The sequence below is a fragment of the Canis lupus genome, chromosome 30 (assembly GCF_003254725.2).
Source record: "Canis lupus dingo isolate Sandy chromosome 30, ASM325472v2, whole genome shotgun sequence".
In the NCBI taxonomy this organism is placed as follows: Eukaryota; Metazoa; Chordata; class Mammalia; order Carnivora; family Canidae; genus Canis; species Canis lupus.
This window is the reverse complement of record NC_064272.1, coordinates 32,329,946-32,618,303: the sequence shown is the minus strand read 5'-3', so window position 1 is coordinate 32,618,303 and position 288,358 is coordinate 32,329,946. Positions and strand designations below refer to the sequence as shown.

The 288,358-nt window shown below is 43.7% G+C and overlaps 5 protein-coding genes and 1 long non-coding RNA gene across 19 annotated transcripts in view; 4 read left to right on the top strand and 2 right to left on the bottom strand.

Annotated features, from left to right (window-relative positions):
• ITGA11 (integrin subunit alpha 11) overlaps positions 1–64,523 on the top strand; it is a 113,873-nt gene extending 49,350 nt beyond the window's left edge. For 2 of the 3 annotated variants that reach the window (XM_025472354.3, XM_035708700.2), the window contains 28 exons: positions 3,215–3,315; positions 7,429–7,520; positions 10,428–10,542; positions 13,196–13,323; positions 14,852–15,000; positions 19,129–19,273; positions 19,749–19,914; positions 21,475–21,545; positions 29,076–29,220; positions 32,713–32,861; positions 37,264–37,404; positions 37,660–37,863; positions 38,457–38,587; positions 41,381–41,547; positions 42,848–42,990; positions 44,395–44,505; positions 48,037–48,122; positions 48,957–49,164; positions 51,656–51,754; positions 52,565–52,641; positions 53,659–53,748; positions 54,706–54,796; positions 56,492–56,605; positions 56,820–56,906; positions 58,317–58,427; positions 58,539–58,634; positions 62,446–62,559; positions 63,206–64,523. In XM_025472354.3, coding sequence (XP_025328139.1) covers positions 3,215–3,315; positions 7,429–7,520; positions 10,428–10,542; positions 13,196–13,323; positions 14,852–15,000; positions 19,129–19,273; positions 19,749–19,914; positions 21,475–21,545; positions 29,076–29,220; positions 32,713–32,861; positions 37,264–37,404; positions 37,660–37,863; positions 38,457–38,587; positions 41,381–41,547; positions 42,848–42,990; positions 44,395–44,505; positions 48,037–48,122; positions 48,957–49,164; positions 51,656–51,754; positions 52,565–52,641; positions 53,659–53,748; positions 54,706–54,796; positions 56,492–56,605; positions 56,820–56,906; positions 58,317–58,427; positions 58,539–58,634; positions 62,446–62,559; positions 63,206–63,277 — 3,403 coding nt within the window. In that variant the 3' untranslated portion in view covers positions 63,278–64,523. The remainder of the gene's footprint in view (positions 1–3,214; positions 3,316–7,428; positions 7,521–10,427; positions 10,543–13,195; positions 13,324–14,851; positions 15,001–19,128; positions 19,274–19,748; positions 19,915–21,474; positions 21,546–29,075; positions 29,221–32,712; positions 32,862–37,263; positions 37,405–37,659; positions 37,864–38,456; positions 38,588–41,380; positions 41,548–42,847; positions 42,991–44,394; positions 44,506–48,036; positions 48,123–48,956; positions 49,165–51,655; positions 51,755–52,564; positions 52,642–53,658; positions 53,749–54,705; positions 54,797–56,491; positions 56,606–56,819; positions 56,907–58,316; positions 58,428–58,538; positions 58,635–62,445; positions 62,560–63,205) is intronic. The other variant, XM_035708701.2, reaches the window with a different exon arrangement.
• A 6,802-nt stretch (positions 64,524–71,325) lies between these two features.
• Positions 71,326–89,189, bottom strand: FEM1B (fem-1 homolog B). 3 transcript variants are annotated; one of them, XM_025472357.3, is made up of 2 exons: positions 88,720–89,189; positions 71,326–77,600 (listed from the first exon to the last, which is right to left on the bottom strand). In XM_025472357.3, exons 1-2 carry the CDS (start codon positions 88,965–88,967, stop codon positions 75,965–75,967), a joined length of 1,884 nt encoding a protein of 627 aa, XP_025328142.1. In that variant the 5' UTR covers positions 88,968–89,189; the 3' UTR covers positions 71,326–75,964. The 3 variants fall into 3 exon arrangements, with proteins under 3 accessions (XP_025328142.1, XP_025328145.1, XP_025328144.1); XM_025472360.3 differs by lacking the exon at positions 88,720–89,189 and adding an exon at positions 84,714–84,930; XM_025472359.3 differs by lacking the exon at positions 88,720–89,189 and adding an exon at positions 84,412–84,924.
• Positions 89,190–122,466: 33,277 nt separating this feature from the next.
• On the top strand, positions 122,467–140,329 carry CLN6 (CLN6 transmembrane ER protein). Of its 2 annotated transcripts, XM_025472366.3 has the most exons (7): positions 122,472–122,638; positions 129,311–129,425; positions 134,588–134,686; positions 135,769–135,957; positions 136,174–136,229; positions 137,055–137,177; positions 138,731–140,329. In XM_025472366.3, exons 1-7 carry the CDS (start codon positions 122,553–122,555, stop codon positions 138,999–139,001), a joined length of 939 nt encoding a protein of 312 aa, XP_025328151.1. In that variant the 5' UTR covers positions 122,472–122,552; the 3' UTR covers positions 139,002–140,329. The 2 variants fall into 2 exon arrangements, with proteins under 2 accessions (XP_048960066.1, XP_025328151.1); XM_049104109.1 differs by lacking the exon at positions 136,174–136,229 and having other exon boundaries at positions 122,467–122,638.
• Positions 140,330–141,699: 1,370 nt separating this feature from the next.
• CALML4 (calmodulin like 4) lies at positions 141,700–151,821 on the top strand. Of its 4 annotated transcripts, none has more exons than XM_049104107.1 (5): positions 141,700–141,796; positions 142,355–142,385; positions 146,672–146,812; positions 148,501–148,689; positions 151,480–151,821. In XM_049104107.1, exons 3-5 carry the CDS (start codon positions 146,746–146,748, stop codon positions 151,575–151,577), a joined length of 354 nt encoding a protein of 117 aa, XP_048960064.1. In that variant the 5' UTR covers positions 141,700–141,796; positions 142,355–142,385; positions 146,672–146,745; the 3' UTR covers positions 151,578–151,821. The 4 variants fall into 4 exon arrangements, with proteins under 4 accessions (XP_048960064.1, XP_048960065.1, XP_025328152.1 ...); XM_049104108.1 differs by lacking the exon at positions 141,700–141,796 and adding an exon at positions 141,804–141,893; XM_025472367.3 differs by lacking the exon at positions 141,700–141,796 and adding an exon at positions 141,901–142,266.
• Positions 151,822–154,167: 2,346 nt separating this feature from the next.
• PIAS1 (protein inhibitor of activated STAT 1) lies at positions 154,168–270,304 on the bottom strand. 6 transcript variants are annotated; one of them, XM_025472361.3, is made up of 15 exons: positions 266,588–266,741; positions 265,672–265,694; positions 238,478–238,922; positions 199,943–200,027; positions 199,629–199,676; positions 196,165–196,255; positions 195,126–195,260; positions 188,768–188,873; positions 178,579–178,652; positions 168,306–168,466; positions 166,275–166,405; positions 164,860–165,040; positions 160,925–161,067; positions 158,796–158,833; positions 154,168–158,216 (listed from the first exon to the last, which is right to left on the bottom strand). In XM_025472361.3, the coding sequence occupies exons 1-15, from the start codon at positions 266,724–266,726 to the stop codon at positions 157,923–157,925; spliced, it is 2,094 nt and encodes a 697-aa protein (XP_025328146.3). In that variant the 5' UTR covers positions 266,727–266,741; the 3' UTR covers positions 154,168–157,922. The 6 variants fall into 6 exon arrangements, with proteins under 6 accessions (XP_025328146.3, XP_048960063.1, XP_025328147.1 ...); XM_049104106.1 differs by having other exon boundaries at positions 154,168–158,117; XM_025472362.3 differs by lacking the exons at positions 265,672–265,694; positions 266,588–266,741 and adding an exon at positions 270,233–270,304.
• On the top strand, positions 266,154–269,227 carry LOC112675700 (uncharacterized). Its single transcript, XR_003146005.3, has 2 exons — positions 266,154–266,366; positions 267,855–269,227. It is a non-coding gene; the product is annotated as an uncharacterized LOC112675700 (long non-coding RNA).
• Positions 270,305–288,358: the final 18,054 nt, after the last annotated feature.

Here is a 288,358-nt window from a genome sequence, read left to right as displayed (position 1 = left end):
CATATCCTCAAAACCTCAAGCCTGACGGGTGCACGTAATGCCAAGACTCGAGAGTGGCAAAGAGGGCTGACCCAGGCCCTCGGTTCACGGCAAAGAAATACTGGAGGCAACACAGACAAAGCTGTTCGCGGGAGAACTAGCACAGAACAACTGTGGGGCCTGGGTCAGCTCCCCTCCTGAGGCCTCAGCTTCTATATCCGTACTACGGGGACAGGACGCCCCGTCCCACCACCTCATGAGATTCCAACGTCCCCCAGGGAAATGAGGTCTGGAGAACGGAGATGGGCTGGAGGGTCCGGCCCTTGTTCTTTGAAAAGGACGATGCCTGGTCTTGAGATGAGTTGGAAGTCATAGTGACTTGGTGGATTTAACTGCCGGATTGCTACATGCCAGACATTGCCAGGACACATGACCGTAGTCCTTCTGCATAGCTTACTTAGACACAGCCCCTCTGTTTCTTTCTTTTTTCCTTTTTTTAAAGATTTTATTTATTTATTTATTTATTTATTTATTTATTTATTTATTTATTATTTATTTATTTATTTATGAGAGACATAGAGAGAGAGGCAGAGACACAAGCAGAGGGAGAAGCAGGCTCCACGCAGGAGCCCGATGTGGGACTCGATCCCAGGACCCCAGGATCATGACCTGAGCCGAAGGCAGATGCTAAACCACTGAGCCACCCAGGTGTCCAGTCCCTCTGTTTCTTTTGACATCTGTGACTTCCCACAGAGATAGTACAGGGCTGGCTAACCCTATTTCACAGCCAAGAAAACCAAGGTCTGGAAAGTTCAGTGACTTGTCAAGGCTACACACCAAACCAGGATGAAGACCAGGGCCCTACAGTCTCAGCCAGAAGTCCTTTCCTTGTGTTGGGGGCCCACCAAGTCGGCCACTTGAGGCCTCAAAGTTCCACTCCGTAAAATGGATAGAGTCGTAAGGAGTCCACCTGGTCAGGCTGCCAGGGTGTTTTCTAGAAGACACATGGGGTTAGCTTTTTTTAACAGATGGCCATGGTTTTTGTGATCTGGAACCTGCTGTGTGCCCCATTCTCCCAGAGGCAGCCTGTGAGGCCTTCCTCAAAGGCGCTCCTCCCAGCAAGCGCTCCCCATTAGGCAGCGGTGCCCTGCAGGGAACATCCCTTTGGAAGACTTGGTCACATATCAGGTTGACCTTGAAAACTAGAGCAGCCAAAAAAGCAAGCCTGGAGCCCAAGCCTCACTGACTGGTAGCTCCCTCTCCTTCCCTCCCTCCCTCTCTCCTTGTCTCTCTCCATGTCTCTGTCTCCCCCTCTCTCCCCCTCACTGCAAAGAATGGAGCAGCCTTGACCGCACCATTGCTCATGGAATTAAGTAGCCAAAAATCATGTCGTCTAGACAAACAGATTTTATGGGTCCAATTAATTCCTGCTGGTCAAAAATAGGCATGCTTAATAAGTGGATATATTTAGAATCTATCATTATCTGGTTCCCAGGGGAGAAAGCTCAGCTCTTATTTCATAAACTCTAATTTCAAACAGAGCCCTGTTAACTCCCGCTTAAGACCTCGCACTCTGCCCCGATAGCAGCAAGAGGTGGGCAGGACCTGGGGGGCCGGGTGGGTAATTTGACCACAGGAAGCCTCTGGAGTCCTGGGTGTCCCCTCTCAACCACCAGAAGTCAGAAGACACGGCCGCTTCTTCGGGCAGCGTTGCCAGGGTGGGGAGCTGCCGGGAGAACAGGGATCCAGAACAATCTTTTTGTCCCAGTGTCTCTCCTGCCCCTGTGTCCCAGGATCCACCGCCATCTGTGGCCTGGGCCTCAGAGTCTGGGAGGCCTCTAGGGCTGTGTGAGCTCTGGCACCTTCTGTCCCTGTGAGTCACTCTCAGCGCTCAGGCCTGAGCAGAGGAGGCGGCCGCTGGCCGAGAGCAGGACTAGAGACCTAAAAGGACCCAGCTGTGCCAGAGGCGGGCAGGCGGCGCTGACAGGGTGAGCCGGTGGCACGGAAGGGAGCCCAGCCTGCTTTCAGGGCTGCACCTCACATCAGCCTGGGCTTCCCGCTGCCTCCCCGGGCCACTCTGGGCCACCTCCAATGCTGCTGCTCTCTGGTGAGCTGGAGATGAGGCACGGAGGACGTCTGGGGGATCTCTAAGGGGCCATCCAGGCTGAGTGGGACCCTCTCTGGACTCAGGGGAGGTGGCCCTGCCAGGCCTTGCCCAGGTCAGGAAGGAATGGTCACTTGTCATTCTCTGGATATATGTGTGCGTGTAAGCAAGGTGTATTAATCTCCAGCGGGTACATAACACATCAGCACAAAGTAGAAAGCTTACACGGGCAGAAACTCGGCTCTCACAGTCCTGGAGGCCAGGCATCGAAAATCAAGGTGTGGGCAGGGCCGTGCTCCTCTGCACGATCTAGGAGAGACCATTCCCTGCCTCTCGTAACTTCCAGTTGCCCCAGCATTCCTGGGCTTGTGGCTGCATCCCTCCCAGCCCTGCCTCCATCTGCACACGGCTTTCTCTTCTCTCTGCGTCTCTCCGTTGTGTTTCTCCTGCTTAGGGTCACCTGGCTAATCCCCGATGACCTCATTTTGAGATCCCTTATCTAAGACCCTCTTTCCAAATAAGGTCACAAAGGCATAGGCAGGCTCAAGGCGGATGCCCCAGCTGGGTGCCTGCCCCTGGCCACACTCTTAGCCCCGCTGGCTGCCTCGCCCACCTTGAGCAAAGATACGGGGAGCAGCAGTGAATGACCACTCTGCACCATGCCCCAGCTCCTGGTTCCCCAGCTGAAAGACTGTCATATATGGTGAGGCATGAGGCCGTCCACAGGTGGTGACACATGGCCAAGACTCCACGGCTCCAAAATCATCACTCCTCTGCCTGAATGACCTCGATTACCACCCTCCCAGTATTTGACAAACTTGTAATCATCCATTAAGCCCCAGCCAAGCACACTTCCTCCATGACGTCTGCCCTGCCCTCTTTTCCCAGGGACCAACCTCCATCTCATTTGTAGCAGGGCCATGTGGTCTTCATCTCTGTAGCTCTAGATCCTGGCAAGGGCCCGGAGCCGGTCACAAGCCCCATGGCGTCATGCCAAATGCCCAGAGTCCCTCTCCCTGGGAGACAAAGGTCTGAGTTGGAGGGTCTGCACACGGCTTCTCCCGCCTTCCTCACCCAATTCCATCCTTTGCCAGGAAGGAGCATCTTTACTTGTCTTCTTTTCTGTCCCAGGCTGGTCGTGGGCGCTCCATTGGAAACCAACGGCCACCAGAAGACGGGAGACGTGTACAAGTGTCCAGTGACCCATGGGAACTGTACCAAGCTCAACCTGGGTAATGTGAGCCACTGGCCTCTCCACCGTGAGGCCAACCACCATCTGGGGCGGGACAGGTTTCAGAGAGCATATCCATGCCCGCGTTCACACTGCCTTCTCCCAGCCACCCTGATTCCACCACCCCCATTTTACAGAAGGGCAACCTGAGGCCAGAGAGAGGAAGCACCTTTCCCAGAGTCACACTAGCTTGTCAGGGGCCTGCCAGGACGCAAACCTAGGCCTCCAGGGTTCCAGGCCGTTGCTCGTTCTGACTCCCCCCACTGGCCCTCAACGCAAGACTCTCTCTCCCAGCAGGAGAAAAACAGTTCCTGTCTTCTATCCAGTTTGGGAATAATAACAATAGCCAGTGTTCGTATATCTTATATAATGTTCACCATGTGCCAGGCACTGGTTTAAGCACTTTCAGGGATTTTGACTCATTCAATCCGTTCAACGACCATTCAAGATTTAATGTAACAAAGGAGGGAATGGCAACATGTGGAAGCGAGGGGACCTGCCTAGAGTCCCCAAGGTTCCAATCCGGGCGGTCCAAAGTCAGGAAGCAGCCCTGCCTTTCTGAAATGAAGGGCTTGTCCTCACCCCCATAGGATCAGTGTGTGCCTGTGCATGTGCACATACACGTGCATCTGTTAAAACACACACGCTAATCTGCTAAAGCACTTCCACTCTGTCCTAAACATCAGACAGTGGCTGGGCCATCGCTTTGCTTGCAGAAGGGAGCAAAAAGTTCCATTTGGGCTGAGACACTGCAACCTCGGCCCAGCCCTAAGGGACTGCCTTCCCCAGAGCCCAGAGGCCTCTCGGCCTTCTAGGACGGCGGTCTCTGCCCTCCAGCAGCAGGGTGGGGCTCCCTGGGGAGGTGAAGTGGGGGTGCAGGCCTGGTGGGGGAGGTGTCAGAGCTTCAAGAGATAAGCAGATGAACGAAAAGGTCCACATCAAAGAGAAAGCCAAGCACCCGCATCCCCAGGGCGGCCAGCTGTCCCATCATCACATGGTGCGGGACGCTCCCGCTGTCCACATCTGCGTCAGCACTGTGGGTGGGAAGTTCAAACCCCGGCACAGCCGGGGCCCAGACTTCAGTAAGGAAACACTGATGGAGGCAGGAGCCTGGCTGGTGGCTCACGGAACCCAGTCATCAACCACCCTGAAGGCACAGGCTTCTGGAGCAAGCCAAGCTCGATTTCTCCTTCCAGCTGGACAGTTTCTTTGCTGCACGTCCATAGGGAGCTCACATCCCCTCTCTGAACCTCTGTTCACTCGTGTGTAAAGTGAGGAGGGTGGACTCGAGGACTCTAGGATCCATTCCATGTCTAATACGTCCCCAGCCTTTACTGAGCCCCTAGTATGTGCCAAGCACTGCGCCAGTCTCTGGGGATCCAGCAGGGAATAAGAAGCCAGGGGCTCAAAAAAAAAATAAAAAATAAAAAAATAAAAAAATAAAAGAAGCCTAGGGCTCTGCTGGAGAGGACAGTAAGCAAGCAGACAAACTAGGAAGCAGGTAGAGATAGAAAAGGATCCTGCTATAGGTAGGGATAAACACTGTGTGATAAGCCACAGAGCTGTGAGAAGAGAGGCTGGGTGGGGAGGAGGTGGAGACAGGATTGTACCTTAGCAAGGTGGTCAGGGGAGGCCTCTTTAAACAGGTAACATTTAAGCAAAGGTCTGATGGCAGAGTCAGGTGGGACCAGAGCATGCCAGGCAGTGGGAGAGCATATGCAAAGGCCCTGCGGTAGGAATGAGCTTACTCTGTTGAGGACAGAAAGAAAGGCCATGCAGCTGGGGCAGAGGGCACAAGGAGGGGGGTGGGAGGGGTGAGACCTGAGGGGTTCAAGGCTGAGGCCACCAAGAGAAACTGCTGGTCCAGGTGGGGACGCAGACACATGACCCATCATTTAATTTCCTCTACTGCAGAAAGTTTCCCCTGCTGGCAGTGAGAGCCTGGAAAACATTCCTGAGCTGGGCATAAGCTGGGAGGTGGTGGGCAGCCCAGTGAGTCAGGGCAGAGGAAATGAACCAATCAGGAAGCCCTCCATTTGAAGAGGGTTTCTTTCCCACCGAGAGAAAGTGCACGGCAGGAAGACCATCTGGCGGCTTATCCCCACAGTGGAAAACGCAAGGCTGGGAAACCTGACTCCTGGGTTTTCCTATGGCCTTTCCAGCCTGTGAGCCTCACCGAGCCAGGAATGTTCTTTCTTCTCTCTCCAGGGAAGGCTAGATGGGTGGCAGCCATTCACAACTCAGTGTGAAAAAGCCAATGCCTTCCTTCCCGACACCAGGATGAAGTCGGGGCTTTAGGGAAGGGCTGAGGCTCAAGCAGAGGATGCGACTCAGGAGGGCGGACTCTGCGTGAGCCGGGGCTCGTGCCCATGGTCCTCACACAGACCCACTGAGAAAGATGCCAGTGTCTCCTGGTCGTAGACCAGCAGACCGAGGCCCAGAGAGGGTGGTGACTGCCCCAAGTCCACGAGGCAGGACGCGACCCCGAGTCTCCCCACTACACTCAGCTGCTTCCAGGCCAGCAGTCCGACTAAGGACTCCGGGCTCTGAGACCAGGAGGAAGGAGGTGGTGCACGGTGGGGTGAGGCGAGGCGGCCGGCGTGCCCGACACAAACAGAGGGCAGAAATCCCCACACGCTCAGGGGTGGAGGTTGTCCAGTCGGGGCTCGGAGCTTCCTCTCTGGATTTGTCACCACCACCCCACTGCCACCACCACCCCGCCACCAGACGGGACAGCTCAGGAGGCGCAGCCTGGCCTCAAGTCCCCACTCTCTCATTTATCAGCAACTGACCTTCTAGAAGTCACGAAGCCCCCCCACCCCCTGCATCTCAATTTTCTCATCTGTGAAACAGAAATGCTGACCCCTGGGGCCCCCAGGACCCACAGGGGGTACGGGGTGGGGCGCATGTAAGTGATAGGCATTGTAAAAACACAGGGTTATTACCAGTCTTTTCTCTCTCTGGCTTCTTTGGACAGACAAAACCAAACAATCCCGGTCCCTCACAACCTCCAGCCAAGAGGGGCTGGATTTCCAGAGAAGCCCTACTACCAACCGAGGGAACTCAGAGAGAAAAAAAAACAACCAACCCAGCTGCCCCCCGCCCCGCAGCCCACAGCGCAGTTAGGCGGCGAAGCTCGGGCCTCTGCTATTGCCTGGCCTGCGCCCCTCTTCACCCTGCCAGCCGCCCACAAAGCTAAATGCAAACCATTCTCGGGGGCCACCCGGGTCCTCGGAAGGTGCTGAGGATGCCATCTACTTGCCCCCCACAGTACGTGAGGGTGGGCCTGCAATGGAAGGCCTGGCTCACCTCCTCCTAAACTCTGCCCCCTGCCACAGGCCCCCCTACACGTGGGTTCACCCCGACACGCAGCCACGTACACCCCGGTGCACAGAAGGGGAAGTCGAGCCTGCTTCCTCCCCTTCCGTGGCCGGTGGGATGCTCTAGTAAGACCTTCACAGAACTCCTTTGAGCAATTCTAATTGGCCACAGGCCTCTCCCGACACTCGGGTTGGCTGATGACCCTGCTGCTAACCAGCCCTCCTGGCAACTGAGCGCAGAGTGACGTTCTCGCCAGACTCCCACACCTGCAGAGGGCTCTGGCCACCCGTGGGAGAATCAGCTAGCATCCGTCGGTTTACCAGATGACCAGAGACCTGGGCTCCGAGTAGAACACGGACTGCTGAGTTCTGATAGCAGAGCGGCTTGAAGGGAAATGCGGAGGGGACGCAGCCCAGGGGAAGCCAGCCTAGGGCCTGCGCTCTGGCGTGTGCAGGACGGGACACGTGAGGAGTGCCAGGGACCGGTCAGACGTCTGGAGGAGGAAAAACGCCAGACTAGGCGATGCAGGGCTCTGCTGTGTGCTTACGGGGTGACCTTGAGCAGGTCGCTTGGCCTCTCTGAGACTCAGTTTCCTCATCTCACAGGGAACTGTGGGGAAGGAATAAGACGTGTCTGGGCAAGCCCTTGGTACACCATGAAGGGCTGCACGATGGGCAGGGGAATCAGGGAGGACTCTGCGAGGCCCCGACCCTGCCACAGGCACCTCTGGTGGCCGAGGGGTGTGGGGTGGGCGGGAGAGGGCTGTGGGCTAAGTTTCTCCCTCCCACCCCAGGAAGGGTCACTCTGTCTAACGTGTCGGAGCGGAAGGACAACATGCGCCTCGGCCTGAGCCTGGCCACCAACCCCAAGGACAACAGCTTCCTGGTAAGAGCCGCCCACCCCACTGTCTTTCTAAGTCCCAGGCCCTCCTGCCCCATGTACCCTCTGCTCAGGGCCAGAGAGGCAGGGGGTGAGTTAACATGTCCTTACATGACACTCGCACTCTGTCCACCAGGCTGCCTGTCCACACGCTCACGCAGCAGCTCCTCCACTGGCTTCCTTTCTGTGCCATTCTGTCTGCCGGGTGCCCTCAACTTTTGAGGTGGGCAGCCCCAGCAGGAGGACATATTGAGCTCTTTTGTGTGCCTACCCTGGGGATGAGGGATGGACAGCCTGAAAGGAACAGTAATAAAGAGCGCCAACAGGGCAGAGGGAGCCTATGCCTCCTTCTGGAGAGCCACATTTCTGAGGCAGAGACCGAATCTCTGCTCCAGGTTTGATCAAAGAAACAGGACACACCACACACCCTAAGAAGTCTCTGAAGGGAAGCCATAAATGAGAGAACATGGATTTGCTACGACCGAGGAAAGAGATACACAGTGACAGGCCACCCAGCCTGCACAGGGTTGCATGGGAAGGCTTTCTGGAGGAGGCTTTTGATTTGCTTTTAAAGAAGAGACAACGGGTCTCAGCAAGGAAGGAAGAGGAGGGGTACTTGTGCTGAAGTAGGGACATTTATTCATTTAAACAACGTTTTGAGCACTTACCATGTGCCGAGCCCAATGCCAGACACTGGGGAATCAGCAGTCAACAGAGCTCCTGGCCTGCTGTGGCTTAAATTCTGGTGGAGGGAGAGCTGATAAGTCAATGAGTAGCGTAAACGTGATGTTGAGGCAAAAAAGGCCTGCTCGCAGAGGTCTCTGCACCCTGCCCAGACGAGCACGTGCAAACTCTGCACACAGTCAGCAAGCGCGGGTGGCCTCGTGGCAGGCACGGCCTGCTCCTTGCCACCATGAGTTGGGCAATGCTAGAGATTCAAAACAGGATCCTGCTGGGACTGCTAGTTCTAGAAACAGCTGCAGGAGATGATTTCAGAGAAAAATTACCCCAGAAAGCCCAATAAAATGAGCTACTCATTTTAAGATGGGAGGGAGCGCTTGTATCACTCTTTGTTCTTATCCAAGAGTACGTTTCTGTGGACAGATGGGACATTCAGGGTGTGGAGCACCAGACACCAGGACAACAAGATGAGTGGGATGCTCAGGGGCTGAAGAGAGTAGAGTGGCCCTTCCAGGGAAAGTCCATAGGTGCCCCCATCTATGGCCAGCCCACAGCCCTTCATCATCCCAACCAAGGCAAACAGGATGCTGGGTACTGTCCATACACAGACCTGTCAGGGGCCCTTGTTGCTACTCCCTTTTCCTTCTAAAGCTCCTTATTATGTTCCTACCGAATTGATTCCACCTACTTCACAAGGATGAAGGCCCAAGAAGGATGGTATGATACACCCTCTGGGGTTTCCATGTGTTAATTAAGTCCCTGGTTTATAAATGGCAACTTTTGTTCATCTATTCACTTATTGTCCATTCCCCAACCAATTGTTTATCTCTCCATTCATCTATTCACCCACTCATTCATTTATCCTTCCATCCATCCATTCCTACATCCATCCATCATCCATTATCCATCATCCATGTATTCATCCATCTATCCCATTATCCATCATCCATCCACTCAGTCATCCATCCATCATCTATCCACCTATCCACCCATCCATCTGCCCACCCATCCATGCATCCATCATATATCCATCCATCCATCCATCCATTCATCCATTATCCATCATCCAGCCACCCACCCACCCATCATCTATCCACCTATCCCCATCCATCCATCATCCATTCATCCATCCATCCACCTACCCATCCATCCATCCATCCATCCATCCATCCATCCACCATCCATAATCTATCCACCTATCCATACATCCATCTACCCACCCATCTATCCATCTATCCATCTATCCATCTATCCATCCATCCATTATCCATCATCCAGCCACCTATCCATCTGTCATCTATCCACTCATCCATCCATCTATCATCTATCCATCTATCTATCCATCCATCATCTGTCCATCTATCCACCCATCCATCCATCATCTGTCCACCTATCCATCATCCATCATCCATGATCCACCCTCCTATTCTTCATTCTCCCCCTTCTTCCAGAAATAATTTACTACAGCTTCAATAAAGGATGCAGATAAAACAAAACCTTTAAAATCTGACTAAAAAAAGAAAGCTAATTAAAGAAAGGAATTAGAAATGGAATAATTATTTTTCCAAACCAAAGGAAATTGCAGCACAAAATTTAGTCCTGGGCTTCTTGGCAGCCAGACAAAAATGGAGACATGGGTCAAGGTTTTCATTTTTAACAACCCTGACTCTGAGGGGGACTCATCACTCAGTCTTTAAATGAAGAGCTGACATCAATGTGTTTGGTAGCAAGTTTCAGAGAAAGAGCAGAAACATTCTTTTTTTTCTTTCCCCAGTAAGAGGCATGGGCATATTGCTGGGGCCCAGTCCTGGAAATTTTCCCAGTAAGAACCTTCAGGGGACCTCTTCAGACAGAGAGGCTCCTCTAGTGACCTTGAAGGGTCCACTCCTATGGATGATGCTGTGTGGTGGGTGGTGTGGGCAGGTAGGGTGAAGGAGCGTCACAACTCTAGATGATGGGACAGAGAATGGGACCCTTGAAAATACAACAAGGACTCTAAGATTAGTTTTTCTCCATTCCATCTGAAACCAAGGGAACTAGATAGAATACATCAGAGCAAGAAAGAATTCAGTTAGACTCCAAGAAGACTCTCTAAATCCTTGGAGTACCAATACTCAGATAGAGAATGTCTGTCTTGGGTCATGGAGGTTGGGCTGGGCCAAAGGCTGTTGGGCCTGGACCCTCCCAGAGATCCCCCCCAGCTGACTGGGGGGTCTGCACTGTGTTTCACAGGCCTGCAGCCCACTCTGGTCTCACGAGTGTGGGAGTTCCTACTACACCACAGGAATGTGTTCAAGAGTCAACTCCAACTTCAGGTTCTCCAAGACGGTAGCCCCAGCTCTCCAAAGTAAGTAGCTTCAACTCTGCAGACCCATGCTAACAGTCATGGGAGGCTCCCAGCTCTGATCACTGCCACCCTGCAGCTACAAAGCAGCACCTGTACTCCAGCGCCACCGTCCTCCAGAATCTCTGGGGCAGAGCAATGGTGGGAGGCAAATGAACTGAGGTTATGAAGACAATCCTAGCAGTCAGAGAGGCTCACTGCAAACCCACTGTGAGTGAGGAAGAGGTTGCTGGGCCATGGAGTACAGCAAGCAAGCTATGCAAAGTACAACTCTGGGGACATTGTTCACTTAGACTACAATGTGAATGGTGCCCTCTGATGTTATGCAATGCAGCTGCCTTGTAGATGGAAGACCAAGGAAAACAGAAATATCCCCAGGAACAATCCCCTCTAACTGGTGTTCCTGAATATCAGGAAGCTCTGCCCAGCTTGCACAGACCCTCATGGAACACAAAACCTCCCATCCACTCCCCACCCACCAAGTGAATCTGGGGAATAATGTTCAGACCTTGTCTCCTGCAAGCCCAGACTACTTGGCTCCGAGCCTATTTCCTCTGGGCTGAATACCGTCACCCAAGCAGCTGCTAACCCTCTCACTGAGGGTGAGAGGATTCACACCTCTAGCTAGCAGCAGCTTCCCCCAGACAACAGGCCCAATCAGAGATTGAAGGACAGGACAGTGCTTGGTGCAGAGGAAGAGGGAAGCATCAGCGCAGCAGGGATGGAAAAGTCATCCTTGTAAGGGTGAGGAGGAAGTGTTGATTCCATGCTCACCAGGTGGCCAAGGGAAAGGCGGTGCTGTGGCTGGGGAGGAGGCCCAATCTCAGTCACATGAGGTGTGAATAGGGAATCTCACCTCAGGCCAACAAATGACCATCCAAGCCTCCAGGAACTCCTCTGGGGGAGACCTGCCATCTGGCTCACCAGCAGCGGTGTGCTGGGGGCTTATCAGACACAGATCCCAGGGCCACTCCTTTGGTGTCTCTAACTCAGTAGATCTGGGACAAGCCCCAGCTAGGGTGTGTGTGTGTGTGTGTGTATGTGTGTGTGTGTGTGTGTGTGTTCACTGGAGTGTGCAGCCCTGTTTAGGAACCACAGATCTAAAGCAAAGCTCTTTCCAAGATGCTTCAAAAGAAAAATGTGAAGTTGCAAGAAAGAAGTTAGCAATAGTGAATGCATTCTAATAATAAGCATGGCTTAAAAATAAAAGAAACCTGGTCCCCCACCATTAGGTTAGGAACCCCCCACCCCTAACTAAGGAGTTTCTGTCTCAGTCACCTCCGTGACCACCAGCGCCACTCAGCTGCCCGGTCCACAGGCATTAAGCTAGACCAGCCTGGGAAAGGACAAAGCTCTCTGGTGCTGTCAGCCCAGAAGGATTGGGCCGTCACCTGCCACACACGGCATACAGGTGGTACAAGAACCACTACACGACTCCAGAAGCAGAGGTGATTCTGAGCTGCCAAGTCACCTAAATGCTTCTAAAATGCTCTCCCAAACATAAAGCCTGCGATGGGCCCCCAAGCCCAAAGCTGCCACTTTCTTATCTCTGATCACCACTGACCTCAACCAATGGCACCTTCATGATGAAGGAGTTACTGGAATGGTTAACACACAAAAGCTTCTGCTATAAAGTAGACTTTACAACAGTGTGAAAATTCTCCAGTACAAGTCAGCAGATAACCAATATTTTAATAGGATATGCTATAATACAGTATGTGTGTATCATACCACGCTGGGACGTCTAATTTCAAAGTAACCACAACTGTTCACCAATAGAAACAAGTTACTTCGATTTTAAAAGAAGTTTTTTTGCATTTGTTACAGTACCAACGTTTCTTTGTTGTTTTTTGTCATTTATTTTAACTTGATACTAGTATTATTGGGAAATAGAGAAACGTTTATGTTCAGAGCACAGGTAAATGCATAAATGCTTGACCTTATGATGTCACTGTCACATTAACAAAGTAATTTGCTTTAAAAAAGAAAAAAAAAAAAAACTAAGAGGATCCACTAAGATTTCTTGAGAGTTGACTTTGTGCTCAGCCCTTTAGAAGCCTCATCTCCTTGATTCCTCCTGGCAGTCCTCTCCTGTCACCAGGTCTGTTTTTACAGCAGAAGGAACAGGTGTAAGGTCACACAGCTAGAGCTCGGCAAAGCCAGGAATCAAACAGTCTGATACCAGATTCCTCGTCCTAAGCCATCACCCTTTACCGCTCTCCTAAAAAATGAAACTCACTCATTTGGGCTGAAAGTGGTCAGTGCATCCTGCCCACGACAGTAAAACAAATGACTGTGAGCTGCTGATCTGGGCAGGATGGCTGCCGCAGAACATTAGCCAGCTGGTGGTAGGTTGGGCCCTGATGAAGAGCAGAGGCAGTCAGGGTGAATTTAAGCTTGGTTCAAACAACAAGCTCAGAGTGGTTGAGCAGAGCCCAGAATTCCTGGGCTCATCATTCATGTTGTCCAAATAAATGACTAGCCCAAGGACAACTGCCCAGCCCAGGGAATGACAGGGTCCTTCCTCTGTTGTCCTACGGACACTCATCTGGACACCCATCCAGTAGACTCATCTGGACACTCATCTGTAGAATCAGAGACTCATTGCAGACACTGAGTCACTGGGCAGCCATGACCACATGTCCCCACTTCCCAGGATGCCAGACCTACATGGACATCGTCATTGTCCTGGATGGCTCCAACAGCATCTACCCCTGGGTGGAGGTTCAACACTTCCTCATCAACATCCTGAAGAAATTTTACATTGGCCCTGGACAGATCCAGGTAAGTGTCTCTGGGACTCTTTTCACCTCTGACCAGGGCTTCCCAGACCTATGGAAGACGCTGCCCCAGGGGCATGGAGGAGCCTCCTTGCACATGCTAATAAGGTATAGGTGCAGGGGCCAGGCCGAGGCCCTGCAGCCCAGGACACCCATCTCTGCTGGGTGCATCTGGGGACAGTCTGGGGGAGGCCCTACTTCATCGGTAAAACCTGTCGATGCTACCGATGAAGAATGACTTTGAGTAGGAAGAGTAGGAAGGAAGGAAGGCAGGAAAGGTTGAGTGGATCCCTGCTGAGTGAGGCACGGGGGATAATTAGATCTTGAGAGAAGACTGAGTGGGGAGCTCATAGCTGCCAGCACATGTCCAAACTACCACTTGGCTAAAGAGGGGTAGATTTATACTGTATTGTTTTGGCCGACCAAGTGAGGACCGACATATAGGAAGTACAAGGTGGCAGATTTCCAGTCAATCTAGGAGATTATTTTTCTTAAAGATTTTATTTATTTATTCATGAGAGACATACAGAGAGGCAGAGACATAGGCAGAAGGGAGAAGCAGACTCCCTGCGAGGAGCCCGATGCGGGACTCCATCCCAGGACCCTGGGATCATGCCCTGAGCCAAAGGCATACACTCAACCACTGAGCTACCAGGCATCCCTAGGAAATTATTTTGGAACAATTAGAGCAGTTAAAAAGGGAGTGGGCTTTCTCAAGAAGTAATGACTTCCCCACGACAGGAAGATTATCCTTAGGGTATCATGGGCCAAAAGTCGGGCATTAAAAAGGCACCAAATAAACTTGAGGCCTGTCCAACAGGAAGGTTTTATTATTCTAGTCCTACTGTAGGCCTTTAAGGATTTTTGTTTGTTTTGAGGCTATTAATATTGTCTATATATTATTGACCTTGGGAATAAAAGGTTCTCTTCCAATTTTTCAGGAACCTTGATTCCAACATTTGATGAAAAATGCCCTGGCTTTCCAGGCATGCTACTCCTAATATTTTAGGCTTCAATCCTGTGTTCAAGCAAGAAACATAATCTGTTGGGCCTTTCTTTATTTTTATTTTATTTTATTTTATTTTATTTTATTTTATTTTTGAGAGAGAGAGAGCATGAGCGCAAGCTAGGAGGGTCAGAGGGAGAGGGAGGAAGAGAATCCTAAGTAGGCTCCAGGCTCAGAGTAGAGCAGTGACCTGGGACTCGATCCCACGACCCCCAGATCATGACCTGAGCCAAATTCAAAAGTCAGATGCTCAACTGAGTGAGCCACCCAGGCACCCGTTGTAGGGTCTTTCTTTAACTCACACTCTCCTCTCTGGAGATGAACCTTCCACAGGCCTCACCAAGCCACCCATTTTTCTAGAGCCCTGTTGAACTGTTTTCCTTCCCAGTGACTCACCATCGGGATGGTCCCCCACCCTCTGTACTCCCCAACAGCCACAGACAGAGATGACTCCAGGGAACCTCACTGCCGAGGGTCCAGTTTTCAGGGGTCAGCATGTTCTGTTGTCCTCTCCCCTCTCCCGCAGGTTGGAGTTGTCCAGTACGGAGAAGACGTGGTGCATGAATTTCACCTCAATGACTACAGGTCTGTAAAAGATGTAGTGGAAGCTGCCAGCCACATTGAGCAGAGAGGAGGGACAGAGACCCGGACGGCATTTGGCATCGAATTTGCTCGGTAAAAAATGAAAAAAAAAAAAAAAAAACCAACCCTAATAAAATAGAAATAATAATAATGACTTACTTAAATCTCAGATAACTGTTCTAGTTCTACGTTGCTGTGTAACAAACCTCCACAAAATTCTGTGCCTCGAGACAATCATTTATTAATCCCTCCAAGTTACGGGGTAGGCTGGGCCCAGCTGGTCCATTCTCTCTGGGGTTCTCTCCTATGGTTGTAGTTTGGTGTGCCTGCTGGGGCTGTTGTCATGGGAGGGGTTGACTGGAATGGACATCCAAAATGGCACACTCATGTGACTGGCAGTTGTTGCTTGTTGTTGGTTGGGAGCTCAGTGTGGGCTGGTGACTTGAGCACCCCCACATGTGGCCATATGAGTCGGTTTTCTCATGGTGTAGCAGCCAGTCTCTGAGAAGGAGTGTCCCAAGAGAGCTTTCCAGGAGGCCCACACAGGAACTCTGAGAGTGCCTGAGACCTACCCCCTGAAGTCTCGCATATGACTTTTGCCATATTCTGTTGATCAAGCAAGTCATTAGAGCCAGTCTAGACTCAAGGGGAAGAGAATTTGATTCTGCCTCTTGAGGGAGGAATGGCAAGGCCACGTCACAGAAGAGCATTTGGGATGGGAAGGTGTTGTTGCAACCAGCTGTGGAAAATGCGCTGTGCCACAGAGACCCTAATAAAAAGTACGTGGGTTCCGTGAGGGCAGGATCTTCCTGCGGAGTGCGTGTCGTCAGTGGAGTGGGAGGAAGATCCTTAAATCCTTAAATCTGACTCCTAAAGTCCTTAAAAATCACACCGGAACTCACTCACAATGATAATGAATGTTACCTCTGGACCATGCCCTCGCAGCTGGCTCCATGCGTGCTCCGGAGACACCACCATTGCTCAGAACATTGTGCTCACCCCCCACTGAAATCGAGGAGTGATTTTGAGCAATTCCCCAAGATCTTTCAAGCTGCGGCCTAAACCCCTAAGGTGACTACATCGTCTGAGGCATATAGATTTTAAATATAAATTCTACATCTACAAATACAAGTTCTGCTCTGCCCATTGAGACCACAGGCCCCTTCTCGCATAATCCCACCTCACATAGGATTAGCCCATGCATTTACAGAATTTAGTAATAACGTGATTTCATATGGTCAAATGATGAGGTTTTTTTTCCAACTTTACAACTTTTTATAATTAAGCAATGACTCCACCAAGATGCTTCTGTTTGCTGATAAAACTCACTGAAACTTTTTTCCTAAATGAACCTCCCTCCATGTGAATATGGCTCTTACTCATCCTCACAAGGAACGGGCCATTTTGCTGCTTTGCCGTCACTGGGATGAGCCCCTGTGACCCCAACACGCCCTCATGAAATTGCCACAGCAACAGAGAAAGCCCAAACCCGCTGAGCTATCGCTTCCTCGGTGTGAACTAACGGACTCATTCAGGGATGCAGCCCACCAACCCCAGGCCAATTACGAGTGTGGAACCCACCAAGTGGTTTGAACCAAACTACAGGGAGGTGCATTTTAAAGTGAAAAGTTGCCTCTCCTCATTCAGTTATTCACAATGCATTTTTGTGTGTGTGCACCTGCAAAAGCATAAAGATCCAGACCATGGACTTGAGGGGTTACAAAGATGATTACCTGTGGCCCCTGACCCAATAGGGAACTCTGATGAGCATCAGCCTAACTCAGTGAGGATGAAAGGGTAGGATCCAAGGGAGGATTGCTAAGAGAGGCTGGCATTTGGCTTGTCCTAGGAAGACCCCAGGATTCAATCAGGGAGAGGTGGAAAGAAGACCATCACCTGGCCAAGAACAGAAGAGAGGGAAAGTTAAGGAATGATTATGTTTGGAGGCTTTGACAATGGAATGGGGGTTGTGTTTGGGGATATTGGAGCCAGATTTGGGGGATGATAATGTCATAGCTAAAACAACCATGAGTGGCCACTGAGGGCTCTTGGGCTCGGGAGTGTTTTCATCAGATAAGCACATAAAGGTGATTCTGGTAGTCGTGTATGGCTTGGAGGCTCTGGGTACAATGTGGATCCCACCTTAGTTGACTTAACCCTTCTTATTAAGGCAAGCAAACAGGAGGAAGGGCTCAGAGGGATGACTGGGCCAGATTATGATGGGTTGGTGGGCTACTGTCAGGACCTGAAATAAGTGGCAGCCAGTACACATTTTGAGCAGAAAGGACACATGATATGACTTCCGTTTCCATAGATCATTTGGTTTCCAGAAGGTGAGTTGTGAATATAAAGCTCTCACTGCTCTCAAGGGACTTATACTCTGATTTACGAAGGAACAAATCCAAGCCTTTTGACACAATGCAAGATCACAGTTTTAAATCTGATGATTCATGTCAATATTCACACCATTACAGATTCATACAGAAATTCACACGATTCCACTATATGAAAATATGAACCCCAAAATTTTCTTGGCTCCATATACAATGAACCCTGATTTCTCCCCTGCCATACTTTTTTTGCAGAATTTTGTGCCTGGGCCTGACCCTTCGATGAGGTTATAGAAATAACTAGAATCTCCTTTCAGGGACTAGTAGAGTTCTCCCTCCACGAGGTCAGGCTTAAGCTCAAAATTTGCTGTAGTCACATCAAGTGTACCTCTGGCCTCCTTCAGTTCACAGCTCATATTAAAATTAGAGGGTTTTTTTTTAAGTCAGTATATCTACAATATCACAGAGCTAGAGAATGGCAGATGGTCTGTTTCTCTTAACTGGGAGCTTGAAGATGCTCTGAACTAACTCATTCCAGGCTTTGTGAATTCCTCAACGTCTACATCGTGCACATCAGTTCATCAGCTCGCCATGTAACAAGAGATACCTCTGGTGACGAGCTTTAATCTCACTTTGGGGAGCTTAAATCCATGGGTGAGACCCAAGAAGAGTCACCACAGAGTCTAAGGGAAACATTTATTTTCAGATCCTTACTGGAAAATTCTACCTGCTGGGCCAGATATCTGGTCCAGACCATGTCATTCCTACTCAGAACCTCACAGTCTAAAGGAGGGCCGACCACAGAAGCACCAAGAACTAGTGATGTTTCCAGAGCCAGTTTGTGTGTGAGATGGGTTGCCAGCAGGGCATCATACCAGACCCCCCTGCCCCTGGCTGGGTGGCCCAACAAGCAGGCCAAGCACCTGCTCCAGGCACTGAAAACAAAATAAAAAGCAAGCAAGAAAAAAAAAAAAAAAAAAAAAGCAAGAAAGAGGAATATTTGTCATGGAATTGGATACTTTAATAGTTCCCAAAATAGAACCAAAATAGTCCTTGTGGGAAAAATCAGAACTTCATGCAGGCTTCATTCCGTGTATTTTATGATGAGTGTCATTTGAGTGTTGAGTTACTCTGGCCCGTCACCTTTTCAGTATGTAGAGAAGTGGGTCTAAACATCAGTATTCATCAGATCTTTTGAAAAATACTGATGCCCAGGCCATGCCCCCAGAGCTCCTGATTACATGCCCAGGTGGGGCCTGGGCATCATTTTTTAAATTCCCCAGGTGATTCTAATGTACAGCTGGGTTTTTGAACCACTAACTTAGCGCGTATAAAGGTCTCCGTCGGGCCTTGAACTTTCTTCCCAAACCCATCCTGCCCCCTTTGCTTACCCCAAACAGCATGATCAAGACTATAAAGGGACTTTTTAAAGTCATTTTAAAGCAGGGGCTCCTGAGTGGCACAGTCAATTCAGCGTCTGACCCTTGTTTTGGCTCAGGTCGTGATCTCAGGGTCATCAGATCAAGCCCTGCGTCAGGCTCTGCGCACAGCACAGAGTCTGCTTGAGTTTCTCCCTCTCCCTCTGCCCCTCCCGCTTGTACTCATTTTCTCTCCCTCTAAAATAAATAAATCCTTACAAAAAAAAAAAAAAGACAAGCAGATACATGACCCTTCTGAGCAGCTGGTGAACAAGTAATGTGAGCATCTCAACCCAGTGCTTATTCACTGGTTCGAGATCCCAACCCTGTTGGGTTGCTCCCACCACCACCACCCTGCCCCAGGAGCTGAATGGGCTTGGCCTTGCTTCTGTGGCTGCCCCTCTGGAGGAGTGCTGGGGGCTGTTCCATCCCTACATCGCTCTTGTGACCCTCTCCCTATGCTCTGGTTTCAGTTCCGAGGCTTTCCAGAAAGGTGGAAGGAAGGGAGCCAAGAAGGTGATGATCGTCATAACAGATGGGGAGTCCCATGACAGCCCAGACCTGGAGAAGGTGATCCAGCAAAGCGAGAGAGACAACGTGACCAGATATGCTGTGGCCGTGAGTCCTGCCCCGTGTGTTCCACCCTGCTCCCCTAGAGGCTTTGCCATCAAACCCCTGGGGACTCCCTGGGTCATTTTTCTGGGTAGTGGACAAGCTGTCCAGGCCCTCCAATAGGCCTCTCCTTGTTTCATCCTCTCCTAAAGAGTAACTTGAAAATTTTCCTTCAGCACTGTCTGGGGCTGACCACAACAGTTGTAGGGGTTGGGGGAGGAGTAGTTCTCCATCACCAGGGAGGTTCTGAAACCTCAAAACTCTAGGAAACACCCCAAGCCACCCAGCCCCCAGAACCTTATCTTAGAACAGGGGCCTTATCTGGCCTCTACGAGACAACCTATTTCAAACTACAAGTGGGACCTCAAGTTCTCTCTGTGATTGTAATGGTGGCCCCCACCACTCGGGGCCAGTGGCCTCGGGCATGTGGAGAGGTCTGTGCTATGTCCTGGTTTGTTGCCCTGCCCCTGTTACCTGGCAGGTTCTGGGCTACTACAACCGCAGGGGGATCAATCCAGAAGCTTTTCTAAATGAGATCAAATACATCGCCAGTGACCCCGATGACAAGCATTTCTTCAACGTGACTGATGAGGCGGCCCTGAAGGACATCGTTGATGCTCTGGGGGACAGGATCTTCAGCTTGGAAGGTGAGCAATACCTACCAAGAGGGGTATGTGCTCCTGGGCTCGCATCAGATGAACCCCCAAAATCCAGCCCCACCACATGGAATGCTCTAGCAGGAGCCATCCCTTCATGATAATTCCATGGTATTCTGTGCCGGACCTGAGGCTGTGCACCTCACAGACAGCCCCAGACAGTGGCTTTGCTCAAATTCTCCCCCTTTTACCTCTGAGGATCCATAAGCCTATGGGAGCCAAGTGACTTGCCAAAGCTTTCACAGCCTGGGAAGGAGACGGGGCCTGAACCAGTGTCTCCAGATTTGGCAAATATAAAATATGGTGCTTGTGGCAAACTGACCTATACTAAGAAATTATCCACTGGTGTCTGAAATTCAGATTGAACTGGGTGTCCTTTGTGTATCTGGCCTAGTTTGAACGCAGCTGGACCTGCCTCCGTAGCCTGAAGTGCTTCATCCCTGAGTCTTGCTTCCTCCCGCTCCCCCGAAAACACTTTGAGTGGGGTTCGTTCCTTTAAAAAAAAATGATTTAAAAAAAAGATTTTATTTATTTATTCTTGGGAGATGCAAAGAGAGAGGCAGAGACACAGGCAGAAGGAGAAGCAGGCTCCCTGTGGGGATCCCGATGTGAGACTCAATCCTCCAGCCAAAGGCAGATGCTCAACCATGAGCCACCCAGGTGCCCCGCGTACGGTTCCTTCCAATCACCTCCCTCCTTACTGTTAAACTCCAGTTTTGTGTGCACAGATCTCCTTTGCACCATGTATTGCTGCAGCCGGCCCTCGCAACACTGGGCTGGGCCACATGGGAGGGTTGCAAACAGAGACAGAAAACAGAGTCCTAGAGCCTAAGCGCATTGGAAAAGATGAGCTCCAGACGCATGAAGAGGTGGAGATGAAAGCAGGCCTGATCCACAAGGATAAAGGAATAGAAAGTGTAGCCTGAGTGCTGACACTCACACTAGGGCTTAAATACCCAGAGGAGCATCCTTCTTCTAGAAATGGTCACTTTGGGTGTCGAGAACATAGGCTCCAGGGCCCTGTGCGGGGTCGGGGGGCTTTGTAGGGAGGAGCTTTCAGCACACATGGGTTTCTTGTGCAAAGCTGTGGTGGTGACAGGTCTCCCTCCCGAGGGTCGATCCAATGTTTGGGAGTCATCCAGAGGCATCTGGAACCAAACTGGTGAATAATAGGAATGAGAGAAGTGGGGAAAGAGATGGAATTTCCATTTCTGGCCAAAAATGTTGACTATTTCTTTCCATGCACTTTTCTTGCTCTTTCCCCTGTTTGACAGCCATATAGCATACATGCTGTCTCGTATAACCCGTCCCAGCACGTCCTTGACAGTGAGCAGGCTGTCGGGAAGGTGCCTGGTGCCCTCCCTGGGCAGGCCGCCTGCCTCTGGGCGACCCAGGGGTGCAGTTCCGCTGGACTCAGCCTCGGGGACCCCGTCTTCCCTCCCTGAAGGCACCCCCAGGACACGGGGGCTGCGGGTGGAGCTGCAGGTGTGTGTGTGGCACCAAGTAGGTGGTCAGGCATGGAGCCCAGATCTTTCTGTCCCTCCGTTTCAGGCACCAACAAAAATGAGACCTCCTTCGGGCTGGAGATGTCACAGACCGGCTTTTCGTCTCACGTGGTGGAGGTGGGTCCGGGGTGGAATCGCCCTCCCGCACACTCCCCGGCTCTCTAGGTGGTCACCCCGCCTGTCCTGGGCTGCCTCTGCCTCCATCCGCTGCGGCTGCAAGACGGAAGCCAAGGTCTCCACCTTGCAGTAGGTTGTCCCAAGGCCTTCCCAGCAGGGAGTGGGCTGCAAGTAATGAGCACTGCTGCCCCTTGCCTCTGCTCCCTGCACAGGGTGCCGATGGGGACATTTCCGCCAGGGCCAAAGGTCCCGTTCAGTCCACAGAGCCTTGTGCAAAAATGCGGTCAACATGGGAGAAACCAATCAATTGCACTGTCCTGATGGCACCCTTGCCCCAGGCGGCCTGTGCGTGCGGGGCGTGGACCAGCGCCCATGCGGGGAGGGGGGCCAGATGTGCCAGATGATGGTCCCGGTGCAGACTCAGCCACGGATGGCAGAGGTCCCAGGTGGGCCCACGATGTCAGAGGCAGGCTCAGAGGGTCGGTCCGGGTGTCCCTCTCCCTCGACACACCTCACCTGGTTCTGATCGGCAAGACGGGGCTGACACCTCACGGGATTGCCGGGGTGGGGGCAGAGAGTCAGTATCTGGGAGAGAGTTTCAGAAATCCCTGGAGCCCCGCCTGGGAGCCCTGGTGGCAGGAGGACCGTATGGCCGGAGTCTGTGTCAGTGGGCATGCTTTGGGCAGACAGGTGTCCTAAGTGTTCTCAGGCGGGCACCGTGGGAGTGTGCTTATGCCTCCTCATTTGCTAGAAAGGACCTATCGATCCTGCCTACTTATACTTCACCTTCAATATCTCACCAATTCCCACCACCACCACCACCACCACCACCAACTCCTCTGCGAGGTAAATAGGGCAGGATTCCTTATTCCCAGTCTCCAGATGAATAAACTGAGTCACACAAAGTCTGAGTGACCTGCTGAAGGGACATAGAGAAAAACACCAGGCTTACACTCGTCCCCCCTCACACACCAAACAGCTGCTCCCTGTAAGCTTATGGACTCTAAGGGGGTCTGAGTCAGAAATCCCAAATCGGAGTTGGGGGTGGGGGAGTTGGGGGCGGGTACATGTGTGCAGTGGGCAGCAGCAGGCAGAAGGGTGGAAACCTGACTCACACTCCGCTGTTTCTGAGCTGCATCTGGACAGGCTCATGCCCACCCCAATCCAGCAAGGTATAAATGGAACTGCCTATAATAACAAGTCAGTCATGTTATAGGCACACAGCACTTGAAACTTTTCCAGGAAATTCCTGCGCCCCATTTCATGCTCAGCACAGCCCAGCCGGGTTGGCAGGTGGGAATAGTCCCTTTTAGGCAGTCATAGGGGCACATTTCTTCCGTGCCTTCTCTGTGCTGGGCCCTGCGCTGGGTCCTGGAAGGTGCCGTCTCCCGCTTCAAATACTGTGGCCTGTGTATGCTCAGGAATCAGGGAACCTGAAGAGAAGGGGAAGTTATGATGAGGTTCAGGTATTCAAAAACACTGGAATGAGCCCTGAAAATGACCCACGCAGCTCAAGTGGGACGAGTCCTGGCAGGATCCACTGCTCCCAACTACACAGGGGAGACCAGGAGCTCAGAGCCCTGGCCTGCTATTTAGGTCAAGGTCATGCACTGCCCTCTGCAGATCCTTCCGCGTATACAACTCGTTTTCATTCCCCTGCTTGGAGAGACCAGGGTGCCTCTCCCCATCCTCATCCCCACCCCCAGCTCTTCTCATCCCCTGACTCTTGTTTTTCAAGTGACAGGCATCCAGTGGTTTTTATCTGGTAGGACTCTTAAAGAGATGATGATTAAATTTGAATCTGAGACTCTTTAATTCTTAAAAAGAAAAAAAAAATCCTTCCAAATCGAAAGGAATGGAGCAAGGATGGTGGTCTGTCTGGCACTGTGACTGGCCATTGGGTTGCTATTTTAGGGCACAGAGGTTTCTCAGCGCCAACCACTGATGCCATCATAATTGGCCACAGCCGTTCTGTCCCTGGGAGTCCAGCTCCACAGCTCTCAGGGTCAGTCAGACCTCTGTGGGGATGGGGAGCAGGTGGTCCAGCCTTTCAGCCTTGTCGAGAGCAGGTGCTGAGCCTGAGTGAGTCCATGTCCTGGGTGAGCTATCAGGCTCCATCTCCCCCAAAAGTGTTCCACAAACAGCTGCTTCTTGCAAATGTGCGAAGATCCTTCAGTTACCCTGGGCCTGTTTAGCTATGCCAGAAAGAATGATCTCTAGCACTGGAAGAAGGACCCCATAGCATATTCTCAAATATGAGAATATCTCAAATATGAACCCAGGAGATCATCACTTGGGCTGCTCCTGCCTTTCCAGCAAGGAAACCAGCCTTCGAGTGAAAAAAGATAAAAGCAATGAGAGGAAGGAGAGACCAGTTTCCAGGGTAAGAGAGAAGACCCCAAAATGCCACCCGGTCACCCAAAGAGCCCAAGGCCCCAGGCCACAGGCATTGCATCCCAGGCGGAGCCACTGGGAAAACCCAGAGAGCTAGAGTCAATCCACGGAACTCTAGTCTCAATTTGCAAAAAGGAATAAGAGGATATTCTGAAAATTACCATCAGGAAGGCCAGCTACGGATCTCCGGATCTCCGGTCCAATTCTAAACAGCTTTTTAAGCCAATGGCCCCATTAGGCTTTGGAAATGAATGCAAAGGTCACTAATAGCTGGAGTGGCTTCCATTAGTCCTGGCTGCCCGCTGAGGTGGTGAACTCCCTGTTGAGCTGGGTAATCAAGAAGAAGCTGCAGGAGTCTGCCAGGAAGCTTACCAAAGGGATCCACACCTCCCAAGGGGGCATAGACTCTAAGAGTCTGCAATGCCCACAGGCCAGGAGGGGAAGGTATGGAGGAAGCAAGGGAACAATATATAAATAATCCATGCCCACTGGCGGTGGATGGAGCCAATAATCCATGCCCACTCCTCCTACCCTGCGGTCCATATGTCTCCCCAACCCCGGAGGTTTCCAGAAGAAAGCAGTTTCATTAGCGTGTATCCTGTCTACACAGATACTTGACTCACCTGAGATGGAAGAGACTATTTTCCTTTAACCTACACATGGTTAGGTCCAGCAGGACCAGCCCTTGGTTATGTCTGGGACAGGCCAAGGGTGGTCAGCCTCCCACCTCCCCGACCAGCTGCCTCTTCAGCCTGTGCCCTTCCCGCAGCACCCCTCCCCGCCACGGTTGTAGGCTGAAGAGCTAAGGCCTTGGGCCATTATCGGAGACTCTGAGCAGAGACAACCAACCCCCGATCGGGGCTGAGTAGTCAGGTACTGTGTACCCCCTGCCCCCCACAGCCCTTCCTTGCCACCCTGGCTATGGATTCCAGCACAGTGATGGGAGGGCTTCCCTCTACATAAAGACTGGAGGCCTATTTCTGAGGGGGGTCACCTGCCCAACCCTGCCTAAGCCTCCTGGCACTCATCCCTCCCTTTGGGCTTGTTAAAAATACATCATTTTCTGACAGGATCCAAGCAATTAATGGCAGTATAATCCATCCTCTTAATGATGTATCTGCCTGAGAAGGGGCTCTTAGCCCCTCTCGTCACTCTGATGATGGGCATGCAGGCACCAGGGAGCCATTGGAAGAGCCTGGGGAGGAGGACAGTACTCAGTGTCCTCCAGGTGATCTGTGCACGAATGCACAGGACCACCAGCGGCCACCTCCACCTGCCTGCACCATCCCACCTAACCAAAGCCAAGAAGAATTGCCAGCGTCTGCTATTCTCATTCCATTACTGCTGGGCAAGGAGAAAGCACCGCCTGACTGTGCGGCCTCAGACAAATCATTTAACCTCTCTGAACCTCCACCTTTGAGCAGATGTCTGAAAAATATTTGCTGAAACTGAATCTTGAGGCTTGGAGCTGGAAGTGAACCTTTTGAGACTTACTAATAAATCAAGTAAGGGTTTCTTAAAAATCCGATCCTAATTCCACCCACCTCCTCAGTTGGCCCCCCCTCCTGCGGAGCCCCCAGTTAGGCTGCCCTTGCCCCCAACAGGGCACTCCCCTTGGGCAGCTGTAATGAGTCATCTGCAGCACCAACCTGACTGTGAGATCTGCTTCTTTGACTCCTGCCCCCCCGGGGTTTTATGGATGAATAAAAGGATGAGAAGAGCTACTATATGCTGAGGCCTTATTGGCTGCCAAGCACCATGCTAAGAATTAAAAATGTTAATTCTCACCACAAAACGATTTACAGCTGAGGCTGAGACAGAGCACCAGAGAGAGAGAGAAAGAGCCAGAGAGGGAGGGAGGGAGGGAGAGAGAAGCTTGCCCAAGGTCACACAGCTAGAAGACCTGAAGCTGAAACAGCAACCCAGGAATGTCTGACTGGAGTCTTCCTGCTCTAAGCTCCGGGCCAGGGATTCTCAGCCTCAGCCCAACTGACAGTTTAGGCAGGGCAATTCTTTGGGACTGTCCTGTGTCTTGTAGGCAGCAGCACTGGCCACTACCCACGAGATGCCATACGAACCCCAACATCACCCCTAGCTCTGACGACCAAAACTGTTTCCAGACATTGCCAAATATGGCCTGGGGGCTGAACTGCCCCCATTTGGGAACCACTGCCCTAGACTGTACTGTTTCCACTGCTAGGGATATGCCTGCCCCTCCCTCACCCCCAGCTGGGGACACAGACTAGCTGGGACACAGTTTGAGAAGATATGGTCACATGCCCAGGGAGCATTCGGCTCAGCTAGGAAGGCAAGACTGCTGCAGAGGCCAGGGCAGAAGGCAGCTAAGAGCTGAGCTAGCAGAGTCTCATGGCAGGTGCTTCGCTCAAGTTAATACAGGTACGGGTTGTCTGTAGGGAGGGCACGGATTTGGCCTTGGACCTGCTGAGGGCCACCATGCCTGCATCCTCATTTCTATGCAGGGCACCAGAAAAGGCAGCTTATGCCAAGGATCCATGTGTGAGGCCACCCAGGCACACCCGGGCAATACCTGATGGGAGCTCAGCTGGCCCCACGGGAAAGGAGGCCATAAATCAGGGAGCTGGTGCCAGGCCTGGAGCGTGGGATGACGAGCCTCTGCCCTGCAACGCCCTGCCATTTGCTTTCCAGCTGGGCCTGCATGCCTGGCTTCCTCTGTCAAGGCTTCAACCCTCTTTGTGGGCCCTGCCCTTCCAGATTTTTTCCAAGTTCAAAATGTCTAGGCTCCCCGAGCTGGGGAAAGATAGTGCCATACTGAGGTGTGCTCCCTCCCAGCCGGCCCTCGGCCACAGTCCTCAGTCCTGCCTTCCCTGGCAACAGACACCTGTCGGAAAAGGGCCACCGCCTGGAAGCACCAGCATGCAGCCCCTGCCAGGGTCAAACAGCGTAAGGCGAGAACCCACAAAAGCCATCAGCCGGTCCAGTACTGCCAAATGCAGAAGTCCCTGTGGAATCCCCAAACCCCACCAGTCGGCCTCAGGTCCTCCCCAGTGGAATCCCAGTCAGCTGAGCCAGTCCTCAGTGCATCTTGGAGGCTTCCAGTCATCTGCAAGGCCAAGACCTCATCTTCCAAGTCCTCTCCATGAAGGAAGGAGCCTGGTCCTGCAAACTTGGACTCAGCTGGAAGAGATGGGGGGGACAGCGAGGAGCGAGGCCTGTGCATCACGCTCCTCCTAGAAGGTGCTCCAATGGGAAGGCAGAGAAGCAGGGTCCAGGGGCTGCCTGTGGGTGTTTTCCCCCTTGCCCATACCATCCCCCTGCTCGAAATCCGAGCCCTGCCCGACTTGCTGTGCAGCCTCAGGCAAGTCCCTTTCCCTCTCTGAAGCTTGAATGCCATCTGTCAAGTGCCATTAATGAACATCCATCCTGCTGGTCTCTCTGATGGGAAAATACTCTTTGAGGAGGGAGCACGCCCACGAGCACCAGGAGCACCGGCGGTGGCCATGGGCAGCGAGTCTGAGGCCCTGGCCCTGATCCCCGAGGCTGGCAGATGTCAGGAGCTCCCAGACAGCAGCTCACACAGAGTAGGAGGAGGAAGCTAATTAGAAAGTGTGACATCAAACACAACCAAGCATATTAGACTCTCCAGAGACCGGCTTACTTACAGCCGGAAAAACATTCGATCTGAATGGTGGGTTCCACTTCCAGGCTATTCAGACTTTTTAAGTCTTATCTATGATCAACTTCCGTCTTTAATGTGACCCCTGGGAAATGAGAAATGGAAAGTCAGCTCCAGGCTCAGAGTCCTGCCCCCTCCACTGAGACTGGCACCTGGTGACCCTGCCTGCACGGTCACTCACGGCCCTGACTATCCCAAGGCCAGAATCACATTTTCCTATTGGCACCATCGCTTTGGAGGGAAGGGGAGACGGAGTGCCTTGGGCCCCGAGTGGTGGGGGGACACCCAGCCGGAATCAGGGAGGCTCGGTGGGGGAAAGAGGTGACTTCGCCAGCTAGAGCTCCCACGGCCCAAAGCTGGGGTAACACCTGCCCGGCCCGGAATCATCAAGGTCACCCGGGAAGGTGGCCCTGCTTGCTCCCACCACCTCCTCGGGCGTTTGTTGTCCCTAGCACTTCTCCTCCTCTTCTAAGGGCTGGCTGTTTGCTTTCCTGTACTTGCTAGCTTTGTGGGTGGTTTAAGGAGGTGGGGGTGGTGATGGCACCCCAGCGAGTGAGGGGACCCTAGAGTCAGTAACAGGGAGCCTGGCCCTCAGGGAGCCAGAACGCCCACCTTCCTGTCCAAGCACTGCAGCACCCACTTCTCCTGCAGCTAAAGACAAGCCCCCTTCCTTGGAGCACGGGCCATCACGGATGTGGCCCTGGCTTCTCCGTCCAGCCTCATCAGAGTCGTGCTGGCCCCCCTCGCTCCATGCTGCAGCCCATCCAACAGCTTTCAGCCCCTTAAAACCAAAGCCTCAAAACTCCCTCCCAGCCTCAGGGCCTTGGCACACCTGTCCCCTCCCCTGCCAGGTGTCCAGGTGAGCATCACTTATTCAAAAACGCTTCCCCCGACCCCCATTTCCGCCTAGCCTACACCTCCCTGTGGTATTTACATGTCGCCTGTAGCATCCAGCACGCTTTGCAACTAGTATGTTGGTCTGCACGTTTGTTTATACTTGGAGCTCTGCGAGGGCAGAGGTAGCATCCCAGCACCAAGCAAGTGCCTGGTACACAGTAGACCCGCGATGAATTCTTACTGAAGAAATGAAGAAGTAAGATTCACACACGGGGAAGAAACTCAGCTACCATGAGGGAACAGGGAAGGAGGCCAAGGCCAAGGGCACGGCTTCAAGGAGGGCCAGGAGGAGGAGAGAGCCACGGGAGATTGACTATAGGGATTTGGAAGCCCAATGAGGAACAGAGGCTGGGTCCCAGAGGTGGAATGTATTTCTGGAACATTCCTTTGTTTGACCCATTGAGGCTGAGGATGGGGTGGAAGGTCCTTGGCTCATTCAAAAGTCCAGAATCCCGGCTGGAAGTTAAATAATGAACACAGGAGACACAGGTCAGGTTGGTGCCCGAGGTGGCTGGTAGGGGCTCATTGTGCAGAACCCGGGGAGCCCCGGGAGACGCGAGCTGACGGCCCCTCCCCAATGTCAGGACGGGATTCTGCTGGGAGCCGTTGGCGCCTATGACTGGAACGGGGCCGTGCTGAAGGAGACCAGCGGCGGGAAGGTCATCCCCCTCCGAGAGTCCTACCTGAAGGAATTCCCCGAGGAGCTCAAGAACCACGGTGCCTATCTAGGTAAGAGCCCGAGCTGAGCGTGGCTCCTGGGCGGTGGGCAGGGGGGGCCCGGGGGCTCCCACACCTGAGCCGAGGGGCCTGGCTGCATAGTCTGTGAACGTCCAGCCACAGGTCGGGGACCGTTGCCCCTTCACCCAGCACCTGTAGACCAACAGGTTAGAATTAGTGACAAGCAAGCCACCTGTACCCGACGTTCAGCTGATGCTTCTAGACGCTGGGCCGGCTGTCCATGTGTCTTTAAAGCTTTCTGCCTTGACTGGGGTTTGAGCACGCTGAGCTGCCTCCCAAGGCCAAGGTGCAAGTCGAGGAGAAAGCTACCCTCATTTTTATGTGCTAATATTCACAATCAAGTGCTTATTCCCATTAAGCACTTGGGAAGCAGACATTAAAGAGAACCACAGATAGTTGGCCCCATGGTGATAGGCCCCCCAGCTGTGAGGCCCTAACCCATGGAACCCAGTCACCTCCAGTTCTAGAAGAACGGGGCCCTGGGCCTCCACGCTGAGGCTGCCAGGGCAGATTCCTTTCTGAAAAGGCCGAGCCAGAGCGAAGGGCAGCAGGCGGGGAACGGCCGGGGCTCCCATGATCTCTGAGCCACGTCTGCCATCTGTGAGATCCCTCATCATTAATGCCTCCTCGGACCCCACTCCTCCAAGAGCCCGGGCCACCCAGAGTCGGCACATCTGTCCACGTGTCCATGTCACCCTGCCTCTGTCCCCCAGCGTTTCAACCACACGCCTTGCCTGTGACGCTGCCCACACTGTGGCCACCCCATCCTCCATCTCCAACTCTGGGACCCTGAGCTGGCCACAGAATGCTAGAATCAGGACTTGCCTGGGAAACACAGAGGTGTAGGGCCCTAGAAACTTCCCAGCACTACCTGGCCCCAGGGCCTGGGCTCCAATTTACTCAACAGATATTAAACCTCAACTGCGTAAAGCGCACCTGTGGCCGATGCCCTCCGAACGCAATGGCAAGCGGGACCCAGCGTCTGCCTTCCAGCTGCTTCTCAGCCAGTGGGGGAGAGACAGGTGCACAGGTACAAACTATAATGCACATGGGGCCAGAGTTCAGATGCGAGCACAGAAAAGAAGGGAGAGATCGGAGCCCCTGCCCTGGCAGATACCCAGACGCTAGAAGAGATGTCAGAAGAACGAAGGCTGGCGCCCATTCAGTGCGAATCAACCGCTACGGCTTGTGCTCCTCCCACGTGCTCAGCACTGTGTAGACAAGTGGGGACACCATGTAAGGGATGGTGGTGCAGTTGCCTTAAATATCAGGGAGATTACATCAGCACCCAGGGCCCAAGGGATTGAGACAAACACTGTGGGTCGTCACGCTCCAGTGGCCGCACACCCTGGCCACCCCTGGGATTGTGCTGGGGTCTGCACCAGGTCCCTGGGGCAGGAAGAGACTGAAGAAGCCAAAAAGGTCCAAGAGAAGGAGGGAGGTGTGGAAAGTGCTCGGCGGGTTCAGGACCCAGGAAGTAGACAGGTCAGGCTGGGGCAGAGGGGTGCAGCAGGAAGGGGAAGGCGGGTTAGGGCAGGCTGTAGCTGGAGGCCTCGAATGCCGGGTTGAGGAGTTGGAGCTTTATTATGCTAGCAGGAGGGACAGTGAAGGTATCCGAGTGAGAGGGTAGCAAGATGAGTCTCCCGCCACCGTCTCTCCTGGCCCAGCAGAGCTGTCTTCCTCCTCCCAGGAGACCCTGGTGGGGCAGAGCCAGGCTGCAAATCCCTTGCAAGGCCCAACCATCTTGGGTGGGAATCCTGAAGGAATGCCTCTCTCTTCTCCTCCCTCTGGGGCTCAGCCACGAGGACAGTGTCTGGGATCTCTGGAAGATTCCTTTCTATGTGCCCCAAGGGAGAGAGGGTTTTGGAGGAAGGACTTCAGGAGGCCAGGCTCTCCGCCTCCACCCAAGGAAGCTGTGTGGACTTCTGGCCACGGGTCTTCCCCTGTCATCTTGTCAGGCCTTCTGGGAGGTCGATCCAGCTGTCAGGATGGCCCTGCCTGCTGGCCAAAGAACCACACGGAAACTGAAGCCACAGCCAGCAGACTGTGGGAAGCAGGAAGCTCTCAGTGCTTCATCCTGCTTTGAAAGGCGGCCCACGCGTGCTTCCAGGACATTTGGCCCCCAAGCCCCTCCCACCACTGTCCCCCCTTCTGAGGAAGCCCAGAGCCAGGGGCTAATTGAGAACATTTTCAGTAGTGCCATTTGGAGCTCAAAAGAAAGCTTGGTGGGGTGCCTGGGCGGCACCCCTGGGTCAGCTGAGCATTGGGCTCTTGATTTGGGCTCAGGTCATGACCTCGGGGTTGGGAGATGGAGCCCTGAGTCGGGCTCCAAGTCGAGTATGAAGATTCTCTCTCCCTTTGCCCCTCCCCTCCTAAAAATAAAGAGAAAAGAGAGAAAAAGCAAGCAAGCAAACAAGCTGACCCCACGCCGTAAGGTCATATATTTATACCCTCATATATTTATGATTGTGCTAATACACAGCCCTATCAGCCTGTGCTACCTCCTGCTTCACTGACCTTTCAAGCCCCAGTCCCCAGGATACAGCTCTAAGAGTCAAAAATGTGTCTGGAACCAGAGTAGCTCACCGTCCTGCATCCGCGCTCCCAGCCACTCAGTGAACTCGTCTATGCATCCTGCAGCCTCTGTGTGGGCAACCAGTGGACCATGGTGGCACCCTTACCCACACACACTCGCACACGCACACATGGCAGGGGGAGACATCCATTTGCCAGAGACGGTCCAGGAACTGCCAACAAACGCATCTAAAAACTGGGATCCAGCACCCGAGGCCATCGGGCAGAAAGTGGGGCTCTAGGCTCTGCCTCGAGATTCACCGCCATCCGGCAAAGCCAGCCCGAGGGCATGGAGTGGTGGCCTTTCCGGAAGGTGCCCTGGCTTCCATTTCTTCCTTGCTTGCGTAGTGTGCGTGTGGGACTGAGAGGAGCCTAGGGGCTCGCTCCTTTGAGTCTGCAAAGTTCTGGGACTGCAAGGACCCCGTGTCGATGCCCAGCGGAGCAGCTCCCTCCACCTGGCTGTGGTTCTCCATGAACCGCTTTCCAGCAGGTTACCCTGATGAGGATAACACCGGCTGGTCCCCAGACAGACAACTGGTGGGGATCAAAACCAAAGCCTGCCCAATATGTAATGAAGCCCAGCTTGGGTTCACCGTCTCCCTCCTCCCTGCTCCCCCACACATGCGGGACTCGGGACTCCGGTGAAGGAGGGGGTGCACGCTCCAGGTCAACAGTGCCTTTCAGCAGCCTCACCCGGCTGCCTTGGTGCCTCCAGCTGGGGCCGGGGTGCTTGAATTCTGTTCACCCTCCAAAGCCCCATCCTGAGCTTTGCCTCTTTCAGGCTTCCCCAGTTGTACCTAGGAGTGACCACCCTGCAGGTCTGCACTGGCTCAGCCTGCCCTGACTGGCCTGTGCTCAGGCACAGCTGAGGAGCTGGGGCAGAGACCAGCCTGTTTCCTCCTGTGGCAGGGTACACCGTCACGTCGGTCATGTCCTCCAGGCAGGGGTGGGTGTACGTGGCAGGAGCACCCCGGTTCAACCACACGGGCAAAGCCATCCTGTTCACCATGCACAACAACAGGAGTCTCACCATCCACCAGGCCCTGCGGGGTGAGCAGGTAATGAAGGGGGAGTCTGGGGGTGGAGGTAGGTGCCGTGGGAGGGCATACACAGCGGGGAGGCGGGGAGGCTGGGCTGGTGGGGACTCCGGAGTGGAGTGGAGTGACTCCAGTCGGGGTGTGGGGGGTGCATACCAGCCTTGGAGCTGGACTATCCCTTCTCCAGAAAGCCAGGCCCTGGTCCTTGCTACAGCAAGGAGAACCTCTGAGAGCTTGCTTATCTCCATTTCGTGGACCTCTTGTTTCTGGGGCCAGACCTTTGTCCCCGACAGCCAGCTTCTCTCCATTCATGTAAAGGGTTCAGGTTAGAGGCAGGATCTCGGCTGTGGCTCCCCAGCTCGGGCTGCCAGGGCCCCCAGGCATCCTGAGGGACTGTCACGTTCCTCAAGCCACCTTCACGCTGCCAGCAGTGGGAGCAACTGCAGCATCCCCCCCCCCCACCCCGCCCCGGCCCCGCTGCAATGAGGCCCCCTGGGTTCACGGGCACACCAGCTTCTTTCCTGTCCCTGGAATGGGAACAATGCAGAAGGCTAGAGCCGCCAGCACCACCCCCCGGCCCCGCCCGGGCCGCATGGGAACCGCACTGTGTTGCTCAGAGTCCCGTGTTGGATGGTCATGCGTGCCAGTTGTGAAGCTAGGATAGGAGCACTGGTGGTGGGAAGATCAGAGAACAGGGTTCTGATCCAAGTCATTCCAACAGCCGAGGGAGACAGTGGTCCCAAGAAGCCACGTAGCTTTTCCAAAGTGATCCGGTGGATTCAAGGCTGGGTCAGATTTAGAACCGAGGACTCTTGGTGTGGCTCTGCTTCATGCTACCTCCTGACCCCTGACAACCCCAAAGCCAGCACGCGTGTGTGCGCACATACACACACACACACACACACATACACATACACACACACACACACCCCTCCTGGCTGCACTCAGCATCCACAGCATCCCGGGCCTGACCTGAGCCCTAGCCAGGCCTGCACCACCATCCCCAGCTCACCCTCGGCTCTGCGGAGAACTGTCCCCCCAGGAACAGCCCTGTCCCCTGCATCTTTTACTGCCCTTGGCCTGTCACCATGAGGACAAGCTCCTCGCTGGGTCTAACCTAAATCCCTCTGGCTCAGGCAGCCACGGTTCCTCTTCCCGCCTCAAGGTTCACTGGCAGCCCAGGGCATGGCTCCGTCCCCCGGCCTCCATCCTGCCTGCCCACACTCTGCCCAGGGCCGGCTCTTTCGGGAATCCAGGGCTAGACCTTGAGAGCTGGAGGGAATTTGCTGATGAATTTATGACATTTTTACTGCCCGGTTCCGCCTCCAACATCCGAACGAGAAACCGCAGTGCTGAAGGCAGCTAAATTAAGTGGATTCCAAATCACCGTGACCCACATAGCTGAGGCTACATATTTAGACAAAAGTCTCCCTTCCCTGCTCCCTTATTTGCTCTGTCTGCCTCTTAATTACTTTACAGAGGGGATAGCTCTTCCCTCCCCCACCCCTTGTTGAGATCTCCATTCTCCTCTCTTCTGTATTTCTCTCTTGCTTCTCAGTTAAAAGCTCTTAATACTTGAAGATAGATTGCTCCTCAAAGCACTCTGAGCCAGGAGGCGGCGGGGGAGGGAGTGTCACGGGCTCGGGTGTCAGACTGGAGTCTCAACCCAGTTTGGCTGTGGCCAACCTTCTGACCTTGGGCGAGTGATTTCGGTTCATTCCCTGTAAAATGAGGAGGGTGATCTCTCCTAAGGTAGCAAGAGGCTCACATGAGCCAACTGAGGCTATAAAGCATGTCACACAGGGTCTGTCCATGCAAAGAGCTCCTTCATCCTTCCCAAGTGACCCATTGGTTCAATACATATTGATTATATGTATTATATTATTATCATACTCAGGTGTGGAGGGGACACAGCACTCTCTGTAGGGGGAAGCGGGTGCTGGTGTGGGGCGGGGGGGGGCAGATGGAGGAGGGGTACCCATTGCAGGCAGGGCAGGGCAGGGCGAGAGTCTAACAGGAAGTGAGCTGAGGATGTTAGACATTATCCAGGAGGGAGAAGAGGAGAGGAGTGCAGACAAGAGCAAAGTATGTACAGAGGGAAGCCTGGAAGCCAGCCAGAGCCTGGGGCTTTTGGAGAAATCACTGGGAATGTCAGGAGAGAGTGTGGGAGCTTGGGGGTGTGGGAGGACACAGAGGTTGGATAGGGAGGGAGGCGGGTCCATCAGAGTCCATCAGAGCAGAATGTGGACTTCCCCGTGCACCCCCTCTGAAAGCAAGGCAGTGGTGTGGTCAGCTGCTAGAAGCCACTCTGGCTGCCCAGGAAGGGGGGCAGGCTGGAGGGTGAGGCAGGGGGTCCTCCGCCAGGTGCCTCACCCGGAGAAGAGGCAGCAGAGGAGGGAAGTAGGACGTGTTTGGCGTGGACCAGGCAGGGCTTGCTGGGAGACTGTGCGTGGGAGAGGGGGTGGTGGAGCCAGGGAGGACTCTCAGGTTTCAGACTAAGTGGGTGTCACCCTCATTGAAATGGGGGCCACAGGCACCCAAGCGGGGAGGGGAACAAAGTGGGTGCTCAAATGCTGAAAAGAAACCATAATCCCCCATCCCAGGTGCTAATCCCAGAGTTATTTGTAACATTAAAAATTGAAACAAGGGGGATCCCTGGGTGGCTCAGCGGTTTGGTGCCTGCCTTCGGCCCAGGGTGTGATCCTAGAGTTCCAGGATCGAGTCCCACATCGGGCTCCCTGCATGGAGCCTGCTTCTCCTCTGTCTGAGTCTCTGCCTCTCTCTCTCTCTCTCTCTCTGTGACTTTCATGAATAAATAAATAAAATCTTTAAAAAAAATTGAAACAAGCCAAATGTCCCACAAGAGGATTGGTTATACACATGCAGCATATGCGTGATTAGAATATTATAGAACCACCAGTGATCATATTGGAGGAAAAAATATAACACATCATGGAGAAATTGCTCGTGATCTATTGTTTGATTTAAAAATAGTATATAAAAAATAAATAAATAAATAAATAAATAAATATATATATATATATATATATATATATATATATATATAAATCGTATATAGGGACACCTGGGTGGCTCAGTGGTTGAGCGTCTGCCTCTGGCTCAGGTCATGATCCCAGGGTCCTGAGATCCAGTCCCACATCGGGCTCCCCACAGGGAGTCTGCTTCTCCCTCTGCCTATGTCTCTGCCTTTCTCTCTGTGTTTCTCATGGATAAATAAATAAAATGTTAAAAAATAAAATAAAATAAATCATATATAAGCTATATATATACACTGTATATATTAAATTGTGTAATTATATGTATATGTATTATACATATAAAATAAAATAAATCATATACATATAAAATATAAATATAAATACATATAAAATCATATAAGGAGGGCAGCCCTGGTGGCTCAGCGGGTTTAGCGCCGCCTCCAGCCCAGGCCGTGATCCCAGAGACCCGGGATTGAGTTCCACATCAGGCTCCCTGCATGGAGCCTGCTCCTCCCTCCGCCTGTGTCTCTGCCTCTCTCTCTCTGTCTCTATTAATAAATAAATAAAATGCTTAGAAAATAAATAAATAAATAAATAAATAAATAAATAAATAAATAAATAAATAAAATCATATAAGTATAAAATAAAATAAATCATATATAAGCTATATATATACACTATATATATTAAATTGTATATTTAATTAATGTATATGTATTATACATATAAAATAAAATAAATCATATACATATACATATAAAATATAAATATAAATACATATAAAATCATATACATATAAAATAAATCATATATAAGCTATATATATACACTGTATATATTAAATTGTATATATTTAATTATATGTATATGTAAATTGTATATTAAATTATATGTGTATATATGTATATATATATACACTGTGATCCCAGGTTATAAAAATAAAACCATATATGCACACGCAAACCAGCCACACACACCCTGGACAAAACAGACTGAACAAAAATGCACTAAAATGTTCGTGGGAGTTATAATTGGATGTTGGGACAAAGAGTGACTTTTATTTTCTTCTTTATACCTTTTTCTTATCTTGTTCATTTTTGCCATCATACTGGCTTACAAACAGAACCAATGGCAATCAATACAATTAACCAATGGAAAGAAGGAAGCAGGAGCTTGGGGGGCGGTGGATGATAGGAGAAAAGACTGCAGGGTGGGACCAGGTGAAATGAGTGAGTCAAAAAAAAAAAAAAAAAGAAAAGAAAACAGGTGAGTCAAAAAAAAGAAAAAGAAAACAGGTGAGTCCACGCCACGGTGGGGAGAGGAGGCGAGAGGGAGAAGACCCTTCCTTTGTTCACCCCGGTTCCGGGAGGAAGGCTGTCCCCAGCTCCCGGGACAGCACAGCCCACCCCCCACTTGTGCTGCAGATAGGCTCCTACTATGGGAGTGAGATCACCTCGGTGGACATCGACAGCGACGGGGTGACCGATGTCCTGCTGGTGGGCGCCCCCATGTACTTCAGCGAGGGCCGAGAGCGGGGCCGGGTGTACGTCTACAACCTGAGACAGGTACTGCTGGGGTCCCCCCAGGCACCTGGGCCCTGCCCTCACTGGGCACAGGTGGGGGAACTGGGCCACCTGCCGAGCCAGGCTGGGGAGAGCAGGACCCTCCTCTGTTGCTGCCACCACGGGGCTCAGGTAGCCAGAGAGAGGATTCCCAGGGGGAAATGGGGGTGGGAGGGACAGGGGGCTGCGGGCAGGGGGGACCTGTCCTTGAGCACCCTTGCCTGTCCCCCTGAGCCTTTTCCCACCCGTGTTTTGCAGAACCGGTTTGTTTACAACGGGACGCTGGAGGATTCCCACGGCTACCAGAACGCCCGATTCGGGGCGTGCATCGCCGCGGTCCGGGACCTCAATCAAGATTCCTACAGCGACGTGGTGGTGGGAGCACCCCTGGAGGACAACCACGGAGGAGCCATCTACGTCTTCCACGGCTTCCAGGCCAGCATCCTAAAGACGCCGAAGCAGGTGAGGCTCCCTGGCAAGCGGCTGGGGCTGCCCGAGTCCTGGTCACCCGGGAGGCCGTGTGCTCCTGCAGGAAGGGACTCCAGTCTGTCCCAGCCCTGCTGACCTCAGGTCGGGATTTCCAAATGGGAGCTTTTGTCTTCAGGACGGCCCCATCACTCCTGTCGGCAGCCTGCTTACCTGTGTCCCCCCTGCGACAGCAAAGCCCCCTCCCTGGGGACCCGGACCTCACTCCCCCAGCACGTCCAAGCAGGCCGTGGACCGAGAGTGGGAATTCCCACGTGGGCTTGCTCCTCCCTGGAAACCTTGCTCCCCTCGAGAAGCACCCATCTCAGGTCCCGTGCCCCCAGGGTCATCATTTTGGCCTACGTATTTTCTTACTAAGGTGGCCCACTACGTGTGGTCAGAGGTGCCGGGACTTGACGGCAGGTGACATGACGGAGCAGGAGAGGGCATAGCTTTGGGCTGGGGACGATTCCTGATGGTTCTATGTGGGCTCTCTCTGATGCTCCCAATCCTGGCTTCCTTGAGGGCCGCCTTGCCCCGCCCTGTGCTAACAGCACCCACACCTGGCTCTCTCTTCCCGCTCCCTGCAGAGAATCGCGGCCTCTGACCTGGCTCCTGGTCTCCAGTATTTTGGCTGCAGCATCCATGGGCAACTGGACCTCAATGAGGATGGGCTCGTCGACCTGGCGGTGGGCGCCCTGGGCAACGCTGTGATTTTGTGGTTGGTTCTCCTGCTTCTCTTGGCTCTCGGGCTCTTCTGGGGGTCATGATGGACACCGGGTTGTTGTTGTTTTAAGATTTTATTTTTTTATTCATGAGAGACACAGAGACAGAGAGGCAGAGACACAGGTAGAGGGAGAAGCAGGCGTCCTGCAGGGTAGCCCTATGAAGGACTCGATCCCAGGACTCCAGGATCACGCCCCGAGCTGAGGGCAGACACTCAACCACTGAGCCACCCAGGCGCCCCATCGCATTTTTCATACAACTTAAAAAAGGCATTACACAGAGGTATCCTACAACTTCACAGGGACAGTAAAAAAGTGGACCTGCCCTCAGTCATCAAAAATATTACAGCCTTAGCCCAGGGAGATGTCTTAGCCCAGGTTCCCTAGGAAACAGAGCCCTAGACTAGAGCTCATGAGTAATGCTTCCCAAGTGACCTCATCCCAGAGGCAGAAGTAGGGACCAAGGACCCTGGAGCAGAAAAGAGGAGCAATGGGAGTGGGGGGGCATCACTGAACCAGTTAGCACCTGCTGCTCATTCATGGGATCTCCAGTGAGGCAGGATGCACCTCTGCTTCTTGCAACAGACCATTATAGGGGTGGAAAGAGTGTAGTGTATCTTGTGGGGGGGGGTCCTCATATCCCCTTGTATCCTCTGTTTGCCATGGCCAGAGCATCGGCTGCCCCACACCCCCGGGGGGGTGTCCCCTGGCCCTCTAAAGGCGGCCCTGGGGGTGAAGGTCTGCTCCGCATATGGGGGCTCATGAATCTTTGGGGGTGGCAGCAGCAGCAAGAGCAGCTTGGGCGGTAAAGGTATTCACTGGGTTGGTTCCAGCCAGGAAACAAGAACAGATGACCAAGACCCAGGGTAGGAGGTAGACCTGACCTAGCAGGTGCGTAGGGTGACACACAAACTGAGTGCTTTACGGGAAACAAGACACACACACACCCCCCAAGAGAGCCAGTCTGGTGGAAAGGACCCAGTCCAGCTCTAGCTTTTGAGGTCTAAACCTAAGTGCTATGTTCCTAGGGCTGAAATTGTGAGCTGGAACCTTCTGGGAAGACTGTGCAATCAAACCCCACAGACCTCAAACTGCCCCATTAGGATTCTCGGGGCTGCTTTTCTTCTTTTTTATTCTTTCTTTTTATGTGAGTATAGGTGATGTACATGTTCCATTAATCTCAGGTGTACAACATAGTGATTCGGCAAGTTTATAGGTTATGCTGTGCTCGCCACAGCGTAGCTCCCATCCCTCACCATCCCCTATTACAGTGTCAGTGGCTGTATTCCTTACGGGGTGTCTTTCATCCCCATGACTCCCACATTCCGCAGCTGGAAGCCTGTACCTCCCACTCCTCTTTCCTCCCCTTCCTTCCCCCCAGCCCACCCATTTTGCCCAGCCCCCCAGCCCCTCCCCTCTGGTAACCTTCCCTTTGTTCTCTGTATTTCTAGGTCTGATTCTGTTTTTGTTTGTTTATTCGTTTGTTTTGGTTTTTAGATTTTTTTAGGGTTTTTTTTTTTTTTTTTTTTTTTTTTTTAGATTTTTCGCATATAAGTGAAATCACCCAGTATTTGTCCGTCTCTGTCCGGCTTATTTCACTTAGCTCATACCCTTCTAGGTCCATCCACGTTGTCACAAACTGGGCAGCTTTGCAAACCCTCATAGCCCAGGCTTTACCCAGACCACATAAAACGGAGTTTCTAGGGAAAGGGCCCGGGCAGGAGTAAGCTTGAAAGAATCCCCAAGTGTTTGTCTCTCGTGGGCAGCCACGTTTGAAAGGCACTGGTGTAAGCTAGGATGTTTACACAGCACTCCACACTGTCAAAGGGCTCCTCTCACTGACCTCCTTTGATTCCCACATCCCCCCAGAGAGATCATGGGACCTGCCCAAGGTCCCTGGGGAACCAGTAGAGCCAAGACTCAAGCCACCCCAGCCACTGCACAGCACAGGGGGGAGCCCCCAGCCCCCTTAAGCTAGGAGCAGAGCATCAGCACAGATAATCGTGCAAAAATTCAGAAACATCTAAATCACACTACACTCACCTCTTTTTATATAAATGCATGGTGTGGAGATGCAGGACACTTCCTTCTCTGATTATGTTTTTCTTAGGCCGATAGAAGACTAAATTTGCTTTTCCATGACTGCCCCTAGGGTAGTGTCCAGTGGAGACGTGGGGAATCTCTGGAACAGGGAGTGGCTCTCCACTTTGGCTGCACGTGGCAATCACCTGGGAGCTTTAACTCCTTGCTCTTCAAAGTTTGGTCCCAGACCAACAGCAACAGCATCGTGGAGGACTTACTAGAAATGTGGAATCCGTGTGGGCCTGTGGGGGGTCAGGATCTACATGTTAAAGATCCACCCCCACCCCACCCCTGCAGTTGTGCAAACATTAAAATTCAAGAAGCACTGCTTTCAGACATGTTGATGCCAATTCTGATCGGATTTGCCCTGGAGGGCAAACTGGGCATCAGGATTCTTTTAAAACTCTCCAGAGTATTCTAATGAATTTCCAGGGATGGGGTGAGGACACCCGAGGCAGTCAGTGTGGTCTGCAGCAAGTACAACCGCTAGGAGATGATGAAGGGCGGCTCTGGGGCTACGTGCCTGCCCTCCACCTGCCCGTCACTTTTTTTGCCCAATATTTTGACATCTGGGGCCCTGTCTGCCCTCTGCCAAAGGTGTACAGATTCATTTCCGTCTGCTGCCCCACATCTCCCCCCTTCCCTCTCCTTGGGTTCCAGGGGTGGCCGAGTACCCCAACCCCCAGCCAAGTGTTCTTCTGCTCCAGGTCCCGTCCGGTGGTTCAGATCAATGCCAGCCTCCACTTTGAGCCGTCCAAGATCAACATCTTCCACAGGGATTGCAAACGCAGCGGCAGGGACGCCACCTGCCTGGCCGCCTTCCTCTGCTTCACACCCATTTTCCTGGCACCCCATTTCGAGAAGGACACAGTCGGTAAACCAGGCTCCTCCCTACTCTCCACTTCCTACCTCCTGCTGCCAGCCCCAGTCTCCCCTGTGGACTTTGGGATTGCTCTGCTTCAAAACCTGGGCTTTCACTGAAATGGTTTTCAAGTGCCAGGTCACCCCTTGAGCCACCTTGATGACCTAATTCCAAGGAGCCAAGAAGGAGATACCATGCCAGGGCGAGAGTGGCAGTCTGCAGCAGTGACCAACAAGGGAGAGGCCGGGGGAAGAAGGAAATAGTTGGGGTGCACAATTTGGATTCAGAACAGGGACCTGGAAGCAGCGAAGCAAAGAGGGGCATCCTGGATGCAGAGAATCTGAGTCCTGAGAGGGAGCAGGAACCAAGAGGGTCAGACAGACGAAGGCCCCAGGTGCAGTGGTCACCGTGCAGAGTGGGTATGCGTCTGCGGCAGGGCATTTCCTGCTGAGGACCATCACTTCCAGCCAGGGCGGCAGCCAGACACCTGCTCACGGCCGCCCTGGGCCCACTTGGCCCCACAAAGTAGTGGCTGTGGGTTCTGGGACCGCACTGGGCCCTGGGAAGCCAATTGGGATTTCTGAAAGCTTCTTAGCCAAGGAGCAGGGCCCACCAGAAGGATGGGGTGGGGTGGGGGAGAGGTCAGGGGACAGCTGTGCTCCTCTTTCAACGTTTATCTGTAAAAGGAAAAAGGTCAAGAACCTGGCACACGCAGGCTGGCTGGGGCACACGTGAGGAGACGAAGGCTTTCCTGGATTTAGTAAAAGATCAATCTCATTAAAGGCTGCAGGCCTTAAACCCCGGAACGGGGTCTTAGGTTTGAGAAGCTGCCAGCAGGGGCTCGTGGGGTGGGGACTGCCGCCTGCAGAGGCTCTGACCCAGGCCTGACAGGATCCCGGAGGCCAGGGCAAAACCTGGAAGGTGGAGAGAGAGCTGGGGGGTGTCCAGGACTCCAGCAGGGACTCAAAGGAGCGCAACAGCCTGGCCCCTCGTCCTGCCTCCTCTTCTACCTCGTTCATTTCTCCTGCGTTTCTTCCTTTTTCTCTTTCCCTTTGCTATCAGCCCCCCTCTTCATCCCACCTCCTTTCGCCTCTCTTCTCCTTGGTTCCTTCTTTTTCTCCTTTCTCAGTGCTTCCCTTGATCCCTGCATGGGAGTTTCCCACCCACACCAGGCCTCCCGAGGGGAGAAGAGCAGCTCTGCCCGGGCCAGGCTAGAGGGCTTCCTGGAGGAGGCTGGCTTTCAGGAGGCTCTCTTAAAAGACAGGTGGAACTGTGGCTCCACCTCCATGGTTTTGCCCTCTCCCTCCTGCAGGCATCAGGTACAATGCTACCATGGATGAGAGGCGGTACACGCCGCGGGCCCACCTGGATGAGGGCGGCGACCGGTACACCAACAGAGCTGTCCTGCTCTCCTCCGGCCAGGAGCACTGTGAGCGGATCAGCTTCCATGTCCTGGTGAGCCTGACGCCCGGCAGCCCCGCCGGCAGGGACACAGCTCAGACAGGAAGGGGACACAGAGCTGGAGGAGGGGCTGCCACGGGGGAGGCAGAGAGCTCAGCTGGCGCCAGGCCGGTTCCAAGCCCCCAGCAGGCCTCGGGAGGCGAGCCAGTGTGCGGTGTCCTGGACCTTGGCCGCCCCATATTCATGCCCTGGAACAAAGGCCACTAGAACATACTGCCTGTCACCTTGTGGTACCCTCTGCGAAATCCCTTCTTCCCCCAACCTCTCTGACGCCCTTTGTGTCTTTAGCGGGGGAGGAAATCTGGGGAGGAAGGTGGGCTCCGTGAGGTTGCACAGAGGGAACAGGGGTCAGCCTGCAAAGACCGTGGCTGGAGGGAATGGAAGCAGGCATTGGCTGAAGATGAGGACCAGGCAAGATGGGCCCATGGTGGGGGCGGACAGGGAGGAGGAACCCAGAGTGGGCAGCCTGGGAGAGGTAGAGAACCCACAGTGGCCCGGTGTCTGGTTTTGCAAATAAGGAAGAAGATGAAGAGTCGGCCCCATAGAAGCTCCAGATCCCTATGCCACCGCTCCAGCCTTGGAGACGCAAGCAGGGGGCACTCAGAGCCCACCTGACCCCTGTAGTTCAAAGGCCAGAAGTCAGAAAGATGAGCAGATGTGGGAAGTCCTCACGTCTGTTAACATGTGGTCGCCTCTGATGGTTGGTGTACTGATTCTCAAGGTGTGGTCCCCCGGACCAGCAGCAGCCCCGGCACAGGGGACCTTGTTAGCAACACAGGTGTTCAAGCCCCAGGCCAGACCCACCGAATCCGAGATTCTGGAGGTGGGCTCAGGCCTCAGTGCGTCGCTGGGCCCGCCTGGGGATTCTGATGCGAGCCCAAGCTGGGGAGAGCCACGGCCTGGATACAGAGAAGCCAGTGGCATCAGGATTTGGGTTCCACCTGGGAGACTTTGTAGGCATCTCTAAGCGTCCCCTTCTTGACCATCTACACCTGGGCGCATCGGAACAGCCTGTTTTATCCACACATTTGTTCATTCATTGAGTCCTCACACCCCTGAAGCCGTGTCACGGCGCTGGGGCTGTGCCAGGAGCTTCTGAAGGAGGGGGTGAGACCAGCATACAGAGGCCATTGGAATTGGCCAGGGTGTGCACATGGGGTAGGGGGCACCTGGCTCCCCGGAGGCCGAGGCACTAGGGGTCGGGTGCCAGGCCTTGAAGGCTCAGCGGGAGGAGGGCCTGCTGCACCTCCCGCCACCTGGCACGCTCCTCTACCCTGGACTCATCCTGAGGCCGACGGGGAGGCTGCCCTCCCGCCTCAGGGAGCAGAAGTTTTCTCAGCGTCCTGGCCCAGGAACAGGTGCTCCACGCACCCTCACCCCGTCCCATCTCCTCCTCAGGACACTGCCGACTACGTGAAGCCGGTGACCTTCTGGGTGGAGTACTCCCTGGAGGACCCCGACCATGGCCCGGTGCTGGACGACGGCTGGCCCACCACCCTCCGAGTCTCGGTACATCCCGGGGGCACATGACCCAGGCGCTCAGTACCCTCAGCCCCCACCCGCTCCCCGAAGCCCAGATCCAGAGTGCACCCCCGAGTCCCCTGCAGCACCCTCCCCTCTCCTGCCCTTCGAACCCACAGCACGACCCCTTCCCTCCTCCTTTGTCAACGAGGTCGAGGACCCGCCTGTCTGGCCAGCATAGGGTGAGCCCTGGACGGGTCCTGGAGGATCACAGACCCAGAAGCGCCCATGGGTCTCAACCACCCGCCTCCCCCATGGACGGGTGAGGGCCCTGGAGGCCAGAGCCTGCTCTGCAGCTCTGCTCCAGCCTCTCGACCACGGGCCCCAATCCCCGGCTCTGGGGACGTCAGAACTTTCTGGTATCGAACACTCATGTGCTCCTCCCGCCGACAGCCCCACTCGAAGGAAAGAGCACGGCTTAGTTCTGTCCGAACTGTGCAGGGGGAGCAGGTGAAGTTTGTGAACCGTTCCTGGACTTTAAGGAGCAGCACGGCTCCTGGAGATCCCCTCTGCTCCCATCCACCCCCCCACCCCGCCTTCCCTGACACCATCCCCCCTCCGACTCCACCACCCAGCCCTCCTCGACCCTCACCTCTTCCCTCTTTTCTCCTGCTTCTGCATCACAAACATATCAGAGAGGTTGTCGAATGTTCGAGAAGGGGTGGGGAGCGGACTGGCAAAGCCAGAGTCCTCGGTGAGCCGGTGCGCTGCGTCCCCCCTGTTTTCCCCACCGCCGTAATTACAGAGCCACGACAGCAAACCCGTGGGAAGCTGCCACTCGGTCTACGAGCGAGCGTGTCGAAGCCCATGATTCGGATTAACGCGCGGGGCTGGCTCTGCCCAACGCTGCTGGAAGCTGTGCCAGCCGGCAGGAGGGCCGTAGGCAGGACCAAGACGGCAGTGAGCTCAGAGGAGCCGTAACTGAGCAATCAGATGCTCATGCCAGGGCGGGAGGGCTTCCTGGAGAGGGTGACTTTCGGTTGGACCTCAAGGAATAGGCCAGGCCCAGCTCTGCGGGCGTGGGCAGAGTGGCCTTTTACTCCAGGGGCGTTGACGTTGTAAGTAAGGGATAGAAGTGAGAAGGGCAGGCTGAAGGGATGCGTGAAGAGAACATTCAGGAGGAAGAACCTGCATCATATTATTGAGAGCTGCAAGGAACAGCTAAATTTCTAAAATCCTATTAATCTGGATTTCTAGCGAATTAGAAACATTCTGCCCAGCGCTCGTTGACAGATTCCTTTTTTTTTTTTTTTTTTAATTTTATTTACTTACTCATGAGAGACATAGAGAGGCAGAGACCTAGGCAGAGGGAGAAGCAGGCTCCATACAGGGAGCCCGACACGGGACTTGATCCCGGGACCCCGGGTCACGCCCTGGGCCCAAGGCAGGCGCTAAACCACTGAGCCACCCAGGGATCCCCCTCGTCGACAGATTCCTATGTAGCTGCTCAAGCGCTGCGGTATCTCACCTCCAGGGGGAATGAGCTGTTCCGTATAATTGAGTGCAGCAATTGTTTATCACATTAATTATTCCTTTTAATCAACCAGATGGAAATGTTTCTGAAGGTTATAGTACAGTTTTCATCCCTTTTTTTTTTTAAAGGTTTTATTTATTAGAGAGAAAGAGAGAAAGAGAGAAAGAGAGAGAGAGAGAGCACGAGCCAGGGGAGCAGGAGAGGCAGGAGAAGCAGGCTCGCCGCTGAGCAGGGAGCCCTTATGGGGCTCCATCCCAGGACCCCGGGATCATGACCTGAGCTGAAGGCAGATGCTTAACTGACTGAGCCGCCCAGGCACCCCTAATGCAGGGGTTTTTTTAAAAGATTTTGCTTATTTATTCATAAGAGACAGAGAGAGAGAGAGAGAGAGAGAGGCAGAGACACAGGCAGAGGGAGAAGCAGGCTCCATGCAGGGAGACTGATGTGGGACTCGATCCCGGATCCTGGGATCACATCCTGGGCCAAAGGTGGACGCTCAACTGCTGAGCCACCCCGGAGTCCCAGTTTTCTCCCTTTTTAAGCAGGAGGCTGGGTGGGGGTGGGGTATCTTATCAGAGACTCGCAGTCGCGGGGGAACATGGGTGCTGGGGTTCAGTGAAGCCCTTCGGGGCCACCATGGGCCTTCCCACTATGTCCCTTCGCCGGAAGGCCTCACTCCATCCGCTCTGGCTGCGCTGCTTCTCTGGGGGCTGCCGCGTGCCTGCTTCCAGCTGCAAATCGGCCAAGCGATGGGGAAGCCATGGGCCGCGTGGGGATCTCATGAGACTGAGGAGTTCCCCTTCGAGAAGAGTCCATGGATTTCAGATCTGTGAGGGCTTCTTCCCCCTGCCCTGGCTTTTGGCTATGTCCTCGGGAGGGACAGTTGTACTCCTCAGCTCCAGACCCGAACACCCAACCGCTTGCTGACCACTTTGCCCTGGAAAGACCACAAGTGCTTCAAAGTCATGGTGCCCCAGAACTGACTCAACATAACCCTTGTGTTTCCAAATGGATGGTGCTGCCACCCTTCCAGATGCTAAGGAAGGAACCCGTCCAATGTCCTGGGCCTTGGGCCCTGTAGCTCTGATGAACTCCAGGTCCTAGCTCTGATGAACCCCACCGCTGGTGCGCCCCTAACCTGTTGTCTGCTCTCCACACCCAGGACCCTTCCAATGCCATCATCATCTCTTGCAGCCTCCTCAGTGGGCTCCCTGACTCTAGCCTTGATCCCTCCAGTTCACGCACCCACAGCAGCCACAGGGAGCCTTCAGTATGCAGGGCTGATAGGATACTCCCCTGTCTGCAGCAGTCAGTGCTTCCCATCAGCTCCAAGGCACTCCCCAAGGCTCTGTAAGAACCCACCCCACCCATCTCTCCATCCTCTCCACCCCAAAATACAGCAACACTTAGACCACCCATCATTTCCCAAACTCGCCATGCTGCTTCATGCCTCAGGACCTTTGCACAGGCTCATCCTTCCGTTCGACTTCCCTGTTCCTCTGGTCACGCAGCTAACGTGGTCATCCTTCAGAACTCCGACCTACGACTGTCTCTTCCCTGAAGGCTTCTCTGACCACGTACAGGCCAAAGTGACTGTTTCCTCCCTCTGCCTCTCCTATTCCTCATACAGATTTCTAAGATTTTTTTGCACATTTCACACTCTGATTATTTATTCGCGTACCAATCTTCCCCATGAGCTGAGAGCAGAAGCTATGTCTTCCTCCTCCGGCACCCCCACTACCTAAGACCTTGCCCCCAGCACAGCTGATCTGTAAACGTGGACTGCAATCGCCCTGCTGGGGGGTGGCTACCAGCTGAAGGAGGAAGAGAGTTGAGAACTGAAAGGGACCCGGGAGAAGCTGAGTTTTAACCATGTTTTAAAGAAGGGAGTTTTCTCTGCAAAAGCATGAGGAACAGCAGGGTGGTGTCTGTGAGGAGGGCAGAGAAGACAAAGCCCATGTCTAGGATGGTGTGCTGAGGGGGTGAGGGATGGCCGGCAGCAGAGGGGCCACCCAGCCACCCCTCCCTGGCTTTCCCTGGCCCAGGTGCCCTTCTGGAACGGCTGCAACGAGGACGAGCACTGTGTCCCTGACCTCTTGCTGGATGCCCGCAGTGACCTGCCCACAGCCATGTGAGTCGGCTCCTCCCTGCCCCCACCCTGACTCCTTTCCCTCTCTGCTAGTAGATCTGGGGCTCCCAGGGCCCCCGATTACTTCCTGCAGGTCGTTCTTATAGGCAGCATGGATCAAATACTGAACTTGGACCCTGGGTCTAGCCCAGGCTCTGCCTCTTTATCCCTGTGTGACTTCGGGCATGTCTGGGCCTTTCCTTTCTGGGCCTCAGTTACTTCCTCTGCAAAATGAAAAGGACTCATCTATCCAACCTCCTCAAATTTTGCTTAGGAAAAGGAATCCTTTCTTTGGAGTCTTTAGTACCAAACAGATGAAAGGTGGAGACCAGGACCTGTGATCCTGGATGCTCATCCCCCAAGCCCCCAGCTGGGTGACCTGTACAGCCCATTGTGGACTGCTTGAGCTCAAGGCGAAGGAGGCTAGCAGAGGATTAGCAGGGTGCCCACGAGCTCCCTGATCCCAGAAGGAAGAAAAAAAAAAGTAGCACACAAGGAAAAATCATGAAAAATGTTCTATTTTCAGTTTACATCATTTATTTTCAAATAATCCATGCTCTACTTTTACCCAACCATGAGGTGATTAGATAGAAGACGTATACAATAAATAGAAATAGCACATGCAAACTGTGTAGAAGGGTGGAGAAGCGAATGGTCAAGCCATCTAGGCTACTCATCAAGATTGTCTCTGCGTTGAGCCCTGAGCTTCCTGGTAGCCAGAGCCAAAAGGGAAACATGCTGAGTAGAGAGGTGACACATGAGTAGTGAGATCTGGCCCTGCACACCCCCTGCCCCCCCGTTCCACCTGCCTGGCCCCTCGGGGCCTCTGTCCCGCAGGGAGTACTGCCAGCGAGTGCTGAGGAAGCCCGTGCAGGACTGCTCCACATACACCCTGTCCTTTGACACCACGGTTTTCATCATCGAGAGCACTCGCCGAAGGGTCGCAGTGGAGGCCATGCTGGAGAACAGGGGCGAGAATGCCTATAGCACCGTCCTAAATATTTCGCAGTCAACCAACCTGCAGTTTGCCAGCTTGATCCAGAAGGTAAGACCTTGGTGACCTGCCGGGCCTGCCTGAGTCCAGCCAAGGGCCTGGCTGGCTGCGCAGTAAAATCACCCTGGGAGGAGGGGGTTACAAATACCCGCAGCCAGGCTTCTCCTCGAGGTTCCAGTGGATCTGGTGCCAGGTGGGGCCTGCAGCAGGAGCCTCTAAGGTGGCCTGGGTAACGTCAGTGTGCAGCCAGGGTGCAGAACCACCGGTAGATGAGGGCCTGAGCCCTTCAGGATTGTGGGGAGGAATGTCCTTCAGCCTGTTAGGGACACAGACGAGTAGGCGTGCACACACACACACACACACACACACCCCACGTGTGCGCACCAGCTCGTTCACACCCTCTGCCTACAGTTCATCCTTCAGACTTTCTCGAAAGGGCCCTTCTAACAAGATCCAGGAAAGGTTATTCCCCACTTTAAAATTTCCTATCATGCCCTGTTGCTCTCACAACAAATTCCAGACTGTTGTGGTGTTCAAGGCCCGTCCTGATGCCCCGTCCATCACCTGCCCCCTGTGCCCTCACCCCTGCACCCTCAGCCCCCCCCAGCCACAGCTGTTTCCCAGCACCCCGGCCTTCGCATTGAGGCCCTTCCCACCAAGGTCCCTCCTGTCCGGCAAACTCCTGTGCCGTCTTGGTTCCCATCTTACAGAGGAGGAGACTGAGGCACAGAGAGGTGCGAAGGGGCCTACGAGCGGCAGAGTGGGGTTCCTACTCAGCGGCTGCTTCCTGAGCCAGCACTTCATGGCAGTTAGGCCTCATGTCACGTGCTCTGCAGTGGCCTCCTGAAGCCCCAGCAGGCCGCACAGGCTCCTCCAGCCCCACGCAGCACGCCCCCCACCCAGCACAGCCCTATGTGTGCTCCAAGAAAACACAGTGCCTCATGCTGGCCTGTTGTAACCCCGAAACCCGCGGGGCACAAGCACGGAGAAGCCCCTAAGACACGGTGATTGAGTAAACCCAGGACATCGCCGTCATGTGTGGGTGCTGGAGGTTCCCAGGTCCTTGCAGACACCGTCTCCACCCTCAGGGATCTCAGAGCATCAACACGGAGCCCAGAGTGCAGGGTGGCACGGGTGCAGGGGCCCCTCTGTCCTCACGTGCCCCGCAGAACTGCCACCAGGCCTTCCCTCTAGCAGGCCCAGGGCTGGGCCCCACCACCAAGCTCCCCACAGCCCTGAGTGAAGATGCGGAGCCCATGTGATGTTTGCATCTAGATTGGTTTTTTTTTTTAATTTTTAAAAGATTTTTATGTATTTATTCATGAGAAACACAGAGAGAGAGGCAGAGACACAGGCAGAGGGAGAAGCAGGCTCCCTGCGGGAAGCCTGATGTGGAACTAGATCCCCGGACCCTGAGATCATGCCCTGAGTTGAAGGCAGATGCCACCCAAGTGCCCCTGAATTGGGGTGTTTAAGGGAAACCGAACCCCAAGCCTACATCCACCTTTCACTGCTTCCTTGGCCCAGACTTTACAGTGCTGAGCCTGTTCATAAGCCCAGGGGCAGGAATCCTGGGATTTCATCTCTGTGGCACAGAAGGGCTTTGGGAACTGAGGGAGGCAAAGAGAAGAGGACAGTGTGTTCCATAAAGTGCTGCACACACACACACACACACACACACGGCAGGTGGTGCAGAGGGGTAACGGGCAGCTTGGCTCCTTCACAGGATGCCGCCCATTCAGCCCCAGCCCAGGAGCTGCTCCCAGCTGGGAGATGAGAACTCCTCTCTCCAGTTTGCCCCTCTGCACCCCATCTGTCCAAGGGGAGCTCTAGTGGAGGAAGCAGCCCCCCAGCCAGATACAAATGCATTAGTCTGATCACGTGCACTTTGTACACACACGCGCACACACACGCGGAAGCATCCGGACCTACCTGTATCTCCGAGGAAATGCACGTGTTCCTCACGCACGCAGCCGGGCACAGGTGCACACACGTGCCTTCATGCAGACCCGCACATGCAGAGTCGACGCAGACCTGCCTTTCCATCCACACGGGCACGTGCATGCCCAACGAGACACACAGGCATGTGGCCAGCCAGCGCCCAAGGGTGCAGAGCGCATTAGGGACAGAGCTTCATCCTACTGAGTGATTACGCTGTTCTGGGTGTTGCCAGGCACCGCGTCACAGGCATTGTGCCACCTAATGCTCACAGCAACTAAAGGAGGTCGGCACTCCCATCCCCATTTCACAGATAAGCCAGATGAAACCCAGGCCGATGCCGCGTAGGCACCCAGCAGCGGCAAGCTGAGTGCTGTGTGACAGTCCCTCCCTAGGTCCGGTGCGGAGCGGCCCCGGGCCAGCCCAGCGGAGCCCCAGCTCGGAGCCACGCCACCCCTGTCTCCAGGGCCCCTGTGGTCCCAGCTCCCTTGCGAGGGCCCGTGCTACAGTGTCAGTACAGGTGGCAGGGACGGCACAGGTGGCCCCCAGACCTGGGTCCCTGGTCCACCAACTGCTGCCCCCGGTGCCCCCCTCCCGCCCCCAGGACGACTCAGACGGCAGCATCGAGTGCGTGAACGAGGAGAGGAGACTCCACAAGAAAGTCTGCAATGTCAGCTACCCCTTCTTCCGGGCCAAGGCCAAGGTTGAGGCTGGGGACGGTGTTTGGGCGGGACCAGGGTGGGTCCTGGGAGGCACTGGGGATGCCAGAGAAATGGAAGTGAACAGAGGGGAGACGGAGGAGGGATGGAGAAGCCTGCACATGGCTTTGAAGTATCTTAGTTTTCTCTCCCGGGAAATGGCATTCAGATGACCCAAGGCGCCTGCCCACCTCCAGAGAGCATCCAGGCCCCTTCACCGGTGGAGGGGAGGGTACCCGGGGGGGGCACCCCTCCCACCCACCCACCGCTCTCCCACCACCTCTTGGCCAATTATCCCTGCTGCCCTTTATCCTAACACATTTTTTCCAAGTCTGGCCTCCGTCATCCTGCTGAGTGCAGGGGGAGAGATTGGGAGAAACATGACCATTCCGTGAGCGCTCATCACGTGCTTCAAAGTGCAAGTGGAAAGTGGGTAGAAGGTGTGAGGGGAGAAGCTAATTCTCCAGGAAGGAGAATCTCCAAAGCCCAGACTCCAGGTCGTGGGCCCTAGGCCCATCACCGCTGGGCAGTGGGCAGCCACTGAAGGTTCTGGAGCAAGAGAAGACCCTACTGAGACCAGGCTGCTTGGAGAGCAGGGATCGGACAGACAGAGGGGGGCTTGAGGCAAGAGCCAGTCAGAGCAGCAGCGTGTTCCCAGGACCAGGGTGTGCAAGGCTGGGGGAAGGGAGAGGGGGACGAGAGCAGGGGCGGGGAGAGGTGGGCTGGCCATGCCCAGACGCACACCCAGCCCCCCCCACCAGCCTCCCAGGCGCTCCAGCCCCCCAGAACCCTGCCACTGGACCTCTTCCTTGCAGGTGGCTTTCCGGCTAGATTTTGAGTTCAGCAAATCCGTCTTCCTGCACCATCTGGAGATCCGGCTCACCGCTGGCAGGTCAGGGCCTCGCCTTCTCCTTCTCCCCAACCTTCCCCCCACCCCTGCTCGCTGCTTCTCCCACCTTGCTCTGCTGCTAGCAACTGCACCCCCCTGCGCCCAGTGGAATCACCACCAGGCCATCCCTCCCTGCCCCAACCCGGGACGGTCCCCCCCATTAGTCCCCAAGTGTGCATGCACCTGCTGCATTTCTGTGGCAGCTCAGATATGAATAATAATACCCTTACCTTTATTTTTAAATGATTTTATTTATTTATTCATAAGAGACACACAAAGACACAGGCAGAGGGAGAAGCAGGCTCCATGCAGGGAGCCTGATGTAGGACTCGATCCCGGGACCCCAGGATCACGTTCTGAGCCGAGCGCAGATGCTCAACCGTTGAGCCACCCGGGCGTCCCATACCCTTACCTTTAAATAGCGATTTCTATGGCACCTATTTTTACAACCTCCAGTTCTAGAGCACCGTGGATAAATGGTCAGGCCTCACAGCAGCCCCTGAAGATAGGCAAAGCAGGGCTTATCCTCACAGAGTAGGGGAAGGAAGGTCTTTTCATTTTTTAAAAAACTTTTATGTATTTATTCATGAGAGACACACAGAGAGGCAGAGACAGAGGGGGAAGCAGGCTCCCTGCAGGGACCCTGATGCGGGACTCGATCCCAGGATCCCGGGACCACGCCCTGAGGTAAAGGCGGACGCTCAACCACTGAGCCACCCAGGTGCCCCAAGGAAGGTCTTCTAAAATGGAAAAATGTCCTAGAAGAGAGAAGTCCGGGCAGAAAGAACACTGGAGAAGGAGGAGAGGAGCCAGTGCTCTGCTCCCAGTTGCACTATTTACACGCTGTGTGTCGGTGGGAAGTTGACCCAACCTTTCTGAGCCATCCTTTTCTCACCTGTACGCTGGGAGGTGGGGGGAGCAAGCCCCGCTCTGTCCGGATGAAGGTGCTGCAGTGAGGCCGTCCAGGGTGCGGGCTCAGCTGCGGGAGCCGCTGACCGCTCCACGTGGCTCTCCTTGCAGTGACAGTGATGAGGAGGAGAGCACCAAGGAAGACAACACGGCCCTCCTGCGCTTCCACCTCAAATATGAGGCTGATGTCCTCTTCACCAGGTGGGCAGGGGGGTGCCCAGGACCCCAGGCTGGGGGATGCCCAAGAGAAGTGAGGCCTAATATGCAGCTCCCTATGGGGGGCTCTAATAGGACCCGAGGTCTCAAGGGCCGGGCTCCAGTGTCCAGTGACTACGACACGGAGCTGGTGTGTCCCTGAGGGGTCTGGGAGTGCAGCCCCAGCCATGCAGGGCGGGTGGTATCAAAATAGCCGCAGGGGAGACACAGACTTGGCCTCCAGGGCACTCCCGCCAGGGACAAAGAGGGAGGCCCAGGGCCCCCCTGGGAGGTGTCCGCCCCCAGGGCAGGCAATCGGTGGGGGTGTGGTCGGAGAGGATTTTAAAATAGTAATATTTTACTATTAGTAAAATAGTAAAATACTATTTTACTATTTAATATCTTACTAAATAATACTATTTTACTGTTTAATACCCTACTAAAAGTCCATCTGCTTTTCATTATCACCACCTTGCACCAGCAGCTCTATACAGTGAAAGTGAGAAAATGCTTCTCCCCTCGAGGCAAACTGCTCCCACCTCCCCTCCCCATCCTGGGCCGCTGACCCCCAGCCTGTCCCCTGGGGGCTCCCAGGCGGTTGGAGGAGGCAGGGCAGCAACCACACAGAAAGCCAGCTCAGGCCTTCCCATGCCACGGCTGGGGGCAAGTTCATGCACCAAAGAGACCATGTCCCTGGGCAGAGGGGCCGGGGCAGGGCTAGCAAACAACGGGCTCTCTGGTCCCTGCCCGTCTGCAGGAGGCAGGTCGCTACTTGATCTCAGCTGTAATCCTGCGGAGGCTCCGAATCCTCCCTGACACAGCCCTCCTGTCCGTGCACACAGGAGGAAAGCTCTTTTTTGTGGTCTAGGGGAGCCAGGCACATGCCCACACCCTCTTAAATGCACTTACCCAACTGGCCAAGGCCGACTGGGCTCACGGCGGCCCTGTCCTCTGTCCTCGCAGGAGCAGCAGCCTGAGCCACTACGAGGTCAAGCCCAACAGCTCACTGGAGATGTACGATGGCATCGGGCCTCCCTTCAGCTGCGTCTTCAAGGTAAGGTTGGCAGAGGGGACAAGAGCCGAGGAGCCCCCATTTGGGAGGGGAGGAGTCTGAAGTCATTGCTAGTGCCTGGGGTTCGGCCCCGGCCCTGCTTGCTACCCACTCACTGTGTGATTTTAGGCAAGTTCCTTCTCCTCTCTGAGGCTTTCAGTCCTCATCTAGAAAATAATGGGGGACACCTGGAGGGCACAGTGGGTAAGCATCCCACTCTTGGTTTACACTCAGGCCACAACCTCAAGGTCGTGAGATCTAGCCCTGCATCAGGCTCTGTGGTCAGCGGGGAGTCTGCTTGAGGTTCTCTCTCTCTTTCCCTCTGCCCCTCTCCCCCTACTCAAATAAAAATCAATAAATCTTACAAAAAATAAAAGAAAAGGGCAGCCTGGGTGGCTCAGCGGCGTAGCACCGCCTTCAGCCCAGGATGTGATCCTGGAGACCCGGGATCGAGTCCCGCGCCGGGCTCCCTGCATGGAGCCTGCTTCTCCCTCTGCCTGTGTCTCTGCCTCTCTCTCTCTTTCTCTGTGTGTGTGTCTTCCATGAATAAATAAATAAATAAATAAATAAATAAATAAATAAATCTTTTTTAAAAAAGAGAGAGAAGAAAAGTAAAAAGAAAAAAGAGCTGGACTGAGAGATGTATCAGTGAAGTTTAGGTGTGGCTGCATAGAATTTAAAAAATATAAAAAATGGTGGTCTAAATGGGCCAGGGTCTGTTCTTTCCGTAAAAGAAGTCCACGCTGGCAGCTTCACAAAGTCATTCAGGATTGGGTCTTCCATCCTTTGCACCATCCTCGACGCGTGGCTCCCAGCCTCTCAAGTTCACCTCATGGTCCAAAAGAGCTGCAGCTCCAGCCATCACGTTCTCATCCCGGGAAGGAGGAAGCAGAGAAGAGCAAGCCCCTCCCTGCTAAAGAAGCTCCTTGGCAGTTCCTCAGTCTACCAGTTACCTCGGGAGGCTGGGAAACGTGGCTTTCCCCTCTGTCTCCGTGCAAGGAAGGAGCGAGAAGGAGAATGAGGAGGCAGTCGAGCAGTCCGCCCCGTGGGTCGCACCGGCTCCTGCCCCCTGAACCCTGCGTGAGAGCTGGGGGCAGGCTGACGCTGGGAACTGCGCTTCAGATACAGTGCAGTTGGGAGGCTGGTCCAGCAGGGGTTTAGCCACTGCCAGAGGCCACACAGCTCGGACACGGTCGCGGTCCTGGGCATGTCGCAGCCCCTCTGATTCCAGAGCCCTGCTGCTCCGACACCAGACGGGTCACAGCTAGAATGTGCACCCCCACTTGCTCGCCAGTTAGAGCCTTCATTAATTCATGATTCTCCCTCATGATCAACTCATTGCTCTCAGCATCTCCGCCCTGACCGCAGCCCAAGGTGGTTCAGCCAAGGGAAAATGACGTGACCTTGCTCCCCAGCCTCATGGCTCCACTGGCTTGTCCTCAACCTCCAGGAACTCGGCCCCTTCAGCACTTTCATGCAACTTTGTCCGTGCGGCCCACCCCCCACGCACCCCCGCCCCACTGTGATTCCACAGAGCTTTAGAGCTCCTACAAGAAATATGCCCCCAGGGGGCACGAAGGGGCCTGCTTCCCAGGCCTGGCTGTGGGGATCACCCCCATGGACCTCATCCTCCCCCTTCCGACCACCCCCCCTCCCGCAGCTGCTGGGAGTACTGACTCCTCCCCTCTCTGGCCACAGATCCAAAACTTGGGCTTGTTCCCCATCCATGGGGTGATGATGAAGATCACCGTCCCCATCGCCACCAGGGGGGGCAACCGCCTGCTGATGCTGAGGGACTTCCTCACTGACCAGGTACCAGGGCCCTAGGGAACCTGCTTAAGGGAGGGGACCAGTTGGAGAGAGACTGCCCCCCAGGTGTGTCCCCACGTGCTCAGACCTCAGCTCCTCCTGCCAGGACCAGGGCCAGCAGGGCCTTCCCGGGGAAGAGAAGAGAAAAAACCATCTCTGGGATGCTGGGTTGTGCTGGTGCTGGGGGTGAGGCCGGTTGCACGTGGCCCTTGTGCAGGTGAACACATCCTGTAACATCTGGGGAAACAGCACCGAGTACCGGCACACCCCGATGGAGGAAGACCTGACCCGGGCCCCACAGCTGGTGAGTGTCCTGCGCGCCCCCCCTCTCCGTATCCGGTGGCACTAGAGCTGCCCAGAGCACAGGGTGCCCAGCCTTGAACCCAGAGGAAACAGGATGGAGAAAAGACACATCTTGCTCTTCATGAGCTCACCATCTCGGAAGACACGTGAGAGTGAGTGCCAAAGAAGCCAGGGGACGAGGCTGTGACAGGTGTGTCAAGAGAGTGACAGCAGAGCAGATGACCTCCAGTAAGGGAACAGGGATAGTGAAATGACACCTGTGCCTTAAAAGGCCAGCAGGATACGGAGGAGAGAGGGAAGGGAAGCCCCGCCGGAGCGAGGTGACAGAGCCCAGGACCTACATGGCTTGCATTGGACACACTGACCCCATCAGCTGGGTCCTCCCTGTCCCCAGAGATGAAAGGAGCTCATGTCACCTCCCAAAGCCCCTCCCAAAACACCTGCTTATAGTTGCCAGCTTTAGGTTCCCAGGGCTGCCACTGTCCCCAGATACCAGCTTCTGAGCAAACTTTCACTATTCTTCCCCCAAACAAAATCAAGGCTGTTTTGGTTTTTATCTCCCCAAACGAGTGCGTGACACAAAGTATTTTCTGAGTGCAGTGTACTTTTACTGAAGACCGAGCCTGGGTGGGGTTGAGGTGGCTGCAAGAGAGGGACACAAACAAGTCTAACCTACTACATTCTGATTAGTTGATGATTTCTTTGGGTTTTCCGCCGAGATGGTATCATCTGTAAATAATAATTGTGTTCACTTTACCATTCGATCCTTGTAAGCTGTTCTTCTCATCTTTTGGCTCTGGGTAGGACCTCCAGGGCAGTGGGAAATAGAAATGATGACAGTCTTGTCTTGAACCTCCTTTTTTAAAAAAAAAAAAAATTGTTTTTAATTTTTCATTATTAAATATGATAGGTTGCCCTAGGTTGTTTTGTAATAGTCTTTATTCAGATTCAGGACATTCCTTGGGAGTTTTTTTTTTTTTTACCATAAACAGAAGTTGGATTTCCTAAAATGCTTTTTCTGCATCTGTTACAGTAATCATACAACTGTCTCCTTTAATCTGTTTGTGTGGTGATGACATTTATAGGCTCCCTCACGTCGAACCAAAGTTCTGCTCCTGGAAGACACGTGATTACGCACAACTTCAACTGGCATCGGATATACCATCCTTACCTTGTCTCCGGCCACCCCCAGGCCACCACCGCAGCCCATGTGTCCCCCCCACCCCCCACCTCTGTGGTCCCCTGGTCCTCTGCCCCTCCCCCCGCCTCCAGGAGCAAAACTTGGGCAAGGCGCACAGCTCGGCTATCTCTCTGGTGGCCCAAGCCTCTGCTTGGCTCATGGCTGGGCTAGCTGCCTCCCCTGCTCCCCCAGAGCCCAGTCGCTCACCCTGAGACCTACCTCCTCTTTCAGAATCACAGCACCTCTGATGTCATCTCCATCAACTGCAACGTAAGGCTGGCCCCCAACCAGGAAATCAATTTCCACCTGCTGGGGAACCTGTGGTTGAGGTCCCTAAAAGCAGTAAGTAGGGCACCTGGGCTCCACTCCAAGGAAGAAAGGGCAGGCGGTGGGTGCTGGGGAGTCTCCCTCCAAGGGAGGGGTCCGCTTCTGACCAGGCCTCTCATCCTACAGCTCAAGTACAGGTTGATGAGGATCACGGTCAATGCGGCCTTGCAGAGACAGTTCCACAGTCCCTTCATCTTCCGCGAGGAGGATCCCAGCCGCCAGGTGAGCCCCTGGAAACCCTGCAGGCCTGAGCTTGAGCCAGACCAGCTAGGGAATCGGCCCTATTTCCAACTCCTTCCCCTAGAGTTTCCTATACTCTCTGCTCCTGTGTTCCTGCAGGAGGGAGATGGGCCCATCAGCAGTTAGTGCAGCATCAGAAGAGATAAGCAAGACAATCAGGCCTTTAGGGGCCAAAGTAGGGAGGGGGCTAGAAGCAGGCATTTACCCAGTGCCTGGGGGCGGGCGGGGGGGGGGCAGGCTCTGTAGCGCAGCACCCCCAGGGAAGCAGAGGAAGGACGGGAACTTGTGGACTCTACACTAGAGGAAAGAACTGGACCTCAGGCTGGCCTGCCTGGGGGTGGGGAGGCGGAGGGGCATGCGGGGCAGGGAGGGTGGGGGAGGGGAGGGGAGGGACCCATTGGTTGGCTCCAGCAGCAGTGAGGCAGGGTCTTGGGCAGGCTGGCAGCCTAGAGTGACCATCCACCCCTCTCCTCCCTATCCATTCTCACCTCAAATCTAAAGAAATGCATATAACGTGCTTTAGAAGTCTGGTGTGAACTGAATCCGTGAAGAACAAGGGATGCAAGATGTCTCTGTACTGGGACTTTTCTTGAATTGGATAAAGCTAGATTGTCATAGACCAGACAGGCTTGAATCAGGGCCCAGGAAGGGAGTGGGGCTTCTTCCTGTGTGCCCTGCTATCCTGAGAAAATGAGAAGTTGGGTCTTGAAGAAAAGCCTAAACCTTTGGAGAGAGGAGGCATGGGACGTGGGACACTGCTGCCCTCCACTGGCCACATCCCCGTTTAAACCATCCATCCGTGGCCTGGGGTCCGTGAGAGTGGTCCTGTACCAGAGGCCAAGTTAACCCCCAGCAGCCACCCCACAACACCCCCCACACCCCCCCGGCCCCGGCCCCACAAGATGCTGGAAAGCACAGTAAGCATGGACTGGAAACCAGACCTTAATAAAACACACAAATATCACTCATAAACAGATTGGGGGGCTGCCAGGCAGAGGGGGAGCAGGTGCAGAGGACCCCCTGCTAAGAAGCAGTTTTATTTGTTCATTCATCCAGCATTTGTTGGGTGTTCCTCCTATGACTCGGGCCCCCAGGGGATGCAGAGATGAATTAAGCAGACAAGGGGATGAGGATAACAAAGCATGGCTGCAATCCGGGGGTGAGCACAGGTGCTGGGCCTGGGAGAGGGATGTCCAGGGGAAGGTCTCTGGAGACAGTCCACTTGGACTGAATCTCAAGACATGTGTCAGAATTTTGCAGGTGACCAAGAGAGAAGAGGTGCTGAACAGGCTCACCACCCCGCCACAACGCGCGCATACACACGCATGCACACATTACCCCTCCCTCTACAACTAGCTCATGTCTTCTAAGTGAATTCTCCACTCCCACCTCCCCGCAAATCCCTCTCTTTTCTTAAGATTTTATTTATTTATTCATGAGAGACACAGAGAGAGAGGCAGAGACACAGGCAGAGGGAGAAGCAGGCTCCCTGCGGGGAGCCTGATGCAGGACTCGATCCCAGGACCCCGGGATCACGCCTTGGGCCGAAGGCAGGCGCTCAACCACTGAGCCACCCAGGTGCCTCTCAGATCTCCCTAATACTCTCTTCTCTAGATGCCTCACTTCTCTTCTAGAGAATCCAGCAGCCCCAAATCTAAGCCTCTGTTAGCTTGGCTACGTGCTTGGTGCCAGGGGTGGGGAGGTGGAGAAGGTCCCAGCCTTCCTGGGTAGAAAGAGAACATAGAAGGCCCGAGCCACCTGCTGAGCCCTGACTCTGAGCCGGGCACTGTACCTGGCTCACTCCTCAAGGCGCCGTGAGGTACACCTGCCCCTATTTTTCAGATGTGGAAACTGAGGCTGTGTGAGATAAGGCAGAGAGGGGGCTGTGATTTGCTTCCTGTTGAACACTGTGTCCGCGGCCAAGCCAGGGCTGCTTCGGGGGTTCATTCATTCAGTCATCCAGCATGTTGACAGAGCTCCTACTCTGTCCCAGGCACTGAAGATAGAACAGTGAACAGAGCAGATAAAGCCCTGCTCGCCTGGAGCTGACATTCTAGATGGGAAGACTGGCAAGACACTCGAATATATCAGTGTTGAGTGGCGATGAGGTCTGCCCAGAAAAACACAGGCGCAAAAGGGTGCAGGTTTGGGGGGGGGGGGCTATTTTATACAAGGAGGTTGGGGAAAGCCTCCCTGACAAACTGACATCAGACAGAGGCCATGGAGCATGGGGGGATCACGTGGCTATCTTGGGGTGGGGGAGCCCTGCTCGCAGAAGGGACAGCAATGCAAAGACTGCACGGTGGGTGTGTGCTTGGCACGTCGGGGGCTGGGTAGCAGGAGGGCTGGAGTGGAGGGAGGAGGAGATAAGGCCAGTGGGTGTGCGGCCTTGTGCACCAGGACAAGGACGCTCATTTTCCACTCCGAGCTGGGGGGCTGGGAGCAGAGCAGAGAATACATCTGCCTTCCTCCGGCTGCCGTGCGGAGGACAGACTGCAGAGGTGGAGGCCGGGAGGCAGTTCAGGGTCTTACAGTCTCTGGGGGAGAGGACGGCGGGGTCTCACTCCAAGGAGGAGGCCCTGGAGGCGGGAGGATTGGCCGCATTCTGGGTGCTTCAAAGGTAGAATGGACACGCTTTGCTGGTGAGGTGGTCGTGAAGGTAAGAGCGCCCAGTACAAGGCTTCTGGCCTGAGAACAGCGAGGAAGGACAGGGCTGCTATTTGCTTTCTTGGGGAAGCCGGTTTGAGGGTGAGGAGTGAGATCAAGAGTGTGTTTGGGGACCTGTTAAAGATGCCAAGTGGGCCAGGAAGAGGGTAGGATAGGAGTCTGGGATTTAGCAGAGAGGCCAGGTAGGGGGAGAAACGTGACAGCCGTCTGCGTATAGATGGTAAAGCCCCCCCCGAGGAGTGAGCTTGCCCAGGGCTACGTGAGGCCTTACATGGCCTGGAGCACTTTTACCCTCAGAGCCCCTTCCTCCCTAAAAAATAATTTAGGGGCGCCTGCATGGTTCAGTGGTTGAGCGTCTGCCTTTGGCTCAGGTCCTGATTCCCTGGGTCCTGAGATCCAGTCCCACATCGGGTCCCCCCAGGGAGCCTGCTTCTCCTTCTGCCTATGTCTCTGCCTCTGTGTCTCTCATGAATAAGTAAATAAAATCCTTAAAAAATAATAATAATAATTTAGATGATTATTTTATGACAGTGTCCCTATAAAGACAAACATAATGCAAGCAAGATTATATTTTTCTTCTTCTAATTTAAAAGAAATTAGAATATCTTTGTGGGCCCCTAAAAGCACGAAGGGCCCTGGGCCCACTGTGCTCACCGGACAAGACTATAGGTAAACTTCTCCAGGAAGTGACTCTACATAAAGCAGAGGTCCAGGGACAGAGGCACAAGGACCACCAAAATTTAGAAGGTTAGGAGGCCTCTCAGATCTCACTTCTCTTCTAGAGAATCCAGCAGCCCAGAATCTAAGCCTCTGTTGGCTTAGATTGCCAATGAGGAAGCAGCAGAGAAAATAAGAAAAAAGTAGCTCATGTGATAGGATAATCCAGGAGGAGTGAGAGCGGCCGAGGCCAAAGGCAGAAAGTGTCTCAAAGAGGAGGCAGGATCACCTGGGTCACTTAACTCACCTGTCCATTGTGCAAGGGCTGGGTGCTCCGAAGACTGCAGGCTGGGTGCCACCCATCCCGCCAGCAGATCCCATCAGGCACTGGCCATCTCCTGTCACCCGGCTGCCCCCCGGGGCCCCAGAACAGTAATGCTGTTGACCTCGAGCACTCCTCCCCTTGCAGATCACATTTGAGATCTCCAAGCAAGAAGACTCGCAGATCCCCATCTGGATCATTGTGGGCAGCACCCTGGGGGGCCTCCTGCTGCTGGCCCTGCTGGTCCTGGCACTATGGAAGGTGAGGCCCCAGCAGGGAGGCGGTGGAGAGAGCAGCATCCAGGCCAGGGGCGCTAGCCTCTAGGCTCCGTATCCTCCCTGTGGGAGCTGCCACCCACTCAGCCCCCTCCCCAGAACTTGCCTGCTACCGAATCATCCGCCGCTCACCCCAGTGGACAGATTAGCTATGGCCACCCGAGGACCTTCCAGCTGTGGCTCTGACTCTTCTGTGGGTCCCTTTAAGAACCTGATAAAATCTAGGTCTTCTCTTATCAGAAAAAGAAGCAAACACATAAACACAAAATTTCTCCAGCAGAGTCAGGCTGTTAACAAGCCCCCAAACCTTTCTCTGTCTTTGAACCTCAGGTTGAGAACCCCTGGCCTCCACCTTCTATCATAGATGTGGTGAGGGAGGCGGAAGGAGGGGTGTTGACTGGGGCAGGGTCATACAGCCAGACTTCTGCCTCCTGACTCAAGCTCCATCCACTCCACTGCAGCCACCCCCACCCCCGCCAAGGGAGTCCTGCTGGGCTGGGGGTTGGGGTACTCCATGGTAGCTGGGGTATTGGCGAAGGAGCCTTAGGAGGGTTAGTGGCAGGAAGCAGGGAGGGGAGACGGGTCTTGTCCTCCCTGCCCACCGCTGAGACATCCCCCTTTGCCTCCCGCAGCTCGGCTTCTTTAAAAGTGCCAAGCGCAGGAGAGAGCCTGGCCTGGACCCCACCCCCAAAGGGCTGGAGTGAGGCTCAGAGGAGGCTGCAAGTTGATGGGGGCCAGGACACCGGTCCAGGCAGCCTGCGGGCCCAGGCCCGTGGCCCACTGAGCTGGGGTGGAGAAGACACCAGCTCGCTTTGCACTTGACCTCATCTCCTGAGAGACCAAGCCTGCACCCTCTGAAAGCAACTCAAGCTGGTTTCAAGAGGGACCGCTCTCCTGGGAGGCCCGGACACCTCCAACGCGGAGCCCTGGTGATTTGGAGGGCCCCCTCCCGCAGCACACCAAAGGCTCCCCCAGGCTCTGTGGGGGCATTTGCTGCCCGGGCCACTAAGGTGCTAGGAATTCAGAACCTTCCCGTCCCATCCTCGGAAGACACCGGGGGAGGAAGCCTGCCACTCTGCACACTCCAGGCCTTGAGTCCCAGCAGGGCCCCGTGGAGCAGCAGATCTGCATTCTTTGCTGTCCTCCCACCCCCTGCACCCCGCACCCTGCACCCCGGGCGGCCCAAGGCGCCGAGTCCCACCAGCCTCTTCCGCGGGCAGGAGATAGGTCCCTGAAGCTGCCCCTGAATGAACCGGGGCCCGGGATGGTGACAGCTGCTGGCCAGGGATGATGAAGGACCCTGGGACGCGGAGACTGGGACGGATGGGCAGCTGGGACACAGAACAGGGGCGCCCACCTGGAGCTGGGGAGGCAGGCGGGCCCGCCCCCCGCCCCCCACGGGAGCAGGTGTGCCAGGCACTCCCTGGGGCCCGCGTCCCAGGCCGCATTTCTCCCCACCTGCCTGCCCTGCCCTGCCCCGCAGGCCCCGCAGCAGGGGGAGCAGTGCAGAGCCCCCCCATGCATCACCCACCTCCCCGCGCATGAGCGTGCGCACACCCATGCACACAAACACCCCCCACCCACCCACCCAGCCTCCCGTCCCTCCCGCCCACCGTGCACGAGAGAAAGGCTCGGCCAGCGCTGCTGAGGGGTCCCCTCCGGAACACTGCACTGGTTAAAGCCGGTGTAGGGGCACCCCAGTCTCTGCAACCTCGGTGGCAAATATCTGATCCGCTGGCTCATGGGACAAGTGGTACCACCAATGACGGCGCCTTGAGGACAACAGGCACGCCCGGTGCCCAGCGAGTAATTTATGCCTTAATCTTGTTTTGAGGTAGAAATGAAAGGGGGATGCATCAAAGGCATCTGTCCTCCTGTCACATAGTACGACCTTTACTGTCGTAAATATTTTTTGAAATTAAAAAAAAAAAAAATACAGTGTTGAAACAACCAAGGTGCTGTCATCCCATTCTGTGGGCAGGACATGTCCTGGGGAGCTAACCTCTTCTCTTCGAAGAAAAGGAGGCAGATGTGGGGCCCCTCCTTCCTTCCCATTAGCTCTAAATGTTGAGAAGGGACTTGTCTACCATTTGCTCTCGACAACATCCCCTCCAAACAGCTGCCTGGTCTGGGAGGAACATCTCCAGTGATGGAGCATGTCCTCCCTCACAAGACCACCAATTCCATCTTGACCCCTTTGGATGGTTGAAGCTTCTAGGCCTTAGTTCCAGCTCTTTCCTCTCTGGCCTCCCAGACTTACTTCTCCAGGCTAGCATTTCGACGCCAGCCTGACACCCTGACTTAAAGTGTCTTCACCTTCACACACAGATTGCTGTTAAACCAGGTGGTCCCCATTCTAATCTTGTGCCACCGGAACCCCAAGAGGCCAGGAGAACCTTGGAAATGATTTCCTTTTGTTGGTCCCTAGATGAGGGCACTCAGAACCAGATTAGTTAAGAGACAGCCCTAGGTTCCACAGCAAAATCCAGAGTCATCCCAGGATTACTCTTTTAAGCCATCGTTGTAGCCCTTGTAGCCAGCCTTGGGGGAGAAGTGGGGGCTTATGGAAGGAGAAGGCATTGATACAAAGTAACTATGGGAATATTTTTTCTCAAATGGTGAACCCCAAATCAGAACACATTTACAATCACGTTTCACTGGTTACCCTCATGAATGGAGCATCTGACTAAAGGAAACGTGAGGAACCCACACTCACAAGTGTGTCATGTGATTTAGCACGGAGTCAAGCACCATCAACTCTCAGAATGCTTTCACGTGAAACCTGCCTTTTAGAGGTTAGTATTCACATTTTTTAAAAAACTGCTATGTGCAGCCACACTGCAGGCCAAACAAAATGTTATCTGCAGATCAGAATGCAGCCCAGAAATGACCAAATTACAACCTCTGGGGCTTCAGACAGCCTTTACCCCCAGTGCTCCATGGTCCCTCCAGCCCCACCCCAGCCCTACACCAAGAACAACTAAATGGTCGAAAGGTGAAAACTTGGAACTTCAAAGTTTTCAGACCTCCCTTCGTGTCTCTCCTCTTTCTCTTATCAATACTCCCTTTTGGAATTTATCTGCTCTGGGGCATAAGCGTTCAAGATTGGCCTTAAAGAGTACCTGGTAGGGCCACAGAGAAGAGTTCCTAAGGCGCCAAGCTCATGCTGGAGCAAGCATTCCTCAGGCCTGAGGAGTTTGGAAAGATACCTTTGCAAAGGCCCACCCCAGGGATTCAGATTTAATTGGCTGAGAGGGGCCAGGGCACTATCTTTATTTCAGAGTTCCCTCCGTGACTAATGTGCAGAGTCTAGGTCAACAGGCAGGTGACTGTATAGGCTGGAAAACAAATAAGGGGTTAACACGCCCAGGTGACCTTCCATTAAGGGTGGGAACTATGCCGTTGTAACGGTGAGGTCACCCTGACTCCAGCCTGGAGTTGGGAAGACTTCCTTGTCCCTGCAAGTCTCCAGAGTCAGATCCACTGGAGATTTCACTCAGTTCTTCAGGGTCCCCAGAGCCCCAAGGGGGACTCCTGGAGAAGTTGAACACATTTGCTATCGTCTGGAGGAGAAACGAATAGCAGTTCCTGAAGCAGTTTTGGCATTTAGTGGCAGGCAGCCCCAAATGTGACCTCAATCAACATAAAACTCATGTTGTGGTTCATAGATGGATATTATTTGCAATGCTCTATTCTGTAGTTAAGAATAATTATTTATGATGGAGCTAAGGGCTGAACTCAAGAGTGTTAACCTGAAAATGGTTCAATCTTTTAAAAGCATTACCAGCCATCCTAGGCATTACTGTAAACAAGCTGCTTTGACTTTCAGGTGGCCACGTGATACTTGTTTAAGCAAGTCTATAGCAAACAAGCGCATAGGAGAAAAACACACGGGGCAAGGTCTCTCATAAACCAAATACCAATGGATGATGGTTTTAGAATCTGGTCCATGGAATGCCTGGATTTCCTAAGGCTCACTGTCTCGTAGAGGAAAAAGACAGACGTTGTGGAATGAATTGTGCAAGATGTTCTGTGAGGTTTCACTGCTGCTCTAACACGGTGAGACCCTAGGTGGGATGGGGGCTCTCAGAAAAGATACAGAAGTTGATGGGCAGGCCTTGGATGGACTCAAGAAAGGCCTCAAGCCCTGTGCCGTCACCGCGCAAGTGTTCTGCAGGGAAGCGGGCATCGGTTCTGGATCTCTCAGATCTGGCCAGCCGAGGGCAAGGAAAGAAATCCAGGCAAGAGTGCTGCTTCTTTCTGGCATTAGATGGTGTGGACACGTGAGCCTGCAGGGCGAAGTGTGCCTCTTAGAGCACATTATCCATCCAGAGCCAAGCTTCTCAAAGTGGGATCTGAGAGCCGCCCTGATCAGAACCAGAGATTTAAGTTCCACCCCAGACCTCACAGATCCACTATCTGTAAGGTAATGTTAAGCTCGTTAAATGAACCAGCAATCTGGAGCCATGATACTCTTATTGTAGACATCTGTGTCAGTGTCTTGAACACTGTAGACTTTCTCAGCTGCCTTGGGTCTATCTTGGTGGCAGCCATAATCAGCAAAAAACCCCAAGGGGTATCCTTCCACCACAAACAGTGGAGTTTCTGGGTTTTCCTTTAGTTGAGGAAGCTGGTATTTTTAACAAGACAGCTACCGGGTGGAAGGGGCAAAGTGCTAATACAAACACCACCGAGAGAAGTAGAATAAATGTGGAAGAGCTTTTGACAGAAGGCATGGAACTAGCCTTTCCTAGAGGTCTTTAAAAGACATGTTATTTCCATCAGTAAAGGGTTTGGGGGGTCAGTGCTCCCCCAGAATATGACACTGACCTTCAGTCAGTCCCCCTGGCTTCAAGTCCCAAGATGCTAAGCATCCTGTAAGAGAAACAGTCAGCCTACTCATGGTCCTTTTCCGGTATGACTCACTCTAACCACACTCACCCCAAACAGTAAATGGCCAGGTCTCTCCACCACCAGATCCACCTTGGGTAGCTTCACTGGATACTGCCATTAGAGGTGAGTGGTGTCCTGTTTTCACCACTTTGACCTGTTTTTACCTCCCGTTGATATCATCGTTAGCCCTTTATTCTGCACTACTTCTTACTATTCTTTTGAAATCCCCCCAAATTACCCTAACATTAGTATTAACATCAGCTAGGCTCCATGCAAAGGGCAGTTAAGCTTAGCTGCCCACATTAAAATTATGCCAGTGCTTTTGTGTCACTATCTATACCATTAGCTTTGACATCACACTAAAGTAGGACACCATGTTCCAAGCAGAAACTGAAACAGGAACAGAGTTTTCCTGGTTAAGTGTGGAGAGAGGGTTAGAAGCCTGGCACCTGGGCTCTGAAACTTTTCAATAAGATACAGGCTAAAACGCACCGAGCAAACTCACAAGGTTCAAAGTAGGGTGTGAGCAGAACATTTCCTCATAAAGGGGGACATCACTCCTTAATGGAGTCATCCTTGCTGCTCAGTTGTGCACATTCTTTGCCTTCATCTCCCTGGTACTACGTACAAAAATGACAAATAAATGATAATGTTCTCAGAAAATGGCCCAAGCCAGAGTCAAAAGGTAACATCACAAACTTTTATTTGGGAAATTAAAATTAAAATCTGAGGAAAAACAGAAAGTCAGATTTCAAATAGGGCCATCTAGCTAGATGACAAACTTATCAAGGGCAGGGATCATCTTTATTTTTGTTACGTACATTCATAGTACCGTGCATCTGTTAGAAGCAGGAACAAACCCCAGTCCTGCTCTCAGGAGAGACCAAACACACTAAATGTACAAAATACAGGGAAATTAGAATAGAAACCTTTGTCTAAGCTTGCCAACATGCTAAGCCTTTATGAACCACCCGAAATTTGCTTCTCATTTTCTAGATCAAGCATCTGATGAAATCTATTACTACCAGTATTTTCTTTAGTCTGGACATCTGTTACTTGAAGAGAGCAGACATTACTTGAAACACAGGAAAAAAAAAAAAAAAACAACTTGGAATTTGTCTAGGTGATTCCCAGAGTCCAGCTGCATACTGCAGCCAGGGACAGACCTGGCAGAGATGCTAAGGGAAGCTTTGTTGTACAGGCCTGATAGTCTGATAGTAAAAGAGCACCGCTCACTGTATCAAGACCCAGAGCTCACCCTGGGCTCTAACATTCATTCCCTGTGTGACCTTGAATGGACAAGTCACTTCTTTCTGAGTCCACAACCTCAACTATAAAAAGAGATTTGCACTAAATGGTGTTCTCAGGTCTCTACAAAGGGGCTGGAAGGCTATCCTAAATCTAAATTTGAAAAAAAAAAAACATGTGCAGACAATGTGCTCTAATACCACCATACAATAATACTCTGCGGGTAACCTTAACTAATGTTAATTAGGCAAATGAAAGAAATACAGAACATGAATACTGAAATGGAAAGGCAAAATAATCATTACTTGTAAATAATGTGTATCTGAGATATCCAAAAATAGCAACCAGAAAATTTCATTTTTTAAGAAAAAGCAAATTTATTAAAATGCCTATGTAAAAGCATTTAACATTCAGAAGTATACATAATGGAAGAAAAGATCCTATCCACAATGTAAACAAACAACATGATAATAGAAGTTAGATGTTTGTAGAAACCTCATTAAAAAAAAAACAAAACACAACTTTAAAAATGTCTCTGAGAGACAGAAGACTTCACTAAATGGGACTATCTTTCCCTCAGATATAAAGGCTCACACTTGAGAGGCAAGTCTCCCTAAATTAATCTATTAAACTCAATGCTAAACAAAATCATCTTTCAACATAACAGGTCACCAAAATCCATTGGGGAAAAAAGTGCAGTAATAAAGGAATTATATCCCCTCCACAAATGAAAACATATTAGCCCTACTAGTATTAATATTTAACATTTACCAGCATTTCACTACTATGGGTCAGGCACTTTGCTAAGTAAGCATCTTGATTCTCTCATTTGCTTATCACAGTCCAAGTTAAATATTATTGTCCCAATTTACAGAAACTAAAACTTGAATAGAAAAGTAACTTGTCCAAGGTCACAGAGCTAGCCTTGACAATAATCCCCAGAGCTCTACTGCATGGCCAGATCAACAGAACAAAGAACCTAGAAAAAGATCCAATTACATTACAGAAATTTGGTTCGTGATTGCAATCAGTGAAAAATAATTAAGGAAGTCTTTAGCTAGCTGGATCCTTACATGAAAATAAATTCTAAATAAATAAAAAATAAAATAAATTCCAGGTAGAGAAAAAAATGTAAACCAAAGAAAAGAAGAAGCAGGGGGATGGGAGAAGAAGGGAAAAAGAAGGCAGAAGAGACATGGAAGGGAAAAGCCATAAAAGCATTAGAAGAAAACATGAGTAAAAAAAGATGTTATGATCTCGGAATAGAGACAACCTTACAAACAAGATACAAAACTCAGAATCCATTTTTTAAAAATTATGATAAATTTGGCTACATAAAAATGTAAACTTCTGATACGAAACTTCTATAGTCAACGTCAAAAAACAAACTACAAACCATGACGTATGACAGGGAAAATTTCCCTAAACTTCCAAAAAATTTCTAACGAGTAAGAAAATGACCACAACCCAAAAGCAAATAAATACAAACATGTCAGTAAGTATGAGTGTCAACTTCATTCATAATAAAGGAACACAAATCAAAACTATGAAATACTATTTTTCATTAATCACTTTGCCAAAAACTAAATGATGAGGTAATAGCTGATGTCAGTAACAGTGTAGGTAGGTAGAAGGCAATTTAATCTCTATCAAAATTTTATTTATTTTTTTTAAAGATTTTATTTATTTATTCATGAGAGACACAGAAAGGCAGAGATGTAGGCAGAGGGAGAAGCAGGCTTCATGCAGGGAGCCCGATGTGGGACTCAATCCTGAGACTGGGACAGTGGAATCATCCCCGCCCTGAGTCAAAAGCAAGTGCTCAACCGCTGAGCCACCCAGGCATCCCTCTATCAGAATTCTAAATACTCAGCCACCAACCCAGAAATTCCAGTGCTAGGAATGAACTTGTTCTATGAATAGAGACTATAAGGATGTTCACTAAAGCATTATTTAGAATATCAATATATCCCACACAAGGTCTGGTTACATAAACACTAAGTCCACTCACAGAATTAAATCTATAAAGTTGTTTAAAGACCAAAAAAAAACTATACATACCAATCTGAAAAAGCCTAAGATATATTAAATGAAATATACAAGATGCAGAATCGAATACGAAAAAGTCCATTTGCATTTTTGAAAAATGAATGGGAGGAAAAAATATATATATATATCTCCAGAAAAATTCTGGGAAGCTACTTAGAAAACTAGTAAATAGTGGACTCTTAAGAGTCCAAATGGGAGGCAGGTAGAGATGGAAAGGGCATTGGGTTTTTTTTGTTTTTTTACTATTTGAATTTTTCTTTAACTATCTGAATTTTTCCCCAGGCACAGAAAACTTTGAACTCCTTTTTTTTAAATGAATTCAACAAAAGATCATCTCCACCAAGGCACACTGAACAATAAAGACACAAACTTCAAGGCAGGTTTTTTTTTTTTCAAACATTTACTGAACACAAACACCATTTTTTTTCCTTTTACACAGCAATATTGTTAGTTTCAAATTAGCTGGGCTATTAGGACTGTCATTTGCCACGAAATTAAAAATGATTCTACATGTCAAACTCAAATAGAAAATGTCATGCAATATATAAATCACTAACAGACCTTTGGTGCAGTCAGCAAGTTTACTATGTTTATTAAAGTCACGTAAATGGTTTGACAAAAGTGCACAATAGAATGACATCACTGGTTTGTTATAAATCACAGTGAATTACTAGAATACAACAATGTAGTTCCTCTACATGGAGGATTACAGGATGGGGTGAATATTATAAAGGATAGGATCTTTTCAACACATTAGGCCAGTCAGATTTTACTCCCCAACTTATGTACCTTTGAAAAGACTGGTTAGCAAAGCTGAGGGGTTTTCCTCCTCTTTTCTCCTCTACCAATTACTAATAAGCCACAACAAAAAAAAAAGCCATGCACAAATTTTACAACACCTGATAAAAAACAGATACAAAATCTTGTTTACTTCATCACTTGGCAAAGCTTGCATCTTCGCTCCTTCATTTTTCTGATTAGGCCACTTGTCACATAACTCACCCCTAAATGAAAAGCTGTTAATAATTTAGCAATACTCACCCCTGCACACACATCAAGATACACTCCCCATAACCATCAAGTCCATGTCCCTTCCCTGCACATTAACACAAATGAACACACCACAAACCTAGGACTAAAGACATTTACTTTACAATTTTAAAAATTAATATATATAGCATCACTATCAGTGTATTTATTTCAGATCCCATATTTGGGAGAGAGGATGCTGTACATACAACCGAGCCCATCTGAAGATTTGGGCAAATCTGCCAGAAATGTATGAGGAAGGCCCTGCGATGTGCCATACATAACCAGGTGCTTTCTACCTTCCAGAGAGGAACCCAGAGCAGAGCTGTGCATTTCCAGAGCAGGAATAAACACAGAGCTTAACATCTTATGGGCTGGTAACTTTTCATAGAGCGAAAGGCAGAGTTTTGTCTTCTTTAATTCATTTTCATGTTACAGCATAGTGAAGAAAACAGAATAGTCATCTGTACATAGATACATATGGCTAGCCTAAAAAGGAACATTTAAGATCTTTACAGAAGATCTACCATAAAAACAAGTCCTTTATTATACTCTTATCCATCTACTCACTAGTTCAATCACTGGCTGCTTCTAAACCCAGCAAACTGTAATCCGAGGTCCAGCAACTCACTCCTCACCCTGTCCCATTCAAAAAAAAAAAAAAAAAATGCTTCTGCATGAATAATCCAAAATGGTCTTACCCATAAAGTAGCTGCCTCAAACTATAGTGGAGACTGGAGACAGGGTGTTGTTCCCTTGGGATTTGGATTTTTAAAGACACTTCCCAAATGCAGAGTTGATACTCAGGGAGCTACTGTCCCCAAATCATATGTTACTTCAAACAGACTATCGTACCTATCTAAATTCCTCATAATTGTCAGCTACTAATCAATTATTAGTATAATGAAATAAAACTCTTCCCAGAAATCCAGAAATGAGCAAGACCAAAGCTTGCTTTTTGGTTGGTTTGTTTGAAGTTCCCACAGTAAAGAACCTTAAGGTAGTTGGACTGTGGCCTGCTAGAGCCATCCAGGGTAGACTGAAAAAAAATATGTTGTGTCAGAGTTCTTAAATAAAAAATTTCCCCCTTCTTTATCAATTGGGGGAATGGGTTTGCTGCCCATTCCTTGAGTTAGAGACCTAAGGTCAAGAGTTCAAGGTCACCAACTCCATTAAAAGCGTAAAACCCACCTAAGTTTCACATGGTTTGCCCAGGTATTCAACCACCTGGGCCTCTAGTTCAGCCAAATTCATAGGACAATTACTGAGCAAGGCAAGTTTTAACTTCATCTGTAACATCATCAAGGAAGACTTATAATCCAAAGCATACTTCTACCAATAATAAACAGAAAGTGACAAAAGTGGCTGGAAATGGAGACAGCCTAGAGTTCTCAAGTAAGCTGAGATACTCAACTATTATTACCTATTTATTTTCCTTAAAACACACACACACACACACACACACACACACACACAATAAAACAAAACTTAAGCTTGGGAAGGATTTGGCTAAACATGTTTAAAATAATCCTACCAAAAACAAATAAAAAACAGGCATGTAAATCACTTGTTTCAAGAATGGTTTTATACAGATGTTTCACAATACATATTTGGATTTATTTTACAAGACAAAATTAGATCCTTAGCAATAGAGTGCACAATGTCCTACTACACTATAGTAAAAAATTTGTTACCATTAGCAGAGTTCATAGTTTATTCCACTGTCTTCCTTCTCCAACTCTGTCAGCATTTCAATCAGCAGCTCTACTTTCTCCAGCATTCATCCCTTCTCAAAAACAGTCATTAAATTTTGATGTCTGAATATGTACATGTGATCATTATCCTCATTTTATAAATAAGCAATATCTAAAATAGTGCTGGTCCTGGGTAGCCAAAGAGATGAAATGGTTTTTAAAACATGCAACATTATCTGATATTTTAAGTGTTGGTGTTTAAAAATCATACGCATTAATAATGGAACTAACTGAACACCAAGTATCACAGCTACTCCTCAGACTGTCAAAGAAGCAGGCCTTGAAATCTAAAAAACACAGAGTCTGATCTAAGCTGCGGAAAAGGCGGGATTCACTCACCTTGGGGCCATGCATTTTCTCTTTCAGGCCATGAGAGTTGCCAAGAGCAAGGTACAGGGTTTCCTTGATTATGCCAGGAGGAGCAAGGCCGGTAATTTTAAAATTAGGGCTCATTCAAATACCACCCTTTAAACCATCCTAAAAGCCCTCCTTGTAAAAACCTCAGGTTGGGGAAACAGAAATATATTACGACGACAGAATTTACCATCAAAACATTCCTAGCTGAAGCAAGAAGAACACGAAGAGTTAACTACAGTAGCTGTAAAGGTATCTTGCATTCTTGGGGGGGGGGAGTTTTTAAGCTTCCCACCTTCCATTCCCTCCTACCCTTCAAACTATTTCATTTCGTGGGGTATCTTTTATTTAAGGCCCTAGGTGCTAATTTTGGCTTGGTCATTGTATTTTACACTGATCCAACTGCAACCCTTCTCTTATACTTCACAAAACAGTACACATACATTCAATGACCACTGAAACCGTACAAGTTTGGGGTTTTTTCTGTTTTTGTTGTTTTAGTTTATATCTGATGTTACTATGTCATCATAATGCTTTTCATTAAAGAAAAAAAAAAGCTGCAGGTCTTCACTTACAGTACCATGCACTATGAGTAGCTAAGGCATTCATTTGGCACTAAAGAGAAAAATACAGATATAGCTAATTTTATCATTTTTAACATCGATAGGTGTGTACCCTCTACTTGAATTTCTGTGATGCTTAAAAGATAATCACAGAATACTCTTTTAATCCAACAGTTAAAACGCTGCCATTAAAACAGAACAGAAAAAACAGAGACCTCTGCATAGCCTATCAGAATCTGTGACATTTTGTGGTTGAAAAACTTGCAGCTCTCACAAAAACATCTTTCAAAGGAGCATTGCAAATTATTTTCATCATCAAAACCATTTAATTTCCTATACCGCACTAGTGATTTTTCTACTAGTTATAAGGGAGACTAAGAAAGCGAAAAAATTACAAATTACAAATATCCTGGTTCCTTTTCATCTGTCATAAACACCTTATTAAGGGGGCACAGACAATGCCCTCTGGAAAAGTAATTTCCAAATTTTAAAAGAGACCACACAGGAGGAAAGGGAGAAAGGGACAAAAATAGAACATATAACTATATTATAACAATTTGTTTCATAAGAAAACACAGCATTCATAATTTTTACATGTCTGTGAGCGGAGTCAAAAGCAGACTGCTGCAATTTAGAGAAATTACATTAAAACAGACTTCAAAGAATTTGAGAATTTAAGCCCTAAAGGCAAGTAGTCCATCAATATTCTCTGAAAATTTGCTTTAAGATTATTACTACTTTGTATATACCACCCAGCATAATGCAACAATTTCCATGGGTTTAACTTTATGCTTAACTGTTATTAAGTGAGCACATTTTCAGATTAATCTGCAGCTATATTTTTTTAAATCCTCCTGATGTTATAATGTGTTGTATCACTCCACATAAATATCTAAGAGAGAAAACTACCTACAGCAGTTTGGCACGTGCAGAACACCTGGATATCCCGTTACTTTTTATGGTCCTTTTTAGTTGTTTTGCTTCATGAAATCCTCAAAACTGCTGCAAGGATAACACACTGACACAGGCTTAACAGAAATACTTTTGTAGGCAGTTTCTTAAAACATTATCAACTTCAAATCATAAATGTCCCTTGTTACATAAACAAAATATCTTATACTCGTTCCTTAAAAAAAAAAAATTACAAATAGTCCAATCATTATGTTGTACACCTGAAACTGATAAAATGTATCTCAATTATACTTCGATTGGGAAAGCAAAAGACATAAATGAAGAAAAAAAGAAAGAGAAAGTTAAGTGACCAATATCCAGACACCTTAGATTATAGTTACACCTAAACAATGTGGCTTTGTTTAAAGTGTATTTGAAATCAATAACCGTTATGAGGCAAAAAAGACCAAATACAGAACTAAGGAAGGACGGGGAGGGAGGAAGGGTAGTGGAAAGAAAAGTAGAATTTATGAACACATAATTCTATTGTCTGTGATTAAAGTCCTTTACTTTTTAGCACCACATTAAACGATTTTACATATCCAGTCACTTAATGAAATCCAACAAACTCTTCAAGAGTTCTGGGGATCTGGTCTTGGTAGTTAATGTCATTAGCCCGAACTGCTCGGGCAGCCAGGCACTTGAGACTCATCTTCATCTGAGTTTTAAGTAGTATCTCAGATACCCCAGTGGTACTCTTGTCTAGCGGAGTCTTATTCTGTTTATTTGTCATGTCAGTGTGAGCGCCAGCTTCAACCAAGCTAATGATGATAGAGTGCAAGGTCAAAAAATCACTGATGGGCCTGTTGTACTGCACAATAATGTGAAGGGCACTGTTCCCCTCATTGTCTACAGCATTCACCTCAGCACCACAGTCCAGCAGCAGCTTTGTGACAAGTGCGTTCGGAAAGCTGCAGACATCGTTGGTGTGGAAATCATCAACCGGGGTGTTGGAGTTGACAGCTAGATGCAGCAAGGTGAAACCTTCCCGAGTTCTGGGATCAAGGTGAATCAGGTTGTAGATCTGCTTGTTAATTTTGCACTGATCTTCTTCGCTACACTGTGTTTTGGTGGAGATGCACACTAAATACAGAAAGGTATAGAGATTACATTCATAATTGTCCATAGCGTTGTGGACATCAGCATCTGGAATATTTTTTACTCTGTTCATACTCTGTTCTATTTCCAAAACGCTGCATCTCAAAACACATTCTATGTCTGGGGCCTTCACAGTTTCATTCAAATGTATCATCTGTGAGAAAACTTGAGCAAATCGAAGAAGATCCTTGTGGGTATTCCTGTTGCCTTTCTGTCTCAGGTGCAAGGCGTGCAGCCACAGCTTGATACACTGTTCAAATTCCATGTTATCCGCATAAACAGCTCCCCTGTAAATGATGGGATGGGACACATCAATATTGTCAGCACCTAAAATCCGTTCCCGAACTATAAGGCCTTCCATATGAAGAGCATCTCTGTCTTGCCGAATGGATTCCAGTTCCTGAGGATTTCTACATTCAGTTCTATTCCCATAAGCATGGATTGGTGGAAGAACCTCTTTCTCCAGAATGTTATCACCATCTTGAAACCTCTCCAACATGGCTAAATATAAATAGTGGTACGTCTTCATGATGTCATAGTTCTCACGGTCGTTTGCAAAGGAGGCACCCAAGAGTTCCAAAGCTTCGATCCGACTTCTTCGGTCACAATCAGCATGAGAGAGCAACAGTTCGACGACATCAGCTTTACAGCTTTCGGCAGCTACTTTTAATGGCGTCATCCCATGGCCATTCACCACTATAGCAGCGCGCCATTTTATCAGCTCTTTCACAATATCTATGTGCCCGGCTTCTGCTGCAAAGTGCAGTGCGGTGGCTCCACAATGTGCTTTAGCATTGGGATCGGCACGTTGTTCTAAAAGGTATCTCACCACGTCAGTGTGTCCCTTATATGCTGCAATCATCAGGCAGGTGTTGTCGTATTTGTTGGCAATGCTGATGTTGGCATTATTTTCAACCAAGTATTTCACAATGTCCAGCCTGCCATCAAAGCATGCTGCCCGCAGAGGGGTTGAGTTAGTCACTGTGGTGTGGTTCACGTTGGCTCCGTGGCTGACTAGAAGTTTAACAACTTCAAAATGTCCGGCTCCTGCTGCACACCAAAGAGCGGTAGCCCCGTCAATGACGTACCTATTCGTGAAGAGAACCAACAGTCAGAAAACGGAGGCCACTAACCAAAGTACAAAAAATAGATTCGTTTGCACCAACCAAAACTTCAATCTACCAAACATTAATACAACATTAGTTTGGGTGAAAATAAAATTGGGTCACTTGAGTAAAACACTCTGCATTGTACTTATACTAAGTAGAAGCTCAGGAAATGTTAGTTATTGCCGTTATTGCTGAAGTATATAATCCTAAAAAAGAGAAAACCATAAACCAACTTTCTACTAACAAAAGTAAATACATTTCAGAAAACAGAGGAAACGTATGGAGGTTCATAACTTCTTTACCACCAAGTTGATGCACTGGCTCTTAAGGAAAAACCTGTTGTTCCTTCCCAATATTCCCCAGGTACCTACAGTTTCTCCCAAAAGGTCAGCAAGAAAGCTATCCTAGTCCTCATATTAAGAATGTTAGACACTCCTTTAGGAAAAAAAATATTTAAGCAGATAATTTTCCCCTAAGATTATATCTAAGCTAATCAAATCTACGTCTACTACAGCAATGAGAATGCAAAAATCCCTGCTCCATACAATACAAAAGGATCACATAAACATGATACTGAGCAAAAGATGTCAACCGAACATAGTACATATTATATTACTACATTTATAGATCTATCTGTAGTGTTAGAAGTCAGGACACTGTTTACTTTTAAGGGGAATAGATAGTAGGAGGAAGCACAAAGGGATTTTAGTAAATAAATATATTCACTTTGTGAAATTTGTATACAATTTCAATTAGTGCATTTTTCTCCATCTGTTCTACTCCAATTTAAATCTTAAAAACGTGTGTGTGTGTGTGTTGTGGGTTTATGTACGTTCCTCAACTAAACTACTAGGGGAAAATAATAACAGCAGGAAACAAGTAGCACTTTCCTAAAACCAACTGAGCATCTTCCCTGACCTTCAGCCCATGTTTGTACTTTTTGGCTTCACAGTCATCACTCACTGGTATGTGCTAGATTCACTACTTATATAGAATTAGACTCTTGCTAGAAGGCCAATTTTCCCCATGTTTCTACCTTCCATTTCTCCCCAACCTCAATTTTTCAATTGTTTTTCCTATTACTGACCATCAGACATAAAAATGTAGATTTTTGCTGCAGATACTTAGATCTACTGTGCCCGAACCACTAAAGTAAGTATACTTGCAAGTGTTAAGGAAAAAGGTCAATCAAAAGCAGTATTTACTAGAACAAGTAAATATTTATACCAAAAACCTCAGCTGAGCTTCTCACTATACAATCTAATGTTATAACACAGGTCAAACTGTATCTTCCATGAAGTTAAAGAATATAAGCCCCCTGGTATAATATAAATATCATAGCTTAACCCCAATTAATCACCCCCCTCAAATACCACTCTCCATGGTTTCTGCTGAAAACAAAAGACCCAGTTTATAATAATTCAAGCAATTACTTCTAAGGTTTCATATAATGACACAAAATGACGCAAAAGCCTTCTAACAAGTGCCTATGGAGCTGCCTACGAGAAAGGCTGTAGGACTAACTGGGAAGAAGCTTAAAACTATTGGAAATGTCCTAAATAATCTTGATCCAGGTAGTGCCTACATGGGTGGATATTTAGGAAAATTACTCCTCAAACTGCACACTTAAGATCTGTGCATTCTATTGTATGGAAGACAAACCTCGAGAAAGAAAAAAGCAGGTTTCTAAAGTTTCTTTTTTAAAATGCCATTTAATTGTGGGTTTTTTTGTTTTAATATTTTGTTTATTTATTCATGAGAGACAAAGAGAGAGAGAGAGAGAAAGGCAGAGACATAGTCAGAGAGAGATGCAGGCTCCATGCAGGGAGCCTGATGTGGGACTCGATCCTAGGACTCCAGAATCATGCCCTGGGCTGAAGGCAGGCACTCAACCGCTGAGCCACCCAGGCGTCCTCCCATTTAATTGTTAATTGATTTTTTTAAACTAAAGTGTAAGTCCAGAGACACCTAGGTAGCTCAGTGGTTGAGCATCTGCCTTCAGCTCAGGGCATGATTCCAGGTCCGGGAATGGAGTCCCACATCAGGCTCCCCATGGGGAGTCAGCTTCTCCCTCTGTGTCTCTGTCTCTCTCTCTGTGTCTGTCATGAATAAATAAATAAAATCTTGTAAATAAATAAATAATAAAGTATAAGTCCAAAAAATAAGACATTATATCAGTGACAGTTTTCAGCAGTTGCCAACTATACCTTTTGCAAACAATTAAAATTCACTTACTAACATTTTTTTTAAGACTTTATTCATTCGTGAGAGACACAGAGAGAGAGGTGGAGACACAGACAGAGGGAGAAGCAGGCTCCCCGCAGGGAGCCCAATGTGGGACTTCATCCCCATGATCCCCAAACCCAGGATCATGCCCTGAGCCAAAGGCAGAAGCTCAACCGCTAACCCACCCAGACGTCCCTCATTTATTAACATTTTTATTGCCACGATAATACAAAGTTAAAAAAATTTTTCTTTCACTGTCCAAAAAAATACCATTTACAAAAGCATTAGAAAATAACAGTATCTAGTAATAAATCTAATGAAAACTGTGCAAGACCTCTTAACTGAAAACTATAAAACATTCCTGAGACAAATTAAAGACCTAAATAAATGGAGAAATATTCCATATTTATAGTTTAGAAGACTCAATAGTGTTAAGATGTCAATTCTCTACCAAAATGATCTATAGAGTCAATGCAATCCATCAAAATCTCAGCAGGGGCAGGTGTGTGTGTGTGTGCATGTGTGAGCATGCAGGCACATCCACATAGGTAGAGACTGACAAGTCAACTCTAAAATGATATAGAAATCCAATTGACCTAGAATAACCAAAATAATCTTGAAAGAAAAAAAAAGTTGAAGGACAAACTACAGTTAATTAAGATAATGTGTCACTGGCACAAGGGCAGACATATCACTAAAATAAAAAAACTTCCAAAAATAGATTTACACAGATAGTCTCTTGATTTATAATAAAAGCTCCCTTGAAAACCGTAGAAAGTGTCGTCTTTTTAAAAACTGATCCTGCTCCAAAGAAGACATACAAACGGCCAACGGACAACATGAAAAAATGCTTAAAATCACTCGGCATCAGGGAAATACAAATCAAAACCACAATGAGATACCACCTCATACCAGTCAGAATGGCTAAAATGAACAAGTCAGGAAAGGACAGATGTTGGGGAGGACTTGGGGAAAGGGGATTCCTCGTACACTGTTGGTGGGAATGCAAGCTGGTACAGCCACTCTAGAAAACAGTATGGAGGTTCCGCAAAAAGTTGAAAATAGAACTATCCTACAACCCAACAACTGCACTACCGGGTATTTACCCCCAAGATACAAATGTAGTGATCCAAAAGGGCACCTACACCCCAATGTTTACATGGGTCCAATGTAATGTCCACAATAGCCAAACTATGGAAAGAGCCAGATGTCCATCAACAGATGAACAGAAAAAACAAACAAACAAACAAACAAACAGATGCACGGATAAAGAAGATGTGGTATATATGCAAAAAATGGAATACTATTCGGTCATCAAAAAAAATGAAATCTTGCCATTTGCAACAATGTGGATGGAACTTGAGGATATAATGTTCAGTGAAATAAGTCAATCAGAGAAAGACAATTTATCTTATGATTTCACTGATGTGAAATCTAAATAACAAAACAGAATCTTAGGGGAAGAGAGGGAAAAATAAGACAAAATCAGAGAGAGAGAGAGAGACAAACCTTAAGAGACTCTTAATCACAGGAAGCAAACTGAGGGTCGCTAGAGGGTAGACGGGTGGGGGGACTGGGCAACTGGGTGATGAACATTAAGGAGGGCACGTAATGTAATGAGCACAGGGTGTGATATAAGACTGATGAATCACTGAGTTCTACCTCTGAAACCAATAATACATCATATATTAATTAACTGAATTTAAATAAAAAATTTAAAAAGTTTTTTTAAAAAGTTAAAATAAATAAATAAAATTTAAAAAACTGGTCCTGAAGCAACTAGATATCTGTATGGGAAAAAAATTAACTTTGACTTCTACTTCACACTATGCATAAAAATTGTAGCACAGATCTATGTGAAGAACCAAAACATAAAATTTCTTTAAAAAAAAAGTAGACTATCTTCATGACCTTGGAGTTAATGACTATTTCTTAAACAGAATGTTAAAAAAGTGCTAATCATAGAAAAACTGATTTATTGGGCTTCATTAAAATTAAAGAATTTCAATTCAGTAAAAGATGTTATGAAGAAAGTGAATATGCAATCCACTCACTGGGAGAAGATATTTATTTACATTGAATGTACTTAACATATCAATAAAAGGCAAACAACCCAACTAAAAAATGGGTGAAAAGACTAAACAAGTATACTTCACAAAAGAAGATGAATTCAAGTGACCAATAAACATATGAAAAGATGTTCAAGGTAACTACTTGAGAGAGGTAACTAATTGAATGCGAATTAAAACCAGGAGTTACCGGATAAACAGATACCAGAATAGGTCAAATTAACTGACATGACAGTACTAAGTGTTGGACAGGATGTGAAGCAACAAAACTCTCATTGCTGGTAGGAATGTAATTTGTTTCAACCACTTTCAGGAAAACTGTTTAGCAACAACTATTAAAGTTAAAAATACACCAAACCCCATGACCCAGCAATTCCACTCTTCAGCATACACTGAAGAGAAGTGAACACAAATATCCACCAGTGAAGACGTATACATAAAAATGTCCATAGCAGCTTTATCCATAATAAATAGTCAAACACTTGAAATAACTAAAATACCTGTGTTCAGGATAAATAAGTTGCCATATATTCATACAACAGAATACTACAAAGCATAAAAATAAACTAGTGACACACACAACGGCACAGATGAGTCTCACAATGTGTTAAGCAAAATAAAAGCCAGACAGAAAAGAGGACACTCTGTGATTTCCTTGATAGGAAGTTCAAGGATAGGCAAAACTAGTCTATGGTGATAGAAGCCAGGATAATCATTACTTCTGGAAAGGGAAAGGAGAGGAACTGACTGAGAAGGGGCAAAAGGGAAACGTTGAGTGATAAAAACGTCTTATATACTGATCTACAAAGTGTTTACATGGATGTAAACATATTAAAATTTTATCACATTGTGCACTTAAAATTATGCACTTTACTAGATGTTACACCTTAACTAAAAAGAGTCTTAATTCAAAGCAAAAAGGAGACAAAATTAAAAATACTCAAAAATGAACACAAATAGCTAACAAATATCCTTCAATGTGCTAGGGACTCACTGTGTTAAGTGCTCAATATGCAATGTATCTCATGTAATCCTCATAATAACCTCCCAATAACCCTACAAGATTGACACATTATGTTCATTTTACAGATATATAAAAGGTTTACATGAGATTAAAATACAAAAGTACTCTAGAAACTACAAACTGCATGAAATGTAAGTAAATAATACATGCCATTGCTCAAACACTATTTCAATTTAAAAGACATTTTTTTCAAAAAAAATTTTAAAAATTAAAAATAAAAAGCATTTTTAACTAATTAATAACAGTGATCTATCAAAAAATTAATACACAGTTAATATGTAGTTACATTTACATAGTTAAATGTTTCCTTGCACTTTAAAAATATAAAAATGTTATATGCCAGGAATATCAACCTAAACCATGTAAAACTCAAAAATTTTAGATTAAAATAGCATTCATATACGTTATCTTTAACTCTCAAAAAAACCATAAAAGATAAACGTGACCCTCATTTTAAAGATGAACAAAGAGAGACAAAAAGTGATTAAAATATTTTTCTCACCTCAAACTTTCCAAAGTTAATGATTAGGAATAAAAATCAAATTACAAGTATATATTTCACTTGGTTTTTGTAACAGTTTAATACTTTTCATGATGTAGCCTAATCATTTCCACTTTTCCATATAGTGATGTGATAGAAGCCTCCATCTATTTTTATTGAGGCAATTAAAATTTTTAAATATTTTAGGACAAAAATATTCACCGCAGAATGTATTAGAAAATGACTAGTCCTTCAGAAACATTAGCCTTGAGCAAATTTTGAATTCCTATATCTAAATGAAAACATTAAACAGATTAAAGGAAATTATAAGCCTAAAACCTATGACATTCCTTTGTCTGTAGACTTCAACTGAAATAATGAGCGCAGACTTCCTCAAAACAACATACCAAACACATTTATAACAGAAAATAAAAATATGATAAAATTAATGCAATGTGTACTTAGTCCTATTGGAGAAGTATTAAAAAACAATGATCTTTCTAGATGCAGTCCAACATGGCAATGCAAACTCTCTATTATGTATTTCACTTTAAAAATCAAAAAACTGGGGGGGGTGCCTGGGTTACTCAGCGACCCTTGTGATTTCAGCTCAGGTCATGATCTCAGGGTGGTGAGATTGAGCCCCCCATGGGGCTCCAGGCTCAGGACAGTCCGCTAGATTCTCTACCCCTCTCCCTGCCCCTCCCCCACCCCCATTTATTTAGAGAGTGCATGTGCTATAAATAAATAAATAAATAAATAAATAAATAAATAAATAAATGAATGAATAAATCTTTTTAAAAAATATGAAGAAATCAAGGTTCCTGGCTGGCCTCCATTGGTAGAGGGCATCACTCGATCTCGGGGTCATAAGTTTGAGCCCCATGCTGGGTGTTGAGATTACATTAAAACATAAAATAATTACATAAATTAATAAAATAAAAATAAATTAATTAATAAAATAAAAATAAACTATAATCTGATATTCACCTTTTTACACAAAACGTACACATCACATGATGGAAACACCTCACATAAAAGATAACATTTCTGATCACAAAACTAAGCTCAAACTATTTCCTGGTTCAATTTGAAATAAAAATGTCTGATTCAAGTATATGAAATGTAAATAAAATTCATTAAATGTAAATGATCAACACTTTATTTTAGCCAAAGTCCTTAAAAAAATCATTTATTAGATCAAATATAGTTCCTTGAAATATATACTGCCTGGCAATGATTTTTAAATGAAGCCAAATGATGATGTGCCCCCCCTCATGCCTGTCTTCTACCTGAACATTTAAAGTATTAGTACTAGCGCCAACTTTAAAAGTAAGAGAACTCAACAAAAAGCCTCGGAATTCCCAGAGGTCCTGTTCTCCTTCCCATCCATGTCAGCAAACTTCTTTTAGGACCAGGGTTCCCTTAAAAACTCTGGCACAGAGCTGTCAGGCCCTAGGAACTCAGGCCAGCACACTATTCCATGGTCACATGACACCTCGCCTTTGTTCTGTTCCATTTCTGTAACATTCTCAACAGTTCCCCATTCTCCAACTAAAGGTTCTTTCATTTCTACTCAAGTAATTTTCCTTGCCCACTCATCTGTCAATCTTAGTCTTCATATATTAAGACATAAGTAAGACGATCTCAAATGCTACTCTTAAAAATATGAACAAGGGCTCAACTATCACCATAGGGCTTGACCTAGGTAGGCAGTCCCTTCCTCCTTGAGACTCTTATGAATCCACTTTAGTTTCTTAGGGTATTATAGACATTTTTAGGCAGAACATACACTTCTACAAAATTTTTTTTAATATTTATTTATTTATTTATGATAGACATAGAAAGAGAAAAAGAGGCAGAGACACAGGAGGAGGGAGAAGCAGGCTCCATGCCAGGAGCCTGACACGGGACTCGATCCCAGGACTCCAGCACTGCGCCCTGGGCCAAAGGCAGGCGCTAAACCACTGAGCCACCCAGGGATCGCAACTTCTACAAAATTTTTAATAAGCTATTTATTTTATAAATGTCTTCCTCTCTCACACAAAACATGCTGTATCAAACCCATAATTATACAGATAACCATTGCTTAGGATAAAGCTAAGAAGTGAAACTTTTTTTGAAATGTTAGGCTAATAACTGGATAGGTAATGAACAATGTGACAAAAAATTGTGAAGATGCGTGTACATAAGTGATAAAAACTAGAAAACACTGATCTACTTCAGCACACACAGACACCTGTTAGTCCCCACCTGGCCATGATTCTCAAGTGCCAATGGAATCTAAAGGGAGATTTAGCTGAGTACCTCTCAAAAGCCGGCCCCCAAGGGGTGAGTTGAACTTCATATTGTTAACACCTCATTGGGACTATTTTCACAATGTCTGGAATGAGTGCAAAGTAAAATCATGACATTTGCAAATAACACTCTTTCATCTAGTTCTGAAATGCCAAATGACTGGAATAAACTGCAAAATCTCACAGAATGGTGTGAGTGGGCAGAAAGGTGACCATGAACTTCAATTCTCCTCTGTTAATTAACTGGTAAGCTCCTCAAAGGTAGAGACCTCCTTACATTGTTTTCTGTATCCTCCACAGAAGGTTTAAGAGGGATAGGCCCATCGCAGGCATTTATTAAGTAAAATTCTCAACCACCTTCACACAACAGCCAATAAATTCATAATTATAATAATCCATAAACAAAAAACATAGATCGAAAAATGATCAGCCAAAATCACGCGTGACTGAACCATTTGCAATGCAATTACCTCTATAGGATTCTTGATTATTTTACACAAGGACCATCAAAATCTGGCCTCCACCTCTCTCCAGTCTCCTATAATCTCCTTCTTAATTTCCCCAGCTTGAATCTCTTCCTACAACCACAATGAAATACTTGTCACTGCAAGTTCACCATGCCGCTGCCCCTTCTCCTTACTTCCTATAAGGCCCAACTCAAACATCACCTCCCTGGAGAAGCCTTCCCTGATTCCCCCAGGCAAAGCAGAGCACTTCCTCTTCCCATCCTCCCACAGCAGGCCCAACAGACTTCTAAAACTAAATGGCATGGCATCTGCAATCACTCACTTATGTATCTATTTCTCGGTCTCCCCCCACTAGACCATCTTCCTCCACAGTGGGAACAGTATGTTACTCACCTCTGCATACCCAATCCCCACTGCATTGCCCAGCACACAGTAGGAGTTCCGTAAGTGTTTGCCACCTGAACTCTTTAATTTCACTGCCCAGCGCAGAATACTGGGCAAGTATATAGGCTCAATGTTTATTTGTAATCATTTCTAATAATTTCAAGTTCTTTTCATTCCATCTCAAAAGACCCTTCTCTTTGATAGTAAAAAAGATGGCAAGGGATGCCCGGGTGGCTCAGCAGTTGAGCATCTGTCTTCGGCCTGGGGCCTGATCCTGGAGACCCAGGCTCGAGTCCCACACTGGGCTCCCTGCATGGAGCCTGCTTCTCCCTCTGCCTGTGTCTCTGCCTCTCCCCCCGCACTCCCCCTGTGTCTTATGAATAAATAAAATCTTAAAAAAATAAAAAACAAAAACGGCAATAAGCAAAGCCTTTACAAATGCTTTAGGAGACCATTTTTTCTCACCACTACCCTCTCCTCACCCAAACAGGCCTCCGCAAGCTCCTTAGCCAGGGCGTCCCTGCAGCTGTTCCTGAAATGCCTATTCCAATGAATGCATGTGCCTATACAACTGGAATGGTGCTGGAAGTTCAGGGGTCATTCCGTATCACTCCCTGTCTAGGTATAGGAAAGGCTGTGGGAACGCAGGGAGTTCTAGAAAGGACACAGAAACCGGTAAGAGAAAGCAGACACAAATCAGGGTGCCATCTTTAATCAACAGGAAAAAAAAAAAAAAAAGACCATCTCCTTGATGTGTTGGGAGAGGATACAGGAGATTAACCACCAACACAGGCGATTGTTTCATTAAAACGTAATACTCTAAAATATTCTGCTCTCATCTACAGCAGAAGAAAAAGCTTTTATTATTTAAACCTAAAAAAGAACCGAAATTCAACAACGCCCTAGTCAATCTTCAAGAAGCACTTTTTCAATGAGGGTTTAACCAAGCAGTTTCCAATCACCATAACTGAAGACGCCTATCTTTTTATGCTTGGACCGCATCTACCTCCGAGGGAGGGAAATGCCCAAAGAGCTCAGGCACTGGCGCACAAGTCAACGAAAACAAATGCCATCAATGGAGAAGTTCCTGATCTGTTAGACACTTTAGGACAAATAGCCCAGCACGGCAAAGATGGCACACCTGACACCTCTGCCTTAAACACTCATTCCTACCCCCCCAAAACGTGCACACTTAAACCTCAACAAATTTCAACTATGACAATATGAATTTTTGAACTCCCTTCCTCGAATAAAACACATAGCACTCTCAAGTCTCTCCACGATATCACAGAATAACACGCATTAACAACGGCAGTATCTCCTGGTCCAGGTCCAGGGCCGTTTCTGCAGCCAACCCACCTACCCCGGAGCCAAGCACAAGAGTCAGGACCACCTCTTGGGACGTCTGGCGGCCGGACCATCCCTGGAGAGGCTGGAGTCCCGGGGCCTCGTTCGGACACTAAGGCTCCCACCGTCCCCCTCCCCCTCTCCCCTCACCACCCCATCCCCATCCCCCTCCCCGCAACCCGTCGGGAGCGATCCGTCACTTGGAAGGACCAAGCACCGACCAAACAACTCGTCAAACAGAGGTCCTCAGTGTTCACTGCCCACCGCGTTCATGTCTCATCTCGCTTGCAACCCCCAGAGCCACCAAGGTAAAAGCTGGGAAGGAGCACCTCCTGCGGACGACCTGCTCACGGCCTCCGTGGGGGGGGGGGGGGGGGGGGGTACCAGTACCCGCTCCAGATCAAGGCAGAGGGTGTGGCTCCGTAGCCCCCGCAGAAGCGAGGACGGTGGGTAAAGGGGCCGGTGAGGATGAGCAGAACCGCGGGATCGGGGATCCCCGGGGGGCCCAGCGGTTGAGCATCTGCCTTTGCCCCGGGGCGTGATCCTGGAGGCCCGGGCTCGAGTCCCACGTCGGGCTCCCTGCGTGGAGCCTGCTTCTCCCTCTGCCTGTGTCTCTGCCTCTCTCTCTGTGTGTCTCTCATGAGTAAATAAATACAATCTTTAAAAATAAAAAAAATAAAAACACGGGATGCAGGAGGAGGAGCCCCTGGAAGACGCGGTGGGCATCCGTGCGGCGGCGGCGGCGGCGGCGGGAGGGGTCGGGGTCGGGGTCGGGGTCGGGGTCGGGGTCGGGGGGCACCTACCCGTCGAAGCGGACGGTGCCCGTCTGCTGCGTCTGCACCCGGTAATGCTCCAGCAGCAAGCGCACCACCTTGGCGTGGCCGTTGCGGGCTGCGATGATGAGGGGCGTGGAGCGCTGCCCTCCCTGCTGGCTGACATAGCCCAGCAGGTAGCGGATGTCGCTTTCGGAGCGGTTGAGGAGCAAGGCGGCCAGGGTCAGCACCTTGCCCTCGCTGGCCGCCTTGTAGACGTAGCCGGCCAGGCCCTCCATGGCCGCCGCCAACTCCAACACCCGTTTGGTCGCCACCGCGGCTGCTGCCTGGCGCCCCCGGAGGCCGCGTTCGCCAGCGCTTCCAACCCGGGCCCTCGCAGCCCATTCAACGGGGCGCCGCCGCCGCCGCCGCGCCCAGGCAGCAGCGCGGCCCGCCGAGGGCGCAGACGCGGAGGCGGCCGCGCGCCGCGGGGGGCACGTCCGCGACCCGGCCCGCGCCGCTGCGAGGACGGCGGTCAGGGCCGCCCCCGAGGCCCCAGGCGCCGGCCCCGGGCCGAGGGCATCTCCATGGCGGCCGCCGCCCCGGGCCTCCGGCCGGACCCCTCCTTCCTGCGCGCTGCGACAGGCGCGCGCCCGAGCTACGGGTCGCCGGCCGGGTCTCAAGAGGGCCGCACGCGCCCCGGATGGCGAACGACGGGGCGCGCCTTCCCGCCCGCCCCCCCACCACGCCGCGCCCGGCCCGCGGGGCCTAAGGCCTGAAACGGCCTCCGCGTCCGCGCCGCCGCCTCCTCGGCTGCAGGGAGCCCGCAGGGCCTCGCCCACGGGTGCTCAGAAGCGCCAGACGCCGCCGATGGCCTCGCAGCTCCGCGCCCGGGCGCCTCCGCAGCCAGGCGGAACGCTCCCGCCGCAGCAGCCGCCGAGCTCGGGGCGGACAGGAAGGCGCGCCTCCGCACACTGGGCCGGGAGGGGGCGGGTGCGAGCGGGAGGAACGGTTAAGCCGGGTGTCCCCGCCAAAGCCGCCCGGCCGGCAAACGAGGCCTCGGTGGAGAAAGGTTCTCGGCGCGCAGCGGGCCCGTCCGCGGCTCGGGCCCGAATGTCCTCGTTGCCCTTGACGCCTGCACCGTCCTCCGAGCCCCCACGCGGCCCCGGGGCTCGCTAGCCCGGGGGCGGAGGCGGGGAGCCGAGCCGATACCTCGGGTGGGCGGGGGAGCCCGGCCCACTCTACCGTGGACGCGGCGGGACCGCTCTGGGCCCTAATGGGGGCGCGGGGACGGGCGGCGCTCCTCTGGGAGGGTCCCTTGGAAGGAAAGGGCGGCGTCCCTGAGCCCTGGAAAAATGCAACGCGGGAGGACCTGAGGCCGGCCCCAGCCTCGGGAAGGGACTGGAATTCCGGCCTATCCTCCTTGGAGTGGGTGGGGGGGGGGGGTCCCAGTGTGCAAAGGGGGGGGGCTGCACCTGCGCTGCAGGGGGGGGGGAGGGGGGAGGTGTCTGCAAGGAGGGCGAGGTCTGTATCATCCCAGGCTCTCAGCCTCAGCCTGACACAACCTCCCTGTTCTCGCACACCTCCCTACAAGCCCCTCAAGATGTCAGGGTTGGGGGCACCTGCGTGGCTCAGCGGTTGAGCATCTGCCTTCGGCTCAGCTCATGACCCCCGGGTCGTGGGATCCAGTCCCGCATGGGCCTCCCTGCATGGAGCCTGCTTCTCCCCCTGCACGTGTCTCTGCCTCCTCTCTCTCTCTCTCTCTCTCTCTCTGTCTCTCATGAATAAATAAATAAAATCTTTTAAAAGAGAGAGAGAGAGAAAAAGATCGTTGGGGTTTGAAGAGCTCATTCATCTAAGGAACACTAGAGGTCTACTAGGCGCCAGGCTCTGCGTGGCACTGGCGATGCCGTGATGGGCAAGATGGACACAGCGCCTTCCCTTCTGGGGCCTGTGATGGTTATGAGGAGAATAGAATAAACAAGTAAAGGATAGAGAGACTGGTTGAGTGAGTATCCTCACCATTTATTGGGAAGCAAATAGAGTGATGGGGGAGGGGGGCCGCTAATTTGTTTGAGTGGTCAGGTAAGAAGAACAAAGGGTATTCTGGGCAAAGGGAAGAGCCAGTAGGGAAGGCCCAAGGAGGTCACAGGCTTGGTGAGTCAGAAACAGAGGTCGGAGGGGCTGCCACAGGGCGGGCCAGAGGAAGATGATGGGAGGCAAAGTCAGCAGGGTGCAGGTCACCCTGGTGCCCCAGAGCTTGGAGGGAGTGTTCTCAATTCTACTCCTAAGTGTGATGGGAGCGTTTGCAGGGTTTTTTGTTTTGTTTTTATGGGTTTTATTTATTCATGAGAGACACAGAGAGAGGCAAAGACCCCGGCAGAGGGAAAAGCAGGCTCTCTGCAGGGAGCCCGGGACCCCGGATTCATGGATTCACGACCTGACGCTCAACGATGAGCCACCCAGGTGCCCTATCTGCAGGGTCTTAAACTGGAAAGTGACAAGATTACAATTTACATTTTAAAAAAGATCACTCTGGCTGCTTTGTGGAGAATGAACTGTAGGAGGCAATGGTCGAAGCAGGCAGGCCCTTCGGGAGAAAGTCCTGGACTAGCGTAGTAGAGGTGGAGGTGATGAAGCTCCCAGGGTGGTCACAAAATGTACAAGCTCAACAGGAAGGTTTTCCTCTCTCCCACTTACCTCCCCAGAGGACAATATTTACCCACAGAGGAAGAAAAATACATATATTTGGTCCCAAGGGACCAGGCTGGACTCAATAAGTTCACATAAATTATTTTGTTTGACTCCCCCCTGCCCATGCCTATCCTAGTTGATGAAGGCCCCCCCCTCAGTGGCAGAGCTATTGGTAGGGTTTGGCCACTTCTCAGATTCTCTCCTCCATTGGGGCAGCAGGGTTTCACCTATCAGCAGATCCCTACACAAACATGGTTTCCTCCCCTCCTCTCCCATATGAAACAAAAACAATGTTGAAAATGGGGGCTGACCATAAGGTTCTCCTGGTAGAGTCTGAAATAGCTGGTGGAAGAGGAGGAAGCTGGTTGGTTTCACTCTGAACTTTCAGAATTGGCACAATATCCGGTGCCGACAGGCTGACCCAGGCTTCTTGACCTTTGGGGACTTGGCAGTGACACCTTCAGATGTGTGACCAGAGGCCTCCTCGACCTTTGGGGACTTGGCAGTGACACCTTCAGATGTGTGACCAGAGGCCTCCCTTCCAACTGGTTTCTTTCTCTGGTTCTGTAGAGCAATCAGGCTCCCCACCCCTTCTCTCCACCCCCCACCCCCCAACCCGGCCTTTTTGCCCTGTGTCATTTTTTTTCCACCTAACTTTTTGAGGAAGGTGATCCAGACATAGGCCCTTTATCCCCCTCAAGTTTCGTTTTCTAAGGGAGACCTGATTCACCCAACTATCCATTGCTGAATAAGAGACTTCCTTCTTCCTCCTCTCACCTTTGCAAGATAATCTAGGCTTTGTGCTAGCACGTAACAGCTCACTTTGGTACTGTCACTGCATGTTTGCTAGGCAGGGTGACTGGATCAAGAGTCGTGTGAGAGAGGGGCTCGGAACTTGCACTGTGTGACATCCTCCGCCTGATAGGAATACGCTTCTGCTCCAGCAGTCCAAGGGCAGAAGTCTTAGGCTGCTCTTGTCTTCTAAATTTACCGCGGTTGCCAACTATAAGGTTCTGGGCTTCCTTGGTTGCTCAATAGCCATTGGCCAACTGGAGACTATTTGGTTGCCTCTATTTACCTGGGCTTAGAGGGTGACATTTCTGTGGTCAGGCTGTGCAAATCTGGAGAGAGGATGTGTCAACAGGACAAAGTTGCTTTCCCAAAGGCCAGAGCCCAGAAATAGTTCCTTGAGTTTCTGACCTCTTCCCCCACGCCAATGACAGCAAGCTACTGAGCCACTGAACAACAGTACAATGTAACTGCAACTAGTAATATCCTGATGGAGGTCCATTTGCTGGTGACCACAAACCGCAGCCTTCCACCTGGACCAAAGACAGGACTGACCTCCAGCGCTTCAACTCGTGGGGATTGGGAGGGAGACCTACCAGCAAGAATGAACTATATCTTCCTTCCATGGAGCAGTCCTTTCCCCAAGCCAGGTTGGCCTGGCCTGATAGCTCCGAGTCAGTGGAGTTTCTCAGATTTTGTATAAAGGATGACCACTGACCCTGAATAGATCTCGGTTGGATTCCCTTCTCCATGGGCTTGCTGTGGCCTTGGACAAGTTTCGACAATTGAGTTAAGAAATATTTTCCTTGCAGGGCTGGTGTGATGGCAACATGCCAGCTCCTTCACCCAGCCTGGTCCTGCAAAGGAGTGCGGGTCAGTACTATTAGTCTCTCTCCTCCTAGGCCCCACCCAACGGTCATCTTCCTATTGTGCCATTGATCTGTTCGAGAAAGGACTCCCCATTCATCTGCATTTTCCCCATAGGAATGAGTCTACTTGCAAGGATGGAAAGTAAATCCACAGTATGCAAGGGATGAGGAGGCTAATTAACAAGAGTTCAGAAATTCCAACAGAGCTGCAGAAGGAAGATATCAGAAATCAGTAGAAGTGACAACCAAGAAACCACCCATGACCCTTCCCTGTGAGCCCAGAGGACTGGTGGCCTATCCGCCTTTAGCTCCCTGTCCTCTCACTCCTTAACCTTTCCCTGAAAAGCAGAACCAATGATTCTCGGAAACAAACCCTAAGGTGAGGAAGGGGGGAGCCAGTCTGTGCTGTTTTGTAATCCGATTCACCCCAGTAGATTTAGATTTACCAGGAGCAGTTTGCAGTAGACAAGTGTGTCTGCTTTTCTTCTAACGCCCTTCGTCCCTGAATCATGACACCAATCAGGTATCCTAGGACAATAATAACAGAAATAACAATGACTAGCTTTTATCGAGTGCTTACTCAGAGTGAACTCTTGAAACAAACAAGAATGTCAACTTTGCATAAGCCTCTGAAGATGCACCATTATCATTCCCATTCTTCAGATAAGGAAACTGAGATACAGATGTTGTGTAGCTTGCCCATGGCCTCATCATCAGAGTGTGGTAGGATGGCAGGATTTGAACTCACGCTGTCTCACCCCCCACCCCTGGCCCTGCCACCAGCCTTCTGTGCCTTCATTTATCCCCCTCTGAGTGGTCCCCACCCAGCTTGCCCTCTGCCGGTCCCCAAGGCTTTCTCTGGTCCTGATGGCCACTTCACCTGGGCCAACATGCCAACTGGCTAATCTGATCAGCCCTCCTGAGCTAATGGGGGAGGACTAGAGGAAACCTCCCCTACCACCACCATAACACCCTAAACATTCCTCATTCCTACTTAGCTCAGGTCCAAATCCAAAGCAAAGCCAATCTCATCCAAGAAATCATCCTTGATTTTGCCCTGAGCTTCACGCTACTTTATTTTTTTTTTTTAAGATTTTATTCATTTATTTGAGGAAGAGAGAGCACGAGAGAGGGGAGGGAGAGAGAGAAGCAGACTCCCCTGCAGAGCAGGGAACCTGACATGGGGCTTCAGGAGATCCCAGGACCCTGGGATCATGACCCGAGCCGAATGCAGATCCTTAACTGACTGAGCCACCCAGGCACCCTTTTATACCACTTTATACCTCTCTTGGAACCTTTCTTCTTTCTAATAATTACCCGGGTCTGTACCACCCTTTGTAGTCTACAAAACACTTCCTGACCGACCTTATCCACCCACCTCCTCCTAGGTGTCTTAACCACCTTCTGTAAGTGGGGCGGCACCGAGCATGGTGGTTCAGCACCCTAGCTCTGGAACCTGCTCCACCAGCATCCCAGGTCAGCCACTTGCTAGCTGTGTGAGGAGGGACGAGTTGCTTATTAACTTCTCCACATCTATTTCCTCATCTGTGAAATGGGGATAATGGTAGGGCCTCTCCTGCCTGACTGCGAGGGTTGAATGAAAGAAACACACACACACACACACACACACACACACACACACACAGCAAGTCGGGAACTCAGTTTAAGTGTTGCCTATTGTTCTCTCCCTGGATCCTCCTCTAAACTCTATGGGAATAAACAAAGCGAGTCAGTTCTTGTCGTCAGTAAAAATGAGTTTATACCAGATCATCTCTTCGCTCTCTTCCAGCTAATGAATCATATTTATTTATGGACACATCTTAGCTCTTCTGTACTGTAACAACCTGCTACAGGCCCAGGCTTTAAGAGAGGGCCTTGGATACAGTGGTCGGTCCTGAAGGTCAATGTCGGCACATAACAATAGTCCCTGCCTCATCCAGGCATTGGGATGAACAAATGAGAAATTCCTGTAGAGCATTTGGCACAGTGCCTGGCACTAAGGAAGCTCCTAATAAGTCATAGTTATTGTTGTTGTCTCATCTTACAGTCAGGTTCCCAAACATAGCTGTTAAAAGCAGACTCTTAAGTCACACTGCTTGGGCTTATCCTGGTACTGAACCCGCGAGGCCTTGAGCAGTTTAATCAACCAACCAGGTTGGTTGGTTTCTGCATCTCTAAGATGGGCATGATGATAACAGCAGGTGCCTCATAAGGTTGTTGCGTAAGTCAAATGAGTTAATGTAAGTAAGGCACCTAGAACCGTGCCCATTGTATGCTTGGTGTATGTTAGTGCTTTTTGTCATCATTTACAGATGTTGAGACCCCCAGCTCCTAGACAGCCAGTGACTATTTCACGCTGCAGTGGAGTTGGGATCCAAATCTAACTAAGTCTGCCTAATTCCAGAGCCTCGATCCTAGTATTGGGATAGGTTGCTGCCAACAGAGGATCCTTATATGTTTCAACAGGAGCCTTCATTAATGGTGTCTTCACCAGGAGCAGAGGACAGTGAGTTGGCACCAGAAGCTCTGGGGACCCTTCCACAGAATGCCCTTAAATCAGAACACAGGAAAAAGCAGCTTTTTCTTCACCTATATCCAGCCATATGGCTTTGGCATTCCATCGGGCCACAGCCCAGAAGCCTATAACCATGGTACCACCCACACCTGCCCTCTAGCCTGGAATCTGCAGCAGAACCCTCATTATGCACTTTGATGTCACACTCAAAACTGAGCCCCAGCTCTTCAAACCAGACAGCAGGCCCTGGCCTTGGGGCTTTTTCCATTTCTGAGGCATGATTCAGCCCAGGAGACAAGACCAGACAGCCTCCTTCGGAGGAAGGAGGGCTGGATGGTGCACGAAGAGGAAGAAAAACAAACAGGAGTGAGAGACAGGCTGTAGGGGGAGGGAAGCAGGAGGAAGCAGAGGGAGCCTGCCTACTCCAGAGCTGCACAACACATAGCCGCCCACTGACCGATTTATCTTCCTGGCAGTCAGATTTATTGATTTAAACCTGAATCCAACTGTGCTTCTAAATTTCCAGAAAAACACTAATATCATTACACATTGATGTAGCATAAAATGATTGTCAAAGCACTTTCACACAAATACCCTTAATTTCGAGATGCTTTTTAAAATAGTTTGCTTCTCAGGGCACCTGGGTGGCTCAGATGGTTAAGTGTCTGTCTTCGGCTCAGGTCGTGATCTCGGGATCCTAGGATGGAGCCCCACATCAGGCTCCCTGCTCAGCAGGCAGTCTGCTTCTCCTTCTCCCTTTCCTCTCTCTCTGCCTCTCCACCCCCCAATCATGCTCTCTCTCTCTCTCAAATGAGTACATAAAATCTTTTTAAAAAATAAAATAAAAAATAAAATAAAATAGAATAAAATAAAATAAAATAGTTTGCTTCTCTTATTACAAAGCAGCATATGCTTATTGAGAAATATAGGGGGAAATTTTTAATGTACATTTTTAAATGTCAAATATATATATATATATATGTATTATACCACTAGCAATAACATTTTTGGTAAATTTCTAACTAGTCTTTTTTTTTCTAAGCCTATATACATATATGTAATTCACTAAAGAGAATTTGGGGCACCTCCAAAAGAGTTTTGTATTTTTTTTTCACTTAACATAAAATCATGGGCACTTTTTAATATTACAAAATATTCTGCTATGACAATTCATGACTGCATTTATTGACATAGACCTGCCACAATTTATGTAGCCACGCCTTAATTATTGGACAATCAAAATGTTTACAAAAATACTATGATTATAAATAATGCTGCCATGAACATCTTTTAATTACATGTTTGTCTGTACAGCTGATTATGCCTAATAATAATAAATTTCTAGTAATGGATTTACTAGCTCAAAAGATTTGAGTATTTTTGAGTACAGAGAGCCAAGTTACTCTCCAGAAAATATATTTAGTTTACACTCCCACAGGCAACATGTGAGAGTACACTCTCAGTCTCTGTTTTGAGCCAGTGAGCCAGCGAGTTAGGTGACAAGTTTCTCACATTACAGTTGAGAACTGGACACAAAAAGTTTAGTAACTCAACTTCATACAGCTGAGACCCAAATTCTAGTTTCTTGGATTTGGCACCAGGGCCCTTCCCACTCTGCCTTCTTTGACAAGGAGTGCTCTGAACAGGTTTTCCTGAGTAATGGAGTTGTATAACAATTAATTTTTATACCAATACTTGGTGAAAATATTTTTTTTTAATCTTCCATTTCTCAACCTTATTTGTGCCACAGACTCCTTTGGCAATCTGGTTAAGCCTACCCACCCCAACCCCCCCTCAGAATAATGCATTTATATGCATCTGTTAAATAAAATTATAAAGGAAACCAGTTATAGTAAAATATAAAAGCAAAATGATGATATGACAATATATCTGCTCCTTTATAAATGCATCAGTAACAAGGTCTAGTACTACATGTTGAAGACGCGGGCCACATGGGGCCTGAGTGTCCCTGTAACGTTCTTGCTGTTCTTGCTGAGTGCGCCAGACTGCAAGGCTTATCCATCTCTTGAAACTGAGCAGCGATCAGTAGCCAGTCACTTTAGGCAACCAGACTAGCTCATCTGTTGCTTGCTACATTTGTTGCTTGCTCAAAAAGTATGGCAGTCCTCGGCCCTAAATTCCTGTCTTTTCATAAAATCTGCTACACGTGTTCCTGTGACCTGCCCCTACACACTGACCATGCTCTGTGCAAAGAGAAATTAGGGGAACTGCACAAATACACTGACACCCTGGTTACCTCTTTTTGCTGTAAGTAATAAAGTCTTTTATCTCAGATCTAGAAGTTTTGTGTCTTCTGTCATGATCCACGAAACTGTGGCAAGCTGACTGGTTAGCTTGCAAGTCGAACAAAATCTCAGAGCCTTCAAAGCTCTGACCCTACTTAATTTTAAAGCAGCAGGGGACATAAATGATATTTTGAGATGTACGCAATAGCTGCAGTGCAAACTGAATGTACCTGTAATTTTAACTGGTGACAAATGGTCATCATTTTTACTGATGACATGACTACAGTCACTGTCGTCTCAACTTATATTCCTAGTTGAAGGAAATGCTAAATTTCAGTTACAGATTTATGAAAATAAATGTCAGGTTTTTTTTCTCATTCGAGTTCACAGATCTTGTCCATGACCAACTCCCCAAAAGAACACCAGCAAAGCCTGTTAATCAAGCAAAGTAAGTCTTAGTTTATTAGATATTTACTGCAACAAGGGAGAATGACAGCTTGATAGAGATCTCTTAGTGTCTCAGAAAGGGGATTTCAAAAAAGAAGATTTACAGGATTTGAGGGTCTGGAATCAATTGGTTTAAGGTGGTTTTTCAAAGCAAGAACTTGATGGGGATTGGGCACAGTTTGCAATATTTAAGACAGTTTAGGATTCATAGACCAAGAGAAGCAAGGGTCTTGAAACAAGTCTTGATAAATAAGCTTTGTCATAATGGTGAACTCTTTGCTAATGTGTGTAGTCTGTGGTCTTGATAGGAGGGGCTGTCATCTGTTTTGTCCCAGAGGAGTAAACAATTTGCCCAGATAAATTAATTTCTTGAGCTAGCAATTAATCTATTTATATTCCTGGGCAAGAATTTTCTGGAATAGTTGTGTCATGTTGATATGGGTGGTGTCAGTTCTTACTCAACAAGACCAACTTCTTAGCTTGAAATCCCCTTTCTCACAAAAGTGGACACCTGCCTACTTTTGCCATACCTCCCAGCCACATATAAGGACCCTTTTCACCAAATTCTCTATAACACTGGATATTAATATTTTTATTTGCTAACTTGATACTATAACTAATATCTCATTGTTATATGGATATATATTTTTTGAGTCCTAAAAATGTTGAGATCTTTTCATATATTTGTTGCCTATTTTATTTAATTTTTGAAATTAAGTATTGTCTTCCTTTCTTTTTTGAATTGGAACTCAGGTGCAGAGAATTAATAAATTATACTCCTTAGTCCATAGTTTATAATCAATACAGGTTGGTACGATGGCTCTCTCAAAATTTTTTTTTCTCCCTTCTTCTCTGATAAACATATGAGCCAAAGAAACTACACAAAAGAGTAACTACTGTATAATTCCATATATACAAAGTACAAAATAAAACAAAACTAGTCTTTGATGATAGAAATCAGAAGAGAAAAAAAAGAGAGGAAAAAAAAAGAAATCAGAAGAGAAGTTACCTTTTGCAAGAGATATTTATTGGCAGGAAGGAGACAGGAAGTTTCTAGGATTTTACAAAAGTTTTATTCTTGACTTGGATGATTGATTATATGGAGACCCTCGTTTCTAAAATCAGTTGAATTTAATGTTTATGTGCTTTACTGAAATGTTTACCAAAAAAAAACCCAAAATACCATAAAATCTTTTTTTTCATACACTGGGAATATTCACTTGGTGAGGTTGCTCTGTGCTGTACACTTTTCCATATGTATGTAATACTTGAATAATTAAGTTTGCTTTTTTTTTAAATACCGTTCTACAGCTGGCTGGCTCAGCTGGTAGAGCATGTGACTCTTGATCTCCAGGCTGTGAGTTCCAGCCCCATGTTGCGCACAGATTACTTAAAAAAAAAAAAAAATCACCTTCTGTTGACCCTCCTAGCTATTGATTCTTTTTCCCCTTTGCTCCTTTTTTTTTTACATTAAAATTGCTACAAAGAGCTATTTGTACCTATTATTTCTAATTACTCTGTTTTCATTCTTTTTTTGAATACACTCTTTTATTTGGAAAAATTCAAACCTGAACAAAAGCACAGAGAATTGTAGAGTATGCAACAGTCATAAGCTCACAGTCAATCTTGGTTCATCCACACTCCATCCCAAACACATTGCCACTGTGTTATTTTGAAGCAAATCTCAGACATTGTATCATTTCATCAATAATATTTTTAAGATTTTATTTATTTATTCATGAGAGACACAGAGAGAGAGGCAGAGACACAGGCAGAGGGAGAAGCAGACTTCCTGTGGGGAGCCTGATGCAGGACTGGAACCCAGGACCCTGGGATTATGACTTAAGCCAAAGGCAGAACCCAATCACTGAGCCACCTAAGTGCCTCTCATCAATAATTATTTTAGTAGATCTTCAAAAGATAAGACTTTAAGAAAAAAGATTTTATTTATTTATTCATGACAGACAGAGAGGCAGAGACAGAGGCAGAGGGAGAGAAGCAGGCTCCATGTAGGGAGCCTAATGCGGGACTGGATCCCGGGTCTCCAGGATCACACCCCAGGCCAAAGGCGGCGCCAAACCGCTGGGCCACCGGGGCTGCCCAAGATAAGACATTTTAACTATAATATTACAAAACTACAAAATAATATCCTAATATCTAAAATATCATACAATAAAATAGCATAATACCAAAGTACCTTAAAATTAACAATGATTCCTTAATACAATGAAATATCCAATCGGGGTTCAAATTCCCAACTGTGTCTAAAATTATAGCACATTTTTTTGTTGTTTGAATCAAGATCTAAAAAGGCCCATATAAGGACACCTGAGTGGCTCAGTGGTTGAGCATCTGCCTTCTGCTCAGGTCATGATCCCAGGGTCCTGGGATCGAGTCCCACAATGGGCTTCCTTCCAGGAGCCTGCTTCTCCCTCTGCCTGTGTCTCTGCCTCTCTCTGTGTCTCTCATGAATAAATAAATAAAATCTTTTTTTAAAAAATAAATAAAAATAAAAAGGCCCTTATTTGTTTAGTTGCTATGAACTTTCAGTTTATTTTAATTTAGAGGTTCCTCCTCCCTCCTTTTTTTTTCCTTTTAATTTATTTATTGAAGAAACTAGGTCACTTGAGTTTCCTTACAGTCTGGATTTTGCTGATCCCATCCCCTGGATATGTTGCTCAACATATTCTTATCCCTATTTTTTCTGTAACTAAGTAGTTGTCAATTAGCCCTGTTGATTTGATCAGATTCAAGTTTAGAAGTTAGGTAAATATAGCTCAGAGACAGTGCAACCATCTCCTGTCAGCAGGCACAGGATGTCTATCTCTTTCTTACTTTGTCTCTCTTTTGCAACCATTGGGGATCATTGTCTATGGGTTCTTTTTTTCAGTGCTTACATCGTTCCTTCTCCATTTAACAATGAAAATACTTTTATAAAGAGAAATTGCCTCTCATCAACTAGTTGGCTATCTCAATATCAGATGTACACAGTTTTCATGGAAATGCAGGTCACATTTGACTCCTTCCTTTTGCTTTCATTTGTTTGCTTTTTTTTTTTTTTTTTTTTGTTTGCTTTCAAAATAGTAAATTGTTTCTCTAGCATCCTCCAGAAGTAAACTTTGAAAATTTGGGAATTTTTATGGTGTCATTACAAACTCATAGATCTCAACATACGAGTTTCCATTTATTCTTGTTGAAGAAAATTCCATTTCTAATCTACCACATTGTCAAAGATCATTGTTTGAAAACATTCAGTGTCAGTGAGGCTGTTGTAAAATGTTCAACCTCTATAGACAGCAGTTTGGCAATCTTTAACAAATTATAAAATGTACACTTCCTTTGACTCATTGCTTTTAGGAATATATCCCACAGATACATTGGCCACTCACACGTGTGCAAAGCGGTTGTACACAAAGATATTAATTGCTCTTGTTTATTTTAGCCAAAAATTGGAAAGAGGTATTTGTACACCATGTTCATTATTCACAGTAACCAAAAGGTGGAAGCAATCCAAATGCACCTCCATGGGTAAATGGATAAAGAACATTGTGGTATATGCATATAATGGAAAATTATTCAAACTTAACAAGGAAGGACATTCTAACACATGCCACAACATGGGGCGATTCTTAAGAACATTATGCTAAGTGAAAAAGCCAATCACAAAAAAAACAAAGATTATAGAATTTCAGCCAAACTCATCGGAATGGAAAGCAGAATGGTGGTTGCAGGAGGAAGAAATGGAAGGAAGTTGGTGTTTAATGGGTATAGAATTCCAGTTTTACAAGATGAAAAAGTTCTGGAGACTGCTTACACAGTGCTCTCTTTGGCAGCACATACACTAAAATTAGAGACTGGTCACACAACAATATGAATATACTTGATGGTGCTAAGCTGTACAGTTAAAATGGTTGAGATGTTAAAATTTTATGTGCTATGTATTTTGCCACAATTACAAATTTAAAATTTTTTCCTACCATTTGAAAATGTAAGGGAAAAAAATTTTTTTTAATATTTGATTTATTCATTTGACAAAGAGAAAGAGCCAGTGCACAAGCAGGGGGAGTGGCAGGCAGAGGGAGAAGCCCTCCGAGAGCAGGGAGCTTCATGCAGGGCTCCACCCCATGACCCCAGGATCAAGACCTGGGCCAAAGGCAGACACCCAACCCATCTAGCCACGCAGGCTCCACTGTAAGGAAAAATTTAAGATTTTAATGATTAGCATGAATTTTACCATTCTTCGTTTTGCATAATGCCAGTTTCAAATGCAGTTATCATTAGTATTTAACTCAGATGTGGAATCATAGGAATTCCATAGGAATTTTGGTGGTTTGGCTTGTCTCCAGGGAGTGCCTTGAACTGTCCAGAAGAGACAAACACAGGAAAGGTTGAGGAAGGTTGGAAGGAGGAAGACCCCCCTGCCCCCATCTCTCCCCCAGGCTCAAAGCCGGACTAGGGCACGCTTTCTTTTCCAGCTGGGACCTGCGTGCTGTTGGGTTCCAGCTCCCAGTCTGGAGAGAGCAGGGCCAGGCTCGCCCTCCCAAGGCCCCGCTGCCCCAACCAGGCAGACTGGCAACCTCTACTGTCAGCTCCTCACCAAGCGCGCTGCGCCCCTGGTTCCAAAGGGGCAGGACACCTGCCCCGGGGGGCCCCATGACCCACCGGGCCCAGGACCCTGTCCGGGCCCCACACCGTGAGGCCGGCTGCCAATGCAGGCATCACCAGCCCTACTAGTAACATCTAAAGTAGGGCCATCCAATGGAAATAATAATCATATGAATCACATACGTGAGCCACGGAGTATGTAATTTTAAATTTTCTAGTAGCCACATAAAGTAAAAGGAAACATGAAGTTAATTTTAACAGGATATTTCATTTAACTCAACACATCTAAAATATCATCATTTCAACCGGCAATCAGTATGAGCAACTAACATTTAACCTTTTTTTAATACAACCTTTTTTTTTTCCCCAAAAAAAAATCCAGGGTGTATTTTACATTTAGGGCACACGGCATTCCAAGTGCTCAGTGCCACATGTGGCTGGTGGCCAATGTAGTGAGCAGGACCCGTCTAGAGAATAAAAAGAGAAGTGGATGGCTGGGGTACTGTTGCCACTTGGTGGCACAACACTGGCTGCTGACACAAGTATCTACCAACATCTGTCCAGTACATCACATGACTAAGCTATTGAGCACACCACAATTTCTGTAAGTTTGATGACTATGTGTTGCTGTTTTAACATCGATGGTTATGAAGATTTAAATACTCCTGTTTATAGCGGTGTCACTTGGATAGTCATTAAACCGTGGTTCTAATGCTTTTGCTGAAAAACATAGTCCCCCGTCAATAAACACAGAAGGGGAAGTTACATTTGTCTGTTGCCATGAGGGAGACCAAGTTAATAAACCTCATGCTCCATGTTGTTAATTTAGGAACCATCACCTTGGGAAATATTGGAAAATTCTAAGAAATAAAAATCGACATTCTAGGGGCGCCTGGGTGGCTCAATCAGTTAAGTGTCTGCCTGCAACTCAGGTCATGATCCTAAGGTCCTAGATTGAGCCCCAAGTGGGCTCTCCACTCAGTTAAGAGCCTGCTTCTCCCTCTCCCTCTGCCGACTGCTCTCCTGTTTATGTTCTCTTTCTCTTTGTCAAATATATAAATAAAATCTTTTTAAAAAATAAATAAATAAATAAAATAAATAAATAAAATAAAATAAAATAAAAATAGACATTCCAGCAAATACACTTTTAAGTTTGCAAAATGCTTACATAACTAGGCCAAAAGAAAGGCAAAAAAAAAACTGAAACTTGGCCACCTGGCTTCAAAATCCAAGCCAGAATAATGTGCACTAGAGCCGCCCCAATTGCACATGTAAACACAGAGAATTCCCCTGTAAGCTAATGGCCACTAGAACGCTGCCATTACGCAGCATCTCCTTTCTCACCAGCATTCTCCCGTTAGCAGTGACTTTACTGACGGACTAGCCTGTCATGCAGTGGTGAAAGAGGGTAACTACAGGCCACCCTATAAAAAGCTTAATGCCTAGTGTTCGATACATCAAAAGAATAAATGCAGCATAAAATGAACTCCTGGAAACCCAGCATTCAACTTAAGAACTAGAACATTGGTTCGTCCACCCATAATACTCTTTTTTTTTTTAAATCTTATCCTGCCTCCTCACCAGAGAGAATGTTAGCTTAAATTTTATGGTGACCTTTTTAAAAAATTTTTTAAAAATATGTAGCTTTATCATATGTGCATGCATCCCTACACAAAATATTTAGTTTACTTGTTTGAGCTTTATAAATGTGGTATCATGACTTTATGCAGTTTTATGCAACTTGCCTTTTTCATACATTATATTTGATATTTGACCGGGTTATGTGTGCAGCTGCAGTTCCTTCACTAGCTAAATATATTGCTTTTTTAGTTTATACATTCTCCTATCAATGGACATTCGGTAGCCTCCAATTTTTTGCTGTTGTAAACAGTACTGCAACGAATATTGTTATGCATGAGCAGGAATTTCTCTCTAATATATCTAGTTCAATTTTACAAAATATTGCCAAGGCATCCTTCAGTTATCAATTTACAATTCTAATAATTCAAATAATCTAATTTGTAGATTCTTTTATTGTTTTCTGCATACACAATAACAACTAATGACAGTATTGTTTCCTTCTTTCTCCTTATATCTGTCCTATGCTTGCCCTATTGAGTAGACACCTTTGTCTTATTTTGCTCTTAATGGAACAGTGGCTTTTAATGATTCACTATTAAGAACTATGACTACTAATTAGAGAAGACAAACCATGAGACATTCCTAACTCTGGGAAACAAAGTGTTGCAGAAGGGGAAGGGGGGGTGGTGACTGGCTGATGGTCACTAAGGAGGGCACTGTGATGGAATGAGCACTGGGTTTTATATGTTGGCAAATTGAATTTAACTAAAATATTTTTTAAAAGAAAAGAAAATTTACTCTAGGAAAAAAACTCATTGGAATAAAAATGCTTATTCCAGATGCTTCTCCAATATTTTCTTATTTATTTTTAAAAAGTCTGGGGGATCCCTGAGTGGCTCAGCACTTTAGCGCCTGCCTTCAGCCCAGGGTATGATCCTGGAATCCCAGGATCGAGTCCCGTATCGGGCTTCCCACATGGAGCCTGCTTCTTCCTCTGCCTCTGCCTCTTTCTCTCTCTCTGTGTCTCTCATGAATAAATAAATAAAATCTTAAAAATATATAAATAATAATAAATAATAATAAATAAATAAATAAATACAAGTTTGATAAATATCCTCCCCCCCCCAAAAAAAAGAATGATGACTACTGTAGGCTTTAAAAAAAATCCTTTTAATGTTAAGAAGTTTCACTTTATTCCTGCTTTACTAAGAGCTTTTTTCATGATTAGACTTTGATTTTTACCGAATGCCTTGACTACCTCTGTGGAGACAATCATATAACTTCTCCTTTACCCCATTAACGTGATGAGTTAAAGTTATGGGTTTTCATGTTAAATCATCCTAATATTCTTGGGATAAATCCAGCTTAGTCATGATGCATTGTCTTTATCATACACTGTTGGACTCGATTTGCTAATATTTTGTTTATAACATTTCCATCTATGTTCACGAGGGATTCTGGTCTATTATTTTCTTTCTCATACAGTCCTTGGCTGATTCTATTTCAAGTTGGTACTAAACTCGTATGAGTTGGGGAGAATTGCTTCTTCTGATATTCTTTCTAAAAGTTGGTATAAAATTAGAGAAGGGGCTCCTGGGTGGCTCAGCTGATTAAGCATACAACTCTTGATTTTGGCTCAGGTCATGATCTCAGGGTCATGAGATTAAGCCCTGCATCAGTCTCTGTGGTCAACAGGGAGTCTGTTTGAGATTCTCTCCCTCGCCATCCCCCACCACATGCATGCTCTCTCTCTCTCCCTAAAATAAATAAATACATCTTTAAAATTAAAAAATAATAAAATTAGAGTAATTTATCCTATGAAAACCTGCGAGGACTTGCCTAAAAATCAGCTAAACTTGATTTTCTGTTAAGCCACTGATTCAATTTCTTCAATGCTATTAGAAACTCTTTCTTATTACCACTTTGACAAGTTATATTTTTCTAGAAATGTTTCCCTTTCTAATAAGTATTCAAATTCACTGATGTAATGTTATCCATGGTGTATTCATCCTATCTTTTTAACCCCTTCTGTATTTGTAGCTTTCTTCTGTTCCTTATCTCTATTACTGCTGATTCAGGCATGCTACTGCCTCTTTCTTAATGAATCTTACCAGAGGGTCTTTTTTTATCTGGTGTTGGTTTGCTGACATTCTCTATTGTACATTTATTGTCACTGGCATAAGTTTTTGCTCTCATCGTTACCTTTTCCTTATGCTTTGAGTTTATTCTGTTGGATTTTTTCTTTCCTCTTTTCCTCTTTCCTTTCTTTTCCCTCCTCTCTGCCTTCCTCCAGCTCACTAATTTTCAGTCTTTTTTTTCTTAGTGTAAGCATCTAAAGCTATAAATTTCCCTACCATTTTTGCTGCATCCACCAGTTTTGATATGTAGAATTTTTATCACATATCATATAGCTGTCTCTATACAATGTCCAATTTCTATTATGAATTCTTATTTGACTCATAAATTATTTAGAAATGTACTTTCTAATTAATTTCCAAAACTTGGAGGAGGGAGGTCATTTTTCTTTCTGTTTCAGACTTCTAGTTAATTGCATAACTTAGATCTATGGTCATAGGTCATAAAAAGTGATTTACATAAACCATGTTATTTGAAATTTGTTGAAACTAGCTTTATGGTCTTTTATAGGGTTGCTTTTTAGAAATGATCATGTGTACTTGAAAATAATGTCTATTCCTTGATGTACAGATGCAGAGTAATTTATAAACATCCACTAAATCAGGCTGGTTGACTACATTATTCAAACCTTTCTTGATCTATCAATAATTGAAATTATTATACCGAAATCTCCCACTGTATTAGCAGATCAGTCCATTTCTCTCCATAGTTCTATACATTTTTTCAAAGATTTATTTATTTATTCATGAGAGGCAGAGAGAGAGAGAGAGGCAGAGACACAGGCAGAGGGAGAAGCAGGCTCCATGCAGGGAGCCCAATGCGGGACTCAATCCCGTGAGTCCGGGATCACTCCCTGAGCCAAAGGTAGACCTACTCAACCCCTGAGCCACCCAGGCATCCCAGTTCTATAAATTTTTATTTAACTCATTTGGATCTATTTCAGAAGGCACCCATAATTTTAGAACTATGGTATCTTCCCGATGAATTAAACATTTTATTATAATGATAAAAGGCCCTAGTGATACTTTTTGCCTTATAGTCTATTTTGTCTCATATCATTTTAATTATACCAGCTCTTGTTTAGTTAGTATATGGCTGGTACATTTTTTTTCATCATTTTTACTTTCATCCTTTCCATGTCCTGTTAATTTAGGTGTGTCTAAGGCCTTTTTCCTATTTATTTATTTTATTTTAGTGAGCTCTACACCCAATGTAGGGCTCAAACTCACAACCCTGAGATCAAGAGTTGCATGCTCCACTGTATAAGTCAGCCAGGCACCCCTAGGTGTGTCTAGTTTTAAAAAAAAAAAATCTAGGTCTGAGAATCAAGTCCTTTTTTTTTAAAGATTTTATTTATTTATTAATGAGAGACATACAGAGAGACGCAGAGACACAGGCAGAGGGAGAAGCAGGCTCCATGCAGGGAGCCCAACGTGGAACTCAATCCCAGGACTCAGGGGTCACGCCCTGAGCCGAAGGCAGGCACTAAACCACTGAGCCACCCAGGGATCCCAAATCAAGTCCTTTTTTAAGATTTTTAAAATTTATTTATTTTAGAGAGAGAGCACCGGGGGGAGGAGCAGAGGGAAAGGGAGAGAAATTTCAAGCAGACTCTGGTAAGCATGGAGCCCTACACAGAGCTTGATCCCACAACCCTGAGATCATGACCTTAGCTGAAACCAAAAGTCAGATGCTTTACCAACTGCACCACCCAGGTGTTCCTGAGAATCAGTCTTTTTTTTTTTTTTTTTTTTTTTTTTTTTAAGAATCAGTCTTTTAATTGATTGTTTAGTCTACTTATACTTCTTGCCATTACTGGTAATATTTCCATTTCAACCTTATTTTTACTTTTTTGTTCTTCTCTAAACTTCTTTCTTACTTTTTTTTTTCTTAAACTGAGTTGGGTTTTTTTCCATATTCTAGCTTCTCCTCTACTGGCATGAAAATTATATCTTCTCTGTTTTTAGTGATTACCCTTGAAATTTTGCCATGCAAATTTAACACACTCTGAAGTGAGTCAGTATCTGAACCTTCTCAAGAAGAATACAAGGAACTTCACTTGACTGTCATCAGCCTCACCTCCCCTTTCCTCACCGACACATCATTATTGCCCAGACCTTGTTCCCACCCGTCAACTCCACATATTGTACATCATCATCATCTTCCACTAGTAGATTTATACAGTGTGTGTTTGCGATTATCTACATGTTTATAATTTCTTTGCCCACCATTTCTTCTTGCATTTTTAGATCTTCCTTCTAGATCATTTCCTTCTTCCTAATGCACCTCTTCTAGACGTTGTTTTAAAGAAAGTCTATTAATGGTAAAATTCTCCGTTTTTTCCTAAAAATATCTCTGGTACACCTTCATGTTTCTATCTCACACTCACTCTTGAGTGATAGCTATGCTAGGTACACATTTCTGGGTTCATGGTTATTTTCTCTTATATTTGGAAGATATTTTTCTGTCTTATAGATTCACTGCTGCTGTCACCATCTAATTATTGTTTCTTTGTAGGTAACTTAGATTTTCTCTCCAGCTGCGTTTAAGATCTTTGCCTCCAGCGCTCTGTGATTTCTCTACAATATGTCCAGGTGTGGGTTGTTTTTTGTTTTGTTTTGTTTTTAACCTACTTGATGTATGTTGTGTTTCTCAGTCCAGGGGTTCGTGTCTTTCATCAGTTCTGGAAATTTGCAGCCATTATTAGCTTTACAAATATAGCTTCTCCTTTTAAAAAAATATTTTTAAGTAATCTCTACACCCAACATAGGACTAGAACCCACAACCCTGAGATCAAGAGTCACACACTCCACCGACTGAACCAGCCAGGATCCTGTAGCTTCTCCTTTATTTTCTCTTTCCCTTTCTCCTGGGCCTCTGACTGGATATTATTTAGGCCTTCTCAGTCCATCTTCCCTTCTCTTAACCCTTCCTTCATATTTCTCTCTAGGTAATTTTCACTAATCTGTCTTCCAGTTCATTAATTCACTATTCTGCTGTGTTTAGCCTGTCCACTGAATTTTTAATACCAGCAATTAAATTCTATTTGCTTCTTTTCCAGGTATTGCAATAGTCTCTTTACTTTGCTTATTTTTTAAATGACAGCTTTATTGAGATATAATTCACAAACAATAAGATTCACCCTTTGAAAATATACACTTTTATAGTACATTCACAGAAGTTCTGATACTATTACCACTATCTAATTATAGATTTTTTTTGTCACCCCAAAAAATAAATTCTATGCTCATTAGCAGTGACTACAAATTTCCCTCCACCCCTATCCCCCAGAAACCACTAATCAATTTTCTGTTTGTATAGATTTGCCTATTCTGGAATTTCTTTTTTAAAAAAGATTTTATTTATTTGTTCATGAGAGACACAAGAGAGGCAGAGACATAGGCAGAGGGAGAAGCGGCTCCCTGCAGGGAGCCCACTGTGGGACTTGATCCCAGGACCCAGGATCACCACCTGAGCCAAGGACAGACGCTCAGCCACTGGCCACCCAAGTGACCATATTCTGGGCATTCCATAATGGTTCTAAGATTCATCCATGTTGTTGCAAGTATTAGTACTTCATTCCTGCTTATAACTGAATAGCAGTCCATTATATTAATATACCACATCTTGTTTATTAATTTACTAGTTGATGGACATCTGGGGCTATTACTGCTTTTGGCTAGTATGAATGATGCTGCTATGAACATTTGTGTACATTATCATGCTGTAAGACATATAAAGAACTATGAGGTTGAGAGAATGTACCCAAGGAACACAGACTTTGAAGGGGGGGGCGGCTCCCTTCCCAAAGCTGGGTTGCAGCCCACTGGATGGCAGAGAAGACTGGAAGGTGGCATGGATCAGAGCCTGTCCTTAGTCTCTGTAAAGACAAGAAGTAACCTTCTAGGTCACAGGGGAGCTTCTCTTAGCGGGGGAGGCAGGTTTGCAGAAGCAGCATAGGCGCCGTTGCTGGATGGAGGCCTGGAGCATCTATTATCCGTATCAGAGGGCCACCAGAAAAGTGATCACTAGGCTGGACAGGGACTGCAAGTTCACTGAGACTGTGCATCCTGGGTGTCTGGCTGGGACAGAAAACCACTGGAAGTCCCCCCATCCATACCACCCTCCAAAGGTACAGCACCAAAAGCCCCTTGCTCCCCCAAAGTCCTTCCAATGCCTCCTCTTGGAAAAATTCACCATCTTCATTGTAAGGCAATGTGTCTAAAGGAATGTTGCCCATTGCCACACTGGTACTGATGAGTGAATTTGGAGCTGAGAGTCAATAAATTGATGATTGGCACACCAAGTATCTAAGTTTTGAACACAGGGAAATAGAGGTTTATACAACCATTTAATCAGGGGAAGAGAAGGAGGATTTCAACTGTGACTTCCATCGGTGGCTCCCACAAGGGTGGTTCTCAAGGTTTGTCCCGAGTCTACTCTGACTTTGGCAGCCTCTTGGAAGCTCCCACCCACCCTCTCAAGCTGCAGCACCATTGCTGGTAATTCTCAAGCACATCCAGAAGCTGCTGTGAACCATGTCTCCCCATAAAGTCAGCCTGCAACACCTCTGGAGAATTGTACCCTCTCTCTTTTGCTCACCTTCAGGGCCTCTCACAAAGGCCTCTGTTTTGCAGACAATACTGGACTCCCACGGGGCAGAGGATTCTGGGAAATGTAGTTTCTGCTTCCCCGCACTGCAGAGGAGACCTCAGAAGGTGGGGAGGGCAACAATATACAATCCCTTAGAGACCTAGAGCTAAAGTGGAGTCTTGAGTCAGATTCCCCCACGTTGTCACTGGCCCAAAGGGGGCTTCCCAGTAGCCGCTGAAATGGGCATCTGCCCTCAGGGCCACCCACTCTTCCCTTTGCTCTCCTGTCAGGGCTTCCTGTACATCTCAGGTCTGGGATGTTTTGTTTGATGAGCGCTGAAGCACCTTGGAGATTTCAGTTTTTTAGGGAGTAAGCCCTTCAGAGAATCTAGTCTATCACACTGCCAAAAGCAGATGATCCAGGCATTCATTCATTCTTTCATTCATTCGTTCATTCAATTAAAGTCAGTGCCTTGCCCAGCATGGAGGCCAATGCAGGGCTTGAACTCAAGATGAGATGAAGATCTGAGCTGAAATCAAGAGCCAGACTTAACTGACTGAACCACCCAGGTGCCCCGATCCAGGCTACTTTTTTTTTTTTAATTTTTTTTTTAATTTATTTATGATAGTCACAGAAAGAGAGAGAGAGGCAGAGACACAGGCAGAGGGAGAAGCAGGCTCCATGCACCGGGAGCCTGACGTGGGATTCGATCCCGGGTCTCCAGGATCGCGCCCTGGGCCAAAGGCAGGTGCCAAACTGCTGCGCCACCCAGGGATCCCTCCAGGCTACTTTTTAAAAGAAAATGATTCCAACTCTGAACACTCCCGTCAAGTTGGCGGAATAATTTTGATGCCACTGCTGACAAGAGAAAAAGACTGAGAAAGAAGTGATTCAAACTTGTGGCTGTATCCCAGAGGCCTTTGAGGATCTGATGAAAGCTGTAACTACAGAAAAAACATATCCTCAGAACATGCTTCATATGATTTCACATGGTTCAAAGACCCCTGATGCCCATTTGCAGACCCCTAGCCATGGAGAGTAAAAACCTGACCAAAGAGAAATAAGGTCCCATACAAAATCTCAACCCAGCTTTCATAAAGAGGCCAAGGCCATTGGGATTTTTCTCCCAATGCTCTAAAGACAAACAAAAGCATCTCTAATTAAATGTCCACTGTTCATCATTTTTAGCATATTAGCTTGAAATTACATCAAAGATATAGTTGAGTTTTTCATGTGGCAGTAAAAAAATGTGCAGGGGGCTAGGCCCCCTTGTGTAATTAATGCCCACACTGTCTTCATGCTTATTTCACAAAGACTGAGCATAGTTTCACTAATAAGATATTATAAGAGTTTCTATTTGTAATAACTTTGCTTATACGAGCTTTTTGTCACTTCATTTATGTCAAGGCCTTAATCAGGAACAAGCTCCCAACCCAAACAATGCTGTTATGGGGAAAACACAGTTTTATGCAACGGTTGGGTTTTTCAGGAATGCCCTGGGTGAAAAACCGGATTGTCTTTTCCATGCATGTAGTCCTGCCACCACTCCCAACCCTTGGCTACCTTACACCGCTCCCAGGAGAGAAATGGCACAGCAGAAAGACCTGGGAGTCCACTCTGACGTCTGCCCGGAAGCCTCAGGCAAATTAATTCACATCTCCAAATTTCCATTTAATCATCTGCCCAGGAACAATGACAATACCCACAGAGTGCCTCGGCAAAGACAGTAAGCTTTCGAGAAACATTGGTTCCGTGCACACTATCCTGGTGCAGCTCACCAAATGTTTATTGACTGTAACTGAGAACTGGTTCTGGTTAATTGTCTAGCTAGGAAAAGGGATCCAGCTTTGTCTGCTGGGTCCATTTAGAATTATGACTTCCCCATTGTTCAATGGTAGATCCTGTAGCCAAGCAAATGAATAGTTAATTGAAAGTCAGGCAACTAGGGCTTTTTGCTTTGGGTGGAAACTTAATTCCCAGACAATCTATACATTATGAATAAACTGCCTTGACCTGCTTCTGCACTTGGCACTCAGGCCAGCACCCAGCACAGGAAGATCATGGAAGGGTAGGGGAGATGAGGGTGAGGGTGGGGGGTGAATGACCTAATTTAGAGCTTTCCTCTCACTCTACAGGGATGAGGAACCTCCAGGCCATCAGGGATGAATGTGCAACTTGATTCATCACAATGATGCACTATGGTCACCTCTGCTACAGTCCAGAAGGTAATCTTTCTGAACTGCTATTGTTGGGCAGAGTGAAGCCACTTTCTTTTTTTTTTAAACCAATCTTTTTTTTAATTTTTATTTATTTATGATAGTCACAGAGAGAGAGAGAGAGAGAGAGAGGCAGAGACACAGGCAGAGGGAGAAGCAGGCTCCATGCACCGGGAGCCCGACGTGGGATTCGATCCCAGGTCTCCAGGATCGCGCCCTGGGCCAAAGGCAGGCGCCAAACCAAGAGTGCAGCTACTTTCAAAAACAATTTTCAATTTCTAATAAGTAAAATATGTACTCACCATATGACCCAGCAATCCCATTTACCGAAGAGGTACTTATCTAAGAGAAATGAACACTGGCCCACACAAAGACTTAAGTGTGAATGTTCTAGCTGCTTTATCAAAACAGCCCCAAACTGGAAAGAGCTCAGATGTCCTTCAACTGGAGCATGAATTAACAAACTGGTCCATCCAGACAATAGAATTCTGCTCGGTAATAAAAAGAACTGAACTCTTGATATATATATAGGACAACTGCAAATGAATCTCAAAAGTATCATACTAAATGAAAGAATCCAGATGGAAATAGCTGGATGATTTGTATTTATATAGGATTTAAGAAAAGGCAAAATTATAATGGCATAAAGAAGTCAGTGGTTGTCAGGGGCTGGGGGTGGGTGGGAGGGAGTGACTACAAAGTGACATAAGGGAATTTTCTCAGGTGATATAATGATTCTGTGTCATGACTATGGTGGCAGTTATATGAAAATACATCAAATCTCATTGTAATCAAATCTCACGTATCAAATCTCATTGAATTGTGCTTGAAATTAAAGAATTTAATTGTGTGTAAATTGGACCTCAATGAAACTGATTTTTTTTTAAATTATGTGACTTGAAGCTATTGTGTTTATCTCTCAGTAAAACCTGAAGCTTACTTGAGTTTGATCTCAGACTCATTTTGCAGGCAGGTCAGTGGGCCTCAAAAGAACTCCCTCATACCTCATTCTGAGCCTGTGGCAGCAAAGGCTGCTGCAGGCTTCTAGAACTGAGCTTATGTGGTGCTTTCTGCTCCGAAATCCACAGGTTCAAAACCCAGAGAGGAATTCAGGTCATTCTTATGATATGGAACAGGATACCCAACCACCTGGTAGAGCTCTAGGGGACCCCAAAGTCCTTCAGATGACCTCCATGTTGGTGCTGATCTTCTAGTCTTTTTTAAAAAGTTAGTTACTTATGGAGCATAAGCAGGGGATGTGGCTGAGGGAGAGAGAGAGAGAGAGAGAGAGAGAGAATCCTCAAGCAGACTCCTTGTTGAGTGTAGAGCCTGACTTGGGGCTGGATCTCATGACTGAGATCATGACCTGAGCTGAAATCAAGTCACTTCACCAACTGAGCCACCAAGGCCCCAGTGATCTTCTAGTCAGTGCTTCCTGTGGATTAAGCATCACCTTCCCAGAGCTTCCTCTCAGGAAACATTTTTCTTACCACCAGGATGATTATCACAAGTTGTCAAGCTTCTCCCACCTTTGTTGAGCCTCCCAATGACCTTGGAAGGTGGCTGTTGTGATTTTCTCCATTTTGCAGCTGAAGAAACCAGGACTCAGAGAGCTTGGGTGCCTGTTCCAGGATCACACAGCCCTGAATCAACCTGGAAAGGGCCAGATCCTACCTAAGGCTTCTCTCTTCAAAGCCCTCACTTTCAGCAGCATGCTGTCCACCTGGTGAATGGTTATCCTACTTTTGAAGGATCAGGCCTATGAAGATACCTTGAGAAGCCAAGATTTTATTATTTTATTTTATTTTATTTTATTTTATTTTATTTTATTTTATTTTATTTTTTAAAGGATTTTTATTCATGAGAGACACAGAGAGAGAGGCAGAGACACAAGCGGAGAAGCAGGCTCCCTGCGGGAAGCCCAATGTGGGACTTGATCCCGGGACTCCAGGATCATGACCTGAGCTGAAGTCGGACGTTCAACCCCTGAGCCACCCAGGCGCCCCATCTTAAACCCTTTTTAGAAGCAGATCTTACTCACTGCTTGCTATGGCCACAGGAAAAACTCCCTCAGGCCTGCAGGGCCTGTGCCCGCAGTTCGTGCGGTTCGGGATTCTGAACCACTCAGGTCCCAGAGGAAGGACTACACCACTGACAGGCTATGTGGTCTTGGGCAGGTGACTCGGTTTCTCTGTGCCTGAGTTTCATCTGTCAGTGAGGTAAAAGTTATTCCTACCCTTTAGGGTGGTTGTGAGGATTAAATGAAATCCTATACATGAAACCCTTGGGGTGCCCGGATGGCTCAGTCCATTAAGCATCTGCCTTCAGCTCAGGTCATGGTCCCAGGGTCCTGGGATGGAGCCCGAGTCTGGCTTCTTGCCCAGCATCTGCTTCTGATCCTCCTCCCCTTCCTCCCTTGACCCCTGCTCTCCCGCATCTGGCTCCTGCTGTCTCACCCTCTCACATTCTCACACTTCTTTCTCTCAAGTAAATAAATAAAATATTTAGGAAAAAAATTTGGGGGAGGGGGGATCCCTGGGTGGCTCAGTGGTTTAGCGCTGCCTTGGGCCCAGGGCGTGATCTTGGAGTCCTGGGATCGAGTTCCACATCGGGCTCCCTGCATGGAGCCTGCTTCTCCCTCTGCCTGTGTCTCTGCCTCTCTCTCTGTCTCTGTCTGTCATGAATAAATAAAATCTTTAAAAAAATTTTTTTTAATCTTTAGAAGTCCTGAGATCAGGGCATAGCACACAGCAATTGTGTACTACATGTTAGTTACGACCGAAAGAAAAGGTCCCTGAATTCCTTTCTGAACTTTGAAACTATGGACTCCTAAAGCAGAAAACACCACCCAAACTCTAGTTCTAGAAGCCTGCAACAGCCTTTTCACCACAGGCTCAGAAACTAGGTCCCTGGGAATTCTTTTGAGGTCCCTGACCTGCCTGAAAAAGGAGTCTAAAAATCAAATCAAAATAAACTCCACTAGTGTTCGTTTCAGTGCTAAGGATGTAACATTAGGACTGTGGTGGAGGGGTGGGGGCTGGGAATGGGGGGCTCGGGCCCTCTCAGCTTTCCCCATCTCTCAACAACAGATGTGGGGCTCGGGGGCTGGCTGAGCACAGGTCAGCTCTGGGCTGAGAGGGGCTTATGGACAAGGTTTGAATTTACAGCCACATGTAGATGAGACTGAGCTCTTTCTTTCTTTTTTAAGATTTTATTTATTTATTCATGAGAGACACAGAGAGAGAGACAGGCAGAGACACAGGCAGAGGGAGACGCAGGAGCTCTTTCATTAAAGAGTAGAGAAAGAGCACAGAATCTCCTGTCTCAGGGCTTTTGTTCCAGGTGAAGCCCAAGGCAGTGGCCTGCCCCCCCCTTCCCCTGCCTGGCCGGTTGAGAGGAAGCAGCCCTAGTAGAGCACCTGACCTCACTGAACAGCCCAGGGGAGCACCTGCCCCAAGCCAGGCCAACCAGAATCCCTCCCTGAGCATTCAGAATTGTGCCCAGAAGCGTCCGGGCTGATCCATGAAAGAGAGGTGAACTTGGAAGCTGTTGGCTGAGGCCATTTGCGGTCATATTCCCCAAAATGCAGGTAAGTGCATGCTTCCTGGAGACAGGGTCAGAAAGGGAGTGGGAGCAAAGTGACTTTCTGGGGGTGCCTCGGTGGCTCAGTGGGTGAAGCATCTGCCTGCAGCTCGGGTCCTGGGATGGAGCCCCATGTCGGGCTCCCTGCTCAGCAGGGAACCTGCTGCTCCACCTTCTTGTGAGCTCTCTCTGTCAAATAAATAAATAAAACCTTCAAAAAAATGAATAAAATGACTCTCTGGATTCTCCAATCCAGACCCTGGGTCTCATCTGTTCTCCAAGACCCAGCTGTACCCTTGTGCTTAGATTTCCTAAGATGTCCCTGTATCCTTATAATAGAGAATCCCCTTTTGTCACCAACCTGTCCCCAGGTTGTTTCTAGGAGTCTCAGCTCCAAGGATCTTCATGAAAGCAGCCTGAGGCACACACCTCTTTCTCTTTTCCCCAAAGTGTGGCTGCCGGTCACCCTCTCTGCTTCCTGAAAGGCGAATTCAGCCTGGACAAGGTGTCCCCCAGGGGCCACCAGTGGACAGGGAGGCCAATCTCTAGCTCCTTCTGTTTGCGCCCACTTTTCCCTGGGGCCTGTCCTGGTACAGCCTTCCAACCACACCTCATCCCTGTTTCCTGCATGCAGACCTCCTTAGTCCAGGTGTTTTTTCTTTCTTCTTTCTTTCTTTCTTTCTTCTTTCTTTCTTTCTTTCTTTCTTCCTTTCTTTTTTTCTTTTTTCTTTCTCTCTTTCTTTAAGTTTAAAGATTTCATTTATTTATTTGGCACAGAGAAAGCACAAGTAGGCAGAGCTACAAGCACAGGAATAGAGAGCAGCAGACTCTGCGCTGAGCAGGGAGCCCGATGCGGGGCTCCATCCCAGGGACCCTGGGATCATGACCTGAGCTGAAGGCAGACTCTTCACTGACGGAGCCACCCAGGCGCCCTCCAGACCAGGTGTTTTCAGATGGCCTTTCTCCCCTGTCCCAGTTCGTCTTTCTCTGCCCCCGCTCCCCTGGTCCCAGCTTCTGCATTCAAGGCTCTGTGTGTCAGGCCCCCCAGGTGGAGGCTGCAGTGCAGCAGGGCCTTCCTCCAGGCAGCCTGTGCAGGAAGATGTTTGGGAAAAAAAAAACATTCTCAGAAGTTCTTCAATGGACTTGAAAGAAAGAGTGCTGGCTCAGGAGGGAGGAGACCGGATTCTGGTCTGGCTCTGCTTCTAACTTGCTGTGTGACTTTAGGTTTCAGTTGCTTCCACTGCTGAGTGACAGAAATAGATGAGATCAAAGGCTTGCCAGGGAGCCCTGTCGAGGTGCCGGGGTCATCACCCTGGAAACTGTTATCAAGGGACAAGGGATGGCATGTGGGGCCCAGTTTCTCTCCACCCAGAGTGGCTCCACTTGTATCCACTTTCTACCCTGAGCATCCTTGCCAGATGCTGCCTTAGCCCAGGTTCCCTAAAAGCAGAGCTCGAGGCAGAGTGTGTGTGCCGCCACTTGATGAGGGAGTGCAGTGCCAGGGAAGCTGTAGTGAGGGAAAGGAGGTGAGGCCGGGGAGGACAGAGAGCTTTGCTGAGGTGGCCACCACGAGCAGCAACGATGCTAGATCCTGTGGGACCTTCTCTAAAGAGGCTCTGTGAAAGAGGGAGACAAATCATAACAGATTGTTAATCATAGAAAACAAACTGAGGGTTGCTGGAGGGGACAAGGGTGGGGCGATGGGTAACTGGGTGATGGGCATTAAGGAGGACACATGATGTAATGAGCACGGGGTGTTATATAAGACTGGCGAATCACTGACCTCTACCTCTGAAACTAATAATACACTGTACGTTAATTAATTGAATTTAACTTAAAAAATAATAAAATAAAATAGAATAAAAATAAAATAAAATAAAATAAAATAAAATAAAATAAAATAAAATAAATAAAATAGGCTCTGTGAAGCTTAGGACAGTTCATCCAGAAAGAAGCAGCAAATATTTCTCTGCCAATCCTTGTCTCTTGTTGGTCAAAGTTCCACCTCACAGAGTGTCTGACACCTCTGCACTTCTGAGGCCAGAAGTCCAGAGGGGAAGTGGGTGCAGTTGAAATGAAACAGGTGGCAAACACCTGGAAGACAGGTATGGCTGTATCAGAAAAGTATCTGACACGGCTATAGCTGAAAAAGAGTGAGAACATCTGCTACATAAAAGGTGAAGCCACTGGGCTGGATAATCCCAAAGGACCTTCCTAGCTGAAAAGTTCCTTGATGTGGTTCAGTAGAATGGCAGCTCAGAGCTGAGACCATTTGCCCTTCTTGTGTGCAGGATTCATGTCCCCAGAGAGTTGCAAGCAAGATCTCCGGAAACGTGTACTCCCCAGTGCCCAAGGGTTGATGCCAATTTTGCTCTGTCCCCTGGCCCCCAAATGTCCACGCAATTTGAGAGCACACAAAGATGATGTTCTTAAAGGGTCCTTAAAGATCAGTCACAGGAAAGAGTGACTGATAATCCTAGCAGGCTGAGTACAGGGGGGTGCAGAGGTTGTTCATCATGTTCTTTCAGGAAGGCCCCGCTGCCAGCTTGGGCTCCCCTCCACTCAGGGGGCAGCTGCCAGTTCCAGATGGGAAGTAGATTTGTGATATTTAAGGGACTGGAGGATTAAATGGGCCAGAGAAGCTTCCTCCACACAGCGTCATCCTCTCATGGCTGGAAGCCCAACCCTGGGTGTTATTAAATTGGTATTACATCATAGGCACTTCATGCCCCTTCCTTTGAAGCCCAGCAGGCTTGCAAAGCCAGCAGAGAATAAGAGATTGGGGTCGGAGCCCGAAGCCTCCATCCTTCTTCTCTGGCATATACATAGAGAGCAATCTGTAGAAGGAAGATCAGACTCTCCCAAATCAAACCTGGGATCCAGTCTGAGCATTGTTGTTGGCTCACCTTAGGGATCAGCTCAGGGCACTTTCTCTGCTGCAAATAGGGACATCACCAGCTCTGCTTATGACATGATGAGGAGCAAAGGAAAGTAAAAAACTATAAAGTCAAGATGCCCTTTAGTGGGGCTGAGGTGGGCACCAGGGTGTGTGGCCTGTGGGTTGCTGGACCCCAGGAAGGAGCTGATGGAAAATGACCCCAAGGTAGTCACCTTTCACAGCCAAGATAGGATGTGGGCTTTGATCAAAATGAGAAGGAATAAAACTCAATAAAAGTCTCCCAAAAGAGAGGACAGGCAAGAAAACAGAATGGAAATAGGCTCAAACCCCTCACATCTCGCAGGAAACATCAGGTCCAGGGTCAGAGCCCAGGGTCAGACTATGGTAAAGAACAAACCCACCAGTGCCAGGCTCTGTGTAGAATGCTCCATAGGCATTACTTCATGGAATCATCACAGCCCCAATGCAGCAGATGCAACAGACTTCACCTCATTGCAGATGAGTAAACTGAGGCTAGGAGCAGTTGAGCAATTTACCCAGGTGTCACAGTTAGTCAGGAATAGTACCAGGATTGAAACCCAGCAGTCTGCTTGCTGATTGTTCTTGGGCTTTGGCCCTTGTTCTTTCTTCTCACAGGGACACTGTCTCCCCAGGCAGCCTGTTAGGTTCAGGCTGTCATCTATATTCCCCTGATTCATACGTCAGTCTGCCCTACTCCCAGGTCTGCTCTAAGCTTCAGATCCATGGGCCCAACAGCCTTCCTGACCCATCTCAAGCATACATCCAAGGAAGAATTCTCATTTACCTTAAACTTGCTCTGACCCACTTCCCAGAGGGCACCTCCGCCATCCACCCAGCTGCAGAACCCGGCCGAAGCCTGGACTCTTCTCTCCCCACCCAACACCCAGGCACTGCCATGGTATCCCCCATACAACTGAGGTCATCATCTCTCTCCTTCCCACGGTGGCTGCTAGCAGGGCAGGACCCTCACTAGGACAGATACACACCACATTCTTTGCCTGGTGGTGTCCAGTGTTGCCTCCTCTCCTCCACCCCACGCTAAAATGCAAACATGATGATGCCACTTCCGTGCCCCAGATCTCTTGAACGGCTTCCTCTTGTTCCCAAGATAAAGGCCCTCTTCATCTGTACCCTTCCCCAGGCCACCTCCTGTTGCTCTTCCTGTGTGTACTCTGCTGCTCTCGCTGAACTTCCCTTTCCTCCAAACACCGGCTTCTTTCTGGATGCTGCGCCTCCTGGCTGGCTGTTCCCTCTGCCTGCAACACTGTTCCACACTGTGTTCTCTCCACTCCGGCTCAGACTTCATGGTCAGCTCCGAAATCCAAAGTGACAAGTAGGATGTCCAGCCTCCAGAAGCCCGGTCTGACCCCACCCGCTCCAAGTCTCTGCTCACACCACGCAGGACACCTCCCCCTTCACACCCTTTACCAAGGCCCCTTTCCCAGCACCAAACGTACGCCTTACTAGAGCAGGGCCTGTCCATCCCTGCCCGCACAGGGCGCTGCTCACAGCAGGGAGTTAATACCTTTGAGAGGAAGAGAGAGCAAGTGACCTTTCTAAAGCCACAACGTCCAAGAGAGTGACAAATCCAGAATTCGAATGCATCAACCTACTCCACGCCCCCCGACTTGGAAAGACGTCTTATCCTCTTATCCTGTTCATTATTTAATTCCTTGCGTCAAGAGCCACGGAGGTGACATTTTAGGAAACGACATCTTCCATCTGGAAAAGGAGAGCGCACAGCGCAGGGGGGGGAGGATCTTAACTGCCCCCTCGCCCCAGCCCCTCCGTCTCCCCAAGGACACGGGAAATCCAGCGTCGCCTCCTCCCCAGGGGAGCATCTGCCGGGCTCTGGGCCTCAGCCAGCTCCGCGAAGCCTCCGCCCGGAGGTCGCCGACGACCCCAGGGACGCCCAGCCCCCCACAGGGCCCCCCGCGTCCCCGCCCGGCCCGGCGAGCCCCGCCCACCTCCCCGCGGCGCCAACCGCCCCAGGCCCCGCCCCCCACCTCCCCGCGGCCCCGCCCCAGGCCCCGCCCCGCCCACCTCCCCGCGGCCCCTCTTCCTCCTCACGGCACAGCCCCCGCCCCCGGCCCCGCCTACCTCCCCCGCGGCGCCAACCCCGCCCCCCCCCAGGCCCGCCCCCCTCCTCTCCGGCTCCGCCCGCGGCCCCTCTTCCTCCTTACGGCGCCGACCCCGCCCCAGGCCCCGCCCCCGGCCTCTCCGGCCCCGCCACATCCCCCGCGGCCCCGCCCCCCGCCCCCGGTTCCGCCCCCCTCCCCAGGCCCCGCCCCCCTCCGCTCCGGCTCCGCCCACCTCCCCGCGGCCCCTCTTCCTCTCCACGGCGCCGACCCCGCCCCCCGATTCTCCAGCTCCGCCCACCTCCCCCTCGGCGCCGGCCCCTCCCCCGGCTCCGCCCACCTCCCCGCGGCACCGCCCACCTCCCCCAGGCCCCGCCCCCGGCCTCTCCAGCCCCGCCCACCCCCCGCGGCCCCGCCCCCGCCCCCGGCTCCGCCCACCTCCCCACGGCCCCTCTTCCTCCCCGCGGCGCCGGCTCCGCCCCCGCCCACCGCCCCGCCCCAGGCCCCGCCCCCCGCGCCGGGTGTCCCTCTGGCCGCCGCCGCCGCCCGGCCGCACAGTGCTTCCCGCAACTTGGAGAGCGAGGCCGAGGCGCCGGCCGCCGGCAGGGCAGCCATGGAGGCAGCGGCGCGGAGGCGGCAGCATCCGGGAGCGGCGGGCGGTGCGGGCGCGCAGCCGGGCGCCTCCTTCCTGCAGGCCAGGTGGGCGCGCGCCGGCGCGGGGAGCGAGGCCGCGGCCCCCACGTGACGCGGGCGGGCGGGGCGGGCGGGGCCGGCGGGGCCGGGGGTGGGCGGGCGTGCGGCCGGCGGGGTCGCCCCTGCGCTGCCCCCCGTGTCCATCCACCGCGCGTCCCCTCCCGGGGCCGCCCCCGCTGCCCGCGCGGCTCGAGGACCGTCGCCCCTCGGGAGACCCGGCAGGGGCCCAAGAACGGGGTGGGGAGGCGGCGCGCGCTCGGCCCCCGGCGCACCTGCGCGCCCCGGGGCCCGGGTCTCGGGGTCCCCCTGAGCGGAGTAGGATGCGGTTTTGGTGTTAACGGGAGCCACGTGAAGGAAAGAGCAAGAAGGGCTTTTCTCACTCGTTTCCCGTCCCCTTCCCTCCAGTTCATGGTTATGAAGTTGAGACCGGGAGGGGGAGGGGGGAGCACGGGAACCGCCTCTTAGTCCCCCCCCCCCCCCCCGTCTTGCCCTCATCCCGTCGTACAGGCCGGAAACATCCCTTGCTTTAAGGAGGCATCTTTGGTTTGCCCGGTGCCGCGGCGGGCACTGAAGAGGTGGGTAAGGTGAAGCCCCAAGGGGCTGAGGTCGTCTTGGAGAGCTTCGTGGAGGCAGCGGCCCTCGAGCTGAGGCTCAGAGCATTCAGTAGGCGACTAGGGAGGGAAGGTTCGAGTCGGGGGAGGAGGTGGTGGAAAGTTTGGGGAAAGTCAGGTGGTCAGCGGTGCACAGCAGCGAGAGGATGTGGACTGAATGGGAAGGGCCTTTCCTGGCCGCAGGGCTGGGACTAGAGTGGAAGCCTGGACTGCATTTTTTTTTTTTAAGATTTTATTTATTTATTCATGAGAGACACACAGAGAGAGGCAGAGACACAGGCAGAGGGAGAAGCAGGCTCCATGCAGGGAGCCCGACGTGGGACTCGATCCTGCGACCCCGTGGTCACGCCCTGGGCCTGAAGGCCGGTGCTAAACCGCTGAGCCACCTGGGGATCCCCTAGACTGCATATTTTAAGGAAATTTAAGGAGACGCTCACCCTGGGGCAACTGTGCCTACTTAAATGCTGAGCCCTGTGTGCCTCCCTTGCCTCACCCTAGCTCCTGCCCTAAATGGCGGGTTAAAAATACAGCCTTTATTTTGCAAGTACAGGAGAGCCATGGAAGGTTTTTGAGCACTAGTGCGCTTAGAGTCAATTTTAGAAAGTCTGGTATGATTTGGGATGAGGGGAGAGTCTGAGAGACTTGGCTGAGGGTAGGTCTTTCCTCTGCTACTGAGGGTCATCTCTCTTCTGGATCCCCTTCAAGTTGGGGATCTTTGACTGCCCTGAACTGTGGCAGCCCAGTTAGAACAGTCGTGGGTATCAAATATGATCGCCCCTTTAACTCACGTGTGGGGCTTCCATGTGCAGTATCTTAGTCTTTTTATATTTTGTATTATATGGAAACATACACATATTTTCTGTCTGTACAAAAACATATATATATATTTTTTTATATGAGGCCCAGAGAGATTACATCATTTGCCTGCAAGAACCAGGATCTAAACCCAGGGCTTCTGCTTGTACTTCCACTTGGGCTGCTGAGGACCAGTGTTCACCTTTATTCCTGTATGAGCTCACTACCGGCCACCGTGCTCTCTGGGAATGGCACGAGGACTGACTGCCACCCTTGTAGGGTACCTCTAGGACCATTTTCAGTATCATTGTTGCTGAACACAATAGACAGAATCATCTTGTCTAGTTCCTAAAATGCTTAGATTTCCTCTGCTGCCCCCATGCTTTGCTTACACGCCTCTAATGACACCTTTCAAGGTGGCCCATTCCAGCTGCCTGTACTGTTGACACTTTTTGTATTCCTATCAACGTAATACATGCCTGTCGTTAAATAATACAGATGGGCTTAGAGTAAAAAAACAGTGGTTCTCTCTTCCACCCTTCCCTGGCACCAGAGACAACAGTAGCTTCTTTTAGCTGTTTCTACCATAATTAAATTCATATTTTAAAATATTAACAAGTGGGCAGCCCCGGTGCCCAGCGGTTTAGCGTCACCTTCAGCCCAGGGTGTGATCCTGGAGACCCGGGATCAAGTCCCATGTTGGGTCCCTACTAGGAGCCTGCTTCTCCCTCTGCCTCTGTCTCTCTCTCATGAATAAATAAATAAAAATATTTAAAAAATAAATAAAATATTAACAAGTACTATGTAACACTTTCTGTGGTCCAGATCCTGCTCTAACGTTTTGCACATAATAATTCAATTGCAACTCTTGAGATAGGATCTGCTATTATCATTCATTTTACAGATGAGAACATTGAGGCCCAAGAGAGATTAAGTAACTTGCTCAAGATCTGGCTGGTGGCAAAGCTAGGATGTGAACCCAGGTGGTCTCCAAAGTCCATGTTCTTAAAAGCTGTACTCAACTGCCATTTCTTGATTTATCTTGTGTAGCTTCTAAGATAGTGTTTATTTATTTTTTTAAGACTAGAGGCACAGAGAGGGGGCACAAGAGGCACAGAGAGAGAGAGAGAGAGAGAGAGGCAGAGAACAGGCAGAGGGAGAAGCAGGCTCCATGCAGGGAGCCCGATGTGGGACTTGATTCCTGGTCTCCAGGATCACACCCTCGGCTGAAGGCGGCACTAAACCTCTGAGCCACCTGGGTACTTTCATATTCTTAAGGGTAATGGTATTTACCTGCTGTTTTTTAGGCATAATTGCCTTCATGTTTTGTGTGTGAATGGATTCTAAACTTTGAACATCAGTATACAATATTTTTATTAGTTAAGCCATGTAAACATTCCCTACAAAGCCAAGGAATGTTTGATAGTACAATATGCTCTCTTATATTGTTTTTGTTTTTCCTGGGGTTTCTAATTGCCTTTCTTTTCCCTTATTTTTTTTTTAATTTTTATTTTATTTATGATAGTCGCACAGAGAGAGAGAGAGGCATAGACACAGGCAGAGGGAGAAGCAGGCTCCATGCACCGGGAGCCCGACGTGGGATTCCATCCCGGGTCTCCAGGATCGCGCCCTGGGCCAAAGGCAGGCGCTAAACCGCTGTGCCACCCAGGGATCCCCTTTCTTTTCCCTTCTTATTATTTGCCTTCACTTTCTCATTTTTTGTTCAAGCTTTCCATCATGTCAGGTATTTTACTGTTCTTTATATAGAACCAAAATTAATCCCTTTGTAGTTCCCATTTATGGGTCCCTGCTTGACTCCACCATGGTTGGGTCCTTCCTTTTCTGCCAGGCAGTCCTGCACATGCTGACTGCTTTGAATATTTCAGCTGTATGTTATGTGTTCCCTGCTTGTCATGGTATCAGTTCCCTCATATGGTACACTTGTAAAGCTGTGGAGAAGAGAAAAGGCTATCCTTGTCTTGGGTTACCTGCCATTCACTAGTGTTCTCAGCTGTAGTTTCTGATGACAGATCTAGAGCTGGCACAGGCTGGGGGTTCAGTGTGTGAAGTCTGTGGAGTCAGGAACTTGGGACCGGCTTGAGGTTGCTCATCCCCAGGACAAGAACTAGGGGAGAGGATGCCAATGCCCTCTGTGATCTGCCACCTGGAGTCACAGTCCCAACGAAAGAAAACCAGTCAGATGCTAACCAGTCTTGATTCCCAAGCTGAGTGCCCTGTATCTGCCTCTTTTTTCCTGCCCTGCTAAACCAGGGATCCTCATTACTGAGATGCCCCCTTCGGTAGAAGAGGAAATAATTACTGAGCCCCTAGTATATACTAGGTATCCACAGCTTCCAGAGACCCATTCGTAAGTGCTTCCCCAGGCTTTCAAAATACTTTTCTCCTCTGTAGCAAACATCCTACTCTTTGACCACTTTGGAGGTTTCCAGAATAAAACACTGAGAGTTTATCCTCTCTCCTGCCAAGTTCTTTACGCCTGGAGGTTCTCACCATCTGCTTTTTGAGCCCTTGACTAATAGTCACTAAAGGGAAGGGCACATGGATGCTCTAAGCCAGTTGTTCATCTCAGACCCATCTCTGAGCAATTGTCACATTGAATTTCCGAATATCTGCCCAGCCTGAAGCCCAACCAGTCCCTCACTTCTCTTCGTCTCAGCCGATAATAAGCCCAGGCATTCAACTCCATGCAGTGCCTTCCTCACTTCCACCCCAGGCCTTTGATCATGCTCTCCTGCTTTTCTGCCTACTTAAATCCACCTATTCATGCTTCCAGGCTCTCTTCCTTCATACAGGCTTTGCATACTGATCTCTTCATATGTCACATAGTTAATTATAATAGAAACAGAATAGGAAACTATCTAGAGCACAGGTCTTGAGTTCATAAAGACACAGGTTTGGATTTATGCTATTCAGGGCTCCTGGACAAGTGACATAAAGCTAGTATGAACTCTAGTACCCTTAGCAAAAAGGAGTGTATTGGTTCATGTGGCCAAACCATTAGCTTGGGGTTGCCTAGAACTCTCGGGCTTTTCCTCATGTTTTTCTCTGGTCTTCTCTACAGGGTTGCTTCATTCTTGCCTGGCTGCCCTTTGAGGTTGGCACACGTTGGCCACAGGCAGCCCTGGGCTTGCAGCCTTAGCACCCCAGTGCCAGAAGGGAAGACACTCTCTCCACCAACTCTAGTTGGAAAAGCCCCACTGGGTTGGCTTAGGTCACCAGCCCTGCCTTTGGCCAAGGAAACATCATCTCTTACTAGAAGAAGCTTGGAGTGGGAAGTTGGCTGACAAAAGGAGTAGTTGCTGCAGCGCCTTACTACATGGGTGATCTTGGCTAAGCACTTAACCCCTGTAAGCCTCAGTATCCTCTTCTGCAACACAAGAGGGGAACAGCCTCGTGCAGGTTGCTGCCAGCATTCAGTGAGATGGTGCAGGTGAAGCTCCTAGCACAGCACACACCAGCACTCAATAAATGTGGGGGACAGGAACGCTGAGTAGAAGGGACAAGAAGGCTTGACCCAAGAGAGGCCCCCCCCCACCACCTGTCTTGTCTGCCACCAGAGGATGATGAGACCCTCCTCTCCTCCCCCTCCAGGAGCTTTGCCCCTCTGCCTCTGGGCTGTTCCACCAGCCCACTGTGGGCCATGCTTAGATTGGCTGAAAGGAATCCCAGAAAGTGACAGAAGCAATAGCAGCGCAGAGAAGAAGAAACCCTTCATGTCGCCTCTAAGCTAATATTGGCCAGTAAAAAGAATGAGTAACTGGTAATTGAGATTGTTTTAAATCATCCAGTAATCTCTCAGCACAAACCAGGAACTGAGCTGAGAACTCTGGGTGATCAGGACCATTCACACAGCTCCTGTTCTTGGCATAAATAGAGCAATAAAATTCACACCTCAAATCATCTTAGGAATAGCAGGCTGCTTGTCGTCACCGGAGGCATGCAAGTAGTGTCAGGGACATTGTGAAGAGGATTTGGACTCTGATGAGGAAGTTGATGAGTTGAGAGAACCTTAAAAGTCACTCATCTTCTTGAGGGGCTCGGTGGAGCAAAACTCCAGACCCATGATGTCATGGCAAGACTGGGGGTTAGAGATGAAGCACCCCTGGAGTGGGGCTGGTGGGGCTTTGGGAAAAGCTTCATCAGGAAAGCCATCCTGGAGGAAGTGGCATATTCACTGGCCCTTGCTTGAACTTCAGCTTATCTGTGAAAAGCAGATGGCTAACTGCTTTGCAGGAGGGACAAGTGTCCAAAGATGTTTCAGATGGCATTCCACTTCTTGCCATGTCTCTTGTGTCACCTTGCAGGGTGTCCCTGCTGGAGGGTTGCACTGTGGATGAGTGACACCAGCGGCCTTATTCTTCCTTCCTCCTGCCTGGTTCAGGATCTGAGGGAAAGGGCCAGTTGGTCCCAGTCTTTGGTCTATAAGGCAGGTCTCACTGGAGGGCTCTGATAGCTCCAGCTCAGGTCACATGCCCATCTGGTGGCCCAATCCCTGTGGACATGATGCTGGCAGTGAGGTCATAACTATAAGCTATGGAGCCTAATCATTTGGGTGCGGATATTTAACTATAGGGGCACCGGGTGGCTCAGCGGTTGAGCGTCCGCCTTTGGCCCAGGATGTGATCCCAGGATCCGGGATCGAGTCCCACATCGGGCTCCCTGCATGGAGCCTGCTTCTCCCTCTGCCTCCGTCTCTGCCTCTCTCTCTCTCTCTCTCTCTCTGTGTCTCTCATGAATAAATAAAGTCTTAAAAAAATACTTGTCTATAATTTTGGGCAGGTTATATAACATCTTGGACCTCAGCTTTTTCACTTGTAAAATGCGGCTAATATTCCAACCGCAAAGGGTTTCTGTAAGGATTAAAAGAGTTAGATGAGAATGCGCGTGGAATACAGCAAGTATTCAATAAAGGTTCACTGCTGTCATCTATCAGCATGAGATGCATTTTCCAGCCACATCCTTTGCCCTATTTCATTTCCCCGTTATTCTATAGGCGAGAACGCCCCCAAAGAAACTGCTGGTTTAGCAGTTTCCTTCCTGAATCACGGAGAAGCTAAGCTAATGTTGGGGCAGCTGGAATCCATTCCCAGGACGCATACCCCTTGGCCTCAGAGCCAGTATTTCCAGCAGAGCTCTTCCTGGCAATGAATACCCCTACCCTCGAGTCCCCATACCTTTCTGTGGCTCATCTCCGGGAAGGTTCCCGTGGGAGCAGAGAAGAGCTGACCCCTCTTGTCTGGTTGCTTCTCAGGCACAGCTCTGGCAAGGCTGATGAAGCTGTTGGCACAGCTCCCTTCCACCTCGACCTCTGGTTCTACTTCACCCTGCAGAACTGGGTTCTGGACTTTGGCCGGCCCATCGCCATGGTGAGTGTGAAGCCGTGGACAGAGCCCTTACCAGCAGTGAGGACACAGTGTGACCTGAATTTGCCAAGTGACCTTAGACAAGTCACTTTCCCTACAGTAAACTAGGAGACTAGACCTGGATGTTTCCGTGTCCTTTAGCTCTGTGACTATGCCAGCGAGTGGGGATCCCGAGGGCCTGCATTGTCATACTGTGCCCTGACTCTCACAGGGGAACTGGTGGCCCTAAACAGTGATATTGTGTCTCTGTCCATCCCACCACCCCACACCCAGATTTAGCCAAATCACCAAGCCGTGCTGTGCGGTGTGGGAAAGAAAGCAGAGCATCCCCACAGCCTTGGCATAATACTATTATTTTTCTGGAGGTAAAGAGTCTAGGTTGATTTTGTGTATCATGACTCTGAGCCCCAGGTAATTTTTAGTGCTGTCTGTGAAACCATCTCCTTCCCTCCAGGGCTACTTCATGCATCAGTGTACAGTGGTGGCCTCCACAGAGATTAATGCAGGAAGAGCACTGAAACCCCTGGCTTGTAATAAGTAGGTAGGTAGATAGGTAGATGATAGATAGATAGATAGATAGATAGATAGATAGATAGATAGATAGATAAACAGAATGTGAATATATTGAGTGAGGTAGCACCATGTACCAGGTGGTTAATTTGTGTGTGTGGGGGGGGTAAAGATAACTATATCCAATACTGGAACAGACACCTGGCACATGCTAGTGGAAATGCAAATTAGCAAAGCCCTTTTGGAAAGCAGTTTGTCCAAGTGATAACTAGGAGCCTAGAAAAGTGCTTGGCATAAATGCTCGATGCACTTTTATTTTTATTATTATTTTTCAAAGGATTTTATTTATTTATTCATGAGAGACACAGAGAGAATAGCAGAGATAGGCAGAGGGAGAAGCAGGCTCCATGCAGGGAGCCCGATGTGGGACTCAATCCCATGACACCAGGATCATGACCTGAGCTGATGGCAGATACTCAACCACTGAGCTACCCAAGTGCCCCTTTTTATTATTTTTTTAAAGGTTTGTTTATTTATTTTAGAGAGAGTGCTTGCATGGGTGGGTGGGGGGAGTGGCAGAGGGAGAGGGAGAGAGAGACTCTCAAGCAGACTCCACAGTCAGTGCAGAGCCCAAATTGGGGCTGATCTTAGGACCCTGAGGTCACACATGACCTGAGCTGAAATCAAGAGTCAGACGCTCAACGGACTGAGCCACCCAGGCACCCCTCAATGCACTCTTATTGAAGGAATGATAATAATAATAATAGGAAAGTAGGAATAGTGGTTAACATACATTGAGTGCTCGCTCTGTTCTAAACTCTTTACGTGTTTAAATTTATTGGATCCTCACCTCACCACTCTTACTAATGTCAATTTTACAGATGGGAAGACTCAAGGATAGAGAGGGCAGGTAACTAGCTCAGGGTGGCCCAAATAGCAAGGGGAAGAGCCAGCACCTGCACCCAGGCACTCACCCCCTTCCTGTCCTGTATATATCCAGAACTCTAATACGTTAACCCTCCTGACCCAGTAAGACCCCTTCCAAGAATCTGCCCTGAAGATGTAATCAGCAAGGAGACAACAGCCTCTATACCCGAAGGTGTTCCCTGCAGCGTTGCTTACCTGGGACGTGACTTCAGCGTCCAGAAGTAGGTGCTGGGCAAATTAGCTTTCTGTATCTGGTATAGAGAACATTATCTGGCCATTAAACATGGACAGTCTGGAGCAGCCTGGGTCGTTTGGGAGAAAAGTTGTGGCGGTAGCATGTATAGTGCCAGATTGCAAGTCAGTGACAATCTCAACATCTTGTATACGTGAGTCAGACACTTGAAGGGAATTAAGAAAGCTATTCTAGGGCACCTGGGTGGCCCAGTTGGTTAGGCGGCAACTCTTGATTTCTGCGCAGGTCAGGATCTCAGGGTCCTGGGATCGAGCCCTGAGTCAGACTCTGCACTCAGCAACTCAGCACAGTCTCCTTGGGATTCTCTCCCTCTCCCTCTCCCTCTCCCTCGGCCCCTCCCCCTGCTCATTCTCTTTCTCTCCCTCTCCCCCCCCCTCTCAGATAAAAGAATAAATAAATATTTAAAATAACAACAAAGAAAGCTTTTCTGGCAGCACTGTTGGGGCAGACTTGGGGTGGATACCGTTTCTCCTTTCTGCAGACTCTCTGTAAGATTTATATGTTTTTTCAGTGTGGGAGAAAGAAGAGAGCCTGAGCCAAGAGTCAGGGTACCTGGTCAGCTTTGTGGGTGACTTTAATCAAGTCACTGTCTGCTAGGCTTTGGTTCTCTCATCTGTAAGAAGGCTGGTTGGCCTGGCTGCTCCGAGCTCCCTTCCCGCACAAAGGTCCCACATACTAGGGACCAAAGGAGCTGCCCATCAAACCAGTGCTAAGGAGAGGGGGGAAGTGAATACGAGAGCAGGCTCATGGCTGTCCTCTGCCCTCACTCCTTAGGACTCAGCCACAACTGGCCATGGTGGCCCATGTGATGGCCCACATCACTTCCCCAGCCCACCCAGCCACCTAAGTGAGCTTGTTAGGAGAGAATACATATGAAAAGCTCATATATACACTGGAGCTTTTGAAATGTTGGCATGACGTCCCCAAATTTGTGATAGTGAAAAACAAACTCGTACAAGCCATAAAAGTGGTATGTAGTTAATTGTAACAGGTCAACTAATGGCCAGGTGTATGAAGAAGTATCAGATTCTCCCTTTCTATTTTTTTTAAAGATTTTATTTATTTATTCATGAGAGACAGAGAGAGAGAGAGAGAGAAGCAGGCTCCATGCAGGGAGCCCGACGTGGGACTTGATCCCGGGTCTCCAGGATCATGCCCTGGGCTGAAGGCGGGCACCCAACCGCTGAGCCACCCAGGCTGCCCAGATTCTCCCCTTCTAAGTCTCACCTCGGACAGTTTGGGGCACAGCTACTCACTCCTTTCTCTGCTCCTGCAAACACACGTTCTTTTTCCTTTTCTAATTAAAATGAGATCTTACTTTATGCCTTTTTATACAACTTGCTTTCCTTTAGAATATACAATGGTTGTCTTTTCATGTCCGTACATACAAGGTGTCATTTCTGAGAATGGCTAATTCACCTGCTAGAGTAAAGATGTGCTGTAACGTATTCGGCTCGTCCTGGTTAGTTGAGGAGTCGGCCTGTTTCTGATATTTTCCTATCACAAAGACTATTTCAGCCATCACATGTATCTTTTTTTTTTTTAAAGAAATTTAAGTATGGTTGACATACAGTGTTATTTTAGTTTCAGGTGTATAACATAGCGATCCAACAATTCTATACATTATGCTGTGCTTGCCACACTTAAGTGTAGGTGCCACACCACATTATTACAATATTATTGACTATATTCCTTATGCCGTACTTTCCAGCCTCATGACTTATTTATTTGATAACTGGAATTTTGTACCTCCTAATCCCTTCCACCTATTTTGCCCATCCCCCAACTTCTTCCCCTCTGGGACTCACCAGTTCTCTGTATTTATGATTCTGTTTCTGTGTTTGTTCATTTGTTTTTTTAGATTCCACATATAAGTGAAATGATACGGCATTTATCTTTCTCTGATTTATTTCACTTAGCTTAATAGACCAAGAGGGTTATTGCAAAATGGGAAGATTCTTCTTATGGCTGAGTAATGTGTTGGCGAGCACATGGTGAAAGGGTAACCCTCGTGCACTGTTGATGGAAATGTAAATCGGTACAGCCACTGTGGAACAGTATGGAGTTTCCTAAAAAAATTTTTAAAAAAATAAAAATTAAAAATAGAAATACCATACAATCTAGTAACTCCACTACTCTGTATTTACCCAAAGAAAATGAAAACACCAATTCGAAAAGATGTATACACCCCTATGTTCGTTGCAGTATTATTTGCAATAGCCAAATTATGGAAGCATCCTAAGTGTCCATCAATAATTGAATGGATAAAGAAGATGTGGGTATCATAAATTAAAAAAAAAAATTAAAAAAAAAGATGTGGTGTATATATCCAACATATATATCTTGATATAGATGAAGATACAGAGATACACACCGAGTAAGAGAAAAAGAGAGGAACAGAGACCTGTATCCTGGGAGTTTTATATGTGCAGGTTAGTTTTAACCAACATGGCATTTCTGAATTAAAAGAGATAAACATTTATATGGCATTTCTGAATTAAAAGAGATAAACATTTATGATTTCTTTTTTTTTTTTAATTTATTCATGAGAGACACACACACAGAGAGAGAGGCAGAGATACAGGCAGAAGGAGAAGCAGGCTCCATGCAGGGAGCCCGATGTGGGACTCGATCCGGAGACTCCAGGATCACACTCTGGGCTGCAGGCGGCGCTAAACCGCTGCGCCACCAGGGCTGCCCAAACATTTATGATTTCAATTGAAATTTGTGGTCATTGCCTGTGTCCTCAGTCAACAGATACTGGAAGTCCAGTTTGGGGGGGTCATAACATGTTTTGACTTTGCACAGGGGTTTTCACACTGACCCCAACAAGGCCAGGACTCACTGGGGTAGACCAGTAAGAGAGGGCTTGCCAGGCAGAGGAACTGCCCCTGGCCTGCCTCCTTTCTCGGGGAAGGTAAGAAAGAAAGAACTGAAGCTACTTTGTAGAACTCACTATTTTCTCCTTTGTTTCCTGACGTATACTTTTGGAAGAAGTGGTCCATGCTCAGTACTTAGAGCATGGAGCCTAGCGGTCAGGAGATCTTTTCATCATCAGAGGACTGGAAAGTGCCAGACCCCTAAGGGCCCAAGTAGACCACCTGGGCCACATCTCTTGTGTTGCAGATGGGGAAACCAAGGCCCAGACAGGAGAAGGACTTGCCAAGGGTCACCCAGAAAGTTTGTGGCACCATGAAGTCCCAAAGTAGTCTCTAACTACCAGACCAGTACCCAGGGACATTTATTTAGTGCCCACTGGGAGAGGGGCGCAGAGTCAGGCTCTGGATTTGCCTCTACTTGTGTGCCTGGGGATACCTCCTTTGGGACTCAGCTTGTCTGTCTGGGTACCCTAGGGCTGCCAGGAAGATCCCCAGAGATCACAGAAAGAATTAAGTATGTGAGGAGGAGGTGGGGGCCAACTCTCCGAAGGGCCTTCTGGGCCTGGGTGAACACCATTTCTTCCCTTGCTCCCCAGCTGGTGTTCCCACTCGAATGGTTTCCACTCAACAAGCCCAGCGTAGGGGACTACTTCCACATGGCCTACAACATCATCACGCCCTTCCTGCTGCTCAAGGTACAGTCCCGGCCTCCCTGCCCTCCCTTCTCACCCTCATCCTTCCTCCCTGGCAGGAGGCTGGTGCCAAGCCCTGGGAGTCATGGAGGCCAGTGGAAGCAGGCCTACCCTTCCTGAGCCTGGGGGGGTGAAGGCTGTGGCAGAGGGACACACCAAGGGCTGGCGAGGAGGGATGCAGAAGCCCTCCCCGAGGAGGGGTGTTTGATTTGGGCTTCAGCCTGGTGTGCCAGGGGATGATGTGCAAGAGGTGCTCAGGCAAAAGGACCCGAAGACAGGGCCATGCTTGTGAAACCACAGTAATTTTGGGGAAGCTGAAGCAGAAGGAGGGACTGGGCTGGTTGTCTGGGGGAGAAGTCAGGGACCAGTTGGGAAGGCAGGTAGGGTCCAGGTGGCAGCAATGGAGGTGCCCTTTACTCTGGCCTGGAGATCTGGGAGCACAGAGCTAGCCAGGGCTGCCGGCTTGGCACGTGCAAGTAAGGGCTCTTAAAACAACTATCGCCATGTGCCATCCCCATCATTTTGTTTCTAGAAAGATGCTTCTAATCTCCAAAAGTAAGAAAGGTATAATACTAGAATTCAGAGGAATCTTAAATAGTTTGGTTTCCAAAGCATCTGCCCTCCCCTCACCCCGCCACCCCCCCCCCGCCCCCACACCACACTTCCCTGACATTTTCTTTGTGCTTACCATGGGCCAGTGGCTCAGAAACCAGAGGGTCCCACTGCTGAGCCAGCCCAGCCACCCAGAGGCACACCTGGGGGTAGGGAGAGGGCCTGGCATTGTGCCTGGATGCCTGTGTTGAAGGCCTGGCTGTCACTTCCACCACGTGGTTAGTGTGCGACCTTGGGCAATCAGCTAGTCCCTCTGAGTCTGCTCCCTGGGAAAAGGGGGTGCTGTTTCCCAGCTCATGCCGGCTTCACGGGGATCGCCTGAGACTCGAGGCTGGCTTAGCCTGCCAACGGGACCCACCAATTCCGTAGTGACTTTTCAGCCGGTGGCATGCATCCGACCCCAGGCATGAGGGGGGCGCAGGGGTGTCTCCTGTTGCGGTGGAGGCTGAGCCACGGCCTCCCTCTGACCTCAGCTCATCGAGCGGTCCCCTCGCACCCTGCCCCGCTCCGTGATCTACGTCAGCATCATCACCTTCGTCATGGGCGCCAGCATCCACCTGGTGGGCGACTCCGTGAACCACCGCCTGCTCTTCAGTGGCTACCAGCACCACCTGTCTGTCCGCGAGAACCCCATCATCAAGAATCTGAGCCCCGAGACGCTGGTGAGCCCCCCCCCCCCCCCCCCCGCATGCAAAGCCCTGTGGGTCGGGCCGTCCTGGAGCCGGAGCGCCCCGCCGCCCGCCCTCCTGACCTGCTGGAGGCGCCCTGCTGGGGAGAGGGACCCCAGGGGAGAGGGCGGGGCAGCGGGGGGGGGGGGGCGGTGAGGGCGGCTGGGGGAGGCCCGCCCCGGCACCTCCCGGTGCACCTGCCGCCCTCAGATCGACTCCTTCGAGCTGCTCTACTACTACGACGAGTACCTGGGCCACTGCATGTGGTGAGTGATGGGCCCGGCCCGGGGTGCCCGGGGTCGCGGGGGGCGGGAGCCCCTGGGAGCGGGGCGCGGCAGTGCCCGCGGCGGCCACTAGAGGGCAGCGCGCAGCCGGCCCTGCGCCCCCGGAGCCGCGGGGAGGGCGCAGCCGAGGCCCCAGCCCGGAGCCCCGGGGTCTGGGGGGAGGTGGGGGCGAAGCCGAGGAGGGCCGGCTGGACTTCGGGGTGCGGCTGCGTGCCCGCCCCTGCGAGTCCCGGGAGGGCCCCCCTGCACCCCGAGGGCGGGGAAGCCTCCCAGCTGTGCGCAGCCCCCGGCCTCGCGGGACGAGCCGCCGGAGCGGGCTGGGGGGCGGGTGCAGCCGGCAGCCTCGCTCAGGGGGGCCTCCCGCGTGTCCGGGGTCCGGGCACCACCTGGCAGTCCCGGGTCCTGGCCTGGCCTCCCCGGGAGCCCCAGGGAAGGGAGGAGGGGCGGGCCGGGAGTGTAGCCCCCCAGGCGGCAGGGGGGTGCTGGTAGGTCGGGGTGAGGCCAGGAGGGGCACCGGTGAGGGGGCTTCACAGAGCCCCTGCAGGACCTGGAGCCTGTGGTCCCCAGCCCTGGAGTAGGTGGGGGGCACCCCCTCACACCCCCTCCCTGCGCAGGGAGGTGCGCCCCCCGCACGCATGGGCGGCCTGTGGGCCTCTGATGTGCATGTGCCCCAGCCTGGACCCCAGCCTGCCCCCCCCAGCCCGGGGAGGACCCACCAGGACCCACCAGGACGGCTGGTGCAAGGCCGGGTGGGGGGGTGGTGAGCGGGAGGGTGTGCACAGGCCTGAGGCAGGCTCCCTGTTGCAGGTACGTCCCCTTCTTCCTCATCCTCTTCATATACTTCAGTGGCTGCTTCACTCCCACCAAGGCGGAGAGTTCAATGCCGGGGGCAGCCCTGCTCCTGGCCATGCCCAGTGGCCTCTACTATTGGTGAGCGGACCTGGACCTGGGGGGCGGGCGGGGGCGCCGAGTGAGCCAGGCAGTAAAAACGTGCGTGCCCTGGGCTCCTGCTTCCCCCTCTGTCTAGCAGGGACGTGGCAGTGCTGTGTGGTAGCCTCTCTGTCACCAGGAGGCCAGGCCTGAGTGCGGCCTCTCCACCCTCGCGCCCCTCTGCCCCAGCTCACAGAACCCCAGTGCCACCTTGGGCCCAACAGAATCCACCTGTAATACCAAACCCATGGAGCCTGGTGGGCCTCAGTTTCCACCTGTGCCAAGTGGGACAGTCCTTGCTTGTCTCCGTCTCAGGAGATGGCGAGGATCTAGCAGGGCAGAAGGAGGCTTCGTGAACTGTAAAGCACTATGAAGGTGACAAGGACAGAGACGGGGAAGTCCGTGGCGACTCCGGCCTCAGCCAGGCTCCTACCTCTCCTCTGTCACTTCTGCCCCAGGGACAGGCTCCAGGATGTCATAGGAAGGACCAGACCCTTCTCTGATGGGAAGCTTGCCTCAGAATGAGAAGGGTCTTTTTTCATGGAGCCAGATCCCTAGGGTCCATCCCTGGGTCTGTCCCCTGCCCTGCAGAGAGAGTGGACCAGGGCCAATCAGTATGCCCCCTGACGACAGGGCGAGAAAGAATGAGTGGCACCCACAGCAAGAAGGAAGGTGGTTCGACATGGGCAGGGCTTTCTGTGCAGTTCTTACCCACAGCGTGTTAACGCGGAGGTGGCCACGATAGGAGCAGCAGCCATTTAAGCCACGCGCTTTTCCGAGTAAGAGATGTACACAGTCCCTGCAGGTCTTACCTCTGGAGAGCCAGGCCCATTTATGCCCTCTCTGAGTGAGAACACGGAAGCTCCAGGATGTCCTGTAAATTCCCCAAGGTCACACAGCCACTGAGCTGTAGAGCTATAATTCCTCGAGTGGAATGGTCAGCATCATGGCTCTCCCTGGAGGCAGGGGAGTGGACCAGACAACACATGTTACTGGATTCCTGGCCACGTGCTGAGCACTGCCCCGGGAGCTGCAGAGAACCCTGGGAGGTCTGGGACTGTCCCAGCCCTCAAGGAGACAGAAGTGACCACCCCTATGAACTGCAACTGCATTCCCAGACTCAAATGCCTATAGGAGCCAGGCTGGTAACAGAGAGGCGTCGAGGAAGCAGTAGGGAGTGGTGGGGAGTGCGGCAAACAGTAGCCACATGCTCTTTCTAGAGGGGACGGCTGCCTTCTCCTGTAATCAGTTGTTGTCATGTGGGAATACGGGCCTAATGTGACCAAAGAAACCAGAAATCCATACTTTCTGCTACTCTGTTACTTAAACATTGGTAACAAACTCAACGTTTTAAAAAATGGCAGCTATACGAGCCAAATTAACCTGCTGCCCACGGGGCTGTGGCTCGGAGTAGGATGGTTCCCTGAGCCCCCTGTTACGTGAGCTGCTCTGACCGGCTGGGAGGGCACCCCGGTACGTGGGTACAGCGAGGGATGCCGGGCAGGACAGAGCTGTGATGGGCCCCGACTCACCCCACCCGCTGGCCTCTCCAGGTACCTGGTCACCGAGGGCCAGATCTTCATCCTCTTCATCTTCACCTTCTTCGCCATGCTGGCCCTTGTCCTGCACCAGAAGCGGAAGCGCCTCTTCCTGGACAGCAACGGCCTCTTCCTCTTCTACTCCTTCGCTCTCACCCTCCTGCTCGTGGCCCTGTGGGTCGCCTGGCTCTGGAACGACCCCGTGCTCAGGAAGAAGTACCCGGGTGTCATCTACGTCCCCGAGCCCTGGGCCTTCTACACCCTCCACGTCAGCAGCCGACCCTGAGTCCCAGGCAGCGGCCGCTCGGGGCCCTGCCTGGAGGGAGATGAGCTGTAGCGAGTGTGTGAGTGTGGGATGTGTGTATCCCCCCGTGGATGTGCGGTCATCACGGCGTTGGTGGGGATGTGCGTATGTATGTGTGTCTGCTTATGTGTAACTGGTAACAGGTCATTGGTGAGGGTGTGCATCGTGCACTCGGACAGGTGTGTGTGTGTGCGCGTGCGCATGTGCAGAGTGCACCATCATAATACTCAGTTGTCTGGATCAAGTTTCTCTTTGGTTTGGATCTTTTCAGGTTGGGATATAGTTTCAGGCAGTGCGTCCAGGCCGAGGTCGGGGCCCTGCCTTCTCGTGCACCTGACTGGAGCCGGGTCCCCTCACGCGCTGTGCGGGGCCGGTCTCTTCCAGGGTGTCCTCTGGCCATGCTGTGTAGGTGGGTGGGGCAGCAGCAGTGAGGGGACTGGGCATGTCACCGTCCCACCTGGCTCACCCCTCAGACCTGCCCTGACCCTGCAGGCAGATGACAAAGGTTAAGTTCACTTTCTGGGCATTGAGCAAAGCGCATCCCTCCCCTGGGCCTCACTTGCACTGGCGGGGCTCAGGGCCCAGAGTGTGTCGAGGGGCTGGTTGTGGTCTCCTCTTGGGGCAGCCTTGGGATGGATGGAAAGTTCTTTCCTGTCACTTCCCTCTGCTACCCCGGGTAGGGTACGTGCACCTCAGATCCCCACCCAAACTCAGGTCACACAGAGTGTTGAGCCACCCAACCCTGGAGAGCCGGAGGCCAGCCGCCTCCCCTGACCACAGCCCGGTCTCGGGGCCTCCAATCATTTCCCTCTACCGTAAGCTGCCTCCCTGCTCCCCACCGGAACTGCGGCACCCCTTCCTGGCAGCCTACCCGGGATGTTTGAGCTGCAGCTCGCAGTATTCCCTGAGCCCCATTAGAGGGCCAGGGGGGCTCTTGGGGCTGTTGGGGACCAGGAACCGGAGGCCTTGTCTCAGCCTGAATCTCATGCCTTTGCTCGTGGCCCTGCTCCCAGAAAAGGGAGGCTCCGCTCCCAGCAGGACGCCCCGGGCCCACGTCCCCCCGGCCTTGGGGCCAAGTGTGCCCACACAGCTGCCCGCGCAGTCCCCCTTTCCAGCCAGCACTGGCTCAGCGAGCTGGGGGTCTTGGGGCCTTGCCTTCCCCGGGGCCTTGCGCCTCTCCTGTGTCCTCAGGGAGCCCCAGGCCTCAGCTCCTTTCATGTTGGGGCCCCTCTACAGCCCCCCTTAGAGGTCCCCCAGCCCCTGGTCGGACGGGTGGAGGGACGTGTGAATAAAGACCAGCGTGGAGCCAAGCCTGGCTGGTGGCCGCTTCTTGCTTCGCGCGTGACTTGGGGGGGCGGAGGGGGGGCCCTGGGGCCAGGCAGAGGCCCGTGGCTAAGAGCAGGTGCTGCCGCTGCCCGTCGGCCTCCCGGGCCCCTCATGGGGTGCTGGGGCGTGGGGGGCTCCTCCCAGTCAGTCCCAGCCCTCTCCAGAGGAGCCGCGGATATGGGGGTGGGGAGCCAGGACGGGCACCTCCAGGCCGCCTGCCCCCCTGCCAGCTCCTTCCAGAGGCCGGAACAGAGAGGGCGCCTTTGGGGAAGGTGAGGAGGCTGGTTGGTTGGAAGCTGGCACTGAGCCTCGACGAGCCGCTTACCCCCGTGGCCTCGGACCCCCCACGCGGCCCCCAGGACTTCCTGGGGCTCCCGTTAGCGGGGACAGGAGGTGCTCTATGTTGGCGTCGTCCCTGGATTCCTTCCTGACCTTGCGGACGCTGCTCCTTCCAACCCGCTCTGGGCCTCTTCTCCACAGCCACAGCTGGTGGCCTCTGAGCAGGCCCAGGCCCGGGCCCAGTCGTGTGGGCCTGAAGCTCATACAACTTTTAGGGGGGGTGGCAAAGGGGGAGGCCTGGCTCAAACAGCAAAAAAAAAAAAAAAGAAATTAGGTATGAGGGTCGCCGGGTGGCTCAGTCAGTTAAGCATCTGACCCTTGACTGCAGCCCAGGTCACCATCTCAGGGGCCTGCGATCGCCCGCACTGAGCCCTGCCCTTGGCGGGGAGCCGGCCTGGCAGTCCCTCTCCTTCCTCCCTGCTCCACCACGGGTGCGCCCTCTCCCTCCCTCTCTGCCTCGGTCTCCCTGTGTGTCTCTAAAATAAATCTTAACAAATTAGATATGAAAGTGAATGTTTAAAATGGAAAAGACATCACAGCCCGTTATCAGGGCCTTGGAGATTTCGTGTCCCTCTTGCCCAAGACCTCTTTGGGCGGTTTACTGGAGAGGGTTCCCGAGAAGTTCTCAAGTGCACCCCGGAGGCCGAGGTCGCGGTTCCCGGTGTGGCCCTGACTGGCCGCGTCAGGATGGGAGAGGAAATGCCCCGTCCTCGCTGCTGGATCGGGAAGTCTGGTGGCGGGATCCTGCGGGTGAACAAGTCCTGCCCCCCCCCCCCGCTGCTATTGGGGGGGTTTCTAGCTTTCGTGTTGCGGTGGCGCGAGGCGCTCAAGGATGCAGCTTGATGGGGTTTGCAGTGACCCTCAAGCAGCCACCCCGCCCTGGGCCGCCCTTTTTGATCACTCCAGGATGCCTTGCCTCCTCCCCTCCTCCGGGAGCCCCTGCCCAAACAGGGTAATTCCGAGGGGCTCCCCCAGCCTCGGCTCTGCACCCCCTGCCCCTGGCCTCCAAGGCCCCTCCTCTCCCGCCTCCTGCATCCCACCATCCTTCCTCAGCCCCAACAGAGCCTCGACCCCCGCCGAAAGCCTCCGGGTGTAGAAGCAGATGTGAGGAGGTGAGGCAGGGACGTCACCTGGGGGAGGAGAGACCCTTCCACGCGGAGGTTGGTCGGGAGAGAAGGGGCAGAGCAGACCGGGGCCTGGAGCAAGCAGGCAGGTGCAGCCCTCACCGGGACCCACTCCGCCCCTGGGCCCGGCCCCGCCAGCGCAGCACAGCCCGTTGGCCCCGAGGAGGCCCCAGGGAGGCGAGGGCTCCCCGCAGACAGGGAGCCGGCTCGGAGGGGAGGAAGGCCCAGGGCAGCACCCCCGGGGGGGCGGGGGGACGGGGGACCCGCCGCTGCGGCCGCTGGAACCCGACCCGGGCGCCCGGCCCGTCCCCGGGGCAGCGCGTTCATCACGGGGCCTCACCCCGCCCCGCGGACTTTGCCCTGGAAGCCGCAGGAGCCGAGGAGCGGCGGCCCTGGGAGCCCCAGCCCGAGCCCCAGCCCCAGCCCGAGCCCGCCGGCGACCGCCCGACGCCCCGATGGTGGGTGGGGGTGGGGGTGGGGGTGGGGGTGGGGGCCGGGGCCGGGGCGGGGGCGCCCTCCCTGACTGTCTTCCTCCCTCCGCTGCAGGCCAAGTTCCTTTCCCAGGACCAGATTAATGGTAGGTCGGCTCTGCTCTTTAATTAGCGACTCGCTGCAAAATGTGGGGCTCATTAGGCAATTTGCTGTGCTGGGTGTGCGGGCGGGGGAGGGCGCGGGGGCGCGGGCTGCGGGGGCGCGGACGGGGGAGCGAGGGCCTCGCCTTGGCCAGTGCGACGGGCAGGTGGGCGGACGCGAGGGGGCGCTCGCCCGGTGCCTCCGGCCGAACGCTGGATGGGGGAGGGCAGGGCAGGGCAGGGCAGGGCAGGGCAGGGCAGGGCCGGGCCGGGCAGCGGGGCCACCTGTAACTGGCTGGCGTGAGGGCGGAACGAAAGAAGGGGCTGCGAGGGCAGAGGCCCCGGGTCCGCCCTCTGGCAGGCGCCCCGGCTCCTGGGCCTCGGTCTCCGCATCTGTGAAATGGGGGCGGGCTGAGGTGGCCCCTGCGTCCGCCGCCCTGACGTCGGGCCTAGTTTGGGCGTCCGGAGCGTTTCGTCCCCGCGCCCAGCAGGCCTCAGTGAGGCCCGGAGTTGTGTTTCCAGGAGGCCCGGAGGGGAGAGTTGGGTTACACGGAACAGAGCGCGGACCTGCGCGGGGGTGGGGGTGGGGGTGGGGGAGGCAGCAGAGCCCAGCGAGGGTCCCGCAGGCGCTGGAGGTGCTTAGGTTACGTGGGGTAACCATAGTGCTGGGTCCCCGGAGCCGGGTCTGCAGCGGGTGGGTGGCTTGCAGGCCCCAGGGGGGCACCTCGTCTTAGACGGCGCCGCATCCTCACCCCAAGACCCCCAAGACGAAGGTAAAAACCTAAGGCCTCTGCGTGGGGACAGACTGCGTGGCGACTCAAGCTGGGGTCTAGCTGTCGGCCTCGGGAACTTTCCTCCACCTCCAACCAGCCCACGCCAGGTTCTGAGGCTCAGTGACCCCCGCTCCTGGCACCTGTGAAGCTCCCAGGAGGGAGGAAGGGAAGCTTCCCCATGGATTCTGGTATCAGACACCAGGAAGGTGGCCGCTCGCGTCTCCTGGATGCAGGTTGCACACAGGTGGCCCGCTCCAGTGGGAAGGGCAGGGGCTTGGAGGCAGCAGGCCTGGGGCCCAGTCACCTCTCAGCCTCCGCTTTCTGGTCTGTGAAGTCGGGAGAATGCCCCGGCCTCCCAGGGCGCTGTGAGCAAGGGGCAGAGACAGGTCAGCCCGGGGCCCGGCTCCTGCCAGGTGTCGCCCGGACTCACTCTAGGACCCACTCATTCTTAGGATTTTTAGATTTTGAATTGCCTCTTCAAATCAGCCATTCTTAAACCGTGTAGCAGCAGAGTTTCAATCCCTGCATGGAGACAGCATAACCCTATTGGCATCCGTGGTGCTGAAGACTTGCAAGAGGTCTCACTTTTAATGAATGTAATTTGTACAAGGGTGAGAAATAGCGTAACGGTGGCTCACTTAGCAGATTGAATGACAATACGTTCATTGGGGAAGGAGTTGCATTCACTGACATGCGACCTCCCTTGGCAAACCGTGTTAAATGGAAACTAGGTTGGCAGCGGACACGAGAGTTGGCAAAACTCACTCGTGATGATCAACTGGCTGGAACGGGACCTAGAATAGCGCATATTTTATTATCATTTATAAGCCGTGTGCTCCACAGCCTGCACGGCTGTAGAGGGTATTAGAAGACTTGCCATACATAGATCATGGAGCCGGTTATTCTAAACATCCCCTAGCACACACCTGGTGCTATCCTAGGCCCTGGGGAGGATTCTTTCCTGCCCCGGGGCACTTGCATTTTCAAAGGGAAGACCTCAGGGGGCTTTTCAACCTGATTTATTCTTTCCTTCACCAAATACGAGTCCTTTTTTTTTTCTGCGCCAGCTCACTTCTAGGCACTAAGATACGGCCGCCAACATGATAGACAAAAGCCTTTTGCTCACTCACACAACAAAAGCGGTAACATATATAGGGTGTCAAATGGCCTGCCCATCAGAATAGGCCAGAAAGGGGGAGCAAGGAGGTGTGGAGGTCGTGGGGCTGCGAGGAGAGCGGCCTGCTGTCCTGTGCCAGCACCAGAGTCCCAGGGCAGGTCTGGCCGGCCAGGTGTTTTGATGGTAGATTTTGTCAAGGTGGGAAGATCTAACAGGAGGAGATGGGATCCCTTTGCCCCTGGCCCTGCTGATGGCAGGGGCACGGTCCCCATTACTGACCCATGTGGGAGAGGAAGTGTGCCCACCTGTAGGGCCTGGCCCACTCCAGGTCCCAGGGGTGTGATGACCGCCCTCCAGCGCCGGCCAGCCAGCCAGGGACAACTGTCAAAGGAGGAGGTCTCAGAGCGCAAAGTCAGACAGAAGCAGGGCGTGGCCGTGAGAGGTCCCCAGGAAGGGTGCTCTGGGCGTTTTAAGCCCCACGCGCGCGGGGTGGCTCTGTCCCCTATGTAGGGTGATGGCGTCACCCCTGCTGGCACTGGGCCCTCTTGGAGGGAATTAGGTTTTGCAGGAACCAAAGGTGGGATCTTAGGCCAGGCTCTGGGGCTGCTTCCCCTGGGCCACTTTAGCTCCTGCCTCCTGGTCATGTCTGTGTTCTGGCTTTCTCCAAGCCCATGCTCTGGAAAGTTCTGAAAAGGGCTAGGCCTTTCTCTTCAGCCTCTCCACAGGCACAAAGGTAGCTAACTGTCTCCAAACCCTGCCAGGGAGCCTGTCGTTTATTAGCAGCACCCCTGAAATCCTCAAGGAGAAGCCTTAATTGGGGAACACAAAGGGGCCTTGGGGCAGGAGCTGCGGGCCCTCCCCCGCCTCCCCCGCCCCCTTCTGCCCCCTGGTGGCTTGGCCTAGGAATCCAGGGTGCAGAGTGGCCTCGTGGTGGAGCTCTGTTTCAGGAGCCAGACTGCCTCCCCGCCCCAGCCCCCCCAGGCCCTCAGCTGCCCCAGCCTTCGGTGGCCCGGTGCACCATGGGAACCGTAGAGGCCCTGCATGACACGTCAGGGGCCACTGCAGGATGGGCCGGGTGGAGAGCTCAGCAGGGTGAGCCTGCCACTGTTGCTGTTACGTCCGCTGAGGAGCGGCTGGCCCAGCCTCTGGGAGCGGGTGCTGAGAGGCCCTGGTGCGGCTCACCCAGTGGCTCCCCCTGTAGGCCTCAGGAGTTGGAGGGTCACCTGGGCAGCTCTTGACCAATTCTTTTTTTTTTTTTTTTTAATTTATCCATTTGAGAGAGGGAGCACGAATGGAAGGGAAAGGCAGAGGCAGAGGAAGAGGAAGAAGCAGGCTCCTGAACAGGGAGCCTGATGCGGGACTTGAACCCTGGACCCCGGGATCATGACCTGAGCCGAAGGCAGACACTTAACCACCTGAGCCACCCGGGTGCCCCAGCTCCTGACCAGTTCTGATGGCAGCCCCACCCCAGCCTGAATCTGACTCTTTAGGTGGTGGTGACAGTGGCAGTGATGGGGCGCAGGCCTCTTCCCCAGCTCCCCGCTGGCCTCCTCGTGCTCCCGAGGCAGGGAGCTGGGCTCCCTGCGCCCTGACACTGGTCTGGAGGAGCCTTAGCTCCAGCAGCTGGGTGGAGAGAGCAGCCAGCCAGATCCGTCAGAGCCTGGGGGCAGCCTGCGTTAAGAGCAGGACCAGGGCGTGTGTCGGAGGACAGCCTGGAGGTGGCAGGCTGGAGAGGGACGCAGCCGTGCGCACAGAAGTGGTGATAACCGTCACCTCGTAGAAGAGCCCTTCTCTGCCAGGCCTTCCCAGAGAGGGGGGAGCCTCTCAATAACCCGGAGCCATTATTTCCCAGGGGCCCCACATCAGCTGTCCTTGCGAAGGCACCCTGGAGTCTGCACGCCCTGCTGTGGCCCCCGGGGCTCCACGGGCAGGCCCTGGAGGGTGGGATTGCTTTCCTTTGGGTTTAGTCAGTCATGGAAGGGGAGAAAAGAGGAAAAGAAAACAGAGAAGGAAGGGAGGGGCTTGAGCAGGAAGGGGGCCAGAGGGAGGAAGCAGAAGGGAAGTCAGGAGGGGGAGGGGACAGGGTTGCCAGATAAAGCACAGGCCACCCAGCAAAAGTTGGGTTTCAGATTAGCCACAAAAGCTTTTTAGTATAAGTATATCCCATGCCAAATGTGGGATATACTTATACTAAAGATGTCCTCCTGGTTTATCTGAGATTCAGCTTAACCTGGCAGCCCTGTATTTTTCTTTGCGGTTGTCTGGCAACTCTAAGAGGGGAGAAGAGTCAGCAAAAGGCAGGGGCAGAGAAGGGAAAGGGAAGGGGGCGAGGGCAGAGAAGGCCCGGGGCCTGGGAGGGGAGAGCTGGCGCCGCTAACCCTTCTTTCCCGGCTGTGCGCAGAGTACAAGGAGTGCTTCTCCCTGTACGACAAGGAGCAGCGCGGCAGGATAAAAGCCACTGACCTCCTGGTGGTGATGAGGTGCTTGGGGGCCAGCCCAACGCCAGGGGAGGTGCAGCGCCACCTGCAGAGTCACAAGATCGGTGAGTGGGCTGGGCCAGAGGCGATGCTGGAGGGGATGGCCACGTGGGCGGCCACCTGCGGCTGTGGTCCTGGGGTGGGGCCCAGCAGGCGGGTGCGGGTCGTGGGGGCGTGAGGAGCTCAGACATTTGGGGGGCAGCTATGGAGACATCTGGCCAGGTGTGCTGTGTATCCCTCAGGCTTCCTCGAATCCCCACAGCAACCGGCGACATCCCCCTCTGTCACAGAGAACCACAGGATCTAGGCGATCCGTCACGGTTATCACAAGCCTGCAGCAGAGACAGTGCTCACAGGGATCCCAGGTGTTATGATGGGACAGTTTCCCTTCACTGGGTATCTGTCACATGCTGAGCTCAAACAGCTCGGGGAAGGAGGCACCATCCTACTGTTTTACAGGTTTAAGGATCAAGGTTCAGAGCCATTAGGTAACTTGCCCAAGTTCTTAAGCCGATGGTGGCGTCAGGGTTGGGACCTGATTCTTCTTTCAAAGACTGACCTCCTAAAAATGATGCAACACCCGAGAAAAAAGGTAGAAGGAAACCCACACAAGACGCTACCAAATTGTTGTCTCTGGTGATGCAATTAGGGATGATTTTCATTCCCTTTATTGTTGTTCCTTGTATGTTTGACAATGGGAACATCTAGGGCTTTCATAGCCAGGAACAAGCTTTATTTTTTAAAAAACAAAAATAACAATAAAAAAATAAAATAAAATAAAATAAAATAAAATAAATATAAAACAAAAATAAAAAAAACAGAGAGGTGTCAGAGGCCGGGTGGATGTTTGCATTGGTAGCTGGACACACAGGAAGGAAAGACTGGCCCAGAGGAAGTAGACTGGAAAGAGCACTTGACCTGGAGCCCAGAGGCGACTTCTCAGTGTCTGGACCTCGCCTCCTCCTCTTGCAGATGGGCTTGCACCATAGGCTAGGGTTACTCTCAGGTCCCATCAGGAAGTACCCACGGCAGCGCTGGGAGCCCATCGGGGGGCGGGCCTCTGAAGATCTGGAGCTGGGTGATGGGGTGCTCGGTGACTGCGAGACCCTGTTCCCAGCTCTAAAGGGGTGGTGGTTTCCTTTGGCTTCTGTCTCCTCCAAACAGGAAGTTGTGGTCAGGGGAAGCTCTGATTTCCTGCAGTTGTAGTGGGTGAGGCCCCCAGGCGTGCTTGGAGGAGGGGGGAGCTGGGGAGACTAGGGCAGAGGCCGCGGGGAGGGGGAGGGCAGGTGGGACTGGGGCTTGAGGCGGCAGGCAGGGTCATCTGTCCCTCCTTGTGGATATGCTGCAGTGGCCACCGAGGAGCGATGGATGCACAGAGTACTTCCCTCCAGTCCAGGGCCAGAGGGAAGCACCTGGAAGGGAGCAGAGGACGTGGGCCCCACCCTGGTCCTGCCACTGCTCTGTGAAGTGACTGCACACTCTGGGGCCTCCATCTCCTTAGTGGGCAAGATGGGGCGATGGTAATCTTGGTCACTGAGGATTATTGAAAGGATTAGGGAGGCAGATGCATGGTGGGGGCTCAGTGGGAGGGCCTGCCTCCTCCTCAGGACAACATTGTTGCCATCGTGGCACCTCCTGAATTAGGGGGCCATTGAGCAGTCCATGAGGACTTGGGCTGGGGGGGTGGCATTTAGCTTCTTCAGGATGAGCCTTTCCCTCCCTGCTCACTCTGCTGTGTTTGGGGGTTTCCCAGACAGAGATGGGGAGCTGGATTTCTCCACTTTCCTGACCATTATGCACATGCAAATAAAACAAGAGGATCCAAAGAAAGAAATTCTCTTGGCCATGTTGATGGCAGACAAGGAGAAGAAAGGCTACATCATGGCATCCGAGCTACGGTCCAAACTCATGAAACTAGGGGAGAAACTCACCCACAAGGAAGGTAAAGGCCTGGGTCCCTCTTTCCCAGCAGTGGGGGAGGAGGGGGGAGCTGGGGGAAGGACACCAAAGCCTGATCCCTGCCGGCAGGACCGTGCAGACATTGCCTGTGGTGCTTGCCCCAGGGGGCTGCGCCTAGATGTCTCGCTAGGTGGCCGCCGGAAGAACTAGGGGCCAGAGTGACAGAGGAAGTCCACCAGGGTGAAGGGAAGGCCTGTGGAGAGACAGCTAGGATCTCCTTGGGCCTTCATTTATGCTCACAAGACCCCTTGGGGCGCCAGTGTTCCCCATATAGGGACAAACAGGTGACAGGAACGGCTGGCAGACCTGGGGCTTGAATGCAAGTCTATTAGACACACATACGCCCCCTCGCTCTTTCCTCTTGCCAAAGCTGTCTTCTGAGGTTGTTGCTGATGCCAAATTTCCAAACTGAGATGCTACTTTGCCCCCTCTTCTCATGACTCAGCCAGTTCTAAGAGCTCTTCCAGAAGGAGCGTGCGGTGGCTTTTGCCTCACAGCTTCCAGCAGGCCTGTCTTGCTGCCTCGGAGCAGGATGAGGGACCGGATGAGGGACAAGGGGCTTGTGGCCCACACCCTGGGGACCTTGGAGGAAGTGACCTCCCGTGCTGGGCTGTCAGCTGCCTTTCTTCCAGCCTCGCCCCTCGGCCCCGTCACAGCAGCTGTCCCAGGTCCGAGGCCAGAGGCTGGCATTTCCAGTTAGGCTACTGGGCCCATCTGTGGTTGGGGATGGGAGCACAGGGCTAGGACACACCAGGCAGGAGGGAAAGGCTTTCAGTAATGGTGGCCCTTTAGCCGCTGGTTGGATCTCAGCAGATCAGTGGCTTGAATTAAATGTGACCCCTGGCTCCCCCTCCTTCTGGGGGCCCCTAGAGGAGTTTCTTAACCACTCTCACCCTCTCCTCTCACCCTCCTTGGTTTCTTGGTTGGGAAACGACGTTACAATAGACAATCCCCCAGGTGCCTCCAAGAGCTAACATTCTGTGAAGCACTCTACTTAGATTTTATCTGCAGTCACTAAGGCACAACGCAAAGCATTTAAAAATAGCGCTACAGACGGCACATTGAGCTTTCCCTGCATTTTCAGGCTGGCAGCGACCGTGATCTCATCCTTCGCTGTGGCTGTGTTCATGTGAACGGGGGGAAGCATGGGCTCTCCTTCCCTCTCAGGCTCTGAGGACACTGTCCGGCCTTTTATGTTCCAGGTGGAGTGTTGGCAGCGGAGGCCCAGCTGGGGCCTGCATTCTTCTGGTTAATGATCTCTGTCTAAAGCAATACCATGGCCCCAGACTCGCACACAGCTCTTGTTTGTTTAACCAGGGAAGAAACATTTCAAACAAACTGGTAATGTGTTCCAGACAGGCAGGAAGACCCATTTCCCTTCCCCTTGCTGGGGGAGAGAGGAAAGATGATACTAGAAGTAGGAATCTTTTACCCTGGGTGACTGAAAGAAAATCTTCAGTTTTATTAAGAAGCTTCCTCCGAACAGCTGGAGAAGGCTGCTGGGGAGGCCTGGGACAGGCTGATGTCAGCACCCTGGGTCTTTATGGGTTCCGGATAGACTGCCGCTCTACCCAGAAGCAGAAGCAGTGGTCAGTACTTGGCCCTGAAGCACAGCCCCTCTTCTGGGCAGGAGGGGGCTACAGGGCTCGATGCTGCAGGTGGTGTTGGACCTGACCACTGGAAAGGGTTGAACCAAATGGCTGACGGGTAGAAGCTTCTCCATGAAATAAGATAAATTACAGTCTCCTCAACATTCTAAAAATACTCAGAACTACCATCAGCTTAGGCACAGAGCATAGTAATTACATTTTAGAGGACGATGGATGGTTAAGCAGAGAAGCACAGGATACTTTCCAACTGCCCAGAATTATGTGTCGGGGCATCCAGTGCCAAGGAAGTTGACACAGGGCAGTGAAACAGTTTTTGCAAGGGGATGAGGATGGGCCCAAAGAGCCAAAAGCAGGTTGGCCCCAAGAGGCCACTGTGGAGAAATGGAAGCCAAAATGGTCTTCTCTTGCCAACATCTGGGACAAGCTAGTATTTTGTCCGAAGAATCCAGAAGTAAATGAAGTGATTTTTTTTTTTTTTGAGCAATGTCAGAGAACAATGACAGTTTTGTACACTTTGAGCTTTAGACACAGTTGAGTTTATTTTCTCTCATAATACCCCTACCCCCTAAACATACACATTTTAAAAAAGAGGTGATGGTGGCAGACACCACTTGTCACCAAGTCCCCTATTGGGGTGGGGCATGCCCATTAGGAAGGGAAGATAGGCAGGCCGGGGCAGGCCAAAGTTATGGGGCAGGGTGGCCCAGGACAGGGCTGCTGAGGATGTCTGTTCTGCTGGGAGGCTGAGAGGGTGGGCTGCAGAAGGTAACATCCATACCTAATACCAGATGTTTCTGGAAATACAGGCACGAGGGTCAGATCTTTTCTTAAAAAAACAAAAAACAAAACAAAACGAAAAACCAAAAGACAAAGAAGCAAGCAAGCACAAGGTGGCTTCAGTGACTTACTGGTCACTGGCACACCTCCATACCCTTTACCCACGCCCCTGCAGAAAGCCTGAATAACTCAAAATTCAATCAGTGGTCTTCAGGGGCAGGGGGTGGCTTGTCCTGTTCTGTTCACTGGTTTATTTCCTGGCCTACAGGAACGGTCCATTGGACACTAGGGAAGACCTCTGGGGAGCCCCACCCCCCAGTAGCTAACGTGATGTCCTATACAATAACACTACAGCCAAACTGAAAAATTAATGTGATTTATTGCAGTGGATGATCTTTTCAAGGAAGCAAATATAGAACCAAATGGCAAAGTGAAGTATGATGAATTTATCCACAAGATCACCATTCCTGTGTGGGACCACTGAACGAAGAAAATGCGAGAGAGCACCTCCCCCGGGCCTGAAAATTCAGACTGAGAAGTGTTTTTAAAAAGAAAAAAAAAGCTTTCCTTTCACTGGGGGGTGGGTGGGAGTGGGGGTGGGTAAACACAGCAGCAAGATGACATGACCTGATTGCAGCGCAGGGTAAAACTTAAGAGTGGCATGAAATGATTTCAGCCATGGCATTAGCATGTCTTTAATAAAAGATTTGTATTGATTTTAACAACTATCATTAGTCCAGCCTTTTATAGCATCGAAAGAGCATATGGTTTGGAGTTGGGCCTGGGTGGCTAAGTCATTTGACCCCTCAAAGCCTTGTCGGATCCTTGAACTTAAGTTGGATCGCTACTTCTTACCTCACAGAGCCTATTGAGGGTGGTCTGAGACAATGACTTGGAAACGCCGTAGCAAACTGTAGAGCACCATGCGATCCTGAGTTACCGAAGTGGCATGTCTCCTAAAAAGTGCAGTCTACCAAAAGTCACTATTCTGTATTTGGGTGCTGGAACCGTCTTCCACATTTCCAAGGTAAAGTCAGTGCTATCGGAGAACTAGCATCAAGCAAAGAGCTAAAACAAACAAACGAAGAACTATGGTTAACATTTCTGGCAGCATCACAGGGCCACTGACAAATTCTGATTCCCAACACAACACATAGTGACATCGTTCAGGATATTCATTCATAAACACAGAGTATGGAGTGAAAACAGTCACGTTAAAACAAATAGCATCAGCCAAACGGCAGGAAGAGTGATCCGACTTTACAGCCCACACCAAAGGACACCAGATGTGACATGTTGCATTCATCAGAGCCTCGCAGATCTTGAGGAGCTCCGTCTGAATTTCAAGCTCTACTGTTATCACAGAGGGTCACGGCACCACGATGGTCTGCTCAACTGGGCCAAATTGATCATGGCTTCAAGCCATTTCCCCCCAAGACTAATGGAAAGTAATAAAGGGATGTAACAGGCCACAGCCACGATATAGCAAGAGGTCTGCCGGGACCTCTTCCAGCTGGAGCGGATTTTTAAGTGAGTTATGTAGCCAGGAGGTGCCAGGCTGGTGCTCCCTGTATGCTCAACAAATTTGTGGAACCACTGGTAGTGTCAGCACAGCCCTAAAAAGGGCTGGAGTCAGTCACACACCAGCATGTTGAGCAGGGGCAGGCCAGAGCTCTGAGCACAGAGATTTTCATCCTTATATGTATCAAAATTGGGCACTCTGGGCTGTGGCTTTGTTTAATGGCGCCTTAGTGGCTCAAGCAAAAGAAAACCAAATTAAGAGGGAGGTGGGTCTCTTGGGAGACACAAAACACAAATCTAAGGGCTAGGCGTGAGGGGAACCTCGAGGGACAGATCAGTCCTGGCCTTTCTATGACTATCTCCAGATGCTGTGGCCTCAGACCTAACCAAGGTCCTCAGAGAGGAGACTTTCATTTTCCCAGCAGTGTAACTGCCAGAGGGGGCAACTGGGAATTCCTAGGAGCTGTAGAAGGGTCTCAGTGGAGGCAGGCAGTAGATGGTCCAGACCCCCAAGCAGGAGAAGTTGTGACCGTCTAGCTGGGGGAGGCTGCAGGATGTGGGGGCACACCCAGGTTTTGTGCGGTCTGAGGCTTCTACTATGTGATGGCCTTCTTCCAAGAACACATGAATAGAAATACAGAATTGCTAGACTATTCTCAGGACCCTCGCAGAGGCCAAAGTAGTAGGGCTGGGGGGCAGGCACTGGTACTTAAACTTCATTACCTGAAGGCTCCTCTGGCACCCCATAAAGAACCACTGTATTTCACTTTCAGGCAAGGCTCAAGGAGCGTGGCCCCACATCTCTTTTTTTCTCATCATGGACATTAGGAAGCAAGTCCTGCACAGCTGCTCCGGAATACCACGGATGAGACAGTAGATACCTAGGAGTTAGATGGGACAGGAAAAGGAAGTTCTGGGCTAGAATAAACAAACAAGGGTACTTTCCCTCAAAGCTTTTTAAACTGCCACTAAATGGTCCCAGGATGGTTTTAAAGCAAGTCTTATTAATCTCATTTGCCTAATAGGAATCTGAAGTATAGCTTGCCAAAAACACCTAAGTGGTGTGGAGTGGTCATTAGAACCTGGGGCTCATCTCTGCTGACTCAGTGTTCCTAATTAAGGGTGTTCGGTGGCTAGGATTCTAAGATCCTGTGACAGGTTCTGATGTAAACCTCTCCCCCAGGAAAGGCTTTATATACTACCCCACGTCCAGGTTTCTTGTTCATTCCTGAAATTCCAGTTGGTTTACCTAGCACCTAGTGTTGTTTACAAAAAGGCCACTGTTCTTAGCACTCCAACTGCAGATTACTAAACAGATTAATTTAAAATTAAGCAGATGCTATGGTTCAGTACAAAGCTTACCATGTTTCAGTAAGAAAGGGGAATGATGGCCATATATGCATTACTTACCTCAAAGCATGTTGCAAGAGAATTAGTTAATTGCCATGCTTTGAAATCTCTGGATGAAAGGTGCTTTGGAAGCACAAAAGCATTATCATTTTTCTCATAGGGATTGTCCCTTGATACCCACAGTATATTTTACAGAAGACAAATTAACTGAAGGCTTTTCTTTTATTACATCTAAAGAGCTCTACATAAACAGGTAACATTCAATAGGTAAACAATTTTTTTCCAATGCATGTAATAAATATTTTCACTTGGTACTTTTATACAAACTGACATTGGTCTACTATACATTTTTAAAAGCCATTTTACTGGTTTGGCATGCGGTATGGAAATTCTAAGAGAGAAAGTTTTAAGGCAATGAATCACAGATTTAAGTTCATGGAATTTATGGTAACTTTTATATCTGTTTATATACATTTCCCCTTTGTTAATTAAACAATTAACAGCAGCGCACTCTGGGACCACCAGCTATTCTCCCTCCCTCTTTCTGAAATCCAAGCTTTGTGGTTTTTTTTTTTTAATTAAAAAACAATTCAACACGTATTGATAAAACAAAATTCTTACTAAAATAATTTTAAATGTGCTTTAAAGTCCTGAAGATCTTGAAGTGTCTTATGTATTTAAACTTGGAACTATTTAAAAATGTTCTTTCCACAATTAGTTCATTTAAAATTGGGATATATATTTTCATTCAATTTCAGACATTTGACTCTAAGGAAAATCTGCCAAAAACTCACATTTAACAGAAGCTTAAGTGCAATCTTTCCTAAGTCAGTAATGATACAGAAATGTGATAATGTCTAAGTTAACAGAAGAAAAATTTTAATGCTCAAAATAAATTAGTCAACCAAGTGTGGTTATGGTTAAGGTTCAGACTGTTTTAAAAAGATGTGTCCAATAATGCCCACAAAATGATTAAAAGCCACTTCAACCCTAAGTCAAACAGCTATTTTATCAAAGATGTGTGCGTGGGTGGGTGTGTGTGCATACACCCACCCACCCACACCTATACACAGAGAGTACTGTACAGAAACACAATCCTATGCACAACTATTATGAAAGACCACGGCAAGGGGACGGTGATAGCTTGCTGAAAAGACTCTGAGAACCACAATGTGTCCGCAGACAGCATGTCAACATTGGCATGGGCAGGGAAGCGAGGGTAGGCTAAGGAAAAACCAGATGAAATGACTATGCACTTCTTTTTTTAACTTAGGACAGGGCAGTGCATGACTGTACCAGTAACTAGTACAGATCAAGACAGTTTGATTGACTAGTATCAACCATGAGACCAACAGAATGATAGCTACCACTCAGGCAACACTTTGGAAAGTCAACAGAAAGAAACAAACTCCTTAGAGTGGAATGAACTAAAATCAAAAGACAATCGAATGGTTCATTTCTCCTTGTGGAGACATGACCAAAGCCACTAGACAGACATTTCTTTCTCCCTATTACCTGTTCTTCCCTTAGGTTGGCATAATGCAGGACACTGAGGGAAACTCACCATCCCCAAAACTGGGCTGAAGGAAGGAGAGGGATGGGTTTTCAACTGGATCAAAGTGTTTAGAATTCAGCATCATACACAAAGTTATTGATCAGAATTTTGAGGCCACTAATGACGTCATAAAAACAAACAAAAATACAGAAAACTATTCATTTTAGGTAGCTGAATTAATAGAAATGTTCCCTATTACGTGTGAAATAAGAAGCAACACTCCACAACTTGAGTGATTTCTATCCCAATCTGAATTTAGACACAAATTATGGTACCATTAAATATTAGCCTAAGTTAATATAGCTATGAGAGTTCTTAAAGAGTTTATTCACCATAAGAGCAGATTCATTAAAAAACTTAATTCCTGTTTTTACTGACAATGAATCTTTTGTTTTTATTGCAAATTGTTTAGTGACTATAACTCAGCCATGTATGTGTGGAATACACATGCGTAGGGGAAGACTATATAACTCACGTGTCACTCACACTTGTCTATAAATACATATATACACACACACATATACATATCAACACCAACTTGTTTTTCAAAATTCAAGTCAACAAATTAGTGGCAGAGAGATGCTGTAAAAACAGATATTATTTTTAGATGCCACACAGTCATGTGAACCGTTAATTTTATCATACAACTGAAGATACAGCCATCTTGAATACTACCCGGAAAAAGTAGGTTGCTTGGTTACCACTGCAAGGTTGAAACGACACTTTTATGCACAAAGGTGGTCCTTCATCAACTCTGTGAACAACTCTGAGAACATGAACAGTTGTGAAAGAAAAATCCAGTCTGGGAAACCAGTAATTGTTATGCCCCTTCCTTCTTTTTATCTTTTTTGTTAAACTGGTTAAGCCTCTCCATCAGCTAGAAGATACTTCCCACACCCTCAGGTACTCCCTGAAGAATGTGATACCTTCTCTAATGAGGATTTTGGAACACAAGTAGAACCACCTTCTTTCCCTCCAACCCACACTCATCTCCTGAAAAACAGTTCTCACTATATTTACATGTTCCATTATTAATAAATAGATCAGATTGATCCATGAATTCTAAAAAAAAAAGAAAAATAAATCCACTTTCCTATGTCATGCTTCTCTTTAAAAGGTGAAGAACAAGTAAAACAAACAAGATAGCCAGGCTAAGAAAAAGAAGTACACTCAGAACGAGAGTAAAAATAACCAAGAATCAAGCCTATTTTTGCATTTCAACTGTTTATCAGATAGTGGATTTCTAGACTGACATGTGTGGTGCACTGTATTTTCCAAAGAGAATTCACTTTTAGGATAATTGACTTTCTTTCTTTTTCGAGGTGATGTAACCTTACCTCTGTCAGCTGCACAAGACACCCAACACGGCTTTCTAAGCTATTTTTACTTCCTACTTTGGCATGAAGATCTTATATGAAAACTTTTTACCCTGTGGCCAAAAAGGCAGGTGTTCACAGACTTGGTTTAAATACATAATACTGGCAATCCAAATTTAGAAGAAAGAACTAGACTAAAGTGTATTATTCACAGGTCTGCCAAGCCTACTTTACTCCAAATCCAGACAGCTTTACTCCAAATCTCTAAAACATATTCTCAGGGGGTATCTAGCAAATAAGAGAGAATATGTGATGGAGAACATGCAATTGGGATATCAATAAGGATGCTCATATGTGAGTTCAAGACCTTCAAAGCACTTTGAAAGAAGCAGGCAACTGATTTATCAACTGAATGCAAACTTGGGAGAAGGAACAGTAACAACAGAAAAATATACACAGACACACATACTGAACACACACCCCCACGAGCTAGGTCCTGAAAATACACAGGGAATGCAGTGGGACAGATGAGATTTATAACTTAAGGCTGGATAAAATATGCACACACACAAACAGAATCCAAGTCTGTCCTTTTTAGAAAATGGAAATGAAACTACCCCCCCTGCCCCCTCCCCGCAACAAAGAAAAGCCCACAATTTAAAACTTCATACATGCAATTCCTTTTGTTATTGCAAATAAAATAATGCCATTGAAGTAAAATAAAACCAAAACCATAGGACAAATGATGAAAAAAAATCTTCAGAATCCAGAAAAAAAAAAAAAAATGAACTGAAGGTGGTTTGTGGGTACTGTTTTTTTTTTTTCTTTTTTTCTTTTCTTTCCTTTTTTTTTGGTTTTTTACAAGTGTTTTATCAGACAGGCAGTCTTAGATTTATATACAAAAGTAAAACTGAAAATATAGTTTTGTTCTCTGTACATTTCTTTTAATTTTTTCCCTAAAAAAAGGAAAAAAACACGCTTGTGTACTTTTCTAAACAGAATAAGGTAAAACATAGCACAAAGTTCTCTTCTTTCTGCCAAGTTCATTTAATCTGGGGTGGGGGTGGGAGCAGCAGAGGCAAGGGAATCAGTCCAATGAAATAATGTCTGGTATGATGCCAAAGATGGATGCCGTGTCCGTGCTGCTCCTGTTTGCGACAGTGTGGCTATGGCTCTCCCGCAGGCTGTTGGAGGACACGAGGCTGCTGTTACTGCCACTACTGCTTCCATTGGTGGTTGGCAGAGAAGTACTGCCTCCTGCACTTAACTGATCGAGAAACATCTGCGAGGAGGTATACGGGAAAAACCGAGACGAGTGTAAGAGGTCTTGATCATCTGACACTGCTGCTGCAGCAGCAGCCAGGAGGGAGGTGTTATAATGCTGGTGGGGAACAGAAGACACAAAACCCATCAGTTCTAATTCATAAACCTTCTTAGCAGAACACAGTCCTAAATTTCATATACACTGATTATCTGCTATGTCTGAGATATCTAATAAAATATTTCACAAAATCAAATGGCCTTATGTAATGATCACATCCTTGATCTTGAGAGACATTTCTGTATACCAAATACCAAAATAAAATTGGCACTGTTTTTCATTTTAATTTGTAATGCAAACAATTCTCAAAATTCTATTTCCAAAGAAGCATATGCTCATAAGCAGCAGGAAAGAAGACCGTCCACCCTTTTTCTCTTCTGGAGATATCTGGCAAAGAATTTATCAATTGACTTACTGCCTTGTTTCTTTATGAAAAAGTACTGGAAACCAACAAACAGATACTATTCTTACTATATACTCAGGCATGGTTGAAACAAGGGGATTTTTATTTAAATTCTTAAAACCTTAATAATAATGAGTAGGACTACCCTGATTTTCCTAAGAAATGTATCTTGTCTCTCAGTTACATTATTATATTTTAATGAGCAATTAAAACAGCATTTTTTTCATATAACATACCTGATTGTCTCCTGATAAGAAAGGAAAGAAATCTAATCCTGTGAGAAAAAAAATTATTTTAGTTTTGAAAAACAAAAGAACCCCCCCCCGCCACCTCCCAATCCCCTAATACTCCAGAAACAAAAATCTGAAAATGTTAGTTCTAAATTCATTTAGAATTTAAACAAGACTGGACCTGAATGTTGAATGTCTCCCTCATCTCTAGATTACCAAGGCTGAAGTTCAAGCTTTAGCCATGACTTGCCCTCCTTATAACTCCATCTGTGGGGTCTACGTCATTGCTGCCCTATTGGATCCAACACTGATCCCTTAAACTGACAGAGCACTTTTCACCAAATCTTCTCATTGATTCCTCTTAAGAAACATTTCAAATTACTCTAATTTATTCCTCACAAGCACCTATGAGGTTTGTCATGATTACTAGCCTCATTTTATGAGTGAGAAAGTTTTACGCAGAGGGAAGTTAAGCAAGCTTTAGCACAGATTTTCTTTTTCTTTCTCAAATTTGCCCACTCACCACTAACTGTACCAGATTCTAAGTCAGAGATCCTCCAGTGGTAGGAGTGGGGAAAAGAGATCTGAGGGGCATCTGGTGGCTGGGGTGGTGCATCACAGAATGACCAGCTCTGATCCCTGGCTGCCAGGGAGTCAATGCAAGCTGCCCCTTCTAAGCCCCAATCTTGTCTGTATCACTCAATGGGTAACAGGACGAAGAACAAGAAAACCCATTTGAATAAAATGCCTTACTATGAGATTGCAACTTGGGGGAAAGGACAACAAGCAGATGTAGAGAAAAATATGACAACAACACCGATACTTTGGAGATCCATTCACTGTCTACACTAGAACACATTATAACATGAGGATCTGCAAAATGGATAGCACTGTGGTTCCTGATAGTGAGATCTGGCAGTAGCCTAAGTGAGAAACAGGGCTGCACTGTCTGATAGAGTAGCCACTAACCCCATGATGTGGATCTAAATTCATTAAGATTAAGTAAAATGAAAAACTTCAATTATTCAGTCACACTAGCCCTGTGTCAAAATGCTCAATAACTCTATGTGGCCAATGGCCACTATAAATTACAGCATTTCCCCTCACTGCAGAGTTCTTCTGGACACAGCTCAGAGAGGGTTTTCCTAACAATCACTAAGAATCTACTCAACTATCTCAGCTTCCAAGAATCTCTGTGTCGGATTCTTAGTCCCAGATTTTTCTGTAGGGGAGGGGTGGAGGGAAACTTCCACTTTACATTTTTGTATTAAATTTTCTACAATGAGCATATATCATTTTTAGAATAAAAATATTCTTAGATATACAAATTATTAAATTACGAAGATATAGGAGAACAACCTTTTGATAATGTAAATAATTATAATCAACTCAAAATACATTGTGCAGTGAGTCTGCTGACATTTCAAACTACTTTTAGAAGAATCAGGTTCACTGGAACAAAAACTATAACTTGCCAATATCTCAATTCAGTACTATTCATTTATTTATTTATTTATTTTAAAAGATTTTATTTATTTATTCATAAGATACACACACACACAAACACACACACACAGAGAAAGAGAGAGAGAGGCAGAGACACAGGCAGAGAGAGAAGCAGGCTCCATGCAGGGAGCCCGATGTGGGACTCGATTCCGGGACTCCAGGATCATGCCCTGGGCTGAAGGCAGGTGCCAAACCATTGAGCCACCCAGGGATCCCCCTCAATTCAGTACTATTTAAAAGATAACACAACATAGTTACCCACAATGCCTGTTGCATTATAACTGGATTCAGGGAACACAGAATAATTTTTATAAATATCAAAATTCAAAGCAACATATTGAAAGTCACCCCAAAACAATCTGCAGACTATTTTGAAGCTCACAAAACCTAAAGATTATCATACTACTTTCACCACTGGTAGTAAAATAATGGTTACTGATGAAGGTACAAACAAGAAATTGGATCTCTATTTATTTATGACCACAGTATATATATTTCTCCCAGTTCCCTAGGCCAAGCCACCGCTTTTTCAGTCTTTCCATTCTTCCTTAGACTCACCCAGAGGAAGACCATGTAGATGAAACATATTCATAATGCTATGTGACAAGAGAGAAGAACCGGTGACTCACCTTGTAGGTCATAAGGCATGGGTGTCATGTGGAAAGGATGCCTGTAGTCTTGGATGAGGGATGTATTAATGTAGCTTGTGTCTACAGCAGGGAGGCTCGGGGTGCGGGACACTGGAGATGCTTGATGTGGAAGACTTAATATGCTAGAAGGAAAGGTTCACATAATTTTCATGAGTCAGTTGAACTTCTAAGTTTAATAAGGGACTGCATCTCACAAAATGAATCCTAGGTTTTGTGCTGAAAATAAAAAGACAAGCAAAATAATATATAATTTAGACTATCTTCATTACTAGGAGATAATCTGTATATACAGTAGCGCTTTCCAGGGGCTAAAGGGAGAAATGGATGGGTGCAGCAGCATATCCAACATTCATATATACCAAGCTGTCTCACCTACACTTTCTGAATGCACAGAGAAAGCATGGCTGAGACACTTCAGTAAGACATGAGTGAAAGGTATCTATAGCAGCTGCAATTCTGAAAACTTTTAAAAGTAAACACTAGAGTGCTGTCTAGTAAAGTATAGGTAAATCCTTGCAAAGAAAACACATACAGACAAGCCTGGGGGACAGTAGCAATCTGAGCAGTGGAGTTAACACCTGGCCCTCAGACTTGTAAGCTTTATGGAACAGAGACGAAGACAAGGAACTGTTTACCCTGGTGTCCCTAATGCCCTGCACGCTCACCAGCACATTGTTTGCATACAAGGCCTGCTAAATGAATGAAGGCAGCAAGATAAGAAGAGATGCTTCAAAATAAACAGGTGGTGGTGGAGAGGGAGAACAGAACTGAGGGAGGTTATGAGAGGGGAAGAGAACAAAATGAGGGATTCTGGAAGAACAGCATGAAATGTTTAAGTAGCTGAGAAGTTAAACCTTTTTTCTTTTTTAAAAAAGATTTATTCCAGAGAAAGAGAGAGCAAGCGAGCATGAACAGGTGAGTGAGCAGGGGTGAGAAGATCCCAAGCAGATACCACACTGAGTATCCCACTGAGTATCCCATGACTCCAACATCATGACCTGAGCCAAAACCAAAAAGTTGGATGCTTAACCGACTGCACCACCCAGGCGTCCCTAAATCCTTTTTCTTTACAAAAAATTAAGTAAAAAGCAAAAAGGAGAAAAAGAAATGAAAAAAAGAAGAACTGAAATGATTTTGAAAAGAAAAAGAAAGAATTCTAATATAAATATAGAGTCTAAACTCTTTAAGGTTAGGATGGTACTTACTCATTTTATTAAGCACAACCACAGAAGGGGCTAATAGGCATATAAATTATGGAAAGTAAAGAGAAAATAGGGTATAAAGAGGCTGATTTTTGCTTGTAAAACATATAAAGTACTTGGGTGTGGAGATCAACTTCAATGGTGTAATCCAAGTTCAGAATATTTCAAAAGAGGCCAAGGCTGGATTTTCAGGAATAGAATTCTAGTTATGGCCATCTACCACATTTTTATGAATGAGATATGAAGCATAAAATATACTCTCATTTACCTCATAAAAATGTTTTGTCTAATGGAAACTTAATTAAACCTCTTACATCTATAAAAAGTACCATTTTCCATTAGCTGTCTCTTCTGACAATGCCTAAGGGATTATAAGAGAGAAGAAAGCAGATCAGATATGTTAGCCTTTGAAAACATCTTGGCATACACCACACAGCAAAGGGAATTTCTGGATGAATACTAAACACTCGGTGGCTGAAGACAGTAAAATGTTTTACATTTACTAGTGTTTGCCTCTAATTCCTAACTGGCAACTTTTCTTTCAATTTTGTGATAATATTCTGAACATGCATTTCCACCTTTACATTGCACAGTAACAAATACAATATGCTTAGGGTTTAAGTTTTTATTTATTGGCTAGTTATTCTTGCAAAATGGCCACTAGTGTTGAATATGGCATTATCCTTCTAAAAATGTCATAAACTTTCAGGTTGCTTGTTTTTATAGGAAAATAGAGAAAGGTCTGGCATTTGTAAATATCATATCTGGATTTAATTGGTTACTCGGAAGCTTAGGAAGTAGTTAATGCATTTAATGTAATTTTTTAAACATAATAAACACACCTGTTTTTGGAAAAACAGCAAAGCAAACATCTAAAGATCTGAAATATTAGATTTCTAAACACTCAAAAGTTTCTTTTAAGGAAACGTTTATAGTCAAGAGAGCAAAATTATGGCATAGTTTATATATATATGTATGTGACTACTATAAATATTCTAAAGAGTAGAACGAACTTATACACAATGGTGCATTTAACCCATAAAAAGTATTTATATACCCAGAGATTTATGAAATACCTTTTAATGTTGCAATTATGGCATCTAAAAAAATAATACGATAATATGTGTTTGGCCATAGTATGGTTGGATAATGAATACAAAATATCTCAGAATCAAGATTCTATTGATATTTGTTCTAACTATAGCAGCTTCTGGCAATTTGACTTTTCTTTTTCTCCCACTCATATTCATAAAATAAGTTGGTGTAATAATAAGGTCAGTCTTATTGGGGAACAGCCATCAAGGTAGGCTTTCATCAGAGGTAAGTTTTCATAAAGTAGGATTTAAAGTAGAATTACTGTTTAGATAATTCTTTTTTTCTTTTTTTTTTTAAGAATGACATTGCTATTAATGTCTTTATTGCTGTCTGATGTGTGCTGATAGCTACTCTAGAGTGAAAATACCAACTCGTGTAACAGGGTTTTATTGTATTATGAAGATTCCTCAAACAAAGTTTGTTTCTAACAAGTGAGTTATGTATTTATCACAATTATGCTTTTACTGTTGCAACTCTTACCTTTCAAATAACTACAAACATCCTCAAATAGAAGATCTTTTATCTCATCAAACAGTCTCAAACCTGAAAAGGATTTCACTCCAAGCATGAAAATGCCTGCTTTGGGTCTGATGTTAACTCTCTCTCTTGAACCCTGAAATCTCGCAACAATGCCTTCTGTGGACCTTCCTTCTCACTTAACATTCTTTCTTCAGGCACTACTGTTTGTTGGAAGGAGATTTTTTGAATAGCTCCTATTCAGTTCCAATAAGCTACACCATTCTCCTGATACATACCTAAAAAGGGCACACCTATTTCTAGATTTACCTTTAGTGTGCTACAATTGTGCTTTAGTAAAACATGCAATCTCTTTGTTGAGAATCCTTGGTTTGTCTCATGAGGCTGAGTCTATTTAAGAGTACACCTAGAGCTAGCTACTTGTTTTACCATCTTCTACAAAACGCTAAACTCTTTAAGGTTAGGACGGTACTTACTCATTTTATTAAGCACAAGGTGTTTTACCTAAAGTAGATAACAATGTTTGCTAAACTGAACTGAAGCATAACCAAGGTACATTATTACTGATATGAAACTAATAGGAAATATGGGAAATGAGTCTGCAAAACAAAAAGCACTGTGCCCTGCAACTTCAGTCTCCAACTTCTTTCACTGCCAACTTCAAACACTATGAGGCAGGTTTAAAGCATTCCCCTGGTCTTCCTACTTGAAAGACTCAACTCAGGATTAATCTTACAGCATACATTTCCAGTTTGAGTAAATGTTCTAAATCCTATGAGCAACATTAAGATTCCGTAAGAACTGAAGAGGTTTCTCAGTCCCTACTCCTGAATCAGACTTGGGGGAATAGGGGAGTGATGTGTGTTTTAATGAGCCCTCTGGGTGACTCTGCTGTACACCAAAGTTTGAGAACCCCTGTACTAGAGTATCCTTTGGTATGATAAATACTGTATCCAAGGAACTCCTTTAATGTATTACCCCAGCCCCTCAAGAATATCACACACCTGGGGAAAAGCCAACCTACACTTTGATTACTCAGTTAAGTTTTACAATCATGCATAATCATTTTATTAGGCAGATCTTTTAAATCGTATTGCAAAATTAACTCTCACAATGACTTTTTAAGGTCTCAGTACTTACCCTTTATTATTTAGTGGTGATGTGGGAGATAGGGAAGGACAGGTCCTCTTGGCAGAAGGCTCTTCCTCCTCTTCATCAGAGGAACTGTCTATGGTTAAGTCAATCACCTCTACTTTCTTATTTTTATTTGAGGACTGGTGGTGAGAAGCCACCTGATGCTCCAATGTGGAGCTCAAGCATCCTGTGTGGGAATGATCAAAACACAAGGCAAAAAGGACATATGATACGTCTCTTTTTTCCTCAGTGTGCCTATGGATGAGTTTATCAATTACGGGGTAGGAATACAATATTGCTGGGGTCTGAGAGTAGCTCCAGTTTCCTAAGCTTAAAACTACTACTTTATTATTGGTTGTTAAAGATTTTCTTTGTTTGTAAGACAATTCTGAATTACGGCAAACAATCAAAATATATGTCTACTTCAGAATAAAAGCAGTTTGAGGGTAAAGACTATATATTACATATGTACTTGAGATACTTAAGAAATGTATGGTAATAGCTTCTTTCCAGCAAAAACAACTAAAAATCAGAAAAACAATAATATAAATGAATCTTTCTTTACCAAATCTCTTAAAAATCCAAAATTACCATTTCAAAAATATGAACTTACAAATGACTTAGTAGATTATGTTACTTTTAAATCTTGTATCCCAGGGACGCCTGGGTAGCTCAGTGGTTGAGTGTTTGCCTTTGGCTTAGGGCGTGATCCCAGAGTCCCAGGATCAGGTCCTGCGTCAGGCTTCCTGCATGGAGTCTGCTTCTCCCCCTGCCTATGTCTCTGCCTTTCTCTCCCTGTGTCTTTCATGAGTAAATAAATAAAATCTTTAAAACAAAATAAATCTTGATTCCCCAAATTTTTAAAGTTGGCAAAGTGAATTTAAAAGGAGTTTTACTGCTTCTGAACATTCTTAAAAAATATTTTATTTATTTATTTGACAGAGAGAGAACAAGCAGAGTGAGTGGCAGGCAGAGGGAGAGGGAGAAGCAGGCTTCCCAATGAGCAGGGAGCCCCGAAGTGGGGCTCAATCCCAGGAACCCAGGATCATGACCTAAGCCAAAGGCAGATGCTTAACCGACTGAGGCACCTAGATGCCCTCTACTTCTGAACATTTAGTCAATAATTTAATAATAGTTTTTGAGCTACCCATGAACTGCTGAGTTTTTCAGAAGTGTATACTTTTTTTTAAAAAGTTTTTTTTTTTCCCCCCCAGTAATCGCTACACCCAATGCGAGGCTCAAACTCACAAATCCGAGATCAAGAAAGTCACGTTTTGCTGAGATGAGCCAGCCAGGTGCTCCCGGAAATATATACGTTTTAATACTGAAAAGCAGGGCTAGCAGCGGTAAACCGCTACTGAAAAGCTGGCTCCCCCAACAGCAGGGAGACTGCCCCACCCTTCTGGAAAACCAGTACTCACCATCAACTCCATTGTACGAGGCAGAGACTTCCTGTACTTCCTTTTTTGATCTCATAGGTGCCCAAGAGCCATCTTCCTTAAACTGTATCTCATCGCAGTCTGTACAGTACTTTAGGATTTCCATAAACAAGCTACAAAAAACATGTGGTCTTTTGAATATCACATTGTGTATGAAAACAGGCTAAAGTACTGCTGTTCAAAAAACATTCCGACCTCCAATGTTTTGTACACGTATAGATGAGAAAGAAGAAAGAATAGACAAGTTGTATTTGTTCTTAAAACCTATATTGGGGAAATATTACTTAGATTATGGGTACCCTATACAAGGTACCTTATATAACCATGAAAAATGAGGTTTTCAAATATTTTAATACTGTGGGAAAATATTTCACAGGAAAGTGGGAAGAGGCCAAGAAAATAAAATTCTACATTGTAAAAATAAAATTCTGTGGGCGAATGGTATACAAAGAGCAGTTATTTCTGAGTGGTGACATCATGACTATTTCTTTTTCTCCTTTATATTCTTGTGCATTGTCCAAATTGTCTACAATAAGCGTATCTTATTGAAGCAATACATACAAAAATATGTACTGAATGTTACCTCTCCTTGAAAAATATGCAGATATTAAGAAATGAGATTTGCAAAAATATGTAAAACTGTCCAATTCTGAAATGAAGCCAAAGGATAAAAAATATTAATACTGTACAATCCAGTCAGAAAATACATCAGAAAGCCCTTTTATTTTCCTATGTTTTTCCATTTTTCTTTAGATGTGTATATAAATACATGTATGCATATGCGGCTTTTAAAATAAAAAAGGAAAAAATTGATGGAGCACTATACAGCGCTGGTAAAGTATTACTCAATTTATTTTATTATTATTATTTTTTAAATATTTTTTTTATTTTTAAATGAGAGACAGAGGGTGGAGGGGCAGAGACACAGGCAGAGGGAGAAGCAGGTTCCATGCAGGGAGCCTGACATGGGACTCGATCCCGGGTCTCCAGATCAGGCCTGGGATGAAGGTGGCGCTAAACAGTTGAGCCACCCGGGCTGCCCAGTATTACTCAATTTAGATTTATTAATGATCACCGTCATTTCTCAATGATTAAATGTAAAACATTTAAGTGACACATTTACGTTTTTCCCATGATTGGTCTGCTATTTTTCAAGCTCGAGGTGACACTATATTGCTAAATGTATCCCCTTCCTAATAGTACATCTTCAGACTCCTAGGTTTTCTCAAATGCTGTAGGTAAGCTGCCTTAAGTGTTTCGCTGGAAGTATAGGAACTGTCAAGAAGATCCTTCTTTCCGCAATTTATTTTTGTTCAGTGGCAAAAAGGACAAGGAAGGAGGCTAGTGGATAAGGGGTACATTTAGAGAAACATTCCAAGATGTCTGGAAGGAGAGATAAAACATAAGAGTGTTAAATAAAAAAAAGAGAGACTGTTATGACTGTTATGATGCTGTAGGTGAACAAGAAAGACAAAGACAAGTATTTCAGAGGAAACAGAGAAACCAAGAAAGCTGCTATTCAGCATGCTGATCAGTTTAGGCAGTCTTTACAGTGGGGAATAGGTATGATGAACCATGACTGAAGCAAGAGAAAAATCTGCAAAAACAGGTTAACTTCCACTAAAAAGTCCAATTTGGGTGAGCTTAAGTTAACCAGAGTTTCACAGTGCTTTCACTCTTTCTCTAAGGTCTGCATGGCTTGGGGTAGATGGATTCATGTGAGAAAAAGGTGTAAGCATACCCTGCTCAGAACCAATGGTACTTTAAATGGTAAAAGTAAGGAGACACAAATGGTAAAGGATGCACTTCCCAAATAGGAGGATGTCAGTTTAAAAAGGAAAAATACTCGTGATAGTACTTACTTTGAAAAGTGTGAATTTCTAGAATCAAGAAAATCCTAAAAATGTATTACTCAGAAAACACTACCTGTAGAATTTTCAACCTAAACCTGGTTGGATAACAAATCCAGATAACAGATGGCCATTCCATGGTAAACACTTTAAATTGACATACCCATCAATAATAAGGTGTTCGTATGGAGCCTTCTTATCACAGACAGGACAAACCCAGGTTGGTTTTTTCTCATTCATCTGAATATAAAGAGTTGCATCAAAACACTGCAGATGAGAACATGTCAGGGCCCGACATGGAATTGTCAGCCGCATTTTACCAAGCTTTAAAAGAGGGAGACAAAAGTAAATATTAGACAACTGTTATTCAATTTAAGTTTTGATAAAAATCTCCTGAAACACAGTATGTATGTATTCTAACTTAAAGCATATTATATTTACTTTCTGTCAATATGGAGGAACATTAAACACATTTTCTATGAAACCTACATGTTAAAAAATTATACTATATCTTTAGATATTAAACACAGTGACTATGGAAGTCTACAGCAAGGGTTATTCCCACCCTCATCCCCAAGCTCACAGATCAGCTTATGGAGTAAAGAATCATGAACTCCTTAAAATGATATGCAAAATTCTGTAAGTTTGTGCATTTCCCTAGGGATAGCACTTTAAGAGTTTTAAAATTTATTCATTTGAAAGAGAGAGAGAGGGAAAGAAAGAGAGCATGCACACACATGTGCACAAGTGTGGGAGGGAGGGGCAGAGCAGGAAGGAGATGCATACTCCCCACTTAGCAGGGGGTCCAATGCTGGGGCTCAACCCCAACCCTGGGATCACGACCTGAGGCCAAAGCAGACCCTTAACCGACTGACCCACACAGGTGCCCCACCAAATTCTTAGAGTAGTCTGTGATCCAAAAAAGTTTAAGAATCACTTTACTAGGGATTTGGGAAGTGGAAAAACAATGTCTTATTAAATACTACAGGATACAGATATAAAGACATTCACCGTGATCTCTGAATGACAGCGGTTCACAGGTCAAAACAGAACGAAGGGCAAGCACTCCCCAGGATGTTTGGCACAGTTGCCAAATGGCAGCTCCGAGACAGAAGTCAAGAGTGTGCACTCTGTATTTCTTCCCTCACGGGGCACACCATCAGAGACAATTCAGCAAACATCCCTTAGACCTCTAGCATGTCCACCATGTTATGAGACTTTCTCTTCTCACCTTGAAATGTTGCTTAGGCTGAGGTTAAGTAGAACCTGTCCCATGAAAAATGAAACCTACTTCATCCAGTCCCTGAGCTGCTGCTAGCTTGGGCCCAGGGGACAGACACTGCACTGAGAGCTGTCCCATCACAGCTCCTTCCCTGGAGGTCACCTCACAGAGTGCAGCTGGGTTACCACCATGGGGCCCTGGTAAGCAACTATGGCCATACAGTAGAGAAGTTATCTACTTTGAATAACCACACTGTTTGCTAACCAGGAAAAGATTTCTCACATACTTGCGAGCTTGAAAAACAAAAAGGCTTGAAAAGGATATGAGTTAGATGAGGAAAAAAGGAGGAAAAGGATTTTGGCTAAGAAGAATTTCAGGGAAATGTGCAATTTCCTACTCTACCAAGGAAATTAAGTGTCATTTGTGGCCTTAAATTATTGTTCTGGTACCAATGATTTACTGTGCCTCTAGGAAAGCCACTTAACCTTTCTGGGCCTCTTTTTCTATCTCCAAAGTAACACTGTTTCCTCCTTACTTCAACAGGATGTACTGATGAAGAATAAAACAGGACCCAGACTGTGCTATAAGCTTGTGAGAAGGGAGTAATGCCAACTTAGAGTGTCAGAAGTTTGGACAGGAAAGACAGAAAACTGACAGCTCCCTTCTCTGGGTGCCCAACTCTACCCTGTGCACTACTAGGTACTACTTGTTTATATATGTGTTTCCTCCTACGAGATGTACTGCTATACATGAGACTTGGTTTCTTATTCCTGGCACTTGGAACTGTATGTGCTACACAGCAGGAAGATGGTCATGTGTGTGGACTAATAATGCCTTGGCTGTACTTCACTGACCAGCTCTAGGATGGACCGGACCACTCATGGAGTGTAGGGGGCTGTATGCAGTACTTTATGAGGCAATTCAGAGTATGAATTCTGGAGTCAGACTACCTAAATTTGAATTTACTTACTGTGGGAATCCTGAATCTCATTTAGTCTCCCCGAGTCTAGCTTTGTAAAATGGCGATAAAAATACCATCTATGTCATAAGATTGTGGGATTTAAATTATGTTATGTTTATTGTATACTGCCTGACATATAGTAAACTAGTGCTCAATGTATGTCACCTATTATAATTAAAGTACAGAAACATTATCTGTTTCAAATTACTTTGTAAGCTAGTAGGAGACACACCCACATTTCAGCTCAGCCATTCTTCCATTCTAGCTCACCTAATATTTAACAACTCTTTCCTCTATTTTACTACTATTCAATTTTTATGATTTGATTTATATGAACACCTGATGAAAAGGCAAAAAAGAACAAAGCAGTTCTTATAACACAAGAATCATCTATTTACTGTCAGCCAAAATACACTGCATTATTCCAGAAATATTTTCCAAATAACAATCTGCTTGGTGGCGTTAAATTAAATTTTTATATCTGAAAGCAGACCTTCACTTACCTGAAGTGCAAATTCCTACTGAGCAGGTATTTTTGCTACTGCCTAAATACTAAGTAGAGAAATCACTGGCTGGAAAATCCTTTACAAATACAGTAATCATAGACAAAGTCCACGAATTGCAGAATTAGTAGGCCATTTTGGATAGCTTATGAAGACAGCAGATAAGAAGGTAAGACATAAAGTCTGATTCAGAATCCAAGCCATAGGCTGTAGAATGTATACTCTGAAAAGCAGTTATTCTCTACACAATCATCTCACAGACTTTTCTCCCTCTAAGCCTCACTTGTCAGCTCATCTTTTTGGTGAGAGAGTTACTTTCAGGGCCTGATGATCAGCCACACTTGACAAATTTACCCAGAGTTTTAAGGAACATTGTTATGTGAAGGATGCAGGAAAGACATTTATAAATGGTTACAGAAAAGGAAAAGTTCACTTCCAAATGAGCTGTTTATTAGCTGTCACACAAATGCTTTGCTTCCCAGAATCACTAAGTAATAAGTGTTTTATGATAATACTCCTCATATTTCTGATTTTAAAAACAGTTTCTAAATCCTAAACACTTATCTACAAATGGATACTGATTAACATGGTATCAGGAAAAAAGCAGAGTTTTAAACATCTTCATAATTACCAATTTCCCTTTTTCCTTCATAGGGCATCAACCCCCAAACAAGTCTCTCAATGCCACTAAATTTACTATGACATAATAGTACTATTTAGTAACTGACGAGGCTGCAAAAGAAAATACCCTACACCTAGATACGTTGAAACTAGCTTACATCAAAAGGGCCCTAAAAAGTCAAGAACATGTATTTTTTCCTTGTAAAAAGAAAAGAACAGTGATATCAAGAATAATTTCACAACTTCTTCATTATCATCAACAGTATTTCATAAATAAATTTCCAAGGGTTTTTTTTTCTTCTATCAACTCCAAGTCATTTGTATAGAAGTTCATAGGTCTGGGGAGTATTTCACAAAGTAGGTTCTTAAACATTCCTCCAGTTGTATTTTTTTTTAAAGATTTATTTATTTTAGAGAAAGAGAGAGTGAGCACAAGTGGGGAAACAGGAGAACCGCAAGCAGACACCTCACTGATCATAGAGCTAGATGCAGGGACAATGAACACAAGGCTCAATCTCACAACCCTGAGATTGTGACATGAGCCGAAACCAAGAGTTGGATGCTCAACCGACTGAGCCACCCAGGAGCCCCTCTTCCAGCTGTATTTTTAATAAATCAGAACTAAAAAATACCTAAAGAGCAAAAACATTTCTAATTATTTTCATTGCCTTTAGCTAAATGGTACACAAACAACAGGAACTCATTTATTTTGAGCTGTGTATATCACAAGGGCAATTCAAATGCACAGTCAGATATCATATTTACATAGTTCAAAGAGAACAAATCTCTTTTATTATTCTATAAATTTGATATATAGAAGAGTTGTCGTTACCAAGTTCTACTTTTTGGAGTAAAAACATACCTAAAATATATTGTCTTAATGTTCCAGAATAATTGTAAAGGGATTTTCCCTTCGGCCAAATAGAAATCCATAAAAGTATTATAATTATGGATTTTATATATATAGTTGTTTTTTTCTATAATCTGAATTTTAAAAGCAGATGTCAATTTAAAATGAACTGCTAAAGCTGTTGCAACTAAAAAAAGGGAGGAAACGGGGGCGATAAGGCAAGAAACATTAAAGTTGGCCCATTATTAAGAGGTGCAACAGGCAAAACGTGATTAATATTTTCTAATAAGACAGGGCAGCCCTGGTGGCTCAGAGGGTTAGTGCCACCTTCAGCCCAGGGTGTGATCCTGGAGACCGGGGATCAAGTCCCACATCAGGCTCCCTGCATGGAGCCTGCTTCTCCCTCTGCCTGTGTCTCTGCCCCTCTCTCTCTCTATTTCTCATGAATAAATAAATAAAATCTTTAAAAGTATATAATTTTCTAATAAGATAAAGATCACCTGAACTATAAAATCCAAAACTAGTTCTCTAAGTAAAAACGCCAAGATTTATAGCACAATGCTTATCTATATGAATAAATGCTTCATCTAATGATATAAACATCACATATATTAGAACAACTATAAACACTTTTAAAAGGAGACTGCAGAAAAACAAGACTTCTTCTATTGATTTAAATGGAAAATGAAGTTTCTGCACTTTACTAAATTTCTCGGTCTCTGAACTGGTATTTTCTAATGGAATGGGATGGTAAAAAATCACATGGAGGAGGAAAATAGATACAAGGGTTTGGGGGAAGGAGGGTAGGATAAACAGGTTACTTTTTTTTTTTTTTTTTTTTAAATCTTTGTCTTCTTCCTACCTTCCACTTCCTTGGTCTGTGAGCCATTTTCCTAATGTTAAAAAAAAAATGCCAGCTTCCTTTACACTATAATCTGTTATAACATTTATCTTAATGTTCTTACTTAAGAACCCACCCCATGACTCTGGCCTGTATTTTCTATCGTGGTAAAAACATGTAATATTAAATTTACCACCTTAACCATTTTGAAGCATTCAATTCAGTAGTGTTAAGTATATTCACCTTGTTGTGCAAGAGACTTCTTGAACTTTTTCATCTTCTAACGCTGAAACTTGATATCCACTAACACTAATTCCCCCTCCCCCCTAATCCTTGGTAACCACCTTTTATTTTGTTTCTATGGTCTTGACTGCTTTAGATACTTCATATGAGTGGAATCACAGTGCTTATGTTCTTGTGACTGGCTTATTTGTTTATCAGAATGATTTAGAGGTTCATCCATGTTGTAGCATAGGACATGGCTTTCTTCTTTTTAAATGGTGCATAGTATTCCACTGTATATACATATTTACCACATTTTCTTTATCCATTCATCTCTCAAAATACATTTGGGTTGCTTCTACCTCTTAGCTATTGTGAATAATGTTGTAATGAACATAGGTGCACAAATATTCTCTTTAGAGATCCTGCTTTGAATTCTTTTGAATATATACCCAGAGGAGGAACTACTGGAGCATATGGCAAAACTTTTTTTTTACTTTTTTGGAGAAACTTCCACACTGTTTTCCAAAATGGCTGCAGCATTTTACATTCCCACCAACAGTGTACAAGGGTTCGTTCCAGTGTCTTTACATCCTCACCAACATTTGGTATCTACTCTTCTTTGGATAGTGGCCATCCTGATGGGTATGAAATTAATAATTCATGTGGATTTTATTTGCATTTCCTTAGTGATTTGCAATGGAGAACATCTTTCCATGTGTTTGTGGCCATTTGTAAATCTTCTTTGGAGAAATGTCTATTCAAGTCCTTTGCCCATTTTCCAATCAGGTTGTTTGTTATTGTTGAGCTGGAGAAGTTTCTTATATATATATATTTTTAAGATTTTATTTATTTATTCATGAGAGACATAAAGAGAGAGAGAGGCAGAAACACAGGCAGAGGGAGAAGCAGGCTCCATGCAGGGAGCCCGATGTGGGACTCGATCCTGGGACTCCAGGATCATGCCTTGAGCCAAAGGCAGATACTTAACCACTGAGCCACCCAGGCATCCCAAGTTTCTTATATTGTTAACCTCTTATCAGATATATGATTTGCAATGATCTCCCACTCCATAGGTTTTTTCACTCTCATTTTTTTTTTTTTGACATGCAGATTTTAAGTTTGGTATAGTCCTTCTATTTTTGCTTTGCTACTTACATTTTTGGTGTTATGCCCAAGAAATCACTGTGAAATTCAATCAAACTATCCCCCTACATTTTCTTCTAAGAGTTTAAAAGTTTAAGGTCTTTAATTCATTTTGAGTTACTTTTTTACATGTGGTAGAAAGGCCCAACTTCCTTACTTTGCATTTAAATACCCAGTTTTCCAGACACCATTTGTTGAAGAGACTTTTTTCCCCCTTGCATAGTCTTGGCACCCCTGTTGAAAGGTAACTTGGTCCATAAATGCAAGAGTCTGTTTCTGGGTTCCCTATTCCATTATTATAGTCAACACTATTTGTCTTTATTTCTGTACCACATCATCTTAACCATAATTACTGTTGCTTTGTAGTATGTTTTGAAATCAGGGAATGTGAAGCTCAAACTTTGTTCTCATTAAAATATTGTTTTTGGCTCTCTGGGGTCCTTTGAGATTCCACAGGAATTTCAGGATTATTTTTTCCTATTTCTGCAAAAAATGCCATTGGGATTCTGATAGGGATTGCACTGAATCTGTAAATCACTTTGGGTAGTACAGATATTTTAACAATATTCAGCCTTCCTATCCATGAACCTGGGATGTCTTTCCATTTATTTATGTCTTCTTTAATTTCCTTCAGCAATGTTTTATACTTTTCAGTGTACAAATCTTATTTCTTGATTACGGTTATTCTGAAGTATTTTATTATTTTTGATGCTGTTGTAAGTGGAACTGTTTTCTAAATTTCCATTCTGGATTGTTTATTGTTAGTGTTTAGAAATACAACTAAGTTTGTATTTTGATTTTGTATCCTGCAACTCTGCTGATTTTGTTTTTATGTGGAATCTTTAGGGTTTTCTACATAAAAGACCATGACATCTATGAACAGAGATTATTTTACTTCCTTTCCAATTTTTAGGTCTTATTTCTTTTATTTGTATAATTGCCCTGGCCAGAATTTCCAGTACTCTGTTGAACAGCAGTAGTGAGAAGGTGGGCATTCTTGTCCTATTGAGTATCATGTGTGCTTTCGGCTTTTTATATATGGTTTTTATTATGCTGCAGAAGCTTCCTTCTATTCCTAGTTAGTTGAGTGTTTTTTATAATGAAAGAGCATTGAACTTTGCAAAATGCTTTTTTTCCATCAATTGAGATAATCATATGGTTTTGTCCTTCATTTTGTTAATGTGGTATATTACAATGATTGATTTTTTAAAATTTTTATTTATTTGAGAGAGAGGGAGGGAGGGAGGGCATGAATGGTGGGGAGGGGCAGAGGAAGAAGCAGACTCCCTGCTGAGTAGGGAGCCCAACTCTGGACTCAATCCCCTGGCCCAGAGATCATGACCTGAGCAAAGGGCAGACACTTAACCGACTGAGCCACCCAGACACTCCACAGATTGATTTTTGTACGCTGAACCATCTTTACATTCCAGCTACAAATCCCAACAACTGGTCATGGTGTGTGATTTTTTTAATGGTTTGGTTTCATCTGGTTTGGGGATCAGGGAAATGCTGGATTCAAAGAATGAGTTTGGAAGTATTCCCTGGTTCCTCAATTATTTGGAAGAGTCTGAAAAGGATTGGTGTTAAATGTATTTTAAACATAAGGTAGGGAGGTGGATCCCTGGGTGGCTAGGCGGTTTAGCGCCTGCCTTTGGCTCAGGGTGCGATCCTGGAGTCCTGGGATCAAGTCCCACGTTGGGCTCCCGGCATGGAGCCTGCCTCTCTCTCTCTATGTCTATCATGAGTAAATAAATAAAATCTTTTTTTAAAAAAATAAATAAATAAACATAAGGTAGGATTCTCTGGGGAAGCCATGGAGTGCTGGGCTTTTCTTTGTTGGCAGATTTTTGATTGGTGCTTCACTTTCTTCACTACCTATAGGTTTGCTCAGATTTCTTATTTCTTCATGATTCATCTTGGTAGGTTGTAAATTCCTAGGAATTTATCTATTTCTTTTTTAAGTTGTCCTGTTTATTGGCACATAATTGTTCACAGTAGTCTCTGATAATCTTTATTTCTGTTGGATCAGTTCATTAGTTGTAGCATCTTCTCTTCCATTTCTAATTTTAACTATTGAAGTCTACCCTCTTTATTTCTTAGTCTAGCTAAGAGTTTGTCAATTTTGTTGATCTTTTTGAAAAACTAACTCTTGGTCTCATTGTTTTTTTTCCTATTGTTTTTCTATTCTCTGTTTCATTTATCTCTGTGCTAATCTTTGTTATTTCCTTCCTTCTGCTGATTTTGGGTTTGTTTTTCTTTTTTTAGCATCTTGAGGCATAACATTAGGCTGTTGATTTGAGATCTTTCCTCTTTTTTTAATGTAAATATTAACTGCTATAAACTTCCCTCTTCCTACTGCTTTTGCTGCATCCCATAAATTTTGGTGTATTGTGTTTTCATTTTCATTTGTCTCCAGATCTTTTCTGAATTCCCTGTGATGACTACTTTAATTCACTGGCTGTTTAAGAGTGTATTGTTTAATTTCCACCTATTTGTGGATTTTCTTGTTTTCCTTCACTATTGACTTCTAGTTTCATCCCACTGTGGTCAAAGAAGATACTTTGTATGACTTGAACTTACTAAGGCTTGTTTTGTGGCCTAACACGTGGTCTATACTGAAGAATGTGTGATCTGCTATTATTGGTGGAGTATTACATGGTCCAATTGATCTTCACTGTTTAATTCCTCTGCTTCATTAGTGACTTTCTGTCTGGTTATTCTATTCATAACTGAAAGTAGAGTATTAAGTCTTTTACTATTATCATGTTGCTTTCTATTTGTCCTTTCAGTTTTATCAAATGATTGCATCATGTATTTGGGAAAGAATTTTAATAACATTAAAAAGGATGGAATCAAAATACTTTCCCTAAGAAAAAGATTGGCTATTTTAAGGAATAAAGAAATATAAGGATATATACAAGAAGATAGGATTTGGGGGGGTTTTATTAACTCCACTGTACTTTTTTCTATAATTTTACAAAAGCCTAATAATGAATAGGGGTTCCCTTAGCAGTAATTATGAAACAAAAAGTTTTTCTAAGAGCTACATCAAATACAGTATTATACATAATCTGTGAGCTAATGGCTTTTTCATCTTCTGTTTGAGATTTTATAAATTATAAAAGACTAAGATGGACAAAAAAATTAGTTTCTGTTTAAATTATTTGTTTAAGAATATAATAACTTCATCTTCATCTTAGATTAGCAGGATTTCAATATTAAAAGCTTTCAATATCAGGCCTGCCCAAACAATCCAGGCATGTCAGGAAACAGCTGTGTCCTCTTATTCTTCATACTTTCTCCCTAATTTAGATATGAATAATTTGATTAATTATAGAATAAAAGATAATTAAAATGTCAAAGTAATTTACTCCTAGTTTTTCACATATTTTTGTACGAAAGCTACATTCAATTACCACTCCTATAACTGTGGACCTAATATCAAACTGGCTAAGAAAGAAATCTTAGCAACATATTTTTTTAGGGAAATCTTTTCACTACGAGTTTAATCATCTGGTATGTTTTGGACCTTATACTCATTTTGTACAAATGATTGATTTTGACCTCATTTTCTGTTTTAAAAATATTTCTAGGTTATTTTTATATGCATAACCAATTCAGTTATTCAGATGAAACAGAACAGTTTTTAATTGGTAGATTCTTACAATGTAGTCATTGTTGGCAAATGGTTAAACTAAATGTGTTGGTAAATCATAGCTAGATTTCTATTCAAAAGGATACTATTTTAAAAATGCAATTTTAATAAATGCATCAAGATAATACACATTCCTTATCTGAAGACTTTATACTTGAGTCTGAGAAATAATCATTAATCATCACAGCAATATTTAAATACAGCTTACTAAGAGTAGAAAATTTTTAGACTTAAAAATCTGGTTAGATTCCAAATCTTATAACTAGATAATAATGTCTTTTTACTTTTCAGAAACTGTGACAAAGGTGGGTACATTTCAAAAGTAAACATCATTTTGCAAATATTGGAAATACTTCATAAGAGGAGAAAAATGTATGTTGAATCTTCTGGAAAGCAAGTATTCGTTAACACTTACTGGACATAGTAGAGAAACCCTTAGGCTGGTTGTAGCTATTTCACTGTCTGGATCCGCAGTCAATTTCTCTTTAACTGAAATTCATTGAAGAAAAAACAAACAGAACATGTTTATTAAAGATACATCAGTGATGCAACATAAGAAAAAAAGAACAAGCAACTTAAAATGAGAGGTTAAAAAAAAAAAACCTCAAAAATCATCTGTTCAATTATCTCCAATTAAGTGAAAAGTTAAAAACAATTACATGATTTATAATTCCTATCATAAGCAAAAGGGAAATAACCATATATCTATAGACTGACTATATTTCCTGTAAGTTTCCTATTTCTCATTCATGGAACAAAACTGCATTGTGTAACATATAGGAAATTTCTATAGTAAGCTGACATAGCAGAATCTTTTCCTTTTATGATTCTAAGAAACTGAATAAAGTTTTTCTTTCTTTTAAACTATGACCATTATCTTTTTTGCCAATACTGTTTTTAAAGAAATTAATCAATACTGACTATAAAAACATTTATAAATTTTTCCAAAGCTCAGATAACGAAATATTAATATATTTATGTTAATATATTATTTCTATTTTTCTATTAATTAAATTCTTAAATTATGAAAATACATTAATTCTTTTCAAATTATGGAAAGAAAAAAGTTCAACTGCTTTTTCCCCATATAACTGAGTTTTGTATTTATTTATAAACTAATTATGCTATCTTAGACAAGTCAATCCTCCTCTCTGAGCTTAATTTTGCTTCTAGCAAAATAAGAACCCACGCTAGATAATCTCTAAGTCTTTTTAGCTCAAACTTTCCGTGGTTTTTACAAATGGAGGCACTAGTAATAATGGCTGTTCTGTCACTTGTTGTCAGTCTCATATAACAAGGACCTACACACTTCTCAGGAATCCTGAGGCATATGTTACTTCTGAAAACCTAAGTTTGGAACTTCAATTAAACCACACTGGAGTGAAACTAGAAATGTGAAAATGTAATACTCCAGTATTTTTAGAAATTATTCCACAGTGACTTTGAAATCTGTGAGTGATGTGGGCCCAAGTGGAGTGGCTGTGTACATAGTCAATCACAGATTTCAAAGCTGTGGCACAACTAAGTATAACCAGAGTTAATACATAGTAGAATTAAGAAAATGGGGAGTAGAAAACTACTCCAATAAGGAAGAATGATTTCAGAGTAGATGTCTGTTGTGCTGATAACCATTTATGAGAATGAAGAGTCAGTCTTGCCTTTATTAAACATGGTGATCAATGCAATCTGGATTTTTTTTTTTTTGAGATGGTCCACATTTTATTCCACTTACTTTTTAAAGTTTTATTTATTTAAGTAATTTCTACACCCAATGTGGGGCTTGAACTCACAACCCTGAAATCAAGAGTTGCACGCTTTTCTTCTGACTGAGCCAGCCAGGTGCCCCAGTATGGTCTACATTTTAGATATTCTGTCTCCATAAATTAACAAATCTCAACTATGATACACATCAGAACTACCTACAATGTTTCCGAACTTGTAATTGCCCACTGATTCAGAAGGGGAAAAAGGGATACCAACGGGTCTTTTTTTAAAAGCTCCAGATGTGATTTTGATGCCAGAGTAAAAAGTCATTTATATTTGGCCTGGAAATTCCAGATGTTTGAAATCTATATAATTCATAGGCTGCCTCTCACAGCTGAAAAGGCATAAAATCCCTAGGTTTTAGTTTGGAAAATATAGTTACCACATCACTTATGCTATATAATACCATATGTGAATTACGGAAAGTGTACCTGTGTCATTATAGACCCAATATTAGTCAATCTTTTCTTATAAAGATACATTTAACAAATAGTATCTTTTTAAATAAAGGTAGCATAACCATCATACAATATAAGCATGTAAACAGAAATGTAATGGATTACTAGCCATTCTGCATGCTGCAAACCTTCACCACCTTCACCACCTTACCCTACTCACAGCAATGGAAAGTTTGGATTTTATCTATTTAAACTTCCACTTATATAAAGGAATACAACAGACCATAATATCTGTGTTATGCAAAACAAAGTTCACTGGTTAGTACTTCCTAAAGAAACTGAAACAGGAGAGGAAACCTGAAGTAGTGGTTAAGAATACCAGGATCTAGAACCAGTCTAACTTAGAATCCAGATGTTAGCCAAGTTATGGGAATAACAGCACCTCATAGCAATGTTCTAAGGATTAAATGAATGAATACATATAAAATGCTTTAAGATAACAATATTCAATAAATATTAGCTATTGCTACTTAACATGTGATTTGTATGTTCACTTTCTCTTAGAAAAGGCAGAATTTTCTGAAATTATTTTAGAATCAGCAGGCCAATTTCTATTTTCTTTTTTAAAAAATAAAAAGCCTTTGATTTTTGCCTCTGCTAGTATAGAATCAATCTTAGTCAATCCTTTCATGTGAAGACACTTTAAAAGATCCTACTAGGATACTGATTAGATTGGGATTAGATTCAAGATTGGATCTTGAATTTAATCTACAGGCCAATTTGGAGAGAGCTGACATCTCTCCAATAACAATACTGAGTGTTCTGATCCATTAACATGACATGTCTCCCCATTATTATTAAGGTATTATTTTAATTTCTCTTGGCATTATTTTGAAATTTTCAGCATATACATATTGCACATATTTTGTGAGCCTTTCATATTTCTGGATGTTATAGTAAATTCTTTGTTTTATGAATTTCACTTTCCATTTTACTATGGATTATCTTTTTAAATTTTAATGGAAGTATAGTTGACATACTGTATCATCTTTTTATTAATTGACTTAGAATTGTTGACTGTATTCTGCAACCTTGCTAAACTCATGGATTAGCTCTAGTAACTTTTTAATAAATTATTTGGTTTTTTTTCTACATACATAATGAAGTCATCTTCAAGTAAAGACAATTATTATTTATTCATTTCCAATCTATATGTTTCTTTTTTTCTTGCCTTATTGTGCTGGCTGGGATCTCAAGGGCAAGACTGAACAAAAATATTAAGAGCAGATATTCTTTCCTTTTTCCCCATCTTATGGGGAAAGCATTCAAGTTTTTCACTAACTATAATATTAGCTAAAGGCTTTTTGTAAATGCTATTTATTACACTGAAACTGTTCCCTTCCCTTCTCTTCTATTTTGCTAAGAATGGATATTGAAGTTTGACCAGATGTTTCTTCTGCACCTATGGAGCTGATCATATGATCTGTTCTTTTTTTTTCTTTTAGTTTGCTGAGAAGGTGAATTATACTGACTGATTTTCAGATATATTGTATGAACCTGATATTCCTGGAATAAACTCTACTTGGTTACTATGGATTATCTCTTTTTATTTTAATTGAAGTATACTTGACATACTGTATCATCTTTTTATATATCGACTTAAGAGTTGTTGACTTAGTTCAAACAATTCTGAAAAACAAAGTTGGAAGACTATCTGACTTTAAGACTCACTACTATCAAGCTACAGTAATCAAGACTGTTGTATTAGCATAAAAATAGGCTTATAGGTCAATGGAAAATAACAGAGTCTCAAAATAGATTCTACATCTATGGTCAATTGGTTTTTGGTTTTTGTTTCTTTTTTTTCTTTTTTGTCAATTGGTTTCTGAAAGGTAATTAAATGCAGAAAAAGTTTTTTCAACAAACGTTGGAACAACTGGGTATCTATATGGGGAGAATGAATCTCTAACCTCACCTTGCATCATACACGAAAATTAACTTAAAATGAATTGCAAAACTAAATCTAAGAGCTAAAAAAGTAAAACCTCTAGAAAAAGAATGTTTAACCTTGAGTTAGGCAAAGACTTCACAGTACACAAAAAGCACAAACCTTACAAAGAAAGAGGGAAAAGATTTGAACAGATACTCTATCAAAGGAGTTATAAGAATACCAAGTAAGCATGTAACATCATTAGTCATGAGGAAAATATAAATTAAAACCATAACAAGATACTATTAGACACTAAAATAGCTATAAATCAAGGCAACCTGACAATACAAAGCACTAGTAGGGATGGAGAAAAACTTGAAATTACATACATAATTGGTAGGAATGCACATATGGCATATACATTTTATAAGAAACTATCAATCCATTTTCCATACACATATCATGTGACCCAGCTGTCTGTGTTCTAAATATTTGCCCAAGAGAAAAAAATATATATCTATAAAACTGGGATATCCATATGCAAACTGTAAATATTTTAGTAGCTTTACTTGTGATAATGCAAAACTGGAAACAACCTCACTGTCCATTAATTGATAAGTGGATAAACAAACGATGATACAGATTAATGGAATACTACTCAGTAATAAAGAACAAACTACATAGATGAGCCTCAAAAATATTTACTAATGTTTTAGAAAAGACAAAACTACAGAGACAGAGATCACATCAACAGTTATAGGAACTGAGACTAAGGGGATGAGATGAACTGCAAGAGACCACAGGGGAAACTTTCTGGGATGAAGGATGTTCTATATTTTGATTGTGGCAGTGGTTCATGATTGCATGCACCTATAAAATTCATCAAACTGTACAATTAAAAAGGTTAATTTTTATTTTTGTAAACTATACATCAATAAACATAACCAAAAGAAAGCAGAGAAGGGAGGAGTAATCACCATGTTAAATTGAATCACAAGAAAGTGAGGGAAAATAAAGTAAGCAAAATCCTTATAACATGTGGGCAAGGGAATAAAAAATAAAGACAAGTCATAATATTTACCCTGCAACCATCAACCAACATGTGGAAAGTCTTCTAGGAATTAAAGTTTTCCTGTGTCACTGAGTACAGTGGTGACAGTATTTTATAATATTACCTATAATAAAGTTATAGCGAGCCACATTTAAAGTTAATCTTTAAAAAAATCTCTGTTATCATGACTTATGAGAGTTAGCCACCAGTCAGTCACATGTGGCTATATTTAAAATAAATACAATTTAAAATTCAGTTCCTTGGTTGCACTGGCCACATTTCAGAGCTCACAGCCACATGTTGCTTGTAGCTATTACACGGGACAAAATGTACATTTCCATCATCACAGATTTCTCTATTTCTGCTGCTTTAGAGTTGTTTTTTAATAATTTCTATTGTTCCTTAATATCAGAATATTTTATAGTCATTCTTTTAGAACTTTAAGGCTGTAAGCAACTTAACATATTAAGTCGAATACTTCATTTCAGAAGCAAGGAAACAGAAGCACAGAGACGGGATTTTTATTCTGTCTCTTTTAATCAGTTTACCTCAAGAGAAATCTGAGGATCTACTATACTCCAGGAATCGTGCACTATGAATTCAAAGATAAATAAGATTAAATTCCTGCCCAAGAGGAACTCAGTCTGGTAGAGAGTAAAGATGCTCAGTGGGATCATCTCTAATGTGGTCTAATGGAAATATGTTCAGGAAGTTAGCTGAAAGTCAACTTATCTACTCCGGGGGGTTCTGAGATGCCTCCTGGAAAAAGTGAAGCATGAAAAATAACTGGAGTCAGTCAAAGAGGAAGCAAGTTTAGAAACAGAACAATACTGGCAGAGCAGTGCATAAAAGAAAAGAATTCAGTATTTTGGGAATATGAAGTATAAGAAGAAGGGTGAATACAGATGACACTGGAAAGTAGTAAGCAGGTGCCACTTCATGGAAAGCTGCATCTGCCATGCTAACAAAGCTGGAGTTTTTACTTCACTGATGTTAACAAGTCATGGACTACAAGGGAACAGTAAGATTAGATCTGCATTAATCACTTAGGTTGCTACCAGGAGAGAGATACGAAGAAGGATATATTATTGAAGAATAGGTTTTTTTTTAAAAGATTTAATTTATTTATTCATGAGAGACACACAGAGAGAAAGAGGCAGAGGGAGAAGCATGCTCCATGCAGGGAGCCCGACGTGGGACTCGATCCCAGGTCTCCAGGATCACCCCTAGGCTGAAGGCAGCGCTAAAACGCTAAGCCACCCAGGCTGCCCAAGAATATGTTTTTAAAATAAAGGCAGAATATGAGAGCTTAAATGAGGGCAGCGATGGTAGGAAGAGAGAAGACAGATTTGAGAAATATTTAGGGTGGAAGTTTGATAGGGTTTGGTTTTAAATAATTGAATCTGAGGAACCAGTGGAATGTTTTGGTAAGGGCAGTTAGCTAGCTATACACATTTATATTTTAAATTAAGTGGAAAGTCTGGGATGAAGGTATGTATTGGGGAGTCGGTGCTAATTTAAACCACAAGACTAGATGTGATTATCTCTAGGCAAAGTATGCAGAAAAGCGGACCAAGGATGACACCCTAGGGAAAACAAACATTTAGGATGCTTCCCTTAAGAGAATCCACTGAAAGCAAGTGATTGAGAAGAAAGAGCCAGAGAAGAGACTTTCAAGGAGAAAGTGGTTGGTGTGAAATACAGCAAAAATATCTAAGATGAAAACTGGAAAGATAAACTTTAAATCTGGCAATCAGACTTACTTGTGACACCAGTGGAATGACAGGGGCTAAAAGAGCACAATGGGTTGCAGCAGGGAGAGGGACAGCAAGGGTAGAGCACTCTAAACAAAGTGGGATGAGGACAACAGGAGAAACACAAGAGCTCTATCCAGAGTAGAGGATAGCTTGTTTTTGTATTTTTTAAAGGATGAAAAAGACCCAACAGGGAAGGCTGACAGGAAGAGTTCATAGAGGGACAGAGAGCAGATAAAGGAGGGAGTGAGGTCTCATAACACTACTTCTGAGCACCTCCACCTGGATGTCTCATAGACATCTCAAATACTAGTGTAAACATACACTCGGATCTTTCCTCTGCACTCCAATCTTTTCCACACTGTTTTTCCATTACAGTAAATGGCACTGCTATCTAACTGGCTTAAGAGGCCTAGAACCCCTCCTTGACTTCTCCTTTTCCTTCACTCACCACATGTAATTCACCACTGTTGCTACCCTTCAACAGTTCTCAAGCCATCAACTTTTATGTCTAGCATGATTACGTATGTTCAAGACACTATCACCTCTTACCTGGACAACAGGTTCCTAACTGGCCTCACTATGTCAGTCCAGCCTCTCTTCAATTCAGTCTTCAGAGCAATCTTCTTATTGCCCAAATCTGATCATGCCACTCTGCATGAACTCCCCCCATGGCTATCTCTATGGACACTGTCCTCCTCTGTTCTCTCTGATCTAGCTCCATAGGCCTTGTCTCTTGGCATTTCCCTCCCTCTCATCTTAGGACTTCACTCCTCTTCACCCTTATAGTCTTGTCTTAAACATCACAGCACCAGAGAGGACTATATTCTTCTGTTGTCACCTCCAGAGTTCCCTGTCTTTCTTCTTCAAGGCACATGTCACAACTCTAATTCATTAATGACTTGTTCAATCATTTAATTCTGTCTTTCCCACCAGACTGCAAACTTCTAAGGGATGCAGAGACAGTGTGTGTCTTAATGCTATATTCTCCTGTGCCTGGAACACTGTAGACTCTTAATATAATTTCTTGAATGAGAAGAATAAATGAATAAAAGATTAACTTGGAGCCGAAAAAGGGACATTTCCTCCTGAGACTGAAGAGAATAAGTAAGGATAGGTACAAGTATAGATAAGTTGAAAAAGCAGTTATGGTGGCACTAAGATTACGGAAGAAATAAGATAGGTGGGAGAATTCACACCCTATAGCCCCAATTTCTTGCAGTGGCAGTAGGCTGACAGAGGGAGAGTAGTGTCTGAGTAAACTATGACCAAGGTTTAAAGTGACTGCTGCAGGGAAGAGGGAAAGGTGATAGGAATGTGACCAAAAACTAGTAAAGAGCTGCCTTTGTGATAGAGGGGACAACTCTTTACAAAGGCAGAAACAAAACAAAAATCTACTAAACCAAATGAATCAGAGTAGATTTCTCTATGAGAAGTCTCAATATTACTAAGTTTATTCTTTCAAGAACATAATAGTGCCTGACTTGATGAATACAACTCTGCTAGCAGAATTTACTGATAAGATTGAGAATAACTTACTATGAATATATTTTTAGGTAATTTGATTCTTCAAAAATATCTGGAGAAACCTGTCAACATTTCTTTCTGTCAAGTTGTTTTATACAATCTTTTAATTATACAATCAATTTATTCAGAATGTTCTTTCTTTATAGATATCATAAAGGCAAATAATCTGCTTTTTAGCCAATTACAACGAATGTCTTATTGGAAGGATCCAAAGTAATGTTCTATTGGTTCTCCAAGCCAATAAAATAAGATATAAACTGCTACAAAAATCCCACCCAATCTGCATCTACTCTCCTCTTCCAGCATTGTATCACAGACAAGATAAACAGCCTCTGAAATGAGACGTTTTTGCTGCTTAATAGTGACTAACAGTGTTTCCTTCCTGAAAATAAAATAATCCTAGGCTCACCTTCCCACTCTCCCTCCAGATGGTGCTCAACTACAAGTGGGGAAGAGTGAACAGCTTGAGCAAAAACAGTTGCCTTACTACTACTACTACTATTATTAATAACAGCCTCATCTGCCTTATTTGTTGGTGTTACTTTTTCCACACAAGCTCACATAATTCCATAACACTTTCTGATTAGCTGAGATTCTAGTGCTATGTGGCAAATATGAAGATTTCAGTAGAATGACCATGAATGGACTTCAGCAAGTGTGAAAAAAGAAAAATTCTTGTCTTGTATTCTCATTCAAAGCAGATGCTTATCCGTTTTCGTCTCTGTCTCTGCCAACTGGTGCTTTCTCTCCCCTAGATCCCAAGCCAGGGCTGTCATTGTAGCTCTCCACTGTCTTTTGAGGAATATCTACAGAGGCAGTAGCCAAAAGTATGTTCCTCTTGACTCAGGATTATTTTCATTTTAAAAAGAGTTCTTTTTTCTTTTCTTCTTTCCTTCTTCTCTTTCTTTTTTTCTTTCCTCTCAGATTTTTTAATGTATTTATTTGACATAGAGAGAGAGCCAAGCAGGGGGAGCAGTAGGCAGAGGGAGAGGGAGCAAACTTCCCACTGAGCAGGGAGCCCAATGAGGAGCTTGATCCCAGAACCCTGGGATCATGACCTAACACCAAGGCAGACACTTAACCGACTGAGCCACCTAGCCGCCCCTAAAAAACGGTTCCTTTAATGCAGAAAGTCCTTCGATGAACTACTGAGAGTATACTGCTATTCTGGAGTTAGTGGGATCTTTTACTCTGGCACAGAAATAGGTTGGAGAAAAAAAAAAAAGATAAAAGCTATGCCACAGAGGAAAGTGAGAGAAAGCTGGCCCTACTACTATAGTACTTTTCACCAGAGTGTGTCTAACAACAAATCTGAGAGTGGGTTTCATTAATTAACTCACATAAAGAACTGTTAAAGAGGAGCTAATTCCTGCCTGTAAAAGTTTTGTTCCCTGAGACAGAACCATCCCCAAATCCATCCATAAAGAATCTATCTCTCACAAAGAAAAGAACAAAAGAAGAACTTAGAGGTGAACTCTTGGGAAAGGCTGCCAACCTCTGGCCTTCATCCTCAAAAACTGAGGCCAGAAAGGTCAATTTGCAGACCTTGCTGCATTGCACATTCTACACAACAAAATGAACCATCTAGTTATTCATAACTATGAATCTAGACTTAGAGGAGCTTTAGAAATCATATGGTAACAACTTCTTGTTACAGATGAGAAACATGAGACTCAGAGAAGTAGTGACTTGTCCAAGGCCTACAAAACTGACTAACAGCACTTGCTTCGTTATTATTTTTACCGTCCCACTGACTCTCCTTTTATTTTATTAATGTAGGGATACTATCATCACATACCCCTGCACATTTTTCCTGGATAAACCTTAAATATAAAATAACTCTCATGGAATACATGCCAAAATTTCCTGTCTTCTAGGATTCCATAAACATTTATTTATTTTATGAAGTTTTAGTAAAATATTCTTCTGTATTCATTTACTGGCTTCCTAATGTTAATCTTAAGGTCAGTAAAACAGAGACTATAAAATATAGGTCATAACAAAGATTAAAACTACTTCTAAGTCCTGATTTACTTTGTGCAGAAAACAAGTTTTCAGAGTTTTGAATCTTCTATGACAAGCTCTAGTGAAAAAAGAAATTTCTTTTTTTGAAAATTTACTACCCTAACCTTTACCGGAATAGTTCAGCTGCATAAATGAAATAAGTTTATCATACGTACTTAAAGCTCTAGAATGATCCGGATTCCTTATTCCCTTTGCTCGTAACCTCTGAAGAAGAACTGTTGAGGACAACTGTTTTACAAGATACACTGCCATGGAATAGTTCTGGAAAAAAAAAAAAAAAAAAGATGTAGAAAAACAACATATATAAGTAAATAGTACATCTATTTTAATCCCACAATGATAGGGAAAGAAAACTAACACTTGTTAAAACACCTACTGTGTGGCCAGGTACTATCAGGTGTTTTCACAAACAGGAATTAATTTGGTCCTAACCAAAAAGCTGCTGAGGTGGTCATAAACCTACTTTTATGGACGAGGAAAGGTAGGTATAAAGAAGTAAAAGAATTTTGCAACTTTCAAGCAATAAAGCCAGGCCTGTCATGCTTCTATATTACCCGGCTACTTACACTTGAAGCTAATCAACCTGAGGCACTATATAAAAAAACACTGTTAAAACTAAATATAAACCAAGGCCAACAGGATGTCAAAGTCACTATAAACCACATTCAGTAAGTAATAGATAGATCTAAAATAGTAGCTATTTAAAAATTATAAATTAGATTGGCTTCCTAATCTATACCATCAAATCTCTCTTTATACCTCTAACTAGTTTTGAAAGACCCTATGTGAGCCATTATCACAAAGAGAGGGAATATTAAAGATTCTCAAAGAGAAGCTGCTGGTTTGGCTAATGAATAGATGAGTATCCATTACCAGGAGAGGACTGGTAGAGGAGATGGTAGCAGAAGAAGGGAACAAAGAAAACAGTTAATAAGTCAAGGCAGAGTGAAGGGTACATGACTGAATAAGAGAAAGAAAAGGGGCTGAGGCTTATTAAGGATACGAGAGAGTGAGCTCTAAGTGAGAAGGCCCACTTTCCATTTGGTGTTGGGATCAAGAGGAAGATCAAGAGATTTGGAAAGAAGCAAAAGGAAAAGCACTGCCACCTTCTAGCTCACAGCTAAAGTTTCTGAAGCCCTCTTAACATATACTATCTACTTAATTTAAACCTCACAGAAGGCCTATATGAGATGGGGAGGATAAGTATTTTTCTAAGTAAAGAGTTCATGAAAAAGAGGCATGAAAAGATATGTCATTTGCTCATTATCATTCATCCGCTTGGTGGCAGAGCTGGCACTAGAACCCAGGAAGAAAGAGTATGTAAGTCAGGACAATGGACTTAAGGGTCATGGCTAGTGGAGTTCTCTAGTTCTTGCTTTCACACATCTTGTTTGCTTTGACCCTTCTAAACTAGTCCAATGTATACTACAAATTTCAGACTTTTCAAAAAAGCATTCCCCTCTTTAACGACAAGAGAAAATATCCTACAGTATCCTCTGGAAGGCCAAATTTTCATTTAGAGTTCAGAAACCTATCCATGTTCAGGTGTTACATATTTTCTGGGGAAAAAAAGGAAGTGTCAAAAAAGCTAATTTACAAAGAACCTTCAAACTTGCCTAAATTTTAGAGCATAAAACACACCAATCTAATATAAAACTAAAAGACTTCCTCTGGGGAAAAAAAAAAAACCCTTACTCACCTTTTTTATTTATTTGATTAATGTTACGAGTATGATAGAAACTGGAGAAATGCTAATTAACACTGAAATTATGTACTGACAGCTTGAATCTTCAGTACTAGAAATTCCCCTCAGGCTTTTTATAACTTTTTAAGGAGAGATCAAGTAGAAACCACAACTACAAGTTCAGTGAAAAGGTATGTTCACTCTAGTTGAAACATGTAACCAAATTTTTAAAAGCAACAGCAGCAGCATCAAAAAAAAAAAAATGTCAGGTATTAACAAATGCCACTTGTACTGAGAATACGGAATTCAATTTTACATCACTTGAAAGAGATTCAGAGCAAAAAACCCCAAACTTTCACCGTACTATGTTCTCTCTTCTAAGTAGATGATATATTGTTTCTGCTAACTCTTCAAAGTACTACTTAATTCCAACTACTCATAAATATTGCATTACACTAATGTTTTTGTCAAATGCCTTCTCAAAAGTCTTCAAAACTGTCTATCAAGTTCACAGGACATTTTATCCACAATTAAGATATAATTTACTCATTAAATGTCCTCTATACCAGTATCTAAAAAACTCTTCTATAAACTATGAGAGTTTAATAAATGCTAAATGCAGTGATTATCCTGAAGTAGGATAAGAAGTTACAATATAGTTCACTTGTTTCCTTCAAGCTCTGTACTGGTTCTACTTTTTAAAAAAATATTATTGTCTTTTAAGAATTGAGATATAGGGGATCCCTGGATGGCTCAGTGGTTTAGTGCCTGCCTTCGGCCCAGGGCGTGATCCTGGAGTCCAGGGATTGAGTACCACATTGGGCTCTCTGCATGGAGCCTGCTTCTCTCTCTACCTGTGTCTCTGACTCTCTATGTGTCTCTCATGAATAAATAAATAAAATCCTAAAAAAAAAAAAAAAAGAATTGAGATATAAATGACATAACACTGTGTAAGTTTAAGGTGTACAATGTGTTGATTTGACACACTTATTGTAATATGACTGTCACCTTAGCTTTAGCTAACACTAACTCTTCTATTTCCTTTGGGGATATATTTTTAACATTTCTCAGTGCTAACTAATAACACAAGTTAATCCCCCAAACAGTAAGAGATCCTACACAAAGAGTATCTTTACAAGTTAAATTAAAACTAGTGATAGAAAAACAGTCTAATAACTTATCTTCTGGGCTTTGGTAAAGAACAATTTTCTTTCAATGTTTTACTTCAAAAAGAAGGTCTCCAACCTGTAGACTGGGGTCTACACAAAGATCTTACCAGTAGACCATCTTCAAATCACTGAACATACCATCTTCTTTCTGAAGTTTGAAAGGCTTTCCTCTCTTCTCTTATGCTATATATCAGCACCATATTTCCCTCCCTCCTCTGTCACAGTTGGAGTCTTTTTTCAGAGGTCACTGTAAATACCCAGTAGGCTACAGGTTTCACCCACGGGCAAAAAACCCAGCACAAAATAAAACATTTGTTAACACCCTCTTCAAAAAGGAAGACAGAAAGGGGAACCCCAAGGTATACTAGAAGTAAAACATTTAGGATTTCAAAAACCTGATGGTGACAAATTAATTAGGCAAAGGAAAAAAAAAATATAATCTTGACAGGTGTCAGAAAGTATTCTGGTGAAATTTAAAATCCATGTCTCATAAAGATATCCAGTAAAAGAGCAATATAGGAGTACATTGTTAATCTAATTAAGTTCTGTCAAAAATTAATAGTAACACTATTAGTATTATTCTATTTCCGTAACACTAGTAGTATTCTCATTTTCATAAGGACCAAGTTGAGCATGTCCACTAGTACTCCCATTATTTAACATTGTTCTGAAGGTTCTAGCCAGCACAGCAGAACAAAAACAATTAATTATATAAGTACTAGGATTATCATTACGTGTATAACAATACTTTTTTTCAAACTTAAAACTGTCCACCTGGAAATACCAAGAAACCAATTAAAAAGCTGTTGGAAACAATATATGAACATAGGTATTATTAAGTAAATATTCGACTGTAAGTAGCTTTTAAATAAATCAACAATAAATAAATTCTTTAGAAAATATAACAGAAAAAAGATCTGACAACAGCAACTATAACAATAAACAACATAGGAATTAATAAAAAATATGAAATATTATAAGAAGAAACCTATTAAATTATTGAAGAACATAAAAAAGGTTCTGAATAAATAGAGAAACATACAGTTCCTGGAATGGAAATACTAAATACTACAAATAAATTAATCCTCCCTAACTTAATATACAAATTTAAAGCAATCTCTTTCCAATTCCTAGAAAGATTTGGGGGAGCAATGCAGGGAAATCCGGCTCCCTCTCTGTAATTACTCTTCCAACACTCCCGCTCTCCTCACAGCCTCCCTCACTCTCAGCTCATATTTTCTTCTCTAGCCCAAACTTAGCCTCTCAGCTTATTATCAATTGCCTATTCAGAATATCTCCCAGGCATCTCAAACACAAAAGCTTCAAAACTGAACTCGTGATTATCTCCATCTAGTCCTCCAAAGCAATGACAAAAACACACACCTAAACTCAATCCTTTTTCATTGTCTCCTCTATCTCAGCAATATTATTATTCACCTTCTCACTCCAAACAGAAACCCAGGAGTCATCCTTGACACTTCCTGGTCCCTCAGCTTCTATTTGTAATTTCTCTCTCAGTCCTACCGACCCGAGACTTCTCTCCATCCCCACTGCCATGCCTTCAGGCTAACACATGCTCTCTGCTACTAATACTTCAGTGATAGCTTGCTCCAAGCCGCGACGGAAGACATGACTGCTCTGCAGGATTCTGGCCTCCATTCAAACTGTTTACCACTCTGAAGAATAATCTTTTATAAACAGAAATATACTACCGCAAAATTCTCACCGAGAAAGAGAATATCCTTAACATTACCTCACAGGCCCTGCCTGGCTCGGCCCTTTCTCACTTCTGTAGCCTCATCCTGTGCACTGGTCTTCCCTACTCTCTGCACTCTAGCCCCAGTGGCTCCCTCTCAGTTTCCTGAAAAGAACCATGCTCACCCCTGTGCCACAAGGCTGTCTGTGGCTCTCTGTCTGTGGTTGTGTCCTCTGAAACTTTCACCCAAACTGCTTCCTTCTACCCTTAACTCTTGTATCAGTCACTACTTCCTCAGGGAAGCCCCACCTGAGCTCTCCCTAGTTCAAAGTACTCTTTTTATTTTAAAAAAGAGTTTATTTATTTATTCATGAGAGACACACAGAGAGAGATGCAGAGACAGAGGCAGAGGGAGAAGCAGGCTTCCTGCGGGGGACTCAATCCCAGAACCTTGGGACCATGACCTGAGCCACCAGGCACCCCCAAAGTACCCTTTAATATACTGTAAAAATCACCGCACACTTCTCCTTCATAGTCCTTCTAATAAGTATGTTCACCTTTTTGTTTTTGACCACTTGGCCCCAGATCTCAGGCTCTAAAAGCATTAGGACTTTCTTTTCTCACTATGGTACTGCCAGTTTTCAATACAGTGTGTGGCATACTGTAAGCATTCAATGCATTTCAAATGAATTAATGAATAGACATGAGCTAACAGGATAAAACTGAAATAAGCAAAAACATTCTGAAATTATCCCAGAAACAGAATGCAAGACAATACAAAATATAGAAACAATATAGAACAAATTCAGAAACATAGGATAAATAAAAATCAAATACATAGTAATGATGGCTTTTGAATCAGCATTTGTTTAGGTAATAGTGTTAGACCAACTGGCTATCTAAAAAATGTAAGTTCTTATTTCACACCATACATAACTTACAATCGATTAAATATTTAAAAGATTAAACAAAAAAACCTTAAAAGTCTAGAAAATAAAAATAAATATTTACGTAAGCCTGGGAAGGGCAGACAGACTTAAGTGTGATGGGGACTGAGGAGGAAAGACTCAGTCTTTCCCAAAAGACCCCCCCCAAAAAAAAGGTTAAAAACTGGCTCTATAATAATTTAAGTCCTCTAAACATTAAACAATCACATAAAGAAAAGTAAAAAGCAAATATATTGGAAACAAATATTTATAACATGGGAAAGAAGTCTTAATATATAAAGAATTCATAAATAAGAATAAGAGCAATAGAGAAATAAATATATAGTTTTAAAATATAAATCACAACTAACAAAATATGTTCATCAATCTTAGTAGTAACAAAAGGAGCACTAATCAGAGCAACATGGTGCTTTTATTTACCTACTAACCTTGGTAAAGATTTTAAAGAAGATAAAAGTATTGACAGGGTATGGGTCAAGAGACACACAAACACTAAAAGTCAGAGAATAAATTTGTACATCTTCTGGTAAGGCAATCTGTCAAAGTATACAACATTTCTTAAAATTCTGCATGCTCTTTGACTCAGCAATTCCACTTCTGGGAATGTAAGGGAACTATGATGTATGTATCCAAAGCTGTAGCTGCTAGGATGGTCTCTGAAACAGCAATGAATCAATCAATAAATCAACTAACTGCTCAACAATAGGGAATATACTAAATTATGGCATACTCATACTGGAATATGATCTAGCCATTAGAAATCATGCAGATGAACATGTAATGACATAAAAAGACGTTCATGATAAACTGCTGAGTGAAAGGATCGGGTTATAAAACAACGAACACTGCATGATCCCATTTTTTAAATGGGAACATGTTGAAAATTCATTTTGAGACAAAAATAAATCCTTTTGCAACTCATTTTACAATATCATTTACATACAAAGCTCAGGTAGCCATGGAGATTAACCCTTCCTTTATACTACTAAAATTTAGTAGAAATAAAAATCTACTTACTCTTCCAATTTCTGCAGTCCAAGAAACAACAATGGTGTTTGGTACTGTTGTGGACAATCGGACAAGTGAGGTGATATTAATTGGTCGGCTGGGTCGCTTTGGTTCCACACCATTTTTTGTAGGTGGAAGATAACCCTAAGGATGAAATATCATTTATTTCCACTTATTATTTCCACAATCACTTCAACTTCCATTCCTAAAGCAAACAAACAAAAAACTTCCTCTCTACATACTGGAAAATATGAATATTTTCATTAAAAAGCAAAGAAGCAAATATCTGTAAGCCTGTTTCCCTAAACAATCCTACAGTCTCATTATATAGTAAGCCTGAGAATAATACTGGCAATAGAATTTACAAATCTCTAAAACTTAAGAATCAGGATGAATTCATCGAGAACTTGGATAACTATATAAGAAACATTTTAAAGGTGACCAGTAACATCCTGCACTCTTGTTCTCTGTTTAAGACCCAGCATCCCCCCGACCCCCCCAAAAAAAGACCCAGCAACCCTCCCCTATTCTACCGTAGGCTTCCAGATTCACATGTGTACCACTGAGGTTTTGGTGAAACAACTTCTCGTCCCCTAAAATCTAGTATAACACTAAAACCACCACACCCAACTCCAAGTCCTAGACTTTGTCTCCACAGCTAATGTCACAGCTGTTAATTATACAAAGCTGGTTCAAGTGTCTCACGTAGTCACATGAATATACATCAAAAATAAAGATGTTTTCTTAGTGAAAAACTATGATTAACAACAGCTGTCATGACTTATTTGATAGCTATGTTGGCAATGCATTTATTTTTTATTTTTTTTTATTTTTATTTTTTATTTATGATAGGCACACAGTGAGAGAGAGAGAGAGAGAGAGGCAGAGACACAGGCAGAGGGAGAAGCAGGCTCCATGCACCGGGAGCCCGACGTGGGATTCGATCCCGGGTCTCCAGGATCGCGCCCTGGGCCAAAGGCAGGCGCTAAACCGCTGCGCCACCCAGGGATCCCGGCAATGCATTTAAAAAACAGCTTTTAGGACTTACCGGGAGGCTGCAAGGTTTTGTATTCACTTTCACACAAAGATTGGGTGGGAAATGATCTTCTTGTGGACAACTGGTTTCTGATAAACAAAACCTAAACAATAAAGGACAAATTTAACTTCCTTTATTAAAGGATGACCTCAATATTTCTGTTCAATAGCTAATCTAAAAGGTTGTCAAACTTAAAAACACAACCAAAACTACTAAAGCTAGCCATGTCCCATGATGAATAAGCACATTTAAACAAATTGAAAATAAATAATTCTATCAATGTAGAGTTTCAGTGATCACGACTATCAACCTACAGTTGTCATAATATATCCAATCCTTTGCTTAAGCATGTTCTAGGAAGGAAAATAAAGGCTCTGTAATGGAAAAATTAAAGAAATTCTGAATAAAAAAATTAAGTTATCTTAATATAGAACATTTCAGAGCTAGGGTAACATGCACTGTAATTTTCTAAGAGGGAGATATAATACACAGTAATTCCCAAACTTACAAAACATTCATTTTTTTGGTTCTCAGCATAATATACTGAAAATGCTGTAAATCCATCCCTAAGACCAAATTCTTTCCACTAAGCTAAGGTACTCCATTATTCCATGAGAATTGAAGGTGTTGAAAAATAACATTATTTGTACTCTATCCACATACATTTAAAATACTATTATATAAACTCATGAAAACATTAATTTCTAAATTAAATGCATAATCTTTTTGGAAAACTATGGATGGCTACATAATTTGTACATTCTCACTCTGCTCATGCTTACACAGATAAAGAAGTAAATTATTAATTTGCTATTTAAGATATTTTAATAACTTCCTTAATCACAATATACAGCTGAGGCTCATCCTACCTTTACAGAATGTTCACAGCATCTCTGAGTTATATGTTAAGAAGAACCCTACTGGAATTCTGTGAAATATTTATTATACACAAACATCTTCCTTCTTCTACAGTGTAAGGTCGACCTGTTGGCTGTGGAATCTGTGTATGGGAGGATCTACAAATTGGGACAATTTTCTATGTACATATATATATTCATCTGTATGGGGAAGCAATCTTTAGCTTCTATCAGATTCTCAAAAGGATAATGACTCATAAAAGGGTTAAGAATCAGTAGATGTACAAAGATTTTCTTGAAATATACATAGCAACACAGATGTCAAAGCTCACAAGATCATCTCTAAGCCCAGCAAAACCTATTACAGGCCAATTATTTATACTGCAACAGTAAGAGGGTGCCACCATGTTTTTAATAAATTATTCCAATGCAGTGATAAATTTAAAACATGGATTCTGGCTGCCTGAAGCTATAGAAAAGAATGATTTATATGACAAGTTGATTCCTATTCAATTAAGTAAAAGGTGAAAATCGAAGCCACTCTAACAAACTAAAGGGAAAAGAAAAAAAAAAAGGAATAGTAGAAAGTTGCTGTGAAGGAGTTCATGGGGATGGGGAGGGAAAACAGATACATAAATGAGAACAGAGTAGGAATCTAATAGAACACTGAACCTAATTCTGACCAAATTTATTTTCATGCTTTAGATAAAATTTATAATTAGCATAATAGATAGGTATACACTCCCAACTTAAATAATACATGGGGATTATAGACCTAGTTAATAAGGGTAAGGGGGCTGAGATGAAAAATAACCATTTTATCAAAACGCAAAGACTGCCTAACAATTACCAAATATAATACAAAATGGTTCTTTTTTCATCAAGTTCTGGAGATAAATTTGAACTGAAAATGGCTAAAACATTTTTAACTACCAAGATTCCCTCAGAGCCTATGAAACAGAGAGTTGATCTATCCTAGAAAGAAGACGTTCCTTTGGAATATGAACCATACCTGTTGCTGCATTAAAGAATGCGTATATATATCAATATAAAATATTGAAGACAGGAACTAGATCATTTGTTCTAGATCTATGGTTTTCAAACTTTCTTTTAGTCTTGGGATTCTTTCTTTAAACGAAAACTAACCCAGAAGCAAAAGATTATCTAAGCAGCACTACTACTGTGGTTCAGAGTGTGTGAGTGTCAGGGGGAGTGAGGGTCCCAGCACAGACTCCTAAGAGTGGCTCCAAGCAACAGTTTAAAACCCACCGTTTGAGGGACACTTGGATTACTTAGTGGCTGAGCATCTGCCTTTGGTTCAGGGCATAATACCTGGTCCTGGGATAGAGTCCCACACTGGGCTCCCTATGAGGAGCCGGCTTCTCCCTCAGCCTATGTCTCTGCCTCGCTCTCTGTGTCTCTCATGAATAAATAAATAAAATCTTAAAAAACATAATAAAATCCACTGTTTGAAACAATAACGTCATGTATCAGTATGACCAAAATATAAACTGCTGATGTGGGAAGTAAGCAAAATTACAGCAATATGTAATTATGAAGGCATCATACTTTAGTCCTTTATTCAGTCATTATCATATTCTGCCTCTGACAGAGGATAAAGCACCTTTTACATAGGAACATCTTTGTCAGTGCCCCCTAAAATCAAGACTTCAACCTCTCCTCTGCTTTCTCGCTGTTTTCATCACTCAATTTTTAAACCAAGATCAGAGGTTTTCACATTCCCTGAAGCACTGAGCAGGCGCTTTATTCTCTTTCTGATTTCCTAATGTATTTATTATTTATACACACATCTTCAGATCCAATTATTGAGACTGGGCTATTTGACTTATCCTTCCCACTTTAGGGAAAATAGGTTATTGAGGAAAACAACTGTCTTGTACTTCCTCTTCTATTTCTATTGCGACAAGACTACTGTGGAGCAGTTTGGTTCCCACAGGGATAGTCATGGGGTAAAAAAAAGTACCATAAGATGGTTTATATAAGACAGACTTATTAACATAAAAAGAAATCTTAGATAGCCTTAGAAAAAAATGAGCTAAGAAAAGAAAATGAATAAGGGGAAATTGTGAATCTATACTGGAAAATTTTCCATTCATCTTTGCAAAACTATAAAGAGATGTCTTGTGAAATCTAGAACAGTGTTTTTAAATTAATGACTTAAAATACAGAGCAAAGCAAATTAAACTGTTTTGGTTTTTGTTAGTCTGTGAGACACTGTAAACTTAACCTAAGTACTAGTCCCTTATTTACAGTGGTTTGTCTTCCATACAGATAAAGCATTTGCACTATCACAAAAAGAGTAGTTTTAGAGAACCCACACTATCATATCATTTAAATATAACATTAGCTGGAGCTTCTCAATCATCTAGAGGCAACCAAAATGGAGAAACACGGTTAGATATATGGCACATGATTTGTTATATTAAAATGTAAACTGGATAAAAATTAGGAAATTTCATAACAGGAGAAGGTCTTCCCTCACCCAAACATCTAAACCCAATATTTTCAATATACTTATTGAAAACTACATAATCTTTTAAAATCTTTAAGAATTATTAAATTTTAAACATTGGATATATACTATAGGTGACACTGTACCTTAACTGGACCTGCACTGTGAAGTCACATTTGGTCCCAGAAATATCCCTAGAAAAGACAGTAAGAACTACAATTATTTAGAAAATATGCACATGAAAGCTGATTCAAAGACACTGTTATTCCATAAGTTTTTCAAATTATCAGAGATTTAACTGTTCTTTGGATAACTAACACTATAATAGTATCTTCAATACTAATATTTGCATGACACTAATGGTCCCCCAATACATACACATATAAAAAATAAAAAATCACTTTATACACATTACTGGTTTCAAAGGCTAAAATGCAAGTTACACTTGAATAGAACTTACATGGAACTACTGATTTGCTGCACTTGTTGTGGTGTCAATGCAAATGCAAAACAGGTTTCTCGAAAGCGCTGACTGTTGTCTGATGCTAAAGAAGAAAAGAATTATACTTTTAATTACCTTCAAATTCATCAATAGAGAACATAACAGCAAGAAAAAAACAAAACAAGCCCAATCATTGACATGACTTTAATTAACTGGAATGTATTCTAGAGTTTAGATAACAAGGCAATTAAAGTACAGAAAAGTAAGAAATGTGCCAGTTGTAATGTAACAGAAATAGCACCAAAATGGCTAATTCCAAAAGCCATATCAGGATTCAAATTCAGAAAACACATAATCAAAGAAACACTAATCAAAAATTATCTAATCATATAAATGTGTTCATCTAAATAAAAAGCACACTTGTATAAAAACATGCTTATCTTAATTTTATTTAAAATAGAAAAATATAAACTCATTTAAAGATAACATGGTTCTTGAGCTAAGTAACAAACATACCCATCTGGAGATCTGCACAGGTGAAGTGACATTTGGTCTTCAAGGCAAAATAAGAATTTTATCATCTTCTGCCTAACTATATCATGCAAGTGCTTATACAGTGAATATCATACATAGTTTCTCCTAAACTTAGATCATCTGATTTGATTTCAAAATCTGCCTATGGTCACTATCTCAAAGGAGGAAAGAGTTACAAAAAGAGGGGAAGGAAGGGAATGAAGAGAGGAAGAAAGGGAGGGAAAGGGATCCCTGGGTGGCTTGGCAGTTTAGCGCCTGCCTTTGGGCCAGGGCGTGATCCTGGAGACCTGGGATTGAGTCCCGCGTCGAGCTCCCTGCATGGAGCCTGCTTCTCCCTCTGCCTGTGTCTCTGCCTCTCTCCCTCTGTCTCTCATAAATAAATAAATAAATCTTTAAAAAAAAAGGGGGGGGGGAGGGAAAGGGGAAGTAGGGAGAGAGAAAAGAATGAGAGAGCAGGCAAGTAAGGACTGGTCTGTGTAAGAGTAGGGATTCCTACAGTATACTGCTGTGAACAACAATTCTATTGGCTCATACCAGTTACGTATATATTTTAAAAATAAGCACTAAGGTTTCCTCAGTGCTTGGACTTTAAAGAAGCAATGAATGTGCAGCCCAGTGGCTCAGCGGTTTAGCACCACCTTCAGCCCAGGGCGTGATCCTGGAGACCCGGGATCAAGTCCCATGTCAGGCTCCCAGCATGGAGCCTGCTTCTCCCTCTGCCTTTTGTCTCTGCCTCTCTCTCTCTGTGTATCTCATGAATAAATAAATAAAATCTTAAAAAAAAAAAAAAAGCAGCAGCAATGAATGATTGCTGAATGAATGAAGGAATATGACAGCTTAAAAATACCGAACTATTTAAACTGTACTTTTCAAGGGTAATTTTCTGGGACAAAAGAATCACTAAAAGTTACTACCAAGTAAATCCTGGACTCTGGGCCATTTAAACCCATGCAAAAGAAAGAAAAAGTAGCTGAACTTGGCCATCTCTTGTTTAAACGGGGTTTGATCTGACTTGCAAGCAACACTTCCTCTACAATTACTACCAAATTGCAGTATGCCATGCTGAAAAATCTGTATAAATGTTCACGATGAGAAAAAAATGGAAAAGATTACTGCTGATCTACAATTCCATCTCAATATAGAAGTATCTTTTAAAGGCCAGATTTGCATTTCTGCTTTCTGTGAACTGGAAAGGATTTTTTTTTTTTTTAAAGAATCTATCCCCAAGAAAGAATTACTAACCAGAAAGCTATCTTAATTATGAGGTACCAATCTGGCAAATGGCTGATAACCTAGTACTAGAATGCAGAAAAGCAGATAATTTCCTCCATCAAACAATACAAGTAACTCCTTTGCTTCTTAAAGGATAGATCTCTATGAAGATTTTAATCCAGTAGGCTTAGCCTAATTTAGATTTCTGGCTCCATTCTAAAACAGTGTTAAAATAATTTCCCAAGTAAAAAAATTCGTATTTCTCTTTAGGCAAAATCTGAGGATTCATTTCAGAATTAGGAGTACAGTAAGTTTTGGACACACACATGCAGATTTAGATATAGAGGACATGAGTAAAATAAAGGAGTTGCTTGTGTCACACATAGAAATGAGGTTTATTACTTAGTAACAACCTCTATTTACAAACTTGTTAGATTATAATGCTCATGAAGTTATTACAATTTATCTGGAAAAGCATCTTTCATCTATGTGGTTTTCAAGCTTAATTTCCAAAATGAATGCCAGTGAAGAACTTAGAGTTTTGTCTTAGATAATAGACTATGTTAAAAACTCTTCTGAAAGGCAATTAAGCTACTATTATCCGTTTCAGAAAAACTCAGGCCAAACAGAATCACAGAATCCTCAAAGTGAAAAAAAGAGTCAAACATATTATCCAAAATACTCACTTCCAATGTTGGGGGTATGCGTCTCAAAAGGTACACAAGACAATCCACAGGGATACAAGAGAAAGTATCTACCTACCTTGTAAATAAGTTTTAAAAAGTTGAGATTTTACATGAAATCTCAAATCTAATTTATAAAAATATCTAAAATTTTACATAAAACCTTTTTAAACTTCTATTTTTGTTTTATAACATACAGAATATTAGTATAATAGTTTAATAGATATCACACACACATACATATATGCTAAATTATTTTACTGAGAGGTGTATATGATCACATGTTTGCAGACTGCCATTCTAGAGTTCAATTCTCCTTTCAATCCTTCCTCATGTTTTGTTTGGACCCTTTTAGAGGTGGGAGAAGAGTGGCCGTTACATTGTCAGGCAGAAGATGGCTGGTATTAACAGTTTAATTGTAAGAAAGCGTGCAGCCCTATAAAGAGTAGCAAAATTTAGTGGAAAGAGATGAGATCACATAGACCCGGATTCCAAACTGGTTTTGCCACTTACTTGTCATATGACCATAGGTACTCATTCACTCTGTGATAGTTTCCTCTTCTAATATTTAAGCATAAACACACACATACACACAAAACTTCATAGGGTTATTTTGAATATAAATAAGTTAAGGTATTTCAAACATCCAACAATTTTCTTTTCTATCTGCTCTCTTCCTTACACCCTTATACTGAGTCAAAATACATAATGCTGTAATTTCCACTCATCAGTGTCATATATCCAGTGACAGTCATTCTTCAAATATTTTAGACAGCATTAACAAGTCCCTCTTTCTCAACTCTTCCCATTGTCTTTCAGGGGAGACTGCAGAATTACTCACCATTCTGATCCTCTGGACATCGCCCAGGTTGTAACACCCCTAAAGTAACAGCAAGAACTGGACACACACTGTCATAGCATATATGTTTATTCTAAATATTTGTTGACCCTCTGTACTAGTCCATCCCTATGGGAAGGTTATTCCAGTACCACTGACATTAGCCTTGGCCAAAGAAATGTGAGTGTAAGTGTACCACTTCTAGGCAGATCTTTATGAGTTATCCTTTGGCTTCACCATTTTTCATTCCAGTCCACCCTGATTCTAGAGTGGAAAGAACATAAAGCAGAGTCACAGTCAATCTGCAACTAATAACTAACATAAACGAGACATAAACCTTATTTGCTGTCACTGAGATTTATGGTTGCTTATAAACTATATATTATTCCAGATGTGATATGACTAAAAGAGTATTTTTGCACAACTACCATCTACTATTGCTAATCTACACAAGAGTCATGAAGAAAAGGTATCTTTTTTTTTTTTTTTGAAGAAAAGGTATCTGCTCCTTGTTCACATTTAGAAATTGATGTTCAAAAAAAAAAAAAAAAAGAAATTGATGTTCAAAGTCATTATGCAACTGTCAAGGCCTCATACTAGGTTAAGTAGAAGCAGAATTGAAACTCAGATCTAGGGGATCCCTGGGTGGCTCAGTGGTTTAGCGCCTGCCTTTGGCCCAGGGCTTGATCGTGGAGCCCCGGGATCAAGTCCTGCATCAGGCTCCCTGTGTGGAGCCTGCTTCTCCTTCTGCCTGTGTCTCTTCCTCTCTCTCTGATGAATAAATAATTAAAAAAAAGAAAAGAAAAAAGAAAAAAGAAACTCAGATCTAAACACCTCCAAAACCCATGTTCTTTTCATAATACAGGTCCATTAGGACCCCCAACCTAGGTGGTATATTTCTTTTAATGCAGCCTAGCATTATACTGGATCATGGAAAATAGGAAAAGAATGATCGACTTATTCCTTCATCATAACTGGTTATCATTTTTACATATTTCCTTTTAATCATAAAGTCCACTTTTAAAAAATCACCCTTGCAATGCCTAAGTGGCTCAGCGGTTGAGCATCTGCCTTCAGCTCAGGGTGTAATTCCGATCTGGGGATCAAGTCCTGCATCAGGCTCCCTCTGAGGAGCCTGCTTCTCCCTCTGGCGAGGAGCCTGCTTCTCCCTCTGGCTATGTCTCTGCCTCGCTCTCTGTGTCTCTCATGAATAAATTTTAAAAATCTTTAAACAAAATATAATAATTTTTAAAAATTCACCCTTATCACATTTTTCAATTTTAATCTCTATTACCCAATCTTAATTATCACATTGTATGAAAAACTTAATTACTCACTTGATTAGCTATTTAGGTTGTTTCTAATTTTTCATTATTTGAAACAACTCTGAACATCTTTGGGCTCATATTTGTTTTTTGAAAGGGGAGGGTAGTTATTACTTTGGACCAATTTCCAGATGTGGCATTTCTAGGTCAAAAATTATGGAGATTTTTATGAATCTTGACACATCACGGAAGTGGTTTTCAAATGGTTGTAAGGTTATATGTAAGACCACCAGCAATTTATGCATCTACTATTTACCCCCTACTATGGTCTTCGTGAGAGTTGTGCTAATTTAATGGGTGGATCATGGTAACTCGTTAGTAGTTTAATTAGCATTAAAGAACTCCCCCTCCCAAAAAAAGTTTTTTCCCCGTTTGTTTAGTTTCCTATTTAATTATCCAATCTTGTCTTATACCCATTTTTATATTTGCACAGAGGTTTCATATATAAGAACATTAACCTTTGGAAATCTGCTGCAAATATTTCCCCTAGGCTGCTATATATTTCTTCATTTGGCTATATTTTGGATGATATACAAGTTAAACTTTTATGTAGTCTAATCTGTCAACCATATCCTTTGCAAGTTCTAATTGTTCCTTTCCTTAGGTTTAATCAATACACAATTCAATTCTTTGGCTTGTTGTTTTACGTAATTATTAATTCATCTGGAACTTATTTTAGTATTTTAAAAATCTAAATTTTAAAAATCTAAATTTCTGTTATTCCAAATTGCTTACAGTTATACTAACACCATATGTTAAACAATCCTTCTCATCCCTATGAATATGTGTGTTTCCTTTCTCATGTGTTAAATGCTTATATCCAACATGTTCCATTTCCAGGTTATTTTCCCATTGGTCTTTTTTATCCTGGTGCTGGCACTCTATTTTTTAATTGGTATAGATTATGGTTTAATATCTTATAGTTAAGTTGCTCTCCACTCATTCTTTTTTCAGAACTTTAATCAATTTAGATATTTATTCATTTATGTGAACTTCTGATTTTTAAAACCTAGGATTTTTATAATTTTAAAAATCATAGCTCTAATGGTATTTTGAGTAGAATTACAATAAACCTACGAATTATCTTGATAGCTGAAGTCTTTATATCTTTACATCTTTAATCTTGCCATCTCTAAGTATTGTATCTGTGTCCATCTATTCATATCCTCAAGGTTTTGTTATTTTCATCACAGTTACACAGTTCCCATTAAGATTGTTCTTATGCCAAATATCAATCAATAAAATGAATGAATATTCATATAATAAACAAAAAAACTCTGAAGAACTACCAACATTAAAGGTGCAAATCAAGGAAGAAATAGCCAGAAATTCAGAAAGAAAAGCAAGGGGAAAATGGTGTCCTTGATAACAAGGGAAAAGAATTTCAGAGCAAATGTGGACAGTGTTAAATGCTCAGAGGTCAGGTAAGATGAGAATTGAGAACTGGATTTAACAACCAGCAAGTCGGGATCCCTGGGTGGCACAGTGGTTAACGCCTGCCTTTGGCCCAGGGCGTGATCCTGGAAACCTGGGATCAAGTCCCACATCGGGCTCCCTGCATGGAGCCTGCTTCTCCCTCTGCCTGTGTCTCTGCCTCTCTCTCTCTCTCTCTCTCTCTCTGTGACTATCATGAATAAATAAATAAAAATTAAAAAAAAAAAAAGAAGTGTTTTAACAACCAGCAAGTCATAGGTGACCTTGGCTGGATATGTGTTTCAGTGGAATGGGAGGAGCAAAAGTCAGAGTGCAATGGGTTCAGATGTGAATGGTTTAAGTTATTGATCTTAACACTTAAATATGAAATCTTCAAGTGTTTTCATATCTGTATCAGGAAATTATATTAATGTCTCAGGGTTTTGCATTAATTACTGTTCTGAATCACTATAACCAATTTTGAAGGTCTCTAAAGTTCTAGAATGTATATTAATTTGAAACTTTTGAAATTTTGCTAAGACCAGAGTTTTGACTGTTGGCTATTTGAAGGATGAAGAAATTGGTGTCTTGCAGGTAGTACCTCAGCCTCTCATTGTGACCTGAATTGTTGTACACTTGTAGTTACTGAAGGTAAAACAGAAGACATTCAACTTTTCACTTACTCTATGTTCCAATTTAGAGAAAAGATGAAATGTCCTAGTGGTGTTCCTAATTGAGGATACTTACAAAGGTTATGGAGGAATATCTCTTATGAATACTAAGGGGCTTACTGTACTCATGGGAGATTTTCAACAACCTTCCCCCTGTAAGTATTAATTACTAATGTTTCATCTGTAAGAAAGAAAAGAAAGCATTGCCCACAATAATCGGGAAAAAAATTATAATTCAAAAAACACAAAACATGTAAAGAGAAAATTAAGGTTTTAAAATTTCATTTTTTTTTACACACTGCTCCACAGAGAGATGAACTAGAGTAAAAAGAGGAATCATGTTGTAATTTACATAAACTCAAAACATTGGAAGGTAAAACCTAGATACATAAAATAAACAAGGTTATTGAGATTCTGATGATAGAAACACTGAGCTAATCTAAGTGGCTGTACTTTCAACTGCTCTAAAAATATTCAGTATTCCACCTCACCAGCAGAAAGAAAAGCTAAAAATAGTCATCTTTCTGTTATAGAATATTTCTTGCTGTCTTGGGGAAAGTGAAACTAAAGTACCTATATACAAATGTCAGACTTAAAATCTCTAATGAGATCTCTAGTTTATTCAACCAAACAACCAAAAACCTGGACAACTATGTAATTTTTGAAAACAGAGCTGGGACTGATATATTTTCAGCATTAGACTGCTAAACTACCATTAAGACAGAAGGCTGTAGAAAATTTATTTCCTCCAATGAAGGCATATACATCAAATCATCAACAAACTAACAGTGCTTTGACAAACTACTTTATCTTTAAAATGGGTGGTTTCTTTAAACAATATTTAATGACATGAAACACAATCATAAAACATTAAGATAAAAAGGCAAAATATAAATTTGAAATGTAGAGCATAAGCAAAATTATGTGTGTGTGTGTGTATGTGTATATATATATATACACACATACACACACACACTACTGAAAGACCAAAAGACCCAGAAAAGGCTGATTTATTTGTAACTTTACTTTTAAAATTCTTCAGACTGCATTATGTATAGCCCTTACAATAGTTTTTGTTTTACATATCTTGTACAAAATCCAATGTAATATCACACACACATTAACTAGAGGGCTGGGATATTCTACTGCTAGATTTCAAGAATTTTCATGACGGCAAATGTTTCAGGATAAAATCTAGTTAAAGTTCTTTGGGGTACAGCAAAAGTTACACATGAATTTTTCTACTCCTACAGAATTACCAATACTAAGAAAGAGGGAACAATTGTAACTTGGAATACTATTCAGCTCAATAAAACCCTTTGATTTCATTTTATCATACTCTAACTGCAGGTTCCTAATAAACTCATTTCAGTATGCTTGCCTGTGCTTTTCACAATCTTTCTCCTCCGGAGTTTAACTCCTATTTATTTTGTCTTTCAATTATTTTTTGATAGTTTACTGAGTTAGTAGCTGGTTTTCAGATCGACTTAATCAAATGAGCCTATACATTCCTGGGTAACTTTAAAGCTAAAAGTAAAAATATTTTATCTGGTTAATCTATTCTCTTACAGCTGGCAGGCCCTCAGGCTATTTTAAGTTTCGTGGTTTAAGAAACAGGACTGGGTCAAATCAAGCCAGCCAGCTATGAACCAAGTCTGATGACCAATGTTCAAATGCAAAAACAGAAAAGGAAAATAAACTATAATTAAGAAGTTAGTTTTCGGGGCAGCCCCGGTGGCTTAGCCGTTTAGCACCGCCTTCAGCTGGGGCGTGATCCTGGAGACCTGGGATCGAGTCCCATGTCAGGCTCCCTGCATGGAGCCTGCTTTTCCCTCTGCCTGTGTCTCTGCCTCTCTCTCTGTCTCTGTCTCTCATGAATAAATAAAATATTTAAAAAAAAAAAAAAGAAGTTAGTTTTCCTTTCTTTTATAAAAATTTCATTTCTTCCTTTTTTCCTCCCTTGGTAATACAACCATTCCAAGTCCAAAAAAAATCTAAAAGTCTACTACTTGATGGTAACAGCCAAAATATACGGTCGCATATACTCTTCCAGGCACTTTCCCATATATACCCATATGCACATATGTGTACACACATGTTAAGATACGGTTTCTCACAGAAATTGTGAATACATTTTTTTCACTTAAAAACATGCAATGAAATCTTTCCTTGTCAATAAACATCATTGTCATCATTTTAAGTGGTTACATAGTATTCTATTATAGAGATGTGCATAATATAACACTAATCTCTTATTGCTGGACATCTTTATCATTTTCAATTTTTTCCTTCCACAATCAATGCTTTTCTTCCCTCCTTGGGTGTGTGTGTGTGTGTGTGTGTGTGTGTGTGTGTGTGTATGTGTGTGTGTATCTGTGTAATCATTATTTCCTTAGGACATCCTCTTAGAAACGGAATGGGTGGGTCAAAGGATAGACACTTTCTTAAAGCTTTTGTACAAGGTACCAAATTGCTTAGAGAAATGTTCACTTGCATAAATAAGTGGGTAAATGAGAGTTCTAGATTTCCCCGGCAACACTGGGCAGTAGGTTAAAAACATCTTACTGTCTTAAATTTGTCTTTCTTTGGCTAATCTCTAAGGTGACTACTTTTCATACCCGTCCTTACTGGCTTTCTTCATGTTGTGAATCACACTACTCTGCTGTGTTAGTCATCTTTTCATTTTTTCTCTTGATGCTTCAAAACTGAGAAACAACCATTACTTTTAGTGACATTATAGTCACTGATGACCTAGATAACAGCAGTTTCTTTGGCATGAGATAGGTGAAAACCTACTTGGAAACAGTTCATGAAAGACAGGGAGAAAACAAAGAGGAGACAGTAAATTGAGACATTCCTGGCAAGGAATTCTGTGATGAAGGAAGAGAAAACGGGGGTATAGCTGGAGGGAAATTAAGAGAAAAGTAGTTTGTTTTAAGATGGGAAAGTTAGCCTAAAGTTGTATATTAATGGGAATGATCTAATAAAGAGGCAAAGAGTTGATGAGGCAAAGAGTGTTAAGGATTGGCCTGAGCCCAGAGATTTCATCCAGGCTCTCAGAAAAAAAACATATATAACATATGGGCAGAGATACAGGTAGGTGGGTGCAAAGTTACCTTCTGATTGGCCCCATCATTTCAGTGATGGAGAAATAAAGACATCAGCTCAGAGAGTGGAAGAATAGTTGCTTGTGACAGATAAGAATGCAATGGTCATCTAGCAGAGTGGGAGTACAGAATAGGGTAACACTGTCTGACAGTAGGTAGGACTAAGAACTACTATCCACACACACGATTCCAACAGCCTTCCACATATTTAAGATATGTAATATGGTCCAATATTCTAAGAAGTTTCCCTTGGTTTATTTATTGTGCCATTTAATGTAATAAAGCTTTCTGGGTTTTTTGTTGTTGTTGTTGTTGTTGTTGTTTAGTCTTCACTATGAAATCATGTTTTTTTTTTCTTTAGCCCAATATTATTTAAGTATTATTTATGTACTTTAATGCATTTATTTAAATGCAACTTATATTTCTCTCTGACATTGTTTTAGTTTCATTTCTAAGCATTTAAATCTTTAAACCATTTTGACATTACTCTGATAAGTTGCAAGATAATACTTTTTAATGGTTAATTAGGAACTTCTGAACGATTTAATATCTAATTCATGCTACTAATTAGAAATTTCACTTTCATGTTATTTTTAAATTGTGTTTCGACTTCATTAACTGCTTATTCATGCACCAGCTTCACAATTACTCTGCCTTTGCCACATATAAAGATAGTATATTCTATATTGAGGTATGGCGTGCAGTCCAGCCCTTTGTTAGAATTCCTCTATTCTTATTTTTCCTTTTGAATTATACTGAACATTTTACTCATGGTACCTATATCACATCCAACTTTCCTTTCTAGCTGAATCTTCCCAGCTAACATATATGACGAAGGAAGCAAATTTAGGCTATTTTCTGCAACGAACATTGATAGGACCAGGGAGCATAATTTTTCCAGGGGTGGCCTACCCACTGACTTCTGGACAACTCACAAAATGACTGGGCTTGAAGGAATCCACCATTATCAACATATATAACTATCATCAATTCAAACTAGCTTCTTCCAGGATTTGTAAGGGTCTCTGGAAGTTCTTGGTAGCCAGAAGAAAACCAAACAGATGCTTAAAGATACACAGGTGCCATAGAGGGAAAGAAGGCATGTAACCAGATAGATAAAGTACATAATCATAACTTTCTGATTCTGGTTTTAATTCCTATATATCCTGGGGTGCTTGAGTGGCTCAGTAGTTGAGCGTCTGTCTTTGACTCAGGTTGTGATCCCGGGGTCCTGGGACTGATCCTGCATCAGGCTCCTTGCGGGGAGCCTGCTTCTCCCAGGGAGCCTGCTTCTCTCTGCCTCTCTCTGTGTCTCTTATGAATAAATAAATTTCTTTTAAAATCTTAATTCCTATATATCCTTACATTAAACTTTTCTTAGGTAACCTGAGGTATTACTGTCCTCCCTTGCAATTAAAAAAAGCCTATGACACAAGGAACTTTAGAATCATTGGATAAAGCTCTCTTCCTCTTCCCTTCACCTCCCTGTTAAGTTGGATTTTTAACTACAGCTACACTAAATTACTGACAATAGATACCTTTCAAAGGACTGTATCTTTCTACATATTAAGATCTTTAGGGGTCTATAAACTTTTTTTCTTCAACTAAGTTCTGTACATTTGAAGAGTATTCTTTTGTATATTTTTAATTGTTGCATGAGCTTTTGTCTTCAGTTTTATAACTAGTTCTTAGGAATCATATCAATATTTCTCACAGTGTGGTCCATAAGAATTCATTTTGAGATGTTCTAAGAGAGTTCTGGAAAAGGAAAGATCTCTATATAGGGGAAGGATTCCACGTTCAAAGAATTTTGGGTAGTTGTTACATAAAACATCTTCCACTTAGAGATTCATAGAACACACGATCATATTTAAAGCCTGAGAAATTTTGCAGTAATAAAACTTATTTAAATTTAAATTTCCAAACTTAATGAGACATGGTCAAAGAATACCTACTGACATCCGATGGACCTAGTATCCAAGAATCGTATTTCGTAAAACTGTGGTATAAATAAGCTACTAGACATTTCTTGTATATTTATTCAGCAGATTCTATTCCCTCAATAGACATTTTTATTTGTAGCTTTACTACCAGTCTCAGAGTGGAGCATATGACCAAAGCCTAGGAAAAAGTACATTACATTCCTCTGCCAGGGTTGATTGATCAAGGGCCGGACATGGCATTTAAAATAGTCCAATCATAATGAACCTCAGGACTTTCCCTGGGAATGTTGAGACAAAGACTTTTCCTCTTTTCAGGTAGATGTGAATCTGAAGAAACTGCTGGGAACCACATAAATGCCCCCAAAATGGGACCAACATCAAGGAAGCAGAGCCAAGAAGTGGAGAACATGAATTCAACTGTTAAACATTCATTCAAGAAATATTTACTGAGCACCTAATATGTTTTAAGATACTATTCTAGGTGCTCGAAATAATCAATGAGCAAGAGACCAAAACATTCTAATGGGCAAAGATAAATATCAATGTCATGATAAAGTATATTAGAAGGTGCTAAATATTATGGAAATAACAAAGCTAGATAATAGGGATTGGAAGGAATGATATGCAATTTTAAAAGGAAATCTGGATAAGTCTCATTAAAAAGAGTAATGCCTTGAACTGAGAGAGACGACGCTGGGCAGCATTTATGACAAAAGACAAATATTCACTTCTGGACATACTAAGTTTGAGACAGACATGTGAATGGTGATTTTTCTATAGGTGGTTAGATGAGCCTCTGGAACTTATGAAACAGGTCTTGGCCAAAGACATAAATTTAGGGTCATCAATGTGGAATTACTATTTAAAGACTTGAGACTAGATTAAATCACCAAAGTAGTAAGTGTAGGCAGAAAAGAATCTGGGAAGAGAAGTACAAGCAGAGAGGTTATAAGAAGAAATGACTGGAGAGATGAAAGGAAAATTGAGAGAGGGTAGTATCCTGGAAACCAAGTGGCAAAGTGCTGCAAGTGGCAGAATCTATGTCAAATGGTGCTAACAGATCACATGAATAGGTCTCAGAAGGGACCATGGCTTTGACATCACAGATCTTGACAAGGGAGGTTTCAGTGGAGTGACTAGCAAAAGGCTGATTGGAACGCACTTACACAGTGAATGGAAGGGGAAGAACTGGAGATCTACTACAGAGGACTTGCTCATGGAATTTTGCCATAATGGGGAGCAAAGCAGTGGGGTGGAACCTGGCAGGGAAGTGGAAAGTCAAGAAAAGGATCTGGTGTTCACTGAGCTCAGCATCAAGCCCCTAATTCTTTGGTTATATGAACTAATGGATTAGCTTTTAGGTTAATGCCAGTTTTTGGTGGATTTTTCTATGATTTGCACTAAAAAGAAAACTGATTTTTTTTTACATTAACTTTTAATTAGCTCTCATGCTGAACTCTTAATTACTTCTAACAGTCCTTCACTGTTGATTTTCTAGTAGGTTTCTTGTATATGAGTTCTTATATAAAACATCTAAAAGTTTCTTGTTATGCTATAACTCTAGACTAGAAAGGGAAATTATTTTAAATAATGTTTCACTATTTACCTGGTACAGACTGAAACAAAATGACCACACTGAAGTTTTTTTCTTAAATGTGTATTTTCTCTAGCTAAGTATAAGCATTAAGTATTTACCGTCAACTTTTTCCTGTTTATAAATGTTGGCCACTTTCTCTTTCCTCATACACTTCAATTAATTGTATAATTGCATTTAGATATAGTTTAATAGCCATTTTCAAATCCATTCTATACTATCCTTTCTTTCTTAAAGTATAAGGATAAAATATTAAAATTTGAATAGCAACCTAAATTCAAAAACCCAGAAAAGGCTTCAATGACTAGAGTTATCTAGCATAAACATTAGGCATTTAGTAACATTTGCCCATAACTAATTTTCTATCTACAAAAGACAAACTAGAAATTCTAGGCATTTGGAGGGTGCCTGGGTGGCTCAGTTAGCGAAGCATCTGCCTTTGGCTCAGGTCATGATCCCAGAGTCCTGGGATTGAGTTCCACATACGGTTCTCTGCTCAGCGGGGAGCCTGCTTCTCACTCTCCTTCTGCTCCTCCCCTCGCTCATGCTCTCTCTCACTTAAAATAATAAATAAAATTTTTCAACAATTAAAATAAAGAAATTCTAGGCATTTGGGTAAATAATGATTTATACCCCTAAACAGTGTTTAAGAGACCTCAATCTTACAAACTATTATGTTTACTTTCCCCTAGGAAGAAATGAATTTCCTTTTGATAAGGATAAGGAGGGTTCATGAGATGAATGTGGCGGCAGGTGAGCCCAAACCTATGCATACTTACTATAAACAGTGATTTGAGGAAAAATAGTGTAAGTTGATGGGAAATCTCTGACAAACATCTACTACTGTCCTGAACTCCCATCCCTAAGACAGGAAGCCTAGAGATTGAAAAGTAGAAATATTATGAATACCAAGACTACTCTAATGAAGCTAGCCCAGAAGATTGCTCAAGCAAATGTAGATTTCTTAGATTTAGCTCCTTCTCAAAAGTATCCTTCCCCTATGGTGCCAAATAATCATAAATCATGCCAGATATTGTTTGACCACAGTTCCCAGGTGAGAAGGAAAGTGTGCTTACCTCAGTCTGTTCTTTGTACCCTCCTAAGGAGTGTATCTCACCACGCTATGTTAGTCTTTTAAAGATCCAGGAATGATTTTTCAGACAAAGTGCCCCTGAAAATAAGCCAACTTCATCTGTGTTCAACCAAAGAAACAGCAATGCTGGAGAAAAGCTGGTAGTATTTAGACATGGCACACTAGACTGGCAATTTCAGGAATTCTCAGTAGTCAGGCTAATACACTGAACTTTTATAACCAACTAACTTTACTCTGTAACTCAGATTGCTTTCTTTCATTATACAGATAATATCCAAAGGAAAATGAAAGGGTTCTGTGGGGTTTAATAAAAGGGACATCTGTAGCCTGTGGAAAGTACCATAGTGAGGAGCCAGAGACATTAGGCACCTAAGAAGGGGGCAGAAGAAGGCAGGAGAAGCATGAAGAAACAAATAGGGAGATGCCAAAGACAACTTACCATTGAAATTTGACCTGGGGAAAAAAATTCTGACCTGAGACAGTTTTGTGACAGGTAAGAGAATATTTCCTTCTTGCTCTTAAAGTTCACCTTTCCTGTACCACAAACCCTCTCCCAATCAGATAATCTAGAAAGTCTTGAAGCAAAGGTGACTTTCCTCAGTGGCACAGAAATGATGTTTAACCATCACTTTTAGCTTTGATGGGGGAGGAAGAAGAGTACCAACAGTTTAATATCTCTAAAAGGTATGTTCTCATTTTTTTCTCATCCTTTCTCTAACTCTAGGTGCAAAGGAATGCACTCTCTTAAACTACACAGTCATTTTTGCAAATGCTTGTATTCACAAACTACAGTACAAAAAAAATCAACTGGAAAAGGAAATTATCATCTTTAATTGAATCAGTATCTAAATTGTAGTTTGCCATACAGCAAAGGTACGCTTTGCAATGACCCTAAGTTGAAGAACTGAATTAGATAGGTAATTATCTCTTTTTTAAAACAGTGAAATGTTTAATTACCTGAGGTGATTTCTTAGGTATCAAAAAAAATTAGTGTTTATCCTCAGTTTACATAGAAAAGACAATCCGTGTAAAACAATGAGAGCTATAATGAACTACTATCATTAAAAACTATAATTTCATTTTATATAAAGTTAAAACACATTTCAGAGGTTAAGTTAAAAGCACAACAGGGGTAAAACTAGAAGTGACATGTTAGATCTGGGAGCAAACTAAAAGGAAGCTGCAGATTTAGAAAGGCTAACAGAAGGCAATAGAGAGCCTTTCTGTTAACAGAAAGGCTAACAGTAGCCAAAGGCTACTTCGGCTATTCCCGAAGTAGCAAAAGCTCCAGTATTTTTATTCTAGTCATAGTATCATTCTTCTCCAAATAGTCTTCTGATTTAGCAAATCCAGATCTTATGGTGGGAAGGGGAGAATTAATACGAAAAAATGACCACATTTTTTTTTTATTTTATATATATATTTTTTATTTTATATATTTATTCATGAGAGACAGAGAGAGAGAGGCAGAGACATAGGCAGAGGCTCCCGCCAGGGAGCCCAGTGTGAGACTTGATCCCAGAACCCCAGGACCACACACTGAGCCAAAAGCAGATGCTCAACCACTGAGCTACCCATGTGTCCCAAAAATCCTAATTTCCTAGTCTGCTAAATGGATACATTACAATTTGACATGTTAAATATTGTTAGAATTCCACTCTATTGGCTGAACTTTAACTCAATTCTCAATGCATTCATCAGGCCTTCTTATCCCCTCCCCACCTACCTTGAGTTGAACTGACAACTTCTTAGTTTTGGATTCTATAGATTAGAGTCCTCTCAAAATAATCAGTCTGTTAAGATTTCGACTCTTATGCAATGAGGGAAAATGCTTCTTCTGTCAATGACTCCTAATGTGAGCTTTAATTGTTAATAGAAAATTTGAGGAATAAGCTATTAACACATTTCTAGTAAAACAAACCAGTGAATAAATTAATGGAAAGGGAAGAGAACAAGGCACGCTGGTTACACTGAAATTTCACTGATGTCTGCAGGAAGAGTTAAGTTTAAATTTTGATGTTTTGGTATTTATTTGGTGTTTGGTAAATTTCAAGTAGTAACTGCTTGCAAAATAGAAATAGAAGGGAGAATTCCTAAACACTAGAAAATGAAAAGGAAACAAAACATAATTCATCTCACAGGTCAGGAAAGAAAAATAAATGACAAAAAGAAACAAAGATGACAGAACAAAGACCAAATATAACAGTGATAATAATCAGAGTAAGTTACATTTTTTTAGACTGAGTTTTTAAAAAGCCAGTCACAGGCTTACTATTTATAAGAAATAAACCTGCACAATCAAATACCACTTCACACCCACTAGGTGGATTATAATCAAAAAGACATACAATACCAAGCTTTGAAAAGGATGCGGAGAACTAGGAACCCTCACACTTTACTGGTGAGGATGTAAAATGGTGTCACTGCTTTGGAAATGTCTGAAAGTACATCAGATGTTAAATACAGACTTACCATATGTAATTCCACTCCTAGGTATATGATGAAGAGAATTAGAAACATACATCCACACAAAATCTTGTACATGAGTATTCATTCACAACAGCAAATATTCATAATTTCAAAAAAGCAGAAACAACCCAAATATCCATGACAAATGGATTAAAACGTATGGTATATTCATACAATAAAATGCTATTTTGCCATATAAAAGGAATGAAGTACTGACACAGGCCACAACGTGAATGAAGCTTTGAAACATTATGTTAAGTAATAAAAGTCAGTCACAAAGGTCACATATTGTATGACACCACTTATATGACATGTCTAGAACAGGCAAATCCACAGAGACAGAAACTACATCATTAGTTCCAGGGAGTGGGGATAGGTGGGAATGGGGAATGGTTGATGATGGGTAAGGGTCTCTTTCTGGGGTGATGAAAACATTCTAAAGTTCATAGTGGTGATGGTGGCACAACTCTGTGACTATACTAAAACCAGCGAATTGTATGCATTTTAAAAGGCTTCATTTTATTTATTTATTTTTTTAAAGGACTTTTTTTTTTTTAGATTTTATTTATTTATTCATGAGAGACAGAGAGAGAGAGAGAGAGAGAGAGGCAAAGAAACAGGCAGAGGGAGATGAAGGCTCCGCGCAGGGAGCTCAATGTGGGACTTGATCCCGGGTCTCCAGGATCACGCCCTGGGCCAAAGTCAGGCGCTAAACTGTTGCGCCACCCAGGGATCCCCCAAGGTTTCATTTTATAGTATGTGAATTATAGCTCAATGAAACTTATGTAAAAGACAAAAAACACCTTAAAACAAAATACCAGAAAAGTTTGAAAAAACAAAGAACAGGGCAGCCCTGGTGGTGCAGCGGTTTAGTGCCGCCTGCAGCCCAGGGTGTGATCCTGAAGACCCGGGATCGAGCCCCACATCGGGCTCCCTGCATGGAGCCTGCTTCTCCCTCAGCCTGTGTCTCTGCCTCTCTTTCTTTCTCTCTCTGTGTCTCTCATGAATAAATAAATAAAATCTTAAAAAAAAAGAAAAAAAAACAAAGAATAAAGTTTCTATTAGGCAAATGCTAATAAACAGGAAACTTAAATAAAAATAATGACAAAAAAAAACAAGGAGATTTCAAAAGAAAAAGTCCAAAAACAGAAAAAAAAAAAAAAAAAAAAAAAAACAGCCTCAGTGTTTAGCTTGAGGCTCTCCACCTAAGACTGAGCTTTTAAGAAAGGATTTTATTCTCACCAGTATTACATTCGCACTGGAATCCCAAAGTGCTATAAAGCAAGGTAAATGAATGAAAGGCATAAAGATGACAAAGGAGAAATAAAAGTCCCTATTTGCAGATGATACAGTAGTCTAACTAGAAAATCCAAAAAGAATTACAAAAAACTTCCTAAAACTAAGAGTGACCTTTACTAAGGTCACAAGATAACTAACAAAACAATAACAACAAAAATCAACTGTTTATCTATATCCTGACAATGAAAATCAAAATTTTAAATACAATAACATCTGTAATCACTCCAAGAATAAACTACTGAGGTACAGCTAGCTCTAACAAACAAGTGTAGGACTTGTATACTGAAAACTACAAAATGCTGATCAACAAAATCAAAGATCTAAATAAATGAAGAGACATACCATGCTCTCATCTTGGAAGAATCAACACAGAAAAACTACTATACTGAAAACTACAAAATGCTGATCAACAAAATCAAAGATCTAAATAAATGAAGAGACATACCATGCTCTCATCTTGGAAGAATCAACACAGAAAAACTACTAATTTTCCTTAAATTGATATTCAGGTTTAATGCAATTCCTATCAAATTCTAAGTAAGATTTTTTTCAGAGATAGATAACTAGAAAATCTGTATATAAAGGCAAAATAACTACACTAGCTAACAGAATTTTTAAACAAAAAAATAAAGTTAGGGCAGCCCATGTGGCTCAGCGGGTTAGCACCGCCTTCAGCCCAGGGCGTGATCCTGGAGACCTGGGATCGAGTCCCACGTCAGGCTCCCTGGGTGGAGCCTACTTCTCCCTCTGCCTGTCTCTCTCTCTCTCTCTCTCTCTCATGAATAAATAAATAAAATCCTTAAAAAAATGAATAAAGTTAGAGAAATCACTCTGATTTTTATGACTTCTTAGCCACAGTAATCAAGATCATGAGGTACAGGCAGAAATAGACACAGATCAGTGGAACAGAAAAAGGACTCAGAAACAACCTCATACAAGTGTGGACAACTAGTTTCTTAAAAGGTACAAAATCAATACAATGCAGAAAGGATGAGTTTCAGCAAATGATACTGGAACAATCAGCCAGTTGTAAAAGAAACTCAACCTAAACCTCACTTTATGAACAAATGAATCACAAATTTAGCATTTCAAAAAAGATTTATTTATTTTAGAGATAGAGAGCACATGGGGAGGCAGAGAGAGAGGCAGAAGGAGAGAAGCCTACTCCCAACAGAGCTGGGAGCCCACAACCAATGAGATCACACTGAACCAAAACTAAGAATCAGATGCTTAATCAACTGAGCCACCCAGGTGCCCTATGAGTCACAAATTTAAATGTAAAACATAAAAATGTAAAACTTTTAGGAAAAAAAAATGAAAGAAAATCTTTTAAATCCAGAGTGAGGGAAAGAGTATTCAACCCTGACATCAAAATAGAAAGAGATTTTTTTTAACTTTTCTCTTGCACAAGACCCTATTAAGAAATTAAAAAAAAAAAAACAAAAAACAAAAAAACTACAAAGTAGAAGAAAATAATTGCAAACCATATACTCAACAAAGGAATAGTATCTAGAATATATAAAGAATTCAGAAAACTCATTAGTGAAAAACCCAAACATTCCAATTAGAAAATGGACAAAAGATATAAAGAGAAATTTCACTGAAGATATTTTAAGGTAATGAAAACTAAACCACAATGAGGTATCACTACACATCTATCAGAATGGCTAAAATAGAAAATAATGATACTACCAAATGCTGACAAGGATGGAGAGAAACTAGATGACTTAGATATGGCTGGTAGTAATATAAAATGGAATACTGTGAAAAATAATTTTGCTATTCCTTTTAAAACTAAAAATGAACTCACCATATGGCCCAGCAACTGAACTACTGAGCAGTTACCTCAAAGAAATGAAAACTTATTTCTACACAGAAACTTGTATATGAATGGTCGTGACAGCCGAACACTGAAAACTATTTAAATGTCCTTTGGTGGGTAAAATAGTCAAACAAATGGTAGTATATCACACAATGAAATAATTCTTAGCAATAAAAAAGAACTACCAGGGCACCTGGGTAGTTCAGACAGTTAAGCAGTAGAGTCATGATCTTGGGGTTGTAGGATGGAGCTCTACATTGGACTCTGTGCTCAGCAGGGAGGCTGCTTGAGATTCTCTCTCTCCCCCTCTCCCTCTGCACCTGCCACACCATTCCACACTCTAAAATAAATAAATAGATAGATAGATAGATAGATAGATAGATAGATAAATCTTAAAAAAAAAAAAAAAAACACCTATCAGTGTACAACACAACTTGGATGAACCTGAAAGAAATTATACTGAATGAAAAAAACCCAATCTTCAAAGAATACATAAGGCATGATTTCTTTTATATAACACTGGTGAAACATATAATTTACAGATAGAGAACTGATTGATAGATAGGGGTAGTAAGGCTATAAAATGGCAGCAAGAAGGAATTTTGTGGTGTCTTGATTATGGTCAAAGTTACATGCAACTATACATATAAAAATAAACTGCATAGACCTGAAGACACACAAATAAGTCCATGAGTAGTAAAATTTGAATAAGCTCTGTGAATGTCAATTCCTTGCTTCTGATACTGCTCTATTGTTAGGAAAGATGCTAACTATGGAGAAGGCTAAATGAAGAGTACACAGGGCATGCCTTCCTGTACACTTCTTCACAATTTCCTGCAAGTTGATAATTATTTCAAAATCAAAAGTTAAAAAAAAACCCACAAGTTACAGACTGGAAAAAAAAATCTATAAACTATATACCTAAGGACTAGTATCTAGAATACATAAAGCAACTCTCACTACTTACCTAAATTTCTAAAATTAAGAAGTGATAATAACAAATATGCTGGCAAGGATGCACAAAAACTGGACCTTAGATATTGCCAGTAGAAGTGTAAAATGGTTCAGTGTTTTTCTCAAAAAATTAAATACACACTTACACATATAATCCAGCAATCACACTCCTGGGCATATAGCCAAAATAGAGGAAACTTATGTGTATACAAATACCTACTCATGGGACACCTGGGTGGCTCATTCAGTTAAGCATCAGCTTTTGGCTCAGGTCATGATCCTGAGGTCCTGGGATCAAGCCCCAGGTTGGGTTCCCTACTCAGCAGGGAGTCTGCTTCTCCCTCCCCCTCTGTGTACGTTCTCTCTCTCAAGTAAGTAAATAAACCCTATTCATGAATGTTTATAATAACATCATTTGTGATAGACAAAAACTGGAAACAACCAAAATGCCCTTTGACAGGTAAGAAGGTAGAGAAATAATGATATATCCATACCATGAAATACTACTTAAACAACTAAAAGGAATGGATAGCAAATTTCTAAAATCAATCATAAATAAAATCAAAAGGTATCACACTGGGAAAAAAAAAAAATGGCTGCAATTTATATCACAAAATGCTAAATCCCTTCTACAAGTCAGAGGAAAATTTCCAATAAGCCAGTTTTTAAATGGGAAAAGTTCATGAACAACTCAAAAAATAAATGGAATATACATATTTAAAAAACCCTTCACTCTCATTCTTAGGAGAAATGAAAGTTAAAACATTATAAATAATGAGTTACAAATATACATCTATTATTTTTAAATGATCAGAAAGTTTAAAAACATGGTATTATTGAAGACACAGGAGAAAAAGCATTCTGCATAGCCAGTAGGATTATGAACTAGCACAAATCTTCTATGAAGGGAAATTTGGCAACAACTATCAAAATTTTAAATATATATTTTACTTCTAGGAATTTATCTTATAAAAATATTTTATACATTTAGACTTGTGCACAAGATATATATTACAAAACATTCTCTGTAATGCTGTTTTTAAATGCAGGAAACTATCTAAATGTTAATCAGTAGAATATTTAATAAAGCATAGTCCAATCAATCACATAGTAAGTAGATGCTAAAAAAGAATGTGGCAAATGTTTGCATATGCAGAGAAGTCTCTGGAAAGACAAAAAGGAACTGAAAGCAACACCTGTGGTTAAGATAAAGGTAGGAGAAGAACTTCTTTTCCATTATAAAGCCTTTTGTAGCTTTTGATATTTGTATCAAGCAAATATACTGATTGGAAAGTTTTAAAACAATCAAAAATGTTAAATAAAATAATTCCATGTTAATGGAGAAATAAAATAAAATAATTCCATGTAAATGGAGAAATAAACAAATCAGCAGTACAGAATAAGATTCAAAAAAATATTTGTTCAAAAAGTTTTGGAGGAAATAAAAGCTTTACTCTCATACAAGTAAAAATAAAATCTAGAGTTGATTTTTTTTTTTTAAGCCACATAAATATCAGAAACAGAAGTGCAAGTCATTTTTAATTTACTCATCTTGGAGACAGGATAGGTTTTCAAAAATCAGAGAAAAATCCAAAGCCACTGTTTTAACAGCAATCGATACATTAGACCATGTTAATAGACTAAAGAACAAAGACCACAGGATCATCTCAATAAATGGAGAAAAAAAATTAAACAAATTCCAACACACTTTCATGATTTAAAGAAAATTCAACAAAATAGACATCTCTGAAAAAATCTACAGCTAACAGAGTCAATGGTAAAAAACTAGATACCCTCTAAAGAGCAAGCTAAGAATGTCCACTCTTCAAGTTCAACAGCATATGAAGAGCATTATATACCATGAACAAGTGGGGCTTATGTGTGGAATGCAAGGATGGTTCAAAATGTAAAAATTAATAAATGTAATGTATCACATTAACAGAATGAAAGGAAAAAAAAAAAAAACAAGCAACACATGATCATTCCAATTGAGAGAAAGCACTTGACAAGTCAATACTCTTTCAGGATAAAAAACCTCAAAAGACTAGAAATATACAGACATTATTTCAACCAAATTGAGACAATATATGAAAAATGCACAGCTAATATCATAGCCAATAGTAAATGACTGAAAGCTTTTCTTCTAAGATCAAGCACAAGGAACTCTCTAACATCATACTAGAAGTCCCAGCCGTTATGTAAACAAAGAAATAAAATCCTAATTTGAAAGGAAGTAAAATAATCTCTGTTCATACGACATGACTTATATGCAGAAAACCCTAAAAAATCGATGACAAACTATTTGGATAAACTGATCCATCCAAGAAGTTGGATCAAATTCTCAAATATCAGTTTTTTCTAACATCAACAATGACCAATCTGAAAAGAAAATTAAGAAAACAATCTCATTTTCTATAGTATCAAAAAGGATGAAATACATAGGAATAAACTTAATCAAAGAGGTGAAAGACTTATAGGGGAAAAATTGCAAAGCAATGCTGAAATTAACACAAATAAATGGAAATATATCCAGTGCTCATAGATCAGAAGACCTATATTGTAAAAATGTGCATACTTCACAGCGATCTACAGATTCAATGCAATCCCTATCAAAATCCCAATGGCATTTTCTATAGAAACAAAAAAAATCATCCTAAAACTCATATGAAATCTCAAAGGACTTTGAGTAGCCAAAACAATCTTGAAAAAGAAGAAAGTCAGAGCCTTCATATTTCCTGATGTCAAAACAATAACAACGCTGTAATAATCAAAACAGTGTGTTACCGGCATAAAAACAGATATATAGATCAATGGAACAGGAATAAACCCAGAAATAAACCCTCACACATCAGTTCAAATGATCTTCAAAAAAGGTACTAAGACCATACAATGGGGAAAGAACAGTACTTTCTACAAATGATGTGGGGGGAAACTAAGTATCCACATGCAAAACAATGAAGTTGAGCCCTTCTGTTATAATATATACAAAAATTAACTAAAACTGGATTAAAGACCTTAAACTATAAAACTTCCAGAAGAAAACATAGGTGATAATAATTTGGCAATTATTTTTTGGATATGACACCAAAGACACAAGTAATAGACACTTGGGACTATACACCAAACTTAAAATCTACTCATCAAAGGAAACAACCAACAGATTGAAAGGCAACCTACTGAATGGCAGAAAATATCTGGAAATCACATATATGATCATGAGTTAATATCCAAAATAAAGAACTCCAACAACTCAACAACAAAAAACCCTATTAAAAAACAGGCAAAGGACTTGAATAGACAAGTTTCAAATAAGATATACAAATAGCCACAAGCACATGAATAAATGTTCACCATTATGAATCATTAGAGAAATGCAAATCAAAACCACCACTTCACAGCCATTAAGACAGCCACTAAAAAAAAAAAGAGAAAAAATAAGCAGTAGTAAGGATACTGCGAAACTGGAACCCCTTTGCACTGTTAGTGTGGAAAAATAAAATGGTGCAGTTACTATGGAAAACAGTATGATGACTACTCAAATAAGCAGAATTACCATTCAATACAGCATTCTCACCTTTGGATATATATCTAAAATAATTAAAGCAGAATCTCAAAGAAATGCTTGTACACAGCAACATTATTCACAATAGCCTAGAGGTGGAAGCAACCTAAATGCTCATCCACAGACGAATGGTTGGTTTAACAAATGTAGTATGCATACAATGGACTATAAGCCTTAAAAGGCAAGGAAATCCTGTCACATGCTACAGTACGGATGAACCTTGAAGGTGTTAAGTGAAATACGCCAGTCACAAAGACAAATACTGAATGATTCCACTCACATGAGGTATCCCAACTAGTCCAATTCTTAGAAACAAAAAAATATAATAGTGGTTACCAAGGGGCCGAGGGTAGGAGAAAATGTGGAATTGTTTAATGAGTATGGTTTCAGTTTTGCAAGATAAAAAGTTCTAGCATTTGTTGCACAACAATATAAATATACTTAAAACTACTAAATTGCAACTTAAAAATGGTTAAGAGGGTAAATATTTTACATTATTATTATTATTTTTTTTTTTTTTTTTTTTTTTTTTTTTGAGAGAGGGAGAGAGCATGAGCAGGAGGGAAGGGGCAGTGGAAGAGAAGAGAATCCCAAGCGGGCTCCATACTCAGCTCAGTGCAGAGCCTGAAACGGGCCTCAATCCCATGATCATTTTTACCATAACTTTTAAATTTGGTAAATTTTACCATAACTTTTTAAATTTAAGAAGGAAATTAGAGGGGTGCCTGGCACAGCTCAGTTAGGCATCAGACTCTTCTTCGTTTCAGTGGGGTTCATGATTTCAGGGTCATGGGACTAAGCCCCATGTCAGGCTCTGAACATGGTGAGCAGTCTGCTGGAGAGTCTCTCTCCCTCTTGCTCTTCCCCTGCCCTACTCTTGCACGTGCTCTCTCACATAAATAAATAAATAAATCTTTTTAAAAAGGAAATTAGACACACCTCATTAAAAATTATATACCCTCCAAAAAGAATGAAGTACTCTTTATGCATGCTATAACACTGATGAAACCTGAAAACATCATACTAAGTAAAATAAGCCAGTCACAAAAGGCCATGTATTATATGATTCCATTTATATGAAACAGGCATAATAGGCAAATCTATACAGACAGAAAGATGATTAGTGGTTTTTAAGAACTGGGAAGAGAGAGGAATGACTGTTAATCAGCATAGAGTTTCTTCTCAGAGTGATGAAAAATTTTTATATTAAATTGTGGTGATGAATGCCTAACTCCATGAATATACTAAAAAAATTAAATTGTACACTTCAACAGAGTGAAATTTAAAATATGTGAATTACATCTCGATGAAGCTATTATTTTAAAAATCCAAACACCATAAAAGTCGTAACTAACAGATCTGACAACTTAATTGTTTTCAACTTCCGTGTTGAAAGATTTTATAAATTACATAATAAGATAAGTAACAGACTGAGATAAAATATTTACAACATATAATAGAGAGTTGACTAGTATGCATTACTCAAAATATACAAACCCATAAGAAAAAAAAAAGGAAAATGAGCAAGAATATGAACAAGCATTGAGCTGCAAATGGTTAATGGTCATAAAAACATTCATTTTAGCAGTAAGCAAAGGTATACAAATTAAAACAAAATATTTTCATTATATCAGTTTACAAAATTTCTTAAATATTGGATAAAACTGTGGCTAACAGGCACACATAAGAATGTTCATAGGAATATAACTGTTTTACGGTCAGGGACGCAATTGACAGCAAATGAAAGATACACATATCCTTTCACCTAGCAAAACTACTTCAGATTTAAAGAAATACATATTATATATGTATGTATTATGTTATATATAAGGATGTTCACTGGAAAAAAAATGGAAACAATCTATACATTCATGGAAAGTAGAAAGCTTATGATAATACTATGATACATTCCAAAGGAATGGATACCTTCCCCTTACAGGAAGGTATGTATATACCCTGACCCTTGAATAACACAGGGATTAGGGGCACTGATTCCAATGCAGATGGAAACCTGCATATAACATGACTCACCCAAAATCTGACTAATAACCTACCACTGACCAGAAGAAGCCTTACTGATAACATGAACAGTCAACACATATTTTCCATGTTGTATGTATTATCTACTGTGTTCTTACAATAAAGGGAAAAGAAAATCATAACAAAAAGAAAATACATTTAGAGTGCAGTACTATATTTAACCAAAAAAAAAAAAAAATCTGCATATAAGTGGACCCAAGTTGTTCATGGGTCAACTGTACATACTAAATACAATTCAGAAGATCTGGGCTTGGATAATCTCTATTTTTAATGAGCACCTCCAAAAATTCTGATTCCACTATTCCATAAAACAAAAATGTTAAATTCATAATCCCTGGTGAATAAAATCCCATTCATCTTTATCCCTAGGTTATGCCTTTTAGTTTACTTGGTCTTGCATTTTTAAGATGAATTAATTTTTTTTTATTCCTCTACTAGACCATGGACTCTTTAAAGAACCATGTCTTTTTTTAGAATTTTTATTTATTCATTTATTTAAGTAATCTCTACCCAATATGGGGCTTGAACTCACGACCACAAGAATAGGAGTCACCTGCTCTTCTGACTGAACCAGTCAGGCATCCAGAACCATGTGTTAATCTTCCTCAGACAACAGAAGGTGCTTGGCACAAAAGGTACTTAATAAATATTAGTTGAAGGATGCCTGGGTGGCTCAGTGGTTGAGCATCTGCCTTTGGCTCAGAGCATGATCCTGGGGGTCCTGGGATCGAGTGCCACATTGGGCTCCCTGCGAGAAGCCTGCTTCTCCCTCTGTCTGTCTCTGCCTCTCTCTCTCTCTCTTTCTCTCATGAATAGATAAAAATCTTTAAAACAAACAAATAAATAAATATTAGTTGAATGAATAAATTTTTAAAACTTAAAAGTAAGTTTTTTTTTAAAGTTATGTTGTTTAAAAAGTCACAAATTTCTTGGCAGGAAGAGATGGAGAAGATTCTACTTCCATGACTATTGGTATTTACATAAAAATGAAAACATGCTTTATTAAGAACTTTGTTCTTTTGGAATATTTTACTCGATCCAATGAAAAGGATAAATCAGCAAAAAAGAGAGAACAGACTGAAGAAAATAACCATGATAAATGATGAATCTTCTATAATTCCATTTTATTTCTTTTTTATTCAAGTAATTTTAAAAGAACTTTAAAATATTCATTTTTTTTCTACTGCTTTTAAGGAAATTTACAATCTCTATCTTATTTTTAAGGTCTCTCTCTACATCTTAGAAAATACTATAAGTTATTTTAAGGCAAAAATATTAAAAACCATCAGAAAAATGTTGAGATTAACTACAAATATGTCATCTTAAAAGACTGTTAGCAAAGAACTAAAATCTAGACAGCACTGAAAAAAGTTTAATTTTCTTTACAATATTTAGGTATTTTAAGTTATGAAGGATCTGTAATTTTAACATACTTTCCTTTAAAAAAAAAAAAAAAACCTAGGGGCTAACATCTAGAAAATGAGAGAAGTGAAAAATGAGAATTCCCCATATATGCTGTGAATTTCAAACAGATCCAAACTGATTTGCTGAAATAAAACTCCATTTCACTTACAATGTGTACTGGTAAAGATTGTCCTATAAAATTAAAATCTCAAGCACTTTTTTTTTTAAGATTTTATTTATTTATTTATTCATGAAAGACACAGAGACAGAGAGGCAGAGACACAGGTAGAGGGAGAAGCAGGCTCCCTCCAGGGAACCAATACAGGACTTGATCCCAGGACCCCAGGATCACACCCTGAGCCAAAGGCAGATATTCAATCGTTGAACCACTCAGGCATTCCTAAAGAACAATTTTTAAAATCTTTTTATTTTTATTTATTTTTTTAAAAAAGATGATTTGTGACAGAGAGAGGAAAAACAAGTAGATGGCAGAGGGAGAGAGAGAAGCAGATTCCCCCTCCCTGCTCAGCAGGGAGCCTGATGCAGGGGCTTGATCAGGACCCTGAGATCATGACCCAAGTCAAAGGCAGACATCTAACCAACTGAGCCACCCAAGCACCCCTAAATCATTTTATTTTTAATATCTCATGTTATATAATAGGAAGAACACTGGCTTTGGAAGCAAACTTATATTCAAATTCTAGCACCATCTCTTAAGTTTTGTGAACTAACCTCATGCAGACCTTAGCTACCTCTTATGTAACATTCAGGCTACGGGCCTAAACTTCCAAAGTTGTTTAGAAGCTTAAATGAGATAACAGACACAAAGCTCTTAACTTATGCTTGTCCAAGTAGGTGCCTAATAATTTTTATTTATGTATCCCATTTCTCTCCCTACCTGATATGTTAAAGACTTCATGATAAGCATTTTTTAAAGATTTGTTTTAGAGGAAGAGAGAATCCTCATGTAAACTCCCCGCTGAGCGGGACATAGGGCTAGATCCCAGGATCCTGAGATTATGACCTGGGCCAAAATCAGGAGTCTGCCACCTAACTGACAGAGCCACCTAGGCACTCCTTCATGATAATCATTTTTAACTCATCATTAAAATATTCTACATAGTAGATATATCACAGGATAATGAAGTATTTTCTACTATTGGATTTTTAGGTTATTTCTAATTTTTATATTAGTAATCATGTTACAGTGAATATTCTTAGGCTTTGGGTCCCCAAAGGGGAATTAACAGATCAAAAAGTATTTTTAAACTCTTGCTACATAATGTCAATCTGTACTCTCAAAGAGCTATATTATAATTTATATTGCTACCACCAGTAAATATAAATTTTAACAAATCTTATCAATACTAGACAGAAGTATATATTTTGAAATCTAGTACTACAGACAAGATTTCAAGCCTCATGGTTGTCTTATTTTTAATTTTCTTTACGAACTAGTAAAAGTACCTTTTCGTGTTTCCTTGTTGCATTTCCCTTTTGCTAACTTACCTATTCATATATTTTGCCCAACAGAATCTAAGTAGCCTCCCCCATGCTGATTTGTGAGAGTTCTTTCCTTTAGTCTTATGTATGTATGATTAAAATATTTTCTATTTGGTATTTACTTTTATACTTGGGGTTTTTTTAAAAAACCATGATGTATCAGTTTAACATTTTTATATAAGCAACTCTATCATTTTCCTTGTGATCTCCTACAATTGTATATAGACATATTTATATAATTTATATAAACATAAATTGCTAACTTTACATTTAAAGTTTATTTGGGATGGGGCACCTGGGTGGCTCAGTTGGCTAAGTGGCCGACTCTTGGTTTTAGCTTAGGTGGATCTTTCGGGCTCTGAACTTAGCGTGGAGTCGGCCACAGATTCTCACTCCCCCTCCCTCTCCCTCCAGCTCATGTGCTCTCTCTTGCTCTCTCTCAAATAAATAAAATCTTTTAAAAAAATAAAATAAAGTTTATGTGGGGAGATGGTGAAAAGAAGCACAAAATATTATCAGTATTTATATTATACACAAGTGATATTCCCTTCTGATCCATCATTAAACTCATTAATTTAAAAATTAAAATAAAATTTAAGAGCCAAAATAAAATAATCAAAAATATGGCTCTAAAATAAACAGTGAAGCAAAATTCTAGGAACTGCAGAGGACATACAGAAATAATTTAGACTTTTATATTTCTACTTGCCTTAAAATTGATTTAATTCTAATAATACATTCAACATCCAGCTTCTTTTGAACTGTAATATCCCCATATTTGACATATCTAAAGCTTATTTACATTTTAGTTTTAATAAATTTAGCAGCAGTACTGCCAAAAACTTAGAACTAATCTCTGCTCAAAACCGAGTTCATCTGCAAACCCTGTTGGCAATAAAGTAGTATGGCTCAAGAAAAGGAATGGCTTAAAATTATCTTCCAATCACCCAGATATCTATCAACAAAATTTCTTTTAAAAAAAGGAAAGAACTTGATTGTCAAAATTGGGTTCTTCCTTTGTTGCACCATCTTACCTGCCCCATGATTACCACACCCAAGTCCTCCAGCTGGCTGGTCTGCAACTCATATGGAACCCAATTTGTGCTGGGGAGACTGAGCCAAAGCAGTGTGGAACCCACTGGCAAAGTCTGAAATGCTGCATTTCAAACACCACATATACTACATACTTGATCTTTAACTTCTAGTAGAATCTTATATGTTGGATTTCTTTGTATTTAATTGCTGCTGAACCTAAACAGCTGGCTCATTAATATCATAATTAAGATTTTCAATTTCATATTTACAACTACACGGAGGAGTTCTTTACTGATTCTGATTTACTAATTCTATCAAGGTTCCTTTTCAACCCAAAAAAGTTTTTTATTCTTAGTTCCCAAGATAATCCTTAAAAACACAGTCATTTATTAAAAACATAGCACCACTAGAAAAACAGTAATCACAATATTAAATAAAAAGACAGAATATTATTTACAAAGGAATATAGGTTTAGGAGGTAAATCTTAGATTTTGTTTTGAAAGTCAGAAGCCAGTGCTGCCAAATTAGGAAGAAAAGTTTCTAGGAAAAAAAACCCACCTAGAGAAAAAATTAGTGCTCTGATTTCCGAAAATTCAAGTACAGAAGAGCAAAGCCTTGTATTGAATTGTTAGAAGGCAAATTTTCTAAAAGCACAGAAGACTAAATCATAAAACCTTTGAATGCCCTTTCCAATACTTATCAGAGCCTGCGTCCTTGAATTTGCATCACCTGATCTCCAAGCAGTGGCTATCAGGCATGTGGAGGAAGGCAAACTCAATTATAAAAAAAATGAGAGAAGGAAACTGTGAAATCTAATCCAATGCCAGAGGAGCCCTTGGCAGAAAACACTGGTAACCAACGTTATTAAGATATAGCAGAAACCTTACCCAAGCTGCACAAAACAAGATGGATCATTTTAACTATTTAGAAGTGCTGAGGCATCTGCTGCCTTTCTACCTAAGGCAAAACCCAAACCACACATTCTGTGTGTGTGTGTGTGTGTGTGTAAATTATTCATACAGCTTCCCAAGCCTAAAATAATTGTAATTTTCTATATAAAAGTGTTCTATTTTAAAAAGGAAAGAAAGCAACCTAGCTTTCTAAAATACTGAGACTATAAACCCCAATACATCTAGTCAGTCTTCCTAGGAAGTACAGTATTTGTCCCACATCAAGTAAGAACTAGTTGTAACAAAGTTCAAGAAAATCCAAATATATATAACCCAGACAACAGATATTCATGGTGTTTAATGGGGAAAGGCTGTTTAACAAACATTAAACCTTAAATAGAAGACACTTTCCAAGATTTAAAAAGGAGAAAGATAGGGGGCGCCTAGCTGGCTCAATTGGTAGAGTATGCAACTGGCTCTTGGAATTCTAAGTTCCAGCCCCATGCTGTAACAGATTCTACACTCAAACTGCTGCACAAGTCTTTAAATACTCTCTGCTCTAAAAAGAAAGACTGAAACTGGGAAATCTACAGTCTAAAACAAAGGCCTTGACCTACACCAAAAGGCTGGCAAGTGAATATACATTAATATGTTTTACATTAAAACAAAATATTTAAGTTATTATGTACCATTTCTATCAGTTGGTTCCAATTTGGGTAAGAGAAAATGTTGTATCCTTTGATAATCAATTAAATCACTGAATGAGAACATCAGAAATAACGCTCAATAACAATTATTATTCCTCATACCAATCTATGAGAAATCCATAGACACATGATGTGAATTTATTCAGAGGTACTACTTAAGACCTTTAAAAATCTGAGAATGGGGCACCTGGGTAGCTCAGTGATTGAGGTCTGCCTTTGGCTCGAGTCGTGATCCTGGGGTCCTGGGAATGAGTTCCACATAGGGCTTCCCGCAGGGAACCTGCTTCTCCCTCTGTGTGTGTGTGTGTGTGTGTGTGTGTGTGTGTGTGTGTGTCTCACTCTCTCATGAATAAATTAAAAAAAAAAAAAACCTGAGAATGGGGGTGCCTAGCTCACTGGATAGAGCACATGACTCTTGATCAAAGGGTTGTGAGTTCAAGCACCACATTGGGTATAGAGATTACTTAGAAATAAAAGCTTTTTAAAAATGAATGAATTAATTAATGAAAAATAAAAACCTAAAAAGGAAGACATCCCTTGAGAGGATATCACGTGGCTTCAATTTGATATACAGCAAACCTTGTGATGATGACTCAACAAACTTTTACATGAGTACTCCAAATGAAGGCAAAGCTATCTATTCTCTATTTGTTAGCCTTTGAAATAATTAAAACTACTAAAAATATTTAAAGGTACTGTTTTAAAAATGTAGTTGCTCTTTGAAAAATTTACCTGAGTCAAGGAAAATAGAAATAACTAAATCACTAACAAACACGAAACTGAGTATTAATGAATGTTTACCCATGTTAGAATGAAGCCAAATATTCTTTCAATCACTGTGAAAATATTTTGTGCTTTTGCCATTATGTTCTAACACGGCAATGTAAACAATATAAATGATAATACTCTAAAAAAAAAAAACCCAAAACAGTAATATTCTAAACAATTTTATTATTCTAAAGAACTGAGGGAAAATATTTTGCCACTGAATAGACATGACAAGATATTTTAATCCAAAATGATTTGTCCATTTGACTTTCATAATTGTAAATTTGATAGCTGAGCAACAACAGTGGCACATTGTAAAAATAAGGTATTTCAAAGTACACTTCTAACACATGGTGCTCAATATACTATGAAGATTAAAATATCCTGTGCCCCATTTTTTATTGGTATGGATCAATAATATATGTGGCTAAGAACCTCCTGGATTAAGTCAGTATTTGAGATTCTCCTTTTCATGAAAACAAAATCAGAAATAAACACACACACAAAACAATGACTGACTAGAACACAACAGAAATATTTTTAAATTTCTAAAGTAAGTAGTGTCTATAGATTCTATATTAAACATGTGATATATATCTTTGTAAATGGGGGGGAAATGTAGAGTATATTAAATATCCAAGTCATCAATTAACCAAAGAGATTATAATGGGGGTAGAAACAATAAAGGGAAGGACATCTCGTTTCTCCCCACTCTATTTCCCATCCCTATCATAAGCCACTATTTATGATAGATTATATAATATCCCTCAGTTGTATCTGAATGGTAAAATGATTAAAATTCACTAAATTAGAGGAAGTAAAAGACTATCTACTGTATTTAAATCAACCAGAGAACTAATAAATGTTTACTGAACAATTACCATGTAACAAATTCACAGATAGCTATTATGGAAATATAAAGATGAATACAGCAAAACCCTTCCATTTTGAGGAACAACAAAATGTTGTAAGAACATGCTAGAAAGTGAAAGCAAGTTTGGATGGGGGGAAGGAACAGACAAATATGGGAGGAAATCTTAGAATCATGGAAATGGTTTTGAAAAGCATTTAAAATAAGCCTCATAGGACCAACAAGATTTTAATGATAGGCAAAAATAATAAACCAAGCATTTTACTTTATAACAACCTTTACTATCTCCCAATTCTTCTAATTAACTATGGACAATGAAAAGAATTCTCTTTTATGAATATATGGTTCCATAATAAAGGATCTTAAAATTACTCACTGTTCAAGAAATAACAAAATTAGTTTAAGAATGGGTTAACAATTACCTAATAAAACTGGGGATACCAAAACTATTGTAATCTGGGCTATAAACATGAACCATACAGAAAACCATTCAAGTTACATCAAACATCTTAAAATCTGTTTAATGATTAAGGCCAAAAGAGGGGTGGGGAATGAAAACTTAAATTTACTTTCTGGACTCAAGAGATATTTGTAATGAACTAGCTGGCCATAGGTCAAAACTAATTCTTATGAGCTTGTAATGATTTTAAACGTATATATATTTAAAAACAAAGAGAATGTTAGAAGTAATTTACTTTTTCAGAAAATGTTGTTTTCCTATATTCAGAACAGATGAGCTATTGGCAAAAGTAATACTTTAGAAAACTGAATTCTATGATGAAGTAGTCACTTCATTTAATGAAGCAGAAATAGTTTTTTATTTTATTTTATTTTATTTTTTTTTATTTATTTATGATAGTCACAGAGAGAGAGAGAGAGAGAGGCAGAGACACAGGCAGAGGGAGAAGCAGGCTCCATGCACCGGGAGCCCGACGTGGGATTCGATCCCGGGTCTCCAGGATCGCGCCCTGGGCCAAAGGCAGGCGCCAAACCGCTGCGCCACCCAGGGATCCCAGAAATAGTTTTTTAAATAACATAAAGAATCTTATAGATTCTTTCATTTTTTTGCCAAATAGACAGGACTTTAAAATATATTCAGCCTAAACTCTGCAATTACTTAAAATCCTTTTTCAATAAATCTTTTTCAGATTCACTGAGCATTCCCTCCCCTGAATATTTACTGAGTCAATAAACCTCCACAAATTACTTTCTGGTAAGATCATTTTATGCATAACCAAAATGATGATTTTTATTTCAATTCTATGGTAAAAATGAGAAATTAGAAATCTATATACCACCGAGCAATTCTATTAACACCTATTCATTGTGTTGCATACCACAACGGATTTATTCAATAAAAACTAGTATTCAAATCAAATTATACTTCAAATGCACAATTTTTATTATGTGTGGCAATTGTTCTATAAAGTCATCACAAACAATAAATTAGTAAATAATGAACCAATCAATGCTCCTAGGGAATACATAGGGCTAGGTTCCTGCAAGCCCTGATGACATTTGCAGCAACTAACCACAATGTAACCTTGTTTTAGGTGTGTCTCTGTTCAAGGACACCTTATTTAATATATACTGGTGATTCATTAACACTACCTTATAGCCAACAGCATTCACTCAAGCCTGAACAAAACTGAATACATATATTTTTTTTTCCTTTAGGTGAACTGCAGCCTTTTTGCATTTAGGAACACTAGACAGAACTTCAGCACTATGGCTGGGGGCTATTTATAACTGAAATCACCAACAAAAAGCACAAAAGTGCAAAGAACATGACACTAAACAGAGCACAAGAGGACACATCTTTACAGTATGAGAGCTGAAAACAAGGCTGCAAGAGTCACCTTGTGGGAAAGAGCGAATCCAAAGACTCAGATTTTTCACCATTCTGTGCATGTCCATAATGACCATGAAACTGTTGTAATGATTTTGAAATTATAAATAAATTTGAAATATCAGATATTCACATACACAGAATGTGCAAATAACAAGAACTGACAGTACAAAGAAAGCCTAATTAAATAAATCTCATGAGAAATACTTTAATACTTCAATCTAGTCAATTTTACAAATACAAGGGTTTACTTACTAGTTATCAAGGATGGGAAAAACTTTATGGCATTGTTTTTAAAAATTACCAAAAACAGCTCATTGGGTAGTCTATGTTTTTTTTTTTTTTTTTTAAGATTTTATTTATTTATTCATGAGAGACACAGAGAGAGAGAGAGAGGCAGAGACACAGGCAGAGGGAGAAGCAGGCTCCATGCAGGGAACCCAACGTGGGACTTGATCCCGGGTCTCCAGGATCAGGCCCTGGACCAAAGGCAGGCACTAAACCACCGAACTACCCGGGCTGCCCTCTATAAATTTTCAGATAAAGATGGAAAAATTATTTAAAATTTACTGCCTAAAGAAATAAAATAATAAATGAAATGAAATGAAATGAAATGAAATGAAATGAAATAAAATAAAATAAAATAAAATAAAATAAAATAAAATAAAATAAAATAAAATAAAATAAAATTTACTGCCTATTCTTTAAAAGTCATTAGGAGAAAAGCACTATAGAAAAATATAAAAAATTATAGCTTTAAGAACATAATTTCTTTTTTTTTTTTTGAAAGAACATGATTTCTTAGGAACTGTTTCTAATATCTTTCAGAGGAAAATCAGATAGGTTTACCCATTACTATTATACATCGAAAAGTTCATAAGGATGAAAGTATCCTGAAGTATTAAAGTATAAAATACAAAATGTGTAAGTTATGATACATGTTAAGCTAAAAAGGCATGAAAAGATTATCAGTGTAGACAATTAGAAATTGTCTAACATTAACAAATATATTCAAACAAAGTACCTCAGTGAAATTAAAAATAATTGACTTAAAATTCTCTCAATTCTAATTTAAACTTTACAATAAAGTTTAATTATAATGTTTGTATAAGTTAAACATTATAACTATGTGTAAAAAAAATTACTATAATGTCTGTCAAATTCGCATTTCTACTGTTTATAACAAAATTTAGATACATGTAAACATCATCTATTCACTGGTACTCGAAATTTATATTACTGAAAATGAAAACAGCAAGATACATTAATTAAGACCAAAAGAGAATTTGGTCTCAAATCAAATAAAAGCTACCAACAATTTTTCCTTTTAAATTTCAAATGATGTTCACTATAGCACGGTTTTTGGCAGCAAAAAAAAAAACTAGAAAAATTTGTTTTTTAATAGGGGATGTATTTAAATCATGGAATAGTATACACTCTTTTAACAAGAAATGAGCTAGAATGTATGAGTATGTATATATATACATACACACATACACTATGTGTATGTGTGCATGCATAGCCTTCAATTAAAAATGTGAAACAAGATAGAGATGTCTCTATTGGAGGGAGAAAAGGCAAGTCATGGAATATGATGAAAATATGATTCCTTCTTGAAAAACAAGACATATAGTTTGTTTATATATGCATGCACACTAAACTACTAATGAGGAAAAGACTGACATTTCATTTTTTATAATGAGCACGTATATGTTTTATAAGCATACAATAGGTTCTTGACAAATGTTAGATTCCCTTATTAGAGCTATTTTAAAAATACAATAATGTGATATAAAATTCATGTTGTTTGAAAAGGATTCCTATAATCTTAATTTATTCAGGTAATTCTGTTAAATATAATTAAAAACAAACATTTCCCAATTCAAAGAATTTCAGTATGTTCTCAAAATTTAACACTAACCAATCCCCCAAACTGAAATGTTTACTGATTTATAAACAAGGGTCAGCAAACTTTTTCTGTAAAGGTGAGACAGCAAATATTTTAGGTCTTGCAGACAAACATAGTCTCTGCTACACATTCTTTTTGTTCTTGCCTTTGGTTTTTTTACAACCCTTTGGGAATATTAAAAACAAAATAAAAAAAAAAAAGCCCAGGTTATTATAATTATTATTATTCACAAAAAACAGACAGCAGGCTGGAGTCGCCTTGCTGGCCACAGCTTGTCAACCACTAATTTACAACAATAAACCAGCACCTGGACATCACATATTTTAAATATGACAAAGGTATCAAGGATCACAATACTCAGTTTTATTCTATGTTAAATAAAGTAAGGTTAAAAAAAAAGGTAGTATTGGCAAAACTAAAATTACAAGTTGATTAATATAGTGAATTCTATTAATATGCTAAACATTAATCAAACAATGGTAAAACACAATTAATAAAATTTCATTCAAGTATTCATATTATAAAACCATGATCATGTGTGCACCTGCAAAGCACACATATCCACTTGAAAAAGTCAGCTGAAATTGAAATACTACACATCAAAGCTCAAATCCCTTTTTATAATAATTAAAACCATTTACTCATTTAAATAACCAAAACTAGTCAGTCATTTGTTTTAGATGTTATCAACCCTTGAATATTAAGAATTGAATTCTGAGGCTGGTAGTATTACTAGAATTAATTTTTTAATTTGTTAGAGTTATAATAAAAATATTAATAATTAAAAAATTACACTTTAAAGGTTTACATTCTTGGAAACTTTTTAATATTTACTGTGTCAGCAACCATCACTGGAAACTTGACTATACTTTTTTCTTTGCCTAAAAGACAGCTTTTACATATTTGATTTTGTCTAAAACTGAAAGATCCTTATTGTAATCTGAATGCTACTATCAAAGGAAAATTTCATTATGAATACTAAACTGGGTCAAATCGAAACTATCTCCCCATCCCACCCCCCTCAAGTAACCAAATAACCATTATAGAATAATCTTACCTAGACTGGTGGGTTTTATCAGTTCATCCAGTAAATCATAAAATGGTAATTTTTGAAGTTTTATATCCGGATGGACTGGGTGAAGAGCTGATGTAAGATGTGGGAGTTCCAGTTCATGTTTAGGTCCCAGAAGAGAAACAGGGAGTAACGGTGATGATGCAGGGTGACCATCGTAAGTGAGCTGTGGAATGGTAGATGGAGACAAAGTTGCTGGCATAGGACTTGAATGGACATTGGGGATGGACAAGTCCGCGGGCGTCATGATTTTCTGGGGGAACCTCCGCCTATAGAGTTCTTTAATTTTCATTTGCACAGCAGGACTGCAGCCAGCCTTTAGCAAATGCAGGGCTTTTGTGAGAAGTTCGTGTTTGCGTCCGTGCTTGTTTCTCCCAGCGTAGCCCAACAGTACTTGGAGTTCAGAAACTCTAAGGCTCATAACCATTTGCTTAGAGACAAAACAAAATGTAAAATGTTAGTATTCCAATAACATATTACAATTAAACAGTATAAATTACAATTAATACTTTGTTATAACCCTTTCTCCTCATGGTTTGTTCAGTTACAGCCAATTCTAGTTATTTCCAACTTCAAATAAGTAACCAAGAAAATTTAATACTCATAAATTCAGTGACGTCTACCCAGGGTTATGAAAGATGTAAGATGACATATACACCGGGTAGAACCACATCTCACCTCATTCCACCACTGTTTTGAGACAATTATCAGCTATTAATCAAGCACTTACTGAGTCTCCAGGAGAGTGCTGTGTGCTATGTGGATGGCAAAATAGAATGATGAGCCCTCAAGAATATTTGTTTTCTTGGAGGGAAAGTCTATAACTATATGTTAAACATATAAATAGCCTACCTCAAACACCAGATGCAAGCAGGATATAAATAACATACTATCACAGGGCACCTGGATGACTCGGTTGAGCGTCAATCCTCAGCTCAGGTCATGATCTCGGGGTCCTGGGATCGAACCCCACGTTGGGCTTCCTGCTCAGCCGGTAGACTGCTTCTCCCTTTTTCCCTCTTCCTCTGCACCTCCCGTCCACCACCACTTCCCATGCACACCTGCTCTCTTTCTCAAGTAAATAAAATCTAAAAAAAAATTGGTATTACATTATATGCTGACCCTGAATTTGTACGACTTAAAAACTACATATCCTTTTTGACCCATTATTTACCAGATATACTTGGTATTTTCATATGGGTTGACCCTTAATCTATATTATCTCCACAAGGTGTTATACCCTTCTTTCTTTACACATGAAGAAACTTTACAGTTAAGAAAGGTCAAACAACTTACCTAAGGCCACAGAGCTACTAAGTAGCAATCAGGATTCAAATCCAGATATGTATGATTCTAAAGCCCATGCTCTTTTCACTAAACCTTTAGGAAAGGTTTTAGGAAAAGGACAAAGCTGCAAACAATATTGACTCTCTCCACTGGCAAGGCCACTGCTAAAAAGTCTAGGAATTCAATCCACATGCCATAATGTAGAAGGTCGTAATAATGAAATCTATTTAACTTTGTTTAACTCTTTGTTCCCAAACCTGTTTGGTCACTGTTTCTCCTTTTTCTCCAATTACTAAGAGACTACCAAAAAGAAATGCCCATGTATACAAATCCTCTCATTTTAAAGTGGAAGAAAATGGAATCCAGAGAGAAGAAAGGTTCTTACCCAAGATCATATAGTAGTAACAGTACGATCCTCACTTGACCACCACTGACAGGGAGGTGTTAGAGTAGAAGACACATATAAGTTTACCACGGGCTCTCTATTTCCCCAACTGTTTTATCCCTCACCTCATACCAAATAGCAATACACAAAAGATAAAATGCCTTTCCTAATTCACTGCCACTCCTTGAGAGGCCACCCTACCTCAGCCAATCCTCTGGAAGCTCTTGAGAGAGTGCATAACAAGTAAAAAAATCAAATAGAAAACAGGGTATAAAGAGCTTTATGTACAATATAGCTAGTAATCAAACATATATGAGCCCTTCCCCTACTTCTCTGGCCTGAAAAATACTGTATTTCTTCAAATTCTAGCTTTTGTCAGCCTTAGTCTATTAGGCCTGGCAACATTAATGACTCTTTTCTCACTACTTTTACTAGCCATTTTTCATATCTTTATTTAGCACTTGTCTTGCTTTATTACAATTTTCTATTTGCACAAGCAATTCCATGACCAGTATGAGGTCTTCTAAGTCACAAGCTAATGTCACCCTCAGCATCTAACACTAGGGCCTGACAACAGTACAAACTCATCAAATACCTAGGCAATAAATAAATAAATGAATGAAAAAAACAAAATAAACAAGGCAGTCACACCAGAAGAAAGGGTGGAGTAGAATCTACAATGGTGAAGTCATATATATAACTACAATACAAATGCAAATGAACTCCCAAACTCTTATGTTCTATATAAGGCACGCAAAGAAATACTATAGGCCTTAAAAATAAAGTCTACCCTAAATCCTACAAATGTTTCCCTTTTTTAGATATGATCAGAAATAATTACTAACTATAATGAGAGCAGGATATCAATTTCTCCCTACTCTCCAAAATGTCCTAAGAGTACAAAATAGTTTTAAAGATTTTTATGACTTATTTTAAAAGGAACCAGCACTTCAACTGAAAAGTAATAAGCATTAATAAGTAAGCTTCTGCTTTTGTAGAAATAACAGAATTTTATGCTACTGAGATTATCTGTTAAAAAAATTTTAGGTTGGAAAAAAAAAAAAAAAAAAAAAATTTTAGGTTGGGGGATCCCTGGGTGGCGCAGCGGTTTGGCGCCTGCCTTTGGCCCAGGGCGCGATCCTGGAGACCCGGGATCGAATCCCACATCAGGCTCCTGGTGCATGGAGCCTGCTTCTCCCTCTGCCTGTGTCTCTGCCTCTCTCTCTCTCTCTCTCTATGTGACTATCATAAATAAATAAAATTTAAAAAAAAAAAAAAAAAATTTTAGGTTGGGATTGGTCAAATGTACCTCATTTTTATACAGAAAGTAGTATAAATTTTAGAAAGAGAAGAACGTCTTTCTACTTCAACTGCATTCACCTAGGTCAAACACAAACCTGAAACTCAGGGATCATCACAGTCTTTTCAGTGATGACAGTTTTTGTCCTTACTCTATGGGTGTTAAGGATTTAAATGCAGCATAGATGTATTATCATCTTACTTACATGAAGAACACATTGTCAATTCACCTAAAATCTCTTGCTTGATGGCCAAAAGAAAAAAATTGATGACATAAAGTATAACTTTTTACTTATACTTTACTTTTTACCTTTTTTTACAGGATGTGTAATTAATCATAATTATGAGGCAGATACTGTCCTCATTCTACAGATAGGGAACCTGAGGCCTAGGCAAATTTAAAAATTTGTTGAATATTGTATAAATACTCCAAATGTTGTGCTCTTACACTGATACCATCTTTTAGAGGAAACAAACCACATGCCTTTCAATTAGGAAAGAGAAACACCTTTTAAAAGACTAATTGATTTAACATTCAATCTCCATTTCAAGCTTCAATATTTTGGCTTTACAAAAATTGGTTCAGATAAGAAAAGAATGCATCTGGATTCAAATTAACCACTGCAGCTTAAAATCAGGTTTAGTGAAAGACGGGGTTCTATCCATTACTATTATTGGAGCAGCTGCTGCATACTCTTAAGGACTGTAATAAGCATGCAGTACTTTAAAAAAAATAAAATAAAAGGGGGCGGGTAACACAAACATCTGAAGTATCACTCAACCGAAAGGCTTCAGAGAAGCATGGAGCAATCAATTCACAATGCAAAGTGTTGACAACACAGAGGAAAACTAAACACTCACATCTAAGATGTTAAAACGCGATATATTTTAATCTGTCATGTGTTTAAAAATCTCCATTTGTTAGCACTACAACAAAATGAATATTTATAACTAAGGATAACATCAACCACTGCTACTGCTAGAAATCATTACCTCCTCAAATAGCATTCTGCTGACTCTACATCCCCAAATGATAGTTGTCACAACCCTAGGAAATTCAGAATGTCTGAGAAATGTACATACTCTGTACAGAAAGCATTCTGTGAGGGGCATCTTTTTAAAATTATTTTTTTTAATCAAGCAGACATGCACACAGTTTAAAAACTCAAATAGTAAAAAAAAAAAAAAAAAAAAAAAAGACTCAAATAGTGTGAGGAGAAAACAGATGTCCCTTGCCCTATTCCCACTTTTCACATCCCTGAGGCAATCTCTTTCAAGTTTTTTTGGCAATTTCTTCTGGCATTTTTCACTATATTCTATACAGCAGGTCTATGTTCTTAAAATTTTTCCTTCTAGGAAAAAATTAACTTATTATAAACAATAACTTAGGTTTAGCTCTGTGATACCTCTACCCCTATGTTCCCATTATAAGTTTTGGTTGAACTAATTGTTTACATTATTACTATGGCTGTAAATAATATTCACAGTTGAGCCAAAGTACATCATGATTACTCTTCCTTTTCGGTGGGAACTTGGCTTTCCTTAGTTAAAAACTGCACCATTTGTGCATTTGCTTTGTTTTCTAGGTTAACCAATTCATCTGCAAACTGATAATAAGTTTCCTTTCAACATACTCAAATACATCAGGTAAATATGTTTTCATTTCTTTCTTAAAAACATGCCTTCTGTATCCCTCTATCAAGTTCCAATTTAGACTGCTTACTCTAAACCTGGTACACAACTATAGTCATATAATTTCTCTTCAACTTATCTTGGTAATTTCCCTTTGTCTCTTCCATATTGGATCCATTTCATTGATCTCACCTTTTCCTTTTAGTTTTCTCTTTTTAGTAAAGTATTTCTTCCACTAGCTTCCTAAGAAGGAACTGAAAGCTATGGTTTATTCTTTGCATTGGCCAAAAACATATTCATTTACTCACACTTAATAATTGAGTTTGGCTCAGTATATGAATTCTAGACAGGAAAGCAGGTTCCGTCAGAATTTTAACAACCTTTCCTCATTGTCTTCTGGCTTCTGGTGTTGCTGTTAAGAAGCTTGGAATCATCCTGATTCCCAATCCTTCACAGTTGCCTATATATCCCCCTAAGGAAGCTTATAGAAGCTTCTTGGGACACCTGGATGGCTCAGTGAAGCGAATGACTTTGGCTCAGGTCATGATCTCAGGGTCCTGGAATCCAGCCCTGTGTCATGCTCTGTGCTCTGCAGGGAGTCTGCTTCTCCTTCTCCCTCTGCTCATGCACACGCGCTCTCGCTCTCTCTCTCATATAAATAAATGAAATACTTTTAAAAAGGAAAAAAAGCTTCCTTCTACATGCTCTGCAATTTTGCAATGTTGCATCTTGGGGCTGGGTTTTTCCATGGGGTTTGTTTTTGCTTTCATTGTATGGATTGGAAATTACCGAGTCTTAAATTTAGAGATGCATGTCCTTCCATCCTGGGAGGTTTTCTTACTTCATCTTTTTTCTAGTCTCTTTCTTGTGTGCCTATTATTTAGGTACTAGCCTTCCTGGAGCAATTCTCCAATTTTACTTTACTCTGTTTTTGTTTTTGTTTTTCCTTGCATTTTACATCTCTTGCATTTAGTGCTATTTTCTGAGAGATTTCCTCAACTTGATCTTCTAACGCTTCTATTAAAAATTTCATTCCCGGGGCGGCCTGGATGGCTCAGTGGTTTAGCACTGCCTTCGGCCTAGGGCCTGATCCTGGAGACCCAGGATCGAGTCCCACCTCAGGCTCCCTGCATGGAGCCTGCTTCTCCCTCTGCCTGTGTCTTTGCCCCTCTCTCTCTCTCTCTCTCTCTCATTAATAATAAAAATCTTTTAAAAAAATTTTTTTTCATTCCTATGAGCTCTGTTCTGTTTGTTCCATGCCTTTTTTCTTTGCTTTTCCCACTATATTTTGCTCTTATTTTTCATGAATGGAGCATCTTATTTTCTCTCTGGTGATATAAATAAATAGAGTGTTTGACATTGTTATTTTCTTCTGCTGCCCACATGGTCTCTGGAACCTCTAGGTTCTTTTTCATTATCAGCTTTGGTCTATCTTTCATGCCTGATGTTTTCCTCAAATGACAGTGGATTGCTAGCTGTACATTTTTATTTTAAGAGTATAATACTAAAAACATGATCAAATGATCTGTGTGAGTGAGTAGACTCAGGTACTCCATTCTAGGAAGAGCAGGCAGGAATTTGGCTGTTTTGAGGATTCTTTTTTTCCTTTTATCTCATCACTCTTGATAGAGGAATCCTCCAATGTTCTGCTTTGGCAGTATAGGACTGGCTTCCAATGTTCTCAGGATAATGAGGAGGAAGGAAGGGGAAGTTCTCAGGATTCAAAAAATAAGACATTTCAACTTAATCCCCTTTTAAGATATGTAAAATTTTACACACACGAGCCTATGAGAACACCTATGCCAACTACAGAAGCAGGGACCACATTCTGATAAAGATAAATACCAACAATATTTAGTACTACAGACAGACTTTTTTTATAATTAAAAAAATTTCCAGTATTATTGTTTTTTAGTTATGACCCCACATTATTAAAGGTCATACATAAATTGTGAATAAGAATTAAGTACTTCCTGTTGAGCAACATAATTACTTTCATTCACACATCCCAATGCAACAGTTTAGAAGATTAGTTACAATAAAGCAGACTCTATATTATGAATCTTTATCTGGTATCAATTCATAACCAATAGTAAACCAAAATGAATTCTGAACACAGGCAAATTAGGCATTTAACGACATTATATTTCATGTATACTTTTGCTTTCTATCTATAACAGCAATCATCAAAAATTCTATAATTGCATAAATTAAAGCCTGTATAGTACAACAAAAATATATTATTATTTTTAAAGTCAGATGCTTCATCTAATGAAAATGACTTCTGCATCATTTCTAATTCTCTCCATTCAAAATAGTTAATAAGCAGCTATATTAGTAATCGGTCAACAATGCCCAGTTCAACCAGAAAACCTAGTTAGACAGTTTCTACTAAAGCAGCAAATCAGGATGGTTATCTCTATAATCTTGTTCAACCCAATTTCTCATTTTGTATTTATTTCTCAATATAAGATAACTGAAAAGTGACCTCGAGGGCCTATTCCTCTAGTTGATCTTCTCCATTTTCTCCTGGTCTCTATTCCATCATACCAGCTGCATTTAGTCCCACCTAATGACAAAATATGGAGATCATGCTCTCCTTTAAGCAAAGTACAAGCTTAGTACTGTTAGATTGGTGTAACATGGCTTTAATTTCTGACAGATAATTTAAACATCATTCCCAGTTAGGCACTACCACATTTCATGAAACATATGGATGTGTCCTTCAAAAGGCTCCTTCCAGATGACAACCTGGATATTAAAAATAATAAACCTAACTCAGAACATTTTAAAATTTGAATATTTTTTCTAATAAAAAAAAACAAAGTTTAGAGTGTAAAATTCTAACACATTGCCAAACTTCTTGGGCAGAGGTAGGAAAAGTATGACTCTTATTTAAGTATAAGGCTGTTCTGGGGATCCCTGGGTGGCACAGCGGTTTGGCGCCTGCCTTTGGCCCAGGGCGCGATCCTGGAGACCCAGGATCGAATCCCATGTCGGGCTCCCGGTGCATGGAGCCTGCTTCTCCCTCTGCCTGTGTCTCTGCCTCTCTCTCTCTCTCTCTCTGTGTGTGACTATCATAAAAAAAAAAAAAAAAAGGCTGTTCTGCACACAGATGTTCAATAAATGCTTTCTGGATCAATGCACAGCTCCTAAATGAGTATGAAGAAAAAGGGAATACAGGAACAATGAACACATATAGAGAAGTTAGTCTTCAGAGACAGACATGCATAATTATCATATTAATTCGATTCTCAAAACTTACTGAACACCTACAATGTGCTATGTATAATATCAGTATATATAGAATTTGGATTCCAGTACCAACTTGATCACTAATTTACTGAATCGCAATCTTTCACAAGGTACGTTTTCTCACTTCAAAAAATGAGAGATTAACTAGAGGTTTTCCAAGGCTCCTTTAAAATTCCAAAATTCTGTAATGTTATAACTCTATTAAATGAAATCTTTATTCTCATCCTTCTACTCTCCCATAGTTAAGGAAACAGAAACAATCTGTATAGTCAGTGAATCTAGGTTAGTAAGATTTTCAATCAAAATTCTGAGTGTCATTTACATGAACTGACAGAATTAAAATAATGATAAATCTAATATATGTTTAATGCTTACAATATGCCAATCACATACTAATTATAGTAAACATAATTAACTTATTTAACTCTCACATGAACCCAAGAAGACAGACCATTATTATTCTCATTGCATGAACAAGAAAACTGATACTAAACCTGAAGTCAAACATTTAAATAAGTGATGGAGACAGGGCTCAAACCTGACCTGACTCCAGAGCCTAAGCTCATGAACACTAACCAACAGAAGTGTTTTATCACAAATCTCAGCCAGAGCAGAATATGTGTTACACTGGGACATGGGGCATTAAATGACATAAGGAACTTAAACTACACAGAGTAAACAAGCATATTTGGGAGCAGTAAAAATGTCAAAAAAAAAAAAAAATAGTGTTTAAAGCTATCCCAGTAGCTGCCTTTGGAACAGATGAAACAAAAAAGACTAAGAAATAAGATCTCTAGCTAAAATACAGAGCAACAAGAATTATTTACGTACATATAAGGCAAGAAGGAAATGTGACAGTCAACACAGAAGAGACAGGACTAAGAAATATTGCAAAGAAAAACTGCAGGTCACATGCAATATTCCAGCTACAGGTGCCTCTTTTCACAATTAATACCAGACGTGATCATGAAAACAATCACTATTCACTTTTCAAATAAAATCTAGCACTTGAAAATAATAAGCAGGGCTTGAAGAAATTTTAATTTTGTCAAATTATAAAAGATTGAGGATTCTTTTCCAAACTCCCCCAACAAAAGCAAGCAAAACACTTCAAGTGCAATTGGTAAATACCATCTCATCTAATTTAAGTTTCAAACAAAATGAGAAACTATGAAAGAAACTGTGTATTTTATTTGAGAGAAAGGTAAGAAGACTAAAAGGAGGAAAAGACAAGTATGAACAAAACAAAAACTGAGGGGGGAAATGCATTCTATATTAAAAAGTCTTTAAATCATAGCCTTCTAAGTCCCAGAAAAGAGATTAAGGTAAAGCCCTTGAGGGAAACTATCAAGGAAACTATTTCAGAGTAACAGGTGTAACCTACTCAAAGTTACAGAGCTAGCAAGTAATGGAGCCCAACTCAAAAGTCAGATGCCAAAGTCCACACAATGCTGCAGAGTACTGACAATGACAGACAGACACTATCAGATAACTGGAAAATGATAGTTTTTGGAAATAGGAGAATCAGAACATCAAATAAAACTTTAGAAATCTTCTAATCCAACTCTTCATCTAATAATACAGTTTTACTATAACCTCCTTAACTGATGGTCTCCCAGCCTCTGCTGAAACTCTTCTGAGACTTCAAAACCTATTAATCTTAAAGCAACCTACCTTACTGAAAAGCTCTATGAATCAAAATTTTCCTTTGACTCCAACCAATGGTTCTATAAGTTTGTCCTATTGGTGTTCTACAGAGTCTATTTTTTAAAGGTGCTAAGAGGATTATTTTCCTTCAGCAGGCTTGGTTTCTAGACCTCTTCCCACCCTGATCATTGTTCTCTGGAGCATTTAGCAGTCCGCTGTACTCAGAGCGATTGAAATAATCCAAGTAACAGCCTAATCTTGAATATAGCAATATTACCTCTCTTACTATGAGCACGGCATTTCTACCAATGTAACCTAATAAGGCATTTGCAGTTTAGGCTGACTGGTTTATTTTACCTGCACAAGGGGAAGGATGTGGTATGTATTATGTTTTTGTTTCAGCGATGAAGGGGAGTTGCATCCACATCATAGTTACTCATACTAAGCTTAAAGTTCACTAAAACCTTTATTCGATTTTTTTGTTTTACGTGAACTGCTTTTACGTTAAACCTCCTCATGCTTTAATACAAATTTTTTAAATCTAAAAGTAGAACTTCATATTAGGTGCTGTTAAACCTCACTTTTTTCCCAATTCATCATTCCAGCCTTTCAAAACCCCTCTGACAAACCGTCGTCTCCACCCTCTATTGCAGCATATACATGGTGTTATAAATTATTGATTTTCTGGTCTATGTCCTCCCCTATATTTTGAGCTTTTCAAAGACAAGCACTTATCTCTGTACCACCTATGTTAAATATTGTACATGACACTTTTAAGTGCCCAGGAGATGATGAACTAACTCCCTTTGATTCTGTCGTCTAACATACTCTTCCCAGGGCCATCTACAAAACCAGAAATAATCATTCAGGCCATTCTTTAAACCTGGGATATAACAGGGTCAAGACTACAGAGCCCTGTGGTACATCATGAGATTCCCCTTCAGATAACAATAAAGTTTAAGGTTACAAATAACATTACTAAACTACTTAGGATGCAGATGACTATTTTTCTCCAATATTCCCCAATCTTAAGGTTATTATTCAATACACTCTGTCCAGGGTGTCCAAGAAAAATAATTAAAGTTATCATATTTCAATCCTGATTTATAGACTTGCTTTTCAGAGAAAAATAAGCTTAGAAAACATGTCCACAAATGTTCTAAAAGCCTTGGGTGGGGAGGGAAAGGGAGGAGATCGGGGTGAAAATTAAGACTCTGCCTTCTGCTTAGGTCATGATCCCAGAGGCCTGGGATCAAACCTGTGTAGGGCTTCCTGCTCAGCGAGGAGTCAGCTTCTCCCTCTCCCTCTGCCCCTGCCCCCATCCCCTGTTCCTGCACTCGCTCTCTCTTCTCTCAAATAAATAAAATCTTAAAAAAAAAAAAAAAGCCTTGGGAATGAGATGCCTGGCTGGCTCAGTGAGAAGAGCATGTGGCTCTTGATCTTGGAGTCGAGTTCTGAGCACTATGGTGGGTGCAGAGATTACTTAAATAAACTTAAAAATTTTTTTTAAATCAAAGCCCTGGTAATGAGTCCTCAAAAACTACAGGGAAATATTAAAAAGAAAAAAATAGGCTGGAGGAAAATGCTGTTCAAGTCTTACAGTGACAGCCTGCCTAAGGTTTGGGGGGTAAGGGGCAGAGAGAGAGATCTTACACAGGTCCCAAATCCAGTGCAGAGACTGACAAGAGGCTCAATCTCATAACCCTGAGATCATGACCTGAGGTGAAATCAAGGGTCGGACACTTAACCAACTGAGATATTCCAAAATTTATTTTTTTTTAAGATTTTATTTATTCATGAGAGACACAGAAAGAGAGAGAGAGAGGCAGAGACACAGGCAGAGAAAGAAGCAGGCTCCATGCAGGGAGCCTGATGTAGAACTCGATCCCCGGTCTCCAGGATTAGGCCCTGGGCTGAAGGTGGCACTAAACCTCTGAGCCACCCAGGCTGCCCAAGACAAATTATTAAAAACATTAAAGCAGTCCATAAAAGATGTTTAAATTTTTAAAAGGGACTTAAAAAAATTATTCCAGGTCTTAACTATGAGAATTTCTCTCTATTCCTGACTCTATCTTCACTCAGACCAGTCTTTCTGGAACACCTCATCCATCTTATAATTTCAAAATGCCATCACTAGCTTGGGTGGCTCAGTCAGTTAAGCATCTGCCTTCTGCTCAGGTCATGATCCCAGTGTCCTGGAATAGAGATCCACATCCACATCAGGCTCCCTGCTCAGTGGGGAGTCGGCTTCTCCCTCTCCCTCTATCTGCCACACCCCCTGCTTGTACTCTCTGCCTTTGTCTCTACCTCTCTGTCATGAATAAATAAATAAAATCTCTAAAAAAAAACAAAAAAAGAAAGAAAAGAAAATCCTCTCCATCTCTCAAAGGATTCTTAAACTGGGTTCTACAGAGACCCCTACAGATGTCTTCCCTTCTAATCCTCGTACTACTTACTGGTGATATTATTTCTATAAAACCAATGCCCAAAAGAAAGATAATATAAGCTCCAAATTCAAGCTACATATGTAATTTAAAATTTTCTACTAACTATACTTTTTAAAAGTATAAAGAAACACGTAAAATAATATATTTTACTTAGCCCCATATATCCAAAATATTATCATTCCAATATGTAAGCAATATAAAAATTGAGATGTTTTCCATCCCCCTTTTCACACAATGTCTTCAAAATTCATTATATATCTGCACTTCCAGTACACCTCAATTCAGACGACACATTTCAAATGCTCAAGAGCCACATTCTGACTAGTGGCTGTAGTACTGGACAGTGCCGATCTAGAACAATATCCCTGTCATTCACTGAAGGTTTTAGCACCTACTTCAACTATCCAAACTCCAACCCAATACCTTCAACTATATTTAACTTTTTATCATTACTCTCCACCCTCAGCCACTCATTCCTGTGGCCACACCTTGGATCTCTCTACAAAACCTGCACCACCTCCAAAATCACTAATTCAAACACTAAACACAGAGCACCTGGGTGGCTCAGTCGTTTAAGTGTCTGCCTTCAGCTCAGGTCATGATGCTGGGGTCCTGGGATCAAGTCCCGTATCTGGCTCTATGCTCTGCGGAGGGCTTGCTGCTGCTGGTTTTTTTTTTTTTTTTTTTTTTTTTTTTTTAAGATCTTATTTATTTATTCATGGGAGACACACAGAGAGAGAGGCAGAGACATAGGTGGAGGAAGAAGCCTGCTTCTCCCTCTCTCTGCCCTACTGTTGCCCATGCTCTCTTGCTCTCTCTCAAATAAATAAAATCTTAAAAAAAAAAAACACTAAATCCTCCAACTATCACCTCCTATTCTTGCTTAAGTACCTCCACTGCAACAATTCAAGATCATAAATATCTCCAATTCATTGATGTTATCACTCTCTATTCATCTGCCCCCTTACATCCAGCTTAGAGAGTCCACAGCCCATCATTAAACTTTCTTTGCAAAATTCCCTTTCCCCTCTATACCTGGCACATTCAACTGGTTCCAACTTTACAACACAGGCAGACAGGCAGATACACAGGTAAACAGATGTTACTATACATCCATAATCATCAATTTCAATGGACACAGGCATCTCACTAAATTTTCCAGTAAGCCAGCAATCAAACTTCCCATGATAATTACTTCAATCTTTTCCTTGCTATTCCCACATCTCTTTCCTCCAAAACTACCTTTAATAAGCATAAAGCAAATAACTACTCAACTTTCTACAACAAAGTATTCAACACATTATTATTTGTTATTTTAAAAAAAAATTCCAGGGCAGCCCCAGTGGCGCAGCAGTTTGGCGCTGACTGCAGCCTGGGGTGTGATCCTGGAGACCCGGGATCGAGTCCCACATCGGGCTCCCTGCATGGAGCCTGCTTCTCCCTCTGTCTGTGTCTCTGCCTCTCTCTCTCTCTGTGTCTATGAATAAATAAATAAAATCTTTAAAAAAAAAATTCCAAAGGTGCCTGGGTGGCTCGTTTGGTTAAGCCTCAGACTCTTGGGATTCTCAGTTTCACCCCAGGTCATGATCTCAGGGTGATGAGATGAGGCCCATATTGGATCCCACAGAGTTTGCTTCTCTCCTCTTCTGCTGCCCCGCCCCCTGCTGGAGCTTACTCTCTCAATAATAAATTTAAAAAAAAAAAAAATCTTCCAAAATTTAAAAACAGCATTTTTTGCTAATTATAAAAATGTGTTCTTTATAAAAATTAAGATATAGAAAGGTGCAAGAGAAACCAACCTACATTTCATGTATTTAACTGGAATACTAGAATGTAAGACTCAACCTACTTCACTCCCAAATAATGACTGAGCATCTAACACAGTATCTGGCATACAAACCAGCCCTCATTTTTATTAATGGAATGAGATCCTTGCCTTAAGCAATTGGGGTATGGAAGGCCAAACTCGAAACAGGGAGAAGGACAAGAAAGACGACAGTGCTTATTTGTTTTCAAGATTTGGCACAAGATATATATATAGCACAGAAAAAGGAATATTTATTTTAAATAAAACTTTTTTAAATGTATCAAACAAAATAATGGGGAAAATGTATTAAGTGTAACACAGACTTCAATGGTTCATGCTTCCACAAAAAGCTAGACTTTTCTCACCACTTCAACTTCCTCATGGATTACAGCATGAACAGATATAAAGCTAAGCACTTTTCAAGATTTAACCAAGTGTCAATCACTGTGGCATTAACTTAAGTCCCTTTATCTTCCCCAAACAACATTAGGCATAATTGCTAGATTCTAATGGCATATATATTTACCACAGTTATGCATGTTTTCAAAATGAGGTCTCCAAAACTTTCCTCTCCACCTCCACCTATGGAATTCTCCTCTTCAAAGAATGCTATATCAAATTTGGAAAACTTGTAAGACTACCACATAACTAGATGGTTTAATTAAAGCAACAGCTTAAAAACAACCTTACAAGGTAAATAATATACATAACTAATATTTCATCACCAGTTTTTATTTTAAAAGCAACCTATTAATACAAATTACTTAAAAGGAACTACAAAGGAAAACAGGATGAGTGTGCACAAATAAAGGCCTCCAACTTTTGTAATATTCTATTTAGTTCGATGTTTTATTAGTTCTGTAAGTTATACATTCCTCAAAGTTATACATATTATTTTGGTATATACATTCTCTTTAAAGCAACCTAGCTTTCTCTCATAAAAGAACACAATTTCTACTATCATTTGATATACATCTTCATTCAACACTGGCAACTATTTAAGAATTAACTATATTAATATAGTTCATATTATAAGCTTCACAGAGTTTACAATGTCCACCAGTTAAATACAAACTGACCATACAAACATCTACCATATTCCTTCCCTAACAGGAAACAAAATGACAGTAAAAGAAGAAAAAAAGAAAAGTCACAAGCACAAAGCACAAAAGACAATAATCAACTGGTTTAAAAAAAAAAGTAGGGGCGCCTCGGTGACTCAGTCAGTTAAGCATCTGACTCTTGATCTCAGCTCAGGTCTTGATCTCAGGGTCATGAGTCCAAGCCCCATGCTGGGCTCCACGGTGGGCATGGAGCCTACTTAAAAAAGTACATTAATTTAAAAAAAAATGTAAAGGCACAGGTCCAGTCCTCTGACAAGAGAAAACAGAAAATAGGGATCCCTGGGTGGCGCAGCGGTTTGGCGCCTGCCTTTGACCCAGGGCGCGATCCTGGGGACCCGGGATCGAATCCCACGTCAGGCTCCCGGTGCATGGAGCCTGCTTCTCCCCCTCTGCCTGTCTCTGCTTCTCTCTCTCTCTCTCTCTCTGTGTGACTATCATAAATAAATAAAAATTAAAAAAAAAAGAAACCTTAAAAAAAAAAAAGAGAGAAAACAGAAAATAAAAGGGAGAATATTACTAAAGGATTAGTTACAAAACAATTTCCTAGAAGAACAGGTGTCTCCAGATTGTGCCATCAAGTACCTTAGCACAATGACTAAAATATACCCATATGAAGGCATTTCATCATGAAGTTTGAGCACACCAGGAATAAAGATCCTAAAACCTCCAGACAGGTCGCATGTAAAGGTTCAAGAATGAAATGGCACACTGTACCATGTACAATGCGGAACTCATCTTTATGTTACAAAAGGCAAAGATATACAATAGAAAATGTCTGTTCTGTCCAAAATTCTAGAATACTTTAAATTGTCTAGTTTTCATTCAAGAGAAAAAAACTAGCCCTTAGAGAAAATTTTCTGAAAAGCTAAGATTTGTCAAAGATCTAACAGTAAACTTTCAGTAAGATCATTATTAAAGTTCAACCTTAACTTTATTTAAAGTGCATTACTCCTAATAGATTTTGGTTAATTTAGCCTGGCAAAATACTAATCTAAAAATGAAAGATCCTTTTTTAAAACCATGGATCAGGCAAGAAGGGAGGTGGGCAGGGGCCAGGCATCTGGGATAGGAAGGACAGAAAAATCTCAGAACAAAAGACTATTCTAGCATGTTTTTCAAAAGACTTAAGTTATGGTAAAATTTTTTTTTTTTTTACCAATCTAAAGTATTCTAATGTGAAAGTTGAGGAGAAATAATCTTAAATATAATAATTCAGAAATATAAGGTTTCAAAATTAAACTGTACACATCAACCACACATGGCCCTACTACTAGTCTTAAGCAGAGAATTATGATACAAGATAGTATGTGTCTGTCTCTCCATCATATGGAATTCCTTTCTAACAGAAATTGTTCTAATTATCCCTCTATATACTGATGACTAGCACAATACCAGACACACAGCATACACTCAAATATTTACTGAATAAATAAATAAGTGTATGAGAAGGCCTAATCATATGTGAAGTAAAATAAGTTATCTTTAACCTTGTTTTTAATGAGCTATGTTAAGACTATAAAAGGGAAAACATTAATGCAATTAATAAAACATCAAACAATTTTTAAATCAACTAAAAAGGGGCACCTGGGTGGTTCAGTGGTTGAGCATCTGCCTTTGGCTCAGGCTGTGATCCCAGGGTCCTGGGATTGAGTCCCACATCAGACTCCCTGTAGGGAGCCTGCTTCTCTCTCTGCCTAAGCTTCTGCCTCTCTCTGTGTGTCTCTCATGAATAAATAAATAATTTTTTAAATAAATAAATAAAATAAATCAAGTGAAAAAATTATTTTTATATTCATAAGGTATTACTTTTTCAATCAAATATCCTAAATCCATAGCTAATTAATAACAGCTTAACTATTTGCACTTCACATCAATATCAATTTTTTCCCTGATTAACTTTATTTGCAGAATTACATTCAATGGAGGATATGCCCCTTGAATTCCAACAGCATTCACTGCATCCTCAGCACCACAACCCCCACCATACAAACACAACATCAAGCTCAGACCCCATTCCTTCAAATGGATTATGAGTTAGGATGACAAGACATTTGAACATCAAAAATTGGGCCACTTTTACTAAAGCTACAAATAAAACTGGAAACTGTAAGCAAAACAAAATGTTCAGTATCACTCTCCCCACTCAACAGAATCACCTGTTAAGATCAGATTCCAGAAAATAACTCAGTACAGTATGAAGTGTTTACCTGAAAGAAAATATGTTCTAGACGATTACAACCAACCTATAAGTAGCAAAGCTGAAAACTACTCAACCCAACTATTCAAGAGGCACAGCACATTTTTAAATGCAAACAATGCTAATTACAAGTGAGTCTTACTAATATCCTTTCCATTGGGCATAGGAGGGTTGCCACATGGAAAAGCTTTTTTTATTCATGAGAAACACAGAGAAAGAGGCAGAGACAGGCAGAGAGAGAAGCATACCCCATGTAGGGAGCCCGACGTGGGACTCGATCCCAGGTCTCCAGCATTGTGCCCTGGGCTGAAGGTGACGCTAAACTGCTGAGCCACCCAGGCTGCCTGGAAAAGCTTTTCTTTTTAATTTAATTTTTTTAAGTAAGCTCCATTCCCAACATGGGGCTTGAGCTCACAACCCTGGGATCAAAGGCCACACGCTCCACTGAATGAGCCAGCCAGACACCCCAGAAAAACTTAACATAGTTGCCACAAAAACCAAGAAGTAACTTTTTAAAAATAGTATGGAATTAAGGGTTATTAACTTTTAACTCTGCCTGCTTCTCACTAGTAATTGCACTATTTCTAGGATTACTATTTAAATTTAGGAGTGAAAAATAATGGCAATTCTAAAATTCATGTTTTTCCCCAAATAGGATTCAATTACATAAAAAAATGCCATACTTAAAAATATCTTTCACCTTTAAGACTTTATTTTAAAATCACAGGTTAGAATAACTTTTAAACAAAAATCTTTGTTTTCCAATATTACCTTGATACCCAGGGTTTAGAAGCTTGAAAAATACACAGGCTGAAGCTTTTCAAATACAACCCTAAAAAAAGGTAAAAAGAAACTACAAAAGCATTCAGAGTTTTATAATCTCTAGGTTCCACTTCAATCCTACAAGAGGGAAAGAAGAAAACAAATAGGTTGAATGCAAACCAATCATCTTGGATATTTGGAAAGGGCTAGTAAGATCAGCTGAAGAGGAAATTATTGGCTAAAATAGGTTAGGGGACATCTGTATGGATTTTTCATTTATCCAAGCTATTTCTATCCCCCACTTCAGAAAAAAAGCCAATCAAGGGTTGAGACATAACCTTGAGAAAATAAAAAGGTTTTTTTTTTTTTTTTCTTTTTAAAGATCTTATTTATTTACTCGAGAGACAGAGAGGGAAGGCAGAGACACAGGCAGAGGGAGAAGCAGGCACTCCTCGCAGAGCCGGATGTGGGACTCGATCCTAGAACTCCAGGATCATGGCCTGAGTCAAAGGCAGACACTCAACCACTGAGCCACCCAGGCATCCCGAAAAAATAAAAAGTTACACAATTCCCACAACGGTACTGATTTAAAGCATCTAAGACTCGAGTCATTCAATGCAATGCAAAGCAAACCATCAGTACTTTTAATACAGAGATGCAGGATACAATTAAACAGTTTCTGCAAAACTTGCCTTGTAAATGGGATCACTGTTATCTATAAGCAAGCTATTTTTCCTTTTAAGTAATAAAAAAAAATGCCATGGGTGAGGTGAAAGGGATAGTCTCATTTTAAGCTATAGACTCTTATAATGTAAATCTCACATAAACAGGGACAGCCAGGGTGGCTCAGCAGTTTAGTGCCACCTTCAGCCCAGGGCCTGATCCTGGAGACTGGGAATCGAGTCCCACATCGGGTTCGCTGCATGGAGCCTGCTTCTCCCTCTACCTTGTCTCTGCCTCTCTCCCTCTCTCTCTGTGTCTCTGCCTCTCTCCCTCTCTCTCTCTCTCTCTCTCTGTGTGTCTCTCATGAATAAATAAGTAAAATCTTTTTTTAAAAAATCTTATATAAACAGCATTCAGGTTTTCAAAGTTTTTGCCCTCTGGACTCTCATAGTCTAGAAAATGGAGGATCAAGAAAACTTTGTTGATTAAATCTATCTATACTGGGGCACCAGGGTGGCTGAGTTGGTGAAGCATCTGACTCTTGGTTCCATCAGTCCCCGCCCACTGGGCTCGGAGCTCAACAGGGAGTCTACTTGAGATTCTCTCTCCCTCTCCTTTTGCCCCTCCCCCCATGCTCTCTCTCCCTTTCAAATAAATCTTTAAAGAAATCTATCTATATTTACTATATTAGAAATTAATACAGAATTTTTAAAGATTTATCATCATTTAAAAATAATTCATTATTTGTTAACATATTAATTTTAAAAACTATGTTCCAAGACAAAACCTTACTAGCAAGAAGACTGTCACTGTTTCACATTTTTGCAAACCACTTTAATTTCTGACTTAATAAAGACAGCCTGATTCTCATATCTGCTTCTGCATTTAATCTGCTCCATTGTTGTTCTAACTGCACTGTTGTTTTGAGATTGTTCTGACTGAAGTACATGAGGAAAATTCAGCCTCATACAGGTATGTAGTTGGAAAAAGATAATACTTTGATAGCCTTTTCAAGTAACTGTGGACATTCTTTGATCCTTCACCAAAACTCAACAAGCAGCAGTTTCTTAAAGGCTGCCATAATATGGAATCTGAAACCGTATCAGTGAACACTTCCTACTCTGATTTACTGAAATGCATTGGTCTATCTTCCATTTCCAATGGATCTTTTTACCTATGCATGATTTTATAATACCATGCATTATTTAGAAAGCATTGCTTCACTGAGTTACACAGTTCTTCCAAATGTTGACACTTTCAATATATTGCATTCATTAGTACCACCACTGATCTTATCAAAAAGTACTGGGAAGCTGTCAAACTCACAGTAGCAAATACAAGTATTCCAAAATTCCATTTTTGCTTGAAAGCTTGAATTTTATCATCAGCAACAAATACTGTCAGTTGTTTTTCTTGCAGAGAAAAATGTCTGCTGAATATCCAAGTCTATATAACCACACTTTGTCAGCCAGTCTTTCAAGTAAAAATGGTATTCCATTAAAAAAGCAGCTAGTTTGCCCCAACTCAGGCTGCAAAAAAAAGTCTTTTCTTTGAATTAACCATCAGATTTGGTACTCAGTAAAAGTGCTTTTACAGGTACTTTCTATTTCATGGCACAAAATATATTTTCAAACAGACTCAAGGATTGAGACATAATCAAATTAATATGGTGGTGTTTTTTTTGTTTTTTTTTTTTTTTTTTTTGCTTAATTAAGGATACTATGTATAACTGGCATTTATTTTTTAATTCCAAATGGGTGGTGACGTACTAAGCTAGTACAGTTTAGTGCCACTGCCTTAATTCATGCTAAGGCACCAGCAATTTTACCCATCACTGATTCTGCAAATGCAATACAACAAACAATGCCTTACTACTATTAGAACAATAGTTTTGGCCTGGACAACCCCAAGAAAGAGCCGAGAAAACCACCAGAGGTCTAGAAAATGGACTTTGAGAACCACTGTAATAGCTGATGCCCTACTTGTATGATTTTAAAAAATAATAATTTTTAAATAAATGTTCCATTATAACAAGAATGTTTAAATACATTTAATACACAGAGATAGACTAAGACCGCTGATAGCCTGGTACCTCAGAGCTAGAACTCAAAAATAATGAATGACAGAATGTGACAGATAACTTCTCGAATAAAACTATTGCCAAGTACCTACCATAAGCTAGGTGTCTCTACATTCCCTTTCTTGGGTAACTTATAGACCCTAGAGACCAGAATGATAATTTTAATATAAGAGAAAAATATTTATCCTGAAATCTTTCAGATTTTTTTTAAGATGAGACCTACATGACTGCAAGAAAAAGTCTTAAAATTCACCATAAAGCACAAGATAGCATGTTAAATTCTATTTTAAGCACTATGCCATGAAGCTAAAAACAGGCTTGCTCACATTCAGAAACCCAAATACAAAATGAACTGCTTTGGCTGTGCACTACCAGAATCCCATAAAGAGCCTACATTCCATTTCTCCTCAAGCCAAACAACATTTACCTGTTCTAATTTTTATTCCTATTTTTCAGTGCAACTCCAATGCTAAAACCATAGACAAAACATTAAATGTGGCAACTATTTAAATAAAGCAACAGTATAACAAAACCTTCAAAACAAGAACTTTTAGACATATACACATAAATTCAAGACGTAAACCTCTATAAATATACACATAAAATATGTGCACTGTTAAAAAAGAATGAAAAACAATCTCATTTTGGGATATGGCATGGAAAGATCTTCAATATATACTATTAATTGAAAAAAGCAAGTCACAGGATATTAGGTATAGTATCATCCCATTTATGTTTTTAGAATATATATTTATGTATATGTACGTTCATTTAGTAACACTGAGTTCCTTCTCTATGCTCAGTCTGCTCCCAATATAGATATACACATACAATTACAAATATGACACAGGCACAGATAAATGCCCACACAAAGAAATATGAATAGGTCAGACACACAAGACTATGTATTCTAGGATTTCATATATGTGAAATGCCCAAAATAGGCAAATCTACAGAGACCAAAAGCAGACTTGCAGCTGCCTCAGGGTGAAATGAGTTGTGGGCAATCGGGATAATAGCTGAAAAGTACAGAATTTCTTTTGGGGTAAGGAAAATATTCTAAAATTGATTATGTTAAAAAAATAAAATAAAATAAAATAGATTATGTTGATGGTTGCACAACTTTGTAAATGATTAAAAACCAGTTAATTGTGTACTTTAAATAGATGAACTGTATGATATACCTCAAAAAAGCTGTTATGCTCCCCACCCCCAAAAAAGAAGATATCAGAGTGATTGCCCTTGGGGGAAGGGAAGGTTGAAGATGACGAAGGTCTTTAAATCTGTACTCTATTTACTGCCATATCACTACACTAAGAAATGTATTCACTTATTATCTATATAACTTAAAGAAATATAAAAGACAAACCTAAATCAGTCTTTCATAATTTATTTCAGATTTAACATTATTCAAGTTCATCTACAAAGCAGCCATGAAAAAAAATGTGAAGATGTGAACATTTACAATTTAGACTGTCATACAGACATGTGCATCAGGCCCTTACTAACAGAAACAAATCTTGAACATAATTTGTTCATTCCACAAATATATCTTAAGCATCTACTTTGCCCACAGGATAGGAATGGGGGAAAATGAAGTGGTCTACAAAGCAGTACACCAGTCAACAAAAAAGAAGCAAACTAACAGCTCTGGCTTTAAGTTGAGGACTTTCGCCACAGTGAAGACGACAAAAGACACACAAAGTGGACTGGGATCACACTACAGAAAACCCTGAATACCTGAGAGCTAAGACTTTATACTGTTTTCGATGGAAAGCTATTGGAGTGACAGGATGAAAAGAATGTTTTAGGAAAATTAACCTGGCAACAAAAGGGGGGAAACTGAAAGCAAAGAAGAATAGCAGGAAAGGTAAGGAGATGAAGTTTTAAAAAATAGAAACATTTGCAACAATCTCTTGAGAGTTACTGATATTTCAAAATTATTAATGTTCAAAGGGTTTATATTTATTTTGTTTGATCTAAGGTGAAACAGAAAAGGCAAAAAGGTAGTTTCATTTTGCTGAGTTCTAGAAATCCATTGCAAAGAATGAAGTTTTACCAGTTAATTCTGAAGGGAGGAAGAGTTTCGGGGGCTATCATTTCATGTGATACCACTTAAACCAAAAGTAGAAGGAATCAAAAGTAATGAGAGTTCCACAGTTTTTAACATGGAAGGGGAAGTATAATCACAAACATTTTAGTAAGAGTAGCAAAAAGTACACAGCAATTAGGAAATTGATAATATAACTACATACCTAACTTTTCTTTATCACCTATTTTTTTAAATCCTATTCATAAAACTTGTTACATAAATTCGAGTTTACATGAGGACTAAATCTGACATGTCAAATTTAGAGTTTGATCATCTTCACCCCCTTAATCTCATCAACTGTTCCTTCCACAGTGCAGTACTTTCCAGATGTTGCACAAATATTCTTAACTGACATATCCATTTATTGATTTAAACCCATAAAGGCTCACATATGCACTTATTAGTCGATTTAACCCTTAAAAATGCCTTCTTAAAATAGAAAAATATTTTCATTGCCTCTGTAACCTCTTTTCTATAACAGCTTCAACAATGTTACCTACCAAACTACTACTCTGGCAACATTTAGTTTTGAGGAAAAAAAGATATGAGTAAGGCAAATTCATTTCCACTTTATATTAATGCTCGGCACTGCTTTACTTAAAACGTCAGTTAAAAACAGATGCACATCTAAACAAGGCACATAAACTTCCAATATTTGATTACTATGATACTATTTCCAAAATCAAACATACTTGAAATAAGTTATAATTGCTGTTTCATAGTTTATCTCATGCTTTATCAAATGTTCTGATTCATAAACAATGTTTTCTTATATTTTATAGAATATATCTCTGCCATCACTTAATAATCTTATCTGATAGGTTTATAGAAACAGAAACAAAGGTACAGACAACGAACAAAGCAAGAATTTATTTCACTCACAACACTTGATCTAATCAAACTACCATTAGCACTGCTCCCTCAAGCACAGAAAAAGTTCTGTCATATCAATGTATTTTGTTAGAATAAGACATTTGCAAACTTTTATACCAGGCTGTCAAGACATTGTTTAAAATAGCAAAAAGTAGAAATACTCTAATTGTCCAAGGATAAGGGACTAGCTGAGTAAACTACAATGTTACCTTTCAAATGATCACACAGACCTATATTTACTAACGTGTAAAGACAGCCATGAAAATAAGCAGATTACAAATAAAAGTGTGATCTCTTTTTGTGATGAACATACATACACATATGCTCACGGAGAGAAAATCTAAATGGACAGATATCCATATGTTAACCATGATATTTCTAAGTGCTGGGATTACAGGTGTTTATCTTTCTGCTTATTTTTCAGTATTCTCTGAAATTCTCAAGGCAAAATGACATTTGCAAGAATTAACATCTATGATTCCAACTAACAAGCTCCAAAATCTTCCTTGCAAAAAAGCCCAAGGAATATCCAAAAATACCCTGGCATAGCAAGAGGGAAAGTATTAGCAACAACATAACTAGAATTCTTTGTAAGCTGGGCACCCTGGAGGGCTCCAGGACAGACATGGCACCTTTACAGCAACCTATACAGTACAGGGTTTGAAATCACAAGACCTAGGTTCAAGTCTCCGCCACTTTTATTTGTATGACCTCGGGCTAGTCACTTACTGTTTCTGGGCTCACTTCATCAATAAAAGAGAGATATGACCTGCCTTCCCACCTCAAAGAACTGTTGGAAAGATCACATGAGATAATGTGATCCATTATGAACTGCAAAGTACCTTGTAAAAATAAGATATTATTCATTCAAATATGAAAAAAGAAAAAGAAAAAGGTGCTTAATGCTGGAGCAAAATACTTCAGAAAGCACTACAATCAATTCTATAACATGATGAACCAAGGGTTTTGTTTTCAAAGGCCAGATCTTATCATAAACACCTAGTTTTCCAGAAACTCAGATACTTCTTCCCAGTTCCCACTAAAACCATGAGCCACTTTATTTTCTTTATCCCCAGTTACCACCAAGAAAGGGTACAAATTACACTGAACTCAAAAAGCTTCAGCAAGAACCCTGGAGCAGCATGTTGATAGAGTTCATCAGGAGAAACCCAAGGTTAATCAGCTATGGACTCACCACTAAGCACTATTGCAATCCACAGTGGTTACAAGAGAGTCTTTGAGGAGAAAGACAATACAGTGACCCAAGAGAAAATTGTAGATGAAAAAGCAGTATTTTAAAACAATTATATAAAATACTTAAAAACTAAAGTGTTTATAAATTGTTTTTAAATACTGTTCATAAAAATGGTGACTTAAAGCTATCTAAATGGGGTACTTGACACCAAACCAAATTAGGGAGTTTCAAATCAAATTCAGGAATAGACTGTCAGGTTTATTTCCTTCTATCTGAAATAAAAGCAGACGAATCATACCACAAAGATCAAAATTAAGTGGCTATTTCTTGCAAATTAAGAAACAGAATATGACAACAGAATTTACTGACATGCTTATACTTTTAAAAGTATATAGTTTTAAAAGTATGGCTTCTCTTCCCACTGAATTCCATTATTTTACACCATTAAAATGATGAACTTCTTCCTCCCCACCCCCCTTCCTCCTATGAGTTAAAAGGGCAATATAACTTAATTTGAGTTTTAATGTAAAAAAATTATAATAAAAAAAGTACTTTGGGGTGCCTAGGTGGCTCGGTTAAGAATCCAACTCTTGATCTCAGCTCAGGTCATCATCTTAGGGTTGTGAGATCAAGCCCTCAAGTTCCACTCCCCAAGGCCCCCTCCCCTGAAACTCCAGGCTCAGCCAGGAGTTAGCTTGAGATTCTCTTCCTCCCCCTCTACCCCTCCCTCAACTCCCCCTTTGGCGTGTGCATGCACTCTTTCTCTCTCTCTCAAATAAATAAAACTTTTTTTTTTAAGTACTTTAAGAGGAACTACATGAAGCTATCAGATTATTAACTTCAAGATTGTCTGGCCATCATACCCTCCTGCTTTTTTAAGTTCCTAAAGATAATAAAATGTTCACTCTCTACATTCTTACAGATGTCATTTATGGGTATTCCCCTAATGAAAATTTAAACCTTTCATAAACAAATGTGCACAGAGAATTCTTTTTGATATGTATGACTCACAATCTAATTTTTATTGGCAGTATCTTCAAGTGTTGCAGCTTGCACTATTCCTACAGGAGATACAGATCTATTTTTCCCATCTGATCTTCGTAGATCTGCTATAGATTTAAAAGGACTCACTAAAATAGGCCGTGAGGAAAATAATTATGAATACAATCAACAGCAAGATGAAATGTGGGTTGTGCATTAAGATAACAAAAAAGTTACTGTATTTACTCAAAACCTCATAGTTGGAAATTCATTCTAAGTACTGCAGTTTTACCTAAAACTGAAAAATCTGGGTTTTTCTTATTCTGACTTTTCCTATCTAATTAAGAATAAATGCTATTTACTCCCAAAACAAAAAAACAAAAACCTTCAGAAAATATAATTTCCATAAGGAGGATCTTCCAAAAGCTTACTGCACAGGAAATTATATACACACATTCTCAGATAACTATGGTAGGCGTTCCTAAGATCATCTACCCCCTTCAAAAACAACAACGGAAAAAAAAAAAAGAACAGCAAATCTAACCACAATCAAGTACTAAAGTTTTTAACACAGCTATCACCAACTAAACAATTTATCACAGCTTTTAAAAGTATTGGGCACACACAATGACAAACTAGTTTGTCAAAACAGTTCTTATAATCCGAAAAAAACTGTACTACATGAACACAAGAGCAGTTTTTCCTCTGGGGAAAAAACTCAAGTAGATTTTTGAGAGCAAAAAGGGAGACCATATTTTAGAAAAATAACGTTCCCTCCCCCCCCCCCAAGTGTTTAGCATTTATCTGATACAGGCTCATTTTTGTAAAGAGAAACTTTACCTAACAAGACTCACACCAGGGATCTGATCTATCCCCAAAGGCAGTTTCTTAAAATGAGAAAGAACAAAGGAGGAAATCTCCCAGCATGTGCTTTCCATACCAGTTTCTTTGGACAGCATCAAGAGTGACAATATAACCGGCACAAGCTTTTCAGCTTTATTCTGTGGCCCATGTATAACAGAACTGATTAGCTATCATTCAAAAGGATTCCAAATAAGATAAATATTAGAAGGCAAAGATCACAGCAACATTGTGACTACAATGAGTGAAACTATAGAAAACATGTATCTTAAAGTTGTGTACTTTATATTTCAAGAGTCCATGATCTCAAAATATTTCAATGGCTGAGGCTTTTTCATTGCACTCAATAGTTTGAAAGTGGGGAGAGGAAAAAAAAAAAAAGAAAAACTCGAAACCAACCCTTCCAAATCTGCTCTCTCTTCAATTAATGTGTAATGAGAAGTAAATTTTTAAAAAGAATGACATTCAAAGCCAGCGCCTTAATATACAAATGTTGGAATGTCAACATTGCAAAAAAAAAAAAAAAAAAAAAAATCATTGAGGAAGCCCATCCTTCAGCTAAGCTTTCCACGGAAAAACTCCAGAAACAAACCTGGTGTTTGCCTGTTTGAGAAGCTGTCGTTTCGGGAGCACGGAGAGAAAAAAAAAAAAATTTTTAAGACGATTTTTATTAATTTGAGGCCGAGGACCCTCCCCGGAGATTTACAACTGTAGATCCCAATCGCCACTCTGACAGGGATGTCAGTGCCCTGGGTCGAGCTGGGACCGGCTGCTGGGTTCACACACACACACACACACACACACACACACACACAGGAAGCCAGGGAGAGGGGACCTATCGCGTTCAGAGCCTCGACATCGTACGCGTTAGTTAAAACTGCCTGCTACTAAACCAAAATTATTCAAGCGGAGCCCCATTTGTCACGATCCAATCATAAGGGTTCCACCCCCCTCCCCCCTGCAGCTCGTGTAGTGGTCTGTCTGCCTCGGTAAAGAAGCCACCATCATCAGGTAAAGAAGGCTGGGGTGGGAGCAAAAGCAGGGGGTGGGGGGTGGAGAGAGGGGAGGGGGGGGACACCCTTTCATCCAAATTCCGCGAGGCGTGAGCCATTCGGTACAGTTGGGAGGGACGGAGGCAACGTTCTATTTATTGGGGGTTGAAGTAGGATGAGGGAAGGAATTCCGTCCAAATCAACATGGCCAGCGAGATGTCCCTACAAACAAAAGGCAACGGGGGGATATAAACACGAACCATTCACCTCCATCAGCTATAGCATCGCCATCATGGTGTGTGTGTGCAGAGACCCCCCCCAACCCCCCTGCAAAGGCTCCTCTCTCACCCTCCACACCAGCCAAAGGGGAGAGGAGCGCCAGGAGGGGGGAGACGCAGCCGCTTCCCACCACCGCTGGCAGATACACACCCTGCGAGGGGGGGCGGTCCTGCCCCCCCTCCCCGCCCCGGGGGTCCGGAATCAGAAAGTAACGTCCCGCCCAGAGCGATCCCGCACCCATCACCAGCATCGCGGGCACCACCGGCACCACCAGCACCGCCCCCGGGCCGAACCCCAACGCCGGTCCGGGGCTCACGAAACTTTCCGGGAGCTTCTCCCCCCGCCCCGCCGCGTCCCCGCCCCGCAGCCCCAGCATCGCGCTGCCCACGAGCGGGGACCCCGGGCGCCTCCTGACAGGCGGGCGGGGAGAGCCGGTCCGGGGCGGCGGGAGCGGGGGCGGGGGCGGGGGGGGGCGCCACGGAGGGGAGGGGCGGGGCGCGGCGGCCGGAGGCAAGTTCCCGGGGGTCCGCGGAGAGCTCCTGACAGCAGCCCGGGACCGCAGGGGAGGAAGAGGAAGCGGCGGCGGGGAGCTTTCCCAATCCCCCCCTGCCCCAGCCCCCGTTCCCCGTGGGGGCGGGGAGGCCGGGGGGAGGCGAGGAAGCCGAGCCCCGGGGGCAGCCGAGGCGCCCACCGCCCGACGCGCAGGCTCTTCCCCCGCCGCCCCCGCCGGAGGCGCCCACAACAATAACACGCCGGGGACGACCCGTCAGCGCCCCCGAGGCACCCGGGGCCCGCGGCCCGCCGCTGCCGGGCCCCCCTCAGCTGCGGCCGGGCGCGCCGCTCCTGCCTACAACTCCAGGCCCGGGTGGAGTCCGCCCCGAGCGGCCCCCACGGCCGGACCCATCCCCCCCGGCGCCGCTGGTGCCGTCTCCGCGGCCGAATATTAGAAGTGAATTCGAGCTGCGCTTTACCTTTAGTTCCGCACTGTCCGCCATCTTGCGTCTGTCAGCGCAAGCGCACTGAACCTCGCCGGGGGCCGCCGCTAGACCCGCCCCCCCGGCCGGCCTGGCCCCGCCCAGGCCCCGCCCAGGCCCCGCCCCTCTCGCCCCGCCCCGCCCCCGGCCCCCGGCGCTCGCAGCCCCGCCCCGGGCACGTACAGCAGCGAGACCCGCACGTACCATTTAAATAAAGGCGCCAAGCGAGGAGGTTTGACAGTTACTCCCCCCTGGACCTCCCCGCCCCCCATCCTCGCCGGGCTAGCGCCTCCGGGGAAAGCCGGAGCGGGGGGGCGGGGGGGGTGCGGGCCAGAGCCCCGCCTCTCCGTGGCCTGCAGAACCCTTCTTGCAAAGCTTGGATGCCTGCAGTCCCAGAAACCATAACGGCCCCCTCGCCTCCCCCCTCCTCCGCCTCCCCCCTCCCCCCCCGGCGCAGCCAGCGAGTCCTTTTCAGCACCTGCTACCTGTGAGGCCACGCGTGCGCTAAAAATAATCCGTTACGTTTGCAGATCGCTGGATGAAGCATTTCCAGATTTCTTAGCTCAGATGTTCCTCATGACGGCGCGGTGAGGTGGGCAGAGGAGACGTTACAATCCCCGTGGCATCCTACGTAGTCAGAAATGAGAGCTCAGGGAAGGGGAAAAGTGAGTGGCCCAAACACTTTGACAGCGGTGACCCGGAGACAAAATTTCATAGACGTTCGTTCATTTAACTCTGTTTCAACGAGTGATGATTCACTGATTATGTACCAGTCCTGTTTCTTTGTGAATACATCGGGGAAATTTAAAAAAAAAAAAAAAAAAGAGTCCCCGCCCTCCTGTATGTAGCTCTCTACTGGAGGAACAGACAAGTGCACCGATAAAAGATACAATTACAAATGGTGAGGAGTACCGGAAAAGAGCTAAAAAGGTCCAGGGAGAAAAAAGCGGTTGGAAGGAGATGTGCTTGATACCGGGAGGGCTTTCTCCAATATTTTGACGTTTGAGCCGATGTGATGAATTATTTCACACCTTTTCCTCGCTACTGAAAGCTTCCCAACCTCCACTCTTTGCTCTCAATTTTTGCTTCATTCCTCATGGAAAAAAATTAAAAGATATAACAGCCATGAACTCCCTTATCTTCTCACCATCAAAACTATTATTACAGACATAGTAACATTTGGGTTACTATGAATGAAGTGTCCTTGCGCCTATGAATGCCAGTCCCTCTACCAGTGACCTGGATTCCTTTCCCTCCCACATTCCTAAAAACTTTACTCCTACAATCACCTCGCCCTCCAGCATCATAACTTTTTCCCCTATTAGATTACTTCTATCAGGATACAAACATACTGAAATTCCTCCCATCTAAAACAAACCTCCCTTGACTCCAAAATCTCCTCCAGAACTGCCCTATTTCTCCCTCTTCAGTGCATAAATTCTCAGGTTTTTCAAGATCTCCCAACAGTGATTGTTCTCCTTTCCTCATTCCCTTCTCCTACCACATTCCCTTCTCAGCCCACTCCGATCCAGCCTTGACTTCTCTCATCGAGATCACTTATCAAGATTATTAATAATCTCTGTTTCCAAAACCACCTGTCAATTCTGTATTATCTAAAATGACCTCACAGCAGAACTGCAATAACTAAATAAATCTTAAAAAAAAAAAAAAATGGATGGGAGCTGGTCACTGGAAAGACTAAACATTGGGCACCTGGGTGGCTCAGTCGGTTAAGCATCTGCCTTCAGCTCAGGTTATGATCTGAGAGTCTTAGAATCAAATCTCACATGAGGCTCCCTGCTCAGTGGGGAGTCTGCTTCTCCCTCTCCTTCTACCCCTCCCCCCTGCTCATGTTCTCTCTCAAATAAATAAAATCAAAAAAAAAAAAAAAAGAAAGAAAGAAAGACTAAAGTGATTAGAGGGAGGTTAGTAGATACATGGAAGTACTAGGAAATGGGCGCCAAGAGAGAGCAGAGAAGCTCTGCATTCCCGCCCTTCATGCATTACCCTATGCATCTCTTTCACTTAGCTGTTCCTGAGTTATTTCCTATATATTAAACTGGTAGGGGGCACCTGGGTAGCTCAGATGATTAAGCATCTGCCTTTGGCTCAGGTCATGATCTCAAGGTCCTGGGATCGAGTCCTGTATTGGGCTCCCTGCTCAGTGGGGAACCTTCTTCTCCTTCTCCATCTGTCTCTCCCCCTGCTCATGTTCTCTCTCTGTCTGAAATGAATAAATAAAATATTTTAAAATAATAATGATAATAATAATAATAAAGTGGTAAATGTAAGTAAAATGTTTTCCTGAGTTTTGTGAGTCCATTCTAATAGATAATCAAAACTGAGCAGAAATTATAGGAATTCTCAAATTTGGTAGGTCAGAAGTTCAAGTGGCCCATGAGACTGGCAACTGGTATCTGAAGTAGGAGCAGTCTTGTGGAACTGAGCCCTTAACCTGTGGGATCTCAACTTATCCCTGGAGTTGATGTCAAAACTGAATTATTGGATATTTAGTTGGTGTTAGAAGAATTGGTATGGAAAGATTTAGTGTCAGAACCTCAGAGTTTCTTTAATATATATATTTTTAAAACTACATTTTACATTTGTATTGGTAAAGACTAATGCAATCCAAGCAGAGTATGCTTATTTTTTTCTTCTGATTTTAAGGATTTAAAACATTTTTGTGGGCCCTAAAATGATTGTCCCACCAACATGTAAAAATTAACTTCGAATTAATCATAGACCTAAATATGAGTTAAAACTTTAAAACTCTTTGGGGTAAGTCTCTATAACCTTGAGTGAGAAGTAGCTTTCTTAGATAGGGATCACACACAAGTTTGTGGTAGGAATGGTATAGCCATTTTGGAAAAGAGTTTGGCCGTTCTTTGAAAACTGAAAAGGTACTCACCATACAACCCAACAACTCTTGGACATTTATCCCGGAGAAACAAAAACTTCTTTCCATGAAGGGAATTGTACAAGAATGTTCATAGCAGGGATCCTTGGGTGGTGCAGCGGTTTGGCGCCTGTCTTTGGCCCAGGGCGCGATCCTGGAGACCCGGGATCGAATCCCACGTCGGGCTCCCAGTGCATGGAGCCTGCTTCTCCCTCTGCCTATGTCTCTGCCTCTCTCGCTCTCTCTCTCTGTGACTATCATAAATAAATAAAAATTAAAAAAAAAAGAATGTTCATAGCAGCTTTATAAGAATCCCAAACCAGAAACTATCCAAATCTCCTTTAATGGGTAAATGGCTAAACAAACTGCAATACAGGTATCTTATGGAATACTACTTAGCAATTTAAAAACAAAAACAAAAACACACAACAACTTGGATAAACTTCATGGAAATTATACTGATTGAAAAAATAATAATCCCAAAAGGATGTCTATTATGTAACATTAATGAAATAACATAAATACAGAGATAGAGAATAGACTAGTGGTTGTCAAGGAATTAGGGATGGGGGGAAAGGGTGGTTCCTACCAATGTCAATTTCATGGTTTTGATATTACACTTTAGTTCCACAAAATATTAACTTCCAGGGAGACTGGGGAAAGGATGCATGTGACTTCCCTATACATTTCTTTGCAATCTCCTGTGAATCTACAATTACTTCAATACAAAAGTACACATTTTTTCATATATATATGTATATATGAATATGAATATCTAAAAAGTATACATGTATATAAATATTGAAGATACAATGTATCAAAATTGTGAGGAGAGGGATATCATCAAAATGGCAGAACTGACAGCTCTAAACCCCCATACCTCCATGGAAACTTTAAAAAATAACCAGCAACTGTCAGACCAACTTTGTCAGAATTCTGGAAAACAGTCAACCAAGTAAATGTTCAATCCAAAAAATAAAGTAAAATAAAATAAGACAACTTAAAAATGGCAAGAAAACTTTATGATACTTTCATTTATCCCTGCCCTACTCTATCTATGACTTGGCCACCGCAGCCCACCTTCCTAGGATGGAGCTCTAGTCCCTGGAAATCATTGTTTTCATCTGTTCTAATCTTCCTGGAAGCCAGCTGAAGGACTAATGCAAGGCTTATCTCTCTTTTGCTTAACCAGCAGAAAAGCGGCAGACATTGCCTGAAAATACTGTAAGGTAAATAAACAACCTGCAACTGCCTGGGGACGAAGGTTACCATTGGTACCTAAATAGACCACCTAAAGCCTGGGAGTAAAAGCTAAGGAGAGAAGTATACTGGGAATTTAGGTCATTCAAAATGAAAAGTGCTCATGAACACAGGGGCATTTAGAAGGCCATGTAACATGCCTGAGACAAGATGCATCTCAGGAAAGACCCCAAAAAGGCCTAAGATTCCAACATTGGCTGCTAAACATGTTAGTTGCAACCAGGAAGTGAAGGCTAAGAAAGAATTTCAAATGGCCTTGTTAAGTGTTAAAGAAATACTCCCACACAGAGCCAAACCACAAAGATTGGGAAAGGTGTTTTGTTTGTTTTTTTAAGTTGCCAGTGTTCAAGGAAATCTCAGTAAAAACAATGGCTGAACATAAGCTGAGTCTTCAATAATCAAGAACAGCAAATCCTGGAGAAGGGAGAGCACTTGAAACCCAGAGATAACACATTATAATATTCAAATGCTTAGTTTTTTGATGACAGCAACCAAAAAATAATTTTAAAAATCCTAAAACATAATAAGAAACAGAAGAATATGGCCTAGTCAATGAAAAAAAATTGACAAAAACTATTCCTGAGGAAGCTCAGACATTGGACTTATATAGACTTTAAAACCACTGTTTTAAATATTCTCAAAGAGCTAAAGGAAGCTAGGTAAATAATGTATGAACAAAATTAAAATATCAATAAAGAGAAATTGCTAAAAAGGAATAAAGTAGAAATTGTGGAGCTGAAAACGACAATAACTAAAATGAAAAATTCATTAGAGAGGTTCAAGAATGGATTTAAGCAGTCAGATGAAAGCAGAGGAAATCCTGAAAGCAGAAAGAGTAAAACAATTTATCATATACAAGTATTCTCAATCAGACTAAAAGTTAATTTCTCATCAGAAGCAGCAGAGACTACAGAGCAATAGGATGTCATATTTAAAGTGCAGAAGTGCCAAATAAGAATTCTATATCCAGCAAAACTATCCTTCAAGAATGAAGGAAAATATAATGGGCAACTGGGTGGCTCAGTTGGTTAAGCATCTGCCTTCAGATTAGGTCATGGTCCCAGAGACCTGGAATAGAGCCTCATATTGAGCTCCCTGATCAGCAGGAAGTCTGCTTCTCCCTCCCCCCACTTGTGCTTGCTCTCTCTCTCAAATGAATAAATAAAATCTTTAAAAAAAGAATGAAGGACAATATAAAACATTCCAAGATAAGTAAAAGCTAAGAGAGTTTATTAGTAATAAACCTGCCCTGGAAGGAATGCTAAAGGGAATTTTTTTTAAGATTTTGTTTATTCATGAGAGACACACAGAGACAGAAACACAGGCAGAGAGAGAAGCAGGATCCCTGCAGGGAGCCCAGTGTGGGACTCAATTCCAGAACCCCAGGATCACAACTTGAGTAGAAGGCAGACACTCAACCACTGAGCCACCCAGGTGTCTGATAAAGGGAATCTTTTTAGGTTAAAAGAAAAGGACAGGGGATTCCTGGGTGGCTCAGCTGTTTGATGCCTGCCTTTGGCCCAGGGCCCGATCCTGGAGTCCCAGGATTGAGTCCCGCTTCGGGCTTCTGGCGTGGAGCCTGCTTCTCCCTCCTCCTGTGTCTCTGCCTCTCTCTCTCTCTCTCCGTGTCTATCATGAATAAATGAATAAATCTTAAAAAAAAAAAAAAGGAAAGGAAAGGACAGTAAACAGCAACTCAAATCCATGTGAAGAAATAAAGAACACTGGTAAAAGTAACCATATAGGTAAATAAAAGTATTACTGTACTTTTTGGTTTGTAACTCTTCCCCTTTTCTTCTATGTGATCTAAAATATAGATGCTCAAAATAATAACAATAAATCTATGTTAATAGCCATATAATATATAAAGGTGCAATCTAACAATAGAAGGGAAGGAACAGAGATGTATGAAAGCAGGGTGCTTGTATATTATCAAAATTTAGTTGACACTAGTCAGATTAGGTTGGAAAGTCACTAAAGTACGTACAAAAAATTTAAGAACAGAATCAGAACACTAGAAAAAAATCAACTAGATACAAAAAAAGGCAGTAATGGAGGAAGTGAGGAATAAAAAGTATATAAATTATACATAAAAGATAGTTAAGTGGCAGAAAGAAGTCCTTTCTTATCAGTAATTACTTTAAATGTAAACAGATTAAACCCTTCACTTAACAGATGTTGTTGGAACAGATATTTAAAAAAAAATGTTTATATGCTATCTACAAGAGACACCTTTTAGATACAAAACACAAAGAGATTGAAAGTGGGAAAAAATATTCCATGCAAGTATTAACCAAAAGAGAGTGGTTATATTATTATCAGACAAAATAGATTTTAAATTTAAAAAGGTTATAAGAGAAAAAGAAGGACATTATAGATAGATAAAAGGTTTTTTTTTTTGTTTTGTTTTTGGTTTTTTTTTTAATATCCACTCTGATGGGGTTCCTGGGTGGCTTAGTTGGTTGGGTAATTGCCTTCAGCTCAGGTCATGATCCCAGGGTCCTGAAATTGAGCTCCACATCAGACTCCCTGCTTGGTGAGGAGTCTGTTCCTCCCTCTCATTCTGCCTACCACTCCTCCTGCTTGTGCTCTCTCTCTATCAAATAAATGAATAAATGAAATGTTTTTAAAAAAACTATTTTGACAATCTGTCTTTGAATTGGAGAGCCTAATCCATTTACATTTATATTGACAAAGACTTAATACATATAGAAGACATAACACTTAGAAATATATATGTACATATTGACAGAGCCCCAAAGTATAAGAAGCAATTGCACATGAAGCATTCTCTAGGATATACTACATGTTAAAACAAGTCTTAATAAATTCAAAATTATTGAAATCATACAAAATATTTTTTCCAAACACAATGGAATGAAACTAGAAATTAATAACCAAAGAAAAACTGGAGAATGAACAAATATATAGAAATTAAACAATAGTCAACTAATATGACAATAGTACCCCAACAAATTGGATAACCTAGATAATGGACAAACTCCTAGAGACACAGAAGCTAACAAAATGACTCATGAAAAAATAGAAAATATGAATAAACTTATAACAAGTAAGGAGATTGAACCCATTATTATGTTTTTAAATTCTCCCGACAAAGAAATCCCAGGACTAGATGGTTTCACTGGTGACTTCCACCAAACATTTAAAGAAGAGTTAACACCAATCCTTCTCAAACTCTTCCCTGAAAATTAAGAAAACCTAATACTTTCTCTCTTTTAAGATTTTGTTTATTTACGAGAGAGAGAGAGAGAGAGAGCACAAGCAGGAGGAGAAGCAGACTCTTTGTTGAGCAAGGAGCCTGATGTGGGGCTTGATCTCAGGACCTGGGATCATGATCTGAACTGAAGGCAGATGCTTAACTGACTGAGCCACCCAGGTCCCTGAACCTAATACTTTGTAACTTAATCTGTAAAACCAGCATTAGCCTGATACTGAAATCAAAGACATTACAAGAAAAGAAAACTATAGACTAATATCTCTTACAAATCTTTTGGCTAAATTTGCTCCTAAGAATTTTTTTAAATATTTTTATTTTATTTTATTTATTCATTCATGATAGACAGAGAGAGAGAGGCAGAGACACAGGCAGAGGGAGAAGCAGGCTCCATGCTGGGAGCCTGACTTGGGACTCAATCCCAGGACTCCAGGATCATGCCCCTGGCCAAAGGCAAGCAGCAAACTGCTGAGTCACCCAGGGATCCCCTGCTCCTCAGAATTTTATTCTTTTTTATACCATTATAAATGAAGTTCTTTTCTTAATTTCTTTTTTAAATTGTTTGTTGCTACTATATAGAAACGCAACTGATTTTTGTTTTTTGGTTTTGTATTTCTCACCTTTGTTGAATTTGTGTTACATAATTAACCACAATTTTTAAAATAGTATGACAAACTCAGGGAGAAATTTAGTGCCATTATGCATATATTAGAGAAATTTTTAAGTTGAAAGCCAATTATATAAGTTTTCAACTCAGGAAGACACTAAGAGAACACCAAATCAAACTCAAACTAGCAGTAAGGAAATAATAAAAATGAGAGCAGAAATAAAATTTATAACAAATATAAAATATAGAAGATCAATAAAGCTGAAAGTTGGTTATTTAACATTTTTAATAAAATTGGTTACCCCAATAAGGCTGATTAAGAAGAACAAAAGACAAATTATCAGTACCACAAATGAACAAAGGATCGCTACAGATCCTGTAGACACTAAAGAAGATTATAAGAGAATACTGTGAACAGCCTGTTGCAATGTAGCTGATGATTTAAATAAAGTAAACAAATTCATAAAACATGTAACTTACCAAAACTAACTCCAGAAGAAATAGAAAATAAGAATAGTCCTACATTTATGAAAGTAATTGAATCCATTATATAAAAACTTACAAAGAAAACTCCAGACACAAATTATTTCACTAGTGAATTTTCTGGACAATTAAAGAAGAAACTAATCTTACACAAAGTCTTCCCAAGGATGGGAAAAGATACTCAACTCTTTATGAGGCCAGGACCTTGAAACCAAAACCTGACAAGGATACTACAAGAAAGAAAAAGTATAGACAGTTCTCTCTCATTTCCACAGGAGCCAAATATTAGTAAATTGAATCCAGTAATATATAAAAGCAAAATAGAATATAACCAAGAGGTTCTTATTCTAGGAACACAAAAAGTTGTTTAACACTTAAAAACCAATCATCTTAATTTACAGCACTAACAGACACAAAAATTGAAAAATCATATGATCATGTTGTAAGATGCAAAGAAGCACTTACTAAAAATTTAACACCCATCATGATATAACCTTAATAAATTAGTCATAGAAGGGAACTCTTTTATATGCTTATAAGTATCTACCAAAAACATGCAGAAAACATAGTTAATGGTAAAATATTCCTTTTGATAATGGCGATGAGAAAGGTGATAAGGTAGGTAGAAGAAAATATCAGGATTAGAAAAAAACTAATAAAATTTCATTTACAGAGGACATAATTGTGCCTGAGAACACCTAAAATAATTCTCTGAAAAACTATTAGATAATAGAATTAACAAGTGAATTTATCCAGTTTACTTAATGCAAGGTGAGCTAATAAAAATCAATTATATTTCTACATATCAGTAAACAAACAAAAATATATAATTCAGGAAAGATACCAATTACAGTAACACACACACACACACACACACACACATATATATATATATATATATATATATATATATATATATATATATATTTTTTTTTTTTTTTAAGGAAGCTCTACATCCAATGTAGGGTTTGAACATACAACCCTGAAACTGAGAGTCACATGCTCTACTGATTAAGCCAGCCAGGCACCCCTACAATAACATTTTTAAACTAATAAAAGATATCTTGGAACATATCTTTTAAAATAGGCCTCTACTCTGAAAAATATTAAAATTTCATTGAAATTAAAGACCCTAATAACTAAACGGATTATAGATTATATATAGTATTATAGTATATAGTATAGTATATATAGTATTCATAGATTTGAATTCTCAATATTGTAAAGATGTCAGTTTGCCACAAACTGGTGCATATTTAATTGGAATATACTCAATGTAATTGTAATCAGAGCCTTGGTTTTTTTGCTATAAATACAGATAAACTGATTCCAATATTTACAGAAATGCAGTGGATGCCTCACAGTACCAGATATCAAGACATATTATCAACCTAAAGTGATTAAATCATGAATATTAGCACACGGATAGATGGGTAGACCAAGGAACAGGAGATATAGTTCAGAGATTCTTGGGGAAAACATGATCTTTTCAATAAAAGATACAAGTTAATTGGAAATCATTTAGCAAAAAATGATATCTCAAATAGTACAAAGAAAGCAATTCCAGATAGATAATAAATCCAAATATGAAGTGTAAAAATAGAAGTGCTTTTAAGTTAACATAGAGGAATATCTTTATGACCTCAAGGTAGGCAGAGATTTCCTTTTAAAAAAATTTTATTTATTTATTTAGTTATTTGGTTATTTATTTTTAGAGAGAGAGAGAGAGAACATGGGGGGTTGGGGCAGAAAAAGAAGCCAAGAGAGAATCTCAAGCAGATGCTCCACTGAGCACAGAGCCTGACAAGAGGCTCCATCCCCCAACCTTGAGGTCATGACCTGAGCCAAAAACAAGTTGGATGCCCAACCAACTAAGCCATCCAGGTGCCCCTAGGCAGAGATTTCTTAAATAGGTTGTAAAAAGTTCCAACCACAAAGGAAAACATTAATAAATTGGAGCATGTTAAAATTTAAAACTTCTCTTCATCATAAGGCACTATTAAGAGAGAGAAAAAGCAAGTTAATAGTGGGAGAAGATATTTGAAATCCATTTATCCAACAAAAGAGATTACTTAGAATATTACACTACAAGTTTTTAAAACTCCTTCAAATCAATTTAGCAAAATTAAAAGCATGCAACCCAATAAAGCAAATAGACAAGAGACTTGAATTGGCACTACACTAAAGAGCATATTCCAAATGGCCTATAGATACATGAAAAGATGTTCAACTTTGTCAGTCACCAGGGAAACACTCACTAAAATCATGATGTGACAAACTTGGGAAGAAGAAACAAACAGGCATGGCTCAGCTTAAATACTGTTACTTTCTCTGAGATGCCTGCTTATCAAAAGGTGGTAGAGTTTATTTCACCCAGAGTCAACCTTTGCCCTATTTTCAGCTGATCCACATCTAAATCACCTTCGCTATAATAGACCTCTCAGAGAGAATTCCCCACTGTGGGAGTTTTAGTGGGAGGGGAGTGCCAAGAGCTAGACAACCAACCTCAAGGCCAGAAGCTGAGAGACGGTTCAGGGAGATGGGCCAGGTATGTGACCTAAGCCCAAACAAGTAAAACCTCACAGTGGGCTCCCTGGTTCTCTGTGGAGACACAGGGGACACCAAGACAGAGACCTAGCAACCAGCTTTCTGTAGAAGGACCATCTCAGCTCCTGAGTCATACTCCCTGATCTCTCAAGGTTCTTCTTCACTTTCCAAGCCTTCCCTTTGACCCCGAAAGCTCCCAATTATCTTCCTTTCTTTTTTCTTTTTTTCTTTTTTCTTTTTTCTTTTTTTTTTTTAAATAGGTCCAGTGACCCTGGTTTATTTGAGTTTTTTTTTTTTAATTTTTATTTATTTATGATAGTCACACACACAGAGAGAGAGAGAGGCAGAGACATAGGCAGAGGGAGAAGCAGGCTCCACGCACCAGGAACCCGATGTGGGATTCGATCCCGGGTCTCCAGGATCACGCCCTGGGCCAAAGGCGGGTGCTAAACCGCTGTGCCACCCAGGGATCCCTCTTTTTTCTTTTTTTAAAGTTATCCCTATGCCCAACTTGTGGCTTGAACTCACCACACAAGGATTGAGAGTTACATGCTCTACCAACTGAGCCAGTCAGGCACCCCCTTTTCTTCCTTTTTAGTGTATATCCTTGCTTGTAATCAAGAATCTAAACTAGGGATCCCTGGCTGGCGCAGCGGTTTGGTGCCTGCCTTTGGCCCAGGGCGTGATCCTGGAGACCCGGGATTGAATCCCATGTCGGGCTCCCAGTGCATGGAGCCTGCTTCTCCCTCTGCCTGTGTCTGCCTCTCTCTCTCTCTCTCTCTCTGTGTGACTATCATAAAAAAAAAAAAAAAAAAAAAAAGAATCTAAACTAATGCATGGGCATCTGACTGGCTCAGTAGGAAGAGCATGTGACTCTTGATCTTGAGGTCTTGAGTTCAGGCCTGATCCACACTGGGAGTCCCTGCTGATCCGCACTGGGAGCAGAGATTAAATAAATAAACAACTTTTAAAAAAAGGAATCCTGACCTAAGCACCATTCTATCCTTCACCTTTTCACTGTAGTTATCACAGTGTATAATTATTTTATTAAATTGTTTGTCTAGTTGGTGCTGACCCACACCTAAAAGTAAGCTCCAGGAGTTCAGAGTTCCTCTCTGTCTTGTTTTCCACTGTATTCCCTGCACTTAGAATAGGGCCTGACCTATAACAGGGACCCAATGAATGTTAGTTGAATGAATGAATGAATGAATGAATGAATGACGTATTTGCTTGTGACCTTGCAGCCTTGGGTGCTTATTCACAGAATGGGGTCTTCAGCAGCCATCTTTTTTTTTTTTTTTTTAAGATTTTATTTATTTATTTGAGAGAGGCAGTGCGCACACAGAGGAATAAGGGGGAGGGGCAGAGAGGGAAGCCAACTCCCTACTAAGCAGGGAGCCTGATATGGGACTTGATTTCAGGACCCTGGGATCATGACCTGAGCCGAAGGCAGACTCTTAACCGACTGAGCCACCCAGGCACCCCTCAGCAGCCATCTTTACTGAAATGTTTAACTTGACATATTTTCTGTCAAGGCATTTTCAACCAATAATTTAAAAGCCTGCATTTAGTAAGACTAGCTTCAAGACAGGCCTAGGATCTAATTTCAGGATGAAAGATTAGAAAGCTGCCTCATGTTGCTACTGAAGTTCTCAAATATGCTGAGATATTTATATTAGTTGCTAAACAACAGCTCGGCTTTCTTTCTCACTAACATTTTTCCACTCAGTGAAGTAGATAATCATAACCTTAAGAATACTCAATATTTTAGAACTAAAGCCATTTAAAAATTTTTGAAGACAAACGAAAGTGAAACAAAACTTTCATTTTGAATAAAAACAAACATTTGAAATTTTCCAAATTGGCCTTCTTGCAAAACACATTATTAACCATGGTCTACAGTCTCTAATAGAATTGCATAATGAAATGTCAGATAGGGAAGAGAGGATAGAATAAAGAAATAACCAAATTATAACTCCTGTTGAATGGGTGTGGCTTAAGTGGAAAGAACTCAATCTTAAGGATTAGGTACATTTATTCAGGTGTAAAGTTTTTGCTTTTTAAAAAATATTTTATTTATTTATTCATGAGAGACACAGAGGGAGAGAGGCAGAGATACAGGCAGAGGGAGAAGCAGGCTCCATGCAGGAAGTCCAATGTGGGACTTGATCCCAGGACCCCAGGATCATGACCTGAGTGGAAGGCAGTGGCTTAACCACTGAGCCACCCAGGTGCCCCCCCAGGTGGAGTTATAAAACTAGACCCAGAGATATGGATAATTGTTACCCATAGTCTATTTCACTGCAATAAACTCTCAAAACAAAAATACGTGTGATAGCCATTAAGATTGTTCACAAGTACGCATGTTCTCTTTTCTGTGAATCTGATAAGATGGACACTTTCCCAAACCTTTTGAAGCTAGGCATACTCATGTGATTTGCTTTGAATAAGAAAGCATTAGGAAAAGGAAGATGTGTCACTTCTGCGCAGAGCCATGGATCTGTGCCATGTCCCCTATCTCCCTGCTGGGATGATTGTGGAAGCATATGATAAAGTGGAGCTCGTGTCAGCTAAGGTTTCTGAGTGGCTTTAAAGAGTAGATGTCCCTGCTGATCCACACTGGGCATGTAGCATAGGCAAAAAATAATTGTATCATTGTTAGTGATTGGGATTCTGGAGCTTATTACTTATACCATAGCCTATCTTATCTTGACTGATCCCTAATATGAGATGCAGCCAGAACAAAAATCTAGAAAAGTGTCACTGATAAGGATGGTGAACCATATGACACAATAGTGAAACATTTGCTAAGGATGTTGCCCAAGGGACACCTGGGTGGCTCAGCAGTTGAGTGTCTGCCTTCAGCCCAGGGCGTGATCCAGGGTCCTGGGATCGAGTCCCACATCGGGCTCCCTGCATGGAGCCTGCTTCTCCCTCTGCCTATGTCTCTGCCTCTCTCTCTCTCTCTCTCTCTCTCTCTGTGTGTCTCTCAGAATAAAAATAAAATCTTAAAAAAAAAAAAGAAGATGTTGCCCAAAATTACTTGGAAGGTGGATTAGGTACCTAATGAACTTGTAGCCCTGGAAGAAGCAGTTAGAAAACATAATATTAGAGGGAACTGGCTAGCTCAGTCAGTAAAGCATGTGAGTCTTGAGTTTGAGGTTGCAAGTCTGAGCCCCAAGTTGAGTGTAAAGATTCCTTAAGAATAAAATCTTTAAAAGAAAGGAAGAACAACAACAACAACAACAACAAAAAGAAATGAAGAAAGAAAGAAAACAATATTAATGATGTGCCTTGGTTGTATTTGACAAGATATCAGAAAGAGATAGAGATCTAGAAAGATAGAGAAGGAGGGGTGTGGGTGAGGGAACACACAGAGAGGAACTGGCTTGTTTGCAAGTAGAAATGAAAAGCAAAAGAAAGAGTCCACAAATTCAGAGATTTATGGAGTTGGAAGACAGACTGCTTCTCATTAGAGATTAGATAAAAAGATAAAACAGTGAAGACTCAGCCTTATGACAAGAATCTAATAAAAAATATTGCTTCCACATCCATGTTAAAAACCGGGTGGATTAAGGTGTCAGAATAAAGATCCAACCAGAATGAGACTATGGAGTTGACTGCCTCAGAAAGGGTGAGTGAGGGTATTTTGATGGTAGGGATGGCATTCAGTGGCCAGAAGTGTGGATTACAGCCTCCAACTTAATGATTTTTTGACTTTATAATGGTGCAAAAGCATTCAATAGAAACTGTACTTCCAATTATGAATTTAGATCTGTTCCTAAGCTAGTGATGTGCAGTACAATCCTCTCCAGTGACCCAGGGCAGCGGCAGTGGACTCAGCTCTCAGGCAGCCACACCATCATCAGGGTCAACAACCAACACATTTTTTTTTTAAGATTTTATTTATTCATGAGAGACACACAGAGAGAGGCAGAGACATAGGCAGAGAAGCAGGCTCCTTGTGGGGAGCTTGATGAGGGACTCCATCCCACGACCCTGGGATCAACCACTGAGCCACCAGGTACCCCAACAACCAACAGACTTAGAACTGCTCTGTACCCAGACATCCATTCTGTTGTCCACTTTCAGTACAGGAGTCAACAAATTACATGAGATATTCAACCCTTTCTTATAAACGAGGCTTTGTGTTAGACGATTTTGCCCAACTGTAGACTAATATAAGTGTTCTGAGCAAGTTTAAGGCAGGTTCAGCTGAGCTATGATGTTCGGTAGATGGGTTATGGGCATTTTGACTATTTTATTGTATTTTTTAAAGATGTTATTTATGTATTTGCCAGAGAGAGAGCACAAGCACGGGAGCAGTAAGCAGAGGCAGAAAGAGAAGCAGGCTCCTGCTGAGCAGAGAGCCCCATGCAGGGCTCGATCCTAGGATCCTGGGATCATGAACTGAGCCCAAGGCAGACGCTCAACTGACTGAGCCACCCAGGCGCTCTGACTGATGATATTTTAAACTTGGGATGGGTTTATCGTGAGGTAGCCCCATTGTAAGTTGAGGAAGAACTGTATAGTAGTCCTTATTATTACCTGAAACCGGGTTCGCCTCTTGGTGTGTGTCGAACCAAAAGACACAACCAAGCCAAAGAATTGGAAAAGGAAGAGTTTTGCTTGCAACATGCAAAGGAGAACACGGGGCATATTTCCCAAAGCAATGTCTCCCTGAACAACAAAACTGGGGAAGTTTTAAGCTAAGAGTGCATACATATTCATGAAGGGGCTTGCGCAATGAGAACTACAGCATGGAATTGGGCCAAAAGTCATGTTAAGGTGACTTAAGTCCAGGTTAAAGTCATGAGGCTGGCAAGGATCAGCATCAACAATTCTTGGGCTCCAGTCGGTTGGGTATCTGAGTGCTCAAAGGGGTTTAGATCCTGCAAAGATAAGTCAAGAATGTGTGTCAGGTCAATCTTTACTTTTGAATCAGCACTGGGAGTTTTACCACTGATTTATTGTCTCTGATATGATTAGGCTACCTCCTGGCCTGATAGTGGCTGTTTGTTCTTAAATTCTTTCACAAGATGGTCAGGATCCTAAAATGACTTTTCTTTCTTTCTTTTTTTTTTAAAGATTTTTATTTATTTATTCATGAGAGACAGAGAGAGAGAGAGAGAGAGGCAGAGACACAGGCAGTGGGAGAAGTAGGCTCCTCACAGGAGCACAATGTGGGATTCGATCTCGGATCCTGGGATCACGCCCTGGGCCAAAGGCAGACGCTCAACTGCTGAGCCACCCAGGCGTCCCCTAAAATGACATTTTTTTTATGTCAAGAAAGCTATATGTCTTTGTTTTTTCCCCAGGGACCCCCTAACTCTTTCTGCTTACATTGTGGCTGTTCAAAATATTTTGGTTCTCTTCTCCTTGGATTCAGGATTGTATTTCCCCAATTTATTGGAAATTAATCCTTGCCATGTGACTGAATGTTTTTGATAAAATGTGACAGGAAATCATGTATGTCATTTAGCGGCAGAAAATTTCAGAATTAGTGCATACTGATCATTTCTCGAGATGGAGCCTCCCTCCATCAGCCTGAGTCCCTGAGTGACTACAACCAGTGTTAGTTTCTTTGAACCCACCACAGAGCGTGAGCGAGAAATATTTGGCTTGAGTTACTCCACTGAAATTTTAGAGGGTTTTTTGGTTTCCTACCATAGCATCCTTAACCTAGCCTCACCAATCTACTGACCATTGTGCTTATCTTTGTAGGAGGAAACCGTTATTAAGCAAGAAAGGAAATCCATAAGGCATAAAGTGAAAGAAAGTTACATCCGACAATATTCTAATTTTGACTTTCACCTGGCAAAAGGCACTAGAAAGAAATTACATGCTGGAAAAAGCAATCGCAACCCATGTACAAAGGGTTAATGTGAGCTACACATCCGTACACCGATGACAGAACAACCCAATAGAAACAATAGAGCAAAGGATATGAGGAAGTTGTGGACATTGGTTGTTTCCTTCTCCAGCATTGTTTGTCCTTCTCCTGCCAAAAGCACCTAGATTTTCTTTGAGGAAACGGCCGCTCTCGTTCTCAGGCATGTGATTTTGAGTAGGTTTGACTACCCAGCCTGCAGCTGCAGGTGGGGATCAGACTGGATCACATGTCGAACCTGAGCCAATCAGTGAGACTAGGAATGATTGGGTCAATTTTGGCATTTCCGTGAGATATTACTGAGCAGTAATTATTCATGTGTTCTTTTGTTTTATGGAGCAGTTTTTAAAAAATGAGATAGCTCTAGTATGCTTACATGAAAAGATGTGCATGCTATATGGTTCAATGAAACACGCAAGTTTCCGAGTAATGTGTGTGATAGAACCACATTTTTTCTACATAACAAAGAGGGGGGAAAGCCTCTAATAAATGTGACTATATCTTTTCGTGAGCATAGAGGAAAGTATGTAATGCTATGGACCAAATTGTTAACATTGTGTGTTTGCTCTTAGGCTCTTGTCTCAGGTCCAAACCAACCCTTTAATTTTTCTCTGTGATGCCAGGATAAGACTCCACAAACTACACTCGGGCTTTGCCAGCTGCTCTGTTACACTCTGGTAACAGAATAGTAATATGGGATTCAAGAGGCTAGAGGAGGAACTTCCTGTTTGCTTCCTGAGGGCTTCCTATTCCTATCAGAGCATCCCCAGTAGTTTTTCACCCTGGTAGCAACCCCTGGTTCTAGTTTCCAGTACTTTCCACGTGCCCAGAATGAGCTTCAGAGCATCCACACCTCAGAAGTCTGGGTGCCAGATCCACAAGCCCCTTCTCCAAGTTTCTGGGTTCAAATGACTCAGCCACTTCCCTTTGTTTCTCGGGCTTGGGATGGGACCCACCTCCTGCAGCTCCTCTCTCATCCCAAAAGCCCCTTTGCCTTTGCGGTCCTCTACTACCTGTTAGGTCAGTTGTCTTAGTTTGTTATTGCTGCTGTAACAGATCATCACAACTTAGTGCCTTAAAACAACCCAAGTTGATTATCTTACAGTTCTGGATGTCATCGTCCAAAGTGGGTTTCACCTGGTAAAAAACAAGGTGTCAGCAAAGCTTCCTTCCTGCTGGAAGCTCTGGGGGAAATCTGCCTCGATGCCTTTTCCAGCTTCTCAAAACTACCTACATTCTTTGGTTCATGGCCCCTTCCCCTACAAAGACAGCCACGCAACATCTTCAGATCTTTCTCTGACTCTCCTGCCTCCTCTATCCCTTATAAGGACCCTGTGATTACATTGGACTCACACAGATAATCCACGATAATCTCCCCATCTCAAAACCCTTAATGTCATCACATCTGCGGAGTCCCTTTCATCATATCAGGTAAGTGACCTGGTTCTGGAGATTAGGACATGGACATCTTTGGGGACTATTAGTCTGTCTGCTATCCCAAACCCCTAGATCAGAGGTTTGTAAACTTTCACTGTAAAAGACCAGACAGCAAATATTTTAAGCTATGCAGACCATATGGTGTCTGTCACAACTCTTCAACTCTGCTGTCATAGACTGAAAGCACCATAGCCAATACAGAAGGGGATGAGCTTGGCCGTATTCCAATAAAACTTTATTTACAAACATATGCGGTGGGTGGGATTTGGCCTGTGGGCCTTAGCGTGCCAACTCTATGCTAGATAAAATTTCGTCTTTTAAAATACTGATGTATTTTCTGTTTTCCTGACTGATTCACTTAAATTACCTAAGGATGGTGAAATGGAAGAAGACAGTGAGGAGATTACTAAAATTTCTGTATACGGATCTCTATATATTGTTTGTCTTGTCATGATAAGAATACATTACTTCTATGACTAAAATATCCAATAAACGAAAAATGTATCTATTGTATGATCTTAGCTCTGTATAAAAGATATGTTCTTCATAATAGCAAAATATTGGAAATAACCTAAATGTCCAACCAATGCCTGAATTGGTTGGATAAATTACATATTTTACACAACGGCCAGTGCAATGGTTCCCCATTTCACTCTTACTAAAAATAAAAATCCTATAAGGCCCTACCTTTATTTATTTATTACTTTTCTTTTTGGTTTGTTTTGTTTTTTAATGTTTATCTCCTGCTAAAATGTAAGTTACATGAGGATGGGGTTTTTTCTCATTTTTGTGAATTGATTTATCCCAAGAGCCCAGGACAATACCTCTCACATAGTAGGTACTCAATTATTATTTACTGAGCAAGTGAACAATGGGATAGTTTGCAACCATTACAAATGATTTTATAGAATTAAATCTCCACATTTAATTGTGTGGGAAAATGTTCAAAATATATTAAGTGGGAAAAAACCTATTACAAGATAATATATCCCCCATAATTTAGATATCAAAAGTTATATTTATATGTGAAAAAATAGGGACAGATATACTCTGATATTAAACAGTGGTTATCTCAGAGTATGAGATTTTGAGTAGTTCTAATTTTAAAATTTTACTTTCTGGGCACCTGGGTGGCTCAGTCACCTAAGCATCTGACTCTTGATTTTAGCTCAGGTCGTGATCTCAGGGTCTTGAGATCTAGCCCTGAATCTCAAGACCCTGAGATCATGAGCAGGGAACCTGCTTCTCTCCCTCTGCTCTTCTTCCCACTCGTGCACACATGCGTACTCTCTCTCTCAAAGAACAAAAAAAATCAATCTTATAAAATTTTCATTTTCTTATATATTTTTTAAGATAGAAGTTAGACTATCCTTGAGATACACTTTAGGGGTTCCACTGCTTTTTTTTTGTTTTATAATTTTTTTTAATTTTTATTTATTTATGATAGTCACAGAGAGAGAGAGAGGCAGAGACACAGGCAGAGGGAGAAGCAGGCTCCATGCACCGGGAGCCCGACGTGGGATTCCATCCCGGGTCTCCAGGATCGCGCCCTGGGCCAAAGGCAGGTGCCAAACCACTGCGCCACCCAGGGATCCCTCCACTGCTTTTTTTAATGTGACTCTTTAGCTACAGAGAAATAGCACAATTCCTAAGTTACTGGCTTCCCTCACCCAAATGACAAAAACAAACAAAATAGCCCTGACTTTTGAACCAACCTGCACTCCAAACAGCAGTCCTGATCGTGGTAAGAACTCCCAGAGAGTTAGCTAGCTGTCCTTCAACGTCTACAGGGCAAACAGCAAACCTGCTGTCAATCTACTCCTCCTGTCACTTCTGGTGACTGTCATACCACCTTCTCTGAATGCCCTAGACAATTTATTGGCACTTCAGAGGCACTCATTATGTAAGAATACCACCTAAGAACAGATGCACCTTGCGGGTAGGAAACCTTTTAGATTGAGAATTAGTCTAGGTTAGTAGAAGAGTGATAGCTTGGGAGTCATTAAGACCTACTTGATCTTGGACAAGTTTCTTGACTTCTTGGACTCTCAGTATTCTCGTCTGCAATTTGGGATAATAAAGTCCATGTGACATGACTGCAGAGGTATGATCATTAAGCACAAGGGCCTGGGGGTACCTGGCTGGTTCAAGTAGGTCAAGCATGTGACTCTTGATCTAAGTGTTGTGAGTTCAAGCCCCACGTTGGTCATTGAGATTACTTAAAAAATAAAAAGAACAAGGACCTTGGAGTGAGAGTGGGCTTCATATCCAAGCTTTGCCACTCTGTGCCCTGTATCCTTAGGCACGTCACTTTACCTCTGATCCTGAAAATTCTCCTCTGTGTGAAGGATCATTATAGTATCCCTTTCAAAGATATGTGGAGGATAAAACACAATTGTAATCACTGTGACCTCCCTGGTCTGCGAATCATCCTCATGTGTCCCTCAGTCGACTGCAGTGGTCTCCTCATATGTCCCTGCTTCTCCTTCCAGTCCCTTCTCAACACAGCAGCCAGGGGACTCTGGTTGAAGCTCAGTAGATCCTGTCATTCCTTTAATGTGAGGCTCAGCAAACTATGGTTCACAGGCCAAATACGACTCATGAGCTCAGAATGGTTTTCACATTTTCAAACAGTTGGGGAAAAAAATAAGAGACGAATAATATTTTGTGGCACGTGAA

Excerpts from the sequence above, each read along its gene's own strand:
- PIAS1 (XM_025472361.3), bottom strand. The coding sequence starts at position 266,726 with ATGCTGGGGCTGCGGGGCGGGGACGCGGCGGGGCGGGGGGAGAAGCTC. Across the intron at positions 165,041-166,274 it reads CTCGTACAATGGAGTTGATG|GATGCTTGAGCTCCACATTG; the intron begins GTGAGTACTGGT and ends ATTCCCACACAG. Across the intron at positions 161,068-164,859 it reads TCACCACTAAATAATAAAGG|CATATTAAGTCTTCCACATC; the intron begins GTAAGTACTGAG and ends CTTTCCTTCTAG.
- FEM1B (XM_025472357.3), bottom strand. The coding sequence starts at position 88,967 with ATGGAGGGCCTGGCCGGCTACGTCTACAAGGCGGCCAGCGAGGGCAAG. Across the intron at positions 77,601-88,719 it reads GGCACCGTCCGCTTCGACGG|GTACGTCATTGACGGGGCTA; the intron begins GTAGGTGCCCCC and ends CTTCACGAATAG.
- CALML4 (XM_025472367.3), top strand. Across the intron at positions 146,813-148,500 it reads CCTGCAGAGTCACAAGATCG|ACAGAGATGGGGAGCTGGAT; the intron begins GTGAGTGGGCTG and ends GGGGTTTCCCAG. Across the intron at positions 148,690-151,479 it reads GAAACTCACCCACAAGGAAG|TGGATGATCTTTTCAAGGAA; the intron begins GTAAAGGCCTGG and ends GATTTATTGCAG.
- CLN6 (XM_025472366.3), top strand. The coding sequence starts at position 122,553 with ATGGAGGCAGCGGCGCGGAGGCGGCAGCATCCGGGAGCGGCGGGCGGT. Across the intron at positions 129,426-134,587 it reads TTGGCCGGCCCATCGCCATG|CTGGTGTTCCCACTCGAATG; the intron begins GTGAGTGTGAAG and ends CTTGCTCCCCAG. Across the intron at positions 135,958-136,173 it reads ATCTGAGCCCCGAGACGCTG|ATCGACTCCTTCGAGCTGCT; the intron begins GTGAGCCCCCCC and ends TGCCGCCCTCAG.